Source organism: Rattus norvegicus, chromosome 2, assembly GCF_021556685.1.
Source record: "Rattus norvegicus strain SHRSP/BbbUtx chromosome 2, alternate assembly SHRSP_T2T, whole genome shotgun sequence".
NCBI lineage: Eukaryota > Metazoa > Chordata > Mammalia > Rodentia > Muridae > Rattus > Rattus norvegicus.
This window is the reverse complement of record NC_141535.1, coordinates 190,029,353-190,317,710: the sequence shown is the minus strand read 5'-3', so window position 1 is coordinate 190,317,710 and position 288,358 is coordinate 190,029,353. Positions and strand designations below refer to the sequence as shown.

At 42.1% G+C, this 288,358-nt stretch overlaps 2 protein-coding genes, 3 long non-coding RNA genes, 1 other non-coding gene and 2 pseudogenes across 8 annotated transcripts in view; 5 read left to right on the top strand and 3 right to left on the bottom strand.

Moving 5' to 3' along the window:
* Positions 1 to 3,211: 3,211 nt before the first annotated feature.
* On the bottom strand, positions 3,212 to 4,487 carry Cfl1-ps9 (cofilin 1, pseudogene 9; annotated as a pseudogene). The gene has a single exon (XR_015678256.1). The product of XR_015678256.1 is annotated as a cofilin 1, pseudogene 9 (transcript).
* A 38,104-nt stretch (positions 4,488 to 42,591) lies between these two features.
* LOC147996454 (uncharacterized) lies at positions 42,592 to 67,226 on the top strand. Its single transcript, XR_015672363.1, has 4 exons — positions 42,592 to 42,777; positions 61,007 to 61,131; positions 65,733 to 65,771; positions 66,927 to 67,226. It is a non-coding gene; the product is annotated as an uncharacterized LOC147996454 (long non-coding RNA).
* Positions 67,227 to 108,574: 41,348 nt separating this feature from the next.
* Positions 108,575 to 120,684, bottom strand: LOC147996453 (uncharacterized). Of its 2 annotated transcripts, XR_015672361.1 has the most exons (5): positions 117,507 to 118,302; positions 114,892 to 115,030; positions 114,402 to 114,466; positions 112,494 to 112,603; positions 108,575 to 110,717 (listed from the first exon to the last, which is right to left on the bottom strand). XR_015672361.1 is itself a non-coding variant. In XM_087637639.1 (4 exons), exon 1 carries the CDS (start codon positions 120,559 to 120,561, stop codon positions 120,121 to 120,123), a length of 441 nt encoding a protein of 146 aa, XP_087493765.1. In that variant the 5' UTR covers positions 120,562 to 120,684; the 3' UTR covers positions 108,575 to 110,717; positions 114,402 to 114,466; positions 114,892 to 115,030; positions 119,833 to 120,120. The 2 variants fall into 2 exon arrangements, 1 of the variants encoding a protein (XP_087493765.1); XM_087637639.1 differs by lacking the exons at positions 112,494 to 112,603; positions 117,507 to 118,302 and adding an exon at positions 119,833 to 120,684.
* Positions 120,578 to 265,879, top strand: Man1a2 (mannosidase, alpha, class 1A, member 2). The gene is given in 13 exon segments (NM_001106452.1): positions 120,578 to 121,242; positions 160,350 to 160,605; positions 163,974 to 164,070; positions 169,801 to 169,919; positions 172,152 to 172,232; positions 187,422 to 187,516; positions 213,849 to 213,972; positions 216,941 to 217,034; positions 242,630 to 242,745; positions 246,406 to 246,625; positions 251,752 to 251,924; positions 254,457 to 254,572; positions 264,554 to 265,879. Coding segments are annotated over 13 exon segments (1,926 nt in total). The 5' UTR covers positions 120,578 to 120,940; the 3' UTR covers positions 264,687 to 265,879.
* On the top strand, positions 129,454 to 130,515 carry LOC147996452 (palmitoyltransferase ZDHHC3 pseudogene; annotated as a pseudogene).
* LOC120100896 (uncharacterized) lies at positions 249,681 to 278,508 on the bottom strand. The gene is given in 3 exon segments (NR_190636.1): positions 249,681 to 251,460; positions 261,443 to 261,523; positions 277,725 to 278,508. It is a non-coding gene; the product is annotated as an uncharacterized LOC120100896 (long non-coding RNA).
* On the top strand, positions 263,101 to 263,227 carry LOC120101319 (small nucleolar RNA SNORA17). The gene has a single exon (XR_015679438.1). It is a non-coding gene; the product is annotated as a small nucleolar RNA SNORA17 (small nucleolar RNA).
* Positions 278,509 to 282,810: 4,302 nt separating the features above from the next.
* The window catches only part of LOC148006732 (uncharacterized), an 8,028-nt gene continuing 2,480 nt past the window's right edge, over positions 282,811 to 288,358 (top strand). Inside the window, exon 1 of the long non-coding RNA XR_015672356.1 lies at positions 282,811 to 283,068. This is a non-coding gene — a long non-coding RNA (uncharacterized LOC148006732). The remainder of the gene's footprint in view (positions 283,069 to 288,358) is intronic.

The window sequence follows — 288,358 nt, the reverse complement described above, 5'->3', positions numbered from 1 at the left end:
GAAGTAATGTTGCTTGTACCTGGCTGTATGTGAGGGGGCACAGTAAAGAAACTGCCGACATGACTGCTTCATGATAATGGTTAAGGTTTTTATTGTAGATATGGAAGAGAGCAGAGAGAAAAGGAAGTTGCCTGAACATGGCCAGGGCTAGGGAAGAGGGAGATGGGAGAGAATATTGGAGGTGGCAAGAGATACAGAACAGCATATCAATGGTAAGAAGGGAGAGGGGGAGAGGGAAAGAGAGAAGGGGGGGGGGACAGAGAGACAGACAGAGACAGAGAGAGAGAGACAGAGAGAAGTGAGAACAGTAGGGCAGGGGAAATCTTTGCCTTTATAAAGAGAACAAGTGGGTATTTGGGAGGGAAGCCTGGGGAAGAGAGAAGGGCTAGGATGCTAATACGAACTTTGAAATATATAACAGATACTTGTGATACTGAGGGAGCCTTTGGTCTGCATCTAAAGATAGGTAGCTTTATGTCCCTTCTGCCAGAGGTAAGGGAAATGACTCCTTTTGGCAGATGGGAACAAGTTTCAACAGTTCCTGAGGAATGCTGACTTTTATCTAACTGCCAGTAGATAGAAGATTGAGCTCTCCCCCAAAGAAGTATCTGTAGTCCAGTTTGAGCTAACTTCTGGATATATGGACCGCCTTTTGGAGTTTGGGGATCTGGAGTTTCCTTTGGACCTGACACTGGTGATGAACTGGATGTAACATTGAGGAAAGGATCTTCTTTGGAAAGGGTTACCTGGTTTGTTTGTAATTATAATTATTGTTTTATTATTTATTATCTTTGCAGGCTTTTACCATGGAACTTGAGCTGGCCTGGGAGTTGCTATGTCATCTAGGATGGCTTCAAACTGACTATGCTCCTGCCTCTGCTTCCTAAATACCAGGGTTTACAGGCTTATGTCATCATATCTGTTGGACAACGTTTTTCTTTCTTTTTAAGATGTGTATGAGTGCCCACAGAAACCAGGGGAGGTGGGTGGGTCCCTTGAAGCTGGAGTGTGAGAAGCCTAGTGTGGGGTCTGTGAACCTCTGCACGTGTAGCTAGTACTCCTGATGGCCAACAAGCATTCTTCCTTCCTTCCTTCCTTCCTTCCTTCCTTCCTTCCTTCCTTCCTTCCTCCCTCCCTCCTTCCCTCCCTCCCTTCTTCCCTCTTTTTCATCCTCTCTTCTCTCTCCTCTTCCTTTCCTTTTCGTCTTCTTCCTCCTGTGCTAATATGGAGCTCAGGGTCGTAAGTTGGCTTACACTTTTTGCAACCTACTTTTAATAAGGGTTAAACTTCTCTTCTAGCCCACCTCCCAGCAGAGGTAGTAGAAGAAAAAAATTCTTAGGATATGGAGGAAGCAGACCTGTTCAGCAGTACTTCTTTGGGGGAGAGCTCAATCTTCCTTGACAGCTGTTCAGTTTTCTGAAGCAAACACCACATATGACTCAGCAGTTGCAAATCAGTCCTCTTGGCAGACAGACACCAGGCATGGACCGGCAGCTGGAGTACAATCCTGAGGAAACCTCAAGCTTACCAGCCAGCCTAAGGTGAGGCTGCTGAAGTGGAAAGCTGGCATAGAAACCTCCCGAGCGGTTCTTTGGTGAGTTTCCCTCAATGGCGGCATTACCACAAGTTGAGCTCAACAAGGCTCTGTAAGGCAAACTAATACTTGCAAATCAAACCAATGCTCAGTGCTTGTCTCCCATTGTCTGTGGGGGTCATATTTATATCCCTTCATCAAGTGTCCTTTCACATGTTTGCTCTATCAAAACATTCTTTCACCTGTGTGCCCCAGGAAAACATCATTTGACATAACTGACTTTCCAAAGAAACTCAGCCATAAGCATGGTAATAAGCAAGCACTCAGTGCTCTCTCTGCAGCCGCTTACCTGGTCTCTGGTGTATGTCTTCGCCATCAAGGCTTTTGTCCAATGGGATCCTTCCATCTTTGGCTCAGACTGAGAGGTGTAGAGGAGTGCTTCTGATGCTTTGAGCTAACCAGTTATCTGTGTTAACTGATGATGAATGTCCTTACCCCCAATGCCAGTGGTTGGGAAAAAAGAAAGAGGCAAGACTTCCAGGTTTCTGCAGACCAGGAGATCCTTGCGGAAGAGATGGGACAGACTCAGAGCTGTAGAGGAGATCTTCCAAAATGTAGGTGGAAAAGGAAAGTGGCCCACAGAAGGGCAGCCTAAAAGTGCCTCGGGTAGCAAGACCAATGGGATTCACAGAAGGTAACCTGGCAACTAAGCTGAGGGCAGATTTAGAGATATTGAGCTAGGAGTAAAGGTAAGGGCACGCTAGGCACTGACGGCTCAGAAGAGCCCAGCCACAGAGCCAATGAGGCAGGTTAAAAATGAGCTAATGTGTGTAGGTCTTTCATCTGAGGATCCTAAATAGCTCCTGAGTAGGTTTGCACCTGTGACCAGCCGGGAGCATGAAGCGGGACAGCACCCCCAACAATATTATTATTACTATTACTTTACTATTACTACTACTACTACTACTACTACTACTACTACTATTATTATTATTATTATTATTATTATTATTATTATTATGTGTTTTTTTTCTTTTTTTTTCGGAGCTGGGGACCGAACCCAGGGCCTTACGCTTGCTAGGCAAGCGCTCTACCACTGAGCTAAATCCCCAACCCCTATTATGTGTTTTTTTTTTTTTTTTTTCCGGAGCTGGGGACCGAACCCAGGGCCTTGCGCTTCCTAGGTAAGCGCTCTACCACTGAGCTAAATCCCCAGCCCCCCTATGTGTTTTTTTTAATTGAAGGTCTCTTACTGGTCCTGCTTCCATGAGTGGCCAAGATCAAGGGAAAGGGGAGGGCAACCAGCTGGTGCAGGGAGGGTCGTTTCCACAGTTCATATACACACAGAACTAAACAGACAAGCACAGAGTCACTATTGTAGTTAGAAGTTGGCAGCACGGAATGGGACGGATGAGGAGTAGGGGTGTTGTTAAAAAATACAGGCTCCCCCCCAACTGGGTGCCTAGGACGGGACTTGGTCTGCTTCAACCCAAGAGGAATCAGAAGATCAAAAGCAGTTTGGGAAGGCCAGATGGAGGGATGGAGGGAAAAGACGGTCCAGGGGGTGGGAGGGATATTTGGCAACTGGGGTGAAGGGATAACCCTCCCCCTGCTGGGATCCCCCCAGTCCCTCCGGTCTAGCAGGAAAAGAGCAGCCTGCAACACCCAAGAGCAAGTCTGGGGCTGCTAGATGCTCCAGGCAGGGGCCTGGAGGTGGCTCACTAAGGCTTGCCCTCCAGGGAAATGACGGTGTTGCCACCTAGTTTCTCTGCCAGGGTGCAAAGGTCCTTGACCTCTTAGTAGCAGTTAGCTTGTAATTCGTGCTTGATTCCTATCAGTTTCTTCTTGACGGCATCCTTGGAGCTGGCATAGATCTTTTTCTCTTAAGGGGTGCACTCTTGGGGTCCTAGAAGATGAATACCAGGTCCTCCTTCTTGCTCTCCTTGGTCTCATAGGTTGCATCATAGAGAGCATAGCGGCAGTCCTTGTCTGGCAGCATCTTGACAAAAGTGGTGTAGGGGTCGTCCACAGTGCCCCACATCTCCTACCAGAATCTCCTCGCCCTCCTCGAGGATGATGTTCTTCTTATCCTCACACAAGACTGCCTTCTTTCATTTCTTCACTTCTGGCGTTGAAGACTTGTGAACTTTCCTGTCATTGAACACCTTGATGACTCCATCAGAGACAGCCACACCAGAGGCCATGTTTTGGAAACAAAAGGGAGACAGAAAAGAGCTACAGAAGAACTGAGCCACCATGGCTGTTGCCGGGATCCGACTGAACCTACAGACAGTATTATAATTCATTCTTTTGTTGCTCAACAAGGCTTCTCAATCTGCTTTTTCTGGGGTTCCCTTTACTTAATCTCTGCTACTTGGCAGTTCCTGCAGAAGGAAGCCTGTTCTGCCTCTCAATTCTTCACATTTAAAGAAGCAACACAAATTATTCTCAAACATTCCTCCAAAATTAAAAAGGAACCCACAATTCAATTTAATTCAGCAAAACCATGTTATTTATTTATTTACCACTGCCATCACCACCCCAAAATAGAGTTTCTTGTGTAACAGCCCTTAGCCATCCTGGAATTTGCTCTGTAGACCAGACTGGCCTTGATCTTACAGGGATCTGCCTGCCTCTGCCTCTCAGAGCTGGGATTAATGGTGTTTGCCACCACTGCCCAGTTTAAAAATATTCTTGTAAATAATGTCTGGTTCACTATTATTTTCGTCTTCCAAATCACCGTACGCTTTTTCTTTTGGCTGCTATCTCAGTGACTTATACAGTTTCAATTTTCCTGGTTTTTTTTTTGACAGATCAATAAAAACAGAATAAAAAATTTAGAAGTGGACTCAAAATTTAGAGAGCCTTGGCATGTGATTGACTTGCCTTTTCTCAGGTCAGCAAGGAAAATGATCAAGTATTCAATAAAGAGTGTGGGAACAACTGTGGGCCCATGGAGAAAAAAAAGAAAATTGAATCATTCCTAACAAATATACATTATATGCTTTCCCAATGGATCAATTATCAAATAGTTCCTACATGAATCAAGAGTGGGAAGGACCTCTCTAAGAGATACCAAGTCTTTAATGCACAAAGGCAAAGGTGGTAACATTAAATTCATACAATTCCTGCTTGGCAGAACCTAATCTAGAAAAGTCAAGTGAAAAGTAGTCCCAAACTGTTTGAAGCTCCATTTCACAGTCCATGGCTAATGTCATTAACATCTTAAGAATGTCATTGAGTCAATAAGGAAAATGCCATTATCAAAGGAGAAAATTGAGTAAGGAGTGTGATCTTAGTTGGGGTTTCCATTTCTGTGAAGAGACACCAAGACCACAGCAACTCTTACAAAAGAAAACATTTAATTGGGGCTGGCTTATGTCTAGTCTGCTGTCATTGTGGACGGAAGTATGGTGGTACACAGACAGACATGGTGCTGGAGAGGGGGCTTATGTCTAGTCTGCTGTCATTGTGGACGGAAGTATGGTGGTACACAGACAGACATGGTGCTGGAGAGGGGCCGAGAATTCTCTATCTGGATCTCCAGGCAGCAGGAAGGAGAGACACTGGGCATGGATCCAGCATCCCTGACCTCAAAGCCCACCTGCAGTGACATATTTCCTCCAACAGGGCGGCACCTCCCAATGGTGTCATTTCCTATGAGGCTATGGAGGCCATTTTTATTCAAAACACCACAAGGGTAAAATGTTCATAAGAAAAGAAAATCCAAGCAGCCCCTGATGAGGAAAAATCAATCTCAATCTCGTTAAGATAAACACAAATTCAAACTGCAACATTTACTATTAAATAAGCAAATATGTAAGTATAATGCACATGTGACAAAGAAGGGGAATGGATGCTGGCATGTGTAGGTGACAATTTAACCATCAACTTTGTTACTCTGTGCACTTGTTTTGCTGAATCAGGAAATTGGCAGACACCTAAATGCAGTCAGTGGGGAAATTGCTAGCCTGTGGCGTAGTTGTACAATGGAATACTATACAGTTGTAAAAAGTGAATGGAGTATTTAGAAAATTGATATTACAAGATTGCCAAAATAGATAATGAAGTGTCGATAAGATTCACAGTATGCTGTCCTTTTCTGTGTAGAAAGGAAAAATTCAAAATGCAATGCTTTTTTAGTTTAAATGTATGGAAAACACGTAATTACTAGTTAGAGAAGGCAAGAACAATAAAGGAGAAAACATAAGATATGTAAAGTGTATAACTATTCAATCAATTTTGAATCACAGAAATACATTATTTATCTTAAACATTAAGTTCCCTACCTGCCTTATGTCGTCACTGAATAATGTTCTCTCCACAAATGCTACACAGGAAACAGACTTTTATCCCAGTCCTGCTCTAGAATGCTTCCAGAGCCTCAGATTCCTCAGAACAGAGCTCTGAGGAGCATAGGTGGCACATGGGATGATAAACAGTCACTACATGTGTTAGGTCCATAACATATTTAGGCTGATCTTCATAGCTCCCTTCATAGCCTCATGATGGCAACTTCATTTTGCAGAAGAAGAAATGGGACCTTGAATTGCTCAGCCCATGTCACAAAGACTGTGAGAAGGAGCCAGCATCTTAACTCAGACTGATCCCAGAGGCTTGATTACTAAGCACAGTGTCCCTCAAACACGCTGAAAAGACATTGTCCATAAGATTAATGTCACCAGCAGAAGGAGCAGGGGACTTAGCTTGTGCCCCATGCCTACAGCCCGAGTTCTGTGCGTTGCCCTCTGTTTAGGTAAAGCCAAGACATTAATTTACAGAAAATAAAGGTCAATATGAAGCAAAGTTGAACTTTATTAAAGACAAATATAGTTAAGTATAGGCATTGTGTGTGTGTGTGTGTGTGCACATGCATGTGTGCTCAAATGCACATGTATATGCATGTGTGTTAGACAAGAAGGGGAAAAGCTTAAGGAAAGAAAATACAGACTCCTTATATGGGAAACTTCAGTGGAGGGGAGCCATACTTGTGAGTTAAGGAAGGGGAAGGTGGGGAATTCCAAAAATGGGTTGAGATTTTCCCAGAATAGGGTTTATTCCCTTTTCTCTCCTTATATTGAGTTTACCAATATATGTCAGATGCAGAATGGCGATACCATTATAATGAAGTAAACTATACTTAGTAACCACCTTTGTCAACCATCTTGGTCCCAGACTACTTTGAGTGGCCTGGGCATTTAGTAGTTGAATGGTCACATAATATCCTGTGTTGATACAACTGTGAGGTTACATTAGCCTCCAGCCATTGTTAACCTAACCTCCTTTTCTCTCTAAGTCTATATCTCCATATTCTGTACACATTACTTACTGTTTTTATTATCATTGCTGATAGTTAAGTACTTGTGCTATGTCACAGAGTTCAACATAGTATATATGCACATAGACTTATTTAATCTTAATTAGCTCTAAATATATTACCGTCCATAGAATTTTTTTTATTCAGGGCAACACTAAAATCTGCCCTACTTATGACTACATTATGTGCTATTTTTATGGTCTGAATCTAAATGTCCCCCCCCATAGACTCACAGTTTAAACATTTGATCCTTGGCTTGTGACCATATTGAGAGGTGGGGAGGATAGAACCTTTAGGAGCCTACTTATTGGGTGCATATCTTTAGAGATGGGCTTATGAAGGTGATTAATAGCTGTTGATTCCTGCCTCTCACTACCTGCTTCCTGGTCTGCCATGATAGGAGCAGCTTCTAGTTCACATTCCTACCACCATGAGCCAACTTTTCCCACAGTGCCCACTCTTCAGCCTAAGCTGACTGAAACCAGCAGGTGAAAGAAGTCTTTTATTTCATGAGTTCTTTCTGTCAGATGCTGAAGTTACAGCAGTTAAAAGTAACTAATATGGAGAATTGCTACCAGGAGTGGGGCGCTTTGTGTTAGTATAACCTTAGTGGCCTACTTCTACTGCTTCCTTCAGGCTTCAGCATCTCCCAGAATAAGCACTTTTAGTTGGACAATAATATTCAAATCATGAGTCAGAGGAGATGTTTCAGATACAAACTGTTAATAGCTGTTTTTTTAAAGTTTCATGAAAAATATTTAAGGACGTGTTAATACTTATGACTGGATACAAACTGAGCGTGGTGCTGTCTTCATTCTGTGAGAGGTTAGAGAACTTTAGTGCTGGTGAAATTCCACTCCAGATTTTAACAATGTATGTTTCTAGTTCCACCACAGTGGTGGGTCTCAGCTGCTTGATGGTCTATGCTTTCTCTGTTAACACCATCAAACAGTTGGTACTGTTGTTGTTTAAACATGCTTCTTTCCTGGGCCTCCAACTATGCTGTCTGTTCCATCAAACAGGTTAGTGTGTGCTTTTCCTGTGGGGATTTTCTTCTTAGCTCTCATGAAGAGACGTTCATGTATAGATACCCTCTGAACTCAATTGTGCATGGAGAAGCCATTCCCAGGAAGCCACATTCAGTTATACTACAGCAGTGATTCATTTCCCCCGAACCACAAAAATGTCATTTAAGCACATGTACACATTTCACCTGCCCATAAAACTAACCCTGAGTTATACTCTAAGATTAGAGAGAGTAAAAGAGAGAGGGTTGCTATATTCTCTTCACTTCAGATTTACAAAATTCTCCTTATTCTAAAGTCATAGAGCTGACACGGGTATGTTTAGGTCTCAGACTCTGCATTATTTTGATCATTGAAGAGAACTTATGTTTCATAGGACTTCTTTCAGACCATCTAGGGAATTTGACTCAATAGGTAGAAGGTGTGCACAACATACATGGGGCCCTGAGCTCAAGTCCGAGAGAGAGAGAGAGAGAGAGAGAGAGAGAGAGAGAGAGAGAGTAGAAAGAGGAGGAGAAAGAGGAGGAGGAGGAGGAGGAGGAGGAGGAGGAGGAGGAGGAGGAGAAGAAGAAGAAGAAGAAGAAGAAGAAGAAGAAGAAGAAGAAGAAGAAGAAGAAGAAGAAGAAGAAGAAGAAGAAGAAGAAGAAGAAAGAAGGGGAAGGTGGGAGGGTTAAACTGGCAAAAAAAAATTGTGTCTCATATAAAGCTCCCACTATGTGACAAGCACTCTGCCCTGTGTGGAGGACACAGAATGATATCTAGTTCTTGCATTTAGGACTCTTTCCATTGACCAAGGAGTTCCTTCAGTGGTTAGGGCAGAGCTGACTGTAAACTGCAGGCATCTTTCTCATGTTTCCTAGTCCCAGAAATCATTTCGCAAGCTGCCAAAGCAGGCAGTTTGAAAAGGCACAGGTAGATGGTGGTGGCTGAGTTTACCACACCCCTGTTATTGTTCCGGGTAAAAGGCAGGAGAGCAAAGAGGCCGAGAAACAGCAGATGACTCTTTTTAATTTGCTGGCAATTAATTCTTTCACTTGCTTTAAATTAAAACGTTCAGCTTTTCCAAGTCACTCATCAACAACTGTTAACATCAGAGTCTCTTCAGCATTTGGAAGGCACTGAGTGTAAACAGCCCATTACCTTGCAATGAAAGATAACTTGTAAAACCTTGATTAAACAGAATGCTCTGGAATGAGTTTTACTGCTTCATTGATTCGTCCACTTATTAGAGCCTTAGTCAGAAAACTCTGTTTTCCTTCCTTAACACACATGCCCATTTATTTGTGCATTCTATCAATTAATCAACATGACACTGCAGAGTGGCTATGTATATTTGCTGGAGCCAACCAAACTGCCTGGGCCAACACTTATTAGTCACTTCTGTGGCCAGATGCTTGCCCACTCTATGCTTCTGTTTCCTCAGGTATAAATTGGAAGTGACAGAGTCACCTACAGATTCCACAGCATAAGTGTAGTGCATAGTAGGTCCATACAATTGCTACTGTTACTATTACTCACTCCCTCTAGCCTACACACAAGAGAGCAGGAGGCACATTGAGGACAGAGACCTTGAGGCTTCAGGATATACACCAGAATCACCTGGAATATTTGCTCCCCTATAACTCGCTGGGCCACGTAGCCAGAGTTTCCAATTCAGAAGGTGGGGTTTGGCTTAAAATGTGCACTTGCGCTCCCAAGTGAAGCTGTGGGTGTAGGGCTCATGAAAAGCCATGACTGGACTCTTGCAGCTTCAAGTACAGCCCTCTGATCAACAACGTCATTGTTGTCAGGGACGTGAAAGAAAGGCAGCCTCTCCTGGCCCGACCTCAGACTACAGAGCCAGAATATGCATTGTGTGAATTCTACGAATGTTTATGTATGTGTGTGTGTGTGTGTGTGTGTGTGTGTGTGTGTGTATGGATGCGTGTGCACATGTATGTGCCTGCATGGGGAAGACAGAGGTCAATCTCAGCTGTCATTCTTCAGGAGCCCTCCATTTGTTGTCTCACTGGGACCTGAGCCTCAGTGATTTTGTTAGACTGCAGGCCATCAAGCCCATGGATCCTCCTCTCTCTATTTCTCCAGCCCTGGGACTACAAGCATCACCACACATCCAGCATTTATCTGGGCCCTGGGATACTTGGGTAGTCTTTTGTCAACTTGGTACAGACAAGTGTTGTCTGGGAAGAGGAACTTTAACTGAGGAAAATGCCCCATCAGATTGCCTAGAGGCATGTCTGTAGGGCATTTATTCATTAATTATAGAATTGGAACAGGCAATGCCACCGGGCATGTGATCTAGGATTGTATAAAAGACCAGGCTAAAACCAGGGGGTGGCCCACACCTTTAATCACAGGCAGCACCGAGGAGGCAGGGGCAGGTGGGTCTCTGAGGGTTTGAGGCCAACCTGGTCTACAGAGTGAGTTCCAGGTCAGCTAAGGCTACACAGAGAAACCCTGTCTTCAAAAACCAAAAAGAGACAAAGGGGGAGGAAGGAATGAATGAATGAAGGAAGGAAGGAAGGAAGGAAGGAAGCAGGCAGGTTAAGCAAGCTATGGGAAGCCTTCAGGAAGCAGCTTCCTTCATGGCTTTGGCTTCAGGTCCTGTCTGTCTTCAGGTTCCTGACTTCCAGTTCCTCCCTCCATGATGGACTGTATAACCTATAAGCCAAATAAACCCTTTTTACTCCTTAAGCTGCTTTTGGTTGTGGTGTTTTATCATAGCAATAGAAATGCACACCAAGATGTGTGGCTCGAACAGGTCTTCATGTTTGCACAGCAAGTTCTCTACCGACTAAGCCACCTCTTAACCCTAGAGTCTGCATCCTAGGAGGTGATGTGTGTGCTCATTAAAGTCTGAACGATCTTGCCCCAGCACAAGCCAGAATGTCAGGCGGCCCTCAAATAAGGTCATGCTCTATGAAATCAAGCCAGGAGACACAGTCGGGCTTAGTTAGCTCCCATTAAAACGTCCGATTCTGTCCTTTAATTCTCATCCACACCCCCAAGTGCCTGTGCTCGGGAGGTACCAGGAAGTCATGAGTGAGTCCAAGCTCTCAGATAAGCAACTGAGCTAAAAATCAATTTCCCATCCAATTTTGCTAAAGCAAGCAAGCAAACAAAAAACAAAGAAACAAACAACAACAACAAAACAGTATTCTAAGAAACCGAAATATGGAACCAGAATGAAGACAGATTCAGGGAAATCAGGATGCTCACAGGAGTGTAAAAGAACATGCTGGAAAGATGTGTCATGAGGACGTTTTCCTGGACCTGGGCCGATTTGTTGTTTTAGGCCAGTTCTATGGATAACTACTTCCTTTCCTGATTGCTCTAATTAGATAAAGGGACCCATTTTTCTGTGGTAAGATTTCTGCTTTAAAAGATGGGTGGAAAGTGAATACAGCAATGCTGTCCCTGTAGGGTTTCTGAATGCACTGAATGACTGTGCAATTTTCCCAAATACAGTTCCCAGGGATGTGTGCACTGTGGGGTTGGCTCTGGTAATGAATGTTTTCAGTAGTTCCTATTATGGATTCCAAACAAAGGGCCAGGCTCTGCCCTGACCCCTCAACTGATGAAAAAGGAAGTCTGGCATTCAAAATGGCAGCAGGAACCGGAGCTGATTGCTCCAGACTGGGTTGAGTCCTTAGCACCCAGCTGCTAAGAACCTGGGCCTGCCTGGGTTGTTTGCTTACCTGAGCATTTTATTCCTTTATCTACATCTAGAAGATTCACTCCTGTGAAAACTGACTTGCAAACAATAGTGTCAAAGACTCTCAGAGCCAACAGCATCCTTAGCTCATCTCTCCCTCTTAAAGATACAGAAAAGGGGAGCGATTCAGTGTGGCTGATACAGGTAGCTTGTGGCAGAGACTGAAGCAAACCTCAACTCTGTGGCCACTCCCCAGCATCGTGCATGCTCTCCCTTTGACCTGCCCTCCCAGTCTCCTTGTAGATGAACTGATTTGGGGGATAACCAAGAACTCCTTGTACCAGTCAACAGCTCTTCCTTATGTTTTTCTGCTCCTAAGTCTTAGCCCAGAATCCTATTTTCTTGGTCTGTTCAAAGTAGAGAACACAGCACACAAATATCATGGCTAAAGAGTCAAGACAGCCAGGCGGGCATTCGGGAGCAAGAGGGAGTCAGGTGGGTGTGTGACCAGAAGCAGGCTGCTACCCTGGGTTCTATTGGAAACGGGAGTGCATAATCTTCTCATAGGGAATTGATGCCTCCACGAGAGAGACAAATTTGAGGACTGAAGATTTCTGGGCATATTTGTATCTAAAGAGATGGTGGATTTTTGTATCTGCATTGATACGTGAAATCCTTTACACTTTAAATATTAGTTCATATTTTTAAATTTTTTTCAAACAGTGGTAGGCTAATCAAAACCCAGGAGCTGCCAATTAGCATCTGCAGCACAGGGACGGGAGAAGGTGACCACTCAAAGCAAGCCAGCAAGCTTGAGCCTGGCTCAGCCCCTCTGCAGGGACTTTGCAGGGTATCTGTGCTGGGCGGTGTTTATTGTTAGTTTGATTCAACCCAGAATCACCTGTAAGAGTCTTAGTGAGGAGCTATCTAGATCAGGTTGGCCTATAGTCTCTGGGGGACTGTCTTCGGCTTGCAGCTTCACAGTTTCTGGTCATGGCTGCCTGGCTCTACTTTTAGCTTGTGGCACAGTGGGAGCTCATGTTGAAGAGTGTGGGTGAGATACAGCTCATGAGGACCAGGAAGCAAACAGAGAAAGGAAGGCACAGCATGTGATCCTGCTAGGCCCCACATCCTAGTGCCTCAAGATCTTCCTATAAAGTTATCAATCCATAATGGATTAATTCATTCATGAGGCCAGAGCCCTCACAATACAATGGTCACCAAATCACTCACCTTGGAACACTGCTGCCTTGGGAACCAAGCTGTCAATACATGAGCTCTGGGGTCACAGTGGGGTGGTGACACTTAAGTTCAAACCATAACAACAGACATTGTTGAAATTTATGAACAGTAACTTGTCTCTTGGACAACACACAAGGTTTATTTTCAAGATGCAATCCTCTGGTCAAGTAGGGTGACACATATCTGTAATCCTAGCACTGGGGAGGCTGGGGCAGTGGAATCTTGAATTTGAGGTCAGCATGAGCCACAAAGCAAGGTCAAGTCTAGCCTAGGTTATACAGCAAAACCCTCAAAATGAAAGAAACAGAGCTGGCATGGTGGCTCAGCAAATAAGGATTTCTGCCACCAAGCCTCATGACCTGAATGCTATCCCCTGAACCCACATGGTTGAAGGAGAGAACTGACTCCTACAAGCTGTCCCCTGACCTCTTCTTGTGCTCTGTGACACACAACACACACACACACACACACACACACACACACAGAGTAGATAAATAAAATGTAAAATGTAAAAGAGAAGGATTGTTCTGCAGGTGTTAATGTTATAATCATGTGCAAATATTTGCTACATCTGAACAGTGGAAAATGTGTCATATTCTTCTTCTTTTCATAGACACAGAAGAAATAGGCCAAGAGAAAAGACTATTTATACTGATAACTCTGCTCCCCCCTTTTTTTCTCAGAAACATACCTAATCTCACACACAAACACACACACACACATACACACACACACACATACTCATACACACATATACTCATACATACCTGAAAATATACACATACTTACACACACACACATATATATACAATCACATATACATATACACTCACGCACACACATACATATACTCATATACTTATATGTACATAGTCACACACATACATACATGCACATTTTCACACATACACACTATACACACTTTCATACTTTGCACACAGACATGCATATACATACATACACACAGACATGTACACACACATACACACAGACCTATACACACATATACATACACTTCTATATACACATACACACTCTGCCACATAGACAGGCACACACATACATACACACAGACATGCACACACACGTACATACACACACTTATTATATACACATATACACACTCTGCCACACAGACAGGCACACATATACATATACACACACTTATTACATACACATATACACACTCTGCCACACAGACAGGCACACATATACATATACACACACTTATTACATACACATATACACACTCTGCCACACAGATAGGCACACACACATACACCCAGACACACACACACACACACACACTCACTCACTCACCCCACCCCAGATATCTAGTTCTCAGTACTGCGGAAGCTCTCATCACACGTAGCTAGGGAACTGTGCGGCTGTAGCACAGTTTCAGAGGTGCTCGTATGGTTGTTAATTAACCTTTCTTTCCCCTTTGAGTTAGGCAGAACTAGGTTTCAAATCTCACTCCACCACTTCCTAGATGGGAGTCCGGGCAAATTACTTAACCTTTCTCAGCTTAGATTCCCACAGCTATAAAATAAAACCAATAATTCTGTCTCTCTCAGGAGACTGTGCTAGGAGTCAAATGAGACAAAGGACCGAAACTATTTAGCGAGCGCTGGCACACATTAAGTGCTAAATTAATAATAGAGGTGGTTATGTTTCCTCTTCTATTAACGCTTTCCTTTTTAAAAAGAAAGGTGTTTCCTTGAGCAATTATCTACACTCAAGACAATACTGAAGTTTCTGGGGAAGGAATGTTGAAGAAATTATCCCTGCTGTGTCTCTTGGTTCATGTTGCAGTTAGGGGCCAGCCTCAAATCTGGCTGGTCAGTCTCAATTCCAGCCTAGCTGTCAGGAGCCAGGAACTTAGACATGCCTTTAGTTTCCGAGTTGGAGAAAAATCTGTCCAGACAAATGAGAATGAAAGACTGTGGTGCTGGGTTCTACCTCTCCTCTCGGTGTGTCCGGCCACAGGTATACCAACTCCAGGGTTACCTGGTTATGTGCTCTGAGGCAGGCATGGAAACAGGGAGGGAGGGAGCCCTATTCCTGCCTGTCACGGGATGAGATTCTAATCCCAAATTTGAGATTTCCAGGATTTGGACATGCTCGACCTTACCCGTCGCATGCTAATCCCTCTGGAGGCATGGTCCACGTGCCCTATAAAAACATTACAGGTTAATTCTGCCTATAGAAAATAAAAGACATCAGCTGAGCGTGGTGGCGCATGCCTTTAATTCTAGCACGTGAGAGACAGGGGCAGGGAGATCTCTGTGAGCTCTAGGGCAGTCTGATATACAGAGTTTCAGGACAGCCAGCACTACAGAGAGACACTCTGTCTCAAAAGATAAATAAGAAGAAATAAAAATAAAAAAAGTAAAAATACACCTTGCATCTTTCATCTACCTGCTAGATGAAAGTTTTTCCCTATCCTTTGCAAATGCACCAAAAATATGGACAGAGGCTAAGGTACACGAGGTCCATGCCATACTAATTTGAGGCTCTTCGCCGGCTTACCAGAAGGTCTCAAGCATGAAGCAAGGGATAATGAAGATTAGGTATGTTACGCCAAGGTTGGCTTCCTTCTGAGGAGGTCACAGTGAGACAGAAAACTGAGGACATACCCAGGGGTTTAGCATAGGGCTACTTCCCATCCCGCTGGAATGGTGTAAAGCAGGAGGCCTTTGCTGCCAGGCCCAGGAGACTGGCATGCTGGGCACCCAGGCACAATCTCTCCTGCTCTCTTGAGACGAGTAACTCCATTCTGATTGGTCTAGCTGTTAGGGCTAGTGTAGACACTTAGCCCCAGAGCAATGGCTTCCTGTGAGTCTTATTTCTCAGCCTTTTCTCAGTCCCAAAACTCAGAAATATTCGCTGCGGGACCCAGGAGCTGTTTTTGAAGAGGACCAGGTCCTCAGAAATCGTCCCGTTTCCTACAACCTCTGTGGAAGAGTAAAAATCTGACAGCTCCAAAGTCGGGTTCCTGGAAACTAGACTGTGCCAGGACAGATACACTCCCTGACCAGTTACTTGAGAAACTGAAAAGGTGCTCACTGGGAACAGAGATTCAGGCATAGAGAGGAAACCGCTAATTGTAAGGGTGGGTTCCCTTCCATCAGCAAAAGGAAAACAGCTAAATTACTAGACTTTCCAGCAATGGAGACAGCATTTACTTAAAACTGCGTAATAAGAGATTTGAGAAGTCCGTTTCTCCTCCAGAGGGAACCCACAGAAATGGTCAACCCTTGCAAGGTGAGATTAGTGTAACCTAGGACGCTTACTCTCCCTCACTTGAACACTGATTCTCATTGCTTGGGTCTTGAAAACAGGAATACAGGGGTCTGGATTTGCAAGGGGTGATGGTTATGCAAGGGGTAAAATTCCTTCTTCTCTTTTGAAGCTCTTGGCAGATTCCTGTGATGAGCATCGCATTTTGATTTAATACTTACCGTTCTAGCTCTCTTTATATTTTTGGAGAGGTTTTTATCATCTGGGTACAACTTTTTCTCATGCTTCTCCAAAGTCACCAAGTCCTTTAATCCCTTTCCCAGACAATGACAAATATGGGCCACCCTGACAGGCTAGAAACAGCTGCCAACAGCGCCACCCGCACTGAAGGGGCAGCTGGGAATGGTCACAGCCGTCACTACTTGGACCCTCTGCTTTGTTCTGTGTCACCGTATTATCAGTCCCGAACTGTTCCCAGTGTTAACCACTAAATGCCTTGGGCACCTTCCTGGGAAGACCCCGTGCAATGCACCTTCAGGATGTCCTTTTCTTTATTGTCAGCTAAAACTTTATGGTGCAAGCTGAGCACGCCCAGAGGTATTCCGGTCCAGCATCTTACTCTCCACGACCATAAATGAGCCGGCTTAGGACCTGCTCCTTCATGCGCATGCTTAGGAACGGGTCTAGCGCCTTGTGAATACATATAGGCCCGAACACAGCCCCCTCTTGCGGTTGCCCTGGATTCCAAAGCATTGCTTTGGAAGCAACTCAGGTGCCATCCTTGCCCGCTGCAAGTAGTCGATCTCTGACCACGCTCGTGTGCTGGCTGTGTTTATCACCGTTTCACATTCACCAAGATGAACGCCTGCTGTGTTCAGTGATGCAGGCATTTCCCAAGCCAGCCATCTCCTCACCCACCTTCAGAAGGCTCTTGAAAAGTGAAGTCCTTCTGGCTACCCCTGTTCTAGGGTAAAATAGAGACAGCTGTAGAGTTCCATGAGTCTCCTACCACAGAGTCAAGGCTACAAGATCACGCTGTCATTTACTTCTCTCTTTGCTGACTAACCAGACGCTATGATGTCAAGCCTGAAGGCGGTTTGGAGACTTGTTTCGTGGAAAATGTCTTCCCAGGGCTCAGCGAGACCTTTGGGGACATCATGAAGTTTTCAGGCATTTTCCATTCTCCAGCTCCAGTGCTAAGACTAGGGATGGATAAGTTAACTAGTACCACAACAACTGGATACATAGAAATGCACGCAGAAAGATATTTACTTATTTATTTTAATATATACATTTTATGTCTATGAGTGTTTTGCCTGCATGCATGTCCATGTACCACATGTATGCTTTGTGCCCAGTGAGGTCAGAAAAGGGAATCAAACCCCCCAGAACTAGAGTTAGAGATGGTTGCACCACCATGTGGGTGCTGGGAATCGAACCTGGATCTTCTATAAGAACAGCCAGTGCTCTTACCTGCTAAACCAGTATCATCAGTCCAGCCCCCAGAAAATATTTATTATGAGACTGGCTCATGCAATCATGGTGCTGAAGCCCAATCTGCTGCCTGCAAGACAATGGTTGAGGTAAACTCGGGGCTTAGTTCTAGTCTAAGATCAACAGAAAAACCATGTTCCACTTCCGAAGATTCTAGGAAGAGCAGTCCTGGTGTCTGAAGGCTGAAGGTGAATGTCTGATATCAAATACAGAGCCAAATCGGCCTTCCTCTGCTTTGCTCTCTTCAGAACCTCATGGGCTGGATGGCTTGGATGGTGCCCATTGCAAGACTGGAGAAGCTCTTCCCTCAACTCCTGACTCAGTCTTTCATGGACACTGCCAAGAATATGTTTTTACCAGTCCTCTGTCATCCCCCAGCCCAGTCAGACTGACACATAAAACCAACCTTCACAGATTTATGATCCACTCTTAACCACACTAAGAAAGAGGACGTCAGATTTCCTGCCCATTCACCCTTTTCCCTTAGGTAGGCTTAGGGACCTGGCTAGTTAAGTTGACCCATGGTGAGCACCAGGGGCCTCGAAGAATCAATTCCACAGTTCAGGGTGAACCTCACACACGGCCAAAGGGAAACATTGATTACCAGGACACTTCTAAGCTGTTTGGCAGGTGTGTGGTTTCTGGCTCCAGAGTTGTCTTTCTTCGCTCCCCCCAGGGAGGGGATGGAGAGTGGGGGAAGCAGGTACTCACCTCAGTGAAGGGGGGCAGGTATTCACAGGGGAGGGCAGGTACCCAGTGGGGGTGGGGATGGTTTACAAACCTGTTCCTTTTTGTCCCACTTTATTTTCAGTTGGCCTTTGGACTGTCACTTTCTCCTTTCCTACAATCTAGAGTGCTGGCCTGGCCATCAGCTCTTAGACTGTCTCTTCAGACAACACAGAGAGCTGGGCTGGTTTACTTCAGGCAGAATTCATGACAAAAAGCTTGAAATGGGTCAAGGAAAAACATTTTATTCTGAACAAAGTTACAATCTCTGATAAATGTCTAACAGCTGGGAACTTCTGTGTGACTGCAATAATGCACTTTGGAAACACCAGAAAAAATGCTTGAAACATAATATTTATGGGAGACTTGTAAGCGCATAGATCTCAACCTTTGACAGATGAAATAAAATAAACAGCTAAAATAACACTCATCAAGAAGCAAAATACCTAAATCACGGAATTTTTTTCATTATAAAGAAAAAATATGCCATCATTTTAGGCTTTGGCAGAACATCTACAAGGAAAAAATCATAAATAGGACACAAAAATAAACCCAATAAGCTTCAAATCATAAAAATTTATTTGAGCCATTTTCTCATCTCACAAAGTAATAAAACTGGAAATTAAACAAACACATAAACCACTCACTTTCAGGTAGAGGGCAAACTCACAAATAGTTATTATGTCAAAATAAAATAAAGGTCACAGACATAGTCTACTTCAAAAAGAATGCAAGTGAGACCATTTTTCAGACACTATATGCTGTTGACCATGTACGTGTAGTGAAACTAAAGCAGAATGAGGTGCCAGAGTGAAGGGAGACAGGGCCCTATCGGCTGGAGAGATCTCACGGAGACGCACTTACACGGAGCTCTGAGCACCAAGGAGAATGCCCCTCTGAAGAGTGTCTGGAAAGAGGGCACCCCAGCACACAGCAACCTTCCTTGTGTATCTGAATTGGAGCAGCAAACACAAAAACTGATAGTTCTGTATTTGCTAACTTATTGAAGAAAAATGTGGAACCATCCATTTAAGAAGTTAGAACAAAGACAAAGAGATTTTTTGAAAAGAAGAAAGAAAATAATAAAGATGCTGGCAGCACACTGATTCAGACAATAAGAACAGCCAGCACTGGCACCACGTCCAAGATCCAAGCTTTATAAAAGATTTATTTCTTTACTTTTATGTGTAAGAGCGTTTTGCCTGTACCCATGTGTCTAAGTGCTAAGATAGCTCCAATATAAAACCTGACCGAAAAGAAAAAGAGAGAGCGTTGTATATCACATTTTAAAGCAATCTTAGTCATTTGTCTGGAATCACAAGCCAATGAAAGTGAATCTGCATTAAATGCATCATGCTTCATAACCAAGAAATGTTCATCCCCAGTATGGGAGTGAGAAATGTTAGTAGACACATCATTGCTTCCCGGTGGGTCAGGCTTTGCTACAGTCTCTGTGGATGAAGAATGATCTCTTGAACATGTTTAAAACTTTGGGCTGGGGGCGTAGTTCAGTGGTGGCGTGTTTGCCTGCCATCTCCAAGGTTCTCTGGGTCTGACTCCCAACCTTGCAAAACCCAACCAAAACAACACAATTCCTCTGTCAACTTGGAGAAATAAACAGATCCACTGGCACCTCTGTCTACAGTCAACAGGAGGAGTGGCAAAGGACCTAGAATACAAACAATGAAAAGAAAAGCTGGACTCCAGAGGAAGAATGGGAGACGCTAGGGTAGTGAGCAGGGATCTGGGGTAGGCGTATCAGACATGGTACTGACTATGGCTCAAACTCAGCGTATTTTGTCTTTGGGGAGGTAAGATACGCATGGATTAGGATCTTCATGGTGTAGGAAGCCGTGACTAAGGTCACTGCAAAGAGTTAGGACCTTGACAGGGGCCTCAGCCAGCTGGGGACAAGGACCATACATTCTTGGCCCAGAAGGGGTATAGGAAAATTTGATTTTGCAAAGTAGTCTGATCAGAAGCAAAGCTCCCTCTGTAGGAACCCAACCCTGAAGCCTGTACTCTGCTGTGAGGATAGCAAACCAGTAAATTCCTAGAGTGGTCAGCAGAGAGAAGTGACACTCTAACAGCTGAAGTGCCTCCAGACAGAGACCGAGATTGTTTATGAATGAAAGGGAGAGGATGGGAGTTTGGAGAGTGGCTCAATGGTTAAAAGCTCCCTTCCCCCTTCTCTCTCCTCTCCCTCCCACTTCCTTCCTCCCTGTTTCCCCTTCTCTTTGCAAAACTGTCTGTAACTAGTCAACATTTTCTTCAGGCTTTTGCACTCATACACACACACACACACACACACACACACACACACAACTCATGAATGCACACACACTCAAACACACACCTACAGCATGAATCTTTATAAGAGATTTCTTGGGGAGCAGGAAGAGATAGCAACTGTTCCCAGGTGTGGTGCCTAACACTCGGCATTACCTGCTCTGACAGTCTCTGGATCTGAGATGAAAGCAAGCCCAGAGAGGAAAACATCCCTGCTGAAGGCCAGTTTAGGCCAGCGGCGTTTGTGCACACCTGACCTCCCCAGCCCTGGGAGCTGAGGCCTCAGCTCAAGGAGCTACTCCTGTAGTCTGTTCCTCTCTAACCTGCTTCTTGTTCCCTGACTCTCAGTCAGCTCCCATTTCCTCCGGAAGTTGGCAAATCCATAATGGTCTGAGGTGGCGGTTTCTGAGGACAGCGAGAGGCCTGTTCCTGAGATGACATCTGAACTGTGTGTGGATCGCTCTGTCAAAGGACGATCTTTCCAAGAGAAGCCTCCAGACTTAGTGTTTTGGTGTTTATTCCAAAGTCACTTTAGGGATTTCATGTGCCATCTCAGTCCTCTGCTTCCCTCTTCTGGTCAACTGAAAGGAATCTTTTATAGCTGTTGACAGCACTGGGGTGGGAATTAGCATTAATACTCATCCTAACAATCACGGTTCGGTGTGTCAGTAAGTGACACCAAGAAGTGGGATAAGTTAGTGTGGCATCATCTCACATTCACAGCAGGCCATCGTGACATCTACTTACCATTGAGAACCAAGGGAAATTGTTAACACAGCTGGTTCCAGGTTCATCATTAAAATGTATCCCCCAAACTCGAAAGGGTTGTGTGTTAAATATACATTTGTAAAACCACAGGGTGAAAAAAGTTAAACACATATTTTACCAAAAAAAAAGTATTAAGAGTTTTAAATAGCACTGCGAATTTCTAGGGAGATCCAGTCCGTAGTTCTAGATCAATGAATTCTTTTTGGCGTAGTATCCCAAGGGCTAAGATATCACTCTGCAAAACATTCAAAGGAGCTATGTGACTGTAGACTCTGAGGGGGTGAACTCAAAAAATAAAAATAAAAACATTAGAAACCTGAAGCAATCGAATGCCTTTTCAGTTGATAACAGACAATTTTAATTACATAGTTTAGAGCTGAAAAGGGTTTCAAAGGCCTTAAAGCAGTGTTTCTAAACCTGTGGGTTGAGAATCTCTTGGAGGTCAAATATGAGACATTTACATTACAATCTATAACAGTCGAAAAATTACAGTGTTAAGTAGCAACAAAAATAACTTTATGGTTGGGGTCACCACAACATGAGGATTAAAGGGTCGCAGCATTAGGAAAGCTGAGAACCACTGACCTAAAGTTGCCTAGGATTCAGTCTCTTGTGTTGTGGCTACGGGAACTAAGGTCGAAAGCCACAAAAAAGTGTGGCCGTATAAACAACGGGACAGCATTCGACTGTGAAGAAAAAATGGACCCCTGACATGTGGGAAAACGGATGCAACTGACATCATTACAATGAAGGAAATAAGTCAGACTCAGAGAGACAAATGCCGTTTTCCTGCACATTCATGCTTTACAGTTACATCAATCTACCCCATGCACTGTGTGAGTGTGTGTGTGTGTGTGTGTGTGTGTGCGTGTGTGTGTGTGCGCGTGTGTGTAAATAATGAAAGTTTAAAGGGGCATTAGAGAAAAGGAAGGGGAGACAGAAAGCATGAAGGCAGAAGCAAATACTATAAGGCTGGGGGGGAAGGGAGCCCAGAGTGGGGAGGGCAGAGGTGATGAGTATGAAGTTAAGGATGTGTACACAGGAAAGCGCTCTAGCCAGCCTCACTAGGTCATATGGTAACTTTAAAAAGAGTAAGAAAAGGGGTTGGGGATTTAGCTCAGTGGTAGAGCTCTTGCCTAGCAACCGCAAGGCCCTGGGTTCAGTCCCCAGCTCCGAAAAAAAGAAAAAAAAAGAGTAAGAAAAGAAAAGGCAACTGGGGTGAAATTTGGAAAGGAGGGGACTTAGGGAAGTTGGGAAGACTCCGACAGCACATGGAGTCACGGAGTTGCCCAGGTCACATCAGCAACAACAAGACTGTTCTTGGTGCTGAGGGAAGTCCTATTCATTCAAAGTCTAAGTCATGCAATCTTTATCCCACGAGGAAGTGCACTTTATTATATATAAGTACACTGTATCTGTCTTCAGATACACCAGAAGAAGGCATCGGATCTCTTTACAGATGGTTGCAAGCCACCATGTGGTTGCTGGGAATTGAACTCATGACCTCTGGAAGAGCAGTCGGGTGCTCTTAACCACTGAGCCATCTCTCCAGCCCCAGAAGTGCACTTTAAAGAGTTAAGAGCCCTGTGTGGGGTTTGGTGGTGCTCCACTGGAAACTATGGGGTGGAGACACTCAGTGTAAGAGCAAAGCAAGACCCTGCTATTCTGCTGGTTAAACGCTCCGCTCCTAGGGAAAGGGAAGATTAAATGGCTGGGCACTTTCCAGCTCAGCCCTTCATTTGCAGACACTCACCCAAAAGAAGAAGGCTGGGGGGCTGGGGATTTAGCTCAGTGGTAGAGCGCTTACCTAGGAAGCACAAGGCCCTGGGTTCGGTCTCCAGCTCCGAAAAAACAAAAAACAAAAAACAAAGAAGAAGGCTGGAAGGTTGCTCTTTACCTGTAACTTTCGGCAAGTTTGCCAGTGATGACTTGCAAAAAAAACTTCTAAAGAGGAAATATTAATTTTATTATGTATTTGGGAGAGTCAAGGATTCATGGGCAAAGCACCTACATTTTGACTTACTCGGTCAGCTGGTATAAACAACAACAACGACGACGACAACAACAACAGACCAAGCAGCCTAATTTAGAAGAGGAGATCCAGTACATCTGGTTCCCTAGAAAGACTTTTCTAAGATGGGACAGTATTTGGTGAGGGATGACAAGCTCCTTTAAGGCCACCATTGCACTTTCCTAACAGTCGGCATTCCTGTGCGCGCGCACACACACACACACACACACGCACACACACACACACACACACGCACACACACACACACACACACACACACACACACACACACACACACACACACCAGTACAGTCAGGAAAATGCAGTCTACAGCTCCCAACGCAATGCTTTTCATAAATGTTGACATCTTTGGGAGACACCACTATCCTCCATGTCAGTTAAGACTGTTCTGACAAATGTCAAAGAGTCAGTTTAGGACAGGAGGTGATGGCTCAGTGGCATAGCATTTGCCTAGTACATTCTGGGCCCTGGGTACAGGGGGAGGGCAACTCAGTTTGACCTAGGCTAGGCAGAATGGAAAGCAGAGACTATTTATCAGAAAGCATATGTGAAACCAGAAGGGGTGTGGGCCAGTGAATGATGGATGGGCCACTGAGACCGTTCCTTGCCTTTCTCCCTCTGCTTCTTCCTGTCAAGGCAGCTTTGAGTTCAGCTGCTGGCAGTTTCTGCTGTCCCATGAGGCCACTGGCTGAGAGCATCCAATCTTCCTTACTAGAAAGGAATCCTCTTACCATCAGAGTGCTGGAGGAGGGCTCTGACTGGCCTTTCTTGTTGGAGAAGTGTGGTGGCTGGAAATGTGGCTTTTAAAGTCAAGCTGCTGAAGTTCAAACATTGATTCCCCTTCCTACTTAGCCCAGTGGTGCTCAGCCTTCCCAGCACTGTCACCCTTTAATACAGTTCCACATGTTGTGGTGAGGAACTTCATGACTAAGTTTGCTGCTGGTGTGGACCGTAATGTAAACATGTTATGCAGGGTGTCTGATACACGAGCCCCAACAGGGTTGCCATGAACATGTTGAGAAGTGCTACATGAGCTGCTAGAAGTCTCTTAAGCTCTTTCACCTCCTCTTAGTGTATTGGTCGCTTTGCTTTCTATGACTTTGAGAGCATTCCATCCTGCTGAGCCTCCAAACGGACCCTTTCACCAACTTAAGTGTCTATCCCATAAATGAACAAAGACAATGTGGTTACTATTGCAATGAAACATTACTTCGCCATAAAAAGGATGAATTCCTAATTTGAACACACTGTGTTGAGGTTGAAGATGTGTCTCGGAGGTTAAGAGTGCATATTGGCTCCTTGGGGGAAAGAATTGAGTCTGCTGCTCAGACCACCTGTAACTCTTGCTCCAGAGCTGTGGTTCTCATCCCTTCTGAAGCTATGACCCTTTAACAGCTCCTCATGCTGTGATGACGCTAAGCCATAAAATCGTTCTCGTTGCTACTTCATAACTGCAATTTTGCTACTGCTATGAATCTTAATGCAATCTGTGTTTCCTGACGGTCTTAGGCAACTCCTATGAAAGGGTTGTTTGGATCCCAAAAAGTGTGACGAACCACAGGTTGAGAACCCCTGCTCCGGAGGCTCCAACGTCCTCCTCTAGCCGCTGTAAGCACTTACTCCTGTGTACATCCCTCCACCCAGACACGTAATTAAAAAACATAAAAACCAATCTTTAAGAAAACAGCGTGGGTTCTCACATGAGGAAGTAGAGTGTAGTGTATGACGCTAGTGTAGAACAGTAAGTTTTAATGGTTCCCAGAGTCTGGGGTAGAGAGCACAGATGTGAAGATGGTCGATGGGTGTAGGGCTGCGGTTGAATACAACAGATGATGTCTAATGCCCTAGAGCAGTAGGACAACTCTGAGAGATGACAATTCATCACACATTTAAAACTTAGGAGTAGAGAGGATTCTAAACACGCAAACCAGCACAGTATCTGAAATAGCTAATTACCTTCCTGTAGGTATTCAACACTGTATACACACATCGAAAGGTCATGCTGTATTTATATATGCATATCTGTATGGAGATAATTAGATAATAGATTGATTGATTGACTGACTGATTAGATAATGTTTTGATTCAAAACAAAACAGAGCACAGTTTAAAATCTGTTCCAAGCTGTCATAGATGCAGGCGAAAAGACAAAATGCCAAGCTCCCAGGAGCTGACAAAGTCATCTAGTTTTACAAAACTGGACCAAGAAACAGCTCTTAAATACTATGCAAAATGTGGTTATTTTAAAGTTTAACACCATAGCATCCTGCCTTCAAATGTTATCCTTGTATATCCTCCAGTGTGTACCACCACAGTCACCAGAGGGCCTAGCTTCAGTTCCCAGCATCCGTGTCAGGATGAAAGTGACTCCCAACCTCCTATGCGTCCAGCTCCAGAGACTCCAACATCGTCCTCTGGTCTCTCTGATGGGCACTCATATACATGTGGCTGACATTTACACAGACACGTGTGCACATAAGTAAACATTAAATAAATCTGAACTGGGTGTAGTCATACATGTTTTAATACCAGCACTCAGGAGGCAGAGGTAGGTTGAACACTGTGAGTGCCAGGCTGGCTTGGTCTATGTAGCACTCCAGGTCAAATAGGGCTACATGATGAGGCCTTGTTTCCTCCTCCTCCTCCTCTTCTTCCTCCTCTTCCTCTTCCTCCTCCTCTTCCTCCTCCTCCTCCTCCTCTTCCTCCTCCTCTTCCTCTTTCTTATAGTGTGGGAGGAAAGGCTGGAGAGACTGTTCAATAGTTAAGAACACTGGCTGTTCTTTCAGAGGATCTAAGTTCAATTCCTAGCAGTCACCAGGCGCTAGGAATTACACCATCTATAACTCCGGTTCCAGGGGGTATCTAATGTCTTCTTCTGGCTTCTGCAGGCATTGGGCACACAAAAACACAATACACATAAGACAAAACATCTTTATAAAAATCAAATACTAGGGGATATATTCTGTATTATATAATTTATATATATAATTTTAAGAGGTTAAAAATTAAGCAGGTTTTGGACTAACCTTATGAAGAAGAGTAAGGAATTAATGCTATAAAAAATTAAGAGAACATTTGCCTTTCCTGGAAAAACAGGATTAAGCTCTGGAAGGAGCTTTGGAAACTACTGTAATGTTTCATTTATTGACACTGGCAGACCATACAGGATTTTGTTTTACAAGGTGTTAGCTCACATACTTGAAGAGCTTTTTGTATGCCCGCTGTATTTTACACACGCCCTGACAAGTCATATATTCACACAGATATGGGACTCATGCAGTGGAAGAAGAACTGCACTGCTTAAGCTCAGAGTTTCACAGCCCAGAGCTGGAGAGATGGCTCAGCGATGAAGAGCAAATACTGTGCTTGCACAGGACCAGAACTCAGGTCCCAGCACCCACCTGAGATGGCTTACAACCACCTGTAACTCCAACTCCAGGGGAATGGGATGCCTCTGGTTTCCCATGCACACACCCACACACATACACATAGATAAAAGTAAATGTTAAATGTTGTTGACAATGTTACAGAGCCCTGAAACAAAGAGGGAGGATTGAAAGCCATCTGTTGAAAGATGATCACCAGCCTAATACAAGACCTGGCATTCATTGCTTTTTTTTTTTTTACTAAATGGGGCAAGTGATGTCAGAATGGACATTACATATTCTCTTGACCTAGCCTGTAAAAAACAAATATAGTTAGAAAAGTTTTCTAGTCTACCAGTGTGGCTGTGATAAGACACTCTGACTAAAAGCAACTCAGGAAGAAAGGGGTTATTAGACCTTACAACCCCCCAGATCATAATCCATTACTGAGGGAAGTTGGGGCAGGCACTAAACCAGAAAAGTCTAGAGGAACACTGTTTGCTGATTTGTTCTCCAGGTTCAAGCTTGCGTGGTTTTTTAATATAGTGCAGACCTACCTGCGTAAGGATGGTGCCACCAATAGTAGACTGGGCCCTCCTACATCAATCATCAATTAAGACAATCTCTTACAGACATGGCTAAAGGTAGATCTAATCTGGACAATTCCTTAATTAAGGTTCCTTCTTCCCAGGTGACTCAAGACTGTGTCAAGATGACATAAAAACAGATTAACCCGCAAAGCAAAAATTAAGCTCATAGGTTAAGATCATCATGGCTAAACAATGTCCCAGAAACCCTCTCAAGATGCATCATTGGAGGGAAGACTTACATAATTGTGCAGAGTGCCTGCTACAGGAGCCTCCAGCTCCATGGTCACTCTGTTTGGTCTGCCATTCTTTACTGGACAAATGACTTGCTCCCACATAAGCTCCTCTCAGAGAAGCTGCAAGCCTAGACAGGATATACACAGTCCATCACCTCCAGGCCTTTTGACAATGCCATTCAGCCCTTCCCCATCTCCCCGGCAATGCTGGGGCTGCTGTGAGGTTTAGTTCGTTGGTTGGTTTGGCTCTGACTCAGGAAAAAAAGCTCCCATCTTAAGTGTGTTCCCCATACTTCCCCATGATATATTATTGTCTCTGTACCACACTCATGCTGTCCTTCCCACCCCCCTTACTCCCCAGTGTCAGCAACCAGGAAACTTTCACTGCCCAGTGAACTGGGCAGTAGCATCTATAAGACTGGAACACTGTCCAAGTGGATTTAGAGATTGATTCTTTTTTTAAATTTTTTTTTATTTTTTTTTATTAACTTGAGTATTTCTTATATACATTTCGAGTGTTATTCCCTTTCCCTGTATCCGGGCAAACATCCCCCTCCCCCCTCCCCTTCCTTATGGGTGTTCCCCTCCCAACCCTCCCCCCATTGCCGCCCTCCCCCCATAGTCTAGTTCACTGGGGGTTCAGTCTTAGCAGGACCCAGGGCTTCCCCTTCCACTGGTGCTCTTACTAGGATATTCATTGCTACCTATGAGGTCAGAGTCCAGGGTCAGTCCATGTATAGTCTTTAGGTAGTGGCTTAGTCCCTGGAAGCTCTGGTTGCTTGGCATTGTTGTTCATATGGGGTCTCAAGCCCCTTCAAGCTCTTCCAGTCCTTTCTCTGATTCCTTCAACGGGGGTCCTATTCTCAGTTCAGTGGTTTGCTGCTGGCATTCGCCTCTGTATTTGCTGTATTCTGGCTGTGTCTCTCAGGAGCGATCTACATCCGGCTCCTGTCGGTCTGCACTTCTTTGCTTCATCCATCTTGTCTAATTGGGTGGCTGTATATGTATGGGCCACATGTGGGGCAGGCTCTGAATGGGTGTTCCTTCAGTCTCTGTTTTAATCTTTGCCTCTCTCTTCCCTGCCAAGGGTATTCTTGTTCCCCTTTTAAAGAAGGAGTGAAGCATTCACATTTTGATCATCCGTCTTGAGTTTCATTTGTTCTAGGCATCTAGGGTAATTCAAGCATTTGGGCTAATAGCCACTTATCAATGAGTGCATACCATGTATATCTTTCTGTGATTGGGTTAGCTCACTCAGGATGATGTTTTCCAGTTCCAACCATTTGCCTACGAATTTCATAAAGTCGTTGTTTTTGATAGCTGAGTAATATTCCATTGTGTAGATGTACCGCATTTTCTGTATCCATTCCTCTGTTGAAGGGCATCTGAGTTCTTTCCAGCTTCTGGCTATTATAAATAAGGCTGCAATGAACATAGTGGAGCACGTGTCTTTTTTATATGTTGGGGCATCTTTTGGGTATATGCCCAAGAGAGGTATAGCTGGATCCTCAGGCAGTTCAATGTCCAATTTTCTGAGGATCCTCCAGACTGATTTCCAGAATGGTTGTACCAGTATGCAATCCCACCAACAATGGAGGAGTGTTCCTCTTTCTCCACATCCTCGCCAGCATCTGTTGTCACCTGAGTTTTTGATCTTAGCCATTCTCACTGGTGTGAGGTGAAATCTCAGGGTTGTTTTGATTTGCATTTCCCTTATGACTAAAGATGTTGAACATTTCTTTAGGTGTTTCTCAGCCATTCGGCATTCCTCAGCTGTGAATTCTTTGTTTAGCTCTGAACCCCATTTTTTAATAGGGTTATTTGTTTCCCTGCAGTCAGATCATGGAAACAGAAATTAAACAGAGATGTAGACAGACTAAGAGAAGTCATGAGCCAAATGGACTTAACGGATATTTATAGAATATTCTATCCTAAAGCAAAAGGATATACCTTCTTCTCAGCTTCTCATGGTACTTTCTCCAAAATTAACCATATAATTGGTCAAAAAACGGGCCTCAACAGGTACAGAAAGATAGAAATAATCCCATGCGTCCTATCAGACCATGACAGGCAAAAGCTGGGCTTCAACAACAATAAGGAAAAAACGCCTACATATACATGGAAGTTGAATAATGCTCTACTCAATGATAACATGGCCAAGAAAGAAATAAAGAAAGAAATTAAAGACTTCTTAGAATTTAATGAAAATGAAGGTAAAACATACCCAAACTTATGGGACACAATGAGAGCTGCGCAAAGAGAGGAAAACTCATAGCTCTGAGTGCCTGCAGAAAGAAACAGGAGAGAGCATATGTCACCAGCTTGACAGTACACCTAAAAGCTCTAGAACAAAAAGAAGCAAATACACCCAAAAGGAGTAGAAGGCAGGAAATAATCAAACTCAGAGCTGAAATCAATCAAGTAGAAACAAAAAGGACTATACAAAGAATCAACAGAACCAAAAGTTGGTTCTTTGAGAAAATCAACAAGATAGATAAACCCTTAGCTAGACTAACGAGAGGACACAGAGAGTGTGTCCAAATTAACAAAATCAGAAATGAAAAGGGAGACATAACAACAGATTCAGAGGAAATTAAAAAAATCATCAGATCTTACTATAAAAACCTATATTCAACAAAATTTGAAAATCTTCAGGAAATGGACAATTTCCTAGACAGATACCAGGTACCGAAGTTAAATCAGGAACAGATAAACCAGTTAAACAACCCCATAACTCCTAAGGAAATAGAAGCAGTCATTAAAGGTCTCCCAACCAAAAAGAGCCCAGGTCCAGACGGGTTTAGTGCAGAATTCTATGAAACCTTCATAGAAGACCTCATACCAATATTATCCAAACTATTCCACAAAATTGAAACAGATGGATCACTACCGAATACCTTCTATGAAGCCACAATTACTCTTATACCTAAACCACACAAAGACACAACAAAGAAAGAGAACTTCAGACCAATTTCCCTTATGAATATCGACGCAAAAATACTCAACAAAATTCTGGCAAACCGAATCCAAGAGCACATCAGAACAATCATCCATCATGACCAAGTAGGCTTCATCCCAGGCATGCAGGGATGGTTTAATATACGGAAAACCATCAACGTGATCCATTATATAAACAAACTGAAAGAACAAAACCACATGATCATTTTATTAGACGCTGAGAAAGCATTTGACAAAATTCAACACCCCTTCATGATAAAAGTCCTGGAAAGAATAGGAATTCAAGGCCCATACCTGAACATAGTAAAAGCCATATACAGCAAACCAGTTGCTAACATTAAACTAAATGGAGAGAAACTTGAAGCAATCCCACTAAAATCAGGGACTAGACAAGGCTGCCCACTCTCTCCCTACTTATTCAATATAGTTCTTGAAGTTCTAGCCAGAGCAATCAGACAACAAAAGGAGGTCAAGGGGATACAGATCGGAAAAGAAGAAGTCAAAATATCACTATTTGCAGATGATATGATAGTATATTTAAGTGATCCCAAAAGTTCCACCAGAGAACTACTAAAGCTGATAAACAACTTCAGCAAAGTGGCTGGGTACAAAATTAACTCAAATAAATCAGTTGCCTTCCTCTATACAAAAGAGAAACAAGCCGAGAAAGAAATTAGGGAAACGACACCCTTCATAATAGACCCAAATAATATAAAGTACCTCGGTGTGACTTTAACAAAGCAAGTAAAAGATCTGTACAATAAGAACTTCAAGACACTGAAGAAGGAAATTGAAGAAGACCTCAGAAGATGGAAAGATCTCCCATGCTCATGGATTGGCAGGATTAATATAGTAGAAATGGCCATTTTACCAAAAGCAATCTACAGATTCAATGCAATCCCCATCAAAATACCAATCCAATTCTTCAAAGAGTTAGACAGAACAATTTGCAAATTCATCTGGAATAACAAAAAACCCAGGATAGCTAAAGCTATCCTCAACAATAAAAGGACTTCAGGGGGAATCACTATCCCTGAACTCAAGCAGTATTACAGAGCAATAGTGATAAAAACTGCATGGTATTGGTACAGAGACAGGCAGATAGACCAATGGAACAGAATTGAAGACCCAGAAATGAACCCACACACCTATGGTTACTTGATTTTTGACAAAGGAGCCAAAACCATCAAATGGAAAAAAGATAGCATTTTCAGCAAATGGTGCTGGTTCAACTGGAGGTCAGCATGTAGAAGAATGCAGATCGATCCATGCTTATCACCCTGTACAAAGCTTAAGTCCAAGTGGATCAAGGACCTCCACATCAAACCAGACACACTCAAACCAATAGAAGAAAAACTAGGGAAGCATCTGGAACACATGGGCACTGGAGACAATTTCCTGAACAAAACACCAATGGCTTATGCTCTAAGATCAAGAATCGACAAATGGGATCTCATAAAACTGCAAAGCTTCTGTAAGGCAAAGGACACCGTGGTTAGGACAAAACGGCAACCAACAGATTGGGAAAAGATCTTTACCAATCCTACAACAGATAGAGGCCTTATATCCAAAATATATAGAGATTGATTCTTATTCAAGATAGCCTCTCCCTTATCATTGGTTGTTCAGGCTTTTCCATTTTAACCGGCAAATACCATGTGCAATAATAGGTTTGTTAAAGCAAAATGGAAAACCTTATTTTTACCAATGTTAAATTTAACTACATTCATTTGAGTTAATTACCACAATCTACCAAGAGCTTTTTAAATTATTTTCCTTGCTATCTAATATGCTTGTGTGATTCACAGACTTGATGAGTCATTTAAGCATTTAAAATGACAGACACAAGGCAGACATTGGCAGAGGTATATGTATGAAAAGATACGTACTAGAATATTCAAGTAGCACCTGTGGCATTTCTAAAGGAGTAACAGTCTAAATGTTCAATAGTGACACTTGCAGAATGGGCTTCTATGTAAGAATGGAAAAGAATGAAGTAGCTACCAGTAGGGTTATTGGACAACATGAACAAACATTAAGCAAAACAATATGGACTCTGTGATGCCATTTTTATAAAACTGGAAAACAGATAAAAATCGCATGCATATAAAGTGCAGCTACATTTAAGAAGGGAGGGAGGGAAAAGCACACAGGCAGGCCTTTGGGAGGCTGTCTAGACGGGGATGATGGCTAAGTTAATTCATTCACCCATGCAGTTAGTATGCATGACTTTGTATTTTACATTTCAATAAAAAAATTTAATAACAATGAGGATATTGAGTGCTCATAATTGTACCAGTAATAACAATAAAGAACGGATATACATAGTCAGCATGTTAATTAAGGGTTCAGTAGTATAATGTATATAAAACATAAGTTACACGTAATTCAGCAAGAATGGCAAAAGTACAAGCTCTTGGAATGGTGGCAAGTCAGTTTGACTGGGTTAAAATGGAGGTGTGGTAGAATACGTGGGTGGAAATGTGCACCAAGCAGCTGTATAAAAGGGCTGGGGAGCTGGGGAGCTGGGCTAGGATCAAATATTTGGGAATCACCAGCGTCTTGATATGACAATAGTTGGAATCCCAGAAGTGAATGGGATAATCCACAGACAACAGAAAACTTTCAGGAGAGAATGTCCAGGGGTTGGCAAGATGTGGGGAAAGAAAACTCATGACAGATGAGAACCAAGCATCGCAAAGGATGGGAAGATATACAAAGAGCACATGAAGAGACTTCTGTGGGTGAAATGGCCACCAGGGCCAACCGCCAGAGGTACAGAAAGGAGGGTGAGAAAGTGCTATAGATTTAATAACTAAATCATAGATGCCTTTCATAGGAATAGAACCAAGGGTATCATGTGTTCTAACGCAGGTGGTCCATATGTACACCATCTAAGAAAATGGCATCGTTTTTCGAGAAAGGAAGAACTTGATATGTTGATGGCGTTGACGGAAAGGAAGTACAGAGAACAGTACAACCTGAATACAAGAACATAGAAGAGTGATGTTTGAAAGCAGCCTGGAGCCCGAGGGGAGTGCTAGTCAACCACCTCCCACTCGCCTCTCTTCAGGAGCCTACAGGAGTCACAGTGTGTGTCAAGGGAGAGAAGGCCTTCCTTCCAGTTGGAAGGTGGAGGAAGCATTACATGAGAGTCTTTTTAGCATAGAAGATAATTATACTTGACACTGAAGAACAGACAATAGTCCTCCCTGCTTGGCTGCTTAAGCCTTTGTCCTGCAGTCTGAATGGCTGTCTTTGTTAACAAAGCACTGTGTCTTCAGCTGATTTTATTCTCCTGTCCTCCTCTGCCTGATAATCTTCCCTGACCCCAGTTATCAGTAACTCAGCAGTCTTGTTCAGCTTAATCTTCTGAATCTACATAGTTTCTTTCTTCCACCCCAACCTTCAGATTCTTCTTGAAAATGTTACCTACCAATGGCAAAAAGCCAGTACTTCCTCCCAAGGGAGACTGAGTTCTGTAAAGCTGTGTTCTATTGACTTCAAAGACAGCAATTACACACAAAAGCCTGGAGGTCCAGAAGCTGTGATAGATTGGAAGGAAACATTGAAACTCGTGATTAGTCCCAGGGAAGTAGCCTGAATGTCCAATAGCTGGTTTTAGTCCCTCCCACAGGGCTGCTGTGACCAGAGACTCCGGTGTCCATTCCTTACATACTTGTGTCACTATGATTTAGGAGACAGGTGAGCAGAGTGTAAACCATTGTTCTAGTTTATTTTCCCAAAGCTTCGCTGTGACCGCTGTCCCACTTGTCTGTTGACTAGTCACCTCATTTCCTGTCTGTTTCTCCTTTCAGGGTTCTAGTAGGTAGAGACTTAATGACAATTTAGTACAGAAGACTTTAGGAAAAGCCTTCATTAAATAAATGGGGGTTGCTTTCCTCCAGGTTGGGAAATATGGTGTGAGACACCTGTTTAATGAATTGACACAAGAATACCTTTTGGAGATCTAGGGTCCAATGAAGGTTATATCCATTTGAAGAAGTGTTTACAAAAAAACACAAGGTATTTTACTTGAATTACCTAAAGTATATTTTTGTAGAAGCATTTTTTAATAGCGTGAATAGCATTTCCCAAAGGGATCAGAGCCTAATCCCTAGAATCTGAAATGTTATCTTACTTAGAATAAGGCCTTTGGAGATGTTATTAAATTGATGATTTGGAAATGAGGAGATCATTCTGGATTATCTGGGTAGACCCAAATCCATGTATTCCTATGAGGGAGAGGAGAAGTATACATATACACACAGAGTAGAGACAATAGCACAAAGATATATCAGAGAAATACTGAAGATGTTTACCTCCAAGTGTATAGCAATGGTGGTCACAAGCAAAGGGTTTCCGGTAGCCACTAGAAGCTGCTAGATAAAAGGGTTATATCATGATTAGCATCCATTGTCAACTGTGGGACAGTTTCTTGATTTTTAATTGACATAGGAGGGTTCAGTCTACTGTGGGAAGTGTCAATCCTGGGGAGGTGGTCCTGGAAATGTAAGCTTTATTTCTCATGGTCTCTCCTTCAGTCTCCGGGTTCCAGCCTTGAATTTCTGTCCTGACTTGATATCCCTTTATGATAGAGGGATATGATGAGGAAAGTGTAAGCCAAGTCAACCTTACCTCCCCCAAGTTGCTTTTTATCCATATTTTGTCACGGCAACAGGAACCAAACCATGCTGGGATAGATTCTGGAATCATTTTTAGAACTTTTGGAGGGATAGAACCCATGCTGACAACTTGATTTGGACCCAGTGGTACATATTTCATACATTTGGCTTCCTGGATATCAGGGATTAATTGCTGCTGCTTTGTATCACCAAATATATGGCCCATTTGTTATTGCAGCCAAGGGAAAGTCTTACATCATACAACTGTTGGGGGGGGGTGTCTTGGTCAGTGTTGTATGGCTGTGAACAGACACCATGACCATAGCAACTCTTTTAAAGGAAAACATTTAACTGGGGCTGGCTTACAGTACAAAAGTTTAGTCCATTGTCATCATGGCAGGAAACGTGGTGTCCTGCAGGCAGACACAGGGCTGGAGAGGTAGCTGAGAGAGTAGTATGAAAAGACCTATCTGGATCTTCAGATATAGCAGAGAGAGAGAGAGAGAGAGAGAGAGAGAGAGAGAGAGAGAGAGAGAGAGAGAGAGAGAACGTGGTTTGAGCTTTTCAAACATCAAAGCCCACCCCTAGTGACTTACTTCCTCCAACAAGGCCACATTCATTCCTACAAGGCCACATATCCTAATCCTTTTAAATAGTATCACTCTCTATTAGCCTATGGGAGCCATTTTCATTCAAACTATCACCACCACCTCCCAAAAAATATCTAAGGAGAAGAGGTGAAAATGGGTGTTCTAATACACACACACACACACACACACACACGGGGTGGGTGGGAGGGGTAATAAATCCAGCGTCATCACACCACGTCAGTACTTAATGCTGCCGGTGTCTCGGATCATGCAGAATGACCTGTGATCATTCACTGCCTCTCAGTAAGTGGACACTTTTCCATATAGACTTACCTCACACGTGGCACAACCCATCCTAAGTCCTGCCTTGGACCACACAGAACGTGAAGCTCAACAAAGAGTAGTGTTGGGACTCTGGGTAGAACAGTGTTCTCTGAGATCTTGTCAGGACTAGAACTCTGTCAGGGGTAAACAATAAGGAACAAAGCTTACTTCTGTTCTGAAGACCAGAGCTGGACAAAACATAAGTCTGATGACCGGGGACTCGCTAGTTTGCTGGTGTCAGGTGGAACTGAGAGTAACTCAGCCCGGGAGAGAGCACAACGGCCTTCTGGGAAACACGCTGGAAGCCCAGGAGTCCTCCTTGATATTGGCCAGTAAATTTTAGGTTGTAGCTCTTTGGTTAACATCAGCACCCTAAAGAGTAAATAAGAATTATTTACTCTTTAAGGGGTAAATGGTATTTTATCTCAGAAAATAAGACTTCATATGATCCCCTGGGACAGTAAGAACTTGAGGAATGCCACTCTGGTCATGAGACTGTCCCTCCCAACCACCCCATCCCCTGACACTGCCCTGCCAAGTATCAACTATACCTGACAGACACTATGGGGGTCTGTGGGTAGACGTCCCTAAAAGATCAGGGATTACACATCTCCTTCTGACCAACTCCAGCTCCTCCAAATTATGACAGTGCCTTTAGCCATAAAATCTTTTGATTTGAGGATTTAGGGCAAGAATTTTGTACTGTGTGTTTTCTGCTCTGACACCTAAGAAGGGCAAAAAGCCCATTCATAACTTGGAGTGGTCGTGGAATTTACCAGCATTCCCAGAAGGAGGCAGCTGCTGCCAGCATAAGCCTTGTCTTGTGTGACAGCTTATGTCCCATTGCCCTCCACTGTTGGGAACAACGTGAGCCTGTCCCCATGACCATGGCTATAGATCTCATTCCCTCTGATTGTGTCTGCACAGCCTGAATTAACCTCCCCACAGTTTAGAGGTGATGGGTCTGAGTTTCATTATAGATACAACTTCTATGCTCTCCTCCGCTGAGGCACAGGGATTCACTTGGAAGGGGATTTTAATTACTATGCAGATTGCTCTCCTATCATTTGATTGAACCTTCAGGAAGAAAGAAGGTCATTAATGTAACTTCTTCCTCAATTTCTCACTTTAGGAAATCTGTCTCTCTCTCTCTCTCTCTCTCTCTCTCTCTCTCTCTCTCTTTTTTTTTTTTCCCAGAGCTGGGGACCGAACCAGGGCCTTGCGCTTGCTAGGCAAGTGCTCTACTACTGAGCTGATCCCCAACCCCCACTTTACGAAGTCTGAAAGCAGAGCCACACATAATTCATCATGACTCAGTCCAGCGAGCCACTCTCGACAGCCTAGATGCACTGAAATGGATGGTAACCACCAAGCCAGAGACATTCTCAAAGGACCTTTTCTCTTAGAAATAAATTTGCCAAGTGGATCTGTATTCAGAGCTGCCAGTCAAAGTTTGAGTTTCTGAATCAGAATCCAAGGCTGTAGAGTAAAGCCTTTCCCTAGGTCATGGCTGGGGCTGGGGGTAGACATGGGACGATTACGTCTACCCAATGCACTACCCGTGGCACTATCCCCACCCCATTCAACATCAGCCACTCTCAGGAAGGCCCATGTGTTGAGGCAAGAGACCTGCTAGGTCAAAATCTCCTACATGGCTTCTAGCTCACATCGAGCAGCCCAAAGTGGGCACAATACTGTGATTCTGTTCATTCTTCTTGCTCAGCCAACACAGCAAGCAGTGTGTAGAAAGGCCATGGAAGAAGCAAAATAGCATGAAATCGGGGATGGGAGGGAGATAAACATTCAGCAAGAACAACCAGAACAAGCTGCAAGCTGGAGGGCATCACTGAGACTGGATTTCTCATAATTACCTAATAAGGAAAAACAGCCCCTGCTTGGCGGTTCATGTCTTTCCAGCACTTTGGAGGCAGAAACAGGGAGATCTCTATGAATTTGAGACCTCCCTGGTCTACATAGGGAGTTCCAGGCCAGCCAGGGCTACAAAGTGAGACCTTATCTAAAAAAACAAACAAGATAAAAAAATTTTTTAAAGAGTGAGAAAAAAAGAGAAGGTGGTGAAGTAGTGTACCTGGATATGGAAAAGCTTCAAATCTTATTAAGTAAAGGCCGGAAGTGTGGCTCCGTGGTAGGGCCCCTGTGTAGCATGCAGCAGGCCTTGGCTTCGGTCTGCAGCACTTCATAAACAGATGGTACGTGAAAAACAGATGCCCGAATGTATAGAATCAGAGCTGGTGGTGTCTGTTGATCAGTGTTGGACTGTGTGGGGCTCTGGGTTTGACCCAAAGTTCTACAAGATTTCCTTTTAAAGTATGCACAATAGAAATTTACTTTAGGTGAATGTAGTGAGAATTTTGGTTTCTTTAAAAACCCAGTTATGTTATGCGAATATGTTTTTGTTTTAATCCCAGGTGTGGGATATGGGCCCACTTCAGACTGTCCACAGCCACTGTGCTTGTCTCATGCTCTTCGTAGGGCATGATTCTTGCCAGTTGCAGGTAGTTTATGTTTGGAATTCGGGGGCCTAAAGAGGGTATGAATTCAAGAACCACAAGAGGGTCTGTGGCAGCTGCCGCTCCCCCTGCTGCTGCTCTCTGATGTGCTTTTACTGTTGCTGGATGGCTGGATGGCTGGATTGCTGGACTGCTGGACTGCTGGACTGCTGGACTGCTGGATTGCTGGACTGCTGGATTGCTGGATTGCTGGATTGCTGGACTGCTGGACTGCTGGACTGCTGGACTGCTGGATGGCTGGATTGCTGGACTGCTGGATGGCTGGATTGCTGGACTGCTGGACTGCTGGATTGCTGGATTGCTGGATTGCTGGATTGCTGGATTGCTGGATTGCTGGATTGCTGGATTGCTGGATTGCTGGATTGCTGGGTGCAGATATTCTAACAACGAAGATTGGACTTGCCCCAAGGGATTCAATGCCCCTAATCAACAGGGTGCTGTCTAAAGAGGTCTATGGCCCCTTTCCCCTCTAACCTTTCTCTCCTACCTAGTATTATGAGGTTGGAAGGGTTTCGGGTAGAATAAGGGTTGAAAGGAAGATTGATAATAGACCCCAATAAAGTAGCCTCCAAAAAGTATACCTACAACTAAGTACAAAGTTATTTGTAAATATATAACTGCTATTGGTATAAATATTGTGTATAAATGTTATGCTATACTTTCAGTCTAGCTTATTCAACGGTGATTGCTTTGGGGGAATAAGGGGTTGTTACTTGTTATTTTGTGCTGGATAGTTTTGTATCAACCTGAAGTCATCAAAGAGGAGGGAACCCTAAGTGTGAAAATGACTCTGTAAGATCTGGCTGTAGGCAACATGTAGTCCATTGTGGGTGTCGCCATCCCTGGGTAGTGGTCCTGGGTTCTGTAAGGAAGCAGGCTGAGCAGGCCATGATGAACAAGCCAGTGAGCAGCCTCCATGGCCTCTGCATCAGCTCCTGCCTCCACATTTCTGCTCTGCTTGAGTTCCTATGCTGACATCCTTAAGTGATGGACTACAGTGTGGAAATATAAGCTAAATAAGCCCTTTCCTTCCCAGCTTGCTTTGGTCATGGTGCTTCATCACAGTACTAGAAACCCTAAGACATATTCCTTCCTATGTATTTTTAATGCTAGTACATGATGTTCAGCATTTTGTTTCCATATGATCTCTCAGAAGATCTTCCCAGGCTCTAAACTTTGACCCCAGGGTTGCTTCCCACAGCTGTGCAGGCTCTGCCCTGTACACCAGTGCCCTGGCCCAATGACCAAGTATGATCTGACACCCAGCTCCAAGAATGTTTGCCTACCTTCAAGCCCTGCCACAAGACTGTGCCTCATTGTCTGACCCCCCACCCCAAAAGCAGTTGGCTAAGCTAGCAACTTCACAACTTGTCTTACGCCTCTCTCTGCAAACCATACCCTTTGCATCACAGTTTGATTTAGTTCTTGCTCTTTTGACTGACTTCTCCAGAGAAGCCCTCGCAACTCTAACTCCCTAGCTTGGGTCAGATTCCAGACCAGTCACTGCCATGGCCTGAAACTCAAGCAAGTTCTTCATAGTTACTAGATATGTCTGTGAAGCCAGCAGACATATCATGTTGCCCCAACTTCTGCATATTGCACATGCCAATATTGATCATGTGTTGACTGCGGACAGGCAGTTCTCAATTGCCCACACAAATGGCAGTGAGCATTGGCACTCGATATTCAAAACAGCAGATGATCATGAAAGATGGCTTTGGATAGCTGTCCTTGAAATTTAGTTGGTGATTCCTGTTAATATAGATTTCTTCTTCCACAGATTTACTTGAATGAAAATTGGCTTGTAGTCAGCATTTCCTGTCTACTGAATAGAGTAAGACTGGCACATGCTACGGAGACTCCCTCCCGGTTAAGTCAACCAGAGAAGGGAGGTTTGTTCTCAATGATCTGTTTGATGGAGGTAGGGGCTGAGTTACTTACATTTAGAAACATACTTAGGTTGGCTTTTCTTTCTGTTTTAATGGGTCACTTTTCTGCAAAACCCAAATTCAGCCTAAAACTTTTTTATACTGTTTTCTTATCTGTAAAATGATTGTGTGTGTATGTGTATATGTGTGTGTGTGTGTGTGTGAGAGAGAGAGAGAGACAGAGAGAGAGAGAGACAGAGACAGAGACAGAGATACAGAGACAGAGACAGAGAGACAGAGACAGAGACAGAGACAGGTAGTCTTTTTTTTTTTCTTTTTTCTTTTTTTTCGGAGCTGGGGACCAAACCCAGGGCCTTGCGCTTGTTAGGCAAGCGCTCTACCGCTGAGCTAAATCCCCAACCCCGAGACAGGTAGTCTTATACAAGGTACCCAAGGTTTCTTACTTCAGGAGTAGCTACTGACATGCTGGCCCACTATTCAAAGGAAAACACCAATGCTTGTAGTAGTAGTTAGTACCATCATGAAATTGTATTGTTATAACTACAAGCATAAATGAAGATTCGTGTTTAAAAATTTTTTTCTAAGATCTAGTTAATTTTTATTTGTTGATATGTGTGTATCGAGATGTGTGTGCGTGCACATCTACAGAGAAAGGTGCCTCAACCCTGGACCTAAAGTTACCCTTCAGTAAGGGTGCTGAGATCCAAACTCCAGCCCTCTGCAAGAGTTAAGTAAGGAGTCCGCTCAACTACCGAGCCACGTCTTCAGCCTCAACCTCACATGGTAAATGTTTTATCGGCTTAGGCTACCAGGAGAGAGGGGTTCGTTTTCTTAAGATTTATTTTATTTCATTAATTATGTGTATGAGAGGATACATGTGAATGTACCCCTTCGGTCCCTGCAGGGGTCAGAGGCTTCGGATCTCCTGGAGTTAGAGTCAGCCTTTGTGGAGCCGACTGGCCTGGGAGCTGGAATGTAAACTCCCAGCCCTCTGCAAGTGCTTGCTCTTAACTGCTGAGCCATCGCTCTGGCTCGGGTCTATCTTATTTTATTGCCGAGCTGAGGATTGAGCCCAAGGTCCTGCTCATGCCAGGGAAGCACTTTACAGCTGCGTCATCAGCCCTGAGAATGGGGTTCCACGATATCAGATCCCAGTAGTCCATTAGTCCTCGAGACTGGGTACCTCAGCACTCAGGGTAGTCTCAGAGTGGCAGCCTCACCCGGGGAAGGCTGGTAGCCTGGTAGTTGTTCAGTCCACAAGGCTGAGTCGCTGGGCAATGCCAATCTGGTGCCAAAAACCTGGAAGGTTGCTGGAGAACTGCTTGTCCTCAGTGCACGGAGGAGGCGTGGAAACACTGGCTCTGATATCAGCCGAGGAACCTGCAGCAGCCTACAGGATAAATCTACCCTGGGGCTGGAGGGAAGGCTGAGAGGGCTAACGGAAAGTCTCCCTTCTGCCAGGCTGTCAGCAGTCAGTGCTGCCCTCAATCAGTGTGGGTCTCCCCACATCAATTGATGAAGTCAGGACAATTCTTCAGGTGAGGGTTCACACTCAGGGAACTCTAATTTGTAGCAAATTGACCTTAAAAGCAACCATCACAAGCCATCCCTTGTCTACTTGACACACAAACATTTCACTTTCAAAACCATAACATGCAGACATACATGCTTGTACATAAATGAATAAATACATCTTTAAAAAAGTCTTTAAAACTATAACCTTGTCCTCTAAGTTTCATTTTATTTTGTACTATAATCTGTTCCAAAGATCCCCCAAATCTTTAAAAATCCCAATCCTAAAACAAAACAAAACAAAACAAAACAAAAAAAACCCCTCAAGTTTCTTAACTGTAATCTCCTATGGACATCCAAACCATATAACACACTTTACTTCAAAAGGGAAGAACCAGGTGTGATGGCTATTCTTGGTTGTCACCCTAAATACATTAGGAACAAAAACGCAATAGTGGCAGGCCCACCTGTGAGGGGTTTTGTTGTTGTAGCTTAAATTAAAGTGAGAAGACCTACTTCTAATCTGAATCTTTGGGTTAGGAAGAAATGTCTTTGACACAGATCTTGAGGTGAGGGAACAACCCACTCTTACCCTGGACCACACCCTCTGCTGGAAGCTTATATAAGGACAGGGGAGAAGGAAGCTTTTGCTCTTTGCCTGCTTGCCTTTGCCTTGCTAGCACATCCATTCCTTCACTGGTATTGGTGCCTTTGGGATTCCAGCATATACTAAAGACCAGCTGAGACATCTAGCCTCATGGATTAAGCAGTCTGGATTTTCTAGGACTTTCCATTCACAGCTAGCCACTGTTGGATTAGCTGGACTACACAGACTGTAAGTTATTCTAATAAATCGTGTGTGTGTGTGTGTGTGTGTGTGTGTGTGTGTGTGTGTGTATGCATGTATGTATTTCATTCTATAAGTTCTGTTACTCTAGAGAACCCTGACTAATATACCAGGGCATAAAGAAATCATACTTGAGCAAAAACAAAGTCCACAGTGTAAAAGTTCAGTGTCGAGGGTTGGTTGCAGTGGTGTATGCTTTTAATCTTAGCATCAGGGAGGCAGAAGCAGGTGAATCTTTATGAGTCTGAGGCCAGTCTAGTCTACATAGCAAGTTCCAAGACAGCCAGGGTTACATAGTGAGACCTCGTCACCAAACAAATCAAAATACCTCAGTGTCCAATGTCTGAGACTTATTCATGATCCTCTGGGATCAAGACAGCTTGAGAAGTCCCACCTTGGTGGCTCTGCCATCCTCGTCACCTACAACTTGTCTTGTAGGCTCAAACCCTCCCCATTGCTGTCCTTGGCAGACCGAGTGGTTGTGGCAGCTCCACTATCCCGAGGTCCTCACTGCAGCTGAGTCTGCACTTCCACCAATGGCCACACCTGTCCTGCCTTCAGGGTCTGTACCCCAGAGCAGAGTTCAAACCTTCAGCTGCTCTCATGACCCCTTTGAGAGTTTAAAACCAGTTCCATGCGGGAGATGCTTGCACCTTTGTCACGGTCTGCTGTGAGGTTGCTGTCCTCACAGCCCTCACTGCCAGGTTCTGTGTGCTGGCCTTGAGGAAACAGCCTCTTACTTTTGCCTCAGTGATGCTGGCCTCTTCTTAATCACAGCTGATGTTCCAGCCCCAGCTAATCAGCAATATATCTCACCTTCGAGACTGTTAATTGAAAACAGGTCACATGAGAGTCGAGGTAATTCTCAAACACCACAAGCCAGGCCTCCATCACGTGTGCTTCTCTCAGTCACCTTCCAAGCCACCACAGAACAGCTCTCTAATCTCCAAGCACTCCATGGCTTTTCCGGGTCCAAGTTCTAAATATTTCCACAATCCACCCCCACCCCACCCCCACCCCCTACCACCAAACAGCAAGGTCATGTTTATCACAGCAACAATGCCACTCTCTGGAACCTTGAACATTTGCAGAACAGTGATCCTTATATAGTATAGCATAGATTGTTAGAGTTGAGAGCTGGGAGCCTCGACAGGCAGTGGTTTTATTTTATTTTTATTTTTTTGTTTGTTTGTTTGTTTGTTTGTTTTTTGGTTGTCGTGGTTGTTGTTGTTGCTGCTGCTGTTTCCTCTTTCTGTTTTCCTGCAGTCTGCTGCTTGCTTGCGGCCCCAGAGCTCACAGCTGAGGAGGCCAGGACGAATGGAACTCAAATGGCAGCCTGTGGTGCCTTTGAGATAGGCTTGCCAGGTGGTCAATTTGAGCAGATGTCTTTTCTGTTTCGATAATATCATTTTGGTTGTCAGAGTGCAGGAGTTTTAGCAAGAGCTTTAAATCCAATAGAGAAGGAATCAGGAGCATGAGAGAGACACTTAATAATTTATCAAGAAATAAATGTGACTCCCTCTTTTACGGCAAAGATACTTTAAAAAGCAGTGATGACAGCTCCGGTTGCTAACAGCCAGGCCATGCTCTGCAGGCAGAGCTGTTTTGTAAACAGATGAGTTGGCTAGAACCAGCTCATTACCTCATACTTCAGAAAAGGAGCAGTTGATGCAGCCTTGGCTGGCTTCAATGTTGGGACCTGACACTTCTTAGCAATGTGACCCTCCTTTTTACCTATAAAGCAGAGCTTAGAAAAGTGCCACCTAAGAAGCTGCGAGGGATGTACATTATGAATATACAAACGACTTAGCAAGGGCCTAGCACATAGTATGTATACAATAAAAGTTTGTCTTCCCTTCTGCTTAAGTATTTTAAAATTGTACTGTCTTTAAAAATTAGTTTAAATGTTTATTTACTTGTGAGTGTGCTGCAAAGAGCATGTGGAGAATTGAGGAAGGCGATTCTTTCCTTACGCCGCATGGGTCCCCATGGTGGAACTCAGGCTTGGCAGTCTCTACGCAGTGAGCCTTCTCATTGACTGACACGCAGTTTACCTTCTTAACTAGGTTAATCCTCTTAGAATACTTTTCCCACAAATTCTCTCTTCACAGACTACTCGAATTCTAATCGAGGCCCTGGAAAATCATCCTAAATTCCATGTTTTGGGGTGCTTAGATAAAGGATGTATTGACCTTCTGTTAATAATGTTCCTCTCCATCTTGACAGAGAGTCGCAAACGGATGTGGCTTAAATGAAATGTTAAAGTTGTAATACCCGAGTGGACCTTTATCCCAGATGTGATGACAGCTAGGAAGTGGGCTGCAAAAATAGCTCTGTCCTCACTTCGCATCCCTTGCTCCTAAGGGGCGCCTCCAAGTGTCCTGACAGACAGGCCTGCCCCCCGCAGACCCAGGATCCTAGTCTGCCGCACACATTCCCAGCATAACTGCCAGCTGAGTTCTAATTGCAGAACCTTCATTACCAGGGATGATTGAAACTATAAAAAGAAGCCAGCTGAATTTTCCGCATCCTGCTGGGTGAGCACAGGGCTGGCTCTCAGGTCCCTGCCCTCCCCCCTGCCCCCTCCTCTTCTTCCCTCCCCCTCCTTCATCCCCACCCTCTCCCCCGCAAGTGTGTGTGTGTGTGTGTGTGTGTGTGCGTGTGTGTGTGTTCTGACTTCAGGAGGAACCACTAAACAATTGATAGATGCTGTCTCTTTTCTCCTCCAAACCTCCCTCCCCAGGAGGTGATCAGAAGACTTGGACAAATACCTCTAGCCTTCCTGGAAGCTAGAGACAAGAGGTTAATTTTTAACCCCACCTATCCCCAAACTCACCCAGAACTGAGTGACAGTAAAGAGAGAGTAGAACTTTCCTCTGCCTCCCAGGCCTTTGTGACTACTATTAAAAGCCATCTGCCAATGAGCCTTTTCTGTTCTGCCCTTCCGGTGAGTGAGCCGTTAAAGCACCCGCTGAGCTACGGTTCCCAGTTAATTGCAGTAAAGGGGGTTTCCAGACGGCAAAGGACACCAAGCAATTTCAAGTGTAGCTGGAAGACAAAGTCACTCAGGACTGCTCCTGGTTCTGCAGCAGTTATTACTTTTAAGAATCCAGTCAGGGGGCTGGAGAGATGGCTCAGTGGTTAAGAGCACTGACTGCTTTTCCAGAGGTCCTGAGTTCAAGTCCCAGCAACCACATGGTGGCTCACAAGTAATGTGTTCCGATGCCCTCCTCTGGTGTGTGTGAAGACAGCGACAACGTACTCACATACGAACAATAAATAAATAAATCTTAAAAAAAAAAAAAAGAATCCAGTCAGGCTGAGGTGGCACAGGCCTGTAATCTCAGGAGGCTGAGGCAGTAGTGTGAGGTAGAGGCCAGCCTGGGCTACACAGTGAGCCCTAATTAGAAAGAAGGATGAAGGGAGTGATATATGCTAGTTTTATATAAGACACAGGCAAAACTTTTATTTTTTATTTTAAATTTTAAAATGTTGAGGGGCAAGCAGCTTTAAATCCAGAAAGAAAAGAAAGAGAAAATGTTTGGAATAATCTGCATCAGTAATGTTAGGGAAGCCAGCTTCAGAGGCCATGTTATAAATGATTGAGGAGAGGGTCTCAGAAGACAGAGAGGCACACTGTTGCTTTTGATGTACTGTATTTTGCCTCCAGTTTTTCCCCTCCTTGTGCTAGAAATAAAAAGTGCTTGCTTAGCAGGTCCTGGGCTTGATCACACACTGCAGGGGGGACAGGTTTTGTTTTCTTATCTGGAAGATGGGATGGGATAGCAACACTGCATTGGGCTACTGTGGGCGGGACGAACCAGGGTAGTAGCCAATCAGCATGCTCGGCAATGCTGGCACTGGATACAAGTGATTCATAAATGTAATCCGTAATTGTTTCTAGCTGATGAGAAAAACATGGATGCAGAGGGAAGAAAGAACTGCACTTTGCCTGCTAGATGGAAGGTTTGGCCAGGTCAGAGAAGGGTCAGGTCTGAAGCCAGAGGAGAGGTGGAAAGTGGCCTCTACTGTTCTCTAAGAGAAAGGGCTGTACATAAAGTGACACACAGGCCAGATAAGAAGGGGACACGTGGTAGAGCCCCTGGAGATTCAAGCAGCTCCACCAATATACCTGCCAACCCCAAGCTTAGCCCCTCCTGTGTCAACACCCACTCGAGACTGGTGCATCTGTTCCAGTGCAATACGTGAGTCTACGTGACTCATCATTACCAGGTAAAGCCCTCAGCCGATGGTCCACTCGGTACTGTGCAGTCTGTGCGTTTGGAAACAAACAGATAATGATTTGTACTTACCCGTTTTGTTTGTCTACCCCCCACCCCCATCCCCAGCAAGCAGAGACACAGACAGGAGGTTATTGAGGAAAAACAAAATCAACAGATGATATTGTCAAGGCAACCAGGGATCAAGGCATTCCCCCACAAACTTCAACAGATCAAAGAATGGCCCAGCCTCTACGTAAAATCGCCCTGGTGACAACAGCTGAATGGACAGAAACAGAGGGAAAGAGTTCAGTATAGGGGGTGAGAGACTCTAGCCATAGCTAGTTTACCCCAACGTTAAAGGTCCACAAAGGTAGCAAACCGAACAGATCCAGCCGAGACAAGACTCAAAAGGACAGGGAGGGTTGGCAAGATACCAACTCCACTTCAGAGGAGAGTCAAATTACAGAATTGTTTTGCCCACAAAAAAGTGCCCCCATGGACTATGCATTGCCTGCTCAATTGGTCACCAAGAGGCAGGACCAGTTGGTTCTGGCTCATTGTCTCAGCCAGATGCAGGAAAGGCTAGCAGAGTGTTGCCGGGGGTGGGGGGGTGGGGGGTGGGGTGGGGGTGGGGGGTGGGGCATGTGGGAGCTCCCTAGAAAGTAGCCAGACCAAAAGGAAAAGGAGTGTGATGAGGAGGAGGAGTCCGGGATAATGACACCCCAAAGACCCGCCCCTAATGACCTACTTCCTCTAGCAGACCCCACCTCCTACAGGTTCTACCGCTGTCGCAGTCAGGTGTTCAGACACCTGTGGAGACTTGAAACATTCCAACACATATTTCCTAAACCCTCACCAGTACTGAGGTTAGCTTATGAAGGCAGGGCTGTCTTTTAAAGAGGCAGCCATTGGGACCGCCAGACATGCTCTGATTCATCTAGTCCCCTCCCTACAGTATTTGCACATATTCCTCAAAGTCATCAAAAGTGACACAAATAAAACAATTTAGGTTTCTCCCCTCCGAGTCTGTCATCCTGCCTTATAGCTGACATCTATGAGGGAGAATGAAATAAAGAAACAAAACAAAACCAACAGTTAAACAAAGAAAGATAATAAACTTAATTGCCCACTTTAGAAAGGATACATTTTAAAAATTAAATTAAGCATAACGTACACTATAAAAGAGATGATAGGCTATTGGTAATGCTAAGTAAATAAAATAAAAATTTAAAAGACCAAGTAAAAATAACAGTTTACTTAAAGAACATAATTGAGGAGAGAAATTACAGAATAGGTACAAATTTGAATTTGTAAACAAATGATGAGACTGTCTCCAAAGGCATTAGGAAGAAACAAAATGAAGGAAATGAAGAGTGAATTTAACATCCATGTAACAGAAACTGAAGGACCCTAGGGGCTTTCACCAGCCTTACACCCACCAGCCTCGGGTCAAGGTTAGGCCAGGTTCCATTCCCCACAGTTCTAGGGAGGAGAAGGAAAAACCTTGGAAAACTGCAGAATGTATTGACTGACAGTCACCTGACCCCTCTGGTCCCAGACAGAGTCATGCATGTCATAATCTGCCCATGCTTGCTAGCCAATAGTTTCAAAGGTCAATATGCTTAGCCAATAAGTTTAAACTGTAACCTTGCTGATGTAACCTGTACCCCTAAAGAGTATAAAAATTGCTTGTTATAGCCATTCAGGATCGCCTTCTAGTCATCCACCATGAGGGGCTGATTGAGGACGTGGACCCTGACAGGCCGGAAAATAAATCTCTTGCATTTGCATCAAACTCTGTTGTTGTGTCTCACTTGGGGGGGGGGTCTTCTGATAGTTAAGACTCACTTAATAGAGTCTTCCAAAACCTTAGGAGGAAAGGAAAATGGTACAGAGGAACATGTGGTAGGCTGTAACTCAGGATCCCCACAACTCATGCCTATCACAAGACACAGTCTTATAGTAGTGTGTGTATGTGTGTGTGTGTGTGTGTGTGTGTGTGTGTGTGTGTGTGTCCGCGCGCCTACGCGCGTGGATGCGGGGAGGGGGGTACTATGGCTATTTTTGCTTCCAAATACCTGCAGGGTTTTCTATGCCCACTTTAGACCATATAGCTCCCAAATAAAAGACAGAGACCTGGTATATTTATTGATAAGCTACTGGCACTGTGCTGAGCAGGTTTTGAGCTCTCCGAACCCAATTAGGCTGTTAATGCTCAGATAAATGTCCTGGTTTTTTTTTTTGTGTGTGTGTGTGTTTCCCAATTGTAGAACTTACTTAGTATATTCGAAATAATTCAAAGACGATGAAGAGATGTAATTTATTGGTCCTTCAAAATATGAAACCACTGATAGCAACGGAGAGAGCATATTTAGTGCCAGGGGGAGAGGTGAAAGGGACAGATTCTCCTGGCCAGGGGACCTAGTGTGCACAGACTCAACCTCTCCGACCACAGCTGTGGTGTCTTGTACTCTTCCCCGACACTTGATAATTCTGGCATTTTCTCCTGCTTCATGAAGGTAGAGGAAGGGAGGGTCCAGGTGGATGCATGGAGAGGCCTTTTGTGCAATGCTGGGCTGTAACTATATCCAACAGCAGGTGACGATGAAGGCGTTAACACTCTCACTTATGTCCTATGTGGAAGACATGTTTTTAACAAATTCTGTATGCCTACAGCATGTTTTTAGAAAGAGAGACTAACAAAAGCAGACTTAATATATAGTGTTCTCTCAAAGAATTCCAAGAATGTGGTTTGATTTGTTTAACGAGGAAAAGATTTTTTTTTTTTTATTAACTTGAGTATTTCTTATATACATTTCAAGTGTTATTCCCTTTCCCGGTTTCCGGGCAAACATCCCCCTCCCCCCTCCCTTTCCTTATGGGTGTTCCCCTCCCAACCCTCCCCCCATTGCCGCCCTCCCCCCATAGTCTAGTTCACTGGGGGTTCAGTCTTAGCAGGACCCAGGGCTTCCCCTTCCACTGGTGCTCTTACTAGGATATTCATTGCTACCTATGGGGTCAGAGTCCAGGGTCAGTCCATGTATAGTCTTTAGGTAGTGGCTTAGTCCCTGGAAGCTCTGGTTGCTTGACATTGTTGTACTTTTGGGGTCTCGAGCCCCTTCAAGCTCTTCCAGTTCTTTCTCTGATTCCTTCAACGGGGGCCTATTCTCAGTTCAGTGGTTTGCTGCTGGCATTCGCCTCTGTATTTGCTGTATTCTGGCTGTGTCTCTCAGGAGCGATCTACATCCGGTTCCTGTAGGCCTGCACTTCTTTGCTTCGTCCATCTTCTCTAATTGGGTGGCTGTATATGTATGGGTCATATGTGGGGCAGGCTCTGAATGGGTGTTCCTTCAGTCTCTGTTTTAATCTTTGCCTCTCCCTTCCCTGCCAAGGGTATTCTTTTTCCTCATTTAAAGAAGGAGTGAAGCATTCACATTTTGATCATCCGTCTTGAGTTTCGTTTGTTCTAGGGATCTAGGGTAATTCAAGCATTTGGACTAATAGCCACTTATCAATGAGTGCATACCATGTATGTCTTTCTGTGATTGGGTTAGCTCACTCAGGATGATATTTTCCAGTTCCAACCATTTGCCTACGAATTTCATAAAGTCGTTGTTTTTGATAGCTGAGTAATATTCCATTGTGTAGATGTACCACATTTTCTGTATCCATTCCTCTGTTGAAGGGCATCTGGGTTCTTTCCATTTTCTGGCTATTATAAATAAGGCTGCGATGAACATAGTGGAGCACGTGTCTCTTTTGTATGTTGAGGAATCTTTTGGGTATATGCCCAAGAGAGGTATAGCTGGATCCTCAGGCAGTTCAATGTCCAATTTTCTGAGGAACCTCCAGACTGATTTCCAGAATGGTTTTACCAGTCTGCAATCCCACCAACAATGGAGGAGTGTTCCTCTTTCTCCACATCCTCGCCAGCATCTGCTGTCACCTGAGTTTTTGATCTTAGCCAATCGCACTGGTGTGAGGTGAAATCTCAGGGTTGTTTTGATTTGCATTTCCCTTATGACTAAAGATGTTGAACATTTCTTTAGGTGTTTCTCAGCCATTCGGCATTCCTCAGCTGTGAATTCTTTGTTTAGCTCTGAACCCCATTTTTTAATAGGGTTATTTGTTTCCCTGCGGTCTAACTTCTTGAGTTCTTTGTATATTTTGGATATAAGGCCTCTATCTGTTGTAGGATTGGTAAAGATCTTTTCCCAATCTGTCGGTTGCCGTTTTGTCCTAACCACAGTGTCCTTTGCCTTACAGAATGTCCTGTTAACTTGCCATCTGAGTCTTGCTCTGGCTTGCTCTGCTCCATGTGTGTCTTAGTTAGGGTTTTACTGCTGTGAACAGACACCATGACCAATATAACTCACAAGGACAATATTTAATTGAGGCTGGCTTACAGGTTCAGAGGTTCAGTCCATTATCATCGAGGTGGGAGCATGGCAGTGTCCCGGTAGACATGAGATTAGAAGAGCTGAGAGTTCCACCTCTTGTTCTGAAGATGACTAGAAGACAGGCTTCCAGAAAGCTGAGGGTCTTAAAGCCATGCCCACAGGGACATTGTTGGCATTCCCTCTAGGCTCTGCCCCACAGTTACTTAGCAACTGCCAGGTATGCCTAACTCTCTATAAAGTCTCTATAAAGTGCTTGTCCCCTCCTTACTCTTGCTCTTCTTACTCTCTTCCCTCTCTTTCCTCCCTGTCCCTTCTCTTCCCCACTCCCCTTCCCTCTCTCTCCACGTGTTCATGGTTGGCCTCTACTCCTCTACATATGCTCTCTCTCTCTGCCTTTCTGTTTCTACTATCCCTCAACTCCCCTCCCCATGCCCTAAATAAACTCTATTCTATACCATACCATCCTGTGGCTGGTACCTCAGAGGGAAGGACAGCTTCCGCATGGGCCTGCAGAGGCACCCCCCTCCCCCACACCATAACAAGGCTTAACCAAACACATCCCTAGCTTCCTTTTCTTTTATATAAAACACAACAGGGGGTTGGGGATTTAGCTCAGTGGTAGAGCGCTTGCCTAGGAAGCGCAAGGCCCTGGGTTCAGTCCCCAGCTCTGAAAAAAAAGAACCAAAAAAAAAAAAAACACACACACACAACAGGCACACTTCCTCCAACAAGGCCACACCTAGTCCAACAAGAACACGTCTCTAAATAGCACCACTCCCTGGGTCAAGCATATACAAACCATCACAGTGTGTGTCCTCAAGGTGAATTTGTCTGGGTCTCCACATTTCTCCCTGCATGCGCTCTTTCTCTCTCCCCTCCCGCCTTGGATCCATTCCCTTGGTTCCAATGTCCCACCTCACCTCGGCTGTCCTCTCCTGCTCAGTCACACACTGATCAGCTTTCTTTATTAACCAACCGGAGACGATGGAAACTGGAGATACCTGACCAACCTCTGCCGTCATCTGTACTGTAAACAGATATCTTGGCACAAAAAATCAGCATCTGAATAAATAGTGCACAAGACCAGACCCAACCGTCTGTCTCCTCACGCTGACTCCCGACTCCATCCTTCAGCTGGTTCTGATGTGTGGGAGAACAACAACCATATTGTAAGCACCAAATGTGTTCCGTGTATGTGCCTGGGCCATTGAAATGTCTTAGCCACTGTGACCTTCCAGAGCTCCCAGGTTCCATTCTGATCACCCACATAGGTTGCTAACAACCACCTGTAACTCTAGTTCCAAGGAGTCTGATTCCCTTTTGTGGCTTTCTTGGGTACCAGACATGTACATGATGTGCAGACATATGTGCAGTCAAAACACCCATACACATAAACTAAAGCAAGAAGGGTACCCCTCCCATTTTTATGTTTTTAAACTTAATTACATCACTTCTTTCTTTCCTTTTCTTCCAATTCACCCATGACCCCCACTTTCAAATTAATAGGCTTCTTTTTCTTTGATTATTGTTATACACACTAAAGTTCTTCTTTTAAAAAGAAGCATATGTTCCTTTGGGATGATGAGATGTGACCATGTGATCTACATTACCCAATCAGTAAATTTGACACCGGTCTATATGAAGCAAGCACATTCTTTGCAAGCACTTAGTGCCAAGCACTACTCTGACCGTGTTAGCCAAGAAAGACCTCACAGGAAGATAGTCCCCAGCTGTGCAGATGAGATCAGGACTCTCTTGAGGTGAAACAGCCAGTTGAGTATGCCTCCATGAAGTTAGCCCATACATACAGCCAGCAAACAAAAGGAACAACTATTGTTTTTTAGATTTTAGGTAAAGGCATGAAATATGTGGCAATTGAGATGGGGGATAATGTATGGATAAGTAATAGCCTAAAGTTTCCCCAATAACAATGTGTTTGAAATAAAAAATATTTTAGAAGGAAAGGCCAATATAATGCTAAGGAAGTATAAGGATGAGAGGTGTAGGTACTCCCTCCTCCTCCTCTGACACTGCTGCCGGTGCCACCACCCATAAAAGGAGCCAAATCAAACCTGCTTAGATTAGATTAGATTAGATTAGATTAAAGGCAGGTTTATTGGTAAGCTGCTCTCAGGCGAGTTGTTTCCTGGGCCTCAATCCTTGGGGCAAGGGTCTGGGTAGAGGGGAGGAGAAGAGAAGGGGAAAGAGAGAAAAAGAGGGGGTAGGACGCAAAGTAACTGGATTATATAGGGAGGAGCTTCTAGGATAAGGGCAGCGCAGCCCCTGGGCTGGAAAGTTCAGGGTTGGGGACAGGGTATGGCAGGTAGGGACTGAAGGATGCTGGGAAAATCTGGAGGCCAGGTCTGCTTTGGTATGTAAAATATGCACCTCAGTATTTTGATCTGGGGATCGGAAACCAAACAGAGAGAAAAGAAAAGAAAGGGAGAAAGGAAAGTATAGTTTAGGATGTAAAATATAAAACAATATTTTCACATTTCAAAAGGCAATTCTAAAATCATACAGAAAATATTATCTTACTGCGTACTGAGTGGGACATCAGAATTCTCGGTTGTGCTACTGAGAGGAAGTCAGTGGAGCATTTTCCCCAAAGAGTAAAGTCTAAAGGATGTCTGATGTCTCCGATACCCCATTAAGCATAAGGCTTCAGTAAACAGGCTGCAGAGTTCTCAGAAAACAAACATGCTCCGGAAACTCCCTGTGAACAAGATGTGGGTTAAATCATCAACTTAGAAAGTGAAATACAACAGGACCCTTTCACAGTGGATCTGCTACTGGTGGATCCTCCACCCCCTTACTCCCCTACCATGGCCCTGGTTCCCACGGCCCCGCCTCAAGGATCTCCCTGGAGACCTTGTCCAGTATCTCTTAACCCCTCACTTCCTCCAGCCCCAGCAAGGATGATATCCAACACATCGTAATTGTGCTCTTCACGATTGAAAAGCAAGAGAGGATAATGCAGAAAGACAGAAAGAATGTCCCCTCAAACATGGGGTGGGAGTAGGGTTGGGGGAGGGGACCATCGATTGGCCAGGCTGTCACTGACAGCAGGTTTTCCCTGACTAGACCTGGCTGGGACTTTAATAAGGCAGAAGGTAAGGAGCATCTGAAGGTCTATCGCCAGGCTCTGTTGGCAGGTCTCAAGGGAGCTGCACGACCCACCAATTTGGCCAAGGCATGTGAGGTTAAGCAGGGACCACACGAGTCACCCTCAGCCTTTCTAGAGCAGCTCATGGAGGCATTCCACCAATATACACACTACGACCCCAGCAGCGAGGAGCACAAAGCTGCTGTGACCATGGCTTTTACAGACCAGGCTAGTAGAGATATCAGGAAAAAGCTTCAGAGGCTAGAGGGACTACAGGATAAGTCGTTGAGGGATTGATTTAGTGCAGGTTGCTGAGAAAGTCTGCCATAACAGGGAGAGAGAATAGAGAAAGAGAAAGGAAGGAAGAAGATGAAAGGGGGATGAAAAAAGAAAAGCGACAGGAAAGGAATTTACAGAGAATCTTGGCTACAGTAGTTAGGGAAAGCAGGAAGAGAGATTCCAACCAAAGAGAGACAGAAAACCACTTGAAAAGGATCACTGGGCCCGAGAGTGACCTAACAGATGGAAGCCAGGGTTGGGAAATCCCAGACCTTGGGAAAAGTGCCCCCAAACAGCAAAGATGTTAGCCCTGGGGAAAGACAGCACCTAGGGAGGATGGGGTTTGGACCCCTCACCAAGCCCAGGGTAACTCTGAGAGTGGAGGGGAAGCCCACTCAACACTCAGTCCTCCTCCAAGCCGATGGCCCTGTTTTCAAGAAAAAAAATCTTGGGTCTAAGGAGCCGCTGGCACCAAAATGTCTTCATGGACTACCCGAAGAACAGTGGACCTAGGGATGGGCTGGGCATCCCATTCATTTATGGTCATTCCAAATTGTCCCTACCCTCTGTTGGGGAGAGATTTACTCTTCAAGATGGGGGCCCAGATACACTTCGTCCCCGACGGGCCACAACTAACTGGACCAAAAGGAGAGCCCTTACACCTTCTGCCTACCAGGCTAGATGATGAGTATAATTTATTTGAAACCACCTTTACTCAGAACCAGGACTTGACTTGGTGGCTGGAAACATTCCTATCAGCCTGGGTGGAAGCGATGGAGATGGGCAAAGCAAAATGTCATCCCCCTGTGGTGGTAGACCTCAAGGCATAGGCTATCCCTGTTTCTTAGGCAATACCCTATGTCTTGGGAGGCATGAGAAGGAATTAAGCCACATATCTTCAGGCTCCTCTAGCTTGTGGTGTTGCATAAGTGCCATTTAGCCTGGAACACACAGTTCCTGCCAGTTAAGAAGCTGGGCACTAACGATTATCACCCAGTCCATGACTTACAAGAGGTAAACTGTCAAGTGGCTGACATCCACCCTACTGTGCCTAATCCTTACACTCTAGTTCTTTGCCACATTCCAGAATTTGATACACGGTCTTAGGCTTTCTTCTGCCTGACCTTGGCACCCCAAAGTCAAGAATACTTCTCCTTTAAATGGAAAAACACAGAAGATGGGACCACCTGTCAGCTGACATGGACGAGATTCTCCACTGGTTGGGCTCAATCTGGCCACCTTGCTGCCCAATCCCAACCTCAAACCACCATAGCCCAAGTGTCAATAAATACTGGCAAGAGCCCATAGGGAGAAAAGACACTGACTCCTGCCTGGAGCTGAGGATACCTGGTTTACAGATGGGAGCAGTTTTCTCCATAAGGTGAGAGACAAACGAGTGCTACCTTGGTAGATGGCACAAATGTCATCTGGGCCGAACCTCTACCTACCCTGGCACATCGGCGCAGAAAACAGGGCAAATTGCCCTCACCAAAGCCTTGGAACTTGGGGTCAGCAAGAAAATTAACATCTACATGACTAGTGGGTATGCCTTTGCCACAGCCCACATCCACAGGGCTACATACTGAGAGAGGACTTCTCACATCAGAGTGAAAAGAAATAAAAGTACAAGCAGGAAATCTTGGGTTTCTTGGATGCCCTGATGAAGCCAGCAACTGTGAGTATTATTCATTGCCCAGGACATCAGAAGGAAAGAGACTCAGTGGCCTGGGGCAATAAGCAGGCAGATCGAGTAGCTTGAGAAGTGACTATGCAGGAGCCTATCCTGGTTATGGGCCACCTACTGGGAACTGGAATTGGACTAAGGGATGGCCTCACTTAGAATATACAGCAGAAGAAAAGGCCCAAATTCCTAGCCACTCCACCAACTGTTACTTAGAGGAGGAAGGACAATGGCGCACTCAAGAGGGTAAAACCATATTCCCCAGAGAACAAGCAAAAGGGGTTAAGAAGCTCATCCAAGCAGTCAAAGTATATGTAATAGACTTAGGTTTTTAGCCAGAGAGACAGTAGAACAGTATAAGGTATGTCAGCAAGTGAATGCTTATGCAGCCAAGAGCAAACAGGGCAAGAGACCTAGGGGAGAACAACCTGGAGTATGTTGGGAGGTCGATTTCACAGAAGTTTTAAATCAGGAAAATATGGTTACAAATACCTCCTAGTGTTTGTAGATACTTTCTCTGGATGGGTTCAGGCTTTCTCCACCAAGCAGGAAACAGCTACTGTGGTATCCAAGAAGATATTAGAAGAAATCTTCCCAAGGTTCAGAGTGCCCAAGGTAACTGGATCGGATAACAGTCCTGCTTTTGTTTCTAAGGTAAGTCAGGGATTGGCAGTGATATTGGGGACTAATTGGAAGCTCCATTGTGTGTACCCATCCCCAGAGCTCAGGAAAGGTAGAGAGAATGAACAGAACCTTACAAGAGACCTGAACTAAATTGACCTTGGAGACTGGCGCTGACGGGGTGGTGCTCCTTCCTTTGGCCCTGTTCCAAGCCTGGAACACCCCCTACCACTTTAACCTGACCCCTTTTGAGATCCTGTTTGGTACATTAACTCCCTTGGTATCCACTGGGCCCTCCCTGGAGGTATCCCAACTCACTGATAGGAACCTCTTCTTGAGGCTCCAAGCCCTTCCAGTCAATACAACTCCAGATTTGGCCCAAACTGCCTGCATTATATACTCCAGGAATGCCAGAGTCCCCTCACCGTTTCTAGACTGGTGACTAGGTCTACATCCAGAGGCATCAGGCACTGTTGCTGGAACCCTGGTGGAAGGGACCCTTCCTGGTGCTGTTAACCACTCCCACAGTCCTCAAGGTGGACTGTATTGCAGCCTGGGTGCATGTGTCCCATGTGAAACCTGCAGACACTTGGCTCCCAGGGAACTCCCCCCCCCCCGCCCCCGGTTGGTACAGAAGAGGGACAATCCACTCAAGCTCAAGATTACTCGGTCCTGACCATGTCCACTTGGTGGTACCTCTGGATTTTGGTTCCTTCCTCCATCCTATGCAGCCCCCAAGTGTCCATTTGTCAAACGTGGACTGTGGTTTCCACTGGAACTGGAGATGAGGTCACCTCCCTGATGGCCTCCAAACCCCTCAACACCTGGTGTCTCACTTGGGGTTGGGGTTGGGTCTTGAAGTAAATATCATTGAGCAAGGGTTGGGGTCTTACACTTGTAGAGGCATCCACAGGAGAATAAGTGACCAATTAGTGTCTGACTGTTGAAACACCCATCAAATCTGCTGCAGTTACTGGCAGAGAATAGGAAGGGAATAAATGAACTAGGACTGCAAAGATTGGAGCACAAAGGGGAAGACAGAGAGAGATTAAAAAAACAAAACAAAACAAAACCATTTAACAGAATGACATGGGTGTGGCCTTCAATACTTGTCACCCCACTGACCATCAGGGTTGATTCGGCTGATCTGGTTGGCTTCCTCTTTCTCCCTCACTGCTCCACCTGTGCTCCCCTGGAAGCTGTAACCTTTCTGGAAGAGAGGAAGCCTAGCCTTCAGAAATGGTATAAAAGTAGCTGCGCTCTCCTGCTGGAGCCTCCAAACAAGTTCTCAAGAATGATTTGGTGGAGTTAAAGTGGGAGGCAAAGAGAAGAACTGAAGAAAACCCGGCTTCCTCTACTTCTTAGGGTTAAGATATGACAGCAGCACCACGATGGAAAATTCTGAAAGCACCATTTTGGACAGGAGTTAATATAACTCTGATGTAATGAATTCCATTGCTTCTGATCATGGCTTATATGTCAGATGAAATGAAGTTCTTGACTTGAACTTGGACGTGGGCTAAGAATGTGAAATCAAGACTCTAGCCAGACTTTAGGGAAAGAGTTGAAGGTGTGGATATTTCGCTGGACATGAATTATGAGGGTGACTTGCAGGGAATGAAGTTCTCCAGGTCCTAAGGCAAGAATCCAGTCCTGTTTTTGGAAAGGTACAAGGAATGCTGGGAAAAGTGAGAACCGCATTTGGCATCTGCTTCCTGTGGCATGGTTTGCTTACTGACTGACAACCCAGAATACATAAATATATGTGGCACATCAAACAGACAAAATGACTTGCACAGATCTGCCTAAATATTTAGACACAGCCAGGCAGTGACAGAAATTATTAAGAAATTGAAATTCTGATCACTGAAGGTGAGCAGAGGCTGAGAGCAGATCTCATTCGGACCCAACTCATCAGACCTGTGGTTAGCATCTCACTTCTAGAATAAGAAGTGACTCATTTAGCACCCATGGAGGAGTCTGTCTGGAGGATGGTGTATCTGTCAGCCTTCCTTTCTCTTTTATGAGTTGTTCTCTGATAACCGACCATGCCGGGGGAAGGGGTTGGGGAAGTGAGCAAAGTGAAGTGCATATGTCAAGTTAAGAGATTATCAAGCCAGATATTTATCAGTGGGCTGGATTCAAGTCCCAGAACCATTGGCTCCCGAGTGTGAGTCTGTTCTTGTCTATAAAATACTAGTTCTGACATACCTACTTCACACTGAGCATGCAGAACGACGCCCGGTGTGTATCAGTGGGTTTTGAACTGTGTTGCTGGGAGTTTCCTGCTTCCCCAGTAGTCCCGAGGGAGGTGCAACTTGTAGGGGTCAGATGAAGGTCAGAGTTTTCTGGGTGGGGCTCTGACTCCCTTTTGCGCGTGCGCGCGCGCGCGCGCACACACACACACACACACACACACACACACACACACACACACACACACCCTTGTCTGTTGTAGCAGTTGCCTTTGAATCTGGTTGATACACTGGCATTCGAGGGAGACCTTGTTGGATCCTGTATCTGCTGCTAACCATTGCTTTACAAATACAGACATGTATTAAAGAGCCATGGGTAAAGATGAACTGTGAGCAGTGAGACTAAATTCAGGGGCTGGAGAGATGGATGGTTTCAGCAGTTAAGAGCATTTACTGCTCTTCCAGAAGACCCTTGTTTCATTTTCAACACCCACACAGTGGCTCACAAACACCTATAACTCCAGAGGCCAGATAATTCCCTCTTCTGGCCTCTGTGGCATGCACGTTGTACACAGACATGTATACAGGCAAAATGCCTATGCATATACGATTTAAAAAAAAATTAAAGGAATGAGTTCATGGCCATAGCTGAACATTGGGTAGAAATGAATATGTATGTGAGGTAAGTGTGGGATTACCTCTGCCCACTGTAGGGCTGCCCTCTTGGCCCCTATTAGAGGACAGTTGAGCTAACTGTATGTGGATTATCATGACAGTGATTGTCACTTAGCTTGATCTTAAATGACTTCTCCTCCTCCAGCGTCACAGACTTAGGTGGGTTACATCTGGGGACTGTGTGCCGAGTGAGGCCTCCACCCAACCTCCTTTCATTATGATTTCCCCATCCTGAAGCCCAGAAACTTGCCGGGAAGAGGCAAATTTCCCAGCTGTTCCCCATCATAGCGACCATTCAGGAGACCCAAGTGGCCCTCCACCGAGAGTTTCTGTGGGAGAACTCAATTCCCCTTAAAGTGCTAGCACGTCCTTTCACTGCATCAGACCAAGCTCCATCACAGAAGAGGGTGCAAGGGATGAGAAGTGGGTTTCATTAAAGACTTCGCTTCCATGTGACTTAATAGGGCTTCCAGGCACTTAGGATCTGAGCGGTCTGCAGAGACCATCTGCCAGGCAACAGGAGCAGGTCGGCAGAGGCAAACCTTCAAATCTACCTTAGGAGGGAAAGGCACACAAACCCTGATTGGGTGTGGGGAGCATAGGCAATGATTATTATTGGTGTATGAGAGTATCTCAAGTTTCTCTTCACTCTCACCAATTACACCCAACAAATGCCAGCCAGAAACGAGGGGAGCGTTTAGTCTACGGAAGAGCTTACATCCTTAATTATCTTGGCCTCTGCAGACTTCGGGCCTTTCAATCAGCATCTCTCCAGGCCGACACTCTTGAGTCAACCACTTTTTCCAAGGTCTGCTCCTCTCTCTTTGGGTTTGCTCGTCTCTTCTCGAGTGTTGCTGTCTTTAATGCTACCATGTCATCAAGCCAGGACACAGCAGGAGGCGGGAAAGTGAACTGGCATAGTAATCCTTGCTTATCCATGGTCTCTTCCATGTACATACATTGTGCATTCTGTTTACTCTTACCCCAATCCCTTCTTACCTCTCTCTACCTCTCTCCTCCCCTCTTCCTCCCTCCAGGTCACTTTCTCACGTTCATGCCTTCCGGTTTTGTTTTGGAACTCTGATTGAACCAGACTATGTGTGTGGCCATTGGGTTCGGAACTATTCCCGGAAGCCCGATGAGCTTGCCATTTGGTACACAGGTGAGGGTGACCGCTGTCCCTCCCTCCCCGGATTCCATCAATTTCCAAGGGTTCATCTGGGAATGGTAAGGACCCTGAGTCCTTTCTAGGGAGGAAAGCCAGGCCCAGAGAGAATGGCATATGTACTCTCTCATGTGCGAGCTCCAGGTTTCAGCCTTTACCTTACATGTTAACTCAAAGCAACTGCTGAAGCTAAACTACCAGAGAAGGCTATTGAGGGGATGCGTTAAGGGAGGGGAATTAGTAGAACCTAGGTGATGCGGAAGTGAGGAGGGAAATGCAGGGGATGAGAGAGTTCAAGCAGGAATAGAGGCAGAGGGCCAGAGAGACAAAGGGACAGGGACAGACAGACAGTAAAGCACTGAGGCTCAGGAAAAGCCACATGGAGACCCATTATTTTGGAATAGTGATTCTTAAGGTTGTATTTAAGATCTCAGCACTCACATTAAGCACCATTTTCTGAAGATGTTGAAGGAAATCCCAGAACCCTTCCTTTGTCCTCTTCTGGAGTAGAAAGGAGACAGAGCCATGAAGGCACGTAGGAGCACTGAGGGTCCTACTCCCACTGCTGTGTCACTGAGATGTGGGATAGGACAGCATCTGCTGAAGGGCAGGACAGCGGAGCAGGGTCTCCACCGTCAGACCTCACTCAGGAACTTCCAGATTCCTGCTAGGAGCTCAGGTCGCTTTCTCAGAGAGTTAAGGAACACAGAAACTGCCTCACAGCTCCAAACACGGCCCGTCCAGCCTAGAGCGCTCTCATGAAAACTCCATGGATGTGATTTAGGAGGTGTGCTGCCCTGCAGAGCCACAAACCCAAATACGAAGGGTAAAGTCTGCATGGAGCCCTTCAGTGTGAACTGAGCAGAGAAGGAAGTAGGTGGTAAATTAATATCCGTGTCTAATCTATTTGTACAAGGGCCCTGTGACGGGGGCTTTCACAGTGAGCACTTTTAAAGCTCTCAGCAACTATATGACTCTGTTAATATTACTTCCCATTTTCTAAATGAGAAAACTGGGAACTCACAGGCCAGGCGCTGTGCCCAAGGCCACATCACTAGGGAGAAGTGGATCCCAGCACTTTTTGCTCTGAGCCATTTCGTTCAATTAACTAATTGCTAAGTCATCTGGGTTCTGCCTCTTCAGTTTCATTCTCCTCATGGCCAGTCCCATCTCCATGAACCAGGGTCTAGCCTTCCTCATTTTGTCTCAGCCACTGCAGTGATGACCTAACTATTCTCCCTGTATATCCTACTACTGCCCTATTGCCCTCCTCCCAGCCTGACTCTAGCCCATCACACCATCTTCCCTCCACACTGGGCATGCTTTGTACTTTCCACCTCACCGAGGTTCACAAAACCTCTCATGCTTTCTGAGTCTTGATTTTGAAAGTCACCTCCTCTGTGAAGCCTGCCCTGCCTGCCATCATGGGTGGTACTCCCAAGTACCTTATCAGTTCTTATCAGTAATTACACCGAGTCATAATTGGTCTGTGTTTGTATTGTCACAGGGACTAAGCCTTTTGTGAATGGAAACCAAGTCTCCTTTCATTTATTTCTTGCACTTAACCTGTCTTGCTCATAGTAGGCAGTCAGTAAGAACTTGTCCCGAATGGATGGATGAATAAATGAATGAACAGACAAATGAATGAGTGAGAAAATTAAAACATATAAAATTAAAGAAATGAATAAATAAAGCATTAAATAAAAGTTATCTTTGATGCCAGAATGAGCTAATAAGAAAATTCTGAATCATTATCAGGATGCTGGATTCTTTTGTAAACACAAGAGGAACAAGAGAAGTAATTATAGATTATACTTGATATGTAAATTTGAAGCAGAAAGTTGTACTATTACCTAGAAATTGCAAAAAGTACACACAGAGCTATGATACTTCTATTTTGTGACACTTCGTAGTTTTTAGAAGGAGCTGGCAGACTATTTCATTTGAACTCAATAAAAGGCAAGTGGGAGAAGGTGGAGGAGGTGTTTATGATTGAATTTTCAGAAAGGAAAGCTAAGGGTCTGAACCCACAGTGATGGTTTGGTGTTGCAACCAGGCCTCATGCATCCCCACATAGACCTCAAACTCTGGCTGTTCTGGAACTCGATCTGCAAACCAGTCTGGCCTCGAATTCAGGAATTCTCCTGCCCCTGCCTTTCAAGTGCTGGGATTAAATGCATGTGCTGCCATGTTGGGCTTCTGCTGCAGACTTTGACCTTTCCAGGGACAATACAAACACATGTGATTTTCTACTCCAGCTTTCACAAACTTCTTACCTCTTTACTTCTTACTGTTTCTGTCTTCAGACACACCCGAAGAGGGCGCCAGATCTCATTATAGATGGTTGTGAGTCACCATGTGGTTGCTGGGATTTGAACTCCGGACCCCTGGAAGAACAGTTAGTGTTGTTAACTGATGAGCTGCCTCTCCAACTTCTGACTCCTTTTGAAAACCAACAGCAGGATCCCAGGCTTCTCAAGACATAGGGCAGACCAGTTTTGTCAGAGAGAAGCATCCACACATTCGCTTGTTTCTCATTCTTCTTGGCAAATGCTAGACAGTGGGATGCGCATGCGCACACAGACATACATACTCCTCATCACTGCAGACTCACCTTTCTGTTGACTGTGGCCAGGGGGCTGTGGGGGAGGGAGGAGGGGGACCAGATGAGAAGGAAGGCGGGAGGAATCACAGAACAAGTGAGAAGCAAACCTAGACAGAGAGGTATGAGTTCAAATTGCAGCTTTGCCTACGTTTCCATAGAACTCCCCCAATGTTCTAAGTTACTTGTCAAGCCCTGGCCCTGTTCAGCTACTCTATTGCCTTTGCTGAGAATCATCTGATGTAGACATGAGTGGTGGGTTCCCAGACTGTTATTCTGTCACAGTGGGTTATTTCTCCCGCTGTCTTCTGCTCTGCAGTGTAATCTAATAGTGTGTCTTGAAGCCAGGCGGTTTAGCTACTCTGACTTTGCTTTCCTGAGAATGTCTGTGGACTTCTGCAATTTCTGCATAGAAACATGAGTCTGTGAATTTCTACAAAAGGCCTTGGGTGGCGGTGGATATAATTAGAATTACTTTTATCAATATAGGGAGAACGGGCAGCTTTACAATATTGAAATACGTAATCTATACATATGATGAATTTACCCATTTATTGGGGTTTTTAAAGTTTCCCTTGGCAATGGTTGCATATTTTTTTAATTAAATTTACTCCTAATAATTATATGGTTTTGCTGTTGTGAAAAAATTACTTGATAGGCTTAATTTCTAGTTCTACCTAAATAAGACTCATACTTCAGTGTCTCTTCTTTCAAAGATCCTTTGTAAAACTTTCTGAGGTGAGTGGTTTTCATATCATGATTTTATATCTGAAGAAAAGGCTTCACAAAATACCTTATCAGTGAAATAAAACAAAACATAGACTTTATGCCATAGATGCCATCCTGAATTTGAATTACCAGCATCTCTCACTGTGGGTAAATAAATCTATATTGTATACTAAAAAAAATAAAATGCATTATTTAATTTAAAAAGAAAAAGAAAAGAAAAGGCTTCACATTGAAAACATTCTGGACCTCATAAAACTTATATTTGAATCCTTGGTCCTAGCTGGTGATGCTATTTAGGGAGGTTATGGACCCCGTAGGTGAGTAGTTCTCAACCTCCCTAATGTTTGTGACCCTTTAATACAGTTCCTCATGTTGTGGTGACCCTCAACCACAAAAGGATTTTTGTTGCTACTTCATAATTCTAATTTTGCTGTTAGGTTATGAACCATAATGTAAATATCGGGTATGCGGGTGGTCTCAGGTGACCCCTGTGAGTCATAACTCACAGGTTGAGAATCACTATTTGGGTAGCAGACCCTTGCTGGAGGAAGCCTATCACTGGGGAAGGGTTTTAGAGTAGAGAGCCTTGCCCCACTTCCGGTTCCCTCTCTTTGTTTCCTGTTTGTGGTTGAAGATGTGGTCAGCCGACTTCATGCTCTGACTGCCATGGCTGCCCACTGCCATGCTCTCCTCACCAGTACAGAGCCCTTCAGGGACTATAAGCCAAAATAAACCCTTTGCTTTTGATCATGGTATTTTTATCACAGCAACAGAAAACAAACCAGAATACACGACACTTGTTTTTATGGCTGAGTAATGTTCTCTTGCAATCAGCTTCGTTCTGTTTAGCTGTCCACCCTTCGCTGCTATGAATAGTGTGGCTGTGAATGTGACCATATGTGTTTCTTGAGACACCTGCTTCTAATTCTTTTTAGCATACATTCAGGAATGAAACTGCAGGGTCATATGCTAGATCGCTGTCTAATCTCTTGAGGGAAACACCACACTATTGTCTCTCCTCAGGATATTTTGAGGATTCACTGAGCCAACACATTTGCAAAGCTTTTGGCACATAACAAGAATCCAGTAAATCATTGCTAAAAGATGGAATTCCACACAAGTTATCAGCAGCATGGTGCATCTGTTGCAACATGTGTCATATGTTGTAGGAGACAATTGGGTTTTCATGCCTCAATTTTTGGATGAAGACGTTTCTATTGGGATACTATTCCACATCTCTTACTCATCCTCTCTCACTTTTTCCTAGGGAAAAAAAAGTGACTTGCCATCTGAAAGATCAAATGAGGTGAGCACCTGTCAGTCCATCTCACTCAGATTCTTCATGAATGTAGGGACCACTTATTCTAGTCTCCTGTACCATACCTGTCCAAGCCATTGAGTTGTGTGTGTGAGCATGTATACATACATGTTTGTGCATGCATGTAGAGGCAGAGGTCAGCTTCAGGTGTCATTCCTTAGGCACCACCCATCTTATTTTTTGAGACAGAGACAAGTAGCCTAGGAGGCCTAGCTAGTGAGCCCAAGGGTCCACTTGCCTCTGCTTCCCCACCGATAGGATGAAAGGCATGTGTTACCACCATCTGGCTTGGGCTGCCTTCTCTTCTTCCTCCTCCCCCTCTTCTTCCTTCTCCTCCTCCTCCTTTTCCTCTTTCTTCTCCTCCTTCTCCTTCTCCTCCTTCACCTTCCTCTTCTTCAACTTTTAATTGATTCTTTATGAATTTCACATTATGTACCCTAATCCCACTCACCTCCCCGTCTCTTTGTACTTACCCTCCTGCCTTCCAACCTCCCCCACAAAAGAAAATAAAAACCCCAAAGCTGTAGCTGTCAAGGCAAAGGGCCAGCTCTCCCCCTCTTACACCCTTGAGGCTGGCTCACCCATGCCTTTGCCATTAGGGCCAGTTCTCCCGTGCTGCCCAGGGGAGAGCCACCTTCTTTAAATACACTTTTCTTGAGTAGTATACATTGTATTTGTAATTTGTATCAGCCTGACCCTTATGTATATTACACAATTGATTCTGTCGGCAGTAAGGAGAGGATGGGCAGTCTATATTGTGACCACACACTCCCACCCAAACATACACAGACACAGGTTACTGGACATATCTATAAATGTCAGGAAGTTGGCTTTTAATTTCCAAGAACTTTGACTTCAAACCTCAATAGTCTGGGAAACAAACTGCAACTTGAGATCAAATATCATGAGTAACTATTTACCTTTTTTTCTGAAGTATTTCTTCTTTTGTTTTTGGTGGTGGTGGTGGGGAAGGGATGGCATTAAAATAGAAAGGTTCTGGATGATTGCGATGATGTAGAAAACCTTGACAGGAAAAGTGCTCCATAGCCACTCTCCATCACAGAGAGGCTTCACTGCAGTTTCACAGAATTTTTAAACTACCAACCTTGAGATGGCTTCTGTTTTCGTTTTTGTACCTAACAGAGCGTAGCCTCACATTTGTCCTTTCTGGTCTGGGATGAGTGCGGAATACGTAAGTCGTGAAACATCTCTTTAATTCTATTCGATAAGTATGCATTGGACACCTCTCCGTGCCAGGCTTTTGACGAGGAGAGGAGGCCGCCATAGGTAACGTTCAGCTGCGTGTGCACGGCGCTGTTGGTTGGTGCAAATGAAAGATGAGACCCATGTAAATAAATAGAAGGCAGATTTTAGCTGATCTGGCTTTAAATGAGTTTCGGGAATTGGTTTAGATGATTAAAATCTAATACATCTCACCAAAGGAAATTGGATTCAAGCATTTTATTTCATTACTATTCCCACGCTGGTTTTCCTCCCTTCTGTCAGCCTGAGTATCTCTCTCCCTTTGGAAGATGGCATATTTTTATAGTCGCAAACACATGGAACTAGTTTATTAGTTTGTTTCATATTTATGAAGCCACAGTTTAAATGGTTTACTTATTTAGCTGTTTTATGTCTTTTTTTCTCATACAGAGTGCAGGCAACATCAGCCTAATAAATGAGCAATTAATGAAAAAAATAGAATTCTGAAATAAGACACAGAAAACCTATATTGTAATTTCATCTTTGATGTATCCCTTGGAAATTCTACCCTCAGGGTCACTTGCCAGGATTCTGGATTGCATTGTCTGAACTTATGTTAGATAGAGAGAAAAGAGTGAACAGCGATGTCATCCAGAGAATCTGCATCCAGGCACATCTAGATACGACTATGACCCCTGACCCCACCCCAAGACAGACATGGAGGGAAGCTGCTGCAAAGTGACCTCGAGTGGGCTGTGAAGCCAGACTGCTGGCTCTTATCCTTACTAGCTGTGTGTCCTTGGGTAAACAAAGTAGCTTGGTTCCCGCATCTGTAAAATGAGAATAAATCATAGGCTTGCTTCATAGGCTTGTGTGGGGAATAAAAACCAGTAAATACTTGGAGTGTGCTTAGACTGTGTCTAGCTTTAAGGACTCTGGCACATATGTTGAAATATAGTCACGTTAGAGTATAGAAGAGGGACGGAAATGGTCCTCCAAGGAAACATAAGAGGAAGAATAAGATAGGACAAAGTGAAATGAAACAAAATGGCGGGGGGGAGCAAGATAAAGATACCGTCAGAAGACAGAAAAGAAAGTAAGGCCTGTGGATGGCTGGGAGGGAGGCAGTAACCCAGATTCGGAGCATGGAATGGACCAATCCTCTGTGCTTTGTGTTCTGTGACTTTGTGCAGCTCATTTGATCAGTCTGTGCTTCTCATTCCTCCCTGAAAAACAAACCACAAGGACCTGGGCAACAGTAGCTAAACACTGGCATAGCCACTGAACAGCTAACTAAGTAACCTTAGCAACAGCCACTGAACAGCTAACCAAGTAACCTTAGCAACAGCCACTGAACAGCTAACCAAGTAACCTTAACAACAGCCACTGAACAGCTAACCAAGTAACCTTGGCAACAGCCACTGAACAGCTAACCAAGTAACCTTAACAACAGCCACTGAACAGCTAACCAAGTAACCTTAGCAACAGCCACTGAACTGTAACCAAGTAACCTTAGCAACAGCCACTGAACTGTAACCAAGTAACCTTGGGCAATTGACACAAGCCCTGAAGCCCAGGTGCCACCATTGCATGAGATGTTAATAGTTATACCTTACTGGCCACTATGGTGTATATTCAGTGTCCTGGGGATATCAGTTTATGCATGGAAACATTTTATAAACTTCAAAATTCAGGATTATATGACCTTCAAATGTACCTGCTATATTCTCACTTAGGTAAACGTCCTGGTGCCTAAACACTTTCTTCCTGCCTTTGTCCCACTGAAATTTTGAAATTAACTGTGAATCTCAGTCAGCAGAGAGATTTCATAGCATTCTCTCTCTCTCTCTCTCTCTCTCTCTCTCTCTCTCTCTCTCTCTTTCTCTCTCCTCTGTGGGCTGACTTCCTACTTAATTCTCTCCCTCTGGATAGCTGTAAAAGCAAAAGCTACTGCCAGGACAGCCCTTATCAAAATATTTTAGCACTTCTGCATCTGGTCCTGGCCATAAAATAGAAGTGAAGAAACACTTATGTAAAGCTTTCAGAGCTGTGAAGAAAAAGAGGGCTCCGTTTTTATTGGCTGTGCTTCATATATCTCCAAGACAGTAGGAGGGAAAAAAATAAATAAATAAACTTGAGAGATGTAAACCAAAAAGACACTCAGTGAAAGAAAAAGATATGACAAGCACATCAGCAACAAAAGGCAAAGAATGAGTGTTACTGAGTGAGAGGCATCATCCCCCGGGCTCTGTGCGGCTCTGTGTAAGTAAACTAATGCGCTGGACCAGTGGGAGGATGCCCTGGTCCATATGCAAAACAGCTCTCCACTGTCTCCTTCCTCCTCTGTTCAATTGCTGTGCCAGCAACAGCATCAGCACCAGTGAGGGGAGGGAGCCTCAAACCTTTTCATCCAATCTTATTCTTCAGCCCAGTTCCTTCTACCCCAGCCTTCCTCATGATCACACAGGACAAAGGATGGTTATCATTTAGTATTTACTGGATTCCTGCCATGGTCCAGAGTTTGGGCTAGCACCTGGGGTATACGGATAAATAAGAGAAGTGCTGGAGTTAAGGAGGTCTCTGGATGTGGGGAGACACAACTTTGACAGGAAGTTCAAGGTCTGAGAGTGGGAGACTCATGTCCTTGATTTCACAGGTGGGGTGGGGCATCCAGTGTCCATAGGAGGTGGGAGAGACAAAAGCTTTACCAAGGCCTTTCTCATATCCATTCATTCCCATAATCTTCATGACATCTCTTATGATTCTTTTAAATCATAGATCAGGAGGCTTCAGCTCAATGAAATGAAGCAATTTGCTGCGACTCACAAAAGACTCCATCTAAACCCAGTCTAATAGCCCTTGCTCTTTCTAATAACCTTGCTATACTGACATTAGTGAGGATGACCGTGCATAGGGGCCATAGAAAACCCTGGGTGAAACCAAGGGCAATTACACAGCAGAGAGAGGTAGTAGTAGGCAGGGAGTGGTGGACTGAAGCCTGCCATGTCCAGGGATAATGTCAGCAGGTTGGTCTAGCCTTGGTAGTTTAATCAACCGTGGTGAAGGTACTCTTATGGAGGAACTGGTAAATGTTCTGAAGAAGGGGGAGGAGGTTTCCCTAGAGAGCCATTAAATCAGTACACACCCAGGGGCAAGGCCTAGGGAAACAGCTTGGAGGCTCCTTGAAGTATTTACAATAGTAAATTTCTTTCTGAGGGGAATTGAGCAGGAGGAGGACTAAAGTCTCTCAAGTCATGGGTTCCCCCCTGCATCCCAGTGCTTGTAGTCTAGTGGTTAAAGATGCATGTTGCCTGGAGACTCTGGTTTGTAACTTTCATTTTCATTGCTATCTTTTGTGTCCTGGGGAAAGATGAGAGGCTAGAGAAACTGGAATAAACAGGAAAAAGATAAACGAAATGGGTCAACCCAAAAGATATCTCCTGTACTCCCTATGCTTATTTTCAAAAGGAGCCAATTTTTGTTTTGTTTGTTGGGTTTTTTTTTAAGGGGGAGGGGTGAGGTGGAGACATGGCTCAGAGGTTAAGAGCACTGACTGTTCTTCCAGAGGTCCTGAGTTCAAATCCCAGCAACCACATGGTAGCTCACAAGCATCTGTAATGGGATTCAGATACCCTCTTCTGGTGCATCTGAAGACAGCTACAGTGTACTCATGTACATAAATAAATAATTCCAAAAAGAAAAAAGAAAGAAAGGGGGGAGCCAGTTCTTAAACACATATGTTGGTTGGCTTGCTTTTTTTTTTTTTTTTTTTTTTGTGCCCCACTGAGCTCAGATTTGCTTGGACAGGAGGTTATTTACAGGCACACGGGTCACGTCAGCGGCTACTACTGAAGAAAGTAAACTCCCTTTCCCCAGCAACCATTACCTGCCATTGAAGCAGGAGATCTTAAAGGAGTCTTAAACGGGCCGTTCAGGTTACGTGGGAAAGGAGCACAAAGATTTGCCATCAGGATTATCTTCTATCAAAGCTGACTTCTTTTGCCTGAAGTCCAGAGTCTCTGTAAAGTTCTAGACGGTCGGGCTCCACCCACCTGAGTCTCCAGCCTCCTCTGCTCTAACACCCTCTTTATTTCCTCCAGCCACACCTGTTTTTCCTGTTGGGGGATGGGGGGGACGGGGGGGGGGGGTTGAGGGGGTGGGTGTTCACTCATCTCTCAGCTTTCAATTGCTCTCCTCTCTGCAGACTGATCATATCCTAGACAGTCCCACCACTGGTGTCTTGTGGTAAGTCATCTCAAATGTCATCTTTCAGAAAGACATCCCTTACCTCCTGTGAGTGAACTTCTGCTCTGCCCTGAGCAGCTTAGATGCGCTCTTCCTTAAGGTCTAACGCTGTGCTTTCTGATTGACTTGTTTCCCGGTTAGTGACTCCCCCCCCCCCCCCGCCCCCTTCCCTCCTTCCCTCCTTCTCTCAGAAGATGAGCTCAATCAGAGCAGGAACCATGTTTGCCTTTCTCACAGATGTGCCCCCATTCCTGAGCAGACTGCGTTATACAGAGCAGTGCTTGACACCGCCCGTGGGCTGAATGGGGTGCGTGTTCATGCTGCGGAAGAGAGTCGAGCTTTATGCAATATTAATTCAATATCCTTGAGAAGTCCCTCCATCTTTTATCATTTCTGCTGTTTGTAAGCTGCTCCAAAGTAAATAATGATTACCTTCTGGACAAATCTAATACTATTTGGTTTATCTTGTCTTGGTATTTACGTTGCACTATGAACTACTTGGCCAACTACTCTCTCCATTTCCCTCTTTCTAAGTAAAAGGTCCACAATTCCAGAATCCTTCTCTTTCCCTCCTTTTCTCCTCTGCTCTTTTTTTTTTTTAAATCCCTTCCTAGTTCTACCTCCTCTCATTCATCTTGGGCATCGATCAAGACTCATGCCACTTCATTTGCATATTTACATGAATTTATGGGCCCAGATTACCCCCAAAGAAACTTCTAGAAAAGACTCCAGGTAACAGGATCTTGTAGTAAACTGAGTAGGATTCAGAAACTGCCAGTGCTGTAGTTTTTATGTCAGCTTGACCCAGATAGACTCATTTGGGAAAAGGGAACCTCGGCCAAGAAAGTGTCCCCAGCAGATTGGTCTGTGGGGATTTTCTAAATTGATGATTGGTGTGGGAAGGGCCAACACCCCCTTATCCCTCACCACTAGCAGTGCAGTCCCTGGGTTGGCGGTCCTGGGTGCTGTAAGAAAGCAGTCTAAACAAGGTACAGGCAACAAGTCAGTAAGCAGCATTCCTCCTTGGCTTCCGCTTCAGTTCCTGCTCTGAAGCCCTGCCCTGACTTCCCTAGTGATGGAATGTGACCCGAGAGTCATAAACTGAAATAAATCCTTTCCTCCCTGAGTTGCCTTTGGTCTTGGTGTTTATCACTGCAACAGAAAGCAAATTAAGTCAGAAATTGGCAGTAATGGGCAGAGATTGAGGAGTATTGCTAAGAAAGTTATTAATCTATTCACAAAATCTGACATCAGAAGACATGACTTAATGCAAGGGGGAAGATCAAAGATGAAGATGAATATTTATGTCTATAATTCTTTGTTACTTCTTACTCATTTGTGAGGAGGAAAAAATCCCCTAGTATTTAATAAAAAGGAAATAAAATGCCCAGAAAATTCTTGCTTAGTTAAAATATTTAATGTGTAAACTGTTTGAAAATACTTAAAGATATACAAATGTCAGTGTGTTTCCAAAGGGTTTACAGTAAGCAAGTGTACATTTCTGTGTGTGCTGCACATGCCTATGTTTGTTTGTCTTGTGTGTGTGTGTGTGCACACATACATGCAGAGGGCAAAGGTCAATATGGGAAGTCTTCCTCCATCACTCCACCTTAATTTTTGAGTAGAGTCTCTCACTGAACCTAGATCTCACTGACTGGTGCTTCAGGGGTCTGCCTGCTTCTGCCCTGCAACTGAGTGTATAGGTGTGCTCTGCTCCACATGCCTTTTAGGTCAGTTCTGTGGACCCAAAGTCAAGGCTTAATGTTTGCACAGCAAGCATTTTACCTACTGAGCCCAGTAGGCATCCTCCCAGCCCAAGCAAGTATGATTTCATGACACTAATTTCTCAAAAGATCATATCAAAATTATCTTCAATATTTCTTGGCACATGTGGAATATTTCACAGTGTAATTTTCGGTTGTAAGAACTGTTGCTTTTCCTTTTTTTAAAGTTATTTTTGAAAAGTCCTATGCATACATAAAGTTCTCTAGAATTATTCTTGCGCAGAGGTCAGGGGTGACAGTCCCCATGCAGTCAGGGGCAGGGACAGCAACTGCACTGTGGAGCTGTGTATTTGCAGTCTACAGTAGAAGGAGGAGGGAGCCACACAGAGTTCGTGCGATCAGGAAGGCGCTGCAGTATTTAATTAGGGAAGGAGATTGTTTGTCAATAGTGATTTCCTGAGTTTTACCAGCAAACCTCAGGATGAGAAAACAGCCGAAATTACACGTGATAGGATTGACGTTTAGTAGATTCGAGGAGCTGATATGTAGAGAATGAGATGCTGACCCATGAGTTGAAATACATAATTCAATTATTAGAGATAATCAGTAAATCTTTACGCCCACTAATGAAATAAAATACAAATCACCTAGTCAGCACAACCCAAGGTTTGTACGCTATGGGGATAATGCAAAACAGTAAAGAACAACAGCTAAGTTAATTGGCCATTTCCATTTTTATTAATTAGGGAACTGTGTGGCAATCATTTAAATGGAAGAGAACTGTACTTGGTGGGAAATACATGTTGACTATTCCATATATTTTTCCAGTAGAATGTTTTTCATCTCCTTATCATTCTTTATTTTTTTAGTATTTTATTATGTAAGCAGAATCCCTTAGTCTTAATACTTTGTGAATTAAGAATAATGGAGTTCGTGACGTGGGTTAATCTGAATTGTAACCTTGCAGGGGTTCTGTCTCTTAAAAAGACAGATTTTCCTGTGTGTATGTGAGGGAGTTTCCAGAGAGGTCTGACCCAGGTGAGAAGATATACCGTGAATGTGGGTGGCACCTTTCCAAGGACTGTTCTGGGACTCAATAAAGAGGGAAGGCCGTAAATATGCACCAGCATCCATCTCGCTCTGCCTTCCGGTTGCTCTTGCTATGTGACCAGCTGCCTCACGCTCCAGACTGTGCCTTTCCTACACTGATGGTCTACACCCTCCCAGCAGGGAACAAGCCAAAGACTTCCTTCTTTCAGCTGCCTTTGTGAAGTCTTTTGTCCAGGTAGCAAATAAAGTAACCAATACAACACTGACATAGGATTTTCACAAGCGTCTTTCTTATTCTCATTGAAGCTTATACTAAATAAAACTGAAATTACTATACATATTCCTGGATTCCAAATTTTGTTATTAAAACAAGTTTATTATTCTTATTGTAAGGGTCCATGACTTGCTGAAGAATGAAACCTGGGACTCAAATAGTATGCAAATGCAGAGTGTTTTATTCTGCAGAAGTCCAGCATGCTGGGGTCTCCCATTACCAGAATAGAGAGACGCCCAAGTGAGCTTGCAGGCCTGATTTAAATCATGTTAGGGGAATCCAGGGTAGGTGACCTCTATGTTAATCTGTTGAGTACATCTCTACCGACATTCCATTACCAGGGTGTGGGGGCTGGAAACTTGCTGGGGAAGTCTTGGAACTGTTACTGAGGCAGTAGCTGAGGAAGTCTGGAAACTGCTGCTGACCCATTGTCCTTGCCTCAGGCCAGGTGGCTGGGACATTCCATTACCTGGGCAGGAAGGCTGGAGCCTGGGCTTTTTTCTGTTAGTAAGTGACTTGCTTGGGCTTGCAGGGACTTGTCCAGTTTTCAGGCTTACTCTCCTTTAACTGTCAATTTGAAGTCTGTCATGGAATCAGCCTAGCCTTCTCACTTATTAGTAAGCTTTATTACCATAAACGTGATATATTTCAACTAATAAATTTACTCAAGTGGGTTGGGGGTTTTGTTTGTTTTTGACAGGTTTACTATGGAGCTCCAGCTGGCCTGGATCTTGCTTATGTAGACCAGGCAGACTAGCTTTGTGCTCAGAGGTCCGCTTACCTCTGATGCTGGGACTAAAGGCATGCGGCGGCACGCCTGGCCCCAAAGTGTATTAAAACTGCTTTACTTCAACATCAGATGTTGTTGAGGGAAATATGGTTTTACTGCTTAAATAGCAGCAAAACGTATGCCAGAGAAGCCCCAGGGTTGCTCTCAGCACTTAGACTCACAACAGCCTCGGGCGGTAATACACTCAGGCCTTTCCAGAAGCTACTGTGTCACCTTGAAAGAACTCTCCTGAAGAGCCAGGGCCCATTCTCCCAAACTACTTTTCACTTTTGAAGAACCACTCTGAGGATCTAATGGTCTCTTAGCACTTTAAAAAGTGTCCCACGAGGGAAGACATTCACGACATATCATTAAATGGAGACAGCAAGCCACAGGGAAGTACGGACGGATCCATCCCATCTTGTGGAAATGCAGAGCTGTCTTGATAGATAAGGTACCGGCTATGTTACGTTTATAGACCCAGCAGGCCCGACTGGAAGCAGCACTTTGTGTATTTGAGCTCACACTTTACCCACGAGGAGGATAATACCGCTGCCAACTTTATTTTACAGATGAGAGCGCAGACGCACAGCTGTGAATCATGAACATACAGAGAAAGTTCTGGAAGCGTGTCCTAAAAGTTACAAAGCCACAAGTCATGGTACCAGAAAGAATTTCTGTCACTTATTCATTTTATTAGATTTATTTGAATCCCAGTCTCACTATGTAGCTCCATTGGCCTGGAACATGATGCGTAGACGAGACCTCATACTCACAGAGCCTGCCTCTGCCTCCTGAGTGTTGGGATTAAGGGCGTTTGCCACCATGCACGGCCTGCTTCATATTATTTATGTAACCAAGTTAAAGGGAAGCTAGAGACTTCACACTCCTTTTCCCCCACTCTCATCTGAAGTCTGAGCTGAGGACCTTGTTCTGGAATGAGATGGGCATCTACTAGGATTTGGGAGTGCTCGCCTGCTCTGTGTAACACGAAACAGTAGCAGAAAGAAGTGGTTACGTTAAAACGTCCTTGGTAAGAAACTGTCCACCTAGGCTGCTCTAAGCCTAGTTACACAGTCAACACCAAGCCCCAGAGAAGGCAGACTGGTGGGACTGTGTTCATCCGCCAGGCTCAGTGAGAACCAGGCTGGGCCTCACACACGTGCCCTGCCCTGTTTCTTTTTTATGTGTGTCATTCATCCATGTCTCCTTTTAAACTGCCTGGTGAGGTTGTGAACTCTTGGACAGCAGTGATGCCTTGGGAAGTGGCTCATTCTTCCCGGGATGTGTACACACAAAGAGTGTTTGGTAAACGGGCATTGAATGAAAAGGAATCAAATAAACATGTAATGGTGTTTACTTTCTATTCTAGACCAGGGAGAGCAGCACGCTGAAAATTAATCCATCACCTCAAGAGAGTAATTTATTCAAAACAGATGACTTAGATATGTGCTCTAAAATACATCCAAAAGCCCCGATTATGTCCAGTTACATTGTGGGGCTGTGAGCTACCGTAGAGTTGAATCTATATTGTAAAGGTTGAATCCACTGACAAAGAATGGGAGACTTCTCCCTCCCTTCCCTTCCTCTTCCCATTCCTCTTCTCCCCACTCTCTTTCCTCAGCCTTTTATACAACTCAGTACTAAATCCGTTACACGAAGCAAAGCAAGACACACATGTATTTGAAAGACCCTCAGAGAGAATCTTCCTTCGGGAAGGAGATCCCCAAGCCCAATGACCAGGCCGAGACCACCGGATGCAATCAGCAAGAGGGTTTATTGTCCGGATACACAGGTACCTGCGGGCGTCTCAGTCAGCTCGGAAGGACTGGCGCGCCCAGCAAGACCAGGGACGGGTTTTTACAGGGTTCTGGGGAGCAGAAGCAGGCATACAGAAGCAGATGCATGGTTACAGGGACTTGATTGGTGGATTCAAATGAGGCGCGGATGCATGTTTACTCAGCAAAAGAGTACGTGCAGGCTGGGGCGTCCGGAATGTCAGGGGCTAGGGGCTTATCCCTTCCTGCCAGATGGCCTGTGAGTCAGCACTGATAACTCGGGCTGGTTCCTGCATTCCTTTTTCCTTATCTTTATGGTCTGTTAGTCTTAATGGCGGGGCAGGCCCCACAGGGCCTGGGCGTGCCTGGGCTCACCTGGGGCCTGTTTTAGCTCTGAGTCTGTGAATCTTTAAAGACTTACTTTTTACTTTTATAGTTGTGGACCTTAAGCTCGTATAATTTTCCTTTTAAGGGGGGTGGGTCTTTCATATTCAGGTAGGTTCTATGGTATGAGACACTGGAACCATTCCATTGCTGTGACAGAATATTCGACAGGAGCCTGGATGAAGGAAAGGTGTACCTGGGTTTACCGTTTGTTACGGTGGGGAAGTCACTCCAAGGTGGAGGAGGCTGATCACACTGTGCAGTCAGGAAGCAGAGAGAGACGGACGCTAGTGCTTAGTTCTCTGTCACCTTTCTATCCAGTCCCCAGCTCAGGGAATGGCATGGCCCACATTTAGGATGGGTCTTCTCACCTTAATTTACCTAATCCACACAATCCCTTATAGATGTGCTCAGAGATTAGTTTCCACAGGGATTCTAAATCCCAGCAAGGTGACCATCAGGATCAACTACCTCAGAACCCAACCGGGATAGAGAATGTATTGAGGAAAGGGACAGGAGTGGGAATGGGAGACGGACTGTGTAGAAGGAACTGATCCAGTAGATAAATCCACTAAAAGTGATGGAAGCTGAGTTGTAGAAGAGAGAAATAAACTAAGAAAGAAATGCTAGAGTGATCAGTGAGCTATTGAACTGATATTGGGACTATCAGTGTGAACTCATAGATTTCAGTAAACATATACAGATAAGGAAATAAATACATTTCTGTATATCTGTGTGGGCATGCACATGTGTAAATGTAGAGGCTTTACCAACTTTTCTAACTTTGTTATATTTTCAACAGTTTTGGAATTCATCACTCTTAAATGTTTCTGGGATTTCTTGGGTGTGTGTAGAATGAGAAGGGGTGCCCCCCTTTTTATCAACTTGCCAGCCAATTTCCCCTACACTGTTTATTGCATAATTCATCTCTTCCCATTGATCTGAGACACTTTCATTACCATATATTATGCTGACTGCAAACATATTAGAAAAGCAACCTTGATGCTTAATGATGTAGCAATGCTGACAGGTCTCTGCCTCTTCTGCTCTGATGTCTTCAATATAGGGGCTTGCTTCCAACTTAGTGTCCAAAACATCTCTCCTGTCCTGTCCTATCCTGTCCTGTCCTGTCCTGTCCTGTCCTGTCCTGTCCTGTTCTCTCTCTCTCTCTCTCTCTCTCTCTCTCTCTCTCTCTCTCTCTGTGGCGGGGGGGTGGGGGTGGGGGGTGGGGATAGACCATAAGTCAGCAGCCAGATGCAGCCATCAAAATCTCTTATATTTTTTTCTGACAGGGTCTCTCACTGAAAGTGGAGCCTGCCAACAGGATATCTAGACGGCTAAGCGCTCCCGGGACCTGCCTGTCTCTTACCCTCAGTCCTTCCCCTCAGTGCTCAGGTTCACACATGTGCTGCTTTGCTGGCCTTTTTGTGGGTGCTAGGGATCCAAACCCAGGTCCTCAGGCTTGTGTGGCAGGCTCTTACCAACCAAGCCATCTCCCCATGCCCAATGGATATTTTAAGTTCAACAGACTCTTCTGGCATGAACTCTTGTCCCAGAATGCGTCACCCTCAGCCTAACTGCTTGAAAGTCTCTTCTCGGCTATCTCTGGGTCTGCCTTCCCTGCTGACCAGCCCACTCTTTTCCCTGCAGCCCCTTCAGTTAGACCATCATGGCTCTCCCCCATGCTATCACAACAGTCTTGAAACTCTTCAGCTCCATCTTTCATACTGACTCCTGAAACACACACACACACACACACACACACACACACACACACACACACACACAAAATCAACAACAAGTAAGCATAATCGTCCAATTCTGCAGTCCAAACACCTTCAAGTCTCCTCATTGTCTCTGGCAGTGCAGAACTGGGGAGGCCACTGACTGACCTTCCAGCAGCCTTTCTACCTGGCTTGTGCACATTCTACCATTGGGTTCTGAGAAAAAGAAACAAGCCAAGCAGTCGCAAGAGTCCAGCGAAGCACAGACTTAGGAGCTGACTGCGTCTTTAGATGTTCATCTCAGTATTTAGGCAGATGACAAGCCACTCCAGCTGCTTCTGACCTATCAGGGCTGCAGAGCAGACTCGGGAGCTGACCTCTGACTCCGACCAGAAGGGTACCCTCAAATCCACAAACATGTGTGCCGAGTTATCCTGCCAATTAGGATTTGGGGATAAGGGAATTCCTTAGAAACATGTACACGTATCCTGTTCCCATTCGCTGGATTATTTAACTGTGGTGGGCAGCTTGCCTAGCGTTCACATCTCAACCTGCCAGCCAAGTCAGTTACCCACATACGTGTCTTTTCTGCCAAGCAGGATGTGAGTTACCCTGGGAGGTCTTGGGAACTTAAACTTTATTTGACCCCTATTCAAAATGGCTTCAGTTTGGTTCCTTTGTACACTACCTCTTTATTTTCAGAGTTAGATTTTAGCCTCTGATGGAGGCACCACACCTTTGCTGTGTCTGAACTCTTCCTCACATGAGACCTTGTAGTTCTAGTCCTATTCGACACAGTACCTTCCATGCCTTTGCCCCAACCCCCTCCACACCGATTCAGTAAGTGGTTCTATTCTAGTAACTTAGGACATTGTTGTTACTGAAACAAAGTCCTTGGCTTCAGGGAGTGTACATTCCAGGAGGATTTTTGTCTGACCCTATCAGGGACCGGTTAACAGGAAGCCTACTGTCTTCCCACCATGAATCATTTGTTTGGCAGGTGCCAGAACTGGGCTTCAGACTCCTGAGCAACTCCGTCCCGGGCACCATGCTTTGCTGAGGTTAAAAACAACTTTGGTTCCTTAAAGGATCAAGTGAGGCACTACTTGGGCACTAAATAGAAAGGAAAACAATTCAGAGGCAATGTCGAAAAGCCACAGCCCACCTGCTGCCTCCAGCAGCAGGACATAGGCAGCAAGAGTCTTACCTCAAAGAGGTACCTTTGATTCTAAGGACAGACTTGATTGCTTGATTACAGAAACCTGAGAAGAAAGGAAACTGCCTTTTCAGCAACCCCCCCAAAGACCATCAGAAAATACAGATGTTTACATTTCATAACAGTAGTGAAATTACAGTTATGAAGTGACAACAAAAATAATTTTATGATTAGAGGTCACCGCAACATGAGGAACTAACTGCATTAAAGGGTTGCAGCACTAAGAAAGTTGAGAATCGCTGACCTAGGTCATTTAAAATAACAGTGTTTACTCAGTACCGTGTATTGTGCTTATAAAAAGATGAAGAGAGGGCGGGGATTAATTTTGTGGAGGTGTAGTCAGGTATGGGGGAAAGGGGTGCCTCCACGGCCCATGCTGAGGCATCCCTTCCCCTGAGGGACCAGTCACAAGATGGATGGTATAGTACAGAATAGAGTTTACCCAGGGCACGGGAATGGGAGTTAAGAGGGTAGTAGAGGCAGAGAGAGAGGGAGTGGGGAGGGAGAATAGAGAAGTAGAGGCCGGCCTTGAACTCTTGGAGGGGGAGGGAAGAGAATGGGGAGAGAGGGAAAGGGGCAAGGTGACAGCAGGAGCCAGAAGGAAAGAGCAAGAGAAAAAGAGAACGGAGGGCAAGAAGCCCCTTTTATAGTGAGTTCCCTGTTGCCAGATAACGGTAGGGTGGAGCTTAGACAGAATGCTAACACTGTGGGCTGAGCCTGAGATAGGCCAAAGGAAGCCAGCTCTCAACTACTTGTTTTTCGTTTTTTATTTTTGAGCTGAGGTCCCACTAAACTTGATGTCTTTATGAAAAGATGAAGAGAGGGGGAATATGTTCTATGGAGGTGTGGTGAGGTGTGGAGGGAGGGGGTGCCTCAGCAGGCTCATGTTGAGGCATCCCTTCCCTCTGAGGGACCAGCCACAGGACAGTATAGTATAGAATAGAGTTTATTCAGGGTGGCATGGCAAGGGGAGTTAAGAGTGTAGTAGGAGGAGAGAGAGAGAGAGGAGTAGAGGTTGGCCATGAGCACAGAGTGGGGGAGGGGATAGAGAGAGAGTAGGGACAGAAAGGCAAGAGCAAGAGAGGATCGAGAGAGCAAGAGAAGGCGGGGGCAAGCAGCCCCTTTTATAGTGAGTCAGGCATACCTGGCTGTGGCCAGGTAACTGTGGGGCAGAACTTAGGCCTAATGCTAACAAAACTGGCCAAGCTATCCTTGAATCTGTGATCCTCCTGCCTCAATATCCTAAGTACCTGGGATTAGCAGGACTGTATCACCAGACTCAGATTATTTCTCTCTCTCTCTCTCTCTCTCTCTCTCTCTCTCTCTCTCTCCCTTTCTCTTTCTCTCTCCCTCTCTCTCTCACTCCTTCCTTCCTTCCTTCCTTCCTTCCTTCTTCTTTTCTTTTTGAAATGTGCATCTGTGCTTTATCTGCATGTATGTCTGTGTGAAGGTATTGGGTCCATGGAGCTACGACAGTTGTGAGCTGCCATGTGGTTGCTGGGAATTGAACTCAGGTCCTCTGGAAAAGTGGCCAGTGCTCTTAACTGCTGAGCCATCTCTCCTGTCCCTATTTATTTATTTGTTTGTTTATTTTTAATATTCACAAGAACAATGCAAAATTGATATTGTGATTTTAGTTTTACGGGTGGGAGACAGAGTCCTGAGGGTTAAGCGATGCCCACTCTCCATGGCTCGTCAGGCATTACGTTTTCCATAGGAATCTTACACAGCAGAACTGGCACGAATCAGATCATTTTGAGAACGAGCAGGGGCAAGTTGCTATTTAAAGAACTTCTAAATAGGTTGGGGGTGTGGCTCGGGGGTAGAGCACTTGTGGAGAGCACCTATGAAAGATAGATTCATTCAGTAAATAATAATGGGGGTTGCTGGCATATCATTTTGAGGTTAAGAAAAAAAAAAGGAAAAAGAAAGCTGGAGAGAGGACAGTTAACAGGCCCGAGAGTACAAATTGATAGGAGAAATAGTTTCTAGCATTCTGCGGCACAGTAGGATAATGGCTGATAACAATTCATTGAACATTTTAAAATAGCTGGTAGAGAGGATTTTGAATGTTCTAAGCATAAAAAAAGGATAACCTAGGTAATAGATAAGCCAGTTATACTTATCAGTATACATTGTAAACCTAAACTGAAATATCACACTGTACCCTATAAATACGATTACTATGTGTCCATACAAAACACAAATATAGTCTTAAGGAACTAGATTCTAATCTTGCTTCTATGAAAAAAAGAATTAACATTACTTTAAATTGTGTGATGCATGTGTGTATATGCACATGCGTGTGGATGCCAGAAGATTTCTCCTGGAGCTGGATGGAGTTATAGGCAGTCATGCCACCCAACCTGGATGCTGTACATGAAACTCAGGTCCTCTCGATCTTCGATTTGTTGTAAGAATAATGTGTGCTATTGACTATGGGCCATCTCACCACCCCCACTTACCTTGCTTCTTAAGTCAAAATAACTACTAAGATACCTCGAAGATTTACATGTAAAGCATGAGATATCCCAGATATCCCAGAAGAATATGTGGTTGCATAGTTTAATAAATCTGGAGTGAGCAGGACTTTTTAAAAATACAACACAAAGTGCAGAAGTTATAAAGAAAAGGATTATGAAAATTAGAGTTTGGGGGCACTGTGGAGGTTGCTCAGCAGGTAAGAGTGCTTGCTATACAAGCATGAAGACCTGGGTTTGGATCCCAACACCCATGTTAAAAAGCCTGACCGGGCACATGCCTGTGATTCCAATGCTATGAGGGGCAGAAAGGGAAGGATCACTAGGGTTCAGCCAGCCTAGCTCTGGGTTCAGTGAGATAAAGGGTGCTAGGGAAGGTCATCTGGTGTTCCCCCCAGATTCCAGACACTGGAGCAGGTATGCACATTTACATATGTAGATGTGCATACATCATACCCCACCCCAACACACACACAGCAATGAAAAGTTTTGTTTAGCTCAGCATTGGCCTCTGTAGTGAAATCCCTCTGGCGATGTTGGATTATATGATCTGCCTGATGTCTACACGGAGATCTTGCTTGACAAGCTCCACTAATCATGGGCATTCAATCAGAAACAGAGTGGGAATATATATTCTCTGTCTTGGGCTGCATATTTCGTGCCAGTGTCAAGTTTTACCTAACTTACAACTTTGTACTTGGGTACTTAACATGGTATCTGAGGCCTCAGCAATGGAAAGGGTGGAGGTGGGGGTGTAACACACTTGGCATGTTGGACAGGGTCGAGCTGATGAGCCTCAGTGACCAGATCTCCCAGAGCTCCCTGCCATCCCTTCTTGGTTGCTTTAAGACAGGGTCTAACTGTATAGCCCAGGCTCAGATCTGACACACTCCCACCAGCCTCCCCAGCTGGAATGATAGGTCGGCACCACAGATCCTGTCACTCCCTCTTGAAGCGAGGCTTAGGCATCGAAGACAGGAAATGCAAGCATGAAAAGACAAGTATAACCTATTTGGTTCTTGATAGAACTAAATTCCCCCATGGAAGGTATGGCTTTACGATTTGAAGAGCTATTAGCTGAAAGGAAGCTATATAACTGTGTTTATACGGCTTTCCTAAGCAAAATTGTATAATGTATCAATTTGGAAAACATTAGGGAGTGACTTGGAGGTCTGTAGGGGAAATGCTGTGCAGGTACTTATACTTTGTCATTTGTAAAGTGCATATCCTCTATTAAGCAGTGTCTCAGGGTGACACAGAGGCACTACCAGGGATAAGAAATGGGTGGGTATCTTTTATAATTTGCTTTTAGTCTCTTCAGTTGTTTAAATTACAGTAGTTTAAAATGAGACTTTTGAATAATGCTGAAGCTTTCCAAGAGGAAGGTTTGATGTGTGGATGTGTGTGCGTGTGTGTGTAAGTATGCATGTTTGTGTGCATCTGTGCGTGGATGTATTTGAGTGTGTGGTGTGTTATGAATATGTATGAATGTGTATATGTGGAGGAGTGTATGCATGAGTGTGTGTGTGCATGTGTGTGTGTTAATATACATGCATGTGTGGATGGGTATGCATGTGTGTGTGTACATGTGTGTGCGCAAGTATGCATGTGTGTGTGCACGTATGTGAGGGGGTATATGTATGAGAATGTGTGCGTGTGTATGTACATCTGTGATGTATTTGAGTGTGTGGTGTGTGCATAAATATGTATGCATGTGTATATGTGGGGGTGTATGAATGAGTGTGTGCATGTGTGTGTGGTAATATACATGCATATGTGGATGGGTGTGCATGCGTATGCATATATAAATGTATAAGGTATGTATGAGTATGTGTGTGTGCAAGTGTGTATGAGAGGGGAAGTATGCTTATGTATGTGTGCATGTGCGTGGGGGATGTATATGCGTGTGTGGACTCTGTATAAAGGATGTGTGGTATGTGTTTGTGCGGAGAGGGGTGTGTGTGTGTGTATGGGTTTTCTATTCCTTCCTTTCTTTTTTTCTTTTTCTGAGAGAATATCCCACTGTGTCGCCCAGGCAGGACCTGAACACATTATCCTTCTGCTTCAGTTCTAGAATTCCAAGGATACAGGGGTATACTACCAGGCCCGGTTCTGTGTTTATATGTATAAGAGCAAGAAAGAGAGAGTGTGTTGAAAGGTAATAGCAAGGGCTGGAGAGATGGCTCACTGGTTAAGAGCACTGACTGATCTTCCAGAGGTCCTGAGTTCAAATCCCAGCAACCACATGGTGATTCACAACCATCTGTAAATGAGATCTGATGCCCTCTTCTGGTGTGTCTGAAAACATGTACAGTGTACTCATATAAATAAAATAAATAGGGGTTGGGGATTTAGCACAGTGGTAGAGCGCTTGCCTAGGAAGCACAAGGCCCTGGGTTCGGTCCTCAGCTCCGGAAAAAAAAATAAATCTTTAAAAAAAGAAAGAAAGAAAAAAGAAAGAAAGAAATGTAATAGCAGAACTAGAGAAACACAACAGGGCCACAAGCTATAAAGGCCCTGCCTTTCAGCACTGACACAATAAAAGCACAAACAACCACAAAAACATCTCAAAACAAGCACAACATCAAAAACTATAGCAGGGATGGGAAAGAGCATTAAAGTCATTAAAGAGCAGGTATTGCTCTTGCAGAGGGTGTAAGTTCAGTTCCTAGTAGCCATATCAGAATACTCACAACCATCTGTAACTCCAGTTCCAGGAGATCTGACACTCCCTTCTGACCTCCATAGGCACCTCATGGACACATACCCCAACACAAGTACACATAATTAAAAATTCAACACTAAATAAAAAAACCAAAAACCTACCACAACAATACCCTAGGCTCTTGGGTAGTTCTCTGCATCCTTACCACAGAAAGTAAACACAATCTTGTTTTAACTAAATAAAGAAAAAGAGGCAGTAAAGCCAGTAAAGATGATGATTGGGCAGAATCAGGAAATGCAGCGAGGACTGAGCTGTTGTTCTAACTTGGGGATAAAGGCAACTGCTAAGTCTAAATACAGACACATTCGAGGGCTCCTTCCAGAGTTTCTGTGACTCCTACATGCTGTACACATTCACAGCAAAGACAACTAAGAATTGTAGCCAATTGATACTCAGAAATGACCCCAATCTTGTGAGAAGGGTAATGCATGGAAGTGGATAGGAATTCTAGGAATTCTCCGTTAGTGACTGCCAGTAAAGAGTGGAGCACTGGAAATGATGTGACACTGACATCTCCCTTCAAGATGGGGTAGAGGAATGTGGCCTCATCGGGCAAGCCTTCCGAAAGAAGGAAATACAGTTCACCAGCTTAATCACTTGGTGCTCCCTGGAGGAGGGGGAGGGTGATGGGAAGGGGTAGGGGAAATGGGCTACTCAGTCTTGCTCCCTCTGCCTTGAATATTGAGCTTCTATAAGTCTGAACTTTCCAGATCAAGATAGAGAAAGAACTCTAGACAAGACGAGATCTGGGGACTAATCTCTCAATGGACTTGAGTCTAGACAGACTGCGTGCAGTATGTACAAGCTTTGAAAACCCTGGAGGTAACAGACTTTGGATATTCATCAAGAGTTTCATCACAAGCTTGGTACAAAGATATCCAAATTGTTGAGGGAAGATTCTGACTCTGCAGTATAGGGCCTCTGGGAACTGGAAGATAGGGGCACTCAAGCAGCAGGTCCCCTGCGGTCCAGAAACCACACGGATCTGGAGGGACCTGATCAAAAGCTCCCTGCACCCAAATCCCGTGGGAGGGAGAGCTAAACCTTCAGAGGGGCAGACACGCCTGGGAAGCCAGAAGATACTACACTCTGCCCACATTTCTGACTCCAGAGGAAAACACCTAACGCCATCTGGGACCCTGGTACACGGGGACCCTGGGAAAAGGCTGCACAGACCCTCCTGGTTGCCACCCTCACGGAGAGCTCCAAAGCAGCAACTTCAGCTCCAGGACCACAGGTAAGACCAACTTTTCTGCTCCAAGTGACGTGCCTGGGGGACACACGCCCACAGGAACAGCTGAAGGCCAGTAGACAGGAAAGACTACATGCCCAAAAGCAGAACACTCTGTTCCCATAACTGGCTGAAAGAAAACAGGAAAACAGGTCTACAGCACTCCTGATACACAGGCCTATAGGACGGTCTAGCCACTGTCAGAAATAGCAAACAAGGTAACACCAGAGACAACCTGATGGCAAGAGGCAAGCACAGGAACCCAAGCAACAGAAACCAAGACTACATGGCATCATCAGAGCCCAATTCTCCCACCAAAGCAAACACTGAATATCCAAACATAAAAGAAAAGCAAGATCTTGAGTTTAAATCACATATGATCATGATGCTGGAGGACTTCAAGAAAGACATGAAGAACTCCCTTAGAGAAATGCAGAAATACATAAATAAACAAGTAGAAGCCTATACAGAGGAATCACAAAAATCCCTGAAAGAATTCTAGGAAAACACAATCAAACAGGTGAAGGAAATAAAAATGGAAATAGAAGCAATAAAGAAAGCACAAAGGGAGACAACCCTGGATATAGAAAACCAAAGGAAGAGACCAAGGAGCCATAGATACAAGCATCACCAACAGAATACAAGAGATAGAAGAGAGAATCTCAGGAGCAGAAGATTCCATGGAAATCATCGACACAACTGTCAAAGAAAATGTAAAACGGAAAAAGGTACTGGTCCAAAACATACAGGAAATCCAGGACACAATGAGATGATCAAACCTAAGGATAATAGGTATAGAGGAGAGTGAAGACTCCCAGCTCAAAGGACCAGTAAATATCTTCAACAAAATCATAGAAGAAAACTTCCCTAACCTAAAGAAAGAGATGCCTATAAACATACAAGAAGCCTACAAAACTCCAAATAGATTGGACCAGAAAAGAAACTCCTCCCGTCACATAATAGTCAAAACACCAGATGCACAAAACAAAGAAAGAATTTTAAAAGCACTAAGGGAAACAGGTCAAGTAACATATAAAGGCAGACCTATCACACCAGACTTCTCACCAGAGACTATGAAAGCCAGAAGATCCTGGACAGATGTCATACAGACCCTTAGAGAACACAAATGCCAGCCCAGGTTACTGTATCCAGCAAAACTCTCAATTAACATATATGGAGAAACCAAGATATTCCATGGCAAAACCAAATTTACACAATATGTTTCTACAAATCCAGCACTACAAAGGATAATAAATGGTAATTTCCAACATAAGGAGGCAAGCTACACCCTAGAAAAAGCAAGAAACTAATAGTCTTGGCAACAAAACAAAGAGAAGAAAAGCACACAAACATAATCTCACATCCAAATATGAATATAACAGGAAACAATAATCACTATTCCTTAATATCTCTCAATATCAATGGACTCAATTCCCCAATAAAAAGACATAGATTAACAAACTGGATAGGAAATGAGGATCCTGCATTCTGCTGCCTACAGGAAACACACCTCAGAGACAAAGACAGACACTACCTCAGAGTGAAAGTCTGGAAAACAATTTTCCAAGCAAATGGTCTTAAGAAGCAAGCTGGAGTAGCCATTCTAATATCCAATAAAATTGATTTTCAACCAAAAGTCATCAAAAAAGATAAAGAAGGACACTTCATATTCATCAAAGGAAAAATTCATCAAGATGAACTCTCAATCCTAAATATCTATGCTCCAAATACAAGGGCACCTACATACATGAAAGAAACCTTACTAAAGCTCAAAGAACACATTGCACCTCACACAATAATAGTAGATTTCAACAGCCCACTCTCATCAATGGACAGATCATGGAAACAGAAATTAAACAGAGACATAGACAGACTAAGAGAAGTCATGAACCAAATCGACTTAACAGATATTTACAGAACATTCTATCCTAAAACAAAAGGATATACCTTCTTCTCACCACCTCATGGTACTTTTTCCAAAATTGACCATATAATTGGTCATAAAACAGGCCTCAATAGATACAGAAAGAAAGAAATAATCCCATGCGTCCTATCAGACCATGACAGGCAAAAGCTGGGCTTCAACAACAATAAGGAAAAAACGCCTACATATACATGGAAGTTGAATAATGCTCTACTCAATGATAACATGGCCAAGAAAGAAATAAAGAAAGAAATTAAAGACTTCTTAGAATTTAATGAAAATGAAGGTAAAACATACCCAAACTTATGGGACACAATGAGAGCTGTGCAAAGAGAGGAAAACTCATAGCTCTGAGTGCCTGCAGAAAGAAACAGGAGAGAGCATATGTCACCAGCTTGACAGCACACCTAAAAGCTCTAGAACAAAAAGAAGCAAATACACCCAAAAGGAGTAGAAGGCAGGAAATAATCAAACTCAGAGCTGAAACCAATCAAGTAGAAACAAAAAGGACTATACAAAGAATCAACAGAACCAAAAGTTGGTTCTTTGAGAAAATCAACAAGATAGATAAACCCTTAGCCAGACTAACGAGAGGACACAGAGAGTGTGTCCAAATTAACAAAATCAGAAATGAAAAGGGAGACATAACTACAGAATCAGAGGAAATTCAAAAAATCATCAGATCCTACTACAAAAGCCTATATTCAACAAAACTTGAAAATCTGCAGGAAATAGACAATTTCCTAGACAGATACCAGGTACATGGTTAAATCAGGAACAGATAAACCAGTTAAACAACCCCATAACTCCTAAGGAAATAGAAGCAGTCATTAAAGGTCTCCCAACCAAAAAGAGCCCAGGTCCAGATGGGTTCAGTGCAGAATTCTATCAGACCTTCATAGAAGACCTCATACCAATATTATCCAAACTATTCCACAAAATTGAAACAGATGGAGCACTACCGAATTCCTTCTACGAAGCCACAATTACTCTCATACCTAAACCACACAAAGACCCAACAAAGAAAGAGAACTTCAGACCAATTTCCCTTATGAATATCGACGCAAAAATACTCAACAAAATTCTTGCAAACCGAATCCAAGAGCACATCAAAACAATCATCCATCATGATCAAGTAGGCTTCATCCCAGGTATGCAGGAATGGTTTAATATATGAAAAACCATCAACGTAATCCACTATATAAACAAACTGAAAGATAAAACCCACATGATCATTTCATTAGATGCTGAGAAAGCATTTGACAAAATTCAACACCCCTTCATGATAAAAGTCCTGGAAAGAATAGGAATTCAAGGCCCATACCTAAACATAGTAAAAGCCATTAGCAAACCGGTAGCTAACATTAAACCAAATGGAGAGAAACTTGAAGCAATCCCACTAAAATCAGGGACTAGATAAGGCTGCCCACTCTCTCCCTACTTATTCGATATAGTTCTTGAAGTTCTAGCCAGAGCAATCAGACAACAAAAGGAGATCAAAAGGATACAGATTGGAAAAGAAGAAGTCAAAATATCACTATTTGCAGATGATATGACAGTATATTTAAGTGATCCCAAAAGTTCTACCAGAGAACTACTAAATCTGATAAACACCTTCAGCAAAGTGACTGGGTATAAAATTAACTCAAATAAGTCAGTAGCCTTCCTCTACACAAAGGAGAAACAAGCCGAGAAAGAAATTAGGGACACCTTTCATAATAGTCTCAAATAATATAAAATACCTTGGTGTGACTTTAAGCAAGCAAGTGAAAGATCTGTAAGATAAGAACTTCAAGCCTCTGAAGCAAGATGTTGAAGAAGATCTCAGAAGATGGAAAGATCTCCCAAGCTCATGGATTGGCAGGATTAATATAGTAAAAATGGCCATTTTACCAAAAGCAATCTACAGATTCAATGCAATCCCCATCAAAATACCAATCCAATTCTTCAGAGTGTTAGATAGAACAATTTGCAAATTCATCTGGAATAACAAAAAAACCAGGATAGCTAAAACTATCCTCAACAATAAATGGACTTCCAGGGGAATCACTATCCCTGAACTCAGGCAGTATTACAGAGCAATAGTGATAAAAACTGCATGGTATTGGTACAGAGACAGACAGATAGACCAGTGGAATAGAATTGAAGACCCAGAAATGAACCCACACAACTATGGTCACTTTATCTTTGACAAAGGAGCCAAAACCATCCAATGGAAAAAAATATCATTTTCAGCAAATGGTGCTGGTTCAACTGGAGTTCAGCATGTAGAAGAATGCAGATCAATCCATGCTTATCACCCTGTACAAAGCCTAAGTCTAAGTGGATCAAGGACCTCCACATCAAACCAGATATACTCAAACTAATAGAAGAAAAAGTGGGGAAGCATCTCGAACACATGGGCACTGGAGACAATTTCCTGAACAAAACACCAATGGCTAATGCTCTAAGATCAAGAATCGACAATTTGGATCTCATAAAACTGCAAAGCTTCTGTAATGCAAAGGACACTGTTGTTAGGACAAAAAGGCAATCAACAAATTGGTAAAAGATCATTACCAATCCTACAAGTGATAGAGGGCTTATATCCAAGATATACAAAGAACTTAAGAAGTTAAAATGCGGGGTTGGGGATTTAGCTCAGTGGTAGAGCGCTTGCCTAACAAGCGCAAGGCCCTGGGTTCGGTCCCCAGCTCCAAAAAAAAGAAAAAAGAAAAAAAAAGAAGTTAAAATGCAGGGAGACAAATAACCCTATTAAAAATGGGGTTCAGAGCTAAACAAAGAATTCACAGCTGAGGAATGCCGAATGGCTGAGAAACACCTAAAGAAATGTTCAACATCTTTAGTCATAAGGGAAATGCAAATCAAAACAACCCTGAGATTTCACCTCACACCAGTAAGAATGGCTAAGATCAAAAACTCAGGTGACAGCAAATGCTAGCGAGGATGTGTAGAAAGATGAACACTCCTCCATTGTTGGTGGGATTGCAGACTGGTACAACCATTCTGGAAATCAGTCTGGAGGTTCCTCAGAAAATTGGACATTGAACTGCCTGAGGATCCAGCTATACCTCTCTTGGGCATATACCCAAAAGATGCCCCAACATATAACAAAGACACATGCTCCACTATGTTCATAGCAGTCTTATATATAATAGCCAGAAGCTGGAAAGAACCCAGCCACCCTTCAACAGAGGAATGGATACAGAAAATGTGGTACATCTACACAATGGAATACTACTCAGCTATCAAAAACAATGACTTTATGAAATTCATAGGCAAATGGTTGGAACTGGAAAATATCATCCTGAGTGAGGTAACCCAATCACAGAAAAACACACACAGTATGCACTCATTGATAAGTGGATATTGGCCCAAATGCTCGAATTACCCTAGATGTAGAGAACACATGAAACTCCAGAAGGATGCCAAAATGGGAGTGCTTCACTCCTTCTTTAAAAGGGGAACAAGAATACCCTTGGGAGGGAATAGGGAGGCAAAGTTTAGAATAGAGGCAGAAGGAATACCCATTCAGAACCTGCCCCACATGTGGCCCATACATATTCAACCACTAAACTAGATAAGATGGATGAAGCAAAGAAGTGCAGGCCGACAGGAACTGGATGTAGATCTCTCCTCAGAGACACAGCCAGAATACAGCAAATACATAGGTGAATGCTACCATGAAACCACTGAACTGAGAACGGGACCCCTGTCGAAGGAATCAGAGAAAGGACTGGAAGAGCTTGAAGGGCCTCGAGACCCCATATGAACAACAACGCCAAGCAACCATAGCTTCCAGGGACTAAGCCACTACCCAAAGACTATACATGGACTGACCCTGGTCTCTAACCTCATAGGTAGCAATGAATAGTCTAGTAAGAGCACCAGTGGAAGGGGAAGCCCTTGGTCCTGCCAAGACTGAACCCCCAGCGAATGTGATTGGGGGGAGGGTGGTAATGGGGGAAGGATGGGGAGGGGAACACCCATAGGGAAGGGGAGGAGAGGGGTTAGAAGATGTAGGCCCGGAAACTGGGAAAGGTTATAATAATCGAAATGTAAATAAGAAATACCCAAGTTAATAAAGATGAAAAAAATGAGAAAAAAGAAGATTCTGACTCTGCAAAAATGGCAGCTATCAGAAACAAAATGGTGACAGGCTCAAACCCAATCCCAACAACAGCTCACACTTACGGATTGTGCACTAGACATTGGCGCAGAGCACTTTCCGGGATTATCTCATTATGAAGTTGAAGGAGGGGCATGAAGAACTCACACAGATTTAACCTCTGAGGTTGTTTTCCAAGGCATGTGAGACTTCAGTGAGAGCAGCTAAGTGTTGGAGGACTTTCGAGCAAGTGTTCAGAGTGGCGTCAGTTATAGTACTACACACAAGATTGTTCAGTTAGAGAGGAGAGGGCTTACGTTTAAAGCTGGAGAGGACCCTGCCATGGGTTAAGAAGAAAGAGTGGATCCAGCTTCCCTAGAAGGAGCAGTCATTGGGCGTAGTCCATCAATCAAAGCTCAGCTGCCCGCCCAAGAGCAGGCTCCTAATTGCATCCAGCTGCTAAGATTAGGTGCAAGCTGCAGGAAATGCCTATCCAAATCACAGAGGAGCCAGCAGGACCGCCTGGGACAATCATAAAACTGAGAGAAGACAAAGGTCTAACCTTAGCCCTCCGTTACCCAAGAAGGACTGTGGATGGTCTCTTGCTAGCCTCAGGGTCAGTCAGCCCAGAAACAAACACGGGGAAAGGCACTACTGAGCAAGGCTGTCCCCCAATGGGCAGTGGAGAAGAAGACACTACCTGTGTATGGCCTGTGCTTAGTGTTCCCAGGGCGATCCAGAGTTACAGTGAGGTAGGCTAGGCAGGCATCAGGGAGGGAAAGGAAGTGATTAGAACATAGTACCACTGTAGACCTGTGTGATGGCAGGGCATCAGGTGACCACTCAAACAGCAAAGACACAAGCTCCTCTGAAATGGCTGGGGTTATCTCAGCCAGTCTATCTGACCATTATCATCGGCCTCATTCTAATGACATCTCTGTATCACCAGCCTTGCCCATTCCTGTCACACATCTATTGTCACAACATGCCTAACCTCCCTGCCCCGTATTGGGGTTTAAGAAGACAAAGGAAATAAACTCTATTCTGGGAAAATCCTAACCCTCCCCTAGAGCCTAGTTACCCTAGCCTTAAGCTCATTTCCATCTGAGTTAATTCTTTCCCAAGAAGCCCACACTCTCTTGAATGTGTCCTGCTCTGTTCCCTCCCTTCATTTTGTCTCTAGACTCTTTCTCTGACTGTAACAAGAACCCAGAAATACTGACAGAGGCTTCGATTTTCCTACTCCCAAGACCACCCTGAGCCTTCATGGCTCACAACAGAATCCTATATAATGGAGCCCAAGGTGCAGCCTGCTCCCGTCAATAGCATCTTTGAGACATGCAGAGAGTTGAAGGTCTCAGAGAGACAGGAAAAGGGGACAAGGAGGTGTTCAAACAGCGCAGGAAAGTGGATAGCAAGCAGTTACTACCTTTCTGTCTCTCCCTCCTGACACACTGTTTTTTATAAGAACTGGATGAATGTGGTTGTTCTAGCATAAGGGGTTAACCATTTACCTACTTCCGAGAAAATGGAAAGGGTGGTCGTGCATGGCAACAGGTTGTGTTTACGATAAGACTGTGGGCCCAGAGAGAGGCTGCGTGAATGAGAACCTGCTCCGTCTACCTGAAGACCTGTCTCCACAGCATGGGACGTCGGGGGTCAACCCCAGAAATCTGGATATCAACTTCCCATGACCCCGCAGACTGACATCTACAGAAGACAGCGCTGGGAAAAAGCCAAACGCAGCTAACTGCCTCTGAGGATATCCCAATTGTATCCTGGAGAATAGACTTTGAAATCTTAGCGGGCTCTATTGCTCAGTGAAAAGGGGTCAAGGAGAATGTAATTCCCTGAGATAAATGCTCCCCTCGATGTGACTGGGAAGAGGCTTCTGGGGAAGGCAGCATAAAGCATTGCAGCCTATAACCCTTTTCCCTGCAGGGAAAGGTGTGCAAAGATCTCATTACTTGGGATTAATGAGATCATTTTGAATAATTCATAATAAATAAGGGTCAAAGTCTTGATGTCTCCTGGCCTATATATGTCTTCATAATAATGATAATGGTGACTCTGTGTGTGTGTGTGTGTGTGTGTGTGTGTGTGTGTGTTAAAAAATAGTCATAGAATTAAACCAGATTACTCTACAGAATACCATCTCTCAGAAGCGTCGTTGCAGGATTAGTCATCGGTCCTGGGAAGATGTCTGTTAACCTGATAGAAGCTAAGAGTCATTTGGAAAGAGGGAACCTCAACTGAGGAAATACTTCCATTAGACTGGCCTGTGGGGAAATCTGTGAGGGCATTTTCCTGAGATTAATCCAGGGATTAATCACGAGGGATGGCCCAGCCCACTATGCAGTACCATCCCTGGCAGGAGGTCCTAGGGTGTATAACAAAGCAGGTTGGGCAAGGACCGAAGAGCAAGCCAGTAAGCAGCATCCTCCACGGTGTCTGCTTCAGTTCCTTTCCTGACTTCCCTCCATGGTGGAAGACAAAGTAAACCTTTTTCTCTCCAAATTACTGTTGGTCTTGTTGTTTATTATGGCAATAGAAAACGAATTAAGAAAATAGCTATCAGTATATATTTGAAGAAAAGGCTGTCAAAACCCTATAGCTAAAAGGAATTAAAGGTGACCATGAAAGAAGAATTTATGTATTCAGTTGGAGGGATCATAAATGGAATGGCTTTTCTCTAGGTCTAGATGTTATTAACAAATCTACAATAACAATAATCTCTCTCTCTCTCTCTCTCTCTCTCTCTCTCTCTCTCACTCACACACACACACAGCAAAACTGACAAAGTGATTCCAGTTTTCAAACTTCCATCACTCCAGTGATAATACCTTGAACATCTTTCTCTACCCTTTTGCTTCATATTTGCCTTTAAATTGGTGCATGTCTTAAATTTACATATGCCCTTTAAAAGAAGAAACATTATATTAGGACTATAAAAAGAAAACCAATATCACTTGCCGTAAATAGGAGGTAACAATAAAAACAAGCACTTATGTAATAAAAACCAAAACAACGTTATACAACTCTAGCTAGATACAATTACACATGTCAAAGGCGTTCAGCCTGGGGCCTGCTCTCTTTTCAAAGGGAAGATTGGCAAGTGATAGCTGCACAGGACCAAATGGAAAGTTTCTCCTTGAAAAGATAGACAGGACTAAGAGAGAATTAGGAAGGGAAATCGCTTTCCTTGTGTAATTTAATGTCGGTGTCTGGGTATCATAGATAGTGTCTCTTATGTCCTATAGTCCAAATCATGATTTGAATGCATGGATATGCAAGTGTGGGGAACACAGTTTGTGACCCCCTGAAATGAAGTAGAAATAAAGTGGGAAGTCAGAGAATGTTTTTATTATTATTAATTATTATTATTATTATTAATTATTATTATTATTATTATTGTTAAAAGAAACACATTTAAAAAATAGGAGCAAGAGATATACAAGGCAGAACAAAAGAAGCCAAAAGGGTGAACTGACACTTAAGCACTATCAGAGACGTCTCATAAAATAAAGAAGCCAATGAAGTCCAACTGGCTCCGAAACGATATCGTGCCGCATCAGATACCATGAAGGAAGAGCAGAGAAATAGCCAATAAGCACAGAGGCTAAGGCTATACAGCTGTATCGATGATCCGTGGACCTCTGTCTTTGAGGGGAGTGGAAGGGGTGTGAGAGAGACAGCTCACACCTCTCTGGAGCCCAGTGAGATCGCTGCCTGACCTACACAGCTGGCAGAAGTAACTCGACCAACTGGCGAGTCAGGTACACCGGCTTCTTTATTTTTCCCTGGAGGAGGAGGGAGGGGAATCTGTCCAGCTGAGGTTTTACTTCTCAGAGAGCTATTTTACATGTAGACTCTGAATTGCCCATCACTTAATTTGTTTTTCTAGAAGGTAATAAAACTGTAATTTATAACTGGTGGGTTCAGTGACCAGAGAGAGTGATAAAATTCCAAACTCAGGGCATTGCTATTCAGTACCTTTAGCAACTCTACTGTATAATCGGGTTGGCAGCAAAGCAGAGATGGGTCACTTGGGGCTGCTGTAGTTGCCATTTATACCACGGAAAATAGTGCCTGATGATTGGGGAAGGGTAAGTAAATAGAAGACCAATAAAGCTCAAGGTAAAAATCTAAACAGATTATATCAGAAGATACACAGACACTATCCAACATAAAACTGTGTTATGTTGCCTTAAAAACTCTACCACCTGGATTACAATAGAGACTTAGACATAAAAAATAAGTGCTTTATATTATGCCTAACATATAATGTAAATATTTTAATATTTTGCTTTTATAATATTTAACATACTATGCTCCCCCAGCATTCTTTTTTTTTTTTTTTAAGACAGTATAGCTATGAATCCCAGTTTGGCCTTGAAGTTACTTATATAACCCAGGCTGGCTCAAACTTCTGATCTTGCTGTTTTGGCCTCCCTAGTACTGGGATTATAGCTGTGTGCCATTCTACCAAGCCTTCTTCTACTATATCTTTTAAAGATTAGTAGATCGTAGTAGAACAATGTTTCTAAAGAACTATCCAAATATAGCTTCCTATTTTTTTTTTTTTTGGTTCTTTTTTTTCGGAGCTGGGGACCGAACTCAGGGCCTTGCGCTTCCTAGGTAAGCGCTCTACCACTGAGCTAAATCCCCAGCCCCAGCTTTCTAATTTTTATTTGAAATTTCTTTCCATTTTTGGTTTGCTTTCATATTGATGTATTGAAGGAACAAACCATATTTGCAAGATTTCCTCTGTTTTAAATTAAAATTTGTATTTTAGGGCTGCTCTTCCAGGGAACCCAAGCTCAATTCCCAGCACCCATCTGACAGCTCATGACCCTCTGTAACTCAAGTCCCACCCTCTCCTGGCCTCCTTGGGCACTGCACACATGTGCTGCATAGATGAGCCTTCAGGCAAAACACTCCTACACGTAAAATAAAGATAAATAAAATTTCAAAATGAAAATGAAGAGCAGTATTTTACAATCTGCTCACTCCTCTTCACCATGACTCTGAGGCAAATAGACTTTCCAGAGGAGCAACAGGCAAGATTGAATGATTTTTCTCAAGCACACTCAGCCTGTAAATAAATGCAGGTGACATTTGAAATGAGCCTCTATTGAAGGTGGTGTCCTACCTGGGGAAGAGATGCTAGCTGTCTTCTCAGACCTCACAGGTGGTCTTATTTCATTAAGACGTCTTAGTTGTGGGTGGTAGGTGGTGTGTGAGAGGCTTTTCCTAAGGGGTTGTAACATAGATCCACTCCCCCTAGAAAGGGAACTCACAGGGAGTTGGGGATTTAGTTCAGTGGTAGAGCGCTTGCCTAGAAAGCACAAGGCCCTGGGTTCGGTCCCCAGCTGCGAGAAAAAGAAAGAAAAAAAGAAAGAAAGAAAGAAAGAAAGAAAGAAAGAAAGAAAGAAAGAAAGAAAGAAAGGGAACTCACCAAGAGTCCAGAGTAACTACTGGCATCTTGGCAAACCAGTGAGTTGAAGTTACCAGCAAGAGTGTGGATAAAGGGTTAGTTACAGGAGTAGGGATGACTCCAAAGGAGCTACATCTTTGGAAAGCCCACCAACACACAGGTGACGTCACCAAAGCAACCCTAAGGTTCTCTGCACAACTTCCAGGCAGCTAGCGCTACAGGCCTGAGACATCTGCTGTCCACAGTTTGCCTGGTCGGTCTCCTCAGCAGCTGTGTACTGTTTATAAAGCTGAGGAATGTGTCTTTTGGAACCCTGCGAGGTTTCCCGGTCCCGGTCATGTGACATTCATTTACCACCTGGCTCTGAAAAGTTCCCTCTACTTCTTGTCTGTTCACATACATCAGCAGGATCTGTTTCTAGCTTGTCCCAGGCTTGGCTCTTAGAGTCATGTGAATGTCACTACTAAATACACAAGAGAGAGAAGCCTAAACCATAAGGCTTTCTGTACTGTGAAACCAACATCACTTCCCAGATCAGGCGGATCCAGTCTCTGGTGTAGCCAGTGTGCACCTCCCTTGCTAGTGGGATTACAGAAGAGGGCAAACTGCACGGCGAGACTGAGTGATGGGCAAGAGGGGAGGAAGGTGGCAGATGCTGAGTAGGGGACAGGGAGAGAAATGGCATGTGCTGATGCTTGCAATGCTGTCTATCAGTGTCACCACTCCATTAGCACCGGTACTTCCTGCCATCGTTGGTCCCAGTCTAAAAGGGAGGAGATGCAGACGCAAGGAGATTGGTAATTTCGCCTAACCATTTGTTTGATTTTATTTGTAGGCATTGCTTCTTGAGGGATTGGTCCCCTCGAGACAGAAACTTCTGTTCTAATTTCGGCAAAAGAGAATTTTCTCATGGAGGGCTCTGGTTTGCAGGTAACAGATCTGTCTATAGATAGAAACCCTCACTTTGGCACTTGGGAGGTAGAGGCAGACAGATTAGGAATCCAAGATCATCATGTGCTCCCTGAGATCTTATCTCAAACAAAACAAGACACCCACATTAAGGACCAAGTTGGTTTTATTTGCTTTGAGTCTCAGCTCCTTGGATGGAAACATCAGCTGTTTACGTTTTGAATTTACTTACATGATCCTGCCCCCACCCCCTACCACCTGTAGTCCCCTCTGTAGGTTCCTTTATATAGTGAAGCCAACCAGGGCACGGTTCATGACTTGAATTTCAGTTTTCAAGTAATTTTTTGGAATTCTTTGCTTAAAAGTGACATAAATATCCTATGACTGATATTTAATTTGATGAGCAGTAGTCAGGAACCCTTATCCTTTCTCCTTTCGCAATTTTATCACTTCAAGTTAGCTTTTAGAAGTTTAAATATGTCATCTCGTCACGACTCTGTAAGTTTTAATTATCAAAGCAGCTATATCAGGTTTAGCTTTCTTTCTTTCTTTCTTTCTTTCTTTCTTTCTTTCTTTCCTTCTTTCTTTTTTTTAAATCGGAAGCAGAGTGGCCTTATTTTATAGCTGAAACAAACCCCAAAGGTCGTTCCCAGCAGCAGACAGTTAGTAGGTCATCCCATAAAGATTTATCTATACTTAGTGGATAGAGGAGAATTTCAACAAATAGGGTCAAACCATGCATTCAGTTATCATGAACCACTTAAGGCATGTCAGGATTTCCTTCATTAAAGGCTTCATCTTGGCCAGATGACGTTGGTTTTTTATGAAGACTCAAAAAAAAAAAAAAAAAAAAACACAAAAAACAAAAAAAAAAACCAAAAAAAACCCACCCAAAGCAAAACAAAAGGAAACAAAGGCCCCCCACAGAACTGCATTCAACAATTTAGAGAAGGGAAAATTCAGCAACTACTTTTAATATAACCGCAGAGGAAACAAAAACAATGCTAGTTTTCTTTTGTTTCAGCAGAAGATAGCTTCTCTGTAAGGACGGGAGAAGCAGGCAGTGTTTCATAACTGTATTTGTACACCTGGCATAAGAAACGAGTCCTCCAGAATGAAAGCGAAATCTAGGGCAGAAATAGCTGGGTGTTGGAGGAAGGTGGGCATGCGTGTAGGAGAGAGAATGAGGGACAGGCGTCTCCTGTCTCTTAGATTTAGAAATATCAATTTCTTCTTGCTTACTTTGCCGCTATGCAATTCTTTGAAGAGATGTGATTAAAGTCCTCAGCGTCTGCACCCGGGTTCTCACCCCCACCATCCCCTTCCTTAGCAAAATCTGTTGCCAGTGCCTTTTTTGTGGGCCTGTCTTGTGTGGGTTTTCTCTCCGGACTAACAGCTAAATCAGGAAAAAGGTCTTTGCCACAGCTCACTGCTTCAGTGACTGCTCTGAGGCCAGCTGGGGACTGACAACCTCAGACCCCCCCCCCCCCGCACCCCCGCACCCCCTTCACCCCCGCCCTCGTCTCCCCACCACTTGCCACACAGATGCAATTGCCTTGAAAGGCAGATGCTCCCCTCTGTTAACCTCATACCGACAAATACATTGGCGAGAGCGTTGATCGTTCATGCAGTTTCTCGCTGCTCATTCTAGGAAACAGAACCGAGGAAACGTTCGATCCGAGCGAGACGTGGCTTTTCTTACCAAACATTTCACATGCAGAACCGTTACAAAATGTCGTTCTGCAGGGTTCTCTGGGTGGGTGGGTGGGGGTTGCATTAAATGGCCCTTCTTTTCTTTCATCTTCCCATCAGTGAAGGTAGTGTTAGTGGTGAGGCAAGAGGGTAAATGCTCGGTATTTAGAGAATAGGCCTCATTATCTTCCTTTTACAAAACATCTTTAAAATATACATAAGGCTTTCTAAATTATAATTTTGTCATTACAGATAAGAGCACCCTTTCAAGCATATTTTGGGTGAGGTCGGAGGAAAGGGGACTGTTGACATTGTTGGAGATAACTTAGTTGGCTGCTGGAATTTTCTGTAACATAAAGGGTTGTTTGTCTGCTTTCCCAAGCCCACCTTTCCTCCTCAGGGGAGAGACAGTGCACCGCAGTGGTACAGGAGCAACAGGCTGACGACCAAGGGGAACACATCCTCTAGTCCTGACACCGGTGCCTTCTTAGCCTGCTCTGTTCTGACTCTCCCTATTTTTTTTTTTTTTTTTGGTTCTTTTTTTCGGAGCTGGGGACCGAACCCAGGGCCTTACGCTTCCTAGGTAAGCGCTCTACCACTGAGCTAAATCCCCAGCCCCAACTCTCCCTATTATAAGCCTGTTCTGTTGTTTAGTAGCCTCTTGGATCTGCCTGAGTAGCTGTTCCTTCTCAGTGAGGGAGCTTGCTGGAACCTGCAAGCCTAAATGAGCGGAGACAGGCGTGCCCTCCCGTGCCCTCCCACCCGTGAGCCTGTCAAGTAATCACTGCGGCCCCTGAGCTGTGGGAAGGCTGAAAGTCTGCGACCTGCTATCCTGATGTCACATAACCTAGCAGTACCTCTCCTGCAGATTCCTCTGGCTGAGACCTGTAGCTTAACTAGGGACCTCAGGATTTTAGCCTCATAAGCCAGACTCAAAACATCAGAGAGTCAGCGGGGAAGCGGGGAGGAGTTCGGGGTTTCTGTGAATCCAGGCTGTAGTCGGATAGTCCGGCTTCCTACTAATGTATTGGGGATCTTCAGTCCCTCCGATGTTTCAGTGGCAATCCCAAGTCTTCTCATTTCTGAAATGGAAATAACCAGGCTCTAAGAAGCATATGTGAGAGCCAAAGTTAACTGTGTGGTATATACTTAGTGCTCAATAAATACAAATGATTATCAGTAGAGGCAAACAAACATGAGGTTTTCAAATTCGACTGGTGATTCAGGTATCTTTGAACCAGTTTTTTGAATGAATAATTGGTGGGCAGGTTTAGCTCAGCTTTAAAGTACATCTTTTACTTGAGTTCGGCAATTGTTGGTTTTTGTGCAGAGTTAAACTGTATCGGAGAGCAGGCGCGAAGGCAAGCAAGCTCCCAGCTGAGCATTTTTGCTATATGCTATGCCTGGCCTCTACAAGTTGTCTCATGAATATTTATGAATCAGTACTAATACATGTCTTCCTCTGAGAACTGCAGCACAGTGTCCTCTGACCTTTCATGATGTCTCTCCTGTTTTCTGGGGTCTTGATACTGACAATTAAGGCTGTAACATCTATTTTTATTAAATGAGAAAGGGACAAAATTAGGAAAATGAAAGGCTTGGGTGCACTTGGCTCCACTGCTTTTTAAAATGCCTATTAACTATTAACGTTAACTTTGTTCTGGGCATTCTGCCAGCTGCTTTTCTCATTGCTCTATCTTTTCGTCATTTCAAGAACATAAAAGGAAGTTATTTCGGCTGAGGATCTGAGAAGTTATGCGGACTGTTCGAAGCTAAACAGCTTGAAGTGGTAGAGTCCTAAGCTATCAATACCTGGGCTGTCTATTTTCATTTCCCAAATACTGTTGGAGGGCCCACTATGTGTCATTCACTTTGCTAGGCGTCAAGGGCACAGTGAATGAAACACCCCTCCTGGTTCTCATAAGGCTGCCAATTTAGCAAGGAAGGCTTAAGGTAGACAGGCTGTTACAATTCGAATCACCACATAGAGTGTGTGGTGAGGTAGGTCTTGCAGGCAGGAAGGATGGGGCTTGCAAAGGCTCAGGGGTAGGAAAGATCAAGGGACTTCTGGAGATCGGCAAGGAGTTTTATATTAGAGCATTAGAGCATTATAACCAAGGATCCAACAGAGTACCATGTGAGCTCTCAGGAGGGGGTCATTTCCTCTCTCTGGGTAAGTTAGACCTAGCATGAGTTTACTTGAAGTATTGTGCCGCTAAGGCTCTTGGATGTTTCACAGAGTAGTAATAATGAGCTTCGAGATGATTATGTTCATTTCTATAATTAGAGTTTTTCCAAAAGAGATGGAATTTAAAGACTCTCCACAGTTGTTCCTTTTTCTTGGCCCCCATCATGAGCTGAAAGGGCAGCTTTGACTGGGTTAGAGAGCATATAGAATAACATCTAGAGTTCTCTCTCTCTCTCTCTCTCTCTCTCTCTCTCTCTCTCTCTCTCTGTGTGTGTGTGTGTGTGTGTGTGTGTGTGTGTGTGTGTGTGTGTTTATTTATGATGTGGAGTAAGATTTTGATGGGTGCTATTGACACAAATCTCTCCTATCCATATCAATATATGGATGCTTGTCTCAAGCAGTGTCTTTGAGCTATACAGGTTTTAACTGTTCGTTGGGCCTCCTGATAATCTTAGGAAGTAAGATCAACTATATCTAGTGATTCCTAAGAGGAAACTGAGGCACAGATGTATTAAGAGATGTGTGTTCATACAAAGAGTAGGCAGCAGAGCTCAGTATTTAAAGCTGGGGCAGCGTAGCCTCAAGTGGATAGTTTTGACAGTTGGCCATGTAATAGCACTACAAGACATTCATAAAACCATTTGTGCCGATGATTAAATGTAAGTCTTGGCTCTCTGTGTTCTTGCTCACTTATGGACAGTCTCTCAGGTAACTAACTCCTTCATCCCAGATGTTAGAGTCTGTCAGTGACTGTCAGTGGTCAGAAAAGCAAGGTGCCCTTTCCACCCTTGGGAGCTACTATAGAGTGGAGTCCTGCCTGTGTTTGGTGGCACTTTTCACCTAAGCCTGAAAACTAACTTCTCCTCAGAGGCCTCCAGAAAGGTTCAGCCCGAGATGGGTGGTGCCGACCCAGGCAGTTGTGTGTTTCTGATGGGACATTGTAGGTTTCATCATGTGACCAGGTTCCATCACAGATTCTAATCTAAGGGAATTTAGAGTAGGGGCTGGAATGTGAAGATTTAAAAACAAGACGAACTCCGTGTCTGAATATGGCAGAGATCAAAGGTCCTTAATGTGTCTTGTTAACAGAGAAAATGAAGAATTCCTGGCTTCACCCATGATGGTGGTGGCGGTGATGATGATGATGATGATGATGATGATGGTGGTGGTGGTGGTGGTGGTGATGATGGTGATGATGGTGATGATGGTGATGGTGACGGTGACGGTGATGGTGGTGGTGGTGGTGGTGGTGATGGTAATGGTGATGGTGATGGTGTTGTTGTTGATGATGATGATGATGATGTAGTTGAATCAAAGACAATAAATGCTTCCATGAAACCTTGTGACGTAACTGCTCCAGTGGTATAGACTGACCTGGAGCTCTCTGTGTAGCCAAGGTTGACCTGGCACTTTACTCTGCCTCTGCTTCCTGGGTGCTGGGATTACATTTACATGCCACCATGCTTAGTTTTATGCATTTTGGGGAGTCAGACATATGGCTGAGTGTGTGGCAATTATTCTACCAAAGGAGCTACAGCTCTAGCCCCCTATTTTGCAACATCACTAGAAAGATATTTAGGGCTCTGTCGTCCCCGGCCTTGTTATCCCAATGTTGTGATCCTTGGAGGTTTTTGTTTATTTGCTTATTTGCTTGCTTGGCATTGTTTTATATTTTAGAAGGAATCTCATGTGTAGTCTACTTTGGCCTCAAACTTAGAATTCTCCCAAAGCAATCAATCCTTTATAGAAAGCAGCGGCCTAGGTTAGTGGTCATTTCTCCCTGTGCTTCTCTTGTAAAACCAACTTCTAGATCTGTATTCTTTGCTCTGTCTTTTCTTATATATGTATGGCATGTGTGCATGAATGTTCACATATATGTGGGAGCATGTGTGTGGGCACATGTGCTCTCGAGTATGGAGCCAAGGCTGGCAAGAAGTATTCTCCTTGGTCATTCTCGACTTTATTTACTGAGGCAGGGTCACTGAGTGAACTGAGCCCAGAGCTTGTCGATTCATTTAGTCTAGTTAGCCAAGCTTCCATCCCACTTCCACTCCCTGAACCTAGGATTACAGCAGACCCACTCAACACAACCCACTCAACATTTACACAGATGCTGAGGACCCAAAAGCTGGTCACTAGGCTTGTCCAGACAGGTCCTTTCTCCACTGAGCCATCTCCTCAGCCATTTCCTTACACGTGCTATTCAGAGCATTCCCCAGCATTCCCAGTTTTTAAATTTAGTCAGCCCTGGGGACTTCAAGCCCTAACCAGCTTGAAGTCCCCAGTTCTGCCCTGACATCTGCAGAGACTTTCCTACTGTTCCATTAGCAGACGAGACTCTGCTGATCAGGAACTGCCGGTGCCACTCCTCAGGCTGTCCGTAGGGATCTCCAGTAGGAGAGTAGACACAGAGACTTAGTTTAGATTCAGAAAACAGCATTGATAAAATAGCCAGATATTTGAAAAGCCCTTCATTTCCCCCAACTCACAGAAACAAGATAGTCAGTGTCGTGTGGTGACACTGAATACTTTGCGGAAAAAATGAGGGAGAACTCTCAAAGCTCTTTCCTACTTTCTGGGTATTACGCCATTATAAGGATGAGACTGCTGCCACAGAAGGGAGGCAGCTCATTTTGACCCTGTTGGCTGCTAATTCTATCTTTAAGCCTGGTGAGGCTTGTCTGGTAGCTTGTGTCAGTCTTGAGCAGTGTTCACATCTGCTCATGCATTCCTCCCTCCCTCCTCCCTTCCTTCCTCCCTCCTCCCTTCCTCCCTCCTCCCTTCCTCCCTCCCTCCCTTCCTCCCTCCTTCCTTCCTCCCTCCCTCCCTTCCTTCCTCCTCCCTCCCTCCCTCCCTCCTCCCTTCCTCCCTCCCTTCCATTGCTGGGATATTGGTTCCTTCCTACTTTGAATAGACATTTCCACGAAACACAAAAGTTAAAAGTGAATTTCACCCACCACTAGTAAAAAAAAAAAAAAAACAGAGAGAAACCAACTTTATTAAGTTTTTTATTCTTATGGACTTTTTGTCCCCACAGTGTTTGAAATCAGTACATTATGATAGTTTTGAGAAAATACCCAGAAGAGGACAGCACATTTATCCTGCAACATACACTGTATTGAAGATAATCAATAAAGCGTTTTGATGGTAGGGCTCTGTGTTTTCAGCATTTCTGAAGAGTGAGGTCTACACTCCAGCTAATGCCTCATCGTGCTTGAGGATGGACGACACCATACTGTGACTGACTACACAGAAAGACCCTGTCTTGAAAGGACAGGAGTCCAGTTGGCTGTTTTATTGCACTGTCTCTGGTGAGAAAAAGCTGCAATTGAAGATATTTTATGCTCTTAATGAAGTTGACAGTGGCTTATAATACACAACAGACTCCATGAGAGAAAGTTAATGTAGTGTTAGACATCAAGTAAGTGTTAATTAAAATGTTCTAACAATGTATTGCTTTCTCGGAACATATCCTTGTTATCATTTAAGAGACAATGGGGGGGGAGGGGCATCTCTGGTGACCAGCTGGAGGCCTGGGAATGGAGAGGCTATGGGGAGTCTATTGGGGTGACCCTAGCTGAGATTCCCACCAGAGGGTATATAGAGACTGAAGCGACCACCTCATGTAACCAGGACTTTCAGAGGACAGAGGGGGACATCAATCCACCCACGAAACCCTCAACCCCCATCTTATCTTACCTACAAGATGTGCAGGGATAAAGACGGAGCAGAGACTGGGGAACAGCCAACCAATGGCTGCCCCAGCCTGAGACCCATCCCATGAGAGAGAACCAATCCCTTACACTATTAATGATACTGTGCTATGCTTGCAGACAGGAGCCTAGCATAACTGTCTCCTGAGCGGCTTCATCCAGCAGGAGATGGAGGCAGATGCAGAGACCCCCAGGCAAACATCAGGCAGAGCTCAAGGAGTCTTGTAGAAGAGTGAGGGATAGAAGTGAGGAAGCTGGGGGGCTCACAGACACCACAGGACCCACAGAGTCAGCTAATCTGAGACAATGGAGGCTCACAGATCCTGGAACACCAACACGGGAGCATGGTGAAGTTGAACCTAGAAGCCCGACAGATCTGTAGCAAATGTGCAGCTTGGTGTTCATGTGGTTCCCCTAACAAGTGGAACCTGGACGGCATCGGTCTCTGTTCTCTGTCATTGGATCCCCTTCCCCCATACTTGGATTGCCTGGATGAGACTCAGTGGAAGAGGATGTGCCTAGACCTTCTGGGACTAGATGCCACAGGATGAGGTGGTACTCCAGCGGGGCTCCCCTTCTCTGAGGAGAAGGGGTTGGGGCAATGGCGGGAGGGATTTGTAAGGGTAGGACTGGTAAGTGAGGAGGGAGGGGGTCTGTGATTAGGATACAAAGTGAATAGAAAAAATAAAAATTAAAATAAATTTTTAAAAAAGACACCCCCCACCCCAAAAGAGACAAAGTTAAGCTTAGCATGGTGGTGTATGCTTACAGTCCTATAACATACATTTATGCCAGCCTTACATCATAAGTATAGGACAGCCAGAACTACATAGTGAAGCCCTGTCTCACAAACAAACAAACAAACAAACAAACAAACAAAACCAGAAACCCACTAATAAATAATGGCACTAGAGTCACAAATAACTCCATCATGACTCTTTAACTACCCAGAAACTTTCCAGTCTGCAGACTTCCAGGAAAATTTCCCTCTGCGATTCCAGAAGACCTCATGCCTCTTTGGGCAGTTATTATAGGCTCAAACTTTGTTCACATTTTTAGTACATTAGGCTGAAATTGCATAGCACATTTGGGATGTTAAAAATCTACACCCCATTTGCATTTGGGAATTACTATAAAGTAAATATAAAACCTTACAATTCATAATTGGAAATCTGTAAATCCTTTAAGCCTTTTTCATGCTTGAAGCTGCCAAGTTAAATGCTTTTGGAATAATGGCTCCTAATGTCCAGTGTTTTATACCTCAGTTCGGATGTAGAACACGTTCTTGCCCCCCCCTCCCCCCTTCCATTCCAATCACCACAAAACCATTGTTCTCTGCAGAATAATTGCCAGTTGTAAATGCAAACATTAGTTTAAAGTAATTAATAGCAACCAGTAAAAAGAAAGGGATTTATGCACCATGAAATGAGTGCCTGAGAACTCCTGGTAAACTGGGCAAGTTTGATTGCTTTTGTCTTTCCTTTCTTGTGGTGCTGGGGACTAACCCTAGGCCCTAACACGTGTATTCCACCAGTGAGCAGCAACCCTTGTCTTAGATGTTTTAATTTTTTAATTTTTTTACTGTTTTTTTTTTCCCCCAGACCTGGGGACAGAGCCCAGGGCCTTGCGCTTGCTAGGCAAGCGCTCTACCACTGAGCTAAATCCCCAACCCCTTACTGTTTATTTTTTAAAAAAATGTTTATTTTGTCAATATGTGTGTGTTCGTGTGCCTGGGTGAGTTTATGTGCGAATGTGCATGTGGGAGGTCAGAAGAGGATGCTGGAGTTACAGGTGGCTGTGATCTGTCCCGTGGGAGTGCTGGGAGTAGAACCCAAATCCTCTGTAAGAGCTGTAAGTGCTCTTAGCTTTCTAGCCCCAATTTGCCTTTTTTTAAAAAAAAATATCAGTTGTATACTAAGAGAAATCAGGATTGCTTTATTACTTAGGTAGTGACACATATAGATATTCCTGAAGGTCTGTCATGCATCATTCTTCTATGGAAAATGATGTTACACAGTTTTCTTGGATTGTCAGGATCTGACTTCCTCCAGTTTATTGAAGAATATTTACACATGGTTTTTGAGGGTGGAGGTTACAGCCCAGGGGTAGAATGTTGTTGTAAAAATATAAAAAATAAAAGTCTTCCCCCCCACTAGGTCTGTCACTGCAGTGCCCCAAGATACCTGATAGACATCTTAATCTCAGTCAGCAAAGCCTCTCACCGGCTTTGCTCCATCCCATATCACACTGCTGAAGGCCTCTCTCTGAGCCTGGCAGCAATCTCTCTACCCATCCAGTTCCCAAAGCAGATTGCCACTATGGCAGAAACACGCATCCCAGTTCTGTGGTGGCCCAGTATCTCTAGCCGCCGCACACTCTCTTACACTTAATTCTCCACAAGAAAGAACATATAACCCAATAACCTCTGATCCAATTGATAAGATATAATTGCCCACTTAAGCATACAAAGCCCTGTACACATGCGTCCCTTAAGAACATGCATGACAACCTGTAAAGGTACAGCATGGAATCTTAAGGTCAGCCTCCATGTTGTCCCGTGGCTGGCTACTCTGCTGTCTCCTCTTCCTCCTCCTCTTCCCTCAAACTTTTCTCCCGCCCATCTTTCCTTCTCATCCAATAACAGGTCTCGTTTTATCCTGTACCTGCCCTCAACTGTATTTACAAATTAAATGGGGAGAAGGTTCTGGCGGTCACCGGAGTCCTGAGTACTGACTAGGCAGCTATCATTGGGGCTGTGGAATTAGCATCAAAATACAGATAACTCCAGGGCAAACCACAACAGAAGAGCACTTGCTTAGCTACTTGAGATTCTGTGTTCAGTCCCCAGTGTCACATACAAAATAGGGCCTTTTAGTAGATTAAAAAAAAAAAAAAAAGATGCTGTACTTACTTTGTGTAACTGTAATTCTTGGCAGTTTTCTATTCCCCGTTACCTCCCAGATAACTGCAGGGTGTTTCTACACCTGCTCTGGCCCATTCTAGCTCCTGAACAAAGGGCACAGAGACTTGGTGTATTTGTTAACAAGCTGCAAGCCTAAACTGGGCAGGCTCTGAGCTATTCTAACCCAACTAGGCTGCCTGCTCCTCCCAGTGCGGTCCTTCACCTTCATCTAAGACTTGCCCTGGCTTGCTCTGGTCCATGTATGTCCTCACTGCTGCTCTCTCATCATGACCTCATGGTGAATCCTCCTGCTCCATTCACCTGGTCTCTCTCTCTCTTCTTCTCTCATGCTCCTTCTCTACTCTTCTGTCTCCTCTGGGGACCCTGTAACTGGGATTGGAAGTTCCACCCTATTTTTGTCTGCCCTGCTGATCATCTCTTTATTAAACCGATCAGAAGGTAATACAGAAGAATGTTTACAAAACATGGAGGCAGATGGTGCTTCATAAAAATAAGAGTAACAACAAAGTCTGGCCTGTACTGCACTCTTTGCTGGCATAGAAATCAGCATCTGAATAATACAATGACAATCCAACTCAGGGTTCAAGGAGAGCATCCCAACAACTTTGCATTTGTTGAATATCATTTACACGGTCAATGAATAATCTGGACGTCAAAATTGAGAGAAGGGGAGTTTTAAGTATTATAATCAGAAGCAAGGAAACAGTATCCATTCCCTCATGAACCCCTGAAACCCTCAACCAAGTGACCCCTCTTTCTCCCCTTATTGTCTGTCTGTCTGTCATGCATGAAGGATATAGTTGTTATTTGTCATCCTCAGCCCTGTCATCAGTCAGCCATGCTACCGTGTGCCCCCGTAGAAGCCCGCCCACCATTGCTGACGGTTCTACTCTCAGGCCATCAGGATTGTTCTGTCAGATGGCAGTTTCCTAACTGCTCTGTCTTTGCTGTCAGCTGACCACCCTGAAGTCCAGTCTCCATTTTATAGTCAGGGCGACCCTTCTAAAAACGGACATCTGACTAATCACACCTCTGCTTAGAACTTTTTAATGGCTTCTTAGTGCTTTCAGAATAAAGCCTTCCTGCTTTAATGTGGCCACCCTCAAGGCCTTTCATGGGTCTGTCCTTATTACTGTTCTTGTCTGCTCCATTTCACTGTGTCTGATTGTTAAAGTTGCCTGGCCATAGGGTGAGCTTGTCAATTTCTCTTTGCAACTTTGGCTGGCCATTCTTCTTCCTATAATTGAAAGCCGTGTTGTTAGTTAGGTATATCAGGTTTCTGAGAAAAAATATTAACAAATTTGGTTCAAAGAAGTGTTGTCTGATATTTATAGTTTTACCAGCTGTCTTTTTTGCTATTTTTTTCTTAATGTCTATTTTGTTATATTGTCTTTCTGTGGTTTACGTTTGTGTGTCTCATGCTAATAGCACCCACTTGAACATGACTTTTATTTACCTTTTGTTAAATTTGTCAATATGATGATGTTCTATGTCTTTTTAAAAAATAATTTAAATGTGCTTATTATACTCACTACTACATACTTGGACATAACTCTATGTTGTGTTTTACTGACTATATGTTTATTTTGCTTCCTGCTGAATTATTAGTTTTCTATATTAACTCTCTTTGATTCTTAGCTACCAGGCCTTTCTGATGACTGAGAGCTCTGGATTTTCATTGACACAAACCACCCAGAATATAAAGGATCACACAGACATAGGCATAGTGGCCTAACTATTTGGGACACTGAAGTGGGAAGATTATTTGAGCCCAGGAGTGTGACACTCGTTTGGAGCCAAATAGCAAAACCCCTTTTCAGAGGCAAAATAGACTTCAGAGAAAGGCATTATTCTTGCCTTTCCCCAAACATAACAAAGGACTTGGGGCGCTTCAACTCTCCATTTTACATTTGCCCTCATGTATTTACTTCTTTGGTGCTTTTGTTTTGGTTTTTTTGTTTTGTTTTGTTTTCTTTTCTTTTCTTTTTTTTCGGGGCTGGGGATTGAACCCATTGTTTTGTTTTGTTTTGGGTTTTGAGTCAGGCTTGGCTTTGGCCACCAGAGTGCTGTGATAACATACCCAATGTTTTCATGTACTTAAAAGAACCAAACCAAAAGCACAGAAGCAGGAATGGTCCCTTTCTGCTTTACTATCTATCCCTTTCCTCATCAGTACCTTTCCCATCTTAAGCGTTCTCCCTAATGGTGTTTTGTTTTGTTTCTTTTGGTTGGCTGGCTTTACTTTAAAAGTTCTTTTGATGTAAGTCTGTGATCCATAAACTCTCTTAGGTGTTATGAATGAAAGTGACTATTCCACTTTTTTCCTTAAATGACAGTGTACCTGGAAACCAAACTCTAAGCTGACAGTTTTTATTCAGCTCGTCTAACATATCAATTGTCTTCTTTGAGACCTAGCTGTAGTTCCTCTGCAGATATTCAACATTTTCTCTTCAATAAGTTATCTTTACTCTTTACCTCTTCATCTGTGCCTTTCCAAGATCATGATAAATATCTGCCCTTACTGTCATATGAAGTTCTGATTTTTTTTTCTTAAAAAGATTTATTTATATACTGTAGCTCTCATCAGACACACCACAAAAAGGCATCAGGTCCCATTATTGATGGTTTTGTGTGGTTGCTGGGATTTGAACTCAGGACCTCTGGGAGAGCAGTCAGTGCTCTTAACCACTGAGCCATCTCTCTAGCCCTGATGTTTTCAATAGAAGACTTTGAGCCTAGCACACCTTTTAAATACAACTTTTCTGTTCTTCCTGTTAGCTTTTCTTACTGGGATTCCTATCCAACCTATGTTGGAGTACCCTAACCTCACCTCAGGAATCTGAAATCCCCTCTGATTCGCAGGTCTCCTGACTCTATTCTGGGTGCATTTTGATGTAACCCATTCATGTCCTCCTCCTCTCTGACTTCTGTTATCTCCAGAGAAAAAATTTCCCCACTTTAATGCTCATGTTTTTATTTTGCAAGATTTCTGTTAGTTCTTTTTCACTTTTACCTATTCCACAATTTCTTCTCCTTTTAAGAGTGATGTTGGGGTTGGGGATTTAGCTCAGTGGTAGAGTGCTTGCCTAGCAAGCGCAAGGCCCTGGGTTCGGTCCCCAGCTCCTAAAAAAAGAAAAGAAAAGAAAAAAAAAAGAGTGATGTTGTGCCTCCATTTATTGACTTGAAAAAGCAAAAGCACTGTGTTTAAGAATCTTTGCCTGCAGGGCTCAGCGGTTAAGAACACCAATTGTTCTTCCAGAGGTCCTGAGTTCAATTCCTAGCAACCACATGATGACTTACTCCAATCTATAATGAGTTACTCCAATATATAATGCCTTTTTCTGGCATGCAGTTATACGTGCAGATCAAATACTCAATACAAAATAAATAAATAAATCTTTAAAAAAAGAATTTTTATCTGGGGACAGAGCGATGACTCGATGTTTAATAGAACGTACTGCTCTTGCAGAAGACCTGAGTTCAGTTCCTAGCACCCATGTTAGCAGTTCACCACTGCCTACAATTACAATGTCAGGGAATCTAATGGAATCATCTGGCCTCTCAGGGCATATATACACGTGTACATGAACACACACATAAGTTCAACAAGTGAACAAAGCTTAGTCTTTGGGGCACCTGAATTTGTGTACACATATGTACACAGACACAGACATAATTAAAATTTAAATTTAAAGATCTTTTTTTTTTGGTTCTTTTTTTTCGGAGCTGGGGACCGAACCCAGGGCCTTGTGCTTCCTAGGTAAGCGCTCTACCACTGAGCTAAATCCCCAGCCCCCTAAAGATCTTTTAAAAATTAAGTAAATCATGCCAAGCGTAGTGGTGTATTGCTTCAGTGCTGGCACTCGGGAGGGAGCGATATGCAGGTCCGCACAAGTTCAGGCCAGCCACTTGCACATTGAGTTCTAGCCAACGCTACTTAGTGAGACCCTGTCTTAATAACCAAATAAACAAGATAAATAAATCTATAAACACACCTTTCAGTTCATAGAGTCGGTTTCATCTGGAGGACACGCATGTTCTGAGTGTTGTCATATATAATTTCTTAATGTTAGATACTCTTATGCATTTAGAACCTAACTAGTAAGTTCACTTTTAAGAGGGTATTTCTATTTGCTTGTGTGTGTGTGTGTGTGTGTGTGTGTGTGTGTGTGTGTGTTAGCATATTTTCCCCCATCTCCTCCTATGCTTATTCCTCCAAGGTTAGTAGTTTTGCCTCCACTTGCCTCCCTGGCCTCAGTTCTAGGATCAGGTCTAACGTTGGTGTTTTGATGTTTCTACTTCATCCACTGTGATGTTGGGGACAGCACAGAACCAGCTGTGTGGCTTGGTTCCTGGTCCCAAGGCAGGCTTTGTCTTCCTGCTTCCCTGCCAGGGGGTGGTAGAGCTATTTTCAGACTCCTCTCATTGGCTCATACACTCTGTCCGGCTCCTGTCCTCTCTACTTTGTTTGAAGTCTGTTCTGTTTTCTGCCACACTACAGGAGACAAAAATCTTGGCTTTGGGGCTTAGACCCCAATGGATTTCTGGCAGTAGACTGCCAAATGCTTTAGGTTTCAGTTCCACTTCTGGTTCACAAATATGTTTATTTTGTTTCTAGGCCTGATTATGTCCTTTTGGTTTTCTCTTTCTATATTTAGCCGTCATTATTTTTTTTTAATTTAGGGGGAAAAAAAGGTTTGTCTTTATTTTTATTTTAAGCGGATGGGTGTTTTGCCTGAACGTATGTATGTGCACCTTGGGCATGCAGTGCCCACAGAAGCCAGAGGAGGGCATTGGATTCCCTTGGATAAACAGTCATGCGGGCGATGTAAGTAGAATCCTGAAACACCTCTCCAACCCCCTTCATTGCTATTTTTGTGTGGGAAAAGGGATGGTTAAAACACGACCTTGCTATACCAACCTCAGCAGATATATTTCTGTGTGGGTCTCGCTCTCTTCTCTTGTTCTTCCATTAGAGGCTCAGCTCTAGAGAGAAAGGAACTGCGTTTAATTTCCACGTGGCCAACAAGTTCCACACCCTCCTCTGAAACACCAAGTTAGGATGACATAAGAAGACGGTCAAGTGGAGACTTAAACAAAGTATTATAATACACATAAACTAAGAAAATAATACATATAAACTAAGAGACTACTAGTTTTAGATCCGTAACCCAAAAGGGCTTGTTAATAGTCTCTGATGGCCCTTGACCTCTACTAATTCTAGCCTCAGAAAAGCTACCAAAGAGGAAGGATCTGCAGGGAAGACATGCTTATCTGAGATTTTTGCCTGTGTAGGTCAGGGACCAGGAGAGGGAAATGTGAATGAATCCTTAGTAACTGAGGCCTTGTACCTAGGTTAGCTCCAGTCAAGAACCACAGGAGGATGATGATGATGGAATGTATGTACTCACTTGTCCAGCAAAATCAGTGCAGAGAATGGTGTGAAAAGCCTTAAGTGATACTTCAGTAGAAACTCCTCTTTCTCCTCATGACATCCTCTAAGGCTTTTCCCATCTCTTTTGTCCTGACAACTCCTATTCATCCTGATGCCTAGGATAAAAATATTCCTTAGTGTACTACATCCCATCCATAGAGGAAGCACCATACTTATCTATTTAATCCTCGAGACAAACCCATGAGGTTTGCAATTTTTAAATGAGGTTTCTCATTTTTAATATTGTGGATGAAGAAGAATTAAGAGCAGGGCACATATTCAAAACATAACAGGTAAATGGTGAATAGCACATTAGGCCCGACTTTTCCAGCACCAGAGCTACATTCGTTTGTTTTATGTAGGCTACCTCACATATTTAAGTCATCGTTGATTCCTTACAACACAGTATAGCACCAGAATACATAAATCAACAAAATATATTCTCAAGCTAGCTGCCCAGAGTAGAGCTGAAGTAACTTTAACATAAGGATTTATAAAGACTGTTTGACCTCTTTTGGCATCGGATTCCTCTTTATAAATATGGATATGAGCATCCCCTTTTGAAGGTGTCTGGAGAGGTTGCTGAATTCAATAGATCTCTGTTGTCACTTTTGTGCAGACCATTCAACTTACATCTTCTCTTCCTGGCTGCCTAAGGAGATAGCTGTTCTCTTCTGTCCACCCCGCTTAAGTCCCTGCTGCAAGCCTGCTTGTTACTGGAAAGAATGGATTACTCTTTTATATTTCTAAAGTGAGTGAAGTCTATGCTAGCGGCAGCCATGGTTCCTCCATGTCAAGGCACACTAGGTATTGCTCAAGACTTGGTCAAGAGCCCGAGAAACTAATTCCAAGTGAAAAGTAAATTACTAGGCCTGTGTCATTATGTTGAAGCTTCCTGTGACAGATGTTTGAGTTGATCAAGTTAGCAAGAGAAGAGGTTTGTCTTGGATCATGGTTGGAGGCACTGGTTCACGATCCCACAAACCCATTGCCGTTAGTCCTCTGGCAGAGGTACTGGATGACAATAGCAGGGGACACATACAGAAAAAAAGAGCAAGAGACAATCTTCAAGGGCACGCTTTTAACATCTGAAGATCGTGTGCTCCTAGGGGGCATTCCAGACCCACACTTGGGCATTCTGCCTGTGGCCTCCAAAAGCCTACGCAATCTGCTCATCTCTGAGCTCCTGGTATCTGAACTGTTCTATGATTGCTCACAAGTCCAACTCTAACATCTCAAGGTGAACTCAGCCATGAGCCTTTATAGAAATCAAAACAAGCTGCACCATTCCAAGGTATAAAGGCACAGTGTAAACATCATCATTCCCAAAGGGAAGGACAGGAAAACAGCAACCCAGGAGGGCTAAACAAAATCTTAACCACTCCATTTCCAGCATCCATGGTAGTGATCTCACTCTGGTGAGACGAGACTGACTATCAGAGAGGCTTTGTGGCCCCATCCCCAGATTCTGCCCACTGCCTGCAGAGCCTCTTAGCACAATGGTTCTCAACCTGTGTGTTGTGACCCCCTGTGGGTCACATAGCAGATATCCTTCATTCTAGAAATTTACATTATGCTTCATAACAGAAGCAACGTTACAGTTAAGAAGTAGCAACAAAAACGATGTTATGGTTGAGGGGGGTCACTGCAGCATGAGGAACTGTATTAAAGGGTCCCAGCATTAGGAAGGTTGAAACCACTGTCTTAGCAGATTCTCATTCCATATTGCAGGCACCCGTGACTTCTTAGGGTCTTCCGTGAGCCATGGCATCACTCTCAGAGTTTTGGACATTGCCCTGTCAAGGTTTGCTTACAGAAACGTTGGCCCTTGATGTCTACTGTATAGCTATTCAGTCTTTCTTTTGACTTATCAGTGCGAACAAATGTTTGGGTTTTGTGTGCGTGCAGAACCTGTATTACATGGAGGAATCAAGGTCTGTTGTGTGTGTGAACCGTGTCTGAGCTTGCCTGGGCCCAGGCCTCCACGTGCCTTGCTGGATAGTGACACGAACATGAATTCCTATGCACCTTTGGGCATCCTGACTCTCTGGCAGATCTGAACACTTAAGTGGGGGGAGGGGGAGGAGAAGTGCAGACTTTCTCTTCCAGCTGATTTCATCTTGGCTTTTTTTTACGGCAGCCCAACTGAGACCCATAGACTAAGATTAGGGAAACGATAGTTAGGCAGAGGAAGGGTAGGCATGTCTACATTTCTACCTCACATAAGTGGGAAACTTATTTTGCATTGAGCTATGGCTGTTTTGCCTGCATGTGGATATAATCTGTATCTATATATATCCACAGTCCACATATTCTCCTGCACGACTGCAAGGTCATCGAGCATGAGGATTCCTACTGCTCTAGTCTTGAGACTTGGTAGAGTTATCACATAGTAGTTCCTCAGTGAGCAGTCACTCATCTCAGAGTGTCTGTCTAGGCTTATTTGGGTTTGCTGACTTTCATGCAACTAACCTAAAAATTTCATAGCTTTGAACCACAAGTTGTCCCTGATCTTTGAGGAAAGTGCTTTCTCGACACAAATAGAAGTGGAAGGAGCAAGGCTAGAGCCTAGTTATTTCCCTAGGCATTCACCTGGTAACTTCTCTTCTGGCATCGTTCTTGGACAAGTTGGGAAGCAGGTGAAATGCTGAAGGAACAGCTTATGTAAGTAAACAAAAAACCCATCTTTTTGCATTACCCCCTGCTTCCTCCTCATCTCCTGAGTTCTGCTTAAAATAGGGCTAGATTATGAGACTAGATCTAGGAAGCCTGGGGCAAGGTCAACACTGCTTTGTGTTGGAAACAATGAAGAGTCAGTAGGTTAAACACACGAGGAACCTCCAAGCTGCAATACTTGAGGGGATCCCAGGAATGGTCCTAGCAGTTTGAAATCTGTAAGGATAAATTTTATTTTGTTAACTTTTAATAATTCTAATCTCCTAAAATACGAATTAACTTAGATTTGTAAAAAGGGAAATTACCGTTTTATCTGCCACTTTGAAACCTTGTCTACGCCTTTGATCAAAGCCTGACTATGCTTTGAAAATGAAATATTCTCTTTTAGGCATCTGGAATGAAATTCCTCTTTGTTAAGTTCTTACCCCTCTACCCCCACCCCAGTTCACATCTCTGCTTTCCGTGGATTGCCCTCAGAGGGTCAGTGTGTGTTCATCCTGTTCTGACTGGGTCCACCTCCTGAAATCTGACCTTAACTTTCTCAAGTACCATTCTTTATAAATTTTTAATTTAATTAATTATAAATGTAACACAAACAGAACGCACGGGGGAAATTATATATAATATCAATGTCTTAAGAGTTATAATCTTTTCTAAATGTTTTCCTTTACTGTATTTATATGCATATTCTTATATATTTGTAACCACAATGAGTACATTTGCAGCTTGCTTTTAAAAAAGGCATTAACTTGTTTTCTCTTTAGAAGTGAAAGAAGATGGAAGGGAGATGGGAAGAAGACAGAGGGCAAGTTGGAGAGGTAGAGGGGGCAGGGTGGGGGGAGGGAGGAGGAATTGGTAATGGTCTGGAGGCTGGTTGTAGGAGTGTAACAAAAGAGTTGACTGTATTCGAGTATCTGCAAAAGTCTGTAAACTTAACACTTTAATCTCTTACAGAAGAATAGGCAAGGGCAAGAAAGAGGACAAGGCATGCAGAAGACTCTTCATCAGCTATGAGGCTGGAACAGCCAACGTCACATTTGTAGTGTTTGGTTATGGCAAAATTTTCTTGCAGTAAACAGGGTGGGTGTTAGCTAAGTAATATTAACTTCTCAAGATTTATACAATTTATTGTTTTGTTCAGAGGGTGGTATTTGTTTCTCTTGAACTTCTCCTGGAAAAGAATGACCTCAACTTTCAGAAATCATCGTGTTGGGCTTTTAAGAGTCTCAATATTAGTGATCTGTGAGACAGACACACTGTATAAAGGCAGCAGTTTCTTACATCCATTCACAAGTGTCCCACTCAAATCTCACTTTGGATCCAGCACTCAGAGCGGTGGCCCTTAATATTTTTTACATCTTGTGTTTTTTTTTTTTTTTTTTTTTTTTTTGTAAAGCAAAAAGACTCCTTTTGTCCTGTGGTAGGAAGTTAGGGTATGCAGAGCTTCTAGAAATTCCTAGTGGAATGTAGTTCTGAATCGTGCCAAGGAACATGAAGTTTTCTTTGATTTCTGAGGCTGACTTCCCACCCCTGCCATTTATGGGCCTCCTCTCCAATTGCCAACTACCAGTTAGGTAGGATGTGTGCAAGAAACAGAAGGTAAATTTAAAAAAAAAATATGCTAAAAGCAAACTAGGTGCAAGACTACATATGCATTGTTGAGAAACTATTATACTTTATCACAACCTGGCTCTTCTCAATATTATAGATAACACAACTGACTCAGATTGTTTTCAAGCCTCAACTTCAACAATATTGTCTTTTTGGGTTTTAACACCTACTCATTCATTTCTATTATGTTTTGAGCGGGGGTGAAGGTGACTAGAGTGTCCTAGGGACTGAACCACGAGGTTATCTCCTGTCCGACCCAGGTAGCCGAATTCCCCGGAAAGGAACCCAGTAGAAAGGGTAAAGCTGCCATTTTAACACGAAACCCGCACATGACTAGTGCCACTTCCTTCTTCAACCAGCCTCGCGTGTCCAAGAACGCGTGGAAGTTTGAGACCCTGATGTTGAACCCCGGGCCTGAGTCTCTGTTACTGAGGCAGGCGTTAGCCTTGGTCTCTGGAACCCGTCAGTTCAGAGAACCCCAAATTCCAGGGTCATCTTCGTGACCTGAGTGCCTGGTCCCCCTCGTCTGGTCATCCGGGGTTGTGGGGGCTCGGGGCTCCGGGCAGCGGCCAGGCCCAAGCGGCCCGGCGGGCGGGGGAGGGGCGCGGCGGCCGGGAGCGTGCGCGCGCACCTCACACTCCGCCGCCCGGGGACGCCCACTCGCGAGTCGGGGCGGCAAGCCGGCCCGCGCCCCCCACAGCCGCTCTGCTCGGCCCAACCGGTGCCGGCCCCGCAGCAGCTCCGCGCTCCGCGGGCCTCCATAGGCCAGGGACTAGCCCGGGGCCGCGGTCTCGCGTCGCCGCCAGCGCGAGCGTGCGAGCCACCGGAGGCCGGGCCCTGCCGGAGCCGCCCTGCGCCCGCCCGAGGCGCGGCTGCTCGCTCGCTCGCGCGTGCCCGTCCGCCCTCCCGCCCGCCTCTCCTAGGCGGTGCGAGGAATGAGCTGGCGTCCACCCCGGGCTGTCGGTCCGAGGGCCACGGCCCGGCTACCTCGCACGCCGCCAAGGCGCAGGGGCTCGGCCGCCGCGGCTGGGCTCGGCCAGGAAGCCGGCGGCGGGGCTAGCTGAGGAGGAGGAGAGGGAGGAGGCGGAGGAGGAGCCGGGCGGGGGCGGCCGCTCGGCTGAGGAGGAAGTTCCGCTCCTGACAGAGCGCGCGGCGGCGCGGGCGCTGAGGTGTTCGGGACGCCGTCGCCCTCGCGGCCTCGGCTGAGGGTCGTCGCTGCCACGCGGGGCGCCGCTGCTTGGAATCCGCGGAGGCTTCGGAGTAGTGGAGCGGAGGCTTCGGAGGAGACCGAGTGGAACCGACCTGCTGCAACTCCTCGTCTCGCCGGGCGCCGCCGGGGCGGGCAGCAGCCTCTGAGCATCGCGCCGGGGCGCGGGCATGGCAGAACCCACCTTGCAGCTTCTCTGCAGTGTGTTTCGCCCGGTCCGCTCTCGGGAATGAAGAGGAGACTCGCGATCACCCGGTGAGGAACTGAGAGCCAAATGGCGAGAAGATCTTACCGGACAGAAATCCGCGATCGCTTGGGAGGTCACCCGGGCTTCTGGATGTAATCGGAGACCATGAAAGAGGTGGCCTCGTAAATAATCATCATCATAATAAAAAAGCACAACAATCCTTTGAGAGGCGGGAAGTTGAGTTTATTCATTTTTTTTGTCGAGGTTTTGAGAAACGGTTCGATGTGTTGTACATTTGATATAAGATGAGAACTTTATAAAGTATTCCGTCCAAGAGCCTAAACGATGACTACCCCAGCGCTGCTGCCCCTGTCTGGTCGTAGGATACCACCTCTGAACCTGGGGCCGCCCTCCTTCCCACATCACAGGGCTACCTTGAGACTCTCCGAGAAGTTTATCCTTCTCCTCATCCTTAGTGCCTTCATCACCCTGTGTTTTGGGGCATTCTTCTTCCTTCCAGACTCTTCAAAACACAAACGCTTTGATCTGGGCTTAGAAGATGTGTTAATTCCTCACGTAGATGCGGGCAAAGGGGCTAAAGACCCCGGAGTCTTCCTGATTCATGGACCCGACGAACACAGACACAGGTTCGTTTGTTTCTCAAATTCTGGTACTCCCTTTTGGGAGAGCAAGGTACAGTTCATCTCTCTCTCTCTCTCTCTCTCTCTCTCTCTCTCTCTCTCTCTCTCTCTCTCTCTCTCTCTCTCTCTCTCTCTCTCTCTCTCTCTCTCTCTCTCTCTCTCTTCCGCCCCCGCCCGCCCCCCAGGGTGTTGAACGTTGTTCAGAGCTGGCTGGGTAGAACCATAGACTGGAAGAACTCCTAGGGTTCCTAGGTTTTTACCGGCCGAATGAAGTGTTCAGTTAGACTCGTTTGCTGTGGACAGCAGCGAGCGGAGATACCAGGATTCAGCGTGCGCATATTGAGAACGTGTCGCCTTCAGCCTTTCTGCCACCATGTGAAGTCACTGAATGTTGACAGCTTGCTAGACTTTGTTCACCCAAGTCCCAGTCTCTGGCTTGTGCTCTTATTTTATTTTATAATTTTAAAAGATGGGGTGTGTATATCCTTAACTACTGTAATTTGGCCAGTTAATCTGAACTTAGCCCTTGGCTGGGTATAGCCAAGATGAAATAAAATGGAAGCTCTGCTTCCAGCCTTTAAGTCATTTCTAGACTTTTACCTAAAAGGACACTTTGGAGGCAATTCGCTTTTTCTAAACACTTCTCTCGTAAGCTAATTCTTGAGTATGTGGAAGAGAACTGTGTATGAGACATCACCCGAATGGTAGAACCCCTGTAGAAAATTGGTAATGGTTTTAACCTAGTGTGAGGATTTTAAAAAAGCCTAGGTTCAAATCTGAGCCTAAGTTAAATATTTGGGACAATACATATTGTAATGAGGGCTTTCTCACTTTGTCAATCAGGTAGTTAATAATTACTTGCTTGGTAGTTCGTTGACTTTTGGCCTTACCTTATGAAGTACTTTTAATACAGTTTCATGTCATTTTTCTATAATTGGGATTTTTGGTATTTTCAGCTTACATACTTTTAGATTTTTTTCTTTAAAACTTCCCTTTGCTTTGTAACTGAGAAAAACCTTACTTGGTCTGGGAAATATATGCTGGAAAAAAAATCTGTTTTTCTGGAAACCTTATTTCCCATGGTATGTATATATGATTCGATGAGTATTTGGGAAAAGTGTATTTAAGACTGGCATCAGAGCTCTTTGACAGCAGTGATGTATTAATGCCACTTAGCTATTACGCTCTACTGTCATGTACTAATAAATCGATTCCTTTATATTTTGTATGGGTAAAAGTTTTTAAATTGCAAATTTTTACTTTAAAATTTCTATTAAGAGAGTTAAGAAAAGTTTTCAACTAGTTGAAGCTAAAATACATCTGAATGAAAGTGTAGATATGTGCATTTTACTGCACAATCAAATTTACTGTACAAATTCAAAAGATCTGCTTAAGTCTTGTAAATAACAATTCTTAAACTTTAGAGCCCAGGAATGTGTATGTATTTATTGTCGTTATTCAGAACACCTGGTTCCTGAGTTTGGTGACGGAAACAGAGTTCTAATGGCTAAGAGGTCGGCTGCATTTTTTGTTAGGAAGAGTCAGGGTAGCTCTTGTGTTGGATTTGTGTGGTTACTGAATCAAATAATCAGAACTCGTGTATGGGGAGTTGAAGTAGTGAAGGAGCTCTGTGTTACCTCACTATGGCTGTGGCAGGAACAGTTTGTGTTTCTCTTTGTTTACTACTTTGTTGTTGCTTCCTCTCACCTGAAAACAGTCTGTTTGGAATAACTTTACTTTGAGCAAGGATTACATTTAAAACTACAGAAACTAATGTGCAAACATGAACTTGATTAAAAATAATTCAGAAAGATAGTTTTACAGAATTATTTGTGACTTGTTTTGTGTGTTTGTAGTATCTTAGAAAGCAAAAATTAGATGTGGGGTTAGACAGGGTTGAGGAGCCTCATTACTGTGTAATTGGAGGCAAATCGAGGGCACTATTTCTTGGTACTGGTGTTTAAGAGACACTTGTTGGGATAATGTTTCTTTATGAATGCACAGTTAGTGTAGTACCTTGGGGCTTTAGTTCAGTAGTTAGTCATTGTACAGGTTCCACTGACGAAAGTTGGTGATTTTTTTTTTTGTAGCTAATTTTTAATCAGCTCAGATTGCTTCCTCTGCATGACATTGATATCTAGTTTATGGGTTGTACTGATGACATAATACATGCAGAGTCCTCAGTGGAGTTCACAATTTCAGCCATAAGTCAGATATTGTTATCACTTATTAGAATGGGAATGTTTGAATTAGGACTTTGCTTTAAGTATTTTATGTTTCTGAAAAGGTAAGTACAGTTTGGTTAATATTTTGAGAGTACACCAGAATGTTACTATCAAAAGGAACATTTTCTAACTATTATTTTATAACTAAGTTATTAACAACAAATAGAGCCTGCTGTGTGGATGGCTTAATGATTCCGTAGGTGATTTTGGTTTTGGGAGTTAAAAAGTTGTACTCAGAGCAACCAGACTGTCTAGCATTTGGAGTGGAGAGGAATGAGAATAGGAAGATTTCATTAAGGGAGAAGAGGCTCTGAAACTGAGAAAAAGAAAGGTAAATGAAGTAGTGATGCGAGGCGGAGTGGTCAAACAGGCTGCACAGGAGAGCCCTAGTGGAAAAAGCCTGGCATCTTTAAGAAATGCTCCTGTGACTGATGTGGTACCTTGTAGTTGTGGCCAGGTGAAGAGAGTAGACGGGGCAGATATGGAGTTACAATTCCTGTCTGTCCCCTCGTTACAGAAGCTTGAATTAGTTAACTGCACGAAGTGGGAGATTCATATGGAAGTCTGGATTTCTGGTTTTCCTTAAAAGAATTTGAGACTAGAACAACACTCAAGTGTCTATTTTCTGATGGCTAACACTCAGTCGGAATCTGGCTCCCTCTTGACAGGCATGTGCTCTCCATTTTATGCCACTCACTTAAGGTGTCAAGTAACATAATAAATCAGTGCTCAGCCTGCTGGTAGTTAGGTTTGCATTTCTAGGCTGGACTCAAGAGTCTGTTCCTAAGTTTTTGGTCTTCATTCTAAGTAGCTGCTGGGAAGTCACTGAAGCAAAATGAAAAAAAAAATCATTTTGAGTTTAAAAAGCAAGACCAATTACTTTTGTGCAGGACAACCAAGGTTTGAGGGTCTAGGACACAGAATATTAACTGTGGCCATAGTAGTCATACTGTGGAGAAGATACACTAGTGAGAAATGAAGTTGAATTAAATTTTAGACACTTGTGGTTGGCTGAATATAGAAGTTAAGGTAGGAGGAGTGAGTTGAAAGTTCTGAATTTTCTTGTTTTTATGGTCTTGGATTAACATAAACTTTTTTCTGTTATACCTTTATTTTTATTATGATTTTTGCCTTTATTTAATAATGGTTTTATGTGAAGTTAGTATTTGCTTGAAGATACCTTAGCGTGTTCCCTTTTGTTAAGTAGCTTACACAGTCTTTTAGTGAACTTTTTATATGTTTATAAAGCATTTTTAAAGTGCCAATCAACTGTCAAGGTGATAATAGCACAAGTTGTACTAATAGTTTAGAATTACATTTGTGATTTTAAATCACCACAAATAGGAATTTGTTATAGTGCCCATTAATGTTATTACAAAGTATACTGGTTTACGTAAAGTGTATCTTTCTAACTTGTGTCTAGATAGTTTCTTTTCACTTATCAGTCTTTCATTTTGAAACTGACATTGCTTATGAAAATGACATTATACAAATGAGATTGACCTCCCCATGTGTTTCTTTAAAACATATATTTGGGGGCTGGAGAGATGGCTCAGTGGTTAAGAGGTCCTGAGTTCAATTCCCAGCAACCACATGGTGGCTCACAACCATCTGTAATAGGATCTGATGCCCTCTTCTGTTGTGTCTGAAGATAGCTACAGTGTACTCATATACATAAAATAAATAAATCTTTAAAGAAAATAAAACATATATTTGTAAACTGTCTTTTAGTTGGGATCATGTTAATTCAAATTGAATACTCCAAGAGTCACATGTGTTCATTTCAAGTTGCTCTCTGTCTGTCTGAGCTGATCTTATTACATTACCAAGTGCAAATTACACACTTGCCCCAGTCCCTCTGGTAAACCATCACGCACTCAGGACAGGGTTAGGTGGCCTGGGTTACCCTTGGGGGAGCCCCTGTGATTTCTCCAGTTCTCAGGACTGGGAGTCTGGGCAGTGGCTGGTGACTGGGTGGCTGGCAGCAGATCTGCAGGGCAGGGTCTTCACCCTTGGCTGTCTGGCTGGGGCTGAAGGTCACAGCTGCATCATACTGGGCCTCGAGCAGCTTGATGTACTTCAAAGCCTGTAAAGCTTCTGGGGAGACCTTTTTCATACTTTCCAAAAGATTGTAGTTCTCACCAGAGTCCTCAGACAAATCATAGAGTAGCAGGGGCTCATGAGAGGTAAGAGGGTTGGCAGCATGACAGGTAGGTTCTGAAGTGGTGTCATTGGGCACAGCCTGGAGTGTCCTGTAGTTTTTCTAAAGGGAAAAAAATGTAGGCTTTGGAATAGGAAGAACCTAAAGTGGAATTGTAATTTTTATTTGGTGGCTATATGACAGTGTAGTAGATGTAATCACTTTGAATCTACAGTGATCATTACTAGTTACATCAGAGTAGTGTGTACTTTAGTGGGTGTAGAGGTGTCTTAATATTAGCACTCTGGAAGCAGGGGCAGGTGGATCTCTGAGAGTTCAAGGCTAGCCTGGTTTATATAGTGAATTCCAGGCTACCCAAGGCTATATAGTGTCTTAAAAACAAAATAAAACGAAGACCCAAACACATATAAAACCCCACAGAAGTGTTGTAATAAGAGATTGTTGAATTCTCTTTCATACTTGTTTTTATTTATGTGTATGTGTGAATATCTCTCTCTGGGTGTATGCCTGTGTAAGTGTGCACTTACCTGGAGAGGCCACAGGTGTTAGATCACCTGTAGCTACTGGCCCTGGAGTTGCAGGCCTTCGTGAGCTGTTGGGATGTGGGTGCTGGGAATTAAACCTTTGTGTTCCTAACCACTGAACCAGACCCTCAGATTCTTTACTCACATCATGATTGTTCATTTTTGTTTATGATTCATTGTTGCTTTTTAGTGCTGCATTTATTAGTTATTTCCTAATAACTAATGCTAGACAAGAAGTAACTAAAAGGCAGAAAGATTTGCTTTGCCTCAAAGCCGAGGCATACAGCTCATTACGTGGCAGTGGGAGCAGCTTGGACTCTAGTGCTGAAGAAGCAGGAGGAATTCCAGTGCATAGCTGGCTTGTTTCTTTTCCTTTTTTATTTAGCCCTTGAACCTAGTCCATTGGATGATGCTCTCCAACTTCAGGTGGGTATCTTATTCTCAGTTAAATGTTTTGGAAACACCCTGGACAGACATAACCTGACATGCCTTGTAGTTGTAGAAGAAGCCCTGAGTGGTCTTGAGTGAATGAGTGTTGTTGGCATGAGCTCAGTCTTGCCAAGGACTCTAGGTGGACCCATGGAAAATTGGCAATTGTTCCCGTATGGTTCAGGCTCAGAAAAGCAAAGTTTGAGTATTTACTGATAAGTGATCAGGATATATGAAAGCTAGCAAGTACATGTTTACAGCTGGAGACTGCTTGCCAACAGAGACCCCTGCTGAAACTAGGCAACTCCTCCCCATATGCTGTGAGTGATTTCACTGAGGTTCTGGGTTACAGAGGCAGTAGCTACCATTCCATCAGCGTGTGCACACCTCCACCTTTGTACATGTGTCTGGATATATGTTCTTTCTTCATTCTCTCACTGACTCTAGTCAAGGTTTCAGGACCCAAGACATGCAGGATGACACAGTGCCTTATTAGTGAGCTAGGTATTTATTAATTTAATCAAGTTGACAGTTGAAATTCACCATCATAAGTTTGCATCCTTGTCAACTTGCCCAAACACATTTTTTTTAGTTTTAATATTCTATCTCCATCCCCTATAGGCTTACGGCTGCTTTATAATGCAAAATACATTCATTCCAACTTCAGAAGTCCTCAGAGTCTTAACAGTTTCAACACTACTCAAAAAATCTAAGATCTCTTTTGAGACTCAAAGCAATCTCTTAACTACAAGTCTTTTGTCCCAAAAAATCCCATAAAACAAACAAAAAAAGCAAGGTATTTATTTTCATATACAATGGCACATTATATAAACATTTCTACTCCTAAAAGTAGTAATGGCATAGCAGTGAAAAATAGGGCAAAGCAAGACTGAAATCAAGCAAGACAAGTGCCAAATCCTGTAGCTACATGTCTGGTATCCATGGTTCTTGATAACATACGAGCTCCAACAACATTGGGTAGTCATTCCTTTCCAGGTCTGTTGTCTACAATACAGGGTTGTTCTCCTCTTCTTGTGCTGGCCAATGCTGTCCCTGCAGCTGTTTTGGCAGGTACATCAGGTTCTAGCATCTCCAACTTCCCGGGGTTTGTTTTTATTGTAACTTAGGCTTCACTCTCTTAACTCTATGCAGTGGCGTCTTAGAGCTTCCTTGCAGGGCATCTGACCCATGTTGCCTGGCTTCAGTGGATTTCTGGAACCTTGGTAAAGCCTCCATGACCCTGTAATTCTTTAATTTTGCATGCGTGTGAAACCAGCACTGTGTGTACAACACTGCCAAGTTTTAATGCCAAGTCAAAATGTAGTCTGGCGTGCTATTTTACAAGGCCTCTGTGCATTGGCAGTTGAACCTGGGCAGACACTTCCCAGGCAGGTATTTTCTAGCAGGAAACCCCTCAGCAGCATCCTGAGTGCAGACTCTTTTCAAATGAATTTGTGTTTTACAAGCTTAGTCTTCAGTGGGTGGAGTCTTGTCCTAAGAGAGAATATTTCTCTTTTAAAAATATTTTAAGATTTATGGTTTTGTGTGTGTGTGTGTGTGTGTGTGTGTGTGTGTGTGTGTGTGTGTATGTGTGTGTGTTGTATACATGCTGTGGTGCACATATGAAGATTCGAGAACAGAATGGTTCTTTACACCATGTGGATTCCAGAGATTGAACTCAGGTTATAGGGTTTTAAGTGCCTTCCAGAAGGACCTTTTTTTGTTGTCCTAGTACAAAATGAGTGATTTCTCTTTAATTGCCTTACTCTCTCAACTCCCCCTCTAAAATGGTTTTTAGATTACCTAATTATATGTATGTACATAGGTTTGTGGAGGCCAAAAGAAGGTGTTGGATCCCCTACATCTAGAGTTAGAGGTAGTTTTGAGCCTTCTAAAATGGGTGCTGAGAATTAAACCCAGGCCCTCTGCAAGAGGAGAGTGTCCTCTTAACTGCTGAGCTGTCTGAACACTGTAATCTCCTTAATGTCTGAAGATTCTTTGCCTATGTCTGCCATGTCTAGAACTTTAAGCTTACTCCTGTTCCTTTTCTTGCTAAACTCTACATTTTCCCTATTATCTGTTCTCCCTTGTCATAAATCTGGGCAAAAGCAGTGAGTAGTAACTGTGCCACAGCCTCAACGCTCTGCCATAGTGAAATTTCCTCTGCTGAACAAACTAGTCCATTACTTTTGAATTCAGCTTTGCTCAAGTTCTCTGGACACAGGCAAGACACAGCTATATTCTTTTCTAGAATGTAATATGAATGTCCTCTAGTTCAGTTTCCAGGTGAGTTTTTATTTCTGTCTGAGGCCTTGTGAGCTGTGACTTCACTGTCTGCATTTTTATTGGCTTTCAGTTCCTCTGTACTTCCACCAGAATGGCCCAGTTAAGTTTCATTTACAATATTCTAGGGCATCACTCAAGGACTTAAACTCTTCCCAATTTTGACTTCTGTTGCCCCAATACACACACACACACACACACACACACACACACACAGAGGAAGTATTTACAATAAATCAGATTTATTTAAAAGTGTTCTTTGGCTTTCTTATAACCTTACCATTTATTAAACACAAAAGCAAGTTTGCATACTAATGATATGGATGTGTTTATTTTTACATAAAGAATGAAATCTGTGGCCATTTTTTTTTTTTTTTTTTTTTTTTGGTTCTTTTTTTTCGGAGCTGGGGACCGAACCCAGGGCCTTGCACTTCCTAGGCAAGCGCTCTGCCACTGAGCTAAATCCCCAACCCCCCTGTGGCCATTTTAAAAAAAGAAATCTTCCCGCAGCCATGGCTGCTGCCACTGCCTGGAGTTCCATGGGCCTCTCCTTCGCTCCGCCCCGTGTGAGGCCGAGTCCAGCAAGCCATGGCGCCCGGTGCCATCGCGGACGCTGGGCGCCGGGGCAGCAGCAGGCGGCGCGGGACGAGCTGCCTCCAGATTGACGATGCCAGCATGGACAGAATAGCTTATGAAGCTTATCCCCACTCATCACTTCCGAGACATTGAACGGAAACCAGAATACCTCCAGCCAGAGAAGTGTGCCCCACTTCCCTTCCCTGGCCCCACGGGAACCATGTGGTTTATCCCTGATGGCTGTGGCATCGCCTGTGCCATTGTCACCTGGTTTCTGGTCCTCTATGCAGAGTTTGTAGTCCTCTTTGTCAAGCTGATTCCATCCCGAGACTACGCATCTGTATCATCAACGGAATTGTGTTCAACCTGCTGGCCTTCTTGGCTCTGGCCTCCCACTGCCGGGCCATGCTGATGGACCCCGGGGCAGTGCCCAAAGGAAATGCTACTAAAGAGTTCATCAAGAGCCTTCAGCTGAAGCCTGGGCAGGTGGTGTACAAGTGTCCCAAGTGCTGCAGCATCAAGCCCGACCGGGCACACCACTGCAGTGTTTGTAAGCGGTGCATTTGCAAGATGGACCACCACTGTCCGTGGGTCAACAACTGTGTCGGCGAGAACAACCAGAAGTACTTTGTCCTGTTCACAATGTACATACTCTCATTTCCTTGCACGCCCTCATCATGGTGGGATTCCACTTCCTGCATTGCTTTGAAGAAGACTGGACAAAGTGCAGCTCCTTCTCACCGCCCACCACTGTCATCCTGCTCATCCTGCTGTGTTTTGAGGCCGCTCTTCCTCATTTTCACATCAGTGATGTTTGGGACCCAAGTGCACTCCATCTGCACAGATGAGACAGGAATAGAACAATTGAAAAAGGAAGAGAGAAGATGGGCTAAAAAAACAAAGTGGGTGAACTTGAAAGCCGTTTTTGGCCACTCTTTCTCTTTAGGCTGGGCCAGCCCCTTTGCCACACCAGCAAGGGAAGGCAGACCCGTACCAGTATGTGGTCTGAAGGACCTTGACCAGCATTGCCACTCAGACCACATCACAGCACTCCCATCCGCTCTCGGGAATGTTTAGGCCAAAACTCTTTTTTTTTTTTTTTCCCGGAGCTGAGGACCGAACCCAGGGCCTTGCGCACCACTGAGCTAAACCCCCAACCCCTAGGCCAAAACTCTTAAAACTTTTTTATGTCTTCAGAAAAATGGCTGAGCATTGCAGAGAAAAAAAAAGTCCTTATGTTTTATTTTTTAAGAAAAAAAATCATTCTTTCAATTTTTTGATGACTAAAAAAAAAGAAATCTTAGCTAAATATTTGATAATGCAGGAAATAGAACATCTTCATTTTTTCGGTTGACTAGTATTTTAACTTTATAATCATCAGTGCTGAGAATGGTGTTTCACATAAATTAGTATAAAATGGCAAAACGTATAAAAGTATTTTCCTTCCTGCCTGCCTGCCTGTCTGTCAATCATCTAGCTATTGTATCTATGTGTGTGTATCTGAATATGCACATGCCATAGGGCTCATTGGAGCCCATGTGGATGTCAGAGGACAACTGGTGGGAGTCAGTTTTCTCTTACCTCATGGGTTTCTGAGGATCACACCCAGGTCATCAGGCTTGATGGCGAGTGCATCACCTGCTGAGCATCCCACTGCCCACAGAAGGCACGTTTAAAGGGCTTTTCAGAAACGCCTGGAAATTCTGCCATAACCTTAAGCCGAAATTCTGCCATAACCTTAAGCCAAAATTCATTTAATGATTTTTAAAATAAAACTGAAGTCAGCAACTGACATAGCATTAAAAATCAAACATTTTAATATTATACAAAGATCAACTAATACATTCTGATTAAAATACTAGAAGAATTGGCTTTCATAGTTGACTTAATTATTTTTGTTGTTTAAGGAGAAACATGTACAATACAGCATTGCAGCTCATAACATACAGTGGTCTTGAAACAGAGTTTATTGACATTGCATGGTGCAAGGTGGCACATGCAGTGTGAAGTATCCATGCTGTGTATTTAGAATCGGGGTTGCAGTGAAGGCAGGGATGAACTTGGGTGAGCATTGCTAGAGACACCCAGACTCATATGTTTGCTGTTGAGTACATCTTTGGTTATTGCATATTTGCTGTTGCCGTATTTTCATGCCTCCTGTACTCAGTTATGCGTTTCCATCTGTGCTCCTCACCCACATTTTAAGAAGCTGAATTCTACTAGCAGATCCAAAGTCTCCTCCTGCAAACCAGTTCCAAAGGACTCGAAACTGTGTGGACAGGCTGTCACAGCAGCGACCCCACTTCTGGTTCCAACTTTCTGTATTAGTTACTTTTCCTTTGCTGTTGCCAAATATCCAACAGGAAGCAACTTAAGGACAGAACGAATGGTTCTTTCTGGCTTTTGGATTAGAGTGAAGGTTGAGGAAGGCATGGCTCATGGTCTTGTCCAAGAATTAAAGAAAGGGACTGTCCATGCACATCTGGCCCCAGCCAGTGGATGTAATCTCCATCTTTAGGGTGGGCTCCTCAATCTATTTAACTGTTTTTGGAACTCAAACAGACGAGCTCAATGGAGTGCCTTATTAACGCCCTCAGTGTTTATTGTTTTAATTAAGTCCATAATTTAAACGAACCATTATAGTATAAGAGTTACAGATTTAATAGCAGTATTGCATTTTTAATTTTCTTGCTGTTTTTTTTTTAACTCCTTTGATACATTTTCTCTGTCTTTAGACCCCTAATATGTTTATTTTCTATTTTGAGACAAAGTCTTGCCATGTAGCTCAGATTTGCCGTGAACTATTGACTTTCTGCCTCAGTCTCCCAAGGTGGCAGTGTTACACCAATACCCATCTCCTTCTTAAGGCTTTTTGTCCTTTTGAGGGTGTGTTGTTTTGTCTTCTGGTAAGTCCGTTGAATAAATAGTCCAAGACTTTTGTAATATATTTTCCTCTGTTCAACTCTTGGTTGTTTGTGTTGCTTCTCTTTATTTAGATATGAATTAAATACGGACTGTGAGCTTCTTATTTGTGAGCAACAGACTAGAGTTGGTGCTTCTCTTATTATTTTTGTTCTTTGGATGAGAATACTGAATGACTACCTTTCTAAACTCTGTAGCTGAGGAACAAGTGGTTTGTATTCATACACTTACTGTATTGAGGAGTAGGTTTTTATGCCGTTCTCAAGTTGAAAATAAGTTGGTAGTGTCTCTTTGATTCCATCAAACACAGTGCAGCTGTTTTTCCTGGTTCGAGAGTTTGTCTCGGATATAATGAAGATGATTGGAAGATAAGGTAAGAGGTGTGGAGAGCTCTGTATGTAGGAAAATCTAGGCAGTGCTCTAGACTTTGATGGAGGCTCTGACTGGTCTCACTATACAAGTGACCTTCACTGAGATAGGGGCACTTGCTAGATGATAGATGAGTATTAAGGACAGCCTCGTTGTTTTAAATCCAAGTAAGGTTATCGATTAGTAAAGAGGGCATCTGGATTCTGATGCTAACTCTGTGATGACTGCGAGGTTATTGTATGTTTTTGGTTCTTTGATGGTCTGAGTTCTTCTTTGTTTTTTTCCTTCACTTTAAGTCATTCGTTTCTTGCACAAATGTAATGTGGGAGACACTGTGCTGTGAGCTGCTCACTCACAGGACAGCCTTTTGTATATTCTTATTTAAAGCCCAGTTTTCATATGAAGCAAAAATACCTATAACTTGGCATTATTAGTTTTAGCATTTTGAAACCACAGGATGCTTTTTATTCTTGTATTGGCTATTTTAAGATATGAGTATTAGATGCCATAATAGGTGGACAGTATTTATTATTATTGTTATTAAAACATATAAATGTTTTATAAAGTTTGCTCAAACTCTCATTTATTTACTCAAAAAGCTATGTTTTCTTTGGCTTTCTTAAAGAAGAGTTCTAGGGCTAGAAAGTGCATTTCTTAATTTTTCTATTTACTTCCTTATTAAAATACCAAATTTATAATCTTAGGATATTCCTTCCAAAATATTGACATTGATTTATGTTGTATAGATTAAGGTTGTCTTTTTTAAATAATTAAAATGTCACTGATTTTAAAATTGCTACCAGTTATTTTTTTTAAAGCAAAGGAAATAGAGTTTGCCTCTTTGAGTCCATATCCAGGTAGCTTTTCTGATAAGAAAGGTAGAATAGCTATAATTTAGGAGGACAGTCTATGTAACAATCATTTCAGTCAACATTGGACTCTGGATCTATACAGGATAGAACTCTTGTAACATTAACAGTGGGGCAAAAAACCAAAACAAACACCCAGCCTATCGCTTGACAGAAGCTTGGCGAACAAGGAGTAAGGGAAAAGAACCTGCAGCTGGATCTGGGGAGTACTCAGGGGATCCACAGGGAAGACTGCAGCGGAAGCTTTTGCGGACCTTAGTGAACTTTAAAAGTTTGAAAGCATAAACCCTCAACACCAAAAGGTTTTTGCTTAGTGAAGAAGAATGATGGTTGTACATTGTCTGTTTATAAGCAGAATATTATTTTCTATATTGACTGTTGTAAACCCTTGCATCTGTACTTGTGAAATACTTTGAGCATTTTTAAAATACTTTTTTAAATATTTCTTCTGTTTTTTGAATCCTCAGTTTTTGTTACTATTATTTTATTTATTAATAGCTTGACTTACTCCTTTAGCTCCTCTGTATTAGAGTCTTTAAGGATTTTTCAAATCTTTCTCATTGTTAGGGTTTACTTAAAGGATCATGTAGTCATTGGTTACTTACCTGTCTTTCCCAATACAGTCTTGAGGACGAATGACTATTTTATATTTTATTTCCAATGCTGCAGAAAGGCCCACTGGTAAAACAACAGTGGAAACCACTAGAAATAATTCATACTTGCCCAGTCTAGAACAAACTCAGTCCTTGAAATGTATCTGAAACTACTCTGCATTGGATTTCCATTTTTTTTTTCTGAAAAAAGCAAAAGGGTAGAAACATGTGACGATGCTTCCACGTGTTTAATCCTCTCTGGTTTCCATCAGATTTGTAAGTGGACTTTAGTAATCTCATTTCGATACTCTAACATTTAAATCATGTCTAAATTTGGAAAGTTTCCTGCAGAAGCTATGTATCAACGCAGGTACATGATATATTCCCTAATGATTGAAGATTACCAAAATATCCAAACTCAGTCTGTGTATTTCTTGAGTAGGAAAATGATTTTGTTTCTTTGTTTTTTCTGTTGGTTCAAATTCTGCTAGAAATGTTTATTTTGCTGTTGAATTCTTGCTAAAACTTTTTGTTTGAATATTGTTGAGATAAAATTTATAGTGGAGATTGTTTATTCAAATTGGGCTTTAAGATTTATTTAAAAACCTCCTTCAGAGGATATTTTTTGTGATATTTTATAGTCCAGAGGAAGGCATCATTAGGTAGCATTAGACTAAAAGGCAAGAAGTAGAGACTCTGATTTTAGTCTTGGCCTTTATTACTATTAAGATATTCTATTTAATGTTTTTTTTTTGTGCCTTGATTTACTTATTTATGAAGTGAAAGAATTGATCAAATCATGTTTTGCTCATGAATGTTAACTAAAAGTAATTTTTGCAATAGGGAACCGACAAGTGTGCAATGCTTTAGTTTATACAGCACACAGACTGACGAGATAATATGTTCTTTTTTTTTTTTAATAGAAATTAGTGTCATTTTTGTACATAAAAATAAGTTATAAAATATTTTTTAAAAGGTGACTAAATTTTGTTTATAGTTTGATTATACAGTATATACAAATTTAATAAACTAAAATGAGGGCTAAGATGGTGAGATGGTGGCTCATTGGGTGGGAGTGATTAGGGCATAAGTGTGAGGACCTGAGTTCAGATCCCAGAACCTATATAAAAGCTAGGGGTAGCCATGAACCAGTAGCCACAGGGCTGTGGGGAGTGGACTCAGGAGGCTCACTGGGCCTTGCTAGTCAGCTGGCCAGCCTAGGCAAAAGACAAAAAGGAGGGCTGTAGGTTCAGTGAGAGACCATGTTTCAAGGGAGTGTGCTGGAGAGGGCTAGAGCAAAGCTGAAAACAAGTGAAATGGCCGTTTTACAGTTCCAGTTCCTCATTAGTGTAAAGCAGTTTACTGCATGTTTCGTATGTGCCATCTCGAAGAAAGAGTTCAATATATTTACAAAGTGTTTCTAGGTGTCACTTTTCAGAGCTGTGCTGGCAGTCACATGTTTTGATTTACTATTTAAGCTGTGAGGGTAGATTTTTGGGAAAAACAGTCCCCGAGTGACCAAGTCACCAAGCCATTTAAAGGCGTTCACTGCCTCCAAGGCACAGATGTCCTCTGATTTAACACTATCATTTTCTAACCCCAGTGTCGAGAGATGTCCCTGAAAATACCTGCTTTCCTCTGTTCAGCCAATCTTACAAGTCAGGCAGTATTTTTTTTGAAAGGGAATAGGGTAATCTGGGTATGATATGTTATAGTTCTGCCTTTTGGCATTTTGACATTTATAGATTTAAGACCTCACCCTTATTATTTCTGTATCTCTTTTAGTTTCTCCTTAGTGGTACTGATACTACTATTATTTTATTAAATCATTAAATTATTCAGCAAGTGTTTGAGTTTTTAATATGTACCAAGTAGTATGCTAAGTAATGGGGGTTACTATGAAATACAGAAGATTAATTTTTGATAGTGGACTCTACTGAAATCCGAATATTACATTCAAATCGTAATATCATTCTTAATGCATTTGTCTGTGAGGTTCTGCTTTGATATTTGGATAGCTGCTCTCGTTTGTATTGAGGTTACTCATTGCTTTTGCTTTTATTTTTGTTTTTTCTGATATAGTTTATGTTATTAACTGTGTGTTTGATGTTTGGACTGGAAGTAAGTGACAGGCATGGCCACTTTTTGGATTAGTAATGGACTCCAGCATATGAAAAGAGAGGTCAGACACAGGCGTAGGTTAAGTAAATAGTGGTTTCAGTAAATAGATATTAGGCGCTGTGGCTTTGTACACTGTCACATGTGCATGCACAACTCCCAGTACTAAGGCAGAGCACTGTGGAAAGTCCGTGTTTGGTATGTGTCTACTGATGTGTTAAAAAAAAACCTGTCAAGTGTTTTTCCATCCTTTTGTGATGCCACAATAAACATTTGCCTTTTCACGACCCAGATTTTCATCCTCTAGTTAAAACTCCAGTGGCAGCACGTCAGGGTGAGGTAACCGTGAGTGTCTGGTTCTCTTGCAAACTCACTGAAAAATGAAAATTGACTGCGCCTTCATGAGAACTTTTAGCTCACATGAGAACATTATCCTGACAAATTTACAGTGTATTTTTCTTGATTCTGCAAGTCTAGGAAATTATCTCTGGAAAAACCTTGCACTGTTGAAGAAATGTTGAAGAATGTCCCCTGAAGCTGTCATGTAACAGGCTAAATGCCCCAAATTTCTGTCACTGTAGTATTAGTTAAATAAATTTTAATGGCTTCATATTTATAAAAAACTTCTATAGATCTTTCTAGTTACTACCAATAAAATCACAGTTTTTAATAGTTTTGTATCACTGCATTTTAATATCTCATGTTAAGTGCTCCCAAATCAGTCTTGGTTTTGGAAAAAGTTAAGGGCATATGTAATAGATGACCAGGCAACAATAAATGTCTGGGTCCCCAGTGTTTAGTGTTGTCAGTTCTTAACATTTCTTATTTTAGCTGAAGATGTATCTCTGAAGTCGGATTTTTTTTTTTTTTTATTAACTTGAGTATTTCTTATATACATTTCGAGTGTTATTCCCTTTCCCGGTTTCCGGGCAAACATCCCCCTCCCCCTCCCCTTCCTTATGGGTGTTCCCCTCCCCACCCTCCCCCCATTGCCGCCCCCGAAGTCGGATTTTGGGCTGACACTGTCATTATCAGAGTTTGGTTTTATATGTTCGTTAATGCCTCACACATTGTTCCATATTATGATTTGTGTATATTTTTGTGGCTCTGTTTCAGTTACCCACTTAGGTATTCTGTTGTGTAGTTAGTGCTGACGTTATGTGTTCCTCAGTAGAGAGATTTTTAGAAAGGATTGGTTCACTCTGCAGGAACATTTGGAGTGTATTATTAGGTGCATCTAGTTTTCTTCAAGATGAAAATGTGTAATTACTGGGTTGCAGTGTTGTTTCAGTAACCTGTGACATTTAGAGTTCTGAGTTGACACTTCAACCTGTGTCGTTATAAACCCTGGTATTATTTGACTACAGAACATTTTACCAATGTGATCACCTTTAGTTTGTGTTTTCTTGATTATTCATGAAGTGAGAATATTTGTGAACACATTTCTTGGTTGTTTAGGAGAGAGTGTATTCTTTGACACTCTCTCCTTCCTTTTGTGTTTGAGAAGGTGTTTCTTTGTGGTCCTAGGTGCTTTGGAACTTCTGGGCTCAAGGAAGGGAATCTTTAGCTTCAGTCTCCTGTCTCTGGGATGACAAACATGTGACAACTAACTACACTCAGCTATGTTGATTTTTCTTTAAAAATTTTTTTTGCCTTTTTCTTTCACATTTGTAGAAATTATACATTGTATGTGAGTTCTTTTGTTAAGTGTGCTAAACATTCCTTCTTGCTACAGGCACCCTGCTAGTGAATTTTTTGTGAACAAGACACAAACTAGACTCACCTCGGAAGAGAAAAACCTCAGCCGAGGAACTGCCTCCATTGGATTAGCCTGTGGTCTTTACTAATCGATGTAGCAGGGCCCAGCCCGCTGACGGGTGATCATCCCTGAACAGGTGGTCTGCACCTTAGAAGAGGATAGGCAGCTTGAGGGAGCAGGTCAGCAGGCAGCGTTCCTATGGCCTCTGCATCTGTTCCTGCCTTGGCTGCCCTTGATGGGCTATAACCTTTAAGAGTGACAGAACCGGGGTTGGGGGTTGATTTAGCTCAGTACCCTTGCCTAGGAAGCGCAAGGCCCTGGGTTCCGTCCCCAGCTCTGAAAAAAAGAACCAAGGAAAAAAGAAAAAAGAGTGACAGAACCTCTGCTTCCCCAGGTCGCTTTTGGTCAGTGTTTATCACAGCATCAGGCAGCAAAAGAGGACAGGTCCTTGTCTGTGTTTATATGTTTGTATCTTTAGTTTTATGTAAATTTAAAATTTTAATGAGATGTGAAATGATTAGCATTTTCTTTTATGGTCTTACTTTCTGGGTTTTATATTATAAAATTTTCCTGAAGTTACAGCCAACACTTTTAAATTCTTGTGTTTTTAAATTTTGCTTTTCATTTCTAAAGATCTAGTTACTCAGTACTGACTTTTGTAAATGATAAATAATGAGGAACTGATACGTTTTCATATCACCCATGTGTTTTCTTATGAATGTCCAGTTGTCTCTCTCTCACTTATTGAAGAGTCTTACCTATAGATTTATGATACCATTTATACTAGATGATTTGTTTCTGAGTTTTCTTTTCTTTTTTTTTTAACTATTTTATATATTTCCATTGGGACAATGTAATTTAGATGAGGGTAGATTAGATCAAGTGTGTTCTTCTAATGTGTTCAGAATTTTTCACCTTAATAATTCCAAGCTCATAAGTACTTTTATTCAGGCAAAATTCATTTAATGTGAAACTAACCATTTTAAAGTGATGACTTACTCAGTGGCATTTGTAGATATAATACTAACTACCATTCCTAATTTGAAAACAGTTTTAAACATTAAAGGAAAACATGGTTTCCTTTGAAGATAGGCTTTTCAGTTTCTGTAGACAGCTGTCAGAATTTTGATAAGAGATTACCTTAAAGGCTGAGGACTGCTTTGGGTACTATCAACCCCCTAACGATGTTAAGCCTTGGAGTTTGTGATAGGTTTCAGTTACTTAGGTCTGCCATACGTTCTTTCTGCATTGTTTATGGTTTTTATTCTCAGTATTTTTGCCACCTTAAATTGTTAAAGGTAAACCGCTGAACTGAGAACAGGACCCCCATTGAAGGAATCAGAGAAAGGACTGGAAGAGCTTGAAGGGGCTTGAGACCCTGTATGAACAACAATGCCAACCAACCAGAGCTTCCAGGGACTAAGCCACTATCCAAAGACTATACATGGACTGACCCTGGACTCCAGCCTCATAGGTAGCAATGAATATCCTAGTAAGATCACCAGTGGAAGGGGAAGCTCTTGGTCCTGCCAAGACTGAACCCCCAGCGAAGGTGATTGGGGGGAGGGCGGTAATGGGGAGAAGATGGGGAGGGAAATGCCCATAGAGAAGGGGACAGGGAGGAGTTAGGGGGATGTAGGCCTGGAAACCGGGAAGGGGAATAACAATCGAAATGTAAATAAGAAATAACCCAAGTTAATAAAGATGAAAAAAATTGTTAAAGGTGTTTTTTTTTATTGTCTCTTTAGCCATTATTAGAAATATTATTGTACTCTTGGCAGGGTGCGATGGCACACACCTTTAGTCCTAGCACTTGGGAAGCAGGGGAAGCAGTAGGTGGATCTCTGGGAGTTCGAGGCTGTCCTGGTCTATGTGAGTTCTAAGACAGCCAGGGCTACATAGAGAGATCCTGTCATGAAGTAAAAAACAAAACAAAACAAAAAACAAAAAGGAAATATGATTTTATTCTTAATTTATTGATTCATCTCTGGTATATTTAAACACATTTTTTAATGTCTGTAATTTATCTTGAAACTTTGATGCATCATTTATTAGCTATAGTAGTCCTTTTGTAGGTATTTTGTCATTTCAGGTATGCACACACCATGGCATCTGTGAATAGTCATAATTTTACTTCTGTTCAGTTTTGCATGCTTTTTTTTTCCTTGCTGAAATTTTATCTGCTCATACAGTACAGTACTGAAAGCTTCTCCGTCGAGTGCTGTAGCTGGGGCTTCATGTTGAAGTCTGCATCTTTTTCTAGTTGGTTATTATAAAGGGCGCTGCATTTTGTCATGTACTCCTTTATCGTAAGTTGAGAGGTTCCTTCATTATGTTCATGTGTTACATTTCATTCATTGAATTTTTTTCTTCAACCATTTTTGCATTGCTGGAATAAGCTCCAATTGTTCATGATGTGTAATCCTTTAAATATGATATAAGATTCGGTTTGCTAGAATTTTGTTAGGGATTTCTATACCTGCATTTCGAAGGGGTATTTGTGTCATTTATTTTTTTGCGATGTCTTTGTTTTTCCTGGTTTTCAGGGTAATACTAGTCTTATAGAATGAGTGAGGAAGTATTTCTCTCTCTGAAGAGTTTAAGGATTAATGCGAATTCTTTGGCTGCTCAGTAGAATTCACCTATAAAGTCATGTATTCAGGTAATGGTTGCTTTCCTGGTAAACAAGCAGGAGGACTTCTCAGGAGAAACTACGGCCCATCGGTGCTCAGTTCAGACAGCCTTGCAGAACAGGGTATAGAGATGAGCATCTTGCTGCATTTCAGATCTCTTCCCAGGTTTCTAAAAGTGCCTTGGTTGTGAGTGCTTAATGGTAAATAGTAGGCTTCGTGGCCAAGTTCTTATATTGCCCGTCTTCTCATCCAGCTATGACCGTTAACCATGTAGCTAGGGCTCCTCTCAACTTTTCAGGGTTTTGGTAGCTCAGAATTTTCTATTCTACATTGAATTGCCTTATCAAGAATGGAGAATGGACGGATTTGCTTAGTTGTTGTTACTAGACTATTCTGCATTACAGAGCTCCACGGGAGATTACAAATACTGGAAATTACCTGCAATGTATGTAACTGAAGTGTTTATTGAAAAGGAATTGGGTGTCTTTCAGACTTGACAATGTCTAGAGAACATAGATTTGGGAAATAGGCATTAAAACCAGGTATACAGAACCTTACTGAAGAGAGAGAACAGACTAGGGTACCACAGTCAGAGCTGTCGTCAGAACATTAGTTCAGTGTGATGCCTTTAGATGTGTGTGCCTCTGTTGCTAAAGTGGCATTCTGAAATAAACTAAGTCCTAATAACATGAGGGTCTGTAGAGTTCTGAATAGTTTTAACATGGATAGGATTTTGAAGAATGAGCATGAACTCACCACAACAGGAAGAGAGTGAAGGAGACTGTAGGAAAAGACCGTGAAGTGCGAAAGGTGTGGTAGCGCTGAGGTGCTAGGTTGAGGCGTGGTCAGAGGGTGGATCACAGGGGATTTCTCAGGATAGTGGACAGTGAAGGTTAGTAAGGAAAACTGGACTTGTAGTTTACATAGGGAGTGCTTGAGAAGGGAAGCTATTTATTTTTTATTTATTTATTTTTTTGGTTCTTTTTTTCGGAGCTGGGGACCGAACCCAGGGCCTTGTGCTTCCTAGGTAAGCGCTCTACCACTGAGCTAAATCCCCAGCCCCACTATTTATTTTTTTTATTTGAATAGGTAAAAGTCCCACAGCTCTAAGAGCCACGAAAACATTAAAGAACCAGTATTAGCAAGCAGCTTGTGCCTAACCAGAAGAGGTGGAGGAGCACTGAGTGACCATCTCAGTGAACACCAATCTATAGTTGCTTTTAAGCAGGAAGAAGTGTCCTGCTCAGAGTAGAACCATTTAATGTATGCTAAGCACTGTTTGGCATTTAACAGCATGGGAGACACTGTACATTTTACAATGAGACGGGGTGTGGAGTTGAACTTCTTCCAGATCACGTAGGCATCAGATTTCTGTGAGTATATGTAGGTTGGTGTCATTATACAGGTGAAGGCAGGTACAGGATAGAACAAGGCCTGTCATTAGACGAGGAGGAAGGATGGATGGGAGACAACTAATTTTGACAATTTCATGCATGTACACAATGGATCTTGATTATGTCTTCCCTACCCTCTCCTTTCCTCTTCCTCAGATCCCCCCTCCTGCCTTTATATCATCTGGCTGTTTGTAACCACTGAGCCCACTCAGAGCTTAAATGCTGACTGATCTCGTTGACTCTATCTTGCGCAGTTAGTTACCCATAGCTGTAGTGAGCTCATGCCTTCAGACACCAGGTCCTGCCCTGAAGACAGCATGTTATAGCATTCTTTCCCACCCTCTGGCTTTCATCGTTTCCATCCCCTTTCTGCGATCTTCCCTGGCCTTTGGGGAGGTGTAGATGTCCATGTAGGCCTGAGTGAGCACTCCTTAGGCACTTGTTCTCAGCGCCTTGACCAGTCCCGAGTCTTTCCATTCGCCACTGTTCATTGCAGAAAGAAGTTTCTCTGGGCAACGTTGAGAGCGGTACTAACCTGTGGGGGGTGGGGTCTAAACGTCCATATTTAGAAGACAGTTTGACGACATGTCCATTTCGTAGAACAGCAGTACTGTTCCCCCTAAGACCTGTGACCTCAGAGGCCATGAGATCTTGATCAGGTTTATAGTACTCCATATATAATATATATGTTCTCATATAATGTACACATACACACACATACATATATCTCTATATCTCTGTATATCACCTCATATAATATATGAATTCCCTCTGTAGAGCAGAAAGCGTTGGTTACTCCCAGTACCTTTATGCTGCTATTGCATCAGACTTTTCAAACATTGTTTGGGTATTCTAGGTCTTGTAAATCTAAAGTCAGCTTTCAAGTTCTGTAAAAGCCTGAACATTTTGTGTGAATATGACTTTGGGAGAATAGTTGTTTAACAACATTGACTCTGATTCACAAATATGGTATGTCTTTTTTACTAATTTGGATTTGTGTAATTTGTGTTTATAGTACTCAATGTAAGGACTTATATGTCTTTCTTTAATTTGTTCTTAAAGTAATTCACATTTTATACTACTTTAGTTTTAAAATGTTTGCTCTTTTTATTTGTTAATTTATAAAAATGTATCTTATTTGAGTATTCACTTCATGCAGCAATCTTGCAAAATAGCATATTTGTATTAGCTCTCTCTCTCTCTCTGCCTGCCCTCCCTCCCTCCCTCCCTCCCTCTTCCTCCCTCCCTCTCTCTCTCTCTCTCTCTCTCTCTCTCTCTCTCCCTTTCTTTCTTTCTTTCTTTCTTTCTTTCTTTCTTTCTTTCTTTCTTTCTTTCTTTCTTTCTTTCTTTCTTTCTTTCTTTCTTTCTTTCTTTCTTTCTTTCTTTCTGGTGTGTGTGTGTGTAGTCCTGGCTGTGCTGGAACTCACTCTATAGCCCAGGTTAGCTTCAAAGTCAGAGACCTACCTGCTTCTGTCAGAGTACTGGAATTAAAGATGTGGACTACCAGGTTGCACTACCACAGAACTTTTATGTAATTATATTATCTGTAAATAAAACATCTTTATTTCCTCCCCAATTTTCATGTCTTTTACTTTCTCTTTTCTTATTCTCTTAGTTAAGCCTCTAATATCATAGATGTAGTAAAAATGCTTGTTAAGCATAGCATGAACATGTTGTTTTTCATCTTTAAATATGATCTCAGGTGTAGGTTTTACACGGACATTTCTGTCAGATTACGATTTTCTCTTATATTCCTAGTTTGCTGAGAGTGACTTTTTTTCAATTAAAAAAAATCAAGAGTGGCTACTTAACTTTATCAGTGATTTTTCTCTTTATGCTATGTTCATTCCTTTAAGTCTAATGTAGTTTTCTTTTGCACTATTAATTTCATATGTCTCTATGCATGTACACATTGTATGCATGTGTGTATGGGTATGCTTGTATGTATGTTATGCATGTATGTATGTATGTGCATGTGGGAGTGCTGTATGTATGTGCATGTGTGCCTGTGTGTGTGAATGCTTGGTGTCAGACAGTGCTTATGTGAGGTCAGAGAACGACTTACAGTTTGGTCGTCATCTTCTGCCATGTGGGTCACAGGGATCAAACTGAGGTCTTCAGGCTTAGCCATGGGATACCTTTACCTACCGAGGCGTCTCTCTGGTCTCTGGTCTTGTGTTCTGGTTTTTGAATGCTAATGGATATTTGGTCATTGTATACTATTGAATCCTACAAGGGTTTTTCTCTGTTCATGAGATACTGTGGTCACTAGTTTTATTTATTAGCTTCTTTTATTTGATTCTAGTGTTAAGGTAATACTGGACTCATAAAATGAATTGTTTTTCTTCTTTAGTTTCCCAAAGTTTCTGTGGAGCTGATAGTAATTTCTTCGCCTTGGTAGAAGTCTTTGGTAGAAGTTTTTGGTAAATCCTTGGTAGAAGTCTTCAGGGAAGTCATCCTAACAGGTTATATGTGTGTGTGTGTGTGTGTGTGTGTGTGTGTGTGTAAGATTGCTGTTGTGCCTCTCTTCTTATTTCTAACATTGGAAATTTGTTATGATTTTAGTGCCTTTTACCCAGTAACCAGTAAGAGAAGGGTAAGGATATAAAACCAACTTTACCTGACATTTGTAGATTACTACCTAATAACAAACAGTAAGACATACATTCTGTTAAATGTAGATGCAGTATAGTTTTTTTTTTGTTTTTTGTTTTTTTTGGCTCTAATTAAAGGACTTGGGTCATGTGAAATATGTTCTTCGATTCAGTGAAAGAAAAGCACTTTGGTAACATGATGGCATTGGATAATCTCTAAATGTCTGGAAATGGACACCTTCTGAACCATGAGTCAGAGAGGAAATGAAAGTGCAGTTGGATGAGCAGTTAGGTTGTAGTGGACTCAATGCGCTGGACTGTACACTTGAGCTGTGTGCATGGAAAGAAACAATCTTATCCTTATTCTGAGATGCATTGTGTGATACTGATGGAGCTGCTGCTGGATGAAGAAGACATCCTGCCATGTATTTGCTTTTGAGATAGGGTCATGGCAGCTCAGGCTGATCTAGAGCTCACTATGTAGCCCAGGCTGGCCTCAAACTCACACTCCTTGCCTCTGCTTCCCCAGCGCTGAGATTATAGGCGTGTGTCATCATGCCTAGTTATTGAGATATGTGTTACAAAACATGCAGTGCACCCATTTTAGTTGTTCGCTGACAGAATGCCAGGAATGTTTTAGTTCACAGATGCAGAAGTGTCAATCCATCGTGGAATGGAGGACATGTTAAACAGAGCAGTCTGCATCATGGTGGTGAGGCAGGAAGAGAGCAGGGACAGTGTGCCCACAAGAACCGGCTTCAGTGGCCTACTTTCTGGAGTTTAGTGTTCAACACCTGAAAATTCCAGAACCTCCCAAAATAATGCCACTAACTGAGGATAAGTAAGATTGCGTATGTGGTTCATTTTATATTAAGGCCATAATATTCATGTAGAGTTAGGTGGGAGCTTGAACTGTATCCTTTAGGCAGATGACTTCCAAATTTACCTGTCCACCCTAGTAGCTGAGTTCTGTGCTTTGGTGACTTAGCATGACTCAAGTCATACTTATCTTCTCACTCTTTCTTTTTACCAGTTTCTTTTGTGTGTGTATGAATGTGCACATGCACATACATATGTCTGTGCATACACATGCACATGCACACGTGTCTGTGCATGTGTGTGAAGACCAGAAGCTGATATCAGCGTCTTCTGTTGCTCTCCACCTTATTTATTGATTTATTTTGAGACAGAGTCTTTTACTCAACCTGGAGCTGATAGATTTGATAGAGTAGCTGGCCCCAGGTCCTTTTGTCTCCACCATACCTGGACTGCTATTAGAGGTGTATATTGAGCTTTTTTTTAAATCAGGGCATGGAAGCACATGCTGTGATTTAAAAAAAAAAAGTGTATGTGAGTGCACTGTAGCTATTTTCAGACACATCAGAAAAGGGCATCAGACCCCATTACAGATGGTTGTGAGCTACCATGTGGTTGCTGAGAATTGAACTCAGGACCTCTGGATGAGCATGCAGTGTTTTTAGCCTCTGGGCATCTCTCCAGACCTCCGTTGAAATTTCGCCAAGATTACAGGCATGTGTCATTAACCTAAGCTCTGTGCGGTTGGGGTGCGTTTTTGTTCATTTGCTTGCTTATTGTTCTTGAGACATGATTTAGGATCTGAGCTTAGGTCCTCATTGCTTGTGTGGCAGGCACTTTACCAACAGAGCCTCCTTACCTTATCTCCTCTCCACCCCCTTCCTCCTTTATTCTCGGTGTTAACTAATGATACGCCTTTCTTTCAAGTTAGTACAGAAAAATATCACTTTTAACTCCCTTCTCTTTTTATATTTATAGGCCCAATTTTATTTTACTTTTTTTAAAGATAAAACCCCTCCCTTCCCTTTTCATATGTATTCACCCAGATTTAATGATTTTTGTTTTTTTTTTTTAAGATAAAAAGAAAACTTTGTGTCTGTATGGGGTATGAACTGCTGTGTGAGGAGAGCATTGTATTCCTTGGAGCTGGAGTTAGAGGTAGTAGTGAGTTGACAGACATGGGTTCTGAACTTGGGTTTTCCAGAACAACAGTAAGAACTCTTAACCACTTAGTCATCTCTCTAGTCCCTTGGTTCTAACCTTCTAAAATCTCTAATATTTAGAGCTTTTTCTTCAAATCTAATTTGGCGCCCCCACTTCATATATATGGTGTCTTTGATCTTCTAATTCCTTCCCAGTCTCTGTTTTTTTCTCTACCTAAGTTAGTCTTGACAGCGTCTTAAGCGCAGTTGTGCTGTTTCAAATTGAAGCCCTTTAGTACCTTCCTCTTATAATCAGGAGCTACTGTAACTGTTATTTGTGCTTTTCCTTCCCCACCCATTTTCTTGTTAAACTTAGTCTATCCTACTGTAGTGTGTTTCTTTCCAGCCGACCTGGTTTGCTTTCTTGGCCATGACAGACAAAGCACTTTGTTTAGTCACTTTTTTGTGCCACCGCACACTCTACTTTCTTGTTCAGCCTGGCAGATTCCCATGCCTTTAATTTCTATTTGACAACCCCTCCTTCTCTGTCTATGCAAATCTGTTTTCAGGCCATACTCTGTATTGTTAACATATAGTTATATTCTCTATGTGTGGTTTATGTTTTCTGTAACAGTTGCTGGGTCCTATTTCCTCTGTTGTGATTTACTCATTGTGTACTCTGCTTACAAATTTGATTCATTCCTATCAGCAAATCGTGTGTGTGTGTGTGTGTATTCCCAGAGCCTATTAAAGTTCTCTTTACTTTTGGGGAATGCTGGCTAATTATCATTGAATTTAGTGAGTGGTAACTATTAATTTGAACAAAAATTACTATTAAGAGGAAATCCTATTAAGACTTATGTTAGACTGATCAATAACTGTGTTCATTATATAAGCAGAAATGAGTTAACAGCCAAATTAGTGTTAGTACCCGAAGAAAGACAGTGAGTTTGTGTTGCTGGTCATGGGCTGTGTCATTGTGTAGCAATCAGTGCTTTGGAGCCCGGGAATCTGGTGATAGATTGGTTCAGTGGTTTTCTCAGTGCTTGACTTCAAATCTCAAGTCTTTTCATGTGGCTGATACATTGCTTGTATTGAGACAGTTAGGCTTCTCCAGTAATGTGTCTGAAGCAGAGGATTCACTGTTATGGAATGGGGAGTCCCGGTGGTACGGTTTGTCCTCCGATTCTTAGCATAATCAGTCTGCTAGAAAATGCATGATTTGGACGACCATAATAGTATACAGAAAGTTCCTTGTTGTTCATGTGAGAGTGCTATTCTGTGCAGATAGACTACATCCATTTGCGACTGAGAACATCTTAGACTGAATTGTGAATAACTCTCTTATAATAGTTGGCACCATGTCATATCCTGGCCACCTCCACATTTGATAGGTCCTTCTGTCATGGCCTTGAAGGTGAGCCATTTCTTTTTAGAAGGTCTTAATTTTCTTTAGGCACATTGCACTAAATTGTGTAGGATTTCAGTTGTGTTGTTTCACTATTTTCTTTACCAGTTGCCAATTGTTCTCTAGTCATTTTCTGAAACAATTCTTGTCTGTATTGTACATTACTAGCAATTTACATAACTCAACTATTTTTCCTACCTTCTATGAAATTAATATTATTAAAACCAGATAGTTGAAAAGGCTGTTTCAAAGATAACTTTAGAATTTTAAGGTGTCAATTTTAGCAAGGAAATAGTAGGCACACCCAATCTCACCTGTGGAAATAAACACGGTGTTGCCATGGAAGAGGTCATGAAGTGGGAGTTGGAAGGCTTGGCGTCCAGAAGGACGGGAGCAGAGGCTGTGACGGGTGGAGAGTGTCTGCGGAGCACTGCCTGGCAGACCCTCCCTGCTGCGCTCTTACTGTGGTGGTTTGTAGGTTCCTATAGACTTGTGCCTGTGACAGAAGACTGTTTCAACGTCCTGTTCATTCTTCCTATCATCTCATGTTTAGTTTCTGCTGCTGACAGTTTCCCACCGCAGTCAGGTAGAAGCTGTGGTAGCATCTTGTTCACTCATCTTGAAGGGAATGGCTTTTGTAGTTTAGGAGTGATACTGAGTGACAAGAATTATATTTGCCTTTGGAAAGTATCTTTTATTTGGTTGTTTTCTCTTTTTCTGCTTTGATAGGAGGTACAGCCATTATAAATGGATGTTGAATTGTACTCTATTTTTACTTCTAATGAATGATTTAATTGTTTTTTTTCTTTAATCTATTAGTGGACAAATTTTATTGGTAGAATTTTCTAAAGCTCTTAATATTTGAGGAAGAACTCCAGTTATGTATTATCCATTTAGTCCTAATGTTTTCCTCTAAAATGCTAAAATTTAAGGAGTTCAAATTCTTTTTTTAAAAGTAATTATAAAATTTATGTAAATTGTCAGTTCCCACATGTTGCTTTCAAATGTACTTCACTTGTGGCTGAGCAATTGAATCTAGCATTTAGCTAATAAAGTAAAATATTGGGAGCTATTACATGACAGTATTATTAACAGCTAGATGTTCTGTTACTAACTACCTCATGAGTTTTAATGTGGGTTTGAGGGTGAACTTGGCAGGTTGCTTGCTTAAAGACTGTTGTTATAGGCAGCCCTTTGACTGTCTCACACTTTGGCTAGGGCTTGGAACTCGTTTGCCTTATTTCTTTTTGAGCCTTTGTCATCTATTGTGGCAAGCTTTCCATGACAGGTTTGAACAGAAAGCAAAATCTCTGAACATAATAGTTTTTTTTTTGTCTTATTAGAAGACATATTTATTCAAAAATCTCTTACCATGGTACAAGGAAAGAAAGGATCACGATGCCATGAGACTGCTAGAGAAACTTCTAACCCAGGAGTTCGAGTTGGCTTAGAGTCAAAGAAAGAGTTTAAGAGTGCTTTAAAAGGAGGGGAAGAACATGTGCAGGAAGCCATGGAAAGAGGCGTTTAGGGGACCACAAGGGGTGTGGCTGAGCACAAAGGACGTATGTGCATGATGAGTCTGCAGGGACCGAGGGAGGCATATTGTGTAGCCTTTTGTTTTAGTATGGATAGTAGAAGCCTTACCATGTGGAAGGAGTAAGTAAAGGGTTGCAAGTGCGGGTGCCGCGGTTGTATGGTTGCAGAAAGCTTTTTGTCCTGCCGTGTTCTTCTCAATTCTCTGTTGGGGAATTAAAACTTTTTCTGGACAGCATTGAGAATATTTAGGGAGCACAATGAGAATGTCTATTGGATTCCATTTAGGTGACGAGCGCTATTTACTAGGATGAAGACTGACAAAATAAAGAGAGTTTTAGGGATGGAACCACTATTCTAGTTTGGATTGTCCAATGAAGGCTTCAGAGAAACAGTTACAAACACTGTTTTGGGATTTGGGTTAGAAATAAGAATTTTCCTTTTGCTAAGTGAATAAAACTAATTTTATATTTGCATATGATCTTTGAGTTCATATCACATGCATTTTATTCACAATTCAGTCACATTTTCTGAAAGATGTTTTAATTTTTGTAGATGGCCTAAGGCTGTTGGTCTAAGAGACTAATTTTATTCTTTCTTTGTGCCCTTTGGTTCAGATCTTGAAGTAAGACTTTTACTTGGAAGCCTGCTCAGCTGCTGCTCTGTGGGAAGCTGTGTGGTTAGAGAAGAAAATATTGAGACCATAGCAAAGTAGCCGAACTGTAGTAGGCTTTAGACATGCATAGCCTGGGAGTTTAACATTGATTCATCTATTTCTGGAGGTTTTTGTGTTGAGCAGTTTTCAAGCCATCTAGAAACAAACACAAGTCCTATGCATGTAGCATCTTCTCATGGCTACATGTTTAGGGAACTACTTGAACTAACAGCTGCTGTTCCCAGGGATTTGCAGGTACCACATAAAGAATTTAGGAGTTATAATCTTTAATGGTGGCCTTAAGATTGAAGGTTTGTGCAAATAAGAGTGCTGTTATAGACACATGATCAGAGAAGTGTTGGTACTGGACTAGAGGGGAGAGAGTAGGCACGTCTTATGCTACTTTTGCCTTTTTTTAAAACATACATTTATTTATTTATTTATTTATTTATTTATTTATTTATTTATTTAATTTTTACAGTTCAATCATTACCCGCCTCCTGGTCCACCCTGCAATAGTTCTTCATCCAATTCTTCCTCCCCTCCTGTCACCAAGAGTATCCCCCTGCCCCAAAGCCAGGCCTCCCCACTCCCTGGGGGCCTCTAGTCTCTTGAGGGTTAAGTACATCTCTTGCTGAGGCCAGACTAGGCAGTCTCCTGCTGTATATGTGTCAGAGGCATAGGAATAGTTAGTATATGCTGCCTGCACTCTTATACCTTTTCAGCTTCCCTAAACAGGAAGAAAGGAACACATTCTGGGAAAGACTGTAAAAATGTAAAAGGCCCAAATCATCCTAAAACAAGGCCTACATCTTTAAAGACAATATCTATACATGCGTGGTTTTATTTCTGGGTCTTCAATTCTATTCCGTTGATCAACCTGTCTGTCTCTGTACCAATATGATGTGAGTTTTATCACTCACTATTGCTCTGTAGTACAGCTTGAGGTCAGGGATGGTTCTGTTATTGTTAAGAATTGTTTTCACTATCTTGGGTTCTTTGTTTTGCCATATGAAATTGAGAATTGCTCTTTCCATGTCTTTGAAGAATTGTGTTGGAATTCGATGGGGAGTGTGTTTGATCTGTAGACTGCTTTTGGTAGAATGGCCATTTTTACTATGCTAATCCTACCAATACATGAGCATGGAAGATCTCTCCATTTTCTGAGGTCTTCTTCACTTTTCTTCTTGAGAGACTTGAATTTTGTCATAAAGATCTTTCACAGGTTTGGTTAGAGTTACCCCAAGATATTTTATATTATCTCTTCTAGTAATCATGTGTGCTTGGCAGAGGCTTTCTGTCCTACTGAGAAAAGGGGGCTCATCAGAGAGGTGACATATGTTTATTGTCACCCTGCTAATGAAGATACCACAGGCCTCACTGATGGCATAGTCAGAGAGATGTCCTTGGTTAGTGTGTTCTGTGTTGCTAAAAGGGCTGTGGAGAATAAGGAGACTAAGTAAGTAATTTTTGGAAATGTGTCAGCCATATCTTTCAGAAAGCTCAGGCCCTGTAAAATGGTCTTCATTCATTGAGAAGCTTTGAAAAAAAAAAAAAACAGATGGGACATGTTGTGGGCTGTGTCCCATGCCATCCACTTCAGCTCACTCTAGATTAGTGTATAATGCCTGTTTACAGGGGTGTGGTGGTGGGGAGATCTTTACAGTTATGCCTGAGAGCCTTTGCAAACACGGTGGGCTTCTGAGTGTTACTCAACAGTTAGTGAGGCAGTCGCCATGCTGGGAGCTGCTACTGAGCTTAGTGGCTACATACTGTGCCCAGTAAGTTTGGACACCCATCATTTTTTTTTCTTTTTTATTGGATTTTTTTTATATATACATTTCAAATGTTATTCCCTTTCCCGGTTTCCTGGACATAAGCCCCCTATCCCATCTGCCTCCCCTTCTTTGATAAGGGTATTATTCCCCTCTACACCCATACCCCTTCCCATCTCCCCCACCCCTCAACATTCCTCTACACTGGGGGTCCAATTTTGGCAGGACCAAGGGCTTCTCCTTCCATTGGTGCCCAACAAGGCTATTCTCTGCTACATATGCAGTTGGAGCCCTGGGTCAGTCCATGTATAGTCTTTGGGTAGTGGTTTAATCCCTTCAAGCTCTGGTTGGTTGGCATTGTTCTAATGGGGTTGCAAGCTCCTTCAGCTCTTTCAATCCTTTCTCTAATTCCTCTAACTGGGGTCCCGTTCTCAGTTCAGTGGCTTACTGCTAGCGTTTGCCTCTGTATTGAACATGCTCTGGCTGTGTCTTTCAGGAGACATCTATATCCGGTCCCTTTCAGCATGAATTTTCTAGCTTCATCAATCTTATCTAGTTTTGGTGGCAGTATATATATGGGCCACATGTGAGGCAGGCTCTAATGGGTGTTCCTTCTGCCTCTGTTCTAAACTTTGCCTCCACATCCCCTCCTATGAATATTTTTATCCCCTTTTAGGAAGGAGTGAAGCATCCGCATTTTGGTCATCCTTCTTGAGCTTCATGTGGTCTGTGGATTGTATCTTGGGTAATTCGAGCTTTTGGGCTAATATCCACTTATCAGTGAGTGCATACTATGTGTGTTTTTCTGTGATTGGGTTACCTCACTCAGAATGATTGTTTTCTAGTTCATTCTATTTGCCTATGAATTTCTTGAAGTCATTGTTTTTGATAGCTGAGCAGTACTCCTTAGTGTAGATGTACCATATTTTCTATATCCATTCCTCTGTTGTAGGGCATCTGGGTTCTTTCCAACTTCTGACTATTATAAATAAGGCAGCTATGGTGGAGCATGTGTCTTTGTTGTATGTTGGAGCATCTTTTGGGTATATGCCCAGGAGAGGTATAGCTGGGTCCTCAGGTAGTGGAATGTCTAATTTTCTGAGGAACCTCTAGACTGATTTCAAGAGTGGTTATACCAGTTTGCAATTTCACCAAGAGTGGAGGAGTGTTCCTCTTTCTCCACATCCTCGCCAACATCTGCTGTCACCTGAGTTTTTGATCTTAGCCATTCTGACTGGTATGAGGTGAAATCTCAGGGGTGTTTTGATTTGCATTTCCCTGTTGACTAAGGATGTTGAGCATTTCTTTAGGTACTTTTCAGCCATTTGATATTCCTTAGTTGAAGATTCTTTGTTTAGCTCTGTATCCCATTTTTTAAATAGGGTTATTTGACTCTCTGGAGTCTAATTTCTTGAGTTCTGTGTATATATTGGATATTAGCCCTCTATCAGATGTAGGATTGGTAAAGATCTTTTCCCAGTCTGTTGGTTACCGTTTTGTCCTAATGACAGTGTCCTTTGCCACAGAAGCTTTGCAGTTTTATGAAGTCCCATTTGTTGATTCTTGATCTTAGAGTATAAGCCATTGGTGTTCTGTTCAGGAAAATTTCCCCAGTGCCCATGTAATCAAGACTCTTCCCCACTTTTTCTTCTATTAGTTTGAGTGTATCTGGTTTGATGTGGAGGCCCTTGATCCACTTGGACTTAAGCTTTGTACAGAGCGATAAGAATGGTTTGATTTGCATTCTTCTACATGCTGAACTCCAGTTGAACCAGCACCATTTGTTGAAATGCTATCTTTTTTTTCCACTGGATGGTTTTAGCTCCTTTGTCAAAGATCAAGTGACCATAGGTGTGTGGGTTCATTTCTGGGTCTTCAAGTCTATTCCACTGATCTACCTGCCTGTCTCTGTGCCAATACCATACAGTTTTTATCACTATTGCTCTGTAGTACTGCTTGAAGTCAGGGATGGTGATTTCCCCAGAAGTTATTTTATTGTTGAGTATCATTTTTGCCATGTTGGGTTTTCTTGTTATTCCAAATGGATTTGCAAATGGCTCTTTCTAACTCTATGAAGAATTGAGTTGTAATTTGATGGTGATTGCATTGAATCTGTAGATTGCTTTTGGCAAAATGGCCATTTTTACTATATTAATCCTGCCAATCCATGAACAAGGGAGGTCTTTCCATCTTCTAGATCTTCTTCAATTTCTTTCTTTAGAGACTTGAAGTTCTTGTCATACAGATCTTTCACTTGCTTGGTTAAAGTCACACCGACATATTTTATATTATTTGGGACTATTGTGAAGGGTGTCATTTCCCTAATTTCTTTCTCAGCCTGTTTATTCTTTGAGTAGAGGAAGGCTACTGATTTGATTGAGTTAATTTTATACCCAGACACTATGCTGAAGTAGTTTATCAGACTTAGTAGTTCTCTGGTGGAACTTTTGGGGTCACTTGAGTATATCATCTGCAAATAGTGATATTTTGACTTCATTTCCAATTTGTATCCCTTTGACCTCCTTTCATTGTCTGATTGCTCTTAGCTAGGACTTGGAGTACTATATTGAATAAGTAGGGAGGGAGTGGGCAGCCTTGTCTAGTCCCTGATTTTAGTGGGATTGCTTCAAGTTTCTCTCCATTTAGTTTAATGTTAGCTACTGGTTGGCTGTATATTGCTTTTACTGTGTTTAGGTATGGTTCTTGAATTCCTGATCTTTTGAGGACTTTTATCATGAAGGGATGTTGAATTTTGTCAAAAGCTTTCTCACCATCTAATGAAATGATTATGCGGTTTTTTTCTTTGAGTTTGTTTATATAGTGGATTATGTTGATGGATTTCCATATTTTGAACCATCCCTGCATCCTTGGGATGAAACCTACCTGATCATGATGGATGATTGTTTTGATGTGTTCTTGGATTTGGTTTGGGAGAATCTTATTGAGTATTTTGGCATCAATATTAATAAGGGAAATTGGTCTGAAGTTCTCTTTCTTCGTTGGGTCTTTGTGTGGTTTAGGTATAAGTGTAATTGTGACTTCATAGAAGGAATTAGGTAGTGTTCCTCCTGTTTCTATTTTGTGGAATAGTTTGAACAGTATTGGTATGAGGTCTTCTATGAAGGTCTGATAGGATTCTGCACTAAACCTATCTGGTCCTGGGCCCTTTTTGGTTGGGAGACTTTTTTTTTTTTTTTTTTTTGGTTCTTTTTTTCGGAGCTGGGGACCGAACCCAGGGCCTTGCGCTTCCTAGGTAAGCGCTCTACCACTGAGCTAAATCCCCAGCCCCGGTTGGGAGACTTTTAATGACTGCTTCTATTTCTTTAGGAGTTATGGGGTTGTTTAGATGGTTTATCTGTTCCTGATTTAACTTTGATGCCTGGTATTTGTCTAGAAAATTGTCCATTTCCTCCAGATTTTCTAGTTTTGTTGAATACAGACTCTGTACTAGGATTTGGTGATTTTTTTTTTTAACTTCCTCAGATTTTGTTATGTCTCCCTTTTCATTTCTGATTTTGTTTAATTTGGATAGATTCTCTGTGCCCTCTGATTAGTCTGGCTAAGGGTTTATTTATCTTGTTGATTTTCTCAAAGAACCAACTTTTGGTTCTGTTGATTCTTTCTATGGTCCTTTTTGTTTCTACTTGGTTGATTTCAGCTCTGAGTTTGATTATTTCCTGCCTTCTACTCCTTCTGGGTGTATTTGCTTCTTTTTGGTCAAGAGGTTTTAGGTGTGCTGTCAAGCTTCTGACATATGCTCTCTCCTGTTTCTTTCCGCAGGCACTCAGCGCTATGAGTTTTCCTCTTAGCACTGCTTTCATTGTGTCCCATAAGTTTCTGTATGTTGTACCTTCATTTTCACTAAATTCTAAAAAGTCTTTAATTTTTTCCTTTATTTCTTCCATTACCAAGTTATCATTGAATAGAGTGTTGTTCAACTTCCATGTATATGTGGGCTTTCTGTTATTATTGAAGACCAGTCTTAGTCCGTGATGATATGATAGGATGTGTGGGATTATTCTATCTTCCTGTATCTGTTGAGATCTGTTTTGTGACCTATTATATGGTCCATTTTGGAGAAGGTACCATGAGGTCCTGAGAAGAAGGTGTGTATCCTTTTGTTTTAGGATGGAATGTTCTATAAATATCTATTAAGTCCATTTGGTTCATAACTTCTGTTAGTTTCTCTATTTCTGTTTCCGTGATCTGTCCATTGATGAGAGTGGGGTATTGAAATCTCCTACTATTATTGTGTGGTGCAGTGTGTGATTTGAACTTTAGTAACGTTTCTTTTATGTATGTAGGTGCCCTTGTATTTGGAGCATAGATATTTAGGATTGAGAGTTCATCTTGGTGGATTTTTCCTTTGATGAATATGAAGTGTCCTTCTTTGTTTTTTATGATGACTTTTGGTAGAAAGTCAATTTTATTCCATATTAGAATGGCCACTCTAGCTTGTTTCATTGGACCCTTTGCTTGGAAAGTTGTTTTCCAGCCTTTTATTCTCAGATAGTGTCTGTCTTTGTCTCTGAGGTGTGTTTCCTGTATGCAGCAAACTGCTGGGTCCTCTTTACGTATAAAGTCTGTTGTTTATGTCTTTTTATTGGGGAATTGAGTCAATTGATGTTGAGAGATATTAATAGTGTTGCTTCCGGTTATTTTCATTGTTAGAGATAAAATTATATTTGTGTGTTTCTCTTCTTTCGGTTTTATTGCAAGGAGATTACTTTCTTGCTTTTTCCAGGATATAGTTTCCCTCCTTGTGTTCGAGAGTTCCATCTATTAATCTTTGTAGGACTGGATTTATGGAAAGATATTGTGTAAATTTGGTTTTGTCATGGAATATCTTGGTTTCTCCATCTATGTTAATTGATAGCTTTGCTGGATACAGTCGCCTGGGCTGGCATTTGTGTTCTCTTAGGGTCTGTATGACCTCTGCCCAGGATCTTCTGGCTTTCATAGTCTGTTGAGAAATCTGGTATAATTCTGGTAGGTCTGTCTTTATATGTTACTTGACCTTTTTCCCTTATTGCTTTTAATATTCTTTCTTTGTTTTGTGCCTTTGGTGTTTTGATTATCGTGTGCCAGGAGGAATTTCTTTTCTGATCTAGTTTATTTGGAGTTTTGTAGGCTTCTTGTATGTTTATGGGCTTCTCTTTTCTTTAGGGAAGATTTCTTCCATAATTTTGTTGAAGATATTTACTGGCCCTTTAAGTTGAGTCTTTACTCTCTTCTATACCTATTATCTTTAGGTTTGATCTTCTCATTGTGTCCTGGGTTTCCTGGATGTTTTGGACTAGGAGCTTTTTGCGTTTTACATTATCTGTGATGGTTGTGTCGATGTTTTCTTTGGTATCTTCTGCCCCTGAAATTCTATCCTCTATCTTTCTTGGTGACACTTGCATCTATGACTTCTGATCTCTTCCCTAGGTTTTCTATCTCCAAGGTTTGTCTCCCTTTGTGCTTTCTTTATTGTTTCTATTTCCATTTTTAAAACCTGGATGGTTTTGTTCAATTCCTTCACCTGTTTGGTTTTGTTTTCCTGTAATTCTTGAAGGGATTTTTGTGTTTCCTTTTTAAGCACTTCTACTTGTTTACTTGTGTTGTCCTGTATTTCTTTAAGGGAGTTATTTAGGTCCTTCTTAAAGTCCTCTATCATCATCATGAGATGTGATTTTGTATTTAAATCTTGATTTTCCTGTGTGTTTGGATATCCAGTATTTGCTTTGGTGGGAGAATTGGGCTCTGATGATGCCAAGTATTCTTGGTTTCTGTTGCTTAGGTTCCTACACTTACCTCTTGCCATCAGGTTGTCTCTGCTGTTAGCTTGTCTTGCAGTCTCTGACAGTGGCTTAACCCTCCTGTAGGCCGTGTGATGGTGTGTCAGCACTCCTTAGACCTGTTTTCTTTCAGCTGGACCTGGGAACAGAGACCTCTGCTGTTAGGTGTGTAGGCGTTCCTGGCGACTGACTTTCAGCTCTGGTGCAGGCAGAAACCTGAAGGGTCCTGCCCCTGACTGCTCCTATGTCCCTGTGCCCAGGGGACACAGATGGCACTAGGCAATTTTCTCTTGGGTTGGGAATGTAGCAGAGAGTAGTCTCCTCTGAGTTCTCAGGAGTGTCTGCACTTTTGAGGGTCCTGTTCTCTCTCCCACGGGACTTGGGTGCAGGAAGCTGTGTGATTGGTTCAGTTCAGTTCCAAGTGTAGGCCAGAACCAGCAGATTCCTGCTGCTGACTGCTCCTATATTCTGTATCCAGAGGCACTATCCAGAGGCAATTTCCTCTTGGGCCAGGGATGGGGGCAGAAGTGGTGGTCTGTCCTGGGTTCTCAGGATTGTATGCACTTCTGGGTGTTCAACTCTCTCTCCTACGGGATTTGGGTGCAGGGAGCACCCAAGTCAACTAAAAGCCTATTTAATAAGGAAAAGCAGAAAAAAGAGATTTCATTGTGGCCACATTACAAAGGACTTGAGGGGCTGTCACTGGATCACTATCTTTCTCCTCAGTCAGCTCCTTTAACTGCCTTATAGAGGACAGGTGGCTTGTTAAGGCACTGGATGCTAGCCTCTAGCTTCCTTCTTGAGACTTTAGTACTTGTCTGAAAGACAGAAACTGCCCTTGAAAAAGCCCCTAGGCTGTCCGCTTTTCTGAGCCTGTGTGTATCCTGTGCTTGTATAGGAAGTTGGGGAGACTCTTAGCTGAAAGTGTCAAAACACTCACCTGGAAGAAACTCCACAGAAGCCGAAGTCTGCGGCAGGGAATTGAGGGCCAGCAGAATATCCGTCTCTTCTCTCTGGTCCTCGGTGGAAGCGTGTTCTCATGCTGAGTCTCTCATGATTGTAGATGTTTGAAGAGAAGAATGCATAGTTGGGTCACTTTGGACTTAGCAGCCAAAAAGAAGTTTTATCAGCTGGCTTTGCCCATTTTTTAATCCATAGAGAAAAATATTTCCTGGTAGACCCTCTTTTTCTTATTTATTAAATTAGGGTTATGTGGCTACCTGTAACTGTGGGCTGGTGGGAAAGATTTGGTTGGCATAGATGGATTAGGACGTGTTACATTGGGCAGGCACAATTCTCTTTATTTTTTAGTAAGGTAGCATTGTTCTCTTCGTCTCTGTCTCTCTCTGTCAGTCTCTGTCTCTGTGTCTGTCTATCTCTGTCTCTCTCTGTGTCTGTCTGTCTGTCTGTGTCTGTCTGTCTGTCTGTATTCTGTATTCTATATTCTGTTTAAACATGTAGTGAAGGACATCTGGATTTTTGTCGTTTGACTTATTGTGAATAAAGCTGGTATAAATATTTGAATAAGCTTTTCTTACTAATTACAGTAAAGGAATATAATGCTTTATCCTGTTAGGCACCTCGAAGTGCTGTGGCATTAGGTGGAGTCACTCTGCTGTACAGCGGTCACTCTTCTTCATCTCTAGACCTCTCTATGCTGGTAACAGAAGCTCTGCACCCATAAAGCAATGACTGTGTCACCCCTGCTGCAGTCCCTGGATGCCAGTGTTTTACTTTGCAGCTTGGTAGCTGTGCCTTTTCCACACACCTCACATAAAGGGAATAGCCTTCTATGATAGGCAGTTAGGCGTGGGAAACACAGTCAGCGTTTTCTTTTTTTTTTTTTTTTTTTTTTTTCGGAGCTGGGGACCGAACCCAGGGCCTTGCGCTTGCTAGGCAAGTGCTCTACCACTGAGCTAAATCCCCAACCCCCAGTCAACGTTTTCAAAACCCCGAGAACTGAAATCTGAAACATTTGTGGTCTCAATTATTTAGGATAAGAAACGCTGTATTCACCACTAACTAAATTAGAACTTTTATTTTTAAAAAAAAGTTGAAGAGAGTTTTAATTAGTCTTGATCAGTTGGGAATCACCACATTATTAAATCTTGGCCATTTCAGAGTGGTTTCAGCAGCATATGCTGTACTAAATAATGAAAGTTTCCTACCTCTAATCTCCCCTGTCTCTTCCCTTGTTCTAGGTTCATGTTTTTGTCTTCTCTCTGCTATTCAACACCACTGACTGACTTCCTCTCCCTTTTCACTGGTCCCTCTTGTTCTCCTTGCCTTCTTTCCATGGATCCCTTCAAGTTTCTTAGTTTTCTGTTGTGGAATTAGAACTTTTTTCTAGGTTTCCTCTTTCCATGTAAAATATTTACTCAGTACTTGGAATACATTTTCCTTCTCATACCACCCTATATTTATCCTGTTCTTTGGCCAGATGACTGTCTGTCACTGATAAAACTATCATTAGAGTTTAGTAGGAGAATTTTAAGGTGTTGAGTACTACTCTGACCTTTTAAAAAAATTTTTTTTAATTTATTTTTATTCCCCAGGGAAGAAGAAGAGCGTCTGAGAAATAAGATTAGAGCTGATCATGAGAAAGCCCTGGAAGAAGCAAAAGAAAAATTAAGAAAGTCAAGAGAGGAAATCCGTGCAGAAATTCAGACAGAGAAAAATAAAGTAGCCCAAGCAATGAAGACAAAAGAGACCAGGGTACTGCCACCTGTCCCTGTCCCACAGCGTGTAGGGGTCAGTGGTGGGGACCCAGAAGACGCGGAGATCAGGAAGAAAAGAGACAAAATTAAAGAGGTAATAAGCCGAGGTTGGGATGTGGAGACATGTAGACCCACGTCTAACTGCACATTACTGGTGTTGTATGTGCATCTATGCTCTTCTGTGTAGTTGTGATTCTGTCTCCAGGCCGACAGTAAGGGTTGGAGTGCTGTCTTTTTCTTTATTGATCATAATGTAAGTTTTTGAAATTAAAAATTTGAGTCAGGTTTGTTTAGGTGGTTAGATGGCTTGGCCATGTTAGGGATCTTTTGAAGCACAGGGTTTTATAGAAGAGTAGAATTTGTGTATAAGTTTATTGAATAAGCAATTTAAAATATTCAGTTTGAATGAGTTATACCAGATGCTCTGCAGAGCCTTTCATAGTTGAGATTTTAAGCAGTTCGTGCTGTTTGAGACATGTTTTAAGGACTGTACTGCTATTAGGACCATGTTCCTTCCAAAGGTTCTTCATGGATTAAATAATAGAAAAAGGTTGATCTCAAAGGTCTTCAAATTTATTTAGCACCAGAAGTCTTTTAATTTTAATTCTATGAATTATAGATTAAGAGAACACCAACTCTAGTGAATTGAGCTAAACCGTGTTTATTGGGGTTCCTGATAATGTTGAGTAGAGTTTATAGTTAAGCTGCTTATGAAGAAGCGTCATCAGGTGCAACAGCATCGACAAGAATACATTTAATTTATACAGTCAGATAGCTATATATCCTGGTAATAGATACATATTTAATGTATTTTAAACCTGATCTGTGAGATTTTCTCACTGCCATGACATTTTTGACAGGAACTACAAAAGGAGGGAAAGGAGGGAGGGGGAGAAGGAAGGGAGGGAAAGGAGGGAGGGGAGGTGGAAGGGAGGAGAGGGAGGGTAGGTGGATGGGCTTATTTTGGCTCCCAGTTAGAGACACTGCTGTGCTAGGGAAGGAGGGATGGCTGGCCATGTTGCATCTGCAGTCAGGAAGCCAGAGAGCTGTGAATCAGCTGGCTTCTGCCCTTTCCTCCTTCTCTCCCCCAGTTTCAACCAAATGGAAGGGATGGTGCCACCCACTTTCAGGGTCCGTCTCCCCTCCTCAGTGAAGCCTCCTGGAGCATCCTCGTTGACAGAGCCAGAGTTGTTTCCTAAGTGGCCCCTTATCCTGTTCAGTTGTTGTTCTATCTTGATGGCCGTCACCGTGGCTTTAGTACTATAAACCTTGATGAGTGAAGATGGATGGACATTTTAATTTTTGCCTGTCATTGGGGTGTGTTTTTTACAGTGGCTACTTAGTATATTTTTCTTGGGAGCGTACTTTTTTGACAGCTGTTTGTTCAGATACTTTTGTTACCCATTTTCAGATGTCAGTATAATGTTTTGAAATATTTTCTTACATATGTAATGATTTAGATGGATAATCATGTGCATTTAAGGGAGTTTCAGGCTGCGGCCCGGTGGTTTGCCAGGTTCCCTAGAGGTTCGTATTAGCGGTGCATTTGGGCTCAGCTTGTCCCATTCCTTTACTAGGCTTTCTTTGACTTACTGATTCCAGTGACTTTTTGTAGATAACTTCTGATTATATAATTGTCCTGTTTTGAATAGTGGTACTTTTTCTTTTTCCTTATATCTGTTTCTTAGCCTACTGCACAGGCTAGACCTTCTGTTAACTATTTTTGAAAGAAGTGATGAGAAACAACAGGACTGGATTAGGTGCTCACTCTAGAGCGTAAGTGTTTAATACTCAACTGTTGGTATGTTGGTAACCTCTTAGGTTGAGGATATTTCTTTGTAATTACAGTTTAAGGGTTTTATCATGCGTGTTGAATTTTGTGAAATGCTTCGTTTATATTTTTCTTTAGATAATTGTTTGATTTTTTTTTTTACTTTTTTGTTAATATGGTAAATTTTATTTACTTTTTTTAAATGTTAACTCACCTTATATGTCTGGGTGAAACCACATGTAGTCATGTTAACATATTTTCTTTATACAGTGCTAATTTGTTTTGGAAGAAATGGTCTGGAGTTTTCTTTCAATGTTTTTGCCTAATTTTGGTATTTGATTGATACTGGCTACATGAAGCAAGTTTTGAAGTGGTTTAATGAATGGCATGTTGTTAAATGATACACTGCGGTTTGCTGCTATATTAAATGTTGTGTAGCTCAGAACTACATAGGTTGTAAAAAACTCAACCCATGTTAGCTGATACAGAGTATTTATTAGTTTAATGGCTTCAAATGAGGGCATTAGGCTTGGATGATTTGCCTTTGTCTCTTTTCTTACACTACTTGGTTTTTCTTTAATAGGAGAGAGTTAGTCATTAACAGTTTTAGGATTAAATTATATAAACCCTTCTGATCCTAAGGGAGATCATCTTCTATGTCCTCCCGTTTAGACTAAGGTGAATACAAAGGCCTTGATTACCTACTTGATCCATATACCCATCCAGTCACGATAAGAGAGCAAGGCTTGGCAGCTTACGACCTGTGGGCTAAAGCTTTTCATTTGCCTGTTTTTGAAAAATCAATTTTAGTTGGAATACGGACATGGCCATTTGGTTACATATTACCTAGGACTGCTTTTGTGCTTTTGTAAGACTTTAAATCTTTTGGTCTCTGGTCTAAAGGTAAGAGATTGTAGAGTCAGGCTGAATTAGTTGTTGGTAGAAGCAGGGCCTCTTGATTGACAACCCAGTCATTAGTTATCACAGTGAAGAAAGAGGGGCTGTTCCCCAAAGTATTAGCACTTTATGAAAGGAAAGAATGCCAGATAGCTACCTCTCTTTCTCCACATATCTTTCTGATTACATCTAATGTTTTGTTGTGTAAATTAAAATTAAGTATAGTTGTTTTTGTTAGGGTTTCTGTTGCTGCAGTGAAACACCGTGACCAGAAAGCAGGTTGGAGGGAAGGGAGTATTTGGCTTATACTCCCATATTGCTCTTCATCATCAAAGGAAGTCAGGACTGCAACTCAAACATGGCAGGGACCTGGGCACAGGAGCTGATGCACAGGTCATGGAGAGGTGCTGCTTACTGGCTTGCTCCTAATGGCTTGCTCAGTCTGCTTTCTTATAGAACCCAGGACCAACATTCTAGGGATGGCACCACCTACAATGGGCTGGACTCTTTCCCATCGGTCACTGTTAAGCAATGCTTTACAGCTGGGGAAGCATTTTCTCATTTGAGGTTCCCTCCCTTCAGATAATTCTAGCTTGTGTCAAGTTGACATCAGAGTAGCCAGCATAGTAGGTATATATGTTTTTATAGTGAAACAAATGTTAATTGAATAACAAGCTAATGTAGGAAACATGGCAGAATGGGTAAGAATATAGCATCCCAACTCTAAATTATATGAAGCATAAAGTAGTCTGTGGATAGCTTCAAATGGTGCGTTACAATTTTTCTCTTTGCAGATGATGAAACATGCCTGGGATAATTACAGAACATACGGATGGGGCCATAATGAGCTCAGACCTATTGCAAGGAAAGGGCATTCCACTAACATATTCGGTAAGGTAACTGTTTTGAATTACTTTTTTCCCCCTTTCTCTATCTTTTCAAACAAAAATCTGGCTTTTAAAAGTACTCTCCCAGGTCTGTTTCTGTGCAGTTATGCTGACCTGTTTGTTTTGGTGTGTCAGGATTTAGTCCTAGTGCGCTGTAATGTACAGCTTTGTGTTACTCTACTTACACACAGCTACTTCAGACATTTATCTAAGTATTTTGAAGATTTTTTTACCCTGCGTTTTCTTTTGTTTAATGTCATGAAAGGTAGATATATATTTGCAATTTTTTCCCCTTCAAGACAGTAAACTACTACTAGTGATACTCATAAAGGAAAAGGGAACAGTTTAGAGATTCTGGTGTGCTAGAAGCTTAATATGTCACACACTACAAGTAGTGATGCTATGCATTATGACTCTCTCTCTCTCTCTCTCTCTCTCTCTCTCTCTCTCTCTGTGTGTGTGTGTGTGTGTGTGTGTGTGTTGAGGAAGGGGATGAATAGATCTGAGGAAGGTCTTTATCATGGAATAGAGAGTGGTCTGAGGAAAGGCTGTATCCTTCTTGGACATGTTAGTTTTTCCTGTTCAGCTTGGTTCACTTGTTAACTGTAACTTGCCCTACTAATTTTGACCAGCAAATTTTATTAAACCTAGAATTAATCTTGGGAACTGTCAGAGCTGTTCCTTGTGGTCATCACTCCTTCCTTTTCTTTTGACTGTTGATGTATTAGCTATCGTGGTAGTATCTGTAAGTGAGAACAGGACCACTCACATGCTGAAGGCACATACACTAGTCACAGGCTGTGAAGGTTTTATTATTATTTATAGTATGCCGTAGTAATACTTCAATAACAATAGTCTTATGATGAATTTTTCTAATGGCATTTCTTGAGAGACAGAGACAGAGACAGAGACAAAAGAGAGGTTGAGAACTGAGAAACTCTGTGTGTGTGTGTGTGTGTGTGTGTGTGTGTGTGTGTGTGTGTGTGTGTAGAAACACTTCCCTCACTCCTCCCCAGGGTGGAGGTCAGTTCTGGTCTTCTACCATGGAGTTCCAGAACTCAAACTCAGGTTGCCCAGTTTTGGAAGTGTCTTTACCTGCTGAGCCTTGTCCCCAAGCCCAATTTTTCACTTCTCACCAGCTGTCTCATTTGATATACCAAATTTCATTATGACTTTATAGAATTAAAATCATAGAGCAATCAAACAAACAGACAAACCAACAGATAAAAACCCTTAAATCTTTCTTCTCACTGTACGTCGAGTGGACAGGTTATCGAACTTTAACTCACAGTATTACAGGTTGTAGAGAATTAGTCTAAAGCATGTTTTCCCTTAGCTTTTATTGTAAATGATTCATTCATGTAATAACTGAAATGAGTGCTCCCTGCCTTCACTGGTTAGTCCTTGCCACCAGAGCACTTTGCAGGTGACAGAAAACCCATCTCAGAATGGCTTGAACTAAAATCTGTTCTGCTGTCTCAGTGGAGTCCTGGTATAGAGCTGATTCAGCTCAGGCCCACCCCCACCCCCACCCCCTCGGTGTGCTGACTTCCTCTCAGGATGGTTTCAGTATTCGGGGTTTCATGTCTTACTACTTACTCTATTTGTAGAATCAGGGTATCATTTGGGTTTCTTAGAAATACGATTGAAGGAATCTTTGATTTTTGTCTTCTCTAACTGATGGGGTATAGTCAAGTGTCTTACCCTCTGGGCCTGCTGCTGCAGGGGACCAGGAGTAGAAGACACTACTGCTGGACATACCTTAGCACTGGCCCTAGCTACCCAGACATGCTTAAGAGAAAGAATCCTTTGATTTTCAGAGACAAAGTTTTGCTTGCTTATGTTGGTCTATAATTTAATATCTTCCAACCTCGGCCTCCCAAGTGCTAGAATTACATGTTTGTACCACCATGATTGACTAAAGCGGATGCTTTTTGTTTTTGGTTTTGTTATGAGACAGGCTCTTTTCAGTGTATATCTTTTGCTGTTCAGAACTCACCCTGTAGACCAGACTGACCTCAAACTCTTCCTTTCTTCCTTCCTCCCTTCTTCCTTCCCTCCCTCCCACCCACCCATCCACCTGTCTATCCATCCATCCATCCATCCATCCATCATCCATCCATCCACCCACCCATCCATCCATCCATCCATCCATCCATCCATCCTTCCATCCTTCCATCCATTTCTGAGAAAGGATCTTACTATGTACCTGGGTGTTAGACTTTAGTTCCTGAGTGCTGGGTTTTAAAGGTGTACACCACAGGGGCTGGAGAGATGGCTTGGCAGTTAAGAGCACTGGCTGCTCTTCCAGAGATTTTGAGTTTAATTCCTAGCAACCACATGGTGGCTCACAATCATCTCTAATGAGATCTGACGCTCTCTTCTGGTGTGTCTGAAGACAGCTACAGTGTACTCATATACATACAACACATAAGTAATTCTTTAAAAAAGACACTCATGTGTACCCATGACACAGCTGTGTATTTTTCTTGCACTGTGTTTTGCTTTAGTAGCAGGCTGTTGCTCTTTTCAATATTAGTTGTGAAGCACTTTGTTTTTCTGGAAAACAATGTAGAAGATTAATCTTATTTTCTTCTGAATACTTCATATAATTTTCCAGTGAAACTGCAAAACCCAGAGAAATTTTAAAAAGGGTTTTGAAATGTCAGTTTTTCTAATTACAAGGACTATTCCCTTTAACTGTTTCAACCTTGATATGTGCGCTCTCTCTCTCTCTCTCTCTCTCTCTCTCTCTCTCTCTCTCTCGGTGTGTGTGTGTGTGTACACATACAGGCATACTCACACTGGGAATGTAGCTTAGGGCATCTACTAAATTTAAGTACTCTTGCCCTATCCCCAAAGTACAACCCTGTTTATTGGTTTGAAATTCTCTAATGTTATTATTAAGTGTTATACATCTTCTGCTAACTGCTAAATTTAACCTTTTCTGAGATTTTTATGTTATATTTTTATTCAGTTAAAATATACCTGAATCTAGAATCCATATATTGATTTAAATGTCTAAAATCTGAACATTCCTCTAATTTCAGTCCCCCATGTGGCCTGCCATTTGACCCTGACTATTTTTGTGACACTAGTGAGATCAGATGGCAGTTTTATTTTTATTAGTGAATTTATTTGACCATTAGTAGCATATAATATTTATGCATTGCTTTGTTTCCATGCTTTATTGACAGCTGTATAGAGTAGAACTGTCAGCCTTAACATTGAAGTAGAATGTATTTCATAAAACATGTAGAATGTGAGTGGCTCTTGGGATATTTGATCATTCATATAATTACTGTCCTACTAATCTAAGATTTTGAAATTTATTGTGAAAATAAAGTAAGGCTTAGAATTTTATCTTGACTTTTTTATTTCCTATTTTGATTTTTAGTTTGTTTCTTTCCTTCTGAAAAACTAGGTTAGCGTAGATCTATTATGATTCTTTTTATAGAACCATCTTTCAAATCAGTTCTTTTGACACTTTTCTTTGTTTCTAATATATTCCTGCCTTTAGCATTGGTAGACCAACTCTGTTTTTCATGCTTGTTGGTTCTTTTCCTTCTCAGTAGTGTTGCGTTCATTTACTTTCGTTTGTTCTCATTAAATAGTAAAAATTTAAAGTCATTACTTTTTCAGAACCTTTTGACATTCCCATAAATTAAACAGCTGCTATATCCCCCACCCCACCACCCTTTTGAGACAGGATTTTCCTGTAGCCCTAGCTGTTGTAGAACTTGCTCTGTAGATCAGACTGTCCTCCAACTGAGAGATTCCCCTCCCTCTGCCTCCAAAGTGCTGGGTGGTATTAAAACGTGTGCCACTATGCCTGGCTGGGTTACACATTTGTACTGTCATTTTTCCGTTCATTTACTCATAGGTAATTCCAGTTATTTTCCATTTTTCCCCAGGTGAAATCTTGTGTTATTTAGCATTATGTAGACAGTGATAGCGATGACCAGTAGTTTTGTTTCCACTCATATATTCCTCAGCTCCTCATTTACGTACAGGCCTATCAGTGGAAATAGCTCAGATGGGGCAGAGCAGACAAGGAAAGGACTAGTAACTGGGGAGCATGGCTGCTACTACAGCAGGGGAGGGACAGGAACACTAACAGGCTTCAAAGGAGTTCAGGGAAGTGTGAAGAGCTTACTAACATTATCTTCTAGATGTATTCAGACAGGTATATGAGAGGCAGGAATACAGGAGTGGTTAAATGCCCCACTAAAGCCTTTATCTTAATAAAAAGCTGAGGCTCAAGAAAAGTAAATGAAAACTTTCTGTGTAATAACTCAAAAAGGCCATTCTCGATGGTACTGACACGGACTGAGTTGGGAGAAAACCAAACAATGCTATCAGGGCACTGTATTCTTGTTTAATTAATAGAAAGATAGATTACTGATGAGGCAAGGGAATTATTAGGAACATTTGAACCAAAAGGTATGTAACTTAAGGACAAAGATCAAAAGATATTTGTGTCTATAGCTTTAAGCCACTGAGAGGGAAAAGTAGTTTTACCTACACCCCAAAGAGAGAGCAAAAAAGGAAGAAAGAAAGACCAGGAAGCTGTCCTGTTTTCTTGTCCTTTGTGCAGTACCTATCTAAGTATCCACTGTGTTTGCTTCGTTCAGTTGATTTCCTGTTACCTGCTTTCTGAAACTCTTTAAAGATTAGAATTGTCAGAGGTGGTGGCTTCTTGTATTTTCATTTTTCTCTATGTACATTTTACTTCATGATTTCTTTTTTTCTATCTGTTTTTTTTAAAGAGTATTAACATATAAGTTGGGTGTGGTTGTGTATGCTTTTAGTCCGAGCACTGGAGAGGCAGAGGCAGCTGGATCTCTGAGTTTGAGGCTAGCCTGGTCTTGAGTTCTAGGATAGCCACGGATACAAAGAGGGACCCTGTCTTGACCCCAAACTCAAACCCAAAACCCAAACCAAAAAAAGAGTAATAAAATTTATTAAATTAGTCTTATGAATTTTTAAAAGGTTTATTTATTTTACTTATATGAGACTTTATTTACATATTTATTATCATATATACCCCTTCTATGAATTTGAACCAGAGGGCATGGCTTATGTTGTGACTTACCCGTCAGTTTGAATCGTTGCCCTCCCTTTGCATTTTCATACTTTAGTTAAGTATGTACTCATGTTCTGACCAAGGCAAACAACAAGGAGAATCTACTGTTAGTTCTCACTTATTTTTCTATTAGCTTCCCAAATCTTAATTGTTCCTATTACCTGGTCCAATAGAAAAGTGAGTAATGACATTACTTAAATGTAATCTTTAGTTTACTCTTAATGTATACAAAATTAAAATAGGTCATATGAAGGGGATTTTTTCAGTTGTTTTATTTTATTTGTTTACATTTCAAATGTTGTCCCCCTTCTCAGTTTTCCCTCTCCAGTCCCCCATCCCACTCTGCCTCCCCTTTGCCTCTAAGAGGGTACTCCCCCACCTACCCACTCCCACCCCACCCTTCTAGCATCCCCTTTCTCTGGGGCATCAAGCCTCCAAGGGATCAAGAGCCTCCCCTCCCATTGATGCCTGATAAGGCCAGCCTCTGCTACATATGTACTGGGAGCCATGGGCCCACCTGTTACTCTTCAGTTGGTGGTTTAGTCCCTGGGAGCTCTGAGGATCTAGGTAGTTGATATTGTTCTTCCTATGGGTTGCAGTCCCTGAAGGGAACGTTTTTAACAACAGCTATTTCTTCCTCCTAAATAGGAAGCTCACAGATGGGGGCCACCATAGTGGATGCTTTGGATACCCTTTATATCATGGGGCTTCATGATGAATTCATGGATGGGCAAAGATGGATTGAAGACAACCTTGATTTCAGTGTGGTGTGTATACTTTGGCAATCTATCTAATCTTTAAAGTTAACTATAAAAGGACAGTTTAATGCTCTGATCTGGATATTTATATCCTCCTAAATTTATACTAATCCCTCATGTGTTGGAACTAGAAAGGGTCATTGGGAAGTGATCAGTTCATCAGGTCAGAGCTGTTGTGGATATAATTAGTTCTTTGTAATGTAGTTCTTGAGAACTACTTTGCCTCATACGTGAGAGGTTACATAAGTACCGTTGTGGGCCAGCTGACTGGTGCTTACCAGTCTGGAATCTGCTGGAGCTGTTGATCCTGGACTTTCCAGATTCCAGGAAGGTGAGGACACATTTCCATGTGTTGAACCCGTGCTAAGTCTTCATTCTTCTTTTGGGATTATCATTTGTTTTGTTATTTTTCTGTAAGTACTCATCTTTTCTCATTGTCTTCATATTTCTTGCGTTTATTTAAGGTAGTGTCTTAGTTAAGGACATAACGGGGGAGAAGCGATGACCTAAAGTCTAACAAACTAATAAACTGCTTTATGTTTATAATGCTTAGTTTATAACATTTATAATAGTAGTGAGAGAATAATTGAGTGCATCTATTGTTATTGTTATTATTATTATTCCAAACTACTGAAGAATTCGTTACTAATGTACATTTCTGAGAAATAGCCCAGAGAGCTGTGTACATGCGACTGTAAGGTAGGCAGCCTGCCTTCTGTTGTGTAGGAGGGAATGTACCTCACCTCTGCAAAGCTCCAGGACTCTGTTGACCCCATTCATAGTGTTGCAGCCAGTGTGACCAGCTGGGTAGCTGCATGTGGATGTGGAGCCAATGCTTGGTGTTAGTCAAGTCTTCCTTGCCTGCTGATTGCTCTCCACCTTATACATCGGGTCAAGGTCTCTCACTCGAACCCACAGTCTACCTGTTTGGCTAGTGAGCCTTCTGTGGGGAATCTCCTCTCTCCTATCTCTGCCTATTTGATGGGATTATGGGGCGGACTGCCATACTTGTTTGGCATTTATGGAAGTGCTAGAGATTGGAACTCCATTCCACATGCTTTCATGGAAGATGCTTTACCTACTGAGCCATTCCCTGGTCCAAGAAGTGTCCTAAGCCTGAAGAGAAGCATTCAGACTTTCTATTTCGAGTGTTTTACCTATTCCCTGGGTATCAGATCCTCTGGGCCTGGTCTTATGGACAGTTGTAAGCTGACATTTGGGCACTGGAAATTGAACCCAGGTCCTTTGGAAGAGCAGTCAGTGTTCTTAACCACTAACTAACGCTCCAGTTTCTGTTTTATCTATTGGTATTTAGTATAAAAACTTTTTACTATGTTTATGTATGTATTCACACAGTGTGATAAAATAATAGAGTGGAGATTGTCAGAGAGCTTGGGAGAGTCTGTTCTCTCCTTCCACATTGAAATTATACAAAATAGTTTGTGTATTACATATGTAAGTATTTGTGATAAATGTGCTTCAGTTTGTTTGCCTTTCAGTTTTGTTTATGATCTTTTCTTGTAGATAATTTGTATTTATGGTAATTTTAAATTCATAGTTGATTTATTACAAAAAATTTTTATTTTATTTTTACATATTATCTGCTTTCTTAAGTTTGCCTGTTGTCACATTTTCTTCTACTACTGTATTTATTTTACTTTTTAAATTTCTAAATATCCATTTTTCATTTTGATGTATATGTGCTGTGAATATCGATATTGGTTTCTGACATAGGAATGGGTTTTCAGTAATATTAGTTTATTAGCCATAATTCTACTGGTTTTTGGCATTTACTTTAATAATTATTAGGTTATGTATTAGCAAAGTACTAAAAATTCATGAGAAGAGATAGAAATAGAGTTGTGCTATAATAATTAAAATAAATAATAGAATCATTAGAGGAGATTTTTTTGTTTTTGATTTGAGATTCATTATTCAGGAAGTGGAGGCCTTCACAGGGAACCAACACTAGTCAGACTTAGTGAGTACTGAGATAATCTCACAGGCTTGGGGTCCACCAAATGGCCCAGTGCTGTTAAGTAGGAAGCTGTGCTGATAGCAATAGAGGAACTTCCGTGAACGAACAAATGGAAGTCAGGATTTGTGGCATGAGAAATAAAAGTCCAGAATATCAAAGCCAAACATTCTGTCTGTGAGAAACAAATGAACTGCTAAAAAAACGAAACTCTGAAAATGGTCAAGTGTTATATGTATATGCGTATTTTTACTTTGTCTCCGCAGAACTCGGAAGTGTCTGTGTTTGAAGTTAACATTCGCTTTATTGGAGGGCTCCTTGCAGCATATTACCTGTCAGGAGAGGAAGTGAGTACAGTCAAGTAATCCCCTGCTTGTTTGATTGCAAGAGTTATGAACGGCGTGAACGGAAATGTCTCTAGTAATTTGACTACTACTGAACTAAAGATTTTCTTTTAATATAAATTTTAGAATTCACTTACTGGGTTTTACAAAATTAAAGTTTTGGTTGGGTTTTATAAACTTAGAGAGTTGATAGATTAGTAGTTTTGACTCTTGGTTTACGAACATTTTGTTATCATTTTAGAAGTTTATTTTGGTTTTTGAAAAGAAATGCTTATGTGTAGTAGTATCAAGTCCATATGTGTTTCTATACATCATATACCTGCCTGGTGCCTGTGGAGGCCAGAGGGGGGCATTGAATGCCCTGGATCTGGGCAAAAGACAGACAATTGTGAGCTTCCTTGTGAGTATTGGGAATGGAACCAAGGTCTTCTGTAAGAGGAGCCAGTCTCCTAACCACTGAGCCATCTCTCCAGTTCCTGTTTAGTTTTTTAAAGAGTGTTATCTATTGGTGTTTCTTATAAAACATTTTTATTATTATACATTAAATTTACATTACATTACATTACATTTATGTGTATGGAGGTCATAGGACATGAGTGGTAGTCTGTTTTAGATTTTTCTGGCTTCATTAATTCTGGTATCCCTAAATAGAATAGATGCTTTATGAAGAACAGTATTATTAGTAAAAAGAGTTGACTTATTTTTCTCTGTAGAGAAGCGTATTTTTCTTACCTTAATGCATTTCTAAGATGTCTTTTATAAAGTTTAATAGGAATTGTCAGAGTAGGCATCCTTGTCTGAATCTTGATCATAGGGGAAAAGCATTTAGTTTTACACTATTAACATAATGTTGGGTATATTATTTTTATTATTATTGTTGTTGTTATTAATTATTATTATTGTAGATACCCTTTATTATCTTGAAGATATTCTCTTACATTCCTAGTTTGCTGGACTTTCCCCATCAGGAGTGGATGTTTTGATATCAAATTATTTTGGCATTTAAAATTTTTAAACCACATTTTTTTATTGATTGATTGATTGATTGATTGATTGATTGGGGTGTGTGTGTGTGTATGTGTATGTAGAGGTTAGAGGACAGCTTGGCAGAGGTCTGTTCTTTTCTTCTACCCTGTCGGTCCTGGGGATTGGAGTCAGGTAATCACCCTAGTGGCAAACATTTTTATTCTCTGTGTACATGTGGAGGCCTGAAGTTAGTGTTGAGTGTTATCTTGCTTGCTCTCACTTGAGACCAGATGTTGTAGATTTGGCTAGTCTAGTGAGTCGGCTGCCTCAGGGAATCCTGTGTAGACATAGGTATTATAGGTAAGCTATCATGCCTACCCTGCTTTTTCAGTAGGTTCTGAGACTCCGCATTCCAACCCCTACACTGTGTAAGTGTTTTATCCCCGAGCCGTCTCTCTAGCCCTTGTCTTTCAATACTTTGTGTCTTCCAGTTCATGTATTTTGCTAAGTAATGCTGACTTTTTAAAATGAATTGGCATTCTTTTTTTTTTTTTTTTCTGGCAAGATTTGTGTAAACTCCATTCTTTTCTTAAAAGGTAGAATTTCCATATGAGGTAACTTAGGCTTTGATTCCCCCTACTGTCATATTTTATAACAATATATTCAAATTATTTGGTAGCTATAACATAGTTGAAAAGTAGAATGTGTTTTGTCTTTGCACAAAGCAGTGTATGACTCTGTGTCCTTACACAGTGATGCCCCATCAGACATGCCCGGGTACTGGTCTCATTTCATCACTGGGAAGTTGGCAGTTAGTGAGTAGAGCAGCTTCAGGAAGTTGTTTAAACACAGCTGTGAGGAGGAAGTTTTGGATCCGGAAGAAAGGTGAGGCCCAAGAGTGGGTGTTCCTCATTTTCCTGGAGAAAATCTAGTTCTCAAAAGCTTTTGGAAGAAGCCCACCTCTTGACCTGGGAGGAGAAAAGCCCAGACTTCCTAGTTGGGTGTAGGCTGTGTCAGAGGATAGGATTGAGCAGCAAAAATTACAGACTCAATTCAGAAGACGGAAAAATTTTGGAGATTTTAGAGGAACTAAGAGTGTGAGCTATAAACTCCACCCTTTTCTACTTCTGAGTAAAAGCTTCTTAGCAAGATTAAGAGCCCAACTTTGCTCCAGGGTGCAGAGAGAAAACACTGACTCCCTCTGGCAGTCAAGGGAGAGTGAGAATAGCAGAGCAAGAGATCCAGACACCCATAGTGACCATAATCAGACCCATAGTGACCACGCTCAGACCCATGGTGACCACGCTCAGACCCATGGTGACCACGCTCAGACCCATGGTGACCACGCTCAGACCCATGGTGACCACGCTCAGACACATGGTGACCACGCTCAGACACATGGTGACCACGCTCAGACCCATGGTGACCACGCTCAGACACATGGTGACCACGCTCAGACCCATGGTGACCACGCTCAGACCCATGGTGACCACGGTCAGACCCATGGTGACCACGCTCAGACCCATGGTGACCACGCTCAGACACATAGTAACCATGATCAGACACATGGTGACCACGCTCAGACCCATGGTAACCACGCTCAGACCCATAGTGACCACGCTCAGACCCATGGTGACCACGCTCAGACCTAGAGTGACCACGCTCAGACCTAGAGTGACCACGCTCAGACCCATGGTGACCACGCTCAGACCTAGAGTGACCACGCTCAGACCCATGGTGACCACGCTCAGACCCATGGTGACCACGCTCAGACCCATGGTGACCACGCTCAGACCTAGAGTGACCACGCTCAGACACATAGTAACCATGATCAGACACATGGTGACCACGCTCAGACCCATGGTGACCACGCTCAGACCTAGAGTGACCACGCTCAGACCTAGAGTGACCACGCTCAGACCCATGGTGACCACGCTCAGACCTAGAGTGACCACGCTCAGACCCATGGTGACCACGCTCAGACCCATGGTGACCACGCTCAGACCCATGGTGACCACGCTCAGACCCATGGTGACCACGCTCAGACACATGGTGACCACGCTCAGACACATGGTGACCACGCTCAGACCCATGGTGACCACGCTCAGACACATGGTGACCACGCTCAGACACATGGTGACCACGGTCAGACCCATGGTGACCACGGTCAGACCCATGGTGACCACGCTCAGACCCATGGTGACCACGCTCAGACACATAGTAACCATGATCAGACACATGGTGACCACGCTCAGACCCATGGTAACCACGCTCAGACCCATAGTGACCACGCTCAGACCCATGGTGACCACGCTCAGACCTAGAGTGACCACGCTCAGACCTAGAGTGACCACGCTCAGACCCATGGTGACCACGCTCAGACCTAGAGTGACCACGCTCAGACCCATGGTGACCACGCTCAGACCCATGGTGACCACGCTCAGACCCATGGTGACCACGCTCAGACCTAGAGTGACCACGCTCAGACTGCCTTTGAAACTGTGGCAAGGTCATGGTATAAAATGAAAGCTGTGACTAAAATAGAGTTTTGTAAGCTTTACTTAATAAAATTTAAATCACTGTTCCTTCTACTCTGTCCTTCTCATTTGGAACTGTTCCCAGTCTTTTTCAAGGTGAAGGACAGGGCAGGAAGAAAGAATCAGGAAGTGCTGAGAGCAGTAAGTGTGGGAGGCTACAGCTGAGACTGGATCTAGCTACCACCTGTAGGCGTTTGTTTTTCACAGCTTTAACAAGGGTTCAACCTGCCCTCTAGCCCATCACCCAGCAGAGGCAGTGGGAATCAAAGGATATGGGGAAGTGGACCTGTTTAGAAATAGTTCTTTGGGCAATTCCACTCTTTGTTGTTCTCAGTCCAGTCCACTAGCAAACACCAAATATGATCCAGCAGCTGCAGTTCAGTCCACTCAGAAGACACCACCCAGGAATCAGCAAGGGCAGGTCAATCCAGAAGAAACTGAGGCTCACCTGAGTGTAGCTAGTGGCAAGAAGCCACAGGAACGACAGGAGAGGTTCTTTGTCGATTTTCTCTCCATGAAGTCACCACAGGCTAAGCTCAGCAACACAATTGGAGAACCAATACATGCATGTGGTCAGCAGAGAATAGCGAGGTGAACCAGGCAAACCAGGGGTGCAGCTCCCATCGCCTGTGGGGTCCTTATCTGTGTTCTCTCTAAACATCATGTGTTCTTTCACGAGTTTGCTCTAGCAAAACTGTTTTTACGTGTGTCTGCTTCAGCAAAACACTCTTTCACCTGTGTGCCCCAGCAAAACATTATAATCAGAGTCTCCAAAGAAACTAGAAATGTCCACTTTACCCACCCTTATTAACTCTATAGAAAGAGTTATTTCCCCTTCCTCTGCTGGACTCATGGGCCTTGGGGCGAAGGCGAGGCAGAGGCAAAAGGAAGAAAGAACACAGCACTTCCTATTCTTTCTGCTCAAACCTTTGTCAGCAAAGAACAAGGAAGTTAAGAAGACTAGGAAGAGGACATTGTGAGCATTGTATATAAAGCAGTCCAAGGGCAAGAGGCCGAATCTTGTCCTCCATGCCAGTCTTTGAAAGCACGAGAAAGACGGACGGGGAAACATGGAGTGTGTGGATGTCAGGAGGGCACCCACAGCTCCAAGGATCCATCCAAATGTCAGTGGGGACCTGAATGGAAAACCATGGATTTATGTTTATTTTTTGAGAGGGTTAATAGCTAGGAAAGGAGGACTTCATCAAAGCATTGACTACTTTTGTGACTTAGCTGATTAATCACAGTAGCCAAGATTCTGTATCCTAGGGCCAGCCTTCTTATACCACTTCTGGGGATTTTGTGCATGACCATCCTTTCATTTACACTGTGTACAGCCAAGATGAGCCCCTGTGTGTTAGCAGCAGAGCTCACCCAGCTCTATTTTTCTTTAGCGTTTGACCCAGTAAAATGAAGAGACAGTGCAGATTAGCCAGAAGCATCATGCTGTCCTGGGAGCCTCTAGACACAGGGAAACACACCTGTAGTGCCTTGTTATTTCAGACTTAAGGCTTGTCTGTATGTGAGTCTTGTCTGTGTGTGAGTCCACGTTGGATTCCCTGGAGCTGGAGTTAGAGACCAGCATGAGTTGCCCAACGAGAACTGAACAGGAGTCTCTGGAAGAACAATCTGTTCCATTTCTGCAGCCCCTTACTGCCATTTTTATCTGACTGTTAGGATTTCCTGTTTGTCTCATCTGGTTTTTAATTTCTTTTTTAAAACATTTTAAAAGTAATTTAAAAATATGCCCTTTAAAATATAATCTTTGTGATATTTTAATCTCTATAATTGACTTACTATTTGTATTGTATGTGTACATTAGACTATATCCATGGCACATCGTATGAGACAAACAATTTAGTTATGAGCTGTACACCAGCCCTCTCGCCCCTCTATGATTATTTATTTTATGTGTTTGGCCTGCATGTTTGCATGTATGTGGATCATGTACCAAGGTGGTCAGAAGATGGTTTTAGACCTTCTGGAACTGGAGTTACCATGACTGTAATTATCATGTGGGTGGTGGGATGGAGCCCAGGCCCTCTGCCAGGGACAAGCACTCTTGATTGCTGAGCTGTCTCTCCTGATTCAGACACCAGCCCCTTTACACACTTTCAGACAAGTCTCATAAAGTTGCTGAGGTCACTAAAGTTTCCATCTTTTGCCTTCTTCTTCTGAGTACCTGAGCTACAGGTGTGTGCTGTCATCTAGCAAAGCTTCAGGGATTCTGTTGCTGGTGACTTTTGAAAATAGTGGTTCTTTGTTCTTTTATATACAGATGTTTAATCCGCTCTATTGTCAGTCACCAGATCTAACTTCACTTGTATGTGAGGATCTCGTAATGATAGCCTCTCAGTTTTTTTGTTATATATCTCAGTTTTATGTTAAAATCCATAATATATTGTTAGAATTTTTACTTCTGATGTCAACTACATTATGGAGCTATTCAGTGTAAAGGGGAAAGGCATTTTTTATTGATCTTAATTTCAGTGATTTTTGTTAGTCTTCGTTTTTGTTTACAGGTTTTGTATTTTATCCCTTTGGGTAATAAGTTTCTATAGCATTTTGAAAGTTGATTTGCTGCTAGTGAATTCCTTCTGTTTTTGTTTTTATTTTATCCTTATTTTTAGAAGGTTTTTTGGGGGGGCATAAAATGTAATTTGAGAGTTCCTTTTAGTACAGTGATTCTCAACCTGTGGGTCACAACCCCAAATGACCATTTGACAGGTGCATATCAGATATTTATATCATAATTCATAACAGTAGCAAAATTATAATTCTGAAGTAGTAATTAAAGTAATTTATGGCTAGGTGAGGGAGCTATAACATGAGGAGTTATATTAAAGGGTTGCAGCATTAGGAAGGTTGATAACCACTATATTAGCACTTTGAAGATAGCACTAAATCATCTTATGAAGGATGGATTATGGTGAGAAATCTGCTTTAGTCTTTATCCTTCTATGTGTAATGTTTTTCTCTTTGGCTACCATAAAGATTTTTTTGTTCATGTTTTGTTTTATATGAAGGATATCAGTGGTTTTACTTTTCTCTTGAGGGTAGGGTAGGGCTTCTTTATCTTACTTGATGCTTGGTGGTCTCAGATTCTCTTTAACCTCCTTGAGAAACTTTTTAATTACTATTTTAAAACATGTTTTATTCTGCATTTGCCTCTTTCCTCCTGGTATTTCATTGGCTCTCTTGGACTACTTATTCGTTTTTTCCCCACCCGTTGGTTTTTTCTTTTTCTTTTTAAATAAGATTTTTTTTTTTTTTTTGTTAAAGAGTAGTTTCAGAGTACTTTAATTGTAGTTGAGAGGAAATTATAGAGATTCTTATACCCTCTGTGTGTCCCTGATCCCGGCCTCCCCCCTTATGCTGTCTTCCACCATGGTGATTTATTTATTACAACTAATGAATTTACACTGTCAAATCCTTATGTGTACGCAGTTTACAGTATGACTCAAACAGTGTGGTTCATTCTGTGGGTTTGGACAAAGGAATAGTGACATTTATGCCCCATTACAGTGTTACGAACTGTGTTGTCCCTGCTATTCTAGTTAGCTTTCTGTTTCTCTGATAAACATGACTAACAGCAAGTTGAGGAGGAAAAGGGTTTGTTTCAGTTTATAGTTCACAGGCTGCTTACAGAGAGGACAGGGCAGAAACTTAGGGCAGAACTGAAGCAGAGACCGTGGAGGAACACTGCTTACTTCTTCTCTCTCTGGTTTGCTTGTCCTCCTTCCATCACCCAGAACCACACTACCCGCAGAGGGTCAGTCACCCCACATCAGTCAGGACCAGGAAAATGCCCTTTAGACTTGCCTACGGGGCAATCTCATGGAAATGCCAAAGAGAAGAAGAACATAGGAATGTTTTAAGACTCTGAGTTAGAGGTTGTTCTTTATCTGAAGTACCGTTTTATCTGTGAGTGTTTGATGTACTTGATTATTTTCATATCAGTAATGAGAACCAAAATTAATTTGAGGAAATTTAGGAGAGGGAGGCTTCAGCCTTAACTTTGCCGTATTAGACTCTCGGCAGAAAAGTTGAAGCAAAACATTGAAGTTTGGTTGCTGATGTCATGGATAAAACCAAATAGTTAAGGAAATATGTGTTGCTAACATATATTTCTACTTTTGTATGATTGTAAGCCTCAAAGTTTAAAGAAGAAACAAGTGGAGTGGGTTGGAATTCGGAGTTTTGATTTTTTTACCTTGCATGACCCCCACTCCCCACCAGTGGTATTTATGAAGCTTTTTACCTTTTGTACTTTAAGTTTCCTCCAGTATAAAGTCAGCTTGACAGTTGGACTGATTTAGTTGTGGGCAAGTACCTATGTAGTGCTTGAGGACTCAGATGCTGCCCCTGTGGAGAGGTAGAACTCAGGTTTTCTTTGTTAATGCTTTTGGAGGTTTTAGACCATCCTAGCAGGGAGGGCATAACAGTGTAGAAAAGGAAGCCAGGAAAGGAGCAATGTAGGACTAAGCCAGGTTAAAGTAGGGCACCCAAGTGCACGCGCCCCGCGACCTACTTCCTCCTTTAGGGTGACTTTGTACCCTTTACCACAAGAGCACCAGCATATGATACTCGTCTGCTTATTAGATCAGGCCTTTCACCATGTCTCAGGGAACACGTCATAGCTGCTGTGTCTGTCTTACTACAATCAACCTTGTAACATTAACCAGAAGTTTGTGAGGAGAGTGAAGATTTTTACTTAGTTTAAAATAAGTAATACAAATTCTTAGGGTATGTCTACTCAGGGGTAAGGCCATGCATGTCTTTCCTGACTTTTTTATTCAGTAGACTTGCATTACTATATGTCATCATTTTGATTTGAAAGTCCTCACCAGACCTGTTTCTGTGGCTGTACCATTGAATCTACATCTGTGATGTGCCGAAAATAAATGCACCATAGAAAAATAATTTGAATTTGACATTATCTGGTGCTGAATAAGTAGGAAGTAGGCTTCTTTCATATGAGCTAAAGTTAACTATAATTTATAATGTGACAGAGTGTTTTTGTTGTATTAGAGGTGTAACCAGAGTAAGAAATGTTTTCTATGTATCCCATTTTCTGGTGTAGTGAGACACATGAGGGTTACATGCTGTCCTAACAAAGTGTTACTCTTTCCGGAGGATTTGTTATTATCATAAATGTGATGTGTTATTTTTCTCAGAAAAAGGCCTTTTCTATTAAATATTCACAAGTTAAGAACTTTTGATGATTTATTCTGTTTACTCGATACAGATATATGGCATTTCTTTAACAAGGTTGTCTCTCTTCATTTTTTAAAATAGTATCAAAGTGTCTTCCCAGCTGAGAAAGCATAACTTACATGGAAAAAGGTACCTGGAACCTGTCAGATAAAATAGAGAAATTGTTAGGTGGAGTTTAGTACACACTCATAGATAATAAAAACAAAAGAAATAACAGCAGTAAAATCTGTCTTTACTGAAGCATAAATATCCTGAATCAGTTTAGGAGTATTTTCTTGGACAAATGAATAGCTTTTAAACCCAAAATACTGTTAAATAAAGTCATGAATAAAGAAAAAGAAATGTTAAGTATTAGCACTTCTGGTTTAAGTATCAAGTTATTTTGGAAAAAGTAATCTCGCTTCAGAAATTGCTGCAATTTCTATTGAAATTTTAACTTTTTTGTTGTCTACAAATGTCCCAGTAATTGGGTAAAATATTCCCCTAAACTTTGCTGACTGACGTAGTTGATAAGCACCCTGACCAAAAGATACTCTCCAAAAAGGAGAGGAAAGGGTTACCTCACCTTACTGCGCCTAGTCCATTAAGAGGGGAAGTCTGAGCAGGAGCTCAAGGCAGGAACCTGGAGGCAGGATCTGAAGCAGAGTCTGTGGAGGAGAACTGGCTTGTTCCTGCTAGGTTGCTCAGCTAGCTTTTTATATAGCTCAGGCTTTCTTGTCCAGAGGTTACACGGCCCTGTATGAGTGAGGCCCTCCCACACCAATCATTAAGAAAATGTCCTGCAGACTTGCCTACAAGACAGTCTGATGGATGTGTTTTCTCAACTGAGGTTCCCCTTTCCAAAATAAATACCTTTAAAACTAAATAGTACACCAACATAAATATCTTTAAATATATTCGTTATTTTCCTCTTCAGTGTGTTGGGTCATATATGCATTTGTACATAGTCTTGTCATGTATACTTGAAAGTTTCAGTGGTAATACTAGTTTATAGCTGATTATGTTTGTGGCTATGGATTTGATTGAGAAGACAGCCTTTGTAGCTGTTTGTAACAGGTAGAAATTTAGGGTATAATTTATGAGAAGAGAGTGCTCTGGAGGAAAAGCCCCAGATGCTCTACACAACTCTACTTGGTTGGCTGAGTCCTAAAAGTAAGCATGATTGAACAGACATCAAGCCTCCAAGATATCGCTCTGATCTTGAGTATGCCTGCACTGGCTGCTGTCTGCTGTAAGGAGAGATCAGTGGATTTTGAGTTTAGTTATGTGCTTCAGAAGATGTAAAACAAGCATCTCTCAGAGGATATAACACTATCTCAAGTCTCAGAGTACGGTTTACAGTGACCAGGTTTCAGTTCAGAATTACTAATGGGTGAGGAAACAAGGGAAAACGTTACTTCCAGATGAATATTGACCTGTCTTGGGCTTCCCTAGATTAGTCAAGAAATGTTTTATGCAATCTTTCACAGCTAGGCTCAATGACATGGAAATATTCTTGAAGTTACTGCAGAGATGAAAGTTGTAATAAATAGTAAATCTATGAAAAAAGAGCATTAAAAGTCTAGAAAAGAGGAATCCGAAATTTTTTTTTTACTGTTTACTGCTGTCATTGAAAGTAACATCACTAGACTTGAAGATAGAGCAATATATTATTTAGCATGAAGAAAGAAAATAGAATCAGAAAGGAAAAAGCAATAAGTGCTTCAGAAGTTTGGGATAATGTTAAAAAGTCTGATATACATGTACTTTGGGTAAAGATAGTTGAAAGACAACAGCCACATTTTTTCTATATTTGGCTGCAGACCTGAAATTGAAGACATGTTTTCTTAGCATATGTCTTAGTTAGGGTTTACATTGCTATGATGAAATACCATGATCAAAAACAACTTGGGGAGGAAGAGATCTTGTAGGACCTAATTGGCCCTACGTCCAGGAGGTCCCACTCACGAAAACACGGAGACGGAGATCGATGCAATAAGCAAGAGGTTTAATGGTCCAGTACACTGGGGTGACCCTGTACTCAGGACAGAGGTGACCCAGAAGAACACAGGCCCATACCCTTTATACTGTTTCAGGGCTTTAGGTTACAGCATGAGTTGGTTATTTCTCATTGGTGGCCGCCTATTGTCCTTTGAATTCATTGGAGGTCCTTGGTGGGGAAATGCCTTTGGCATGCAGAGGGGGCGGTTAGCTCATTTCATGGAACAGGGTGTTTTCCTAAATTCTATGTGGTGTTTGCCTGTGGCAGCCTTTGTCCTTAGGTTTGAATCTTATAATATCTTTCATCTTATAGTCTAGTCTGCTGTGAAGGGAAGTCAAGGCCAGAACCTGGAGGCAGAACTGAAGCAGAGGCCAGGGAGGAATGTTTGTTTACTGGTTTGCCCGCCATGGCTTGCTCAGCCTGCTTTCTTGTCCACCTCAGAATCACCCACAGTAGGCCAGGCCTCTCTCATTAGTCATTAATGAAGAAATCCACAGTAGTCTTCCTCCTAGGCTAGTCTGATGGAGACATTTTTCTGAATGTTCCCACTTCCCAAACGACCCTGACTGCGTCAAGTTGACGGAAAAATCTAACTAGGGCAGCATGACTAAGCACACTTAGTCATATCATAGTCACATAGCTAGAAACCAGGGATTAAAACAGAAGTTTGAAAGCACTGATGGGACAAAATGATACCATAGAAAACTATGATTTAAATAATTGAAACCATGGAGATTAATTTTCATCTAAGTCATTTAAAATGATGTATTAATTAAAAGCAAAAAACAAAACTCAGAATATTCCATTACAGTGTTTAACTGTAATGTATATCAGCTATGAAATAATGAAAGACTTCGCAATAAAAGTTACCAACAGAGATGAAGACCGCTTCATGTTAAAGGATGAATACATTAGGTAGATACAACAATCCCAACATTAAAGAGTAACTCACTTTATTTTGGGTACCTAATAATAGAGCTTCAAATGAATGAATCAGAAATGGATAGAGTTAAAAGATTCCTTTTGAATTCTTGAAGTAAAAAGGCAATTCCCTTCAACAGTATTTGCAAATTGATAGGACAGACAGAAAATTAGTAATGTTGTATGGAAGCCCTCAGCAGTAATAATAGCAGTGTAAGTGAATTGATGTTCGTAGGACACTTCTTCAGGAACTACAGGAGACACAGTCTTTTTAAGTACATATGGTATGTATGTGCTGGGCAGCAAAGCACTTTTCAGTCAGATTATGAACAAGTTGAAAGAGCCGCTCATATGTAATGGCTCACTGTAACCCCAGTTCTTTAGGAGGCTGGACTGTAGAATCCCAGTCTAGCCTGGCTTAAGGCTTTGAACAGAATGCCTTCGGGTAATATACACACCAATTAAAGAATTGCAGGGGAAATTAAAGATGTTACAAAGTTGGTTCTTGGAAAGTATGAACAAATTGAATGAAGCTTTTAAGCTAAATAGAAGGAAGTAATAGAAGACGGCTTCCGAAATCAGGAATGAGTGCTGTCTCCATGGTTAGGCTTTCATTGCAGAGGCTATGACACTGTTGGGAGGGAGCACGAAGGTTTTTGGGCTCATAGAGAGCACGGTGGAAACCAGGAATACTAAACATGCCCAGTTGAGTTGTCTTTTCAAGGGAGAAGAAGTTCTACCTGTTTGTTTGTCAGTAGCCTGGAGATGTGTGCTGACTGTAGGGCCAGACCTCGAAGAGCTCCTACAGGAAGGACCATAGTGACTAATAGTTCAGGTGACTTTGCACTATCTGTGTGGTCAGGTGCTTCCCCAAGCTCCCACCAGGACCAGGACCAGGACCAGAGGTGGCTAATCAGCCCAGATGACCTCTGTGCTCTTTGTATGACCAGGACTACACCAGGCCCTCCTAGGCCTGTAAGATTACACACAGCCAACTCCAGAACCCATCTTCTTGGAAGAAGTGACATACATTTTCAGAAGGGTTTCTATTACGCCTTCTTGTGCACGAGGGATTGTATTACACAAGGAAACCCTTTGCTGTACTGAAGTGTGCCTACAGTAAACTGCCTGAGGGCCCACTCTAGAAGTATGAACTAACCTCAGCTAACTGTGTGGATCAGGATTTTTTTCTTGCCTCATGACCCTGATGTTTGTAGAGACCCCCCCCCCCACACACACACAAGACATTAAAAAGATAATAGTGGAATGTACCCAACATTTCTTTTCAGACAATGATTTTAGGTAGAATGGACACGTTCTCTGAAAATTTTGTCAAAATTAACTCATTAAAACCAAAAACTATGAATAACCTCATATATACTATTTGAAGAGAAAATGAACATTTTAAAATTAATTCCAAGGTAAGTGGTTTTACTGATTACTCTTATCAGATATGAAAGGAAAGAAAATTAAGTCTACTACAGTCTTTTTGACCTGTTTTTCTACCCCATAGGACTTAAATGTTAGGGAGTGGTGCTAGCCCCTCGGGGTCCCGTCAGTTGGCTCTCACACGAGTGTTTCTCTGGGTGGGGCAGGCTGGCCAGAAGCTTGCCCAGGACCTGTCTCTTGGGTTTGCTTCTTCTTGTTGCTGCTCTTCTCCTCATCTTCCTCCTCTTCCTCCCCTTCCTTTCTTTTCCTCCTCCTCCTCATCCTTGTTTCTCCTTTTTCCTCCTCCTCTTCCCTTTTCCCCTCTCCCTTTCCTCCTTACACCTCCTCTTTGTCCTCCTCCTCCACTTTTAATTATTATCTATTGATTGTACAAAGTAAGCACTTTCATCACACCATGTCTGTACATGCATGTGTATAATGTACTTTGATCATACTAACGCTTAGCCTGCTATGTTTCTATCCCCATTCCCAGTGGTTTCCTGTTCACCTCCCCATACTAGTCCTCTTTCTTTTCTAGACAGTCATCTCATGGCTTTGAGCATTAATTCCAGATGTGGATGAAAACAGACGAGATTTGTCTTTCTGAGTTCATTTAGCTTAACCTGAGGATGATGTGGTTCCATTTCCCTGCAGATGACATAATTTTGGTCATATGTTGTGTGTGTGTATAAACTTAACTGTGTACATATATATAGCACATATCTTTGATCCATTCATCTGTTGATGGGCGACTTGGCTCTTCTCTTTCAGAAACTCAGGAACTTCTTTTGATGGTGTCAGTGACTGACTCAGGAGCTCCTGGGAACTAAAAGGGTGCTCTGTCCTGTACAGGGAGCACCGTCCCACACTTCTGAGGCTGTAGTGGCACTGACAGCCAAAAGAACATTACAGACTTGTAAACTCTGTGAACATACAAATACAAATACTGAAAAAAATTAGTAAAGCTCAACCAGGAAGAATATGGAAAAAATGTCTCAAGTATAAGTTGGGTTTCTATCCAGAAAGCAATGCTGTTTTAATATCAAAACAAAACAGTTAACATAGTTTTCCATTTTAATTAATGAAATAAAGAAGGAAAGTAATGAACTATTTGCAACAAATTCAGCAAAACAAATGTGATTGGATGGCATATATTAATAGAAATAAAGAGAAATTATATTTACATTTAACATTGTACTGATGTTGCAGTTTTAAAACAGAGGTAAAGACCATATTGTGTTGTATACGTCTTTTAGATTTCTTCAAGTTTTTGAGATACCCGGTAATATCTTCATTTTCTAAAAAAATTTGTTTTCTAATATTATGTAACCAGAAGTACATCTCGGGGAGGGAGGAGGGGGGAGGCAAAATCAAACAGAAACATCAACAGCAACTCAAGGACGTCCATCCAGGCTGCATTAACAGCTTTTTGTTGTTAAATATGTGAAGTAAACTTGCGTGTTGATGAAGATTCTGTTTTTCTGATTTTGTTTTTCTTTTGGTATTGTGTGTACGTGTGTGTGCATGTATGTGTGAACACATGTAAGTGCATGTGGAACCCTGAATTTTCCTGTGTGTTCATGTGTGTGTGGGTTAGGGGAGTGCACATGTATGTGTAAGTTTGTGTGGAGGCCTGAGGGTTGTGTTGGAGTCATCCTGGATTGTTCTTCCAGTCAAAGCCAGAGCTTTCTGATATGGGTAGTCTTGTTAGATGGCTTGCTTGGGGATCTCGTCTTCAACTTCAGTTTCTGTATGTCATACCCACCAGAATCTATGTGGGTTTTTGGCAGTTTGAATGCCAGTCTTGATTCTTTCGTGGCAACTGCTTTAGCTGCTGATCCATTTTCCCAGATTGTTTTTTTGGGGGGGGGTGTTGGTGAGGGGAGGTAAAAATACAGATGATGACCAGAACTGTGTTCTTGCTTTGTAACTCGGTGTCCACTGAGGATATCACATGCCGGAAACCTTCCTCAGTATGCACTCAGATATCCACTCTAGTTACCGTGTACTCTGCAGTAAGGATGACCTGTGACCGCTCAGCACACGCCTTGCTCTAACTTGTACATCGTGGTATGTGTATGGAAGAGGTGGCAGCAAGCGATCCTCCCCTGTAATATTTGACTGATTGTGCTTTTGTCGCAGATTTTCAAGACTAAAGCAGTGCAGTTGGCTGAGAAGCTCCTTCCTGCCTTTAACACTCCTACTGGGATTCCTTGGGCAATGGTGAACCTGAAAAGGTAAACTCTTATTTGAGCATTGATGCTCCAGATTACTTAGCTGAATTTTGACATTTTTGTTCGTAGAGATTTCTGATTGCCTACTCCCACTATGCTTTCAAGACTTATTTTCCCTTTGTACGTTTAGAAGAAAATCAAAGCCTTTCCTTATTTTTAAGCGCTGTCCTTTACTTTGAGACAGGTCCCCTGCCTGAACTTCATTCCAGTTGCCAGTACTTGTCTCCAGTTCTGTTTAGTGTTACAATGTATTAAAAGCATTTAACCTCCCCCTTATTTCTTACACACTACTTACCGTTCTTCTAAGGCAAGATAGAAAGCAGCATGCCTAGACATCAAGACAGTCTGTTCCTGATTGCCGTGCTAAGGATAAAGGAGCACACAGTTCTGATGTAGGATCCTCATTGGAAGGTCTGGTGGGTTCAAGGCTGAGCATGAAGCCTTAAAATAATTATTCTTTGTCATCAATTTCATTCAAAAACACTGATTTTTTTCCTTAGAAATGGATGAAATACTTTCTTTGTATTACTTTACACAAGTCATACAAAAATTTGAATAATCCCAAATTTTCATTTTCATTTAAATCATTTATGCTGATTGAAACTCTGGCTGTTCGTGTTTTCACCAGGTCATGTTTGCATTTACAAAGCACCTGAAAATATGACTATTGGTCTCTCACTCCCAGCCAGATACCTTAGAACAAGTTGGTAGTGTTCCTTTTTTTTTTTTTTTTTTTTTTTGGTTCTTTTTTTCGGAGCTGGGGACCGAACCCAGGGCCTTGTGCTTCCTAGGTAAGCGCTCTACCACTGAGCTAAATCCCCAGCCCCGGTAGTGTTCCTTTTTCTGTAGGCGTGAACCTGTGACCTTCTAGATTGTATGCCCTTGTTGTAACTATAGTTTGCAAGTCTTTTCTCCTTGTTTCATAGCCAGCTGCCTTACTAGGCTGACAATTTCCTTTGCTTTGCTTTAGTACCAGTGTAACTCCTGATAGTTCTCCTGTTGGTCTCTTCCCCTTGGCCTTTGACTTGATAAAGTACAGTTTGGAACTTAAGTTCATTGTTACTGTTTTTATTTACCTTATTACCTTTCTAAAACAGCTGCTGTGGGCAGCCCACTTACACAACTGCTTTATTTCAGTGACACTAGGACAGCAGTGATCTGTCTCCAAATATTTATTATATCCAGAACTTTCCTTTCATATAAGTCTTTTTAACATTAAAAAAATTGTCTGTCTGTATGCATGTGCGCATTTGCATGTATGCATGCATCTGCATGAATATTGTGGAATAGTAATAACATGGTCAGAGGACAGCTTTATAGGACTTTATTTTCTCCTACCATGTGAGTTCCAGGAATCAAATTGAGGTGGTCAGGCTTGGTGAAAGGAGTCTTTATCCATCGAGCCATCTTGCCAACCTTCATTTCTTTTTAATTTTTAAAAGATTTATTTTTAATTCTGTGTCGGGGCATGTGAGTCAGAAAAGCTTCCATGGTCTGGAACTTCTGGAGCTGGGATAACAGTTGGGAGCCACCTGATGTGGGTGCTGGGAATCCACAGGGCTCTTAAGCCATCCTTCTAGCTAGCCCTGGCCATTTTTATTTTATTTTATTTTATTTTTTTGAAGATTTAAGGTTTAATCTGTTGTTGTTCTACTTCAGCTCAAAAAGCTTTATCTTGTCATCCAGAGCTGGTTTGTTGGGATGGATTTTTTATACATTTCCCTTATCTAGGAAGCCGTTAGTTGTACATACATTCTTTTTTCTCTCTCTTCTTTTCTCCTTTTTCTGCCTTTTTTGATCATTTTATTATTTGATTTAATTTTTATGAGTGTTTTATCTGCATATATGTATGTACACCACATTCATTCTCTGGTGTCCAAGGAGGTCAGAAAAGAACATTGAGCCCCCTGGGACTGGAGTTAAGATGGTTGTGGGCTGCTGTGTAAGAACAACAAATATTCCTAACTTCTGAGCGCCTGTGCTTCTAGACCCACACTGATTGATTATTGATTGATTGTGTGTGTGTGTGTGTGTGTGTGTGTGTGGGTGGTTTGTGTTTTGAAACAGGACTTATGTACTCGTGGCTGTCCTGAAACCTTTGTAGACAAAGCTGGCTGTGAACTGAGTGATCTGCCTGCCTCTGGCCCTGAGTGCTAGGATTAAAGGCGTGTGCCACACCACTTGGCTCCTGTTGTGAGTTTTCTGAAAACAGAAAGGTGTACATTTGCATCATGGCCAACTCGGGGATGGGGCGGGGGGGAGTCCAGCCTGATGACTCCTGGCCTGCTTTTGAGGTTACATAGAGTAACAGTGTGGGCAGGCCTTGAGGCTTTGTGGAGTGTGCTGTCTTGGTTAGGCCACAGTCTAGAGAATTACACTTCTAAAATTGAACCTGTCTTAGCATTAAAAATCTTTTAAAAAGTTTTAAAAAATAATCATTTAAGATAGCATATAATGTATAGGCTTGTTATATAACATCTTCACATATATGTATCCTATTTTCTGCATATTCCTCCCACTCCCTCAGTGGCCTCCTGAGTGCCACCTGTATTGCTCTGGGCTGATTTCCTCCTGCCCTTCCTTAGGTAGTCCCACTTCTGTTCCCATATCACGTATGTTTTATTACCTCCTTCCCTAAGATCTTGCTCTCTTCTCCATCCACTTTCTAGTTTTAAGATCTATACTTATGTTCTACATGTAAGAGAATTTTTCCCTCTGAGTTTTGCTTACTTATTTAATATGATTTCCAGTTCTATTCATTACCCACAGGTATCACTTTGTTTCATTTATCTTTATGGTTAAAAAAACATTTCACTGTGCTTCATTTTATTTATCCGTTCATCTGTAGGTTGGTCCTGCTGCTTGGTTCTGTGCAGAACACGTCAGCACACGTCTCTGCATATATTGACATGGGTATACACCCAAGCGTTATAACTGGGTCATATGGCAGTTCTGTTTTATAGTTCTAAAAATAGTGTGTGTGTTTGGGGTGAGGTGTAAGTATGCACATGTGTGTGCACATGTTACCCTAAGACATTATTTTCCAGGAGCCATTTACCTTCCTGAGAGAGGGTCTCTTACTGCCTGAGGCTCAGCGATTCCTCAGCTGGCTGACCAGTAAGCCTCAGGATCCGCAGGCCCTGTTTGCCCAGCATTGCCCTGCCTGTGCGTGCATAGGGTTTGTTTTTTGTTTTTTTTTGTTTTTTTGGGTTTTTTTTTTTTGGTTGCTGTTATTATTTTGTTTTTTTAATGCAAAAGCAAGAGGTTTATTTCCTCAGTCCCTTGAGGAGAGTAAATAGAAGGCGACCCCATATGCTGTGCCTAGTTTTTATGTGTGTTCTGGTCATCAAATTCAAGTCGTCATGCATCATGACATGTACTTTAACATCCTCTGTGTTGTTGTTTTTTTTTCTTCATAGCATCTGCACAATTTCACATCCCGATCGTGCACCAAGGTTCTCCACATACTCACCACCATTGTCGGCTTGTTCTTTCCTTTTCTCTTTTCTCCTACCACCCCCATATGATAGCAGTTCTATGGGGGAAGATATAATTTCAAAGTGGATTCAATTTGCATTTCTCTACTTGCTAAGGATTCTAAATATGTTTCTCAAGTATTTATTGAATATTTGTAATTCTTTCGAGACTTTTTTGAAAATTGACTTCATTATTAGCAAATTTATTGATTGAATAAATCAATAAATCCTCCTCTTTTATGTGTAATTTTTGTAGTCCTTTATATATTTTAGCTATTAATTTCCTGTCTGATATATAGTTAGAAAGGATTTTTTTTCCCATTCTGTAGGTTATCTGTTCATTCTGGTGATTTTCTTTTGCTATGAAGAAGCCTTTTAATTTCATGTAATCTTATCTGTCAGTTCTTGGGATTATTTTCTATGCTATTGGAGTCATTGTGCATCTCCTGAAGAGTTTCATCTGTGTCTGCCTCTGGAGATTCGACACTTTCATGTCTGTGTTAAGATCTTTGATCCATTTTGAAGTGATTTTTGCATAGAATGAGAGATAGTTATCTAATTTTATTTTTGTTAAAGAGGTTATCCTTCCCTCAGTTTATACTTTTGACACCTTTGTCAAAACTAGCTAACTGAAGCTCTGGGCTCGGTTCCCTGGTCCACGTGCCTGGTTTGGTATCAGCACCGTGCGACTTGAGGTCAGATTTTTATCATCTCCGGCCTTTCTCTTTCTGTCTTAAGAATGCTTCAGCCACTCGGGGATTTTAGTGCTTTTGTGTAAACTTTAGGATTTGGTTTGCTAGTTCTCTATAAAATGTATTTGGGATTTTTATGGGGAATATGTTAAGTATCTGGATACCATTAGAGAATATATGTATTTCATGATATCAGTTCTACCAGTCTGTGAGCAAGTGGGGTCTTCCCACCTTCTGATGTCTTCTTTAGTCTTTCCCCTGAGTGTCTTAAAGCTTAGACTGTAGTTGTCTGTTACCTTCTTGCTTGGGATTATTCTGGATTATTTCTGAAGGTGTTATAGATGAGAATTTCCCAATTTTTAAATTAATTTATTATTGTTATGTAGAAAAGCCAGTACATTTTGTATGTTTACTCTGCATCCTGCTATTTGCCTAAAAGTATTTGTCAGTTATAAATATTGGTAGAGTCTTCAGAAACTTAAACTTAGGGTCATGTTGTATGTAAAGAGGGTTACATGACTTTTTCCTTCCCTGTTTGTGTCCCTGTGGTTTCTTTCCCTGATGCGTTGCTTAGGACTTTGAAAAGTATATATTGAAGTTGGCACCTCTATCTTTCCAGATTTCAGAGGAAATGCTCCTGTCTTCCTGCATTTAGTATCTTGTATATCACCTTTATTATGTTGAGATAAGTTCCTTCTATTCTTAGTGTCTTCACGGCTTTTGTCTTGGAGAGACTGAACTTTTCCAAAGGTCGTTTGTGCATTGATGAGCGTTTTGTGTGGCTTGTTTTTAAGTTTATTTATTTGCAGTTACATTTGTTGATTTGAGATGTTTAACCAACTTTTAATTCCTGGAATGACACCAACTTGATCAGGTCTTACTCGTATATTTTTAAATTTGATTAGCAAGAAATTTACTTAGGATATCAGCCTATATTCATTAGGAAGGTAAATCTGTGCTGTTCTTTTTTGTTGTCTTCACCCAGATTTGTTATTCAGGTGATAGTGGCTGCACAGAGTCAGGTCCTTTCCTGACTGTTTTATGTGGCAATTTGAGGAGCATTGGTGTTAGCTGTTCTTTAAAGGTTTGCTGGAATTGGGCATTGAACCCATCTAGTACCAGGCGTTTCTTAGTCAGGAGGTTTCATTATGCCTTCAGTCTCAGTCGTTATTATGGGTCTGCTTAGGTTGTTTATAACCTCTTGGTGTAATTTTGGTAGGTTATACCTGTCTAAGGATTTATGGTGGGCGGTGATGGTACACGCCTGTGATCCCAGTGCTTAAGAGCAGAGGCAGACAGATCTCTGGGGGTTCAAGGACAGCCTGGTCTACTGAGCGAGTTTTAGGACAGCCAGGGCTACACAGGGAAACTGCCTCAAAAACAAACAAAAACCCCCAAAACTTATGTATGTTCTACAGATATTTTACTTATTTTATGTTACAAATTTTCAAACTATACTATTTTTATTTGAATTTCCCTAGAGTCTGTAGTAACTCCTTTTTAGTCTTTCATTTTCTTAATTTGAGTCTTCTCCACCCTTGGGTTAGTTTGTCTAGTTGTGTGTGTTCAAAGAACCCTGATGCTCTTGGCCTGAGGCTGGCTGGCCTCTTCCTCTGTGTGAGGCTATACAGAGTGCTCTCCTTTAGTATTCTCTGCAGTGCTGGCTTAGTGGTGCTTCTGGTGAAATGTTCTCATTTCCCTATCAACTTTAACATGACTGCCCAGATATAGTTTGGTTAAGGGATGTTCTGAATATACTTCATGTGTTCTGACTATTGGAATTGCATGTACTTGCCCTTTGTACATGTATTGGCCATTTTCCATTACAGTTTTAATTTGTTTCTTTGTTTTGTAGTTTTAACATCTTTTTTTAAAGATTTGTTTATGTAATTATGTAGTTTGTGTACATGAGTGCTCTATCTGCATGTACACCTACTTGACTGAAGAGGACATCAGATCCCGTTACAGATGCATTACAGATACATTACAGATGGTTGTGAGCCACCACTTGGTTGCTGGGAATTGAACTCAGGATTTCTGCTTTAACCACTGAGCCATCTCTAGCCCCTTGAGTATGTCATCTTGAGTATGACATCTGTAGTATGTCATCTTGAGTATGTCATCTTGAGTATGTCATCTTGAGTATGTCATGGAGAAGTTCTTTGGTCTGTACCTGTGGATTCCAAAAGCCTCTAATATTTTTTCCTTCTAGATTTTGGAACTATTCTGCCGTGTGACTTTCTGCACTGAGTGAGGAATGCCATTTCAGAATCTGGGCTATTGACATACAATGGTTTATGCTGTGACAGTGTTCCTATTGGGCATGTGTCCTATTTCCACCACACTGATTTCACCTTGGTCAGTTTCCCTCTTTGCTAACAGTGCCCTCTCCTGGTCATACTTAGTATTTCAGTCTGTGGGCCGTTCGATTCCCTTCACTATTTCCATTTCCCAGAGGGTGACTATCTGGGTGGCTAATGTTTTAGCTGGGATAGCCTTAAAGAGCACTAACGTGTGGACGACTAGAACTGAGTTAGGACAGTCAGAGGAGCTGTCATTGTACCATTGCACTTTAGGGCCTTCTGAGTACAGATGGCCTGCTGGAAGGGATGTAGCTGAGGCTATCTCATCTACCCCTAACTTAGTGTCTGTGTCTGTGAGCAGTAGGTAGACTAGAGAGGTGCATTTACCCCCTGCCTCGGGCTCATGCTGCCCTACCAGTACAGGATACCTTCCGTTGTTGAGATCTTCTAGCATCTGAGGGTAGGCCTGCCTTTACTTATGTATTTATTTACCTGTCTGACTTGAGCTTCCTGCCACATGCACCATTTGATTTGTCATTGTCTGGTGATCCTGCTTTCTGCAGCTGCCTCCCTGGTCCTTCTCTTTATTCAGAGGCCGTGGCAAGTCAAATTGATTTTTAAGCAATAGTGTCTCTGAAGATGGTATACTGCACTGCCTTTTGGTCATATGGAATACAAAATGAAATTCATCCTCACACTGACCCATCCCTTGAAAGAACTATTGTCTCATCCAGACTTGAAACTGGGTTTGGGGTTGAGAGTACTGTAGACTTGTCTTTAGGAAGAACTGGCTGCCTCTGGTCTGGCTTACCTCTAGAGGGTGGCTCGTGTTTTTCTTTCCCTCCAAACGCCAGGACCGGGGCTCTTGTTTCACTTCTTACCTGGGCCCGTCTCTCTTACCTTGCTTGTCTCCTTCAGTGACACAGCGTTTGGGTGTTTTGTTGATTCTGAAACTCTTCCTTCCATCTTTCTTCTTTAGAATAGAATCTGCCTCCCCTTCTCTAGTTATTTAGATCTCTCTCTCTCTCTCTCTCTCTCTCTCTCTCTCTCTCTCTCTCTCACACACACACACACACACACACACACACACAAACCCTTACAAGGGGACAGCTTTGGAAATCTTTAAATAAATGTTTAAAGGATATTTTCAGTTCATGTAAATTCTAGGTTTATGTTTGCTCCCCTTTGAAGAGGTTGTTTCTATCTTGTTTGGCCTGCAATGTTTGCAAGTGATGATTTGAGTTGTTATTGTGTATCCCCTGATTTTTTTCCTCTGACTTTGCCCTTCATATTTGCTATTTAGCCATTTTAAGATGTGAAAAAAATGCCCCAATATCATTTTTCCTGACTTTTGGTTTCCTTCTGAAGCTCAAATTAATTATACTCACAAGCCGTCCTACAAGCCCCAGAGTTATTTTTTTTGTTTGATAATCCATTTCCCCACCTGTCTTCATATATTTCCTTTTATGTAGTTTCTGAATTTCTTAGGCTCTCTAAAATAATGTATATTTATTTTCTTAACTGAAAATACCGATAGAAAACATGGTAGATCTTTTAGTTAATTTATTTAGGAACTAAAAGACTCCAAATATAACATAGTGCTTGAAAATTGTGCAGCCTTTATTAAACCATTCTTTTCCCCCATTTTTAATTTTTATGTATTTTTAATTGGGAATAGATATTTTTCACACAATATTATTATGTATGGTATCCGCTCTCCCTCCTCCTCCTCCTAGTTCTTCCCCACATCGCCTTCTGTCTTGATCCACCCCAATTCTGTCTCTCCTTAGAAAACAAACTGGCATCTAAGGGATAATAATAAAATACAATAAGATAAAACAAAACCCAACAAATTGGAGTATGACAAAATAACCAAGCAAGAAAAGGATCCAAAGAAAAAACACAAGACATGCACAGTTGAGTGCAAAGCATGAAGCTCAAAAGATACAAGACTGAAAGCCATTCTATACATGTAAAGGGCCTATAAGGCAAAACAAGAAGTGCCCTGATGTCACATTATGAGACAAAGTACCTCCAAAGATCCCATTTAGTTTGTTTTGTCTTGGCCATCTTGGCTGGACATGGGCCTACCCTTAAATTAAAAGTGGTTTGTTTCCCAGTGAGACTCCCTTGGAGAACACTCATTTTTTTATTTCAAATGGCTATTGATTGGAGAGAGAGTCTTGGTGGAGGCATGTGTCAGCTTTCAGCTCTAGGACCCCATCTGGTGCAGACCCATGCAGTCTCTGTGCATGCTGCCACAGTCTCTATGATTCATATGTGTGCATCCTGTTGAGTCTGGAAGGCCTTGTTTTTGTCCCCTTTGGCTCTTATGTTCTCTTCTCCCTCTTCAAAGAGTTCTGCCCTGAGGAGAGGGATTTGCTGAGGGGCATTTTTTTTTTTTTTGGGGCCTGAGTGTTCCTCAGTCTTTCACTCTCTGCATGTTGTCTGTCTCTGGGTCTCTGTATTTGTTCATATCTGCTGCAGGATAGAAGCTGCTCTGATAATGGTTGAGCAAGGCACCCGGATCTATGAGTATAGCAGAATGCCATTTGGAGTCACTGTATTGCTCTGTTCCTTTAGCAGGACAGTAGTATTTGATTTTCCCTAGCTCCCTGGCCTATCTAATCTCAGGTTCTTGGTTACCAAAACAGAATTGGGTATGGGTTTTATCTCATGGAGTAGGCCTTAGTTCCAATGAAATATTGGTTGGTTACTCCCCTAATCTTTATGCCACTATTGCACCAGCGTGCCTTGCAGACAGATTATCATTATATAGCAAAGGGTTTGTAGCTGGGTTGCTGGTATTTACCTTTCTTCCCTGGTCGTGTTCGGCATTGCTCCTGTACTCTGTAGACTAGTTTATGTAAGCTAGTTCATAGGAATGAAGGCGCTAGGTAGGTACCAGCTTGGCTTCTTCATGTTCAATGAGTTGTGTAGAAGTCATCTTCAGCAATAGAATAGGGCCTTACTTCAGTTTGTGGAGAGCCATCTTATCAATAGTCTGGGTTGTTTAAGGGTGACCCCTTAGGTCAAGAACTCAGGCAGCTTATTGGTGATAAGAGATGTCCAGTTGGGGGTTTGTCTTCCCTGTCATTTAATGACTTCATTTAGACCACCTTCATATATGTGTATATTTTAGGACGCTTCTATTGTATTAGAGTTCCATTTAACCCCTCAAGTAGCCATTAGTTTTAGCTGTCCCTTCCTGTATTCCCTCCCTACCTCCCTCTCTCCCCTCTTCTCTCCTCCTCCCTGTTTGAGCCTCCCTTTCTGTGCCCCCATATTCATCCATAACTATTTGCTCTTCCTAGGGATATCAATCCCTCCTTGCTGGTCCCCTATTCTCTACCTAACCTCTGTGGTTATATGGGTTTTTTAAAGCATGTTTATCTTTGTCGTAAATGCTAATATCCACATATAAGCAATTGCATACACATTTGTCTCTCTGGATCTGAGTTACCTCACTCAGGATGGCTTTTTTTTCCTAGTTGCATTTACCTGTGAATTTCATGACTTCACTTTAAGAAAGAAAGAACAGTCGAGTAATGTTCCATGGCGCGAGTGTACCGCATTTTCTTTATGTGTTGATCCATTGAGGATCATATAGGTTGTTTCCAAATTCTGGAATAACCTGATGAATAGAACAGTAAATGAACTTGGCTGAGGAAGTGTCTCTAGTATTTCTTAGTCATGAGGTAGATCAATTACCATCTTTTTGTTTGCTTGTTTGTTTAAGATTTATTTATTTTATCTGAATACACTGTTGATCTCTTATAACACGCCAAAAGAGGGCATCGGACCCCATTACAGATGGCTGTGAGCCACCATGTGGTTGCTGGGATTTGAACCCAGGACCTCTGGAAGAGCAGTCAGTGCTCCTAACCACTGAGCTATCTCTCCAATTACCATCTTTTTGAGGAACCACCATATTGATTTCTATATTGTATGTGTACGTTTGCACTCCCACCAGCAATGGATGAGTGTTCCCTTTATATCCTTGCCAGCAAGAGCTGCCATTTTATTGATCTTGCCCATTCTGATGGGTATAAATGAAATCTCAGTGTAGTTGTGACTTTTATTTCCCTGATGACTAAGGATGTTGAACATTTATTCAAGAGCTGGTCAGTCTTTTGAAATTTCCCTTTTGAGAATTTTCTGTTTAGATCTGTACCCCATTTTTTAATTGGGTTGCATTCTTGGTGTCTAGTATTTTTGAGTTCTTTATATATTTTGGATATTAGTCCTTTATTGGATGTGTAGTTGGTAAAGATCTTCTCCCATTTTGGGGTTGCCACTTTGTTTAAATGATAGTGTCCTTTGCATACAGACACTTTTCAATTTCATGAGATTGCATTTATTACTTGTTAACCTTAGTGCCTGTGGCATCAGTGTTCTGTTCATAAGGTTTTCCTGTGACAATGAGTTCAAGACTTGGAGATTGTTGTCTTTATGAGGTGAAGGCAGGCACGAGATAAGGCAAGGCCTGTGATTAGGCAGCGAAAAAATGAGGCGGGCACAGAATTTTGAAGAGAGGAGGGAGAGAAGAAAGAGGAGACTCTAGGTGGAGGCAGAGAAGGATGACCCAGATCCATGTGGCCTTAAATGGCCATAGGTAGTTATGAATATTTCATAAGGGCTGGATTTTTATAGGACAGTTTGTCTTATCTAGGTGGGCAGTTTATATCATTATCAATTGGTTGTGAGTATATTGTGTAAACATTTTGTGGAGTTTGAATTTACTGATATTAATCTGATCGTTAACTTACAAATTTATTGAGTTTTGATTTTAGCCGGTTACTGGAGTTGGGACTGTAACCACAGGGGCAGATGCTGGGAATGTGAGCAGGGTCTGCAGCAAGGTGAGGTAGGCGGTCTCTGTATGGAACTGGTGTGGGGGCGACCTGCCTCGGAAACTAGAAGGATGGCAAGGTTGCTGCCAAGCTCAGAGAGTAGTCAGCGGCAGCATAGGAGGGAGATTGGGAGCTTGGCGAGTTGAGTTGAGACACTTTGCTGATTGAGATGAAAATACCCCGTATATGCCATGTGGCCCACCAGAGCTAGCACTGGTGTGGGTTGGTAGATTTTTTTTTTAAAATATTTGCCGATAAAAGACTATTCCCTACTTTCTCTTCTATGACATTCAAAATATCTGGCCTTTTATTGAGGAGGTCTGGTCTTTGATTCATTTGAAGTTGAGTATTATGCAGGATTATAAGTATGGATCTATTCGCATTCTTCTACATGCAGTCATTTAGTTTGACAGTCCCATTTATCAAAGATGTTATTTGCCACCTTGTATTTTTTGGCTTTATTTTAAAAAAAGAAAATCGGGTTTCTGTGTTTAGGCTTATTTCTGTATCATTGATCAATGTATTTGCTAAAACAACAATTTAATGAGTTAGAAACACCTCATTATACCAACAACAAGACACTGTTTAGCATTTTTCTGTAAGTAGTAACAATAGGAATGAGGAATAAAAAATAATAGATTATAGGCAAAATTATAATTTTATATCATATTACCGCATAATTTAAAGATAAAATGCAATTATTTAAAAAGTAATGCATAACTAGTTAGATTAAGGTGAGAAACAAGTTTGGATTTGAGGTCATTGTTAGAAGAGTCACACAAGAGGAAGAGCTCAGTCTGCCACAGAGAAGGCACAGCCAGTTTCTAACTGAACAACTGCACCATCAGAAGGGCATTCCTAGCCATCACAAGGACATCAACCATGTCTTAAAGGATGAGAATGAAGCTCAGTTATTAACAACAGACTGCCTTATTACCCAGAATCCACTGAAAATTACTAGACATGCTGTGAAACAGGAGGATGTTACATCATCAGAAGTGAAATCTGTCAGGAGAGAAGCAGCCGAGAAATAGTAATAGAGATGACCTCTAAGGCCTTGGACAGGTTTTGTAAGCGTGCTGAAGTACTTAGAGGGAAGTGTCAGCCATGAGAAGAGTGACTTATAAAAGGACCAAAATGCAGCTTCTAGAGCTAAATACATATGAGGCAAATTCACTTGACAAACTTAACAGTTCTTACCACATCTTGAAGATCTGTGAGTTTGAAAGTAAAGCACTAGAAATCACTCAAATAAAATCATGGAAAATAAAAACTAAAAGGCACAGGCAGGTATGAGGAAGAAAGTTCGTAGTAGTCTCTTGGGCAGTATCAGATGGTTCAGTGCACGTATGAGGAGCAAGGGGTTGGGGGTGGGAGCCTGGGAGTAGGAACAGAGGCAGAGAAATAATGTCTAAAACCTTACCATATTTGATAAATTCACAGATCCTGGTATTTCATGGAACTTGGCAAGAGACATAATTTGTCAGAAAAAAAAATTGATATTTAAAAAGTGCCTTGTCTCTTCCATTTTCTTCCTTTTCCCACCCTACTTCATGAGATTCAGAGTTATAGACAATTAAAAAGCTTAGAAAATTTGTTTCTAGCAATCCTCTGTTCCTAGAAAAAAATTTAGTGATATCAATAGAAAAGACAGATATATACCAAGAAATTAAGAACAGTGAAAATGTATTTTATAAAAGGGGTATTTTTCTGTTCCTTTAATTACTATTTTAAAAATTTTTTCCTAAGTTTTATTTTTCTCACAAAATTAACTATTCAAAGCAGAAACAGTAACTTGTAGAGTGTGAAAAGCATATGGAGGAAAACACAGTCACAGCAGCACAAGCTCTGGTGTGCAGGTGGGAGGTACAGGTGCTTCTAAGTGTATGGCGAGGTGATGTCTCAGAGGACCGAAAGTAGCCTACTCAAGCACGTTGCTGAACAGCATAATACAGTGTGTATTGTTTACCCTTGCGGCTGTGTAGCTGGTTGAGAACTAGCGTGCTGCCACTCCCCGAATCCTGAGGATATGTGACCACATACCCTTAGTGCAGGGAAAGGTCGGAACTCAAAAATGAAGTATGGTTTGACTGAATTCATACTCTTTTATACCATCCAAAAGTCAAAAGCCTCATGAATTGAACTCTCAGAAATCATGAACTGTCTGTACATGTCAGTGTTCTCACATTATATATGAAGTGATACATGGTAATACGTACCATATAAATTAATGATATATGTTATCATCTCTAGGGCATCATAGTTAGAATAACTTAGTAGAGACAGTACTGGAATATTAAAAATACCGCATAACAATGATAAAAAAATTAGCTTGACAGTAAAAGAAAACAAAACACTAAAGAAGTAGATTTGTGTTGGTGGAACTTGATGTAGTCACTAAGAAAAAATTGGTTGTCCTTATAATATTAAAATAGAGTTATATGCCTTAAAATTATCCTTTGGTTTATATTTATACGTCCAAGAGAAAGTAATTGTTCAAACAAAGTTTATTCATAATAATTTAATAATTTGCAAAACTGTGAATTACTCAAATGCTGATCAGCAAGCCAAGTCATTGTCATGCTTGTACAATAAAACACTGCTTAGCAAACAGAATTGAGCACTAACTCACAGCAGTAAATCTCAAATGTTGCAAGATATTTGACCACAATCTGAATCCTGAGATTGTGCTATATTTGCTGAAAAAAAAAAATCTGTTTCTAGTTGTGTGGCTCAGTTTAGTACATACTTTTAATTCCAAACAATGAAGGTAAAGTTGGTTTGTAGAAAGAAGCAGCCATGTTTGAAAGTGATGTCTAATTGACTGACAAAGTGACGAATCAGAGAAAGATTAGACAGAGTAGGATATGCCCACCTCTCAGGAGGTCAGAGTAAACCGAGAGGCTACTTCAAAGAGAGCAGTGCAGAGAGAAACAGAGGCAGCTTTACTGGGAGAGTTTCATAGAGACGGGTTGAAGAGAGAACAAGCTAGACTCAGGTGAAGACAACAGCCAGAGAATGAGAAGCCAGGGGGTCAGAAAAGATTGCCAGGGTTAGTTTGAGGTCAAGCAGAGGAATTCAGAAAGACAGACAGACACACAGAAGACACAGACACAGAGAGACAGATGGGGGGGGAGGAGTCAGATTGAATCAGTCAGCTTGAAGAGGAGTTTGAGGCAGAATAGCCGAGTTACATCAGCCAGCCAGAGTTCAGAAAGAATAGGAGTGGATGTACTTAGTCAGTAGCAGTGTCAGAGGCTGAAAACATTCTAGGCCTAGCTTTATAAGGTACAGAGGCCAGAAGCTTCCAGGACTAGGCCTGGGTTACCAAATGGAGGCAGTGAGCCTCAGAGACGGCGGTCACATCCGCAGAATAAAAGTTACTTTAACATTCAATGCGCGCTGAGTGAAAGAGCCAGTCAGTAAAGAATATATACGTGATGATGGTCATTCAGAGCTGTAGAATATAAACAATCTCTAGTGACAGAGAACGGTGAAGGAAGGATGTAGAATGACTGTAAGGAATGGACACTTCTTGTGGGTACTGACTTGATACACTAACGTTTTTCTAGTAAAGACCTGTTCTGTTGTGCACTCGAATGCTTGCAACTGTGCATGTAAATCACACACCAGTGCTAGGTCGTTTGGATTTGAAGCATTTAGTCTATTTACAGCGTAGACACTAATGCTTGGTGAGGTGGGTAGGCAGTAAAGATTCCCTCCCAGTCTGGAAGTTGTCTCGTGAGTTGATGTTTCCTGTGTTGTACAGAAGCTTTTCCCTTTGCACAGTCTCATTTGTCAGTTCTCGGTCTTATTTGCTGAGTTGCCGCAGTCTTTTCAGAAAGCCCTGGACAATACCTGTGTCTTGAAATGTCTTCTCTCCTTAGCACCAGGTTTTAGGATCTCTGGTTGTACAGTATAAGGTCTTTTATATATTTTGAATTTATTTTTGTTCAGAATGAGAATCTTCATTCTTCTAAAAGTGTTTGTTCAGCACTGTATGTTGAAGAGGTTATCTTCTCTCCAGGGTATATTACTGTGTATATTATTATCATCTTTGTAAAAAATTATGGTCATAATGGTATGGGTTAGTTCTGGGCCTTCTTGTCTAGTCCGTTAACTTGTGTTTGCTTTATACCTGTAGGATACTGTTTTTATTACTGTTGTTTTGTAGGGTATTAAAAATTCAAAACACCCTCAGTATTGTTCTGTTGCTCACGGTTGGTTTGGATGTTTGCGATCTTCTGTGCCTTCCTGTGAATTTCTAGTTGTGTAAAAATGGTTACTGGAATTTTGATGATAACTGTATTAAATAAAGTCATATTTGGCAATATAGCTTTTTTTTTTAATTAACTTGAGTATTTCTTATATACATTTCAAGTGTTATTCCCTTTCCCGGTTTCCGGGCAAACATCCCCCTCCCCCCTCCCCTTCCTTATGGGTGTTCCCCTCCCAACCCTCCCCCCATTGCCGCCCTCCCCCCATAGTCTAGTTCACTAGGGTTCAGTCTTAGCAGGACCCAGGGCTTCCCCTTCCACTGGTGCTCTTACTAGGATATTCATTGCTACCTATGGGGTCAGAGTCCAGGGTCAGTCCATGTATAGTCTTTAGGTAGTGGCTTAGTCCCTGGAAGCTCTGGTTGCTTGACATTGTTGTACTTTTGGGGTCCCGAGCCCCTTCAAGCTCTTCCAGTTCTTTCTCTGATTCCTTCAACGGGGGACCTATTCTCAGTTCAGTGGTTTGCTGCTGGCATTCGCCTCTGTATTTGCTGTATTCTGGCTGTGTCTCTCAGGAGCGATCTACATCCGGCTCCTGTCGGTCTGCACTTCTTTGCTTCATCCATCTTGTCTAATTGGGTGGCTGTATATGTATGGGCCACATGTGGGACAGGCTCTGAATGGGTGTTCCTTCAGTCTCTGTTTTAATCTTTGCCTCTCCCTTCCCTGCCAAGGGTATTCTTTTTCCTCATTTAAAGAAGGAGTGAAGCATTCACATTTTGATCATCCGTCTTGAGTTTCGTTTGTTCTAGGGATCTAGGGTAATTCAAGCATTTGGGCTAATAGCCACTTATCAATGAGTGCATACCATGTATGTCTTTCTGTGATTGGGTTAGCTCACTCAGGATGATATTTTCCAGTTCCAACCATTTGCCTACGAATTTCATAAACTCGTTGCTTTTGATAGCTGAGTAATATTCCATTGTGTAGATGTACCACATTTTCTGTGTCCATTCCTCTGTTGAAGGGCATCTGGGTTCTTTCCAGTTTCTGGCTATTATAAATAAGGCTGCGATGAACATAGTGGAGCACGTGTCTCTTTTATATGTTGAGGCATCTTTTGGGTATATGCCCAAGAGAGGTATAGCTGGATCCTCAGGCAGTTCAATGTCCAATTTTCTGAGGAACCTCCATACTGATTTCCAGAATGATTTTACCAGTCTGCAATCCCACCAACAATGGAGGAGTGTTCCTCTTTCTCCACATCCTCGCCAGCATCTGCTGTCACCTGAGTTTTTGATCTTAGCCATTCTCACTGGTGTGAGGTGAAATCTCAGGGTTGTTTTGATTTGCATTTCCCTTATGACTAAAGATGTTGAACATTTCTTTAGGTGTTTCTCAGCCATTCGGCATTCCTCAGCTGTGAATTCTTTGTTTAGCTCTGAACCCCATTTTTTAATAGGGTTATTTGTTTCCCTGCGGTCTAACTTCTTGAGTTCTTTGTATATTTTGGATATAAGGCCTCTATCTGTTGTAGGATTGGTAAAGATCTTTTCCCAATCTGTTGGTTGCCGTTTTGTCCTAACCACAGTGTCCTTTGCCTTACAGAAGCTTTGCAGTTTTATGAGATCCCATTTGTCGATTCTTGATCTTAGAGCATAAGCCATTGGTGTTTTGTTCAGGAAATTTTTTCCAGTGCCCATGTGTTCCAGATGCTTCCCTAGTTTTTCTTCCATTAGTTTGAGTGTGTCTGGTTTGATGTGGAGGTCCTTGATCCACTTGGACTTAAGCTTTGTACAGGGTGATAAGGATGGATCGATCTGCATTCTTCTACATGTTGCCCTCCAGTTGAACCAGCACCATTTGCTGAAAATGCTATCTTTTTTCCATTGGATGGTTTTGGCTCCTTTGTCAAAAATCAAGTGACCATAGGTGTGTGGGTTCATTTCTGGGTCTTCAATTCTATTCCATTGGTCTATCTGTCTGTCTCTGTACCAATACCATGCAGTTTTTATCACTATTGCTCTGTAATACTGCTTGAGTTCAGGGATAGTGATTCCCCCTGAAGTCCTTTTATTGTTGAGGATAGCTTTAGCTATCCTGGGTTTTTTGTTATTCCAGATGAATTTGCAAATTGTTCTGTCTAACTCTTTGAAGAATTGGATTGGTATTTTGATGGGGATTGCATTGAATCTGTAGATTGCTTTTGGTAAAATGGCCATTTTTACTATATTAATCCTGCCAATCCATGAGCATGGGAGATCTTTCCATCTTCTGAGGTCTTCTTCAATTTCCTTCTTCAGTGTCTTGAAGTTCTTATTGTACAGATCTTTTACTTGCTTTGTTAAAGTCACACCGAGGTACTTTATATTATTTGGGTCTATTATGAAGGGTGTCGTTTCCCTAATTTCTTTCTCGGCTTGTTTCTCTTTTGTATAGAGGAAGGCAACTGATTTATTTGAGTTAATTTTATACCCAGCCACTTTGCTGAAGTTGTTTATCAGCTTTAGTAGTTCTCTGGTGGAACTTTTGGGATCACTTAAATATACTATCATGTCATCTGCAAATAGTGATATTTTGACCTCTTCTTTTCCGATCTGTATCCCCTTGATCTCCTTTTGTTGTCTGATTGCTCTGGCTAGAACTTCAAGAACTATATTGAATAAGTAGGGAGAGAGTGGGCAGCCTTGTCTAGTCCTGGATTTTAGTGGGATTGCTTCAAGTTTCTCTCCATTTAGTTTAATGTTAGCAACTGGTTTGCTGTATATGGCTTTTACTATGTTTAGGTATGGGCCTTGAATTCCTATTCTTTCCGGGACTTTTATCATGAAGGGGTGTTGAATTTTGTCAAATGCTTTCTCAGCATCTAATGAAATGATCATGTGGTTCTGTTCTTTCAGTTTGTTTATATAATGGATCACGTTGATGGTTTTCCGTATATTAAACCATCCCTGCATGCCTGGGATGAAGCCTACTTGATCATGGTGGATGATTGTTTTGATGTGCTCTTGAATTCGGTTTGCCAGAATTTTATTGAGTATTTTTGCGTCGATATTCATAAGGGAAATTGGTCTGAAGTTCTCTTTCTTTGTTGTGTCTTTGTGTGGTTTAGGTATAAGAGTAATTGTGGCTTCGTAGAAGGAATTCGGTAGGGCTCCATCTGTTTCAATTTTGTGGAATAGTTTGGATAATATTGGTATGAGGTCTTCTATGAAGGTTTGATAGAATTCTGCACTAAACCCGTCTGGACCTGGGCTCTTTTTGGTTGGGAGACCTTTAATGACTGCTTCTATTTCCTTAGGAGTTATGGGGTTGTTTAACTGGTTTATCTGTTCCTGATTTAACTTCGATACCTGGTATCTGTCTAGGAAATTGTCCATTTCCTGAAGATTTTCAAGTTTTGTTGAATATAGGTTTTTATAGTAAGATCTGATGATTTTTTGAATTTCCTCTGAATCTGTAGTTATGTCTCCCTTTTCATTTCTGATTTTGTTAATTTGGACGCACTCTCTGTGTCCTCTCGTTAGTCTGGCTAAGGGTTTATCTGTCTTGTTGATTTTCTCAAAGAACCAACTTTTGGTTCTGTTGATTCTTTCTATGGTCCTTTTTGTTTCTACTTGGTTGATTTCCGCTCTGAGTTTGATTATTTCCTGCCTTCTACTCCTCCTTGGTGTATTTGCTTCTTTTTGTTCTAGAGCTTTTAGGTGTGCTGTCAAGCTGCTGACATATGCTCTTTCCTGTTTCTTTCTGCAGGCACTCAGCGCTATGAGTTTTCCTCTTAGCACAGCTTTCATTGTGTCCCATAAGTTTGGGTATGTTGTACCTTCATTTTCATTAAATTCTAAAAAGTTTTTAATTTCTTTCTTTATTTCTTCCTTGACCAGGTTATCATTGAGTAGAGCATTGTTCAATTTCCACGTATATGTGGGCATTCTTCCCTTATTGTTATTGAAGACCAGTTTTAGGCCGTGGTGGTCCGATAGCACGCATGGGATTATTTCTATCTTTCTGTACCTGTTGAGGCCCGTTTTTTGACCAATTATATGGTCAATTTTGGAGAAAGTACCATGACGAGCTGAGAAGAAGGTATATCCTTTTGCTTTAGGATAGAATGTTCTATAAATATCCGTTAAGTCCATTTGGCTCATGACTTCTCTTAGTCTGTCGACATCACTGTTTAATTTCTGTTTCCATGATCTGTCCATCGATGAGAGTGGGGTGTTGAAATCTCCCACTATTATTGTGTGAGGTGCAATGTGTGTTTTGAGCTTTAGTAAGGTTTCTTTTACGTATGTAGGTGCCCTTGTATTTGGGGCATAGATATTTAGGATTGAGAGTTCATCTTGGTGGATTTTTCCTTTGATGAATATGAAGTGTCCTTCCTTATCTTTTTTGATGACTTTTAGTTGGAAATTGATTTTATTTGATATTAGAATGGCTACTCCAGCTTGCTTCTTCTGACCATTTGCTTGGAAAGTTGTTTTCCAGCCTTTCACTCTGAGGTAGTGTCTGTCTTTGTCTCTGAGGTGTGTTTCCTGTAGGCAGCAGAATGCAGGGTCCTCGTTGCATATCCAGTTTGTTAATCTATGTCTTTTTATTAGGGAGTTGAGGCCATTGATATTGAGAGATATTAAGGAATAGTGATTATTGCTTCCCGTTATATTCATATTTGGATGTGAGGTTATGTTTGTTTGCTTTCATTCTCTTTGTTTTGTTGCCAAGACGATTAGTTTCTTGCTTCTTTTAGGGTATAGCTTGCCTCCTTATGTTGGGCTTTACCATTTATTATCCTTTGTAGTGCTGGATTTGTAGAAAGATATTGTGTAACTTTGGTTTTGTCATGGAATATCTTGGTTTCTCCATCAATGTTAATTGAGAGTTTTGCTGGATACAGTAACCTGGCTGGCATTTGTGTTCTCTTAGGGTCTGTATGACATCAGTCCAGGATCTTCTGGCCTTCATAGTTTCTGGCGAGAAGTCTGGTGTGATTCTGATAGGTCTGCCTTTATATGTTACTTGACCTTTTTCCCTTACTGCTTTTAATATTCTTTCTTTATTTTGTGCGTTTGGTGTTTTGACAATTATGTGACGGGAGGAGTTTCTTTTCTGGTCCAATCTATTTGGAGTTCTGTAGGCTTCTTGTATGCCTATGGGTATCTCTTTTTTTAGATTAGGGAAGTTTTCTTCTATGATTTTGTTGAAGATATTTACTGGTCCTTTGAGCTGGGAGTCTTCACTCTCTTCTATACCTATTATCCTTAGGTTTGATCTTCTCATTGAGTCCTGGATTTCCTGTATATTTTGGACCAGTAGCTTTTTCCGCTTTACATTATCTTTGACAGTTGAGTCAATGATTTCTATGGAATCTTCTGCTCCTGAGATTCTCTCTTCCATCTCTTGTATTCTGTTGGTGAAGCTTGTATCTACAGCTCCTTGTCTCTTCTTTTGGTTTTCTATATCCAGGGTTGTTTCCATGTGTTCTTTCTTGATTGCTTCTATTTCCATTTTTAATTCCTTCAACTGTTTGATTGTGTTTTCCTGGAATTCTTTCAGAGATTTTTGTGTCTCCTCTCTATGGGCTTCTACTTGTTTATTTATGTTTTCCTGGAATTCTTTCAGGGATTTTTGTGTCTCCTCTCTATGGGCTTCTACTTGTTTATTTATGTTTTCCTGGAATTCTTTCAGGCATTTTTGCGATTCCTCTCTGTAGGCTTCTACTTGTTCTCTAAGGGAGTTCTTCACGTCTTTCTTGAAGTCCTCCAGCATCATGATCAAAAATGATTTTGAAACTAGATCTTGCTTTTCTGGTGTGTTTGGATATTCCATGTTTGTTTTGATGGGAGAATTGGGCTCCGATGGTGCCATGTAGTCTTGGTTTCTGTTGCTTGGGTTCCTGCGCTTGCCTCTTGCCATCAGATTATCTCTAGTGTTACTTTGTTCTGCTATTTCTGACAGTGGCTAGACTGTCCTATAAGCCTGTGTTTCAGGAGTGCTGTAGACCTGTTTTTCTCTTTCAGTCAGTTATGGGGACAGAGTGTTCTGCTTTCGGGCGTGTAGTTTTTCCTCTCTACAGGTCTTCAGCTGTTCCTGTGGGCCTGTGTCTTGAGTTCACCAGGCAGCTTTCTTGCAGCAGAAAATTTGGTCTTACCTGTGGTCCCGAGGCTCAAGTTCGCTCGTGGGGTGCTGCCCACGGGCTCTCTGCAGTGGCAGCAACCAGGAAGACCTGTGCCGCCCCTTCTGGGAGCTTCAGTGCACCAGGGTTCCAGATGGTCTTTGGCTTTTTCCTCTGGCGTCTGAGATGTGTGTGTAGAGAGCAGTCTCTTCTGGTTTCCCAGGCTTGTCTGCCTCTCTGAAGGTTTAGCTCTCCCTCCCACGGGATTTGGGTGCAGAGAACTGTTTATCCGGTCTGTTTCCTTCAGGTTCAGGCAGTGTCTCAGGCAGGGGTCCTGCCGCTCCTGGGCCCTCCCCCACAGGAGCCCAGAGGCCTTATACAGTTTCCTCTTGGGCCAGGGATGTGGGCAGGGGTGAGCAGTGTTGGTGGTCTCTTCCGCTCTGCAGCCTCAGGAGTGCCCACCTGACCAGGCGGTGAGGTCTCTCTCTCTCTCACGGGGTCTGGGAGCAGAGAGCTGATGCGGGCCGGGATCCGCGGGTCCAATATAGCTATTTTTACAATGTCAATTTTACCATCCCACAAGCATGGAAGATTTTTCCATTTTGTAGTATTTTTGGTTTCTACAGTATTGTAAAATTATCATTGGAGGATTTATTTACTTTCTGTTTGGTTTATTCTAGTTTTTTTTTTTTTCTTTTAAAAAGGCGATTGGCTTATGGTATTCTCTTGACTTTCTTTTCATGTTACACATATTAGAAAGCTCCTGATTTTTGCATGTTAATTTTGTGTCCAGCTATTTTGCTGGGTATGTTTGTCAGTTCTGAGAGTTGCGTAGTGGAGTCATTAGCTTTTGTGTATAGGACAACCTTGTCTGCAAACAGGGTAACTTGACTTCTTTTGTTTCTGTTTGGTTCTCTTATTTCTCTCATCGCATTTCTCTAACCAAGCTGTTAGGCATAGGAGGAGAAAGCAGATATCCTTGTCTCACTCCTTATTTAGTGGAAATGCTTTCTTTGTTTGTTTAATTGTGACATTGTTTGTTGGTTTGTTGTAATAGCCTTTATTATTGGATTCTGTTAAGTAGCCTTTCTGCGTTGAGATGATCATGTTGCACATATCCTTAAGACTATTATATAGGTTGGCTTTATTGATTTGCATATGCTGAATTATTCTTTTATTCTTAGAATAAAACCCATTTTGGTTAGCATGAGGTACAATCTCTGTGGGCAGATCCTGAGGATACTTCCCATATTTGCCTCAATTATGCTGTTCTCTTCTTAATCAGAGCTGATTTTTCAGCTCCAGCTGACTAGAACCACTACTTATTAATACAAAATGGTATATTAACAACCCTGTTAGACTCTTCTCTCAAAAACTTCACAAGTCAGCACTCCATCATGTGTACTGCTGTCAGCTTCTCACCTGAGTTCCTTTGGTGGCTAGTTAAGTTTTGAACACTATAGCCCAAAATAACAAAATCTTCCCACAATTTCATCATAGTGTATGGTCAGGTCTGTCAGCAGTATCCCACAATGCTGGTGCCACTTTCTGTTTTAGTTAGGGTCTCTACTGTTGTGATAAAATATCATGACCAAGTACCTTGGAGAAGAAAGAGTTAATTTAAAAAAAGTTTATAGTTGTAATCAACCACTACAGGGAATCAAGGCTCAAGGCAAAAAATTAGTGGCAGGAACTGGTGAAGAGACCATGGAGGAGTGCTGCTTATTGGCTTACTCCTCATAGTTTTCTCTGCCTATTTTGCCCAGGGGTGGAACCACCAACAGTGAGCCAGGTCCTCCCATATCAGTTAAGACTTGCCGACAGGCCAGTCTTATGGAGGCATTTTCTCTGATGTCTAGGTTTGTGTCAACTTGACAAACAGCAACTAGAGCATCTCTTTTGTCAGATTTTAATAAGACCGCATCTGCTTACGCTCTAGTTCCCTTTCCTTAGACAGTCCTTTCCTTTCATCTTAAGGCTGCTTGTGTCTTCTAGTAAGGGGTGTTTCTTGCAGGCAGCAGAGAGATGAGTACTGCTGTAAATACAGTGTGCTAGCATGTGTCTTCTGAGAAGTGAGAACAGCATGCAGAGGTGGTGTTGAAGATGTGTGTTGTTGCAGGCATTTCACTGTTTTTGCCTTGTCTGCCGTTCTTCAGCGGCCTCATTGATGTGTTTACTTTTATTTTAATTCAAAAATGTTTACTTCCTTTTAAAATAATTTAAAAATACTCATTTTTATTTCATGTGTAGAAGTATTTTGTCTGTGTTTCTAAATGTGTACCACATGTGTACCTGGTGCCCACAAGGCCAGAAGATGGTATCGAATCACCCAGAAATGAAATGTTAGGTCGTCGTGAGCTGCCACATGGGTGCTGAGAGTCAAACCTGGCTCCTGCCGCGCCATCTCTCCAGCCCCAATTAAGACATTTTAATTAGTGTGTGGTGAATTAGTTCTGCTTAAAACTATTGCTAAAATAAAATTATTTTAAGAAAGTTAAGGAAACATATATTTAATCCACATTCGAAATTACTAATATCCTCTCTTCATTCTTAGTTTGAAAAATATTGTATGTATAATTGTTTCAGAACAAATTCTGCTTAAATGATGTACTTTAAAATTTTTGCATATTATGGTGTATAATTTTTTCAGACCTCGCATTCTCATGATGTAGAAACATCTGAGTGAAATCTGAGCTCCATAAAATGCTTATTTCTATTGATCAGGTTTCTGAGTTTAAGCTGTACACTGTGTGAGTGCTTTCATTTATTTAATTTCTTGGGGTTTGATGGGACAAATATGAACATCAGTTGTTGTCAACCTTTGTTCTTAAAATTGCAATTCATTGGAAGCTTTGTTCTTTAACTAAATAGATTAACGATTTTGTTTGGACTTTGAGGAAAATACAAACTGTAGGTGATCCATTATCAAACAATTCAAAATAATTACAGGACCCTTAAATTGATTACTGTGTAATCATCCAAAGTTTGCCAAACATTTCTGTTTCTTTATTGTTAATCTTTATCTTAGCAAAGAGAGATGTCTTGTTGTTTTTAATTGTTTGTTTTTAATATTCACTGCACATTTTTCTTACTCATATATAAAAGCGTTTTAATGTCTCCCTTTGATTAGTCGAAAGTGTGACATTTGTAGGAGAAATCGTGGTGGTGGTAGTTTGGAGCAGCTAATCTTTTAAATTGGGTTAGGCTTTAGTAGTTTTATTCTTTGGCATTTTCTTTTAAGTTAGAATATATAGGAGTCAAATTTTATATTTTAGAATGGTGTTTATGAAGTAACATAAAAACTTGTATAGAATTTGGTCTTTTGAAAATTATTTGCATTGCTTTGAATGATGTTTTCCTTTGCTGCTTTTAGCTGGTAACTTTTGTCATGATAAACCGTGAACTGTTAGACTTGCCGAGGTTTTGTTTGTAGAGGATAACAAAATCACTAGTTAGCTGAAATTTAGCTGATCTCTAAATCTTAACACTTCACTTCTAAAATGTATGCTGCCATTCTTAATTTGTTTTGTGTCCTGTCACACTAAAATATAAATTCTGAAAATTTAGCATGGTCTTATAGCATCCTTGCATGGCGTGGGTGATAGCTAGCTCTCTAATTGCATCCTCTAGCGTTGACTTTCTAAACTCTAGCTACTGTCTGTCACCTTTGTTTCCCTCCAGGCCATTGCATCTGCTGCTTTTTTTTATGGGGAATTTTCTCCTTGGAGGTCTATTTATCAGAGACTCCTCTGTGATCAGGACTCAGAAACACTTTGTCTGATCATAATACAGAAAGGGCCTCTCTTCTGATGAGTTTGCTGTCCTTAGCATTCAGGGTTCTATTTCTCAACTTGGTGTTCTTTATAGTAGTCTTCACCATTTCGGTGATCGCATTTGTTACAAGAGCAGGAATATTATATGTCATGTTTATTGATGTCTGTCCTGCAGCGTAGCAAGTTCTTACTATTTGTGAAAATAAGTGTCTTTCTTACATATTACTTTATCCGCATTTCTTTTTTGATTCTCTTTTGTAGCTATAAAAGAAAAAAATGATAGTGGTATTTGCCTCTGATAATTTCTCTGAGAAAATAGAATTATATAATGAAGGAGCTATAAAAGGTAGTGCTATGTATGTCCAGATGTAAATTTTAGTGTGCTCTTAACCTAGATCATTAACATATAGTATATTAAATTGACAGCATTCAACATCAGAGTAATATGCAAGCATATAAGAGAATCATTTATTACGTAGAATTCTCTCCAGCTATTAAAACCAATGAGAAAGCTGCTGTTATGAAGTGATATGGAAGACCAGTGAGGCCCATTTCAGGAATACAGTGCCTGGTCAGAGCACTTACTCAGTGCATTTCGCTTACGCTTTGCCTATAAGAGGTAGACAACAAACGAATGCATTTCTGTGTATTTATGAAAATTCTACGTGTGTAAAAAGCGATTATAGAGCCAAGTGATGATGTAAAGCAATGAGAATAGATAAAGTATATTTGATGCTTAATTTTATGTTGTCTTGATTTTTAAAACCTGACTATTATTGATTTAAAATTTTTAATAAACAAAAATTAAGATAAACTATTATATTAGATGTAGTGATTTCTAAGATCTATTTAAGATGCTCATGTGTTTCTTTCCCTAATCCTATCTCTTTCTATCCCCTTATTTCTCAGTGGAGTAGGTCGGAACTGGGGCTGGGCATCTGCAGGCAGCAGCATCCTGGCTGAATTTGGCACCCTGCACATGGAGTTCGTGCACCTCAGCTACTTGACTGGTGACCTGACTTACTATAATAAGGTTTGTCTCAGTCCTCTTTCTGTTTGGTATAAAGGACTTACAAGTTTGCCAAAAGATGTCATAGGTTTTCAGGGCTTTGGTTTTAATTGCTTATTTTCCTCTTTCACTTATTTTGCCTTTTAAATTTCTTTCTACTTAGAGCATATTTAAAGTATTTATTGAGAAGTTATAACCACTATTTTTATTTATTCTATTCCCATTTCCAATCATGGTTCTGAACTCTGTAGCTAGCATGCTAAGACAAGAAAACAAAATTTAAAAAGTTTAATAATTGTAAAGGAAGAGAGGAAATAATGTTTGTTTACAGAGTTTGAGATTATTCTGTTGTATATTTTAAGACAGTCTTAAAGGCTTTTTGTTTTCGTTTTTGAAAGAAAGGTTTGCTTTTTCATTTTCTGTTTGATGAAGTGGATCTTAGCCCAGTGTCTTGCAAATGCTGACCATTGGCTCCGCTACTAGGCTATAGCTGAATGTTAGAACCTGACTATTTAAATACAAATAACTACTGTGAACACAGCTCTCAGCTCAAAAGAAGTTAGAAATGCTTATTTCAGAGCTGAATCTGAGCAGCATATACACCCTCCCCACCCCAGAACAGATTCAGGTTACTGTCATTTCAACATAGTCATAGTTTCATGGAATTTTATAATAAAGTCATAAGTGGAGACCCATGTTAAAATATATTGGTGGAAACATCAGCTGTATGAGTTACAGCAAAGTATATCTCTTTGTGGGTCTCAGATGCTAATTGATAATATTCTTAGCCTTTGGACTGATAGAAGCCAGAGATCTCTTAGGACATCTCAAGAGGACCTAATAATCACAAGGAATTAGGTTACATAGAGGTAGGCAAGGAGAGGCAATTAAGAGGGGTAAATATACTTTAAGATAGTTTAGTTTTGAACCCAAAATATTCCAACAGTTTATAATTATGATATTTTAACTAGTTAATAGTGCTTGTAGTACCTTTAACATGGACATGACGGCTTCTTCTTCTTAAGTTCACACTATAAACACACGTTTAAATTGCAGAGATATTGAATGTAAATGTAGACGTAAAATCTTTAGAGGCTTGTTTATATCAACTGCAGAAAGTAAGAAAGTATCATTTTATAAGAAGAATCTTTATGTGGTAGGAACAGAACTTTGTGTTTACCACACACTTAAAATCTGTGGAGGTAAGGTCACGGTAGGGCCAGGGTGGCAGCTGGTGGCAAGTACTTTTTGGACTAGAAGGAAGTAGTGTGCCAAGAAGCTAGGAAAGTATGCTTGCCACAGTCCCACAGGAAGTTAGTCTGTCTGCCTACTTGAGTGAGGGAAGGAGTGACAGATGTCTCTGTCACAGGCAGCTCTAGGTTTCCAGTCTCAGTTGGCCAGGCTGAGCAAAGGCTGGCAGTCATGCTCATAGCTCTGTCCTATCTCAGTCTTTTTGTCAAAACTTTCTGGTGAGCACTTGGGTCAGGAAAACAGATGAGACTTAGTGTGATGGTGTAGCCTCATGCCAACATTCACAAGGCTAAGGCAAACGAGTTGTTAGTGCCAGTCTGCACAGAGTCCTCCTCATCCCAAAAAGGGAGAAAGAAAGTGATGATGAAAAATTCATCCAAAAAGAGTAAGTCCAGAACTTACTTACTTACTTCTTTTGTCAAAACAAAAGAAGGGAAGGGTTCCATGGTACACCAGACAGATACCACCATAAGAAAAGCAGGGACCCCCATGCCATGTTTTGTAGAATAAGAATATAAGCTGGTCCTACAGTAAGAAGTGCTGAGTACCAGAGCAGAAGAAAGCATTACCACCAACAAGAAGGCCAAAGTGGAAACAACACAGGGAAAGAGGGAGCTTGCAATGGGAAGGACTTTTCTAAGACCTGCAGACAGAACTGCAGAATGCTGATAGCGGCACTAGGAGCAAACACACTGAGGAAGGAGAGGATGTGCTGAGGAGCACAGTACATAATTATACACAATCTCAGATGCAGGGAGCCAGTTTTCTCATCTTTCCTGATGTCATTTAGAAGTGTCTAAATGTCGAGTCATTCCCATGACAGTCAGGCATGATGGCGGCCTCACAGAGGAGGGAATCAAGGGGCTTAAGTAACGGTCTTAAGCTTCTTCCCAAAGCACCATGCCAGCCCAGCCACAGAACAGGTGATGAGAGTTCCTGTGTTTGAAATGACTGGTGTGCGCAGCTCTAGAAAGCTTCCTCACATGTGTGTGTTCTAAGCCACTTAGAGCATCCAGGCCATCACTCATGTGTCAGGACAGCATGGGTACATTACCTACTCAAAATCCGAGCGATCAGATTTTAGTATGAGTAACTTTTCAGAAGACTAAGAACGTAGGAAATAGAACACCTTTCCCTCAGCACTGCTGCTCTCCCTCTGAAGGTCACGATCAGAGCTGACCAATCTGCAGACAGATGGAAGTCAGGGCTTTGGGAAGTCACCAGCCTCTTAATGTAGTTTGTGATTTTTTTGTTTTTCTCCCTTAACTTCAGGGAGATCTTTAAGAATTCAGGGAATATTTTATTGGGAGAACATTTAAAGCCCAACAGTTTGATTTTTTTTTTTTTTACTTCATTTACTTCATCACTTATTAAATTGAAATGAATACTTTTCATAGAAAGTTTTGATTCCATTTCTCTGGTTACTTTTATTCTTATATTTGAATATCTACAGGGATACATCTGGATTATATGCTGATGCTTGTGGTGGCTAAGAGTGTGTAGACTGAGGATTTAAACTGTTTTATGAGCTCTTTTATTTGCTACTTCTATTATTGTTGAGTTTTAGGTAATGACATCCATTAGTAAAACGAATGCGTCATTTAAGGAGCAGAAGCCCTTCCTGACCAGCACACATGACAGTAGAAAGTGGGTTCCCAGTGGGGAACCACAGCCTGCAGGCTATTGAAGAGCTCGATGACACCTGGTTTTACTAATTACATTCTTAATTCACTTTGATTAGGTCATGCACATCCGGAAACTACTACAGAAAATGGAACGCCCAAATGGTCTTTATCCAAATTATTTAAACCCGAGGACAGGGCGCTGGGGTCAGTGTAAGTATTTCAAGTGCAGTTGCTGACTTGTTAAGATGGTTATTAAAGTCTTTGCTTGATAGGTGGAAGGTGAGTCATTTGGAATTAAAACTCCAAACATAGGCCTGACCGGCTAGTTACCTGGTAATGCTGCTGCTGCCGTCCATGGGTTTCTGATCTCCTTTGGTGACTTGAGTTTCTGCTCGTTAAAAGGAAGAATTGCTAAGGCGTCTCACAAGAGTATTTTCTTTTTGTACCTGGAAGTACTTTGCTGAAGTGCGGGCTGTCACTTTGAGGGATAATGTATAGTAATTATTCATATAATGCATAGTAATTATTCATATCTTCCTGTAAATAAAAGCACTGCCTGAGATGAGTATTTGTGTTTGTGGATTTCAGAACAGACAGAACTGTGAGTTTTAGAGAGGGGGCAGTTGCCATCGGACGGACTTTGTTAGGCATTCACTTAAGAGAAGTTACCATGCGTCTATTCTTCACTAGCTGGTGTATGCGACTGAAGATGGGGAAGGTAGGCCTTGGTCTGGTTAAGGAGCTCCCAGGCTAGCAGGGTAGGAGGACACTCAGAGCGGTTGGCATACAGTGTGATAAACGTAGTAGAGAGGTGTTCTGGTTAAGGTGAAACTGCAGGAATAATTAATCCGCCCGGTGCTTTATTGGCAGAGTTAACAGAGTAAGAGCTTAGAATTCATCTTTGAAGGTATTTGGTTTCAAATGGTAATTGCTTGTGTGGAAATGTTGAACTTATAATTTTAATAATTATGGTTTTCACAAATGCTATTCTCTTTTTAAAAGTAAAGACACTAAGATAAATGTGAGTAAGAGCCTTGTCAGCCTCAATACCGGGAGCCGGAAAGTTGGCCAGGGACCGTCCTGTAGGCACCTTTTCAGGAAGTCGCTTGTAAACCCATTTTTCTCATGTATTTTTCCTTCCATTAGTTCGTGGAGTTCACTTTTCTCTTTATTTTGAAGGAAATATTAAAGCCAATGCGCATAAAAAGATTGATATCTGTATTTGTAAAACAAGAGTTTACTTTTCTTCTGTTGTAGGTGAGGGACTGGATTGGATGCCTACTTAGTAATTTTGATGAATCAGATTGTAAAATTTACCCTCTTAAATATTAAGCTTTGGAATCTCAAATGTGGGAAACTGTGCTCAGTTTCTCCAGGATCTCATGGCAGTATATATATTATACGGGATAACTGTATAAATGTCTAAGATGAAAAACAAAAAGCTAAACAGAGGTTGCATGTGTAACCAGAAGCTCTTCTTACAATGTACAATGCGAAGCCATAAACCTAAGATGTCAGACTAATCATATAGTGATCCACATTCTATAATAATTAAAACGCAAATTTTATAGTAAGATACATTTGAACATATTTAGGAAGTGGTTTTCATATTCTTTCTATATTATGATGTCTTATAAGATCATAAGAAATAGATGCTCACTTAAAGATTGCTGATGTAAGAAAACAGAACCTAATTCAGAAACACAGATGATGAATAAGCCAGTACTGTTTAGATCTATGAGTGTTGTGCCTAGTATTTGTAGACTGTCTCTATAGACCGCTACCTAGAGGCCCTTCCCTTTCACTGTGCCCATGGTCAGGGCAGTGTACTTTAAACAGAGGCACAGTTCTTTGACTATTAGTTTGGTAAAGCGAATCACAAATCCTGTATACCCAGTGTTTCAAAGAGTGTTATTTTTATGCCTTCTGAATCTAACAATTACCTGATTTATTTCTGGGAAATTTTAAGAGCTACAAAGTTTATTTGCTGAACTGAGGAATTATTTACAGTTGCAATAATTTTGAAACATTCTAAGTTTTTATCCAACAGAACTTTCTGTAATTATAGAACGTGAGCATAGTCATTAGACAAGTGATAGGTAGTTGATGGGCACTTGAAACATTCCTGTTAAACTTATGGATCTGTACTTTGAACTTTATTGTTTTAATAGGGCTTTCTTTTAGATTTACGCCTGAGCACGGTGTCTCCCTCCTACATCCTTGATCTCTCCTTCAGCAATTATTGCTACATTTATATGCATTTATACACACGCACACACACGCGCGCGCGCGCGCGCACACACACACACACACACACACACACACACACACACACACAGTTAATGTGTGTGCCCCCATTTAGCTTTGTTTGTAAGTACATGTGACTAGGGCTGACAACTTGAGATTGTCCAGCCCTGGTGGAAGCTCATCTCTGGAGGGGACTGACTCCACACTCCTGTGTAGGGGTGGGACCACATGTAATTTCTTCTGTCTGTATTGGCAGGTCTACTGGTGGAGTCTTTGTCCTGACCGTGAAAGTTTATGGACACATTTTCTCTATCGTGTTGAGAGGATATTATCTAACAGCAGATGTCCCAGGCCTCTGGTTTCCCAGTCTTTTCACCCCCTTTCCCATGGTTTTCCCAGAGCCCTAGTGGGAGGGGTTGTGTTATATCAGTTGGGCTTAGACACCCCATTGTCACTTATTCTCTGCATTTTGACTGGTTGTAGGTCTCTGTAATAGTCTCTTATCTGTTGCAAAACAAATCTTTTGATGAGTAATGAAAGGTACACTTTTTTGTGGATGTAAGGATGAGTATTTAAAAAAGCAAACAAAGAGAAATTACATTGCTTTGGGAACCTAGCAGTATAAGGTTCTTTCAGGGCTAAAACCCATCCATACATAGTCGACTAGGTTTGCAGTACCGGGCATGAATTCCCTCCTGTTGAGCAAGTTCAAGTCTAGTTAGGTAGCTGTCTGTTCCTCCCGAGGTAAGAGTGCTACTGTTGCACCACCGTGGGTGTCTCGCGGGCCCGCCACTGTTGTGGCTCATCGGTGTTACAGCTGGACAGGACTACAAGTTGTGGCTTGTCCCTGTCCCTGCACAGGTTGGATAGCACTCTTTGATACTATGAGAGCCACTCCTTAGAGAGGGAACTTCCTGGTCAGTTCCAGCTTGATTCCTCTACTCCTTTGTCTGAAAAGTGGGGTGTCTTCAGTAATATAGAACTTTATCTTCAAATTCTGGAAGAAAACAAAAATTACATTGGCTTAGAAACCTGACAGTAAAAGGTTTTCCTTTCAGAGAGCAGCTGTGGGTATTGTATTACTCTACTACCTACATTACGTTAATAAGTGATAAAGAAAAAACTTGATAAGTGCTTGAAAAAAACTGGGTTAACTCAATTGTATCATCTATGAAAATGATTTCAAAGTAGATTTTAAAAATACAACCACATTTATGTGACTGAACTCTAAAGCCCTTAGATGACTATCCAGGCCAAGATTGCTCAATATGACACCAAAACTAGATAACCATAGGAAAATAAGTTATATATAAAGAGAAAAAAATTTTGTGCATCAAAGGACACTATCATGAGTTAAAGATAACCTACCAAACGAATTACATACATGGTGAGGGAATATTTCCACAATATATAAAATCCTGCAACTCAACAAGAAGGCAACATAAATAAAAAAATAGCCTGCATGATTCAAATAGATATTTTCCCCCAGAAGATATGCAAAAGGAAATAAGTAAATGAAACTGTTCAGTGGCCCCATGGAAATGCAAGTGAAAACCCCAGTGAGACAGGTACCTCCTGCTTCACAGTTTCCACGGAGGCTGGAACCAGATGATCAGAAGTAAGTCTTGGCAAATGTGGGAATTAGAGCATTTGTCGTTTCTGGTGGTTACTAGAAACCTCGCAGCTAGAGTAAAATCCTGACAGGTTCCAAAGGTAAACACCGCCAAATGGACAGCCACCAAGTACACAGGAAGCAGGCTCCGATGCTGATATCCCAGCGTTCACAGCAGCAGGAGCTAGAACTGAGCAGCTTTGCATGTGATTTGCTCTCTAGAGGTGCAGTTGCTGGAGACTGTGGCCCGGGGGAGACAGGAGGGAAACAGTGGGCCATTTACAGTGGTCAAGATTACCCGTCTCTGGGAACATTGCTCTCATGACTAGAACACTTTCCAGTGGTACAGGTACAAGGTAATTGGGTCATTAGAGCCCTGTCCCATGAAGGGGTTGGTGCTGGTCATAGCTTTGATGAGGACGGGTTGTTGCAGAATAAACCTGCCGTACATGGCTGACCCTTTCTATCCATTCCCTTTCTGATTCTTCCGCTGTGCTGTGATGTAGCCAGATTGACTTCACTCAAGTTAAGTAGATGTTGAAACCATGATCTTGAATCTTCAAAAATGTGAGCAAATAAAAGCCTCTTTTCTTTATTAATCCTTGCTTTAGACATTTAGTTTTAGCGACAGAAAATGGATATAATCAAGTGTTTTAACAAGAAATGAATAAACAAATATAGTGTAAGTGTTGCAATATAATATTACTAAATTTTTAAAAAAGGAATTAATTATACATGCTACAATATAAGTGAGTCCTTTGAAAACAATATATTAAATGAACAGAGACAACCATACAACACACACAAACATACACATTATATCATATATCATTATGATGGTCTGTATATGCTCAGCTCAGGGCGTGGCACTATTAGAAGGTGTGGCCCTGTTGGAGTATGCATGTCACTGTGGGTGTGGGCTTTAAGAGCCTCATCCTAGATGCCTGGAGGCCAGTATTGTGCTATCAGCCTTTAGATGAAGATTTAGAACTCTCAGCTCCTCCTGCACCATGCCTGCCTGGATGCTGACATGCTCCCACCTTGATGATAATGGACTAAACCTCTGAACCTATAAGCGAGCTCCAATCAAATGTTGTTCTTATAAGAGTTGCCTTGGTCATGGTGTCTGTTCACAGCAGTAAAACCCTAACTAAAACAATGTCTGTCTGTCTGTCTGTCTGTCTGTCTGTCTGTCTGTCTGTCTGTCTATCACCTATCTGTCTATCTGTCTACCTATCTATCACCTATCTGTCTATCTGTCTATCTATCACCTATCTGTCTATCTGTCTATCTATCTATCACCTATCTGTCTATCTGTCTATCTACCTATCTACTATCTATCTATCTATCTATCTATCTATCTATCTATCTATCTATCTATCTATCTATCTATAGTCCAGGGACAAAGACAGGAAGGTTGTAAATTTGAAGCTAGCCTGAGCTACAAAATAAGTTTATGTGAAAGTATCTCTTAAAACAAAACCAAATTGACAGATTGAAGAGAAAGAAAAGCAAGAGGAAAAACAGCCTGCTGACAGTCCAGCCCTTATTTTATTTTATATTTTTGCAGGGGGCAGGGGGAGTGGCAGAGAGGTCTCTGAGAATGAGTCTTCTCTCTGCTTACAAACTAGGGTAGTTATAGTGCAGAGGCAAGGCTGGTGTTCAGTTGGCTGTGGCTGGTGGTAACCAGGGAGCAGTCAGTTAGAGAAGGTTAGGTGATCAATAAGCATTTCTCCCGACTGGCCATTATTCAGTTTATAAGGAGGGCAGTCAAGAACCTAGAGAGACAAGTTACTTAACTTCTAAAAGCTGTATTACTGTGGTTATTGAATTGTTACAGTTCAACCACAGTGGAGGAGTTTTATAAAATGGTTCAACCCTGACTAACACAAAGGAACAGAACAGAGAAGTGGAATAGAGAAGAGAATGAAGAGTTGTTTGTACAAGGTTTCAATTTGTGGTGATGAGAACGTTTCAGGAATGGATAGTGATTGTGGTCTCCTGTTGAACCTACCTGTGTCACTCACTAGCACATTTCACAATGGTGCCCGTGACACCATTTGTTTTATGCATAGATCACCATAAAAGGGGCCTGATCAAAAAGAACTCATTTGCCACTGTTCTTTTGCACAAAATAAATTTAAATTACTTTGTAATATATTCATCATCAGCAGTTATTAGTTTTGGAATGTTACAAAAAGTGCTATTCATTCGGGGTTTTAGCAGACAGATTTTCAAACCTTAGCAAGTTGCCTTCATATCCCGTTAGCAGCTGCAACCCTACTAAATTGTCTGATTTGTTCTTTCTTGTGTTTTTGTATGTTTTATATCAGCTCTGGAAAGTGTATCAAATTCCATCATTATCTTGGAGCAGTATACATCTGTCATATCTATAAATAGACTGCAAAACAAACATTTAATTGAACTGAAAGTTAACCATTCAGCGTTGGCTAACTGTATTATAATTAGAGTGATGATAATGTCTGACATGCACATAGCAATCAGAGAGTAATTGCTAGTAATTACTTTTAGGATAAGGACTTGGCAACAGATATAAAAGAATATCTCAACGAACCTAAATTTAAAGGCAAATCATTGGTTCTGTTTCTTTTTCATTTTAGTTCTCTCAATTTTAAGTACACTGATTAGCCTATGCCATTTAACGATTTAAAATTAAGGCAATATAGGAAACCAGTCACTAGTAGTTCATTAAGTTTTATAAAACTAAATTTTAAATTTGTTGAAAAGATTACAATGGGTACAAACCTTGTTTGCAGTTTTAGTACAAACCTTGTTTTATCTGCTTAACAGTCTAGATAAAAGGTTGAACTTCTGTGTCTCTGTTATTTCTCCCAGTGAGCTCTTCAGTATGAAGCTCATGTGGGTCATGATTGTGCAACACTGTATTTGAAAATGCCTCACTAGCTTATATTCTACATTTGGAGCTGCTCTAGAAAGAGCTTCTGCCTGACTGCTGAGACGGCCATGTGAGTAGCTGGTAGTTAGGCATGCTTTAAAATGTGTCCTCAGTTCCTGAGTATCAGAAGACTCTTGTAACATATGGTTCATCATATCTGATGCATAAGCAGTCCCAGGTCAGTGGTTCAAGTAGAAAGCAGACATGTTGTGGTTTTAGATCTTAGGTAAACTTTAGATTTCTAGCTTCTGCACAGCTCTCTCCCAGGCCAGCTGCCCAGGAGTGTGAATGGATCTGTGAGAAGACTGAGATGAATTCCCACAAATTAAGTAGCTTGTTACAGCAGTAGACCTCTACAGTAGTTCAGATAGAAAACCACGGATTTCCTGACTCATAGAGCTCAAGACTTGAATCTTCTTCTGTCTCATTTCCTTTAATTCTGTTTGTGAGTTGTTGGTGTTTTGTTTTGTTTTAACCTGTGTACTTGTTAAGCCTTTCTTATATTTATAACAAATCCAGAAATTGGCACATGACACCTAAGTGCAAAATCCTTAAAAAAAAAAAAGTATTCATTTAAAGTACACTTGCCGGGGCTGGAGTGATGGCTTAGTGGTTAGGAACACTGGCTGCTCATCCAAAGGACTGTGTTCAATTCCATCACCTATGTGGAAGTCCACATCCATTGGTAACTCAAGTCCCAGGACATCTAACATCATCAGACCTCTGCAGGCACTATAGCATACGGTTCACAGACACACATGCAGGCAAAACACCCATGCACATCATATAAAATATGGTATTCTTTTGCATTTTTTCTAGTCTTACTTAGCTGTACTCAGTCTTTATGAGTTTGCTTTTTATCATATCTGGTCTTTAGAGCCTTCTTCCCAGGGCTATAGTGAAACACCAGTCACCTGCTAACCGTTGTGTGACACTGTTTTTGAGGAGACGAAAATAAACATCTAGTCACCTTAGAGAACCAAGGGCAGACTAAAATAAGGGTACCACTAAAGTCCAGTTTGGTGAACTAATGGATTTCATTATGGTTACTTAGAGAAATATGAGTAAGGGATCTGAAATGACGGCTGCATCACCAGACTCCATCCCAATAGCTCTTGAAAGCTAGAAAGCTCACATGCATTTACAGCTTGCAGGCAGCTCAACAGCTTGGAGACTGTCACATAGACAACACAGGTGGTCCGAGCCTCTTCTAGGCATCTTAACGGATCTCTGCTTCTTCCAGGCAGCTCTGCTGGTCTCTTTCTCCTAGGTGGCTCAGCCTGAGCCTCTTCTAAGCCTAGCATGACTGAGAGTGTCTCTCAACAGTCCTTACTGCTTATATATGCTTGGGAAATGAGTGGGCTAATGAATGTGGTCAGTTTCAGGGACTTTCTGAAGCCTTCGAGTTGTGTACTTCCTGAGCTTATTAAGATACTTCCCCGTAGGATGGAATAGTTTACCTCCTTTTAGAATATTCTGTTTCTTAACTAGCTTCCTTCCAAAAGAAGACAGTTTTATCTGTGAGGAAATTGCCATATTTCACTGACAAATCTCAGATCTAGAGTACTAATCTTCTGTTATCCTTGGTCTCCAGTTGTCTGTTGGATTTTTTTATTGAAATATTCAAGACACCTTGTATATGTGAATATCAGTAACCCAGTTATTATAGTTGTTGATGTGATGATGACCAGGTGTTTCTCTAGTTCTTTTTGTTATCAGTTAATGTTTTTTTCTGTTCTTTTTTATGCCATAAATCCTAGTGTTATTTTTTACTTCTTTATTTCAAATCAACCTCCATTTTTTTTATTTATCCTTGAAATATACCTGGAATCTAGGTACTCCTTATCTGAGCTGAGTTACTCTCTCCTGTTTATATTTTTGTGACAGCACGTTTTATGGCTTAGATACAAAATGTCCATTTAAAAGACTCCCATGTTGTCTTGGTTGCTAGCAAATGGTCTTATGTGAAGAATGAATCCTAGGGCTCTGACCTAACCTGTTGGTAAAGCCCTTGGGAAGTCACAATGTGGTGGCATTACTGGGAGGCAGAGGGAAGCAGGCAGAGGACCTAATTGGAGGGAAGAGATCACTGTAGGCATTCTCTGGGAAGAAGCTCCATCTTCTTCTGGCCGCCATGAAGTCAGCAGTTGGGTTCAACTACAAGCGTCCTAACATAGTATTCTCTCCTGACAATACAGAATCAGGGCATCAGTGACCATGAAGTGTATTGACTGACGCCGTAACACTAAGTCTCCTTTTAAAACTGTTTCTTAAGTATGTGTAATAGACACAATAAACAAACAACAGCTCCTAATTGGTCTTCCTAAGACTGCCTTCAGTCTATTCTAATATGGGAATCAGCCACTTTTTACTTTATAAATTGTGTTGCACTGTGCAACTCTCCAGTGAACTTAGATTTTACTCTCCGGAGTGTAATCTGAGCCTTCTTTGATCTCTTTCCTAATAAGTTTTTGTAGTCTATCTCCATTAACAACCCTACCTCAGTTTCTAGAATCTACCACGCAGGGTTTTCTTTTTTTTTGTTTGTGTGTTTTTTTGTTTTTGTGGGGTTTTTTTGTTTGTTTTAATCACAGAGCCATTGTACCTTTCTCTTGTATGCTTAGAACAAACTCCAGAGATAGATATTTACACAGCTCACTCTCACTCTCTACAGAGGTTTTCTTTTTAAGTTGCCTTAGAAGTGAGTCTTCCCTGCTTACCCCTTCTAAAATTTAGACTGCCCATCTGACTACAGATCCATACTATGGTGAACATATCTTTGTTCATAGATAGTTAATAAGAACACAGACTGTAAGCAGACTAGCTGACTTATGCCTGCTACGTTCCAGCTTTGTGACCTGATTATTGAAGCACTTTGCATCTGACTTCCTCCTCTAGACAATGTGGGTAATAGCATAATATACTTTATGAGGTTTTATAAGGATGAATTAGCTTATTTATAAAATACTTGAAATAGTGTCTGATACATAGTGGTCCTCATTGTTTGCTCTTCATCTTATTTTTCATCTCTCAACAGACAGAATAAAAGATCCGTGAGGGCAAAGTGTTTTCTTAGTTTTATTCCCTTCTTATCCCTAGTGCCTAGATGGGGCACTGGCACAGGGAGGCCATTTAAGAAATGACTAGTGAAAGAGTGAAGAAAAGTTTTAGATGTTGTCTCAGTTGATCTACTTGTAAATTGAAAAATCATGATCATTCCTCAGTTTTTAAACTTGCCTCTCATATTTGCCTAATGAACTTCTAGTTCTAAACAGTTTATGCTGATTCATTGATTGATCCGCAAGCTTACTTCACACGGACTTTGGAGGCAAATGCTATTTCTCTGTCTTTTCCATTGATGGAGAAAATGAAGTGCAGAGAAGTCAAGCCATTTGCACCGAGGTAACGCAGGTGTTGAGTCCAGAGCAGAGCCAGGGTCTGCACAGCAGACTGGCTGCAGCAGTTATTGCCCTTACCGCTGTTCTGCATGTGCCACACACAGCCCAGGACCTTATGCCTCCTTTTTTCTTCCGCTTGCCGATCCACAGTGTCTACTTTGACCTTCTCCCTATTCCCCCGTTCTTTAAATGTTCATCTTACCTCTAAAGTAGCAGTGTATCTATTACTATGAATTCTTGAGTAAACTGGCTTTCACAAATTAATAGCTTGTTATCCAACTTAGCTTTTCCCTGAATTTCCTGCTATCTGATTGCGTTGTTGTTGTTGTTGTTGTTAGATCCATTTAGATATGTAACTAGCATCCCCAAATTCAACAGACCAGTTACAATACCTTTCTCTTTAGGCCATTCTCCTCCAGTATTCCCAGCTTTAGGGAGGAGCACATTTGTCACTCTGCTGCCCTTGGAAAGCTGGCGCTACCCAGGACTTCCCCTTTCAGTAGGTGCACCCAGTAGATCGCATACAGGAGAGCAGTAGTCAAGAAATGATTTAGTTATTTTGAGAAGTTAATAAGCATCAAATGCTAAGAAGCAGATACAGTTGAAGGGTAAAGTTACACATAAAAAGGGAGAGGCCTCATGAGAAAGAAACTGAAGCGGTCAGGGTTCAGAGGCAGAAGTACTGTTGTAGATAGAGAACAGGTACTCTGTCCTTAGTAATCAAAGGATAAAGAAAGCACAAAGAATTGAAGGACTTTTCTGCTTTATCTTGCCTTGGCTTTCTGTATTTTTTCCCCTATCTGTTGTGAGAGATAAGGTCAAACAGTGGGGAACTTAGAGTTCAGAAATCTGCTTTAGGTTACAAGAAAGAACACTAAATTGAGTCATTATGAAATGAGAAGCAATGGTTTCTTTTGAGGGTGGCTATTGTGAGTTTGGCGCGTGTAGTGGAGGAAATGGCTGAGTTCGTCCAGAGCTGGTTGGTGTGCTGACGGGGTACAGCAGAAGAGCAGTGGGGCAGCATTTGTAACTCGGGCAGCTGGCCACCGCATAGCCATACATAACCTAGACATGGCCCTCAGCCCTTAGTGCCGCTGGCTACTCAAGGCCTCCTCACCATGGCCCCGGGTGACAGGGCTGGTCACTCTGAACAAGATTGAGGGAGGGGAGGGAGACGTGAGTCAGGTGATGGTGTTCAAAGGGAGTCTTGCAGCTCTAACTGGCTAGCGATCAGGTGCTTCTTTATTCCAGATTATCTGATTTTTCATTACATGTCCAGGGTTACAAGTTCAGTCACAATTAGAAATATAAACAGAACAGATTTTATTTTATTATCAGCTCTATAACTCCAATTTAAGGAATCTAAAGAGTGTCTCCTCCAGAGCAAACACATTGATTATGCGACAGCTTGCATATCGGCTGGCAGCATTGCAGTTTGAAAGCACGGTAGTAAATAGTAACACCCAACTTCTTTACTGTATGTTTGATCATCTATGCTAGAAAGTAGGACATTATTTTAGTCAATCTGTCTTATTTACTGAATTCTGTTCCTCCAGGGGTGTGCCCGGTATGACCCCCTATCTTTAAACTACATTTTCAGAGAGCTCTAAGCCATAATGTAAAGAAACCTTGAGTCTGTAACCTGTTCTCCTGGACAGTCAGAGTTTGTCAGCTGTGTCTGTTTATCATGCACCAATTATACTGTGTGAGTTTGCACAGAGGCAGAGACTCCAAGAAGATTCCTGGAGTAATGGCCTCATCTAGCCATGTGCTTGTCTGTTCTTAATCATCTCCAAGGCATACGAAGACTTCCAAATAATGTCCAGATAAAGTTAGTTTTAAGATTTTCCTAAAAAGACTCAGACACAATTTCCTCAGGAAAAAACATAAAATGAATCAAAATGCAGAAAATCCCCAAGAATGCAGACTGCAGAGACCCAGTTCCAGCAGTCAGAAGGACAGCGATTGCAGCCATCTCCAGCTTTGCCAGAGCTGCATCAAACAACCGTGCTGGCTTCACGACTCTGTTTCCAGTGGATGTGGCTGTGCCAGCCAGGCCTTACTTAGTTTTAATTAGTGTCTCCCAAATGACTGTGTTAAACATCTTTTTATATGACATTAAGTAAGTATGAAGATCTTTAGTACATTGTCAGATGAGACTTCTTGTGTACTGCTTATGTTTTTAAATTGCATCGTTTATTTTTTTTAATGTAACAATGCCTATGTGAGAAACAGTCTTAAGAAGGCTTTTTCCCAGGAGGTGGCTTGTGTTTTCATTCGCAGTAGGGCTAAACAGTATAAAATATCCCAGTTTTTTTTTTTCCTAGCAGATCGAAGTTCGTTTTGTGCCTATAGATATCCAAATAAGGTAGAGCTTTTGTTGAAAAGGCTCTTTCTTTACTCAGTAGCTTTCCCCTTTATTAAAGCCCACAGGCGGTATGGTTAGGGTTGGGTTTGGATGCTGTCCTGCTGTGTTGCTCTGGTTATGTGTGCCTAGCACACCACCTTGCTCTTTTGAATAGTACAGCTTTATTACATGTCTTGAGATCAAGCTGTGCTGACGCTCTGACTTTTGACTCACGCACTGACTGTGTAATGCTGGAGGCCACACCTAGGACTTCACTATGCTACGCATTCACTGAGCCAGGATCTCTGCCATCTTTGAGAATCATCTTGCCTAGGTCGGTTGAGTCTCTACATCTGTTTGAGGAGAATTGACTCTTAATACTGGTCAAAATTCTCATCCTTTAAGAAAGTACTTCTAGCTTTGTTATGTAGTTTATAACTTTACACAGATACTTTCTAATTTTCAGGGCATAGGCCTTTGATTTATTTGTTTTATGGGAAGAATGGCATACATATATTATACTATTTTAAATGGCATTTTTTCCAGGCATGGTGTTGCACGTCTTTAATACCAGTAGTCAGGAGATAGAGGCAGGAGGATCACTGAACTCTAGGACAACCTGGTCTACAGAGTGAGTTGTAGGACAGCCAGGGCTACACAGAGAAACATTGTCTTTAAACAAAGGCATTTTTAACAGATATTTTAAAATTATGTGGGAGGGGTAATGTGTATGTATTTATGTGTATATTAGTACAGTGCCCTAGGAGGCTAGAAGTAATCATTGGATCCCTTAGAGCTGAGTTACAAGTGGTTGTTGTCAGGTCCCAACGAAAGCCAGGACAAATGGCTAACTGTGGTGTCTTAGTATACCAAAGTGTCTGCTTGGTCTCTAGGCTCACTCAGTACCTGTGGCTCCTCTCAGCCTCCCTCACGTCACCCCTGCCTACCTTAACCTGTCCAGACCAGGGGCTTCTCTTTTCCCAGGTTCTCTTTCCTGCCGTTTGAGCCACCCACTCTCCTGGTTTCATTGATTCTCGTCAGCTCCCTCTTTTGACCTTTTTTCCTCTTGGTTTTCTCCTCTCCTGCTCTTTCCCTCACACTTCCATAGCCCAGTTCAGTTTGTATTCTTTCAGACACTTCTGGCTGCTCTCTCCCTCCCTCACCTGTAGTACAGTCCTTTTCCTCAGAAAATACCTTGGAGTGGCCATGTCCTCATTCTCATTACACTGTGAACTGCCCAGCAGAAGTGCTGGGAATTGAACTTAAGTCCGTTGAAAGACTAGCACATTCTCTAATAAACCACTATACCAACTGCACCATTGCTTCAGCCCTTATAAATGACGCTTTTTTATTTGAATATCTAATGTTAGTTAGCTATAGAAATAAGTTATTTTTAATATATTAATCATAGATCACATTTTCAAATCGGTTATGGTTTATTTGTTTGCAATTAGTTTTTTAAATCTATTACACTTATAGGATCCTTCCAATTAATTACATAGAAAACTAAGAATGTGGATATTCTTGTCTTACTCCTGATTTTAGGAAGAACCTGGGTTTTCGTTGTTCTGTATAGTGTCAGCTGCACATGGTTTGCTTTTCAGTGTGTGTGCCTATTAGTGGGTTAAGTAAGGAGTTGATGGTGGTAGAGCGTGCTGGAAGTTTGTGTCAGGAACAGTAGATACTACCAAGTGCCTTTCCTGCCCACCCCTCACCTTTTTTGTTAGTATAGTGACTTATATTGATTATACTATTTTGATTAGTAAATCTGTCATTCTTACTATTTATGTTTACTAATATGTTTTCTTTAAACATTTTGTAGGATTGACTTTTTTAGACTTGCTCTATGAATCTCTTTTTCCTTTCTATCTTATTCTGGCACCATTGTAATGATTACCTCATAGATTCAGTTATGAAACATTTTTTTCCTAGTGTTTTTGTAAGAGTTTGTGTAGAATTGTATTGCCCTTCTTTTAAGAATGTCATAAAACTTAATAGCATAACCAACCACACAGTCTAGGCTTTTCTTTGGGAAAAGCTAACTACAGTTTCAAGTTCTTGGACAAGGACAGCTTGGGCAGGTCCTTGAGTCTGAATATTTTTCTGTCTCTCAGAATTTGTATATGTTATTCCTTTTAATTTTATATTTTCTTTTCTTTTCCTTTTTGGCTTTGGGTTAACTTTGTTGTTGTTATTTAGTTTCTTGAGGTTGAAGCTGAGGTTCTTAATGTAGGACCCTCCTTTTTCTGGTAAACTCCAGACTAGTTCCTCCAGAATACTACTCTAAATACCCCATACATTGTAACACAGTGTGCTTTCATGTTCTTTTGAGTTCACTATCAAACCCCAAAGTCTGGGCCGTAGTTTCCTGAGATGTGTTTATCCTCCTTTGCCTTCAGAGACTCCACTCCGTTGGTTTTTGTGTTTTCATTTTATTTTTATTGCTTTGCGCTTTGCAAAAAAAATTTTCGTTGTTGTAAAGTTTGTTTTTGTTTTTGCTGGGGTTCTACCCAAGGCCACATGCTGCCTAGTAGGCCCTCTATAGAGTACTGAGCTAAACTGCTAAGCCTTTGGGGGTCTTTTGTTTTGCTTTGTTTTACTTTATTGAGAAAGGCTTTCATGTGCAACTTGAATAGACCTCGAACTAATAAATATCTTCTTGCCTTGGCCTTCTTCAGCTAGTGTCATAGGCATTCACCATAGTGTGTGTGTGTGTGTGTGTGTGTGTGTGTGTGTGTGTGTGTGTGTGTGTGTGTGCGCGCGCGCGCGCACGTTCATTTAAATAACTACTTCTGTAAGTCTTCCAGGTCAGCTCCCCCTCCCTGTGCAGTACCTAGTCATCTGTGAGTTTCATCTAGCAGTTTTTAAGTCTCTGATATTGTGGTTTTCATGTTTAGAACTTCAACATGCGTCCTTTATGTCTTCTTTGTCTTCACATTTTAGGCATATGTAACAGTGATAACTGTTAATCTCATATCCCTTTCTGTGTAATTAATACCGTCTGTGTCCATGTCCCCCCACTTGCTGTTGTCCCGACTCTGAGTGTCTGTGAATATTTGACTGTATTCACATGTTATGAATCCCATGCTGCATGTTAGTTACATTGTATTTCTGGCTATCTTGAGGTCTGTTCTGGAATGTAGTTAAGTTGGCTGGAAACAATTGGACTTTTTTCTTGTCCTGCTTTTGTGATTTGTTAGGTGACTCTGGTACATTGTTCAGCCCTGGATCATTATTTCCTCTTCTAAGGCAAGATAATTCTGAGTATTTACTATATATCCTGTGAATTATGAGTGTTTCTGCCCTAACTGGTAATAATGGGAACTTTCTCAATAGTCTTCATTTTCACCAGACAATATTTCCTCCTGTTTTTTCATGGTTTCTTGTGACCATATTTCCTGGGATTCCATTTTCTTACCTCATAATAGAAAGCATAGGAAAACAGAAAACAACTCTTTTTGGTAGTCACTAAAATATAACCTTTTCAGCTTATTTAGTCTTACCAGTTCGTTTTGGTCTTCTCAGAGAGTCTCTTTTGTCCAGTGTAAGATAGAAATCATCAAAGCTGGAAAGATGGCTCAAAGGTTAAGAGCAAAGGACCTTAGTTTAGTTCCCAACAAATACAGCAGGCAAGCTTATCACATTGTGTAATTCCAGCTCCAGAGGAACCACCTTTTCTCTCCATAGACATCTGCGTACAAATGAAAATAAATCCCTTTTTAAGAAAGCAGTCATGACTGGGAAACCATACATGCCAGTGAGGCTTTGCTGAGACTTGTACTCAAGCACAAAGGTAACAGCACAGAAGGGTGCCCAATTCCAGGAGGCAAGGAATAAGGCTTTATCCCCAAAGGCAGCCTTGCACAGATCCTCAGGTGCACACCATGGCAGGATGTCTGAGCACTGACAGTTGTTAGTTGGCATGGCAGGACGCTCATGCATAACACTCTCATCTGTACTCTGCTCTCAGATGATGGTGGGGGGCTCAGGAGAGCCATAGCTGAGTATGTGGGCATGCCACGTGTTTCTGTTCCAGGAAAGCCTTTGGGAGGAGTCATAGGCTCAGAGATAATGGGGGAAGGGAGTAAATGTAGCTTGTGTTTTAGGCAGGAAACCTTGATAGAAGGATGAGGACCCTCCCTGCCCTGTCCCAGCTCTTTCCCTAGTCTCAGACAGGTTTTTCATGTATGCTATCCCGAATACTCAAGGAAAATCCTTGTAGATCTCTTCTAGTGCTCTTCTCTTCTGCAGATTTCTCCTCTGTACAGAATGAGAAAGTTCTGAATATGGGCATGGCCATGTCAGGGACCCCAGTGCGTCAGCCGCATAGAGTGGCAAGCCGTCTTCTGGCCCATGTGCAGATGTTGACAGTGTATGCCAGAAACATCCTCAGCATCTTTCTCTTTGTTCTCCCTCCACCAGATGTTTACAGCCTCAAGACTGCTCCTCTATAGTGACTGAAGCTACTAAGATTACCTAACCCCCTCCTTATTCAGCTGTATATAAGAACTGTTCGTCTGTATATAACAAACATGTTGAGCCTCTGGGGGTCCTGGGGTTCTTTCATTCCGACCTCAGCTTTTCTGTTCATGTCTGTATGAGTGTCGTTTCTGCAGGGTTTTAGGACCCGAGCCATTCAGGGAGACTGCACTCCTCTTTCATGTACTAATTTATTATTTCCTTCCCATCTTCGTTTCTTCAGTTCAGGAGACCTACAGGACTTGGTCAAGTTTACTGTCCCAGGGTCTCTGCCTGCAAATGTTCTTGAGGGAACAGCTCGTGGGCAAGCAGGACTCACTTTACTTCTGTCTTTAAGGAATGACATCCTCCCTTGTCTGATGCGGACTGGAACACCCACTGCGTTATTTTATCTTACAGTTTCGTTGTTTTAGCTTGCAGGGTGAACCTCACAGCAGTTCTCTGTTTTGGTCATACCGCCTGACCCCCAGCAGTTCCTCATAGCTTCCCGTCTTCCTATTACTGTGTATTCTTACACTTGATCCTAGCCAAAAGGCTGAGAAGCAGTTATGGTGTATTCTTAAAATACTACTTCATGTTGCCCTTTTGCTTTTTCTTCACTGAATGAAATCCACACATGTATATAAATTCTATTCAATGGTTAACCTTAGATTTTAACTACTGTCTTCATTCTTTGTATTTTTCTAACACCTAGAATTAACCATTGTTGTAGTTTCCTTCAGAATGCTGTAAAAACAATGTGACATACCTTGCACTGCTCCATGTCCTAGCTTCACTGTGGACTTGTTAGAGATTCTTAATTTTTTTGTTTATTATTGCTGTTTATATATGCCATTCTCTTCTCATAGATCAGTATATCTTCCCTTTTCCCTCCCCTTCCCTTCCCTCCCCTTCCCTTCCCTTTCCTCCCCTCCTTCCTTCCCTCCCTCCCTCCCTCTCCCTCCCTCCCTCCCTCCCTCCCCTTCCCTTCCCTCCTTCCTTCCCTCCCTTCCTTCCTTCCCTCCCTCCCCCTCCCTCCCTCCTTCCCTCCCCCCTCCCTCCCTCCCTCCCCTTCCCTCCCTTCCTCCCTCCCTCCCTTCCCTTCCCTCCTTCCTTCCCTCCCTTCCTTCCTTCCCTCCCTTCCTTCCTTCCCTCCCTTCCCTCCCTCCCTCCCTCCCTCCCTCCCTTTCCTTCCCTCCCTCCCCCCCTCCCTCCTATTCAGATCTAAGAGCATGTCCTCTAGTAGTGGGTGCTAACTATTGCTTTTGTGTTACAGTGACTAAAATATCTGAAAACAGGTTAAAGGAAAGAATTTTTTGTTTCAGCTCACTTCAGAATTAACATAATGGGAAACTTGTGGAGGAACAGAGCTGTTCTTTTCTAGGCAGGTGGGAGGCAAAGAGAGGGGAATACAGGAAAGGGCCAAGGTATGGTGCAGCCACTACATACACAACACAATACAAGACAACACCTCCAGTCACCTCCCTCCTTCAGTTCGCTCTCCACTTCCTGTCTTTTGATCTCATTCTAATAATTTCATCATAATAACCATATCTCTCCATTTCTTCTACTACACCCAGATGACCTATGCTCAAAATCCAAATTGAAGTGCAGATGGGGCTGGGAGTGTGGCTTCATGATGGAAAGTACTTGCCCAGTGTGTTTGAGCCCTCAACTGCATCCCAAGTACATTTAGAAAAATGCCTTTACCAGTGAACTCCCAGATTCATTTGGTTTTACCTCTTTTTCTAATGGAGGAAAGGGTGCTGTCCATTATATTGATCCTTTGACCAGTGTTCCAGATAACATCTTGCAGTTCTTGAATTTTATTTCCCATTTCCTCCGATTTAAAATGAGCCTTTGAGCTTTCTACTTCCACTTTTTATAGCAGTAACGTCCTGGCTGACTTTTTCTACCTCTTTTTCAGTGAACTATACCACCATGACATCAAAAGTAATTTCTTATGTGGCCTTTAGCACCCCCCCCCCCCAAGACAACGTATTAGCTGTCTACTGCTAAGTAGCAAATAACTCTTTGGCTTAAAATTTACCATTTCTCGAGAACCTTACTGCTGTGAACCTTATTAGTCAAGAGAGCACTGAGAAGAGTGGAGATAATCACCAAGAATAAAGAGAATAATTATCCCAGAACAGAAACATAACAATCTTTGGTTTGCATGGTGCCTAGCACAGTGAGTATGGAGTGGTGGCACCTTATGCGGCTAATGTTAAAACGAAGGTTCGAGGCCTAAGGAAGGGAAGCTGAATGTGAGAAAGTGGGACTATACTGAGCCCGCAAAGCAGCGTCAGGTCTCTCGCTGGTGAGAGGATTTGGACAGTGCTTTCGAGAAGCTCTGAGGGAAGATCATGTCTGCCTTTGCACTTAATACCCACATATTATAAGATGAAGTGGCAATATGTAAAAACATTCTGAAAAACAAGCTGTTTTATCTGACATATTCTTTCACTTGCTGGGTTAGAGTCACCCCAAGGTATTTTACATTATTTGTGACTATTGCGAAGGGTGCCGTTTCCCTAATTCCTTTCTCAGCTTGTTCACCCTTTGAGTAGAGGAAGGCTACTGATTTGTTTGAGTTAATTTTATACCCAGCCACTTTTCTGAAGTTGTTTCTCAGCTGGAGGAGTTCTCTAGTGGAGTTTTTGGGGTCTCTTCAGTATACTATCAGATCATCTGCAAATAGTGATATTTTGACTTCTTTTCCAATTTGTTTGACCTCCTTTTGTTGTCTGATTGCTCTGGCTAGGACTTGGAGTACTATAGAGAATAGGTAGGGAGAGAGTGGGCAGCCTTGTCTAGCCCCTGATTTTAGTGGGATTGCTTCAAGTTTCTCTCCATTTAGTTTGATGTTGACGACTGGTTTGCTGTATATGATTTTTACTATGTTTAGGTATGGGCCTTGACTTTCTGATCTTTCCAAGACTTTTATCATAGAGGGGTATTGAGTTTTGTCAAACGATTTCTCAGTATTTAATGAGATAATCGTGTTTTTTTTTCCTTTGAGTTTGTTTATATAGTGGATTACGTTGATGAATTTCCATATATTGAACCATCCCTGCATCCCTGGGATGAATCTTATTGAGTATTTTGACATGAAGGAAATTAGTCTGACATTCTCTTTCTTTGTTGGGTCTTTGTGTAGTTTAACTATAAGTGTAATTGTGGCTTCATAAAAGGAATTAGGAATTAGGGATTCATAGTGTTTCTCCTGTTTATATTTTGTGGAATAGTTTGGAAATATTGGTATGAGGTCTTCTATGAAGGTCTGATAGAATTCTGCACTGAACCCATCTGGACCTGGGCTCTTTTTGGTTGGGAAACTTTTATTGACTGCGTCTATTTCTTTAGGAGTTATGGGACTGTTTAGATGGTGTTTATCTGATCCTAATTTAACTTTGGTACCTGATATTTGTCTAGAAAATTGTCCATTTCTTCAGATTTTCCAGTTTTGTTGTGTGTAGGTTTTTGTAGCAGGATCTGATAATTTTTTGGATTTCCTCAATTTCTGTTGTTATGAAAAGTCTCCCCTTTCATTTCTGATTTTGTTAATTTGGATACACTCTCTGTGCCCTCTGGCTAGTCTGGCTAAGGGTTTATACTTTCTCAAAGAACCAGCTCCTGGTTTTGTTCATTCTTTCTATAGTTCTTTTGTTTTGTTTTGTTTTGTTTTGTTACCCAGGGCCTTGTGCTTGCTAGGTAAGCGCTCTACAACTAAGCTAAATCCTCAACCCCCTTTCTATAGTTCTTTTTGTTTCTACTTGGTTGATTTCAACCCTGAGTTTGATTATTTCCTGACATGTACTCCTCTTGGGTGTATTTGCTTCTTTTTGTTCTAGAGCTCTTAGGTGTGCTGTCAAGCTGACATACGCTATCTCCTGTTTGTTTTTGGAGGCACTCAGAGCTATGAGTTTTCCTCTTAGCACAGCTTTCATTGTGTCCCATAAGTTTGGATATGTTGTACCTTCATTTTCATTAAATTCTAAGAAGTTTTTAATTTCTTTCTTTATTTCTTGCTTTACCAAGTTATCATTGAGTAGAGCGTTGTTCAACTTCCATGTATATGTGGGCTTTCTGTCTTTTTTGTTGTTATTGAAGACCAGTCTTAGTCCATGGTGATCTGACAGGATGCATGGGATTATTTCAATCTTCTTGTATCTGTTGAGGCCTGTTTTATAATTATAAATAATACAATTATATGATCAATTTTGGAGAAGGTACCATGAGGTGCTGAGAAGAAGGTATATTCTTTTGTTTTAGGTGAAATGTTGTATAGATATCTGTTAAATCCACTTGGTTCATAACTTCTGTTATGTGACTATTTAGTTTCTGTTTCCATGATCTGTCCATTGATGAGAGTGGGGTGTCCACTATTACTGTGTGAGGTGCAATATGTGCTTTGAATTTTAGTAAAGTTTCTTTTATGAATGTAGGTTCCCTTGCATGTGTAACATTGATGTTCAGAATTAACAGTTCATGGTGGTAGATTTTTCCTTTGATGAGTATGAAGTGTCCTGCTTTATCTTTTTGATAACTTTTGGTTGACAATCAATTTTATTTGATATTAAAATGGCTACTCCAGCTTGTTTCTTGGGACCATTTGCTTAGGAACTTTTTTCCCAGATCTTTACTCTGAGGAAGTATTTGTCCTTGTCACTGAGGTATGTTTCCTGTATGGAGCAAAATGCTGGGTCCTCTTTATCTATCCAGTCTGTTCGTCTTTGTCTTTTATTGGGGAATTGAGTCCACTGATGTTAAGAGATATTGATGAAGAGTGATTGCTGATTCCTGTGATTTTTGTTGTTAGAGGTGGAATTATGTTTGTGTGTCGGTCTTCTTTTGGGTTAGTTGAAAGATTACTTTCTTGCTTTTCTAGGGCGTAGTTTCCCTCCTTGTGTTGGAGTTTTCCATCTATTATCCTTTATAGTGCTGGATTTGTGGAAAGATATTGTGTAAATTTTGTTTTGTCATGGAATATCTTGTTTTCTTTATCTATGTTAATTCAGTGTTTTGCTGGATATAGTGGCCTGGGCTGGCATTTGTGTTTTCTTAGGGTCTGTATGACATCAGTCCAGGATCTTCTGGCTTTCATAGATAGTCTCTGGTGAGAAGTCTGGTGTAATTCTGATAGGTCAGTCTTTATATTTTACTTGACCTTTTTTCCTTACTGCTTTTAATATTCTTTCTTTGTTTTGTGCATTTGGTGTTTTGACTATTATGTGACAGGAAGAATTTCTTTTCTGGTCCAATCTATTTGGAGTTCTGTAGGCTTCTTGTATGTTTATGGGCATCTCTTTCTTTAGGTTAGGGAAGTTTTCTTCTATAATTTTGTCGAAGTTATTTTCTGGCCCTTTAAGTTGGGAGTCTTCACTCTCTTGTATACCTGTGATCCTTAGGTTTGATCTCATTGTGTCCTGGATTTCCTGGATGTTTTGGGCTAGGACCTTTTTATGTTTTACATTTTCTTTGATGATTGTGTTAATGTTTTCTATGGTATCTTATGCCTTTGAGATTCTCTTTCCTCTCTCTTATAGTCTGTTGGTGATGCTTGCATCTCTGACTCCTGATCTCTTTCCTAGGTTTTCTATCTCCAGGGTTGTCTTGTTTTTTGATTTCTTTATTGTTTCTATTTCCATTTTTAGATCCTCCATGGTTTAGTTCAATTTCTTCACCTGCTTTGTTGTGTTTTCCTGTAATTCTTTAAGGGATTTTTGTGTTTCCTCTTTAAGGGATTCTACCTGTTTACCTGTGTTGTTCTGTATTTCTTTAAGGGAGTTATTTATGACTTTCTTAAAGTAGTCTAACATCATCATTAGTTGTGATTTTAAATCAGAATCTTGCTTTTCTGGTGTGTTGGGGTATCCTGGACTTACTGTGGTGAAAAAACTGGGTTCTGATGATGCTGAGTGGCCTTGGTTTCTGTTGCTTAGGTTCTTGCACTTGCCTCTTGCCATCTGACTATTCTGATATTAGCTGGGTTTTTTTGTCTCTGACAATGGCTTGACCCTTCCATAAGTCTGTGTGTCAGCACTCCTGGGAGACCAGCTCTCTGCTGCTGGGATCCTGGCACAGAAAGCCTGTGGCATAGGGTCAGCTCAGCGCCAGGAGGAAACTGGAAAGATCCTGTCCCAGACTGCTCTTAGTCTCCTGCATCCAGAGGGCTCCAGGTGAGTCCCTTGGAGCAGAAGTGGTAGTCCTGCCTTTGCTGTCAGGTGTGTCAGCACTCTTGGGAGAGCAGCTCGCCCAACGGGATCCAGATACAGGATTGTGGTTCAGGGTTAGCGCCAGATGTATACAGAAACCGGAAAGTGCCATCTATTCTTAAATGTAAACATTCTCTTTTTTGTTACCCACTACAAATGTAGCTATAGATATATTCACCCTGAAACTGAGTGTGCCATTATATTAGAGCCCTCTCTTCTCCTCCAGCCATCTTCTATGATGTTCAGTTTAACTTCAGGAGACTTGAGAAGAAGAAACTTTCTTCACATACTAGGTAGAAAACACGAAAATGGTTCTTAGCAGCAGTAAGTAATAGACCTTAGTTAAAGGTGATGGACACTGAATATTCAAGCACTTAGAAAATGTGGTAAGAAAGGTCAGAGAAGTGGTTATCTTTAGGGACCGAGTTTGACTGAAGGTCATGTGAAGTCCTTTAGGATGCTGGGAATGTTCTGTATTTAAAGCTGTGTGATTGTATTGATATATCTTGGGTTAAAATTCATCTACATGTTTGCTTATTGTTTCAGAAAAATAGTGAAATAAAACGTGCTTCGGGTATATGTGTATTATATGGACATCCAGTGTATTGCTTACACCCTTGACACATTTGTTCCTTTCTACAACAGAGCTTGATTTTGGGTTACATGAAATTACATGTTCTCAGGTTTTAGATATGATGTTAAAACCTAAGGCCTCCTCCCCACCCCCCGAGATAATCACTATGGCTATTCCATTCAAAGACTTGGTACCCTAACGTTCTTCAATATGTAATTTTTAGCAATATCAAACTATAAATATTGTCCTCAGCCTGTTCCCTTTCCACACTTAACAGGGTAAAAATAGATACCTTCCAATGTGTGATTACAGACATGTTTGTTCCTTTTCATTAGCACGTATTGCGCTGTCCTAGATTTATACTTTGTTTATTTATCGGCTTCCCTAGATATTTTGGGCTGTGTTTAACTTTTTACAAATGGAAACAGTCCTGTATTTTTTACACCAGTATTTGGGTTTTTTAGGTATTGCTAGGTGGTAATTCCAGAACTAGGTTCATTATTAAATTTTGCTATCTGCTTCCATTCTCAACGAATATGAGCTATTTTATCAGCAGTGATGGTAACAGTAAGTCTTTTAAAATGCTTGAGGGACGAGGATATAGCTCAGTAGTAGAGGCCTTACCAAGTCCTTACTGAGTTTTGTTCCTTTTGTTAAGTTTTCTGTCCTTTCATTGGCCTCCCTTTTTGGTCAGCTTAGGCCATTACCCTTTTCCTGTTATGTATGCTGCAATTACCTTCTCCTATTCAATCTCTCTCTCTCTCTCTCTCTCTCTTTTTTTTTTTTTTTGACATTTTTTCCTATTAAATTTAGTTTGTGTCATAAGAAGTTAGAACTTTTTCTTTGTGAGTTCTTTATTTTGGATTTAAGAGCATCTGCCTAACAAAACCAGATGTAGTCTCTATATTCTCTTCTGCTATACTTAGAATTTTATAGTGCTAACAGTCCACAGGTATATTCTGTGAGCTAAAGAGATAAAAACATGCCATTTCCTGCACGCAAATTCGAGTTTTCCTCATAAGCCGCTAAATACCATCCTCACCTTCCTGTGCTAGTACTGTCTGACTGGTTGGAGGGTTCACATGTAGTGAGACATTTTTCTTTTCCTACATAGGCAATGGGGATTTTATAATAAAATCCTGCAGTGTCCAGCAGGACTTGTGGAAAGTGAGGGATGACTGCGTGCGGTTACCTCGGGTGCTCTAGATTAAAAGTATGAGGGTTAACAGTTGACCCATGACGAAACAATGCATACTAATGTACTGAATAGTAATGAAGGACAGCATTTAACAGCTAATTAGTTTAGAAAAATACATGACAAAGTGGTCCTTGATATAGAGATATTTATTAGGAAGAGGTGTGTTTTGGTTTAGTATCAAATATAACTGTATCATTTAATAATGGCTTTCATGTTTAAAGCCATTATATAAAAGATTTTTTTGTGGTTTTCTTTTTAAAAAGATTATTTATTTTATGTATGTCGCTGTCTTCAGACACACCAGAAGGGGGCATCAGACCCATTACAGATGGTTGTGAACCACCATGTGGTTGCTGGGAATTGAACTCAGGACCTCTGGAAGAGCAGTCGGTGCTCTTAACCGCTGAGCCATCTCTCCAGGATTTTTCTGTAGCTCTGGCTGTCCTGGAACTCACTCTATAGACAGGCTGGCCTCAAATTCACAGAGGACCACTTGCCCCTGCCTCCTTCGAGGGCTGAAATCGAGAGCACGTGCCACCACCGCCTGGCAAAAGATAATCATTTTACATCTGCAAAAGTCTGCGTGGATGACAGAGTACAAATGTGGAATTTAAGAAAAAGACTCATAAATCTGAAGTACCACATACAGAGGAAAAAGGTTTTCGAGATTAGACACACATACTGTGTTGGATTCCTAAGTTTGGAATGTGTTGAGAGTAGGCATGATACTATGATTAATTAATCTGTTAAATACTCTTTATTATTGAAAAACATTATTTTAATTGTCTCTGTCTTCTTTTTCCCTCACTCATATCTTCTTTTCTCTTTTGCTACAGATCACACATCAGTTGGTGGCCTAGGTGACAGTTTTTATGAATACTTACTAAAAGCATGGCTGATGTCAGATAAAACAGACCACGAGGCAAGAAGGATGTACGACGACGCTGTTGAGGTGGTTATCGTTTGAGTCTTTCCTTACAGCAGATGTGTGTACTGAGTGTTAGACAGTGGCTGGACATCATAGACATCTAGGAAATAATGTGCTGTGTATAGACTTCATCCTTATCTGTAAACACTTCTTTCCAGTGATGGCATAAAGAACTGTAGTGGTAGCCACTCGTTTAGTGCTGTCCTCATGCCAGGCATTGCTCTAGCCCGTTTACGTGGACGACTCCACTGGATCATTGTCAGCACTTAAACACGGAGATCTGAAGGTGCAATGGCAGTCGTCAGGTAGCTTGGGGAAGGTCCGAGCTTGTGAGAGTCTGGAACTGAGCTGTTGGCCTACAGAGTCTCCTCCTCATCACGGCATTATATTGTGTCATATATATGTATGACAGTTTAAAACTTAGAGTTAATTCTATTAAAATCTCTTGGAAAAAAATTACAAAATAGAAAAATGCGGGGTTGGGGATTTAGCTCAGTGGTAGAGTGCTTGCCTAGCAAGCGCAAGGCCCTGGGTTTGGTCCCCAGCTCCGAAAAAAAGAAAAGGAAAAAAAAAAAAAAAGAAAAATGCTATTCATTTATAAATGACTGATAGCTGGACTGCTTTTTATCCCAGCATTCCACAGAAGCAGGTGGACCTCTGTAAGTTTGAGAACAGCTTGGTCTACAGAGTGAGTTCTAGGACAGTCAGTGATATACAGAGAAACCGTGTCTCAAAACAACAACAACAAAAATTACTGACTTTCCAACCTAATGTAAATATGTAGATCCTTAATAATTTTAATATAACAAAATTCTTCTAATATAGTGATCTATTTTTAGCATCGTAGTTTTATAAAATCAGACCATAGACCTTATTACCCATTTTATAGCCTTTGTATCAGATTTACCACCATTGTTTTTAAAAATGCTCTGATATTGGAAGTTAATGTGTGTGATGCAGACTTTGCTCACTGTAGTCACTCAATAAACATCGGTTGAGGGACTGTGTTAACTAATAAATTGAATTAAAGTCTAATAAAGAATCCAGACCTATATGATTTATAAGACTTTTAATGAAGCCTTAAATTTTGAAAAGTTGTGAAATTTTATTTTCTTCTGCTAAAATTTAAGTCTAGAGAATGATCCTGAAAAAGAGTGATCTAATTTTTTTTACTGTGATAGGTGTCATTGTTTTGAAAGTTAATCTTAAAATTTTAAATTATTGTCCATTAGATATCTCATATACTATATGAACATGCCTTTATAAATCTGTTTTCCTAATCCTGCTTTTTAAATTTAGAATGGGTTCCTACTATTTTTATAAAAATAATAATTGGTCAGATTTCATTGTAAAGCATGATCTCAAGTATACAATGTTTGCACTGTTACCTTTAGCAAATACTCTTGTAAGGAGGTGGGATTTTTGAATTGAGTGCACTCTGTTTAAAATGCTTTCACCCTGATCCTGTTTGCCTCTACTCTCCAGATTCCCATAATCCCAGTTTCTTCAGCTTAGTATATTGTTTTAGGTTTTAGATCAAACTTAAATTCAGTTTCTTTATTTTTTTAAAGTAGTGTACAAAGCATGCATTTTAATGGCCCTTGGGCAGGTAAGAGGCTTTGGTAATCCTAGTGAAGATGTTTAAGAGTAATGTCATTACTCCTGACTGCCATTCAACAGCTGGCATTGTACGTAAGTCATTGTTGAACTCTTTAGAGAGAAGAATGCAGCACAGTTAACTTCGTGAGTCCCAAGGGCAGGTGAAGATGTAAAGCCCTGTCCTCCCCACCTTGTCTTTAGTCCCAGTGAGTTAATGAGCATGTTTGGCTGGCTTAGAGCTTGGTAAGATTTGTGCCACAAATGGCAAAACAATGTAAGTATTATGTAGAAAGTCATAACTTCCCAGATATGGTGGTGCACACCTTTAACCCCAGTACTCAGGAAGAGGCAGAGGCAAGCAGACATCTGTGAGTTCGAGACTAGCCTGAACTTCAGGGTAAGACTCTCTTTATAATATAATAAAATATATTATAGCCAAGTCTCTAGGTAGTTATTGTGTATGTTCAAGCCATGTTAATACCATTCAGCCAGTAAGCATGAAAAACTGGGCCCCTCTAATCCGAAGACTAATCACACACACACACACACACACACACACACACACACACACACACACACAATTACATAAATAATTATATATAACTATTTATTGTGGTTATAAAAACAACAAAGACTTAAAATCCAGTGGTCATCTCTATCATTTGATTATTAGCTACTTTTTATTGCCCCATCTGTCTGATTTAATTATCAAGAGCACCATCATTTATACAATTATTATTGAGTGCTTGGTTCCTTATAGCAGGCCTTCTGTAGCATGAGATGATGAGGGCACAGTCCCTACTGCTCTGTAAAGCACACATTGTCATTACAGAGAATCTAAGCTGGATGCCTTCTAGAGCTGATGTTATTGAGCAGGTCAGAAAATAACCCATAATCAAAATGTGAACTAATCCTTGAGGAAATACATAATTTATTTCAGAAAGAAAAGAATAGGCCGTCTCAGCAGACTCTTAAGGACACAGTCTGGAGGAATGCTCATGCAAAATCTCATTATTAAAATGAAATGTGATTGCTATACTGTACTTTTTTTGTATATTTAGGTGTAGTATAAAATATTTGCTTTGCTATCTCCATTATTTCAGGAAGGTAGCCTGTTCTGATGTCGTTTCCCTTTATCCATGACAAAACATTCAAAACAAATTATCTTACTTTGAAAAACCAATAGTTACGGGATGCACATATCAAGTTCCAACTAGTTTGAAAGCCTTACCTTGTGCAAGGTTATGCTCTTGAAGATAAGTTTGCTAAGTTGTATAGTTACATGAAAAATTAAGAACAATTTTAACCACTTACTAAAATATCATTTTATCTTAACATCAATCTTTGGTTTTTGTTCAGTTTTTGTTGTCTGGAATAGAAAATTAACTGGTAGAATCTTTTGGGTTATAACTTCTTAAGGTGATCTCAATCAGTTAATTATTATGAATCTCGTTCAACTCAAGAAGGTAAGCTATATACAGGTAATACCCATGCAGAAAACCACTCAGAGGCCATGCCTCTGCTCTTCTGCTTTGTCTTATAGTAGTGATGAGTGTGATTGTCCCAGGTTATATATACTATTAGGTTCCCATTTGTGAAAGTGACTGCTTTATAAAATAGCATCATAATCAGGGTTTTCTGATGGCCAGAGATCCAGATCTAAACCACCAGATGCTCTAGCTTCATTTCTGTGGCTGTGAATGAAAAGTAACACTGGGAGGAGATTTCTTTGACTTATAATCTTGTGTTACAACCCCTTATTGTGTCAGGTCAGGAACTTAAAGCATCACTCTACAGCCAGGAGCAGAGAGGGTCCTTCCTGCCTGATGCCTGCGTGCTTTCACTGGCTAGCTCTCCTCTCTCTTACACAGTCCAGGCCAGCCTGTGAAATGGTGCTGACATATTTGTAAGGGCCTTCCCACCTCAGTTAGCAACCCAGACACTCCCCATAGAGGAGCCATGTCCTCAGACAACCTGATCTGGATAATTCCTTACTAAAACTGTCTTTGTAGGTGATTTTAGGTTGTTTCAAGTTGACAGTGAACTAAAAACATTTGCGACTAAATCGTTTATCTTTTTTTGTAGGCTATAGAGAAACATCTTATTAAGAAGTCCCGAGGAGGTCTAGTCTTTATTGGAGAATGGAAAAATGGACACTTGGAAAGGAAGATGGGTCATTTGGCCTGCTTTGCTGGGGGAATGTTTGCACTTGGAGCGGATGGTTCCAGAAAGGATAAAGCTGGCCACTATTTAGAACTAGGGGCAGAAATTGCACGAACATGCCATGAGTCATATGACAGAACTGGTAAGAATATTAATAAGGCTAATGACTTAGTCTAAAATAACTTACTAAGTTAAACATTTTTCCCAGAACTTAGGAAGAAACAATATTTGTACTGTTTACTTCAAAATCTTGTACCTACAATAGCAAATAATTTTTCTTAGCTTTTATTTTAATTCCAGGGTATGTTTCCAGTATCATTTTTTAAAATTCTGAATTTGGGGAAGGAGGTTGTTTGTTTTATTCCTAAATATTTAGAAAGTAACTGTTGTAAAGACAAAAGGTAGAAGATTTATATGGAATAATATCACTTATTTTTTAATAGAAGTCCAAAGCTATTAGTTTATATTGTTATGCTTGTACTCTCAAGAAAATAAAAGAAAAGTTTGTCTTTGGCTCAATTCATCAGTAATTTTTATATGTTTGCTTAAGAAAATCTTACAGCATTGCTTTGGGAAAATAGATAATATTTTCTGATCCTCTGTGTTTTAGAGGTTGAAATGGTTTTGTATTGTTGACAAAAATTGAAAACACAGATACTGCATGCATCTACAAATAGATATTCAATACAAGTACAGTGATGAAGGGGCTACAGAGCCCCGGGTTAGACCTGTAATTTACTTTGGCTTTATAAACATGTCTTTGTAAGTGAAATAGCTAATGAAGACCTACAAACTTGTAATTTCTATTTGTAGTATCAGAGGTTGAATTGTTGCTTTTCTACAGTAACTGATTTTCTGTTTCAGAGTTAGTTTGTCATTAAGTACTGTGTCACAAATATAATTGGCTTTAACTTGTCTTTGTTCATAAACTTTTTGAGTTACTTTTATATAGTAAGGGATGGATTTAATGTGAAGTGGGGTCTTGTTGGAGGAAATGTGTCACTGTGTAGATTGGCTTTGAGAGCTCCTAGTGCTCAAGCTCTACCCATTGACGAAGAGAGCCTCCTCCCTCTGGCTGCCTACAGAAGACAGTCTCTTTCGTTCTGGCTTCCCTTGGATCAAGATGTATAACTCGTATCTTCTCCTCCAGCACTAAGCCTGCATGATGCCATGCTTCCCACTATGATGATAATGGACTGAACCTCTGAAATTGTAAGCTAGCCTCAAATGTAATGTTTGCCTTTGTAAGAGTCACCTTGGTCATGGTGTCTCTTCACAGCAATAAAACCCAAACTAAGACAGAAGTTGGTACCAGGAACTGTGGTATTGATTGCTATGATAGGCCTGATCATATTTTTGTTTGGAGGAACGTGAACTTTTGGACTTTGGATTTGGAAAGCAGTAGAATGCTTTAAGTGGAGCTTGGAGGGATGTGAATTTTGGGTCTTTGCTTTAAGTGGGGCTTGATGGGCCATCCTGGTAGGAATATGAAAGACATTGGCGCTAAGGGTGAGTTGAATTCTGGGGGCTTGGCTCAAGAGGTTTCAGAGGAGAAGAATTTTAGTATGTTTCCTAGAGATCATTCTTGTGATCTTTTTGGTGAAGAAGATGGCTGGTTGTCTTGCCCATGACTGAAGAGTCTGCTTGAGGCTGGGTAAAGAGATTTAGATTAATTGCATTGACAAAGGAAATCTCAAAAAAGCCCAGTTTAGATTTTATCCTTTGGTGCACTAGTAAAAGGAGCATTTTGATTAAGCATAGCAAGGTTAGAAAGGAAAAATGGAAAATGTATGGTTCAAAGAGTAATGGGGCACCAGGAGAAGGAATGGAGCTAAGTCCTGTGTTCAAGGATATTAAATGGAATTAAGGGAGTAGTGACCTTAGCTCAAGATCCCACTCAGGTAAGCTTATTGTTTTCAGTTGTATAGGGATACTTATATCCTGATAGCATTATTACGGCCTGGTTATTGTTTTCATTTGGGCATAAGGAGACATGATCATGTGTCAGATTGACAAGAGGTGGATTGTGATGGCTATTTTGGGTTGTCACTTTGACTATATCAGGAATGAACTACAATCCAGAACTTGTAAAGATCTTATGAAAAGATAAAGTCTTAGGACCATGCACAGTACTGCACACCTTTAATCCCAGCATTCAGGAAGCAAAGGCACGTAGATCTCTGAGATCAAGATCATTCTACAGAGCAAGTTCTACACAGCCAAGCTTAGGTAGTAAGGGAAACCACTGAAAACAGAAAACTGGTGAAGATGTATTAGAACAATGGGCCCACAAGCAGTAGAACTCTGCAGCTTTAGCCATGTGCCTCTGGCTTTAGGGTCAGGAGTAAAAGGAGTTACTGGAACAGTTGATCCTGGTTCGCTGGAGCTAAGAAACGAGTGGTGATTAAAAAGAAACTAGCATCACAGAGAGGACATCTTCTGGGAAGTGTTTTCTGAGATCACAAAGAAACTGTGTTGCAGAGGTAAGACATTGTGCTGTGGCTGGACTTGGTAGTGTGTAAGAATCACTCGGGTGGTACTGGTTTTAAAGTCATGTAGGGTCATGGAGAGCAGCTGAGGCTTGGCACTGTGAGAGGCCAGGGAAAGCCATTGGTGAAGGTGCAGCCTTAGTTGCAGCTGATGGCCCAGGACTGAAGGGGTCATGCAAAGAAGTTGAGGCTTGGCTCCATGAACAGAGTCTGATTGACGGTTTTACACAGCAAGTTGAACCTGCGATTCTCTTTGTCATGGTGTCCCCAGAAGCATTCTGTTCTATTTGTGCCTTGTCCTTTTTAGTTTTTCACTGATTTTTCTTGTTTTTGTTTTCAACTTACATCCTTGGACTAGTAAGTACAGTCTAGTTTTCTTATCTTCCCAGCTTATCGGTCTATACTCTGCTGCATTTTCTTATGGTCTTTTATATATTCTTGCCACCATTTTTAAAAGTCCATCTTTTTCTTGGTAATCATTTCTGCTAATTTGTAATGTAATTATTTCCTTGAGAGTTTGTTTCACTTTATTGTTGGAATTAGAATTAGAAATAATTAAAGGAATCTTCTTAATGAATTTTACCATGTGGTGCACAGAGCAAATTTTAATATTTAGCTGGGTTTGTGGGGAGCATTGCTGGACTTGATCATGAGATGAGCACTGCCCAGTAGCAGTCTAAGCATGATGTACACTCAGGACACTAGGTTGATGGTTGGTTAGTACATTGTTTCAGTTTATTTTAAAAATGACGGGTAAAATACATGCATAGTTTTAGGTTTGCAGTTTTTATTTATAAGTCTGTTCAGGAAAATAATCAGGTTTTTTTTTTCCTGTATGTTTGTGTGAAGTTAGGCATGACCACAAAGCATAATAATGTTCAGTGAGATGCTCACTGTTAATTTCTTATTGCCAATTTCTATTTCAGTGCTGGTGTATTGTCATTATAATTATAGTAGTAACTAGCTAATGTAATCTTAAGGTTAACCTTTAAAATCTACATCTGATCTCTACTTAGTACTAAAAATTTTTAAATTAGCCTACAAAGTAACAGCTTTCATTCTGGTGTTTTCACTTTGTTTCAGTAGATCCTCCCACACATACTCATGCCCTTCTACCTCTAGTAGTCTCCTTCCCACTCAGGTGGTTCTTATAAGACCCATGCAAACACATACTTCTGTCTGTCTGTCTGTCTGTCTGTCTGCCTGCCTGCCTGCCTGCCTGCCTGCCTGTCTGTCTGCCTGTCTGTCTGCCTGTCTGTCTGTCTGCCTGCCTGCCTTCCTGCCTCTATACAGAAACAGATACAAATTTACAGCTGGTGTCTGCACATCAGAGTGATATTTGGGATATTTGTCTTTCTGAGTCTAGTATTCTTCACTGATACTGTAACTTACAGTTTGTATCCATTTTTCTGAATTTTTCCTTTTTCTTTAGGGGAAGGGAAAACACAAGAAGTCTAGACCACAACAATCTGCCTTTGGAGTGCTTTCACCTTAATACTTATGATGTTGAACTTGTTTAAAAAAGTTTTTGTTTGCTTATTCTTGAAGAGTCTCATTATGTACCAAGGATGGCCTTGAATTCAGAGTCTTTTCCATGTAGTACCAGAAGTTACTAGCAAGTGTAATCAGACAAGAAAAAAGAAAGACTTTCAGACCAGAAAGAAAGAAGCAAAATTATCTTGATTTCCACATGACATGATTATGTATAATAAAAACTATACACACATACATGCCGTGTACACATACAAAACCCTGTTAGAATAGATGGATTAGTTCAGCACAGTGGTAGGATACAAGTCAAGGTGTAAAAATCAGTTGCATTTCTTTACACTAATAGCAGTCTATTAGAGGGAGAAATCAAGAAAAGAACCTTAACTTATGATAACATCAAAATGATAAAATAATCAGGGCTTGAAAGAAAGATCTGTAGTAATACTTGCTGTTCACATTTGAGGATCAAAGTTCCCAGCACCCACATAAAAGCCAGGACTGGACCTGGTGTTTCTATAACTCCAGCACTGACAGGTAGAGGCAGGAGCATGCCTGGGGCTTGCTGGTTGCAAGCCTAGCTGAAAACTTGCATGCTCTAGATTCAGCAAGAGACTCTGCTTCAGAGGAACAAAGCAAAGAGCTATAGCATAGGATGCTTAATACTTTCCTTCACTTGGCTTCTGGATGCAATGTGTGCACACTCAGACTTGTGTGCATACTCCCCCACCACACACACTCAAGAATAATATGCAATGAATTGCTTTAACCAAAGAGAGAAAGACTGTGTGCTGAAAATTATAAAATATTGAGGAAAATTGGAAATACAAATAAAGAGACAGATAGTATCTGTTTGTGTTCAAGGATTGTGTGCTGCAGTCACCTTTGCATTTGGTTCCAAGGTATGACTTAGCTCTCGGTAGAGTCAGACTTAGCAGCATTTTGCTGTGTATTCTTTTAAGGAGTACTTCATGCCGGAGCAATAGAAATATTCGTAACTCTGTTAGAAGAAAACCAAATGTAGTTATTTTCAAACAATTCATTTTGTGAATATAGTAACAATACAATAATCAAAGTTACTTCAGGGCAGGAGTATAGCTCAGCCTAGTATGTGAGAGTTCTGGCTTTGGTCTTTAACACCAAAACAAATAAATAAAAATTAAAGCAGTAGGAAGCAAGAAAAGTCACAAAAGATAAAGATTACTTTAGACCTCTTTCTTTTAGAGAGATCAGTAAGTATTCCTTAAAGCACACACATTGTTTATTTGGCTTTTTTCTTCACATGTTACAGCATTAAAACTAGGTCCTGAGTCATTCAAGTTTGATGGTGCAGTGGAAGCAGTGGCTGTGCGGCAAGCTGAGAAGTATTATATCCTTCGTCCGGAAGTGATCGAAACCTATTGGTATCTATGGCGATTCACCCACGACCCAAGATACAGGCAGTGGGGCTGGGAAGCCGCATTGGTAAATACAGCAATCTCTCCTTTTGTCTGTGCTGACTGGGTAGGGTGTTTGTTCTCCTCCCAGTTGATTTTGAAACCTGTACACTTTGATTTCTCTGGGGAAGAAACTGTTCTCATTTGTTTCTTCAACAGTAGGAACTGCCTTGTACTCCTGTTTGCTTTCTATTAGTACTTTGATAAAAGTATGCACTTGCTATTCCACTAAGTAACTCTAAGGAGCTATTTAAAAGGAAATCTCAGTATTATTATAAAATAAGCAGTATTTTTACAATGTCTTTTCAAAGTTTAACCACTGGGGAACAAAACTAAGATCCATAGCCTGGGCAGATGATTCTTGTTCATGTTGCCTTGTATTCTAATAATTCTTGGATAGATCAGTAAATTGTTTCTTAAAAATAGATTAAAAGACAAAATGTGATGTCCACACATTCAACAGGTGTGTGTGTGAGTCTGTGTGAGTGTGTGTGTGTGTGAGTGTGTGTGTGAGTGTGAGTGTGTGTGTGGGCGCGCATGCGTGTTTGGAAGCAGGAATTTGTTATGATTAGTAAGCAAAGGAAACAGTCCATTCAGTCTTAACTAATAGACATTCACACTGAGTGTGCTGGTGCACACTTACAATCCTAACCCTAAGGGGACTAAGATAGGAGCTGTCGTACGAACAGACTGGACTGCTAAGTGAGCCTAAAGCTTGCATGGGCTTAAACTGTTCTGATATGCTGATGAGCTAGTCTTTACAACAAATAAAAACATTTATTATTTGTGTGTACCCCATGGATGTGAGTACCTGTGGAGGCCAAAAGGGGTTGTCTGGTCCTTTGGAGCTGGATTTTCTTATGTTTGTGAGCCCCCTGATGTGGGTGTTGGGAACCACCAACAGCAAGAACAGCAAATGCTCTGACCTGCTGAGCAATCTGTCGCCCGATAATGCTGATCGGTTCCTCACATGTTCATCAGGAAGGACAGGACGTTTTAACTGTTTAGGTAAAAGCACCAGACCTAAGTAAGGAGACTTTAAAACCCATTGGCAACAAATGAAGCTCAAAGAAGAACTTGGTTAAGCACTTTGTACTGTTGACTAGCTTTCTGTTACAAAGAAGGCCACTTAGACAGGAATGGTAGGGAGTAGAGACAAGCAGCATCAGCAGCGAGGAGTGAGGCTGAGGTCATTGCACAGAGTCTCAGGGTGACAGAGTCGGGAAAGAGAGTCCACATGCACCTAGCTGTTCCCGAGCAGCACAGCTCTAAAGTGTGATCCATTTGCACCAGCAAGATGGTTGGTGACTGTGACTTAAAAGTAGAGTTGTAAATAGACTGTGTTTTTTTCATGTGTTGACTAATGCATGTTCAAGGACATAAACGGAGATAGAAAGTAAGAATTTTAAATCCCAGTTAAGCATCAGAACATAGTAGTTAGCAGAGAACAAATTGCTCAACTCAGTTTCTCCAACTGAAAAGAGGAGCTGTTAACCTCCTAGGTTATGGAATTTAAATGCCAGTGCATATGAAGCTCTTAGAATAACCTTCAGCAGATTGTTAGCTCTTAAGTAGTCGCCATTGTCATCTAGGCTTGTAGGTGTGCACTTCTGCTCCTTCTTACCACCTATGGAGCCTGACTAATAAGGTTGTGGAAATACAGTGTCTCAGAATAGAGCATGGGTACAGTAAATATTTCATTACCACTACTGTGTAAAACTCCTAAATAGGGCATTTTTAAGATGATGTGAATTAGTATTTGTACTTGGAAATGATCACATCGAAAGTCAGAGAGTGTGGGTATCTTTGTGTGTGTACACGTACAAGTGTACATGGAGATGGAGTTAAGAATACAACCATATGTTCCTCATGTACCTTCCACCTTTTAAAATAGGGTCTGTCATTGGCTAAGGACTTAACCAAGTAGGCTAAGCTGGCCAGCCAGGCTAGCAAGTTCCAGGCTCCACCTTAGTCTGCATCTAGTAATCCTTGCTGGAATTACGGACATTCGTGTACCTCTGTGCTCAGCTTTTACCTGGGGACTGAACTCATCCTCAGTTTTCAAGACAAGGGCTTTCTGAGCCATTTCCCATACTCAGCTCCCCAATTTAGAAAGAAGAGGTCAAATTTGACATTTAAGGAAAATACTTTAGAGAGATTATAGTGTTAGAGAGGGAAAGGCATCCCAGTACACATTGGTTTTTCTAGTATGAGAATATTTCTTTTTGATAACACTATGCTTAGGCTTAATATATTGTCCGTTACATAAATGTCAGATTTTCCTACAGGTTTGTGAGTGTTTGTTTTTGTTTTTAGAAGAGACATGGTTTCAGTATGTTGGCCTGGCTGTCCTGGGATTCACTGTGTAGACCAGGCTGGCTCTGAATTCAGACAGATCCATCAGTGTGCCTCCTGAGGGCTGGAATCACAGGCCTTTGCCCATCCTTTCTGTGAACTTCTTTTGAATACAGGCTTTGACTTGTCTTTCAGAGGTGAAATTGCACAGACTTGCCCTCTCTTCTCCCTCACAGGCTATTGAGATCTCTCTTCTCCCTCACAGGCTATTGAGAAGTCCTGCCGAGTCAGTGGTGGGTTTTCTGGTGTCAAGGATGTCTACTCCCCGACTCCTGCGCACGACGACGTGCAGCAGAGCTTTTTTCTTGCCGAGACGTTAAAGTAAGTCCGTCCTCAGAAGTGTTCTCAGTGTGAGCTTATTCTCAGTGCTGTATGACGACAACTGTTCCGAATACCGAGACAATATATACTGTTGCCATACAGATGCATATTGAGCAATGTTTAAATCAAATTAATTATGTCTATCACTGCACATAATTAGTTCTTTATGGTAACAAGTTTTAAAATCCCATCTTTTTGAAGTACATGTAATGGATGAATAATGATCCTGAACTGTAGATATGCACCACGTTCTCTCTCCCACTCACTAACATTTCTGTAGAGTAGCTTTGCAGTGTGGCTGCTAGATAACTGAATCTGACTATCTATGTCATCGATATATTTCAGTGTATTATGTTTTATTGCAAATGTTTTATGTGGGCAAGTAGCAAGCCGTATCTGAAGAGTGGCTGTCAGGTAGCTCTTTGTCAAGTAACCGTTCTGTTGCGGTGGCACAGGCCTCTAACCGAAAACGTTGGAGACAAGACCAGAGCAGTACCATCTCTGGGCCGGCTGAGCTTACATAAACACAGACGTATATAGCAAAACTGTCTAAAAATGATAGTAAGTCAGGGGAAGGAGTGCTTAGTGCCTTAAATAAGTCATTTGCTTCTGCTCTTTGATTTATTCTCTAAGTACCTAGGACATTTCTTAAAGCACAAATGTAATGGTCACAACTACAGTCTTAGTAGGGCTGAGGTGCCTTTGGGCTCAGCTGAGTGTAGATTTCATCTTAGGAATGAGCATACGTGTTTTGATTACTAAATGCTAAAGTAGCCACCATCCGCCGTTCTCTCCTAAGGTCTTATAAAAGGTACGTGGAAAGGGAAGATGGAAAGGAAAAAGACAATCTGGGCTTTATACCCAAAAGCCCAGGTGGAGCGGTAAATATGTTGGGAGAAGGTGGAGGTGTTAGTTACATATGTGTGCTTTCATATGTGTGTTACATATGTGTGCTTTCTGAAGGGCATGCACACCAATATCCCTTCCTGTCACCAGTATCTGAATTTCATGTTCATGTCTCCTGTGCTTTACACACAGGAAACATATACTTACATCACTTAATACATATAAATACATCTTTTGCTCAACAGATGTTTACTGCCCAGTACCACGCAGATCACTTGGGATGCATTAGCAACCCGAAGAACAAGTGTCCCGCTGAGCTCTGATAGGATATAGTTCACCATGTCTGCCCAGCTGCATCCCCACTCTAATGTAAATGTAGTTCACTTATAGCTGGTATTTACAGCTGTAAAGTACAGAAGCACCCATACTGTTTTTCTTTTATGAATCTTAGTTTCAATGTTCTTCAGTTTCTTTTAGCCTCTAAATTAGCGCTGTTCTGTTTTTCCTTTTGCTCGGTCAGTGCTGTGTGCTTCTGTTTTCTCATTGCTTCATTTTACTCCCTCCTTCCCATGTCTTCCATGGACCTGGTCCAGCCCAGTTGTTGTGGAGGAGGCTCAGGGCATCTGCCTTGGTCCGAGCGTCCCACCCCTGGGCCCTCCTTGTCCTGTGTACCCTGTTGGTTAGGCTCGTGTCTGTCAGGTAGCGGTAGGAGCAGTGGGCCAGAGCAGAGCGACAGCTTAGGTTATCCTGTGCCTTATCCTCGCTACATGAACACGTCACAGCAGGTTCTGTGCTTTCTCTGTACACTGTGGGATTTGATCGAGGTCGTGATAGAATTTCTTTCTCTTTTTCCTTAGCTCTTACACGATGTGCATGTGCAGGCCTTGCTAGTGCACGTTTGGCAAAGCACTGACCACTGACCTGTGTCTTCAGCCTCTTGCCACTTGTCCTCTTGCCACCTCTCACCTCCCTGCCTTAGTGTCTGTCTCTGCCTCTCTTTATACACACACATTCACATATTTTCCTCTTTATAACCAGCATTGTTTTCTGGATAATATGAGAGCTACAGCATTTGGTGTTTTACATGGATTTCAAGAGGGGAGTGGATCTGGTTGGGAGGGGGTGGGGAGAAACTATAAAGAATGGTGAGAGGGGAAAACACAATCAGGATATATTGTATGAGGGAAAATGTTCCCAACAAAAGGTGGGTTGTTCTTTTTAAATTAGAAGAAAGGGGCATTATTCTACATGCTTACAGTTCAGTTTTCATACTCAGAACCTTTTAACGTACATACAGTTCTGTAGTGTGACATATATTCCATTTAAATCTTTTCCCATTATTTCAAGATGTATTTCAGTTTTCTCTTCTTAACATCGCAGTTAGTCTTTTGCAAAATTAACATTTTTAAATGTTTGGATTAGTTTCTATGAAAAATATCTTTCAATTATATTACGTATTATTTTCTAATGGTTGGGTTTCTCTAAAGCATTTTTGAATTAATGTTATAAATGATGTGTGTTCTTCATCCTGCTATGTGAAAAGGCACATGATAGTAATTCAGGTATTACTGGTGATTTTGTGTTAGTTAGCTCATAGGTCAAATTGATATTATCACATATCTAATAGTGTGTAACAATTATCTGTCTGAGGAGAGACTCCTGTCCAGCAGTCCTTCTGTGATTATACTCTTTCTTTGCTTGAGTCAAATGTAGCTGTAGAGACAGTAGGAGATGCTAGAAGTCCTGGGGTCCTTGATTTTCACCGTCATATAGTTTCCTTTATGCTTCTCAGAGGCTGCAATGGTCTGTCTCTTTTAGCTTCATCTCTCATCCTTTTACTTGTCTATTCTACCCTTACACCAATCTAACCCATATCCAGACATTCGTTCTTTCTTTTTGGTTTTCCAAGACAGGGTTTTTCTGTGTGTAGTCCTGGCTGTCCTGGAAATTGCTCTGTAGACTAGGAAGGTCTTGAACTCACAGAGAGCCACCAATCCACCTGCCTCTGTCTCCAAGGCATGTGCCACCACTACCCAGCTTGTATTCAAACATTTTCTTAATGAAATGTGTAGTTGACATACATAAAAAGCACAAAAGTCACAGACAACAGCCTTTATAAAACCTAATGACAGTGTTAAGATTGGATGAAAGTTCTATGAAGATCAAAATTAACAGTCTGAAGACTTCGCAGAGAAATTGCAAGTTAGCATGGCCCCTCAACGCCTTCTCAAATGTGAGTTAACTCAGCAGGCTTTTGTTAGAAGCTGGAGGTGTTGACTGTTTTCTCAGGTTGATTGTTTGGTGTGGCTTCATTAAAGACTAGCAGTTGGTGTGTGTTAACTGCTAGATGTGGTGATTTTTGACATGGCAGTGGCGTGGTTAAGTCAAAGTAGTGTTCTGGACCTGAACATTTGCCATGGAAACTGTCCTGTGAATTAGCTGTTGCTATGGCTTTCTCCCTCTAAAATTCAAAGGGCTGCGTGCTGGCTTTTTGTCTTCTCTGGTAGTTCCTATATTAGTTGTTTATTGTGTGTGCTGATGGCTGCTGGTGGTTTAACAGAATACTATCTAATGAGGAATAATGTGCAATAAAACATGTGTGATATGTCAATAAATCACGTGTACTCGGTTCATAAGGGAACCATTAGCAGAATGCTAGTCTTTTGGAGGAAAAGTAGTTGCTTCATTTGGAGAAAATGGAGGAGACGTAATGCCAGTGGTAGTATTTAAACACTCAGAGTTGACGCTGAAACAGGATGAATTGGTGTTTGGAAGGACAGCCGCAAAACTGACAGTAAAATATCATGCTGGGGCTGCAAGCTCCTGCATTGAGTGGTTCAGTGGAGGGAGATTCAGTAAGAAGGAAATCACAGATAGTGTTAATGTTTCCAGGGTGGGTAATTATAAGGACCGTGATAGGAGTTTAAGAAGAAATAGGTTTTCAGAAAAAATAATTAATTTTAATAAATATTTTGAAGGGGCAGTTCAAAGCCCGAGTATAAAGAGTAAAAGGCATCTAGATAATTCCTTGGGGTTGCCTCTGCCTAACGGAGATGTTCCAGGTCATTTGGCAGACTAAACACAATATATTCATTTATGCTGTCTTGAAAGCCATTAAAATGACTGTAGAACACTAACTAGTCAGGTAACAGAGGACAAGGACACTTCTGTCAGTGCATGTTTAACTGATAGAACCGGACAGAGAGAGCCAAGTACTTGTGTCAGGGTTAATTTGGTCAAGCTGGCAAACTGGTAAAATGCTGGGCACCTTTGAAAACTGGAGTTTGGGAATGGGGTAAAGGATGCTTACATGGGACGTTAGACTCTTCTCCCATCCTGCCTCATCTCTGTCCTGCATGAAGGAGCTGCATGGAGGCTGTGGAGTTTGAGGTTCTGGGCACTGCTGAAAGTGGATAGACGACTGAGAGACTTCCTTTTGGGGAAGTTCATTGGCTCACAAGAAATGATAAACATCATCAAGATAAGATAACTATATCCTCACCCACTGCCCAGCAGCAAAGCCCTAGCAAATACCAGCCTGCCTACTGCTTCAGGCTAGCCTTTAGCACCTTATGCTTAAGCGCTGACCTGCAGGCTAGCTTGGGAGTGTGTCTTACTGTGAGGTCTGTCATGTATGTGTGCTATGAGATTGAGAGGGTAATTCACCCAGCTTGATCACACACTCTCGAGAGAGTCTTTGAGAAGAAGTATGGAATGTTCATGCATAAGCAGATAATGTCACTCTGCTGCGATCCTCTAATTGCAAGAAAGAACTGCAGGTTCTTCGGTAAAGGTAACTCTAGGAATTGTCTGTCTGTGGGTTTTAGTAAAGTGGCAGCTGATGAAAAGTCTCCCAAGCTGACAAGGAGCCCACGCTGCCAGGAGCTGTGTTCCAGCCCTCAGGTTGCTGATGAATTTCTCTTCTTGGATTCTCTACTTTCAGGCCTTGGTATAACCTCCTGGCATCAACCAATCCTCTTTACAATGGTGGAGGTGTTTTCTGACTTGAGAGCCTCCAGCTGCCCCTGCACATCTTTCAGTGGGTTAGGCTTTCACAGAACCTCAGCTCAGTTTGCGTTTGTTTGCACATCTGATAGAAATAAGCTTGCATATTGCGGTTACTTCACACCCAGTTTTTCTCAGTTATATACACCAGGAGCTAAGAAAAATCAGAGGTTAGTGGAAAGCCATCTTCTTATTAAATGCATTATTAATGGAAGCAAGGCAAAAAAATCTGAGTGAGTTTGCTGCATTGTGTCGGCTACCCTGACAATAAAGAATCTAGGGCAGCAATTGTGTCTGAAAGTCTGCACGGAAGTCAGTTTTACATTATTTGAATCTCAAATGATTTAGAATAAACTCACCTGAGTAAGTCACCTAACTTTGTTCTGTAGGTTAAGAACACAGGTTGCAAAGCTAAATGGAAGTTACTGGGAGACGATGGGGATGAAAATGTCAGTACCCCACCCTTTAAACCACTACTCCCTCCCAGGGCCATAGCTTCCTCTTCCTTGCTCTTGAATTAGCTTTACAATCTAGGTTTGCTTTTAAATCCGAATCATCGAAGCATAGAAAAGATATGCATTCCATCCAACAAGCTTGTTGTTAAGTGCCTGACCTGTGTTGACTGTTGTTTCCGAGTGTCGGTGTGAATCTGTAAGTACCTTGGAGAGTAACCCTGTATTGATTTACATCTAGAAGATTCTCGCCATTCTCCCTGACTTACAGTTGTTATTTTCATAGGCTGCTTAGGAAGACGAGCCATGGGTGGCATCTGTATTCTCCATCATTTGCTCTCTACCCCTTGTCTTCTTTGCAATGTAACTTCCTAATGTAGATGTGTGTGTGTTTTATCTGCTTCTAACAGCAGAATTAAGTTTCATACCAAAGGGACTTTTAAACTCCTTTTCTCCTAACATCTACTACATAACACACAGTGAGTGTTGACTCTCTTAAGTCTTTGCTCTGTTATGTGAAGTAGGAGTTCAATGTTTACATCTATGATTACTTACATAATGTTTAGTTGTGTGATTTTATTATTTCCAATTACACTTTTAAGACATTTTCTGACCGTTTTTGGTCCAATTTTAAGTTGTTCCATAACCCTCCTTTTTCTCTTCAGTCTTCTAACATAGCATTTGTGTGTGTGTGTTTGTTTGTTTTGGGGTTTTTTGTTTTGGTTTTTGAAGACAGAGTTTCTCTGTATGACAGCCTTGGCTGTCCTGGAACTCACTATGTAGTGCAGGCTGGCCTCAAAGTCACGAAGATCTGCCTCTCTTTGCCTCCTGAGTACTGGGATGAAAGGTGATTGCCACCTACCCAGCATAACGTAATTTTCTTAAACATTACCAATGCAGAATATAAATTCCCTGGAATAGATTTATGTTTCTTTTATACTTTATTTTCATAAACAAGTTTATATATACAAGTTTTAATATTTAATATATGGAGGATGAAGAGTTGAGTCACTTGACTCACATGGGTGAAAACAGCAGCAGTCATTTTAATAAGGCCTTAAAAGTAGGAGTGAGATTAAGAAGACTGCAGCCCACATCCTTCCCTGGCTGTGGCTTAGGGCTAGACTCAAAAATCATTCAGCGCTAACAGTGGCTGATCAGTGGGAGAGGAACTGCTAAAACTAGAGCCAGGATCGGCTGTGAAAACTGGAGGGATTGGAGCTGTGGGGCTGTTCTCAGTGGAATTGATGAGCTGAAGAAGGGACACTGAAACAATAGAACTCTGCTTAGAAGTTACACACGTGGGAAACCTACAGAAGTGGGTCTTAAGCTGGAGCATGCATCAAAATAGTCTCCAACATTCATCATCAAGGCTTCTTACTATGGGTTCTAGAGTATGCATTGCTAGCAAGCTCACAGGTGCTTCTCACCGCTGCTGGTCTTAGGATCGCTTTGCGAACCACTGATACCCACACTCTGTAAAACATTTTGTGGAAGCAATTAAGACTCAAGAACCTGTGACAGAGCCACTGTCACACCATGATGTCGGACAGCAGCCACTGCTTACCTTCTCTATCCATGTCGCTTAAGCTCCTTGAGTCTCTGGAGTACTGCGGCCATGAGTTTTCATCCTCAGTTCTTCTAGCACCTGTCACAGTGCAATCCCAGTGTTAGTTACTCGCACACACACTGAATTTTAATTTTAAGCAATTGTAATCATTTACTCACTTTTAAAACCATGTACTTTACCTTGCCATTCTCTTTTGCTTCAGTAGAGGGAGCTATAACACAAATTGTACTAAGTAGCAACAACAAAAATTTTGACTTCCTATTTTTGTCAGTCTTTATTGAAGTATATTAGGTGAGTTTCATCAGATTTGTTAGATTGGATAACTTCTACCCTGGTTAACGCAGTCGTATTCTGGGCAATAGTGTTTTAGTCAGCGGTGGATCACATATTCCTCAGGGGTCCCACAACTTCCTGCCATCCGTCATCTTGGTTCATCACTTTTGACATCTTAGTTCATATTAGCACTCTAATGCTCACACCCTGAGGGAAGCTCCTGACAGTGCACCCCCCCTGACCCAGCCCCCTCGGTCCGAGACGCCTGAGTGCAGAGGGTACATTTCCACCTTCATTCACAGTCACTAATATCCACACCCACACTGCTCTGCTCTCTGTCACTCTGCATTGCCTGCTTTAGAAGCTGGTTAGTTTGAATCGTATGGTTTGGGGGTGTTTTGTGTTTGGCGTTTTAGCAAAGTGGTCCATGGTACAGTTGTCAGCAATTCCTCCCTTCCTGGTGCTGCTGCTCCATACGCTGCTGGGGATGCACATTTTGTTTATCCCTTTACTGATGGCCTATTAGAAAATTTTGAAATGAGTGAAGGAAAAAAATGATTGCTCACCATCTGATTATAGCAATCTGTTTACATTTAACTTTTTTCTAATTTAAAATTTTACTCAAACTAATTTTATATAATATTTTATTGTCAATCAGTAATCAAATTATTTGCTATTATCAAATAAAATTTGAAATGGTTTTAAATGTAAGCGCAGGGTGGTGAAGGAAAGAGACTAAGATGATAGCTGGTGAGTTAGACGCTAATAAGAACCGGAAAATGGACATCAGTGTATAAAACGCAGGTCCAGCCTGAGAGGGTACCCTCAGCCTGGTAAAGAGCACATATGAAAAAAACAATTAACATCGTATCGAAAAAGGCATTTATACGGTTCCTCCTAGGATCAATAACAAGACAGAGGCATCTGCTCTATTCACTTCCGCTCAGCAGTTGCACTGGAGATTCTGACCTATGCTGTCAGGCAAGAAAAAGAAGCAAAAAGACTAGGAAGGAAGAAGTAAGGAGAGAATGTGATAATTCGTATAGAAAACCTTACCAAAGAATTACTAAAATTCATGAATGGCAGTGGTAAGGGTACAGACACAGGCTCAGTATACTAAAAATAATTGTGTATATTAGCAGAGAGCCATAAAAAGTTAAAAATTGGGGCTGGAGAGATGTTTAAAAGAATTGGCTGCTCTTGCAGAGGACCCAGGTTCAATTCCCAGTACCCACATGGTAGCTCACAACTGTCTAACTCCAGTTCCAGAAGCTCAAACACTGTCACACAGACATACATAAAATAAAAATAAACATTTTAAAAGAAGTTGAAAATTAAGACTATCACATATAAGCAGCATAAATATATAGAATATTAATGGATCTCCCCCTAGAGGCATGCAGCTGTGGCTGCTCTGTCCCATTTGTGTCAGGTGGAAGAAGGAGAGAGGCTATGTCTGCGCTCAGGGTTCTGACCTGCAAACACGCGAATGATCAGTAGCCTCACAGCCTGGGCTGGAGGGGAGCTGCATGAGACAGCGGTCTGGTACCAGGCAGGCCTCAACAGGGAGCTAGCCTGACCTGACCACCAGTCCAGAGCCACACAGGCCTAGGAGGGGCAGACCATGCCCAAGATTGCCCCTGCCCAGTGCACAAGACCTCCACAGACCCCAGACACCACTAAGAGAAGCACAAGTAAGTCTTGGAGAAATGGAAGAAAAGGGTATGGGCACTATGAAGAGGGGCAGAATGGAGAGCCCAGGGTAGTGAGGAACATCCTGATGTGTGTAGTCAGTCATGCCACCTGAGATCATGATGGGATCCTGGCCTGTGCTGCCACGGTCTGGGGCAGGGTGCACATCTGGATCCGTGGCCCTGCAGAAGCAGAGGTCTGTTAACCACCAAAGGCCAAGTGGACATCCCTGGTCTGGGGTGCCACCTGGGGGGACATGTTGATATCTGAGGGCTGTGCAGAACTGACCCCACCCCTCACCTGGGCATCATGGAGAGCTTATCCTGGAGGTATGAGAGTAGGAGTGCTGACCCTACCCCTAGTCAGTTGTAATACTCAGGAGAGCAGGTTCATGTTTTCTCTCTCTCTCTCTCTCTCTCTCTCTCTCTCTCTCTCTCTCTCTCTCTCTCTCTCTGTGTGTGTGTGTGTGTGTGTGTGTGTGTGTGTGTGTGTGTGTGTGTGTGTTATTTTCATGGTGCTGGAGATGGAACACAGGCATTGGCCATGCTAGCTGGGCAGATGCTATATAACTGAGATCTACTCAGAGCCCCTGACCTGTAGATATTTATCTCCACTTCGATCACCCTTAGTAGGATTCAGATTGGAATTTTCCTAACCATATGAAAGGTGAGATTTTTGGTTCCTCTTTGGTGTTCAAGTGACTACTGTGGTTTGGAGCTCACAAAGAAACCTTTGGCTACTATTTAATTTCAAACTCCTTATAAATATAGCATGCTTCTGAAAACTTATTCAGTAGTTTCCCATACTAAGAACTGTGAAGTTTCAACTACTAGTTTTCCTCAGTATTTGTTAATAAATGTGTATCTCTTCATCTCTTATGATTCTCTTGAACTACCAAAAGCTTATAAACGATACTATGTGTACTTACTTTAAATGTCTGAAAATTACATGTCTTAGTCTTCACTGTTTCACAGGCTTTGGACAGGTGTGTGAATTTTTTTTAAGAAACCTATTTCAGCAGGTCCAGCTGTGCAACTTCATCAGAACTGCTCAGAATCAGTTACTGGTTTTCTCTGCAGTCACCAGTGAGCCCACTTGACCTCCTGCTGCACTCTGACCAGTGTCTCTTCCTTTCGTTTTCAGATACTTGTACCTGCTGTTCTCTGGCGATGACCTCCTACCTTTAGACCACTGGGTGTTTAATACAGAGGCTCATCCTCTGCCGGTGTTGCGTTTAGCCAACACCACTCTTTCAGGTAACCCTGCTGTTCGATGAGCACAGCTGCAGAAGGACCATTCTTACCTGTGTTTTGTTTACATGGACCACTACAGAAATTGTCTGGAGAGGCGGCTTTTGAAAACCTGGACCTTTACATCAATATGCCGGATGGAACTCTTCCCTGCAAGACTTTTCACTTGTAGATATATCAACTTTGAAATTATTCCATTTTATACCTGACCAAAACATGTTCTGGTACACGTAGGACAGAGACCTGATGTGTTTTGATTCTTAATGAGATGGCCACATGAGAAACAATGTCTTATTCTGTACTGTCAGTGCAAATCAAGAACATAGAGCACCTTACAGGAGTTAGAGATGGCTTTTGAACCAATTATACATTTGTTTCCTCCCACAGTGGAGCAGCTTTCAAATAAAATATAACATATTGTGTAGCCCCTTTCCTCCATTTTAATAATGGAACAAACGGAATGACCAGGAACAGAGGAACAGTGTAACTACATTGTAGCAAGAAGACTTGGGAAAGCAACAGATACTGTCCCTGTCTGAATTTTCAAGCTCCTCATTGGATTTTTACCAGACTGGCAACCATTTTATTCCCAACCTAGTCATTGAAATCTGTTTAGATTTAGTTTTTCTCTGAGGGGCATGATCTCATGAAGAATACTTTTCAAGTCTTTGTCTCCGTATGATATGCTGAACCTGGTATTTATCATAACTGCTGCTTATGAGCCCAAGTGTGGGAGTGTGCATGTAGCTCACGCTAGCGTTGGGAACATGGCGGAAGGTGGGGAAGTGCCAGATTGTTGCCTGAAACCTATTTGAGAGAAATCCTTGATTTGTTGGTAGGAAATTATCTTCTGAACCAACAACTGAATCAAGCAAACATTTTCTGCTTTAATCTCACAACACAGTTAATAGAGTCATTTACCTTCCACGTCATGTGGCTTGGCAAAATCGACTACACTGTCAAGCAGCTCTGTATTTGCTAGAACAAGCCTGATCGCTTACAACTTCCTAAAGCAAAGGCAAAAGTCTGCAGTGTCCCTCGAGCAGGGTCAGGCGCTCTACTTGTTACCTCACAGGTGTGAGCTGCTCACAAAGAGTCCATGTTTTTAAGTTTCTCCAAGATATTATACATCCAAAGAATTACTAGAATAGCTTCAAAGTAATCTTCAGAGGCAAATGTGTGATGTAAGAATCATACTCACTAAAACTGACATAAACCTAAGGGACTTAGAGATCTTGTATTGATTATTTTTGTCGTTGTTGTTGTTGCTCTATATTTTGGCAGAAAAAAAGGTAAATTTTATCAAGAACTATAATATAAGATAAATAGGGATGCGTATAAATTTTCTGTCCCTTGAATTTCTGTGACAACACAAGATGCTCTCCCTCCTTCATTTTGCTCAGACATCATCTGTTGATGTCAGGAACATCTGAGAATGCTATAATTGGATATTCCACGAAACACTTTGTTTATGAACTCTACTGTGGATTTCCGAAAACTGATTTCCTTGGTTGGTAGCTTTTCTTTTTAGCCCCGTCCTAGTTTATAGCAGATTTAAATTGTGGGAAAAGGATAATTGGACATGTTATAAGTTGACCCTCTTATGCCAGAAATCATTATCAGATCCTCAGAGTTCAGCCAGTGCTCCAGAAACTTGCCACTCAAACTTGTTCAGTATTTATAAAAGACAACTACGTAGAGAGCGAGTTCTAGCACATTTCAAAGCTATAATATCTTTTCCTACTTGAAATTTTTAAACTGTAAATGAGAAAGGTAGATGTCTATTACTTTAGAAAAGAAAGATGAAGTTTTGGTTCTCAGAAACAGCAACAAAAAAAAAGTGAGCCTTCCTCAAACAGTACAAGCCTACTCCCAAGTCAAAGTCAAACGAGAAACCGGAGGTGCCAAAGACCAGCACAGCAAGCAGGGGACCCTCTATTCACACACATGCAGTAAAGGCGCCATCTTGGTTCCCCAGGAATGCCCAAAGGAGACAAGAGTCCCACCCTCACCCAGTGCTCTGTGTTGTCCACGTGATCCTAGAGCAGAAGAGGGAAGGCCCAGGTGTGGGCAAGGCTCACACAAAGATCTTAAGACTGTCATTTGACCGTCCCCACCCTCGTGATAAGAACTGGAGCCTGTAACAATGCTTTTTCTTCTTGGAATACCAAAGGCAATTAAAGTCAGGTACAAATGACTTGCCAGTGTCATGTTTTATTTTGTTAATAGAATTTTTAAAATATTTTTTTTCCAAAATCTACCATTCTCCCATATTTTGCTTACTTTTTCAGTGTGTGTTTTCTACCATCCTTCATATCCTTGGCATTTGTAGACCTTAGTACTTCAGACTCCATATCATTATGTTTGTAAGCCCTGAGAAGATCCCAGAAGTGCTCACTAACCGATGTCTCTCGGAAGGGCTGGCACCTCACCTCAGCTGTGGGCACAGTTGTGCAGAACAGATAATACATAAAAGCCGGCCGTTGAACACCTTCTATCTCCATATTTATTGTTCATTTTAGAATCACACCTTTTGGTTCAAACCTGAGTTTTAGAAAATTAATGAACCAATATGAAGCTCTTAAAACTAAGAATGAGCCCTTCACCTAGAAGTCTCACTGCGGAAAAGCAAGTCCTGAGTGGAAGGCTCTTTCTTCCAGGCGTGCTGCACATTCGTGCGCCTCGTCTTTCCGCTAGGGTATGTATGTGCAGAAAAGCCAGGCATCGGAGGAATGCAGTCTTTTTGCAGAATATTGACCCTGGTTCCCTATGATGTCGTGCAGGGCCCCAAGGCTCCCCTTGGCAGGTTTTAAACACTCTGAGGTGACAAGCCTCAGCTTCTCATCTTCTTCACTCCTCGTCACCAAAGTCTTTGTGGACTCTGACCTTGTTGGTAAAGACCGATGATGCAGGCTCCCCTCACCGGCTTCTCTGAGTGCGTGCATTCGCGAGAGAATGAGTGAATGAACAGGTACAGAGCACTGCATACGTGCCAAGCTCCGACCTGGCACTGCTCACGCCTTACAGCATGTCATAGGATCCCAGGGGCATGTTCTGTATGAGAGTGCTCCATAGCATTTTAAATGTTTTCCAAAATGAATCGTGTTTCAAAATTCTTAATTTTATATTTCATTTAAATTAAAAAGGAAGATAAAAGGTTTATAATATATTTTAAACACTGTTACTATATAAGACTAACAATAATAATTGTAGTTAATAACTAAAGCCTTTTGAAAAATGTCAAAGAAATAATTGATTTCTGCTGCATCTTTGACTAATTTACTTTAGAAATAAAAACGATCATATTTTGTTATTACTTTAATTACGTTATTAAAATCAATATTTTGTAGATGTCTGTGTTACTTTATATTTAAAAACAATTGTCCCTTAATTCATGGGTACACCTTGCAGTTGTAAATTGTTTTTTCTCTAGTACACATCCTAATGATGGTAGCATCTGTATTTCTCACATATAAAGAAAATGTACTAAAATTCGTCTAACTCCATTACTAGAGCATAATAGAGGTAACTTCAGGTTCCTCCTTTTCTCTGAGCTCTTTATCCTGGGCGTGGCTGGCTCCTGCCTCGTCTGCTCTTTGCATCTCTGTATATATAGTTACACAGGCCTGGATTGTGGTCCTGCTCACTAACAGGCAGGTGTTCACTGTGTACCTGCACCGCCTGTCTGCAGAGTATTACGTAATCGGCGTCTGACCAGGAGCTGATTTGAGTCACTCAGTCTGGTTCAGGGACACTGGGAAACATGCACCTGTTCTTCAGCCCATCCAGATATACCCCGAAACAAGTATTCTTTTTGTTCTACCTACAGCCAGCAAGCTTTTCTGTAAACGGCCAGGTAGTGTTTTAAGGTCTGCAAGTCATGTAGCTCTCTTAATACTCCTTTCTGCTATTACAGCTATAAATAATATGCAAATGTACGAGTGGAGCTGTGATGCAATAAACCTTTACTAAAAGACAGACGGACGGAGGCCTGCATTTGTCCCTTACCTCACAGCTGCTGGCCCCAGGCCCTAATTCAATTTAAGACCTCTAACCTTTAACCTGCATCTTTCCTCTTTTTATTTGCATAATTCACTTTAAAGCAGAAATGTGTGTGTACACTCGTGTGTATTCCTGTGTCTGTATCACCTAAAGCTGTATATTTTGCTGTCTTGGAGGTGGATATATTTTTCAGGGTCTCCAGGTTTTAGGATATGATTGTCACGAAAGAGGCAAAACGGGAGGGTAGGCTTTTGGCACCTGTGTCCGTCTTGCTGTTCAGTGTCATAATTCCAGACTGCTCATGAAAAAACAATCTGTATGGCATCAGAATACTGGTTTCTAACCTTACCTGCTGACTGACCTTGGGGTGTACGGATGTATGCGCTCTTCTCTTAGAGCTTTCAGATGAGAACAGGGCAGAATTCTGGATTTTGGTGCTGCAGAAAACAATCTTTTGGAAAACCGTGGGCAACACAAAATGGGTTATGTGCCCAATTCAGCCCTTGGTACAGCCACTGCTAGTGTGTAGGGTGCTCACCGCTGTCACCCCTGGAGCAGCTTCAGTCTGAGTGGAGGTATGTTTCCAGAGGCGGGCCCCCTTGCTTCATCTCATGATGCCCCGCAATGCTTTCCCAAGTATGTCAGTGTGCATCGCCTTGCCATCAGAGCATCCTTCAGCCTCAGCTTTAGACTTGCGCTGTTGGACAGCCAATCGGCAGCCGCAGGCCTCACGAAAGGTAAAAGTACGAGGTGTCATCTTACCAGCATCGGTGTGATGGCGGGCCAGTCCTGAGGGGCAGTAAACGTCCCATGTTCATCCAGTACTTTAGGAGATAAAACCTGGATTCGGAATGGCAGTGGAGAGAGTTCGTCTCTGCCTTTGTCGTGGCATTGATGAACCGCCTTTCCAGGCACTGCCTATCAGAGGTCATTTCCGCTCTGTGTGCCCGTGAGCTCGGTACTCCAGAAACACTCAGAGCATAGTGCAGAGTCACGGTAACTTGTATGCCACAGAATCCTGCATATTGCACACTAGAAAACCATGGAAAGCAGAGCTCCTTATTGACAGACACTTACAAGTTCATTTTTGCTGGGTTAACTAAATACAGTATCCCTAATTATAATTGTTGGTTTAGAAGTTGAAATGCCGTTCTTTATTCTCACTGGCCTCAAATTCACTGATAATTTTCTCTAAACTAATAAGTGGGTGAGTATAACCTGTGTCGTTACCCACTGGCTGCTCCTAAACTGGTTTCCAGTCATGTCCTCCATAATGTGATTTTTTTATAAATTGAGAGTAATATTGTATATTGAAGATCAAATAAAGATGTTCTTTAAGTGAAAAGTCTTTCTTTCTCCTTTTTTCCACCCTACAATGACAAACAGTTTACTCTTCCTGTCTACAGAAGAGCAGCTTTGGCTTGGTTTACAGGAACTGGGGTTCAGTCTTCACTGTTTGAATCATTTTATTTGGCTCTGTTTTCACGATAAAGAGCTTGCTTTGTATACTGACTTGAAAGAGAGAGCTGCATTTCACCCTTACTGTCCCCTCATACATGTTATCCCCAAAACAGCCTTAAACTGGTCTAGAGAGAGAGTTCCAGCAGCAATCTGGGACAGTTAGGACTATTTTCCATACAAACATTTGGGTGGGCATGTATTCGTCTCTCTTGGGTATATATGTATCTAGAAAGGAAACTGCTAAATCGTGGTACAGTTGTGCACAACTTGTCTTCGACTGCTTTCTTGCTACAGTGTATGGGGGTGGGGCTACCAGTCTTCATCCCACTCGTCTTCCAACAGGAAGCGGAGACCATTGCAGTGATCATTCAATTTAAATTGTGCATTTGGCTATGAACACGCCACAGTGCAAATGTGGAGGTCAGAAGACACTTGTGGGAGGCATTTCTCTCCTTCCCCCATGTGGCTCTCTGAGATGGAATGCAGGTTGTGTGTCTGCCTGCTGAGCCCTCTCCTCAGCACCATTTAGCCTTAGTTCCCAGCTCCCTTGTGGCCGTCTATACAACTAGTGCCTTTCTTCAGGGTTAGCCTTGCATATGCCCCGCCCATTTTTAACCTCTTACTAAGCTGTGAGTTCTGAGTACTTTCTGTTTGGTGTTCTCTAGGATGTTGACGTACCCTCTGTCTTCATGGTGTCCTTGAAGAACAGAAGGGTTTGGTATCAGTGAAGTGCAAAGTCAGTGTGATCTCTGAAGGATTATGCTTCTCACCTAATTTAGTGTCACCGTGCGTTTTCACCAAAAAGCTAACTTGTTTCAGCTCACACAGTTCTGAGTTTATCCTCGAGTGTGTGGTGAAGACCTACTGGTGCTGTTGGATGTGGGCAGCCCTTGCCCTTGGCATTGCTCTGACACCTCTGTGAAGCGGCAGTCGATGGCTGCTGTGAGGCTTTACTATTTCTGGGCTCATCTTGCTGACTGACACTTGTCTTCTGTAGTCTAGGGCTGTGGGGGTGTTGGTGGGTAGCTGGACAGCAGTGTTTTTCAGCTAGCAGTGGGATTTACACCTCCTCAATGGAGTCTGCACCCCTCTGTTAGCAGGCAGTGTTCCAGACATCTGACAGTGGGCTAACTGCAGCTGGCATTCCCAGGATACTGGGCGGGGACGGGCCAGCTATAAGTCACCTGATCTTTTTACTTAAAAAAATAAAAACGAGTTAAGTCATTATTAGAACAACTGGATTCTGATTTTATCAGGTCTTCTCCACCCAAGAAAATGGTAATTTTTAATCTAGTGATTTGCCTGGATAACACTTACTGGTGTCCAACCACCGATGTCTGCTCAGTTCCGTGCAAATTTCTTGAACCTGAATTCTTGGGAGTCAGCCCTGTAGCATGTTAACTCAGTGGTTAGCCAGTTTTTGTCAGAGGCTTGGAAAGGATTCTGCCCTTTGCAGATCTCTAACACACACACACACACACACGCACGCACGCACGCACGCACGCACGCACGCACGCACGCACGCACGCACGCACACACATGCACATAGGCACACATAGTGCAGCCATAAGCAGCCAGCGTTTACTTTAGCCTGAACATTCTGTGTTTTCTGCCCATACCCAAGGCTTCTTGCATAGGCTTTGATATAACTAGCACTTCTCTGCTCTTTGCTGAATCTGCACTCAGCCTTGTTCCTCGATCAGTACACAGATCCTTCCAACCACCAGGGCCATGTGGCCAGGTGCAGCATAGCTGCCACACTCCAGAGTTCTGTGGTGCCTTTTGTCAACCAGTACACAGCTTACCCAACTGGAACCAAGGCATCAGGTTACCTGTAGCTGCCTCCCCTGATCATTTGCTATTGACATTGCATGTCTCTGCTCTCTTCCTTCTACCCCCTCCTTCCTCCTCCTCTCCTCATACCCACTCAGCTTCACTCCTAGGATCAAACCTGCATGTGCTACACAAGTTGTTCTACTGATTTACATCTCTGCCTCCAACTGTTCCCAAGGAGCAATGCCTGGGTCCTGAACATCTCTATACTACAGTGTAGACTCAGCGTTCCCCACACAGCCACCCCATTCTAGTAGAACTACTACTAAAGAGGATAGGGGGAGAACTTCATGGGCTCAAATGCTATGCCTCATTGTTCTGTTCCAAGGCTCACAGTTTTCCCTACACTAATTGTTACTAAATGCTTATTATTTTTTGGTAGCCTCTTTAGGAGGAAACATCTTCTAAAAATAAGTTACTTTGTGTCTTGCTCCAGAATTGACTAAACTTTTTACAGAACCTCCCTTCGCTTCCCTCCTTGCAGGCTCTCCCACACTATGTCTCCATCGCATCCTGCCTTTTGTGGCACCCACGTGTGGACATGTCTTTACCCAGTTGACCACAGTGCAGCTGCTTCATAACAGAACATACTAGGTATAATTTTATTCCCAGTATTTGTGGAATAAACACCCCAGCCCTTGGAACCTAGAACTCTTCCTACCAGACCAGACTGCCTCATTTAAGGGTGACTACAGTCCACTTTTCTTGTTTCTGAATTTCCTGTCATCAGAAACATTTGCTAAAGCCATTTAACCTGAAGAAAGATCTAACCATGAGAAAAGAGCTAAGTCAAACAGTATTTTTGTTTTGTTTGTTGTTGATTTGGTTGTTTGTTTTTTTGTTTTGTTTTGTTTTGTTTTGGTTCTTTTTTTCGGAGCTGGGGACGGAACCCAGGGCCTTGTGCTTCCTAGGCAAGCGCTCTACCACTGAGCTAAATCCCCAACCCGGTTTTTTGATGTTTTTATTGTTTTGTTTTTTTGGTACTGCGGCTGCAAGGTGAGCCTGGAGGCAGGCTCAGGTAAGGACAACTGTGAGATTTAGCTGGTTAGAAGACAGCCAAAATTGTACTTTATCTTCTGGCTGAGTGTAGTAAACCTGTAGGCAAGTCATTCAACTTTGGGTGTGATCTTACTTCCTGTGAAATGGATCTGGGCTAGAAAACTTGAAGGTGACTCATGGCATATGGTTTCAAACTCTAGCCTGCTTGCCAGGAGCTGTATACAGAGACCAAAATAAAACCCATACTTTTAGACAAGGATTGGCTAGCTTCATATTGGAGTGTGTGTGTGTGTGTGTGTGTGTGTGTGTGTGTGTGTGTGTGTGTGATCACTTGGCATAGGTGGGAAAAACAAAGGATAAGGGGAAAAAAGGTATTCTAAGTGACTGACACTAGAACTGAGTTGGGGGTGTTCTTGTCATCGGTCATTGGGGGAGAGTGCCATGGAGTATCTGTGGAGGTCAGAGGACTACTCACAGGGACTGGTTCTCTCCTTCGACCTGTGGGTTCTGGAGATGAAACTCAGGTTGTCAGTCAGGCTGTTGAGAATACTTAGGGCAGTTAAGTCTGTTCTTCCAAAGGACCTGGGCTTAATTTCCAGCAATCATGAGGCAGTCTACATCTGTCTACAGTTCCAGTTCCAAGGGATCCAATACTCTCTTCTGGCCCCCACGGGAACCAGATGGTAAACAGACATACATGGGAGGCAGAACACACACACATTTAAAAATAAATAAAACAAATCCTCAGGTATTAGCTCTTCTTTGAAGGTCTGGTAGAATTCCTCACCAAAGCCATCTGGCCCTGGGCCTTCTTTTGGTTGGAAGGTTTTTAATGCCTTCTACTATTTCCTTAGGGGATCTGGGCTTGTTTAGTTTACCTGCTCTTGATTTAACTTTGGTATGTGTTATCCATCTAGAAAATAATTAATTTCATCTAGATTTTCCAGTTTGTTGTGTATAGGCTTTTGTAGTAAGATCTGATTTTTTTTTAATTTCCTCAGTGTCTATTGTTATGTCTCCCCTTTCATTTCATTTTGTTAGTTTGGATACTGTCTCTGTGCCTGTGCACTTTAGTTAGTTTGGCTAGGGGTTTATCCATCTCGTTGATTTTCTTAAAGAACCTTTTGGTTTTGTTGATTCTTTGTATGGTTCTCTTTGTTTCTGTTTGGTTGATTTCAGCCAAGTTTAACTATTTCCTGCTGCCTACTCACAAAACAGGAGTAGAGCAGATTGAGCCAGGGTAGAGCAGACCAAGAGGAAACCAGAAATAAAACAGGTTAATCACTTAAGAGTCTTGTGAAGACCGATTCTAATCTTGAGCAATATAGAAACTCCAAGAAGACAGCAGAGTGACGAAATGTTCTATATGCCTGTTTTCAAGGGCTTACTTTGGTTTCTGTATGGTGAATACAGTATACAGGAGCCATAGTTGGAGAAAAGAGACCAGCAGTGTTGACTTAGAGCAACAATGGAGGATGGCAGAGGTTTGCTTAGACATTGGGAGACAAAGATGACATATCAGTACGGATAAAAAGTCAAGCTTCACAACAAAGCTTTTGACCAGAGCAAGTAGAAGAGGTGTTACTACTTACTAAGTAGGAAGTAGGAATCTACTCTTGGTCCTGTTGCTGTTTTTATGTCCTAGGTAATGAATAAGAAGCTAACAATTAAGCCTAGACTTCAGCTGAGGTTCAGGAAGAGAGACATGTGGCCCTGGAAGCTTGTCTGGGCAACTTGGGGTGGTTAGGGCAACCAGTAGAGACAAAAGTCATTCAAGGGTGGGCTCTCTTTGTTTGTCTGTCTGTCTGTTTGTTTCTTTCTTCCATTTTAGATTTACTTATTAATGTATACAGTGTTCTGCCTGCATGTATGCCTGCAGGCCAGAAGAGGGCACCAGAATTCATTATAGATGGTCATGAGCCACCATGTGGTTGCTCGGAATTGAACTCAGGACCTCGGGAAAGCAGAAAGTGTCTTAACCTCTAAGCTATCTTTCCAGTCCAACCATGGGCTATTAATACTTTGACCTCTTAGCATAGATAAAACTGACCAAAAGCCACCTAGGGAAGAGCTAGTTAATTTGGCTTTACTTCTGGGTGACAATCCATCCCTGAAGGAAGTCAGGACAGGGTCTCAACCATGGAGGCATGTTGCTTACCCACGCAAACTCAGCTAGTTTTCTTACACAGCCCAGGCCCTCCTGCTTAGGGATGGCACTGCCCAAACTGGGCTGAGCTCTTCTATGTCAATTAGCAATCCAGACAATGTCCTCGCGAATGGTCACAGGCTAAACCAATAGAGGTAATTCTTCAATTGAGGTTTCCTCTTAACAACTCTAGGTTGTATCTAATTGACAATAAAAATAAGCCAGGGCAGGCTAAGACCCAAGTACCCAATGACCACAGGGCATAAGGTGGGAGGAAAGCAGTTAGGATCCTGAAAAGTAGGGAGAGGAGAAGCTAGTAGCCAAGATTTGGGGTGCCAGCCATGACCGTTCCTAAGAGACTGAAATGAGTCTGAAGAAGCAGACAGGATTTGGATATGGGATGGTGAGTGCGGTGCCAGCTTAGAGAAGGTTTGGAGAGAAGACGTGGAGACCAGTACAAACAACTCTTTGCAGGCATTTCCTTCAGTTGAGAAACATAAATGTGAGAGGAAACCAGAAAAGTGTGCTTTTGTGTGTTCTCTCTCTCTCTCTCTCTCTCTCTCTCTCTCTCTCTCTCTGTGTGTGTGTGTGTGTGTGTGTGTGTGGACACCTGTTACTGTGGTTGGAGTGATCTGTGTAGCCTCCCCTGGAATTTGGTACTGTGACCTGTTGTAACCAAGAGACAGGAAATAGGAAGAGAAACTGGTGAGGGTCATCGAGAGGTTCGAGGGAGCTTCCGAGGGCTGTTCTTTCCCAGTATAGTAGGGAATTTTTGAGAGTGGGAATGAGAGGTGGCACCAGGGAAAAGTGGTGAGGAAGACAAGAGACTGTTTCACAAGAACATGGAATTCTGCAGGACAACCAGAGAAGGTGCCTCAGTTCCATCATTTGTCCAAAACTGGGCTCTCTAACAATTCTCTCGTCACAGGCAACTTTAAAAAGCCAAATGAAAATCTGGGGAAAATGGGAGATGGGAGAGCCGTCATTTAAAAAAAAAAAAAAGCATTAAATAAAAAAAGTAATGATGTCGTTATTAAACCAAAATACCAAAATGTCTTGAGGAAAACCAAAGAAGGAAGGCCTGCACATGGTCCAGCCAGCCGTAGCCTGAGGGCATGAGCCGATGTGGAGAAGGCACCTGGGGTGCCTTGAATTTGCTTCTCAGCTGCTCATCAGCAGCTCTGAGTACTTTATAGCTATCCCGACATGAGGAATGGCTCTGCTGTCTGCTGGGCAAGGATGCCCAAAGGCCCATGTTTGAGCAAGCGCTTGCATGTCATCTAGAAATTGGATCATTTTGTTTGGGGGTACCAGCCTTGGGAACAGGAAGTCTTTGAACAAAAAAAACAGATAAGAAGGAAAAAGAAGGTGGGCTCAGGGTGGGAACTGGGCAGTGCTGAGGTAGCCTCTGAATACCCAGGAACCATTGAGAGTCATGGCCCCAGCCTGTCCTGCAGAGGCTGTTTCCCCTCACAGAGCAGTGTGCATGGCTTCCAAAATGACATACCAGCCCCTCATTTTTTCTAGCCTCATTGCTTCCTGCTTAGCAACTTGTCCTGTATTAGCAGCAAAATAGTGTCTGGGGTAACTGATGGGGAAGGAAAGTAAACGGAGCCATGGGCAGGCTAGACAAGAAATGTGCTAACGTGCATATGCAGGCAGGATGCAAGGATACAGTGAGGCAGGCATTACACATGTGGGTATACAAGCGTTTGTGGATACGTGGTTCACTCTGTGTGACCAGTGAGGATTGGGTATGTATGGGGTACAAGACAAAGAGTTCCCATCATCTGATTGAGCTCGGCTCATGGAGACAAGGAGAAAGGCTTATCTTACTGCCCTTAGCAAGCAAGAAAGGACAAAGGTGGCTAACCTTGTGAACCTGGCCTCCACAAAGAACCCAGAGCCACAGCACCTCCTTTTCCCAGGCAAGAGAGGCCGCATTTCCCTTTGGTCTGTGTCTACTGGTTTCCTTCAGTGAATGGAGCAGAAGCCAGCTGTTGGTTATGTAGGCACGAGATGTATGAGGACTCAGTCTTCGGAAAGCTGGGGGCCTGGCTTAGAGGATGGATAAAGACCAGGGCCTGAGGATGCCGGACCTACAGAACCCCAGGCAGTAAGTATAGTGAAGGTATTTATTCCCTTCCCGCACACCAGTTTAATATTTGTCTCTTTCATGGCGAGGTGCATAGCCACAGCTGAACTGTGGGAAGGTCAGGTAGATCTATGACTTCCCAGCAGAGGGAGCGTTTCACCCTTTAAGACACGGAAAGGAGAGATGTCAAACTCAAAGGACCCCTAAGGAGCCTATGAGTAGTGGGACCATCACTGCAAGGATGAATACTACCTGCAAAGTCAGACAGCTGGGGTTAGGTCCTGGGCCAGTGCCATGTTCTCTCTGTGAGCCTGATCCACTCATACAACATCTCTCTCAGTCTTAATCTTTTCATGATTTGTTGTTAATATTATATACCTCACAGAGCGGGGTGAAAATTAACTAGTACCCCACATGGCATATCAAGCCCCACCAAGTGAGGCTCAACCCATCATTCTTCCATTTTTCCCATCCATGTTGATAGGCAGTCAAGGGCAGAGGGGCCTGGGACTTCACCCAGGGACTCACCTGGTACCTCCCATGCTTGTTGAGAGGTAGAAGGTTTATGCCCAATCCTGAGAAGTCTATGAAATCCTTCTGCAATCAGAGGCTTGCCATCAGCAGTGGAATACAATGTCCTGGTAGTCTAGACCTTTCTAAGAGGACAGATGTTCTGCTAATCACATCAGGAACCGGCCTCATCCTCACACACTGTAGATTTGGTCCTGGAATCACGTTTTCAGATGAGGAACTGGACTGTAGGTCACCAAGCAGCTTCTGTGTCTCTTGCTTGAACAAGGCAAAGACTCAGTCCACTAGGCACTTCCAGAAGGGCCCACTGAGTCCTGGGAGCCTTCTCTGAAAGCCAGCGTTACTGGAAGAGCTACAGGGGCCCTGCCCTTCCTCCATATCTGGGCCCTCTCTTCCACATCTCCACAGTCTGAGCAGAGCCTGTGACCAGACGAAGGTGAGCCTAGCTGGAGCCAGGACTGTCCACCCGACCCTGTCTCCCCTCCCTGGCTCACAGATGGCAGCTATAGATCTCAGCCTTGTAGTCAGAGGAGCTGTGGCCCTGAAGTTACTCCCCGCTAAGACTTTGGGGACACAGACTGACCTGCGACTTCCAGCTGCTTTATGAACATGTCCTTGGGCCATCCCTTAAGATTATAGAAAGTTGGGAATGTGCTGGAAGCCTCCCAGGGCCTGTAACGATGTTCTCAAAGGGCACCGGCTTGACTCAAGCTTGCAGTTTCCTCTGGGAAAGCAGGGGAGCAAGTTTCAGACCAATTCCCCGGAAATGATCGCCTGTTTGCAAAGGGCACCCGGAAGCTGCGCACACCTGGCTCAGGCAAGGACCAGCCCACTGCATTGTAGCCTTTGGAACGCAGTGTTTCTAAGAAGCATGAGATGAAACGTTCTGAAAGCTGGTGTTTTTTTCACTTGGCAAATATCTATGATTTATAGGCACAGGGTGCTCCTGGCTCACTCTATTCTGGTTCTTCCTCTGACCGAATTCCATCCAATCAGCTGGGGCACAAGGGCTTGGAGATCACTCCCCGCCCCCAAAACCCTTCCCCCTTTCCCCCTGTCCTTGTGGCTGAGGCAGAGGGACTGGCCTGGACAGGGTCCACAGCCACCCAGACATACACCTCAAGGACCAGCCAAGTGGCTCTAGAAACAGAGAACAGTGTACTCCTGAGTTCTAAGCAGAGCCAACCGATCCCTGGAGACCCCATTTGGCCTGGTCTCTAGGTTCCCACCATCTCAGTGCAGAAGAGCACACTATATCCTCAAGGGGGAGTTGTCTCTGCTTGGTCTTGGCCTACATGAGGTTCGTTTCTGGGAACTTAGACATTGTAATCTGCTGCTTGGCTATCCATTGGGTTGAATCAGAACAACTCCTCCCCCTTTTACACACACACACACACACACACACACACACACACACAAAGGAATAATTTGTTGATAATTTTAAAATCAAAAGCCTTCCATTGATAATTTTAAAGTCTGGTTTCATAGGGGAAAATCACCCAGGTAACATAAAGGCCAAAGAAATTTCAGCTGGAGTTAGAGAGCCAACTGGGGGTTAATTCAATTGAGCAAACCTTGATGGGAGGTTGCTAGACCTGTAGCTGGCTGTGGAGGTAAGGAGGCCTGCAGTGTATCTTCTGTGCCCAAAGACCTCAGTCTACACAAGCCCAAACCAGGGACCCTACCACAGTCACAGGAGAGACAAGCTACAGAGTGAGCAGAGAACTGACAGTTGGGACCCCTTCATGAGAAGGAGACACAAAAGATGGAAGAATCACCTTAGAAGTGTAGGATAGGGAAAGGGGGAGAGAGAGTTAGTGACTGAGAACAGCCTCCCTACCTTGGCACTCTCTTCCATGTCCTTTCTCCCTCTCTTCCTAACCTGGACTGTTCACACTCATTCCTGTAGGCTTCCATCACACAAATACCAGATATTTACTAAGCTCAGGATGTCTGGAGCACAATCCTAAGACACAGACACAACAGTGAGACAGAAGTTCTCTTGCTGGATAGGGGCAGGTGGCAACAAACAAAATGTATCAGTAGCTGACATATTGCAATGCCAATCTTGGTAAGAGTATGAATAAGGGAAACAGGACTGGGCATGTGTGAATGCCCATCAGGGAAGGCATTGTGCCTTATTTTAAGATGCATTTATTTTTATGTACATGTATTAGTGTGGGTCTGCTTGTCTGTATGTGTACATGCAAGCAGGTACCGGGGGAAGCCAGAAGAAGGCATTAGATCCCCTGGAACTAAAATTACAAGTAGTTGGGAATCACCCAACTACTAGTGCGTGTGTGTGTGTGTGTGTGTGTGTGTGTGTGTGTGTGTGTTGGGGGTTGGGAGGACCTCTGCAAACACTGGGGTCTGAAGAGTGAGGATCCACATGAGGTACTGATTCACACTTCTAGAATCTGACCCTGGGCTGTTTATTTTTGCCATATTTAGGTATAGTACAACTTTATGAAAAGGTTTACAGTAACATTGAAACTCTTTTGCAACGTCCATGTGGCCTCTTCCAAAAAGATGGATCCTATAGTTCAAGGGCCTAAGGAAGGATCTAACGTGGTCTTGCTCACTGAGCTATAAAAAGTACATGTGACATCTCTCCTAAGAATGGGTTCTATTGAGTGAAAAGACTAAAGATAATGGTCTAGGGAGGAAGAGTTTGGGAGAAACATACTAGTCTGGGGGTTCAGGTGTGGCCTGGTCCTCCAGATAGTGCAGGTCATCAGGTTAACTATATCTGCTCCCAGCCATTTCCCGATGGCTATGCATCTCTCTGTTGGTTGAGAAGATACCCTATGTGTTTAACATTCCTGCTTTCTCTAGTGCTTCTCTGGGAGCACAAGGAGCCCATGCCCTTTGTGAGTGCTAGGAATGGAACACAGGTCTTTTACAGATGTTCTTCTCCAGTCCTTCACAAATCATTGCAAATAAAACAAGGGAAGGTCACCTAATGAGGAAACTTTTGGACAAAGCCCCGAGCTGCACAGAGTGACAGAGTAGGCCATGGGGATCTCTGAGTATACCAGGGGAACTCTGGGCCAAGACCATTGCAGGCAGATAAAGCAAGCGCACAGGACCTGCTTTTGGATAATCCTGAGGACAGATTGACAGTGAATGAACAGAGGATGAGACAATTAGGCTGCCAGGACAGGAGGGCCAGATGGTGAGGAGCCCAAATAGGAGTCTAGGACCCGTTCTAAGGATGGTTAGAGCCAGTGAAGGCTTGAACAGGTGAAGCAGTCTGCTTTACAATTCCATGTGATCTCCTTATAAGATTACTATGGGTCCGGGGTTTAGAATTAACTTTAAGAGACTGGAGAGGTGGGAGAGGTGGGTCAGCAGTTAAGAGCATTTGCTGCTCCTGCAAGACACTGCAGGTTGGTTCCCAGCACCTATATCAGTCAGGTCACAACTTCAGTGATTCACACACACACACACACACACACACACACACACACACACACACACACACACACACAAATAAATAAAAGAAGAAAGTGTTTTAAAATAATTAACTTTTGCAGACCCAGGAAGGAAACAAAGAGAAATTATGGCATTTGGAAGAAACAAACTCTGAGGTTGACATCTCTAAGTTGGGGAAAGCAGTCCAGGGAAAGAGTAAGCGTGGGGAGCTAGACTTCCGGCCATCACTCTGACCCGTGTTATGAAGTACTCATGCAGAAGCTGGGTGCATGCATAGGCATCCCTGGTAAGGCTAGGGTAGGTGACTATGAACCAGCATTCCCCAGACTCGATGGCTGGGAAATGCCGAGAACCTCCCTTGCCAGATGAGCATAAGTGGAGTTCAGGTGTGCACCTGACCCGGGGAGCACGTTCGTCTTTCAAAGACCCAACATCTGGCTTTGTTCATTGTTCCCCTTTGTTTCCTACTTCATTGGTTTCTGTTCTTTCTCTTCATTATTTGCTTCCTTCTTTCTTTAGAGATTTTTATTCTTTCTCTAACTTACAGGTGTCCTCACTTAATAATTTTCGGCTTCTTTTCTATGACTGAATTTAAGACTCAGGATTTTGGGGGCTGGAGAGATGGCTCAGTGGTTAAGAGCACTGACTGCTCTTCCAGAGGTCCTGAGTTCAATTCCCAGCAACCACATGGTGGCTCACAACCATCTGTAATGGGATCTGGTGCCCTCTTCTGGCCTGCAGGTGGAATACTGTATGCTTTATACATAATAAATAAATAAATCTTTAAAAAAAAAAAAAAAAAAGACCGAGGATTTTGAATATCACATATGCTGTGGTCCATGGGTTCTGAGCAACAGTGATCTCATGACCATTTAGTTCTCGTATGTGTGCAGGTACAAGTATGCTGTTCTTTGTACCGTTAGTATTTTATAATAAACTGGTCACTGACCAGCCTCCTGTCTTATCTCAAGTATATAATTGCAGAGACGAGCTTACAGCAGACACATTTGAGTAACAAGTGGAAACGAAGCAAACAGCCAAAAACAAAACAAAACAAAACAAATGGAACATGTTGAAAGTGAATTTATCCAGAGCAGAGTAAACAAATGTAAGAATAAGGGGGATGAAAGCAAGGGTAAGAACCAAAATACCTAAGAAGGTGAATGTGGCTGATCGAAATCCCGAAGGCAGTGCAGAAGGGACTATAACACAAATTGAAGACAGAGATGAATCCCCAGATCCAGGAAGTATAATATATTTTAAAGGGGACAAACAAAAAGAAATCTGTGCCTAGATATAGTCTAATTAAATGTCAGCACATTGAGACAGCCAGGAATACAGGGCAACTGCTTACAGAAGAAGGCATTAGAATTAGCATTAGAAGGCAGCTTGTAGGGAGCGGTGCGACAGCTGTATGATAATGAGGTGAATCTGGCGCCCTCCTAACAACAGTACTGAGCATGCGTGGAGTTTTGCACCTGACGTCAGTCTGGCTGGGGCGGTACTATGCTAAATGGGAGTTCATGCCTCGCCAATCTCTGGAGGACAAGTAGCTGGGATGGCAGTGGGGTGACTCGTGCCCCACCAATCCCTGAAAGAAGATTAGCATACTGTTGTGTATATAAGCCGAGCGGCTTTGCCGCTCGGCGCGGTAACACTTAAAGCTGTAACACTTGGAGCTGTAACACTTGGAGCTGTAACACTTAGGGCTGGCTGCCGCCGCCTCCCTGTATCAACAAAGAAGGTCTCCTGCAGTAAAGGCTGTTGAGAAGAATCCAACCGTGTTGCGTCTTCCTTGCCGGACGAGGTGGGCGCGACAAAGTGGTGGCCCGTACGGGGACGAGGACATCCTCGTGGATCTCAGAACTCTTCAGCTTCAGGAGGAGCGACGTCGGAAAAGTTCCCGGTAAGGGACCATAAAGTTCTCTGGAGGTGAGCAGAGACGATGGAAGCCTTGGGTTAGAGGCTAAAAGGTCTGCGGTCTGCAGCGATGTTGTTTCAAGTTGATCCTTTGTGGGCAGGTTTTATAATTTTGTTTCTTTTCGTCTTTGTGTTGTGTGTTTGCTTTCTTTTGAATTGCCACCATCCCGGACGGGAGTGCACTTGCTTGGAGTAGCCAACAGGTGCCAGGCTACGGAGTTGGGTATAAACAAACAGGCCAGCTTGCTAAAAAACCGCTTGCAAATAAGTTCATTGAGTATGGGAAGCTCACATTCCAGCCCACTCCTGACAGCTCTCCAGGAGCTCCTTAATCGGCGTAAGCTCAAAGTTGAAAGGAAAATCCTGTCAAGTTTTCTTGATGAATGCGATCGTTGTGCTCCGTGGTTTATAGTGTCAGGATCTCTTACCTTGCGAGCATGGGACAAATTGGGAAGGGATCTAGATAAAGAAGCCACAGAGGGCAAGCTTAGACCCGGATCAAAGCCTCTTTGGCGAATAGTCCGTGCTTGTTTAGAGGATAAGCGATGTGAGGAAGTCGTTAGAACAGGTCAGAGAATCCTTGCAGAGCATCAAGAAAGTATGTCAGAGGGAGAAAAGGTCCCAAAGAAAGAAAGGAAAAGAAAAGGAGACAAAAGGAACAGAGAAAAGGCAGAGATAAAAAAAGGAGATAATCAGGACCAGGAAATAGATAAGATATATCCCTCCTTAAAAGCCTTGACTTTAGAAATGTCAGATGAGTCAGAGCTTAGTGAGGATGGTGAGGCTGACCTTGAGGAAGAGGCTGCTCAGTATGAGGGGGAGAGATGTGATCCGGACTGGCCACACGCTAACACCACGTGGCAAGGAGGCAGACAATTAGGCAAAAAGGTAGTTATACCAACCGTACCTCCGTACAACCCTCAACATAAAAGCATGGCGAGGCCTGCAAAAGGTACTTCCTTTTGCCCAGAGGTATGGAGAGAAATGGGATTAAGTTTCCCAGTATTTTTGGACGCCAATGGGCAACGATATCATGAACCCGTTGACTTTAAGACTATAAAGCAATTGGCAGAATCGGTTAGAACTTATGGGGTCAGTGCAGCTTTTGTTGTGGCTCAAGTTGAGGCTCTTGCTAGGTATTGCCTCACCCCTGGGGATTGGGGGAGTCTGGCTAAGGCCTGCCTCTCCTCAGGTCAATACTTGGATTGGAAATCTTATCTTTTTGAACATGCTAATGCTCAGGCCGCCATTAATCTGGCCTCAGGAGCAGACCCTCAGAGACATTGGGATGCTGACATGCTATTGGGTCTAGGGAGATTCGCTCTGGACCAGACCGGTTATCCAGAGCAAGTTTATAGCCAAATTAATGGAGTAGCCATCAAGGCATGGAAAGCACTGCCTAATAGGGGCGCGGTCTCCGGGAACCTCACCAAGGTTCTGCAAGGACCTACAGAGCCGTTTTCAGACTTTGTGGCCCGCATGGTAGAGGCTGCTACCAAGATCTTTGGAGACCCTGATACAGCCATGCCACTCATTAAACAGCTGGTATATGAGCAATGTACAAAAGAATGTAGGAATGCCATAACACCATACAAACATAAAGGTTTAGAGATTTGGATGAAAGTCTGCAGGGAACTGGGAGGACCATTGACTAATGCTGGTCTAGCGGCAGCTGTGGTACAATTAGGGAAAACCACTACCACGGATACCTGTTTCCAATGTGGCCGTAAAGGGCATTATCGAAAACAGTGCCCTGAAAGGAGTAAGGGGAAAATTAGCAATAGATCCAAGCAGCCTGGACTATGTCCACGATGTAAGAAGGGAAACCATTGGGCAAATGAGTGTCGATCTGTGAAAGACTTGGATGGCCGACCCCTAGTGACAGGATATGGTGGTACACAGCCAAAAAACGGACAACGGGGCCCACGTCCCCAGGGCCCTCAAATATATGGGGCTCTGCAGGGCGACAGACAAGGACAGGACAATCAGAGGCCTTGGCCTTTCCTTCGCCACCCGAAGGACCGAGGAGAGCCGTTAAAGGCTCCGCAGGACTGGACCTCCACTCCACCACCAGACTCGTACTGACCCCCCAAATGGGAGTGCAGCCTGTAGATACAGATTTTAGAGGACCCCTCCCTAAAGATACAGTTGGGCTTTTGTTGGGATGCTCCTCCTCTGCCCTGGACGGTTTGCAGATTGTGCCCGGAGTAATTGATCCTGATTATTTAGGTACAGTAAAAGTGCTGGTAGCCTCCCCCCAGGGTGTCACTGCCATTTCCCCTGGAGACAGAATCGCTCAAATGCTGCTTCTGCCCAGCTTACATAAGCGCTTTCCTGCTGAAAATAGGATTAGAAGGGATAGGGGCTTGGGATCTACAGGTTCCCGATTTGCCTTTATCTCATTGGAACTGAGTGATCGTCCAATGTTAACATTGACTGTGGAGGGACGTTCATTCCTTGGTCTATTGGATACTGGAGCAGATCGTAGTATTATCTCTGCTCATGACTGGCCACCCAGATGGCCTACACAAACATCGTCTCAGGCCCTACGTGGTTTAGGGTACGAAATGGCTCCTTTAATGAGCTCAAAAGAATTGACGTGGAGAGATACAGAAGGGAGATCAGGAAAGATCACTCCTTATGTTATAGACATTCCAGTAACGCTGTGGGGCAGAGATGTTTTGGTAGAGCTGGACATGAGACTGACAAATGATTACTCCCCACAAGTCCAGGATATGATGGCAAAAATGGGTTATGTGCCTAGAAAGGGTCTGGGAAAGAACTTACAAGGACGAGTTGACCCAGTACTGTCAGAACAAAAACATGACAGGACGGGTCTGGGTTTTTCCTAGGGGCCGTTGAGGGGGGAATACCCATTATATGGAAAACAGAGGAGCCTTTATGGGTTCCTCAATGGCCTCTATCCTCTGAAAAATTAATTGCTGCTGCCGAATTAGTATTCGAACAATTACAATTAGGACATATTCAACCATCCAGATCACCTTGGAATACGCCCATATTTGTTATTAAGAAAAAGTCAGGAAAATGGCGGTTATTACATGATCTAAGAGCTATTAATTCTCAAATGCAAATAATGGGTCCCCTACAGAAAGGTATACCATTACTCTCCAGCATTCCTGCTGAATGGCCTATTATTATTATTGATATTAAAGACTGCTTTTTTTCTATCCCTCTTGCTCCACAAGATAGTGTGCGATTTGCATTTACTTTGCCATCTATGAATAATGAGGAACCTGATAAGCGCTATCAGTGGGTGGTCTTACCTCAAGGTATTGCAAATAGTCCTACTATGTGTCAACTTTATGTAGGACAGGCCCTACGGCCTGTACGTGACCAATTCCCAAAATTAAGAATGATTCATTTCATGGATGATATCTTGCTTTCTGCTAAAGATCATGGCACCCTGGAAGTAGCTTATGCGAAAGTGGTTAAGGCGCTTGAAAGCAACCAATTGTGCATAGCACCTGAAAAGGTTCAAATGGGCCAAATGGGAGAATACTTAGGAACAAAAATCACTCCTCATAGTATTTCTCCTCAAAAAATTGAATTACGAAAAGACCATTTAAAAACATTAAATGACTTTCAAAAATTACTAGGAAGCATAAATTGGATTCGACCCTATATTAAAATGCCCAATGTAGATTTACAACCACTTTATGAGATCCTGAAAGGGGATTCTCAGCTTACTTCACCCCGTGTTTTAACCAAGGAAGCACGATTATCCTTGAGGAAAGTAGAAGAAAGACTAGAAAAGGCAATACTAAAAAGGTACAAGGAAGAGGAAGATCTGCTTTTGTGTATACTGAGAACTTTTCGTCAACCTACAGGAGTATTATGGCAACAAGGTCCACTTCTTTGGATTTATCCCCATATTTCTCCTAATAAAACCCTTGAATATTACCCTTCTGCTGTTGCACAGCTAGCTATATTAGGCGTTAAATCTTGCATTCAGCATTTTGGTATTTCACCAAAGAAAATTATTATACCATATACAACTGCTCAGGTAGAAACATTGTGTGCATTGATAGATGATTGGGCCATATTGCGCTGTAGTTTTGATGGAGAGTTTGACAATCATTATCCTAAGGATCCGCTGCTACAATTTTTTACTGAACATCCAGTGATCTTTCCAAAGGTCACTGCCTCAGAGCCTTTGTCTGGAGCGTTAGATATTTATACAGATGGCTCCAAAACAGGTGTAGGTGCCTATATGGTTGATTCTCAAGAACCAGTATTAATTCAATATAGTCCAGGTACCCCCCAAATTACAGAATGTAAAATTGTATTGGAAGTTTTCAAAAGATTTCATGATTCTTTTAATTTAATTTCTGACTCTGCTTATGTGGTTAATGCGGTGCGCTCACTTGAAATTGCAGGGCCAATTCGGTCGACTAGTACTGTATGTCAAATTCTTTTAGAATTACAAAATTTGATTTGGGCCAGAAAAAATAAATTTTTCATACAACACATTCGAGCCCATACTAATTTGCCTGGTCCCATGACCAGTAATAACGCCCTGGTGGATGCTAGTACTCGTAGAGAGTTTATTTTTCATGCTGCTCCGGTTGACCTTGCTAGAGAATTTCATCAAAAGTTTCATGTACCTGCCTTTACTCTTCAACAAAAATTTAAAATCTCTAGAGCTGCAGCTCGTGATGTGGTGTTAAGTTGCCAGAATTGTGTTCAATTTCACCACCCTCCTCATGTAGGGATTAACCCTCGTGGTCTGATCCCGCTAAAACTTTGGCAGATGGATGTCACACACATATCTCAATTTGGAAATTTAAAATATGCTCATGTTTCTGTTGATACATGTTCTGGTATTATACATGCTACTCTGATGACTGGTGAAAAGGCTCGTAATGCCATTAGCCATTGCTTAGAGGCATGGGCAGCCTGGGGAAAGCCTGATAGTCTCAAGACGGACAACGGGCCTGCCTACACTGCAAAGTCCTTTCAGGCATTTTGCCAGACAATGCAGGTCAAACATACTACAGGATTGCCATACAATCCCCAAGGTCAAGGAATTGTGGAAAGAGTACATCGTACCTTAAAAGAGCTGATAAAAAAACAAAAAGAGGGAATTGCCAGCAGCCGAACACCAAAAGAACAACTTTCTTTAGCTCTTTTTACTCTAAATTTCTTAGTTTTGGATGCGCATGGCCGCTCTGCTGCGGATCGCCATGCTGCTACTACACCTATAACTAATGCAGAAGTAAAGTGGAAGGATGTCTTAACTGATAAATGGTGTGGCC

What these genes read in the sequence shown, in the direction of transcription:
- LOC147996453 (XM_087637639.1), bottom strand. Translation starts at nt 120,561, where the DNA reads ATGCTCAGAGGCTGCTGCCCGCCCCGGCGGCGCCCGGCGAGACGAGGA.